Source organism: Schistocerca cancellata, chromosome 2 (genome assembly GCF_023864275.1).
Source record: "Schistocerca cancellata isolate TAMUIC-IGC-003103 chromosome 2, iqSchCanc2.1, whole genome shotgun sequence".
NCBI lineage: Eukaryota > Metazoa > Arthropoda > Insecta > Orthoptera > Acrididae > Schistocerca > Schistocerca cancellata.
In genome coordinates, this window is record NC_064627.1 from 1,062,769,637 (window position 1) to 1,063,057,994 (window position 288,358).

At 43.4% G+C, this 288,358-nt stretch overlaps 1 protein-coding gene and 1 non-coding gene across 2 annotated transcripts; one reads left to right on the top strand and one right to left on the bottom strand.

Moving 5' to 3' along the window:
* Positions 1-65,431: 65,431 nt before the first annotated feature.
* LOC126149564 (cysteine-rich protein 1-like) lies at positions 65,432-215,019 on the top strand. The gene is made up of 3 exons (XM_049915823.1): positions 65,432-65,579; positions 207,686-207,838; positions 214,620-215,019. Exons 1-3 carry the CDS (start codon positions 65,540-65,542, stop codon positions 214,661-214,663), a joined length of 237 nt encoding a protein of 78 aa, XP_049771780.1. The 5' UTR covers positions 65,432-65,539; the 3' UTR covers positions 214,664-215,019.
* On the bottom strand, positions 102,602-102,676 carry Trnat-ugu (transfer RNA threonine (anticodon UGU)). Its single transcript has one exon. It is a non-coding gene; the product is annotated as a tRNA-Thr (tRNA).
* Positions 215,020-288,358: the final 73,339 nt, after the last annotated feature.

A 288,358-nucleotide genomic window follows, 5' to 3' on the forward strand; every position in this document is an offset into this window, starting at 1 on the left:
TTTGGAAGCTCTATTATTTCATCCACAACACCACTTCTGTTCATCTCTTGAATGGTTCGGGTAATGGTGGTAGAAAGCTCTCCCAGAGAAAGATAGCTATGTCCAGGCAAGGGTTTTTTCAACTTCAGGAATAAGTCAAAGTCTGGTGGACTCATGTCTGGGCTGTAGGGAGAATGAGGTAACACTTCCCATCTGTATTCGCCCAGTTTATGGGCTACGATGTTGCCAATATCTGGGTGAGCATTGTCGTGGAGAATGAATGGCCCCGCTCAAGCAACTGGGGTTGAGTTTTGTGCATTTTTCTGTGCAGGTTTTGCATAAAGTTATGATAATACACTTCTGTAACACTTGTTCCACATGGGACTCTGTCATGACAATTCCTTGGTGATCATAAGCAAAAGTCATCATTTGCTTGTGCTTTGATTGAGCATGTTGAAATTTTTTTGGACGTGGAAAACATGAAGCTCTCCCCTCACTGGTCTGTGATTTTAACTATGGTTCAAAGTCTGTACTCGTTGTTGGGACAAGTAAACACAAGAATCCTTGACATTCACGGCCGAATTGTTGTTTGAGCAAGGTTGCAATGTCCAGACTTTTCTGCTTCTCTTCAGCAATCAAACAGTGTCAGAGCCCCTCGCAGAAATTTTTCTCTTCTTCAAATCATTTGTCAGAATACTGAATACTTATGTTGGGTGTATCCCCCTGTCTTCAGAGAGTTCCTCATAAGTCACACTTCTTCAAGAGCATCTGCCACAAGTTTCATGCTTCATTCATCTGTTGACATTCTTGGCCTTCCAGGGCTTTGATTATTATTTACGGTCATACGACAACCACGAAAATGATTAACCCAGCTGCACTACCATCCACTGTAAACTCAACCACAAATTTCACTTAATGCACAGTGGATTTCTATCCGGTTTCACTGCATAAAGTTTTGATCTTCATGTACGACCCTTGGTCTTCAACAGTCACAGTACCTGAGACTCCTGCAGGGTCCATTTCTACCTCTCGCCAATTTTATGTTAGAGTACATAACAGAAGAACAAAAACACCTGCTTATTCCTAAGGATTCCAATTATATCTGATGTAATTTTCATTGTTGTTGCATCAAATAATCCACAGTAATACCAACCTGTGCATTATTTATAAAACGTTCCTTGTAAAACTGCAAACATCTCAACTGAAATGGGCAACGAATAGTTATACATATTACAGTTACCATAATATCACATTTTGTTATCACAGTTTTCATAAAAACTGCTGAGTTTTGGAACAATGTGGAAATGCCACTTTCCTTCCTTCATAAGATTGTAGTGGTCATATTTTAACATTTGCGTCCTCAGACATCTGGACAATGTTTTGGATTTATACTGATACATGCAAAATACTAACGCGAATTCTTTACAGACGAATGGAAAAACTAGTAGAAGCTGACCTTGGGGAAGATCAGTTGGGATTCCGTAGAAATGTTGGAACACGTGAGGCAACACTGACCCTACGACTTCTCTTAGAAGCTAGATTAAGGAAAGGCAAACCTACGTTTCTAGCATTTGTAGACTTAGAAAAAGCTTTTGACAATGTTGACTGGAATACTCTCTTTCAAATTCTGAAGGTGGCAGGGGTAAAATATAGCGAGCGAAAGGCTATTTACAATTTGTATAGAAACCTAATGGCAGTTATAAGAGTTGAGGGGCATGAAAGGGAAGCAGTGGTTGGGAAGGGAGTGAGACAGGGTTGTACCCTCTCCCCGATGTTATTCAATCTGTATATTGAGCAAGCAGTAAAGGAAACAAAAGAAAAATTCAGAGTAGGTATTAAAATCCATGGAGAAGAAGTAAAAACTTTGAGGTTCACCGATGACATTGTAATTCTGTCAGAGACAGCAAAGGACTTGGAAGAGCAGTTGAACGGAAAGGATAGTATCTTGAAAGGAGGATATAAGATGAACATCAACAAAAGCAAAACGAGGATAATGGAATGTAGTCGAATTAGGTCGGGTGATGCTGAGGGAATTAGATTAGGAAATGAGACACTTAAAGTAGTAAAGGAGTTTTGCTATTTGGGGAGCAAAATAACTGATGATGGTTGAAGTAGAGAGGATATAAAATGTAGACTGGCAATGGCAAGGAAAGCGTTTCTGAACAAGAGAAATTTGTTAACATCGAGTATAGATTTAAGTGTCAGGAAGTCGTTTCTGAAAGTATTTGTATGGAGTGTAGCCATGTATGGAAGAGAAACATGTACGATAAGTAGTTTAGACAAGAAGAAAATAGAAGGTTTTGAAATGTGGTGCTACAGAAGAATGCTGAAGATAAGATGGGTAGATCACATAACTAATGAGGAGGTGTTAAATAGGATTGGGGAGAAGAGAAGTTTGTGGCACAACTTGACTAGAAGAAGGGATCGGTTGGTAGGACATGTTCTGAGGCATCAAGGGATCACCAATTTAGTATTGGAGGGCAGCGTGGAGGGTAAAAATCGTAGAGGGAGACCAAGAGATGAATACACCAAGCAGATTCAGAAGGATGTAGGTTGCAGTAGGTACTGGGAGATGAAGAAGCTTGCACAGGATAGAGTAGCATGGAGAGCTGCATCAAACCAGTCTCAGGACTGAAGACCACAACAACAACATTGATACATGAGTGAAACAGAAAAAAAAAATGCTAGTACAATGGGAAGTACTGTGTGCCATGCACTTTGCAGTGCTTTGCAAGGTATGTATATAGATCTAGACATTTGAATGTACTTATGTGTTCAAGCTTTGGTCTCCCATTACAGTTTTTACCCCCCACACTTCCCTCCATTACCAAATTAACTAGTCCTTGCTACCTTATAAAGTGTCATATCAATCTGCCTGTTCATTTAGTCAAGTTATAAAATAATGTCCTTTTCTGATTTAGTACATTTTCATTGATTATCTAATCTCTCCATCTAATCTTCAGCATTTTTCTGTAGACCACATTTCAAAAGCCGTTATTCTTTTTTGCTCGGTATCGTTTATTGTCCATGTTCCACTTCTTTATAAGGCTGCCCTCCAGGCACATTCTCTCAGAATAGACTTCCTAACATATGTATCTGTATTAAATGTAAACATATTTCTCTTTTATATGGTTACCAATCTGCATTTTGCGTTGTCTGTTATTTTGCTTCCCAAATTTCAAAACTAGTCTCCTACTTTTAGTGCCTCATTTTCAAATCTAAATCTTGCAGCATCACCCAAAATAAAACTTCTGATTACTCTGTTTTACTGTTTTGATGTCCACATTATAATCTCAAATCAAGGCAATTTCATTCAACTGATATTCCGAGTAATTTTCTGTATCTGACAGAAGGACAGTGTCACTGGCAACCAAAGTTTTTATTTTTCTCCCTGAATTTTAATTCTCTTTCAAAACTTCTTCATGATTTCCTTTAGTTCTTGTGCGACATTCAGACTGAGTAGTACTGGGGATAGGCTACAACCCTGACTCATTCCATTCTCAACCACTGCTCTCCTTTCGTGCCCCCCGTCCCTTGTAACTGCCATCTGGTTTCTGTACAGTTGTAAATAGCCTTTCAGTAGACGTATTTTAATTATGCTATCTTCACAGTTTTAATTCGAAGTATGTAATCCAGTCAACAATGTCAAAAGCTTTCTGCAAATGCTGTAAACATATGTTTGCTTTCCTTTAAAATATATCCTTAGATAAGTTATAGTCTCAGTACTGCCTCATATGTTCCTACAGTAATTAATTAATTCATTCATTTCTTTTTTTCTTTGATTGTGTTCTGTGGAACCTATCAAAATAGGGTACCTACAGAGATGTGGAACAAGTCATTGTATACATTAACACTAGCAGTATCATGTGGGTTATTTTTGACCCACGATGGTTTTTCGAGGACCATAGCCCCCTCCATAATCATCACAGGACCAAACACTCCTGTGACTGTTACTCATTTATGGGGTTGTACAACTCACTTCATTCCCTTAGCTCGCCTAGAAGTATGAAAAATTTACGTGTTATACCAGTATTACCGTGTGGGTCATTTTTGACCCACACGCATTTTAACACAATTTGATACCAGTAACACCAGTTATTAGACACTAAATAGTTTCTGGGCATGCTTCAACATTATTCACGAGATGTTAGAGTATTATGTGTACGTTCAGCCAAAATGCTGCTTTGTGTAGCAGTTGTTACTATTGTGATTTTATTTTCACTGGCCTACTTGGGTTCAAAGGCCATTTTCAAGCACCCCGAAACATATAGTATGGTATTTAGATCATATATCTGAATTTTTGTAATAAATAATTATTTTGTACATTTTGCGTAAGACTTACTTCCATATTACGTCGTTAACACTCTTGCCATCAGATATCTTACTTGGTGCATTTTTAAGCAAAGCACAGATGAAATTATAAATTACTCACTAAGTGGAATTTTTCTTTGTTGGCCAGTATCATTAAGATTTTGTAAGTTTGACAACTTCGAGCTATGGCAGCAATGTTACATGTTACAGATTTGTTTTTATAAATCTATGGAGTTGTTCTATAGTAAAATCTTTGCAGCTGTATATTGGGGTTTGTTTTATGAAATTATCCGTGGTCAATAATTTCAGTAAAGTTATCAAAATAGTTTTTATGTTTTAAATCAATTTGTTCATTTAAAATTTTTTCTGGATATTTGCAGGTGTGTATATACATTTCTATCTCTTCCAGAAAGTTCAATATTGGGCCTTTTGTTGCTATGTGGAGAATTTGCATCGAATTTTCAATCTGGTCTGTGTTGTGATTTTCAGTTTTTACGTGGTTAAATAATGTAGATGGGTTTGTCTAATTGTTTCTGGTATGTTCTCAGTATCTAATTTGGAAATTTCTTCCTGTTTGGCCTATTATGATACTTTGGGCCAAAACAAACGTGAAATACGAAGTATTTGGAGGTCGGATGATACTTTATATCAATGCAGCTTTCCATTTTTTATGGACTGGTGACATGCAGACCTATGGAGTGACATTGGGAAGCTACAGAATAATATATTATACAGTGGGGAATCCCCCCATTCCCTTCTACACTGGTGTCTGGGGCACTGTTAACAGTTCCCTTACACAACAGCAGATGTCAGGCGCCTCTTACGGAATGTCATGACTGACAACTTCTTCACCTGTGAGAAACTGGCAGATGAGCTGAAACATAAAGGAACAAGTTTAGTGGGCACTCTTTGGAGATCGCTCAAGGAGGTCTTTCCTACACGAAGTGGAGATGACATATCGTATGCGATACACTTAAAGTCAGGCGAAAGTCTTCTCACAGCATACCAAGGGAAAATGAAAAAGATACCAGTATCCTGAGTAACATGCATCCTGCAAGTCAGATGACTGAGAATACTGAGAAGAAACTTCCAGAAACTGTGAAGTTTTATGATGAAACTAAGGATGGAATCGATATAGTTGACCAAATGGCTAGACAATACACTGCCTGAGCTGGCACCCACCGATGGCCTGTGCATGTCTTTTAAAATATTCTTGACCTTGCCATGATCAACGGTCACACAATTTTTAAGTTACTTACCTCTAAGAAGATTTCACGTCGGGACTTTATCCTCAGAATAGCAGATGAGCTTGCTACCCTCTACAAACTGCAGACAGGAGCCAGTGTCCCCCTGCAGGCACTCGATACTAGCACTGGCCAATATGGAAAAGGTGTTGTCAAATTCAGGACTTTATCCTCGGAGTCGCAGATGAGCTCGCTGCCTCTTACAGACTGCAGAGAGAAGTCAATCTCCCCTTTCGGGTACTTAGTACCGGCACTGGCCAATATGGAAGTAGAAGGTCTTGTCAAATTCAGGTTACCTACAAACAACAAAGGGAAATAAAACATCAAGTGTATGTGTCAAGTGCAATGCAACAAGTATGTGTGCAAGAGCTGCTGACAAAAACTCTTGTTGAATATCAGAATCCCAGCTCAGACAATTCTGTCAAGTCCTTGTCTTAACAGTAATTTCCAAATATTTGTAATTATAAGCTGAAGTTAATTGTTCTTATGTTTTAGTGCCTTGATTGCAATAAGCAATAAAACACTCAGAGCATTTTAGTCACCTGCTACATTTTAGAATCTTTCACGAATATTTGGTACTTCCCCTACTTTCCTATAAAAGTAAAAATACTATTAATACTCACATAAACAATATGTTTTGATTCTGTTTCAATCTTTTTATAAAGAATAACATTGTAACATTGTTTTACTTACCTGTTTTAATGACGATTGATGAAAGGTTGTGCAATTTCTTCTGTAACATTTAAAAAAAAAAGAAAGGTTTACTTCTGGAAATTTATTTTTGACAGTGTACTATTCATTTTAGAGATGTATTGTCAACATGAAGACGCTCAAAACACCACCCAAATAGAATAAAATGGTGGTTTTCTACTGTGGTTCAAAAATGACCCACATGGTATTACTAAGGGATGGCGAAGTCTGGTACTTCTAGTGTCAATAGAAGACAAGCAAATCATAGAAACTTAATCTGTACACAGTAGTAGCAACAACTATCATTATACTGCTTTATGTTATTCATGCTTATGCCAGGTACATTTAATCAAGCAAATTAGAAAGACAGCTGGTATTTTGAAATTAGTTACTGCCTCTGGATCTATACTAGATAGCAGAGGTCACCAAACTTTTTCATTTTGTAAACCCCAGCCCAATTTTTTCTTTTTTAGGAAGACCCTTTGCCTTTCATATATTGAAGTTTTTGACAGCTGATACAATCTATCTCACTTTGATAGGTTTAAGTGTAGAAGTACAGAATGAAAACAATGTTAAGTTTCATAAAATTCATTACTTTGAAAGACACAGAATGCAAACCTAGTAAAACTAATCCATCAATGCTTTTAAGTGGAGGGATGAGCCTGATGCTTTATTAGCAATTTTTCAATATTTGACCTGAATTTACTTAAGATTTATCTTAATGTCCTTGGTCAGTTACTTCTGATCTGTTCCTTCTTCTTCTTCTTCTTCTTCTTCTTCTTGTTTCTTTCTTTCTTTTTAAAAAAGATAGGCAATTTAACTGAAATCTCTTTCTCTTGCAAGTGAAGATGGAAAAGCTAGCAAACACTTCCTCATGATGGTCCTTGATGCAGGACAAATAGCAGGTAAGCCTCTGTGAAGTCAAAATTGCTGATATCCCTTTCTAAACAATATCTGAAGTTCTTTATTAGTGCTTATTCTGAGCAGTTCTTCTTGTAACATGACATCCGTTTCTTCTACATCACTGTGTGAATTGGTAATCCACTGTGGTATTTCTGTAGTCAAAATATCCTCAAACCTAGTTTCAAAGTCTGTGTGAGGACATTAAATGTTGAGCATAGGTTGAACATCATCATCCTTGCAGTTTGTCTGTGACTAACTGGAAAAGTGGAAGAATTTGCACCATCTAAAGCTTTGCTCAAGAAAAGCTTAAATGATAAACTTTGGTTTTATCAAATGTAGATTGTCACCTTATAACTGCAAATTAACATCATTAAATTTACTAAAAAATGGTTAAATAAGCTATTTCTGATATCTGCTTGATTAAATTTTCTTTTAAAATTGAATCTTTAGCATCCAAAAACTCTAAAACATTCTCAAAAAGTGATAAAACTCTACAAACATAATCTGTTTGAAAGCCAGTGTACTTCAGTGTGGAGCAGCTGTGGCGGCAGTCAACTCTGTGAAGACAAACTTCTTTGACTTGTTTTTGTCATTGTCTGTTCTGTTCAGCCATGTTTTGTATGTCATATTTATTTTTCACTGGAAATGTTGTGTAAAGACACTGTTAATATAAGTTTATATCAGTGAAAAGTGTATCTCTAGTACTATCTTCTATGATGTAGTACTGGAGTACCCACAGTGATGGCCCCAAAGGGGATAGTGCATTTCCATGTTGCATTGGTGTTCCTCAATGATTGTTGCCATTTATTGTGAACAATGTTTCCCACGACCAAAGCATCCTGTCATATTACATATTGAATGACGCGTACCAGCCCCTATATTCAAAAGCAGTACAGAGCATCACCACACTCACATCGAACACTGCTTTCCATGCTGCTGTCATGTCACCCCCCTCCACCCCCCCCCCCCCCACACACACAGACCCCTACTCACTGTCACCCCTGTCAATGGAAGCCATCTTGGACACTTCAGGTTATAGCACAACGAATGCCAAACTCAAACAAATGTTGATCAAACAGGATCCAAGCAGATTGCCCCACATCAGAGTGTGTAGCAAGCGAGCATGTGCCCCTCACAACTTGTGTCATTTATTCAGCCTTCAGGCAGTGTATTGTCATACCATCTACTCAGTCTGAGCATTCCAGATGTTATCTTTGTCTCCAGAACCACTGGAACGTAGACTTCGGCATGCTGATTGTGTGTGTGTCAAATTGTGCAACACCACTAGCTCATCACTTCTGCAAGGCCAGATTCTGCTTCCTGCATTGGGAGTGGTGCATTGGATATGGTTACCCTTGATGGAATGGTTATGCCGCCTCATCTCACTCCATCGAGCATCCTGCCTGCAACAGGTACACTCTGTGTGGCTAATAATTCACACATCAAAGTCCGTGGTGCAGCCATGCTACAGCTATAGCTCTTTCCTGGTCTGCAGTTTCTGTGGACCTTCCACATGGCAGATTTACAGAATAATGTCCTTGGAATTGACTTCCTTAAGCACTTTGTCCTCTCAATGGACATCCAGTCTGCTTTGCTTTTGCATTATACTTTGTACTTTAGCACACGCATACCAGGTTCCTTCGTTCAGCTGGCTAGAGCCCCCATGTGTCACTGTGACATGCACATCGATCCTTCATGTGAGTGTATACTTCTGACAGCTCAACTCTCCAACTCCCTCACCGAGCTCTTAATCCAATGTTGTGCCATCGATGCCCCTCTTGTCAGCAACAGCATGCTCTGTCAGCTGGTTGCGGATGCTTCCGACAACCCGACCAGTGAATGTCGTTCAATCGATGCTCTTCCCACCACAATACCATCTACTGCATGTCCAGGTGGCTATTTCAAATGGTACCTGTCATAGACTAATGACCAGTGAATGCTCTCCTGCCCAATTGCAAGCCAAGGACCCTGACAACTGACAAACTGCGCCACGCTAAGGCCTCTACGCAGGAACTGTTAGATGCAGATATAATCCACCCCTCTTCAAGTAACTGGTCTCCACCTGCCCACCTTGTCCCTAAAGAAGACAGTACCTACAGGTTGTGCAGCGACTACCACAAATTGAATGCGCGCACAGTAATTGACAGTTTTCCCAATCCACACATCCAAGACTTTGCGCAACAGCTGCATGGTGCACATGCGTTTAGCATCATAGGTTGCCGCGAAGCTTAACCTCAAATACCTATGCAACTGATGACATCCACAAAATGGCCATCATCACACCATTTGGGCTATTCAAGTATTGTTTCATACCTTATGGACTGAAAAATGCCACCCAAACCTCGCAGCACTTTATTGATTCTTTGCTTCACCCACTGCCATTCTGCTATGCATATCTGGATGACATCCTTATCTTTTCCTCTTCCGATGACAAACATGAGAAACACTTCTGATGTGTGTTACAAGTACTCGCAGACAGTGGTGTCGAAATCTTCACAGGTTTGTACATATGGTAAACTTTTTCAAGCACCATGTACTCCATGCTGCCTCACTTCAAGCCCTCTCATGGTTGCTTTGCCAAGCAAGAACACTTCTGGAGCATGCAGAGTTAATTGGTTTGACATTATGGTACAGGTTTTTGAAAATTTCAAGGTTGTGCTTTTCCATGCTGTCACACTTGTGCACCTCATCGCCAATGCATGCACCTCTATTACCACAGATGCTAGCAACTCCTTTGCCAACTCCATGCTTCAGCCACATTTAGGTGACATCTCACAGCCCCTTCCCTTCTTCCCCAAGAAGTTGTTCTCCTTCCAGTATAAATGGTCTGCTTTTGACAGGGAGTTATATGTCATTTATGAGGCAGTGACATACTTTTGAGAAGACATTGAAGATCATTGGGTTACCATTTTTATGGACACCTCTCCACCATAGACACATTACATAATCCTGCGGCTGACCTTCCCCTCATCATTTTCATCACACGAACCCTATTTCTCAGTACTATGGATGTCCGTTGCATCAAAGGTGTTGACAGTATTGTTATGGACTACATGTTGTGAATTAAATCTATTACTTCGCCACTTGACCTGGACAACTTGGCTCACTTACAGCAAAAAGATCCCAATGTACTGTACTTACTACAAGATTTGTCTATGTCCCTTATAGTGGAATCTCGACTCCTACTTGGATCAGCTACTCCAGTGTTGTGTGACATTTCCACCAGCGTGCTGCATCTCATTGTTCCTTCTGCCCTGCGATGCACAGTTTACAATGCCATTCACAACCTAGCCCACCTGGTTATCAAATCCACCACACACCTGCTTACTGAGTGTTTTATTTGGCCAAACACAAAAGTGACTGCCGCACCTAGGCGAACATGTACATTCCCTGCCAACGTAGCAAGGTTGGGCGGCATGTACTACCTCCTCTTGGACACTTCAATATCAGCACATTTTCACCATGTACATCTCAACCTGATTGGCTCCCTGCTTCAGAAAGTTTCAAATAATTCTGTCTATGATCAATTGGACTAGTAGAGGGGGGAAGACTGTCCCCCTCGCCAACATATGAGCCAACTTGGTAGCCCATACTTTCATTCATACCTAGCTGGCCTGCTTCAGCTGCCTATCACTTGACACTACAGATCAGGGTTGGCAATTTCAATCACTCCTTTTCGCCAAGCTCCATAATCTACTGCTTTGTTGCCAGGTTCTGTATCACTGCCTACGATCCACAAAGTAACGGACTTGTGAAGGACTGGCATCACACTCTGACAGTAGCACTCATGTGTCTGCTCACACATCTCGTATATTCATGTGCCCCCTCCCCGTGCCCACACAACTCCACACATCTTCATTCACAGCGACCTGACTACCTGTGACTATATCATGCTCTGTGATGACACGGTTCGTGTGGCTTCATAGCCCCCTTATTTGTACCCTCACAAGGTACTACTGCTATCTACTAACATCTTTGTTATTCTCCTCTGTGGTAATCCACAAACTGTATCCTTGCACAGGCTAAAACTGGCCTGTACAATTGAAACAACAATGCACGACCTGCCACCCAGTGAACTTACTCCAGTCAAGTGTGGTGATTCTTTGCTTGATCAAAGTGCACCGATTCTTTCATATCAAATGCCCTGGTTCACTTTTGTTTTAAAAGACATAAATCCTTGATAGCAACTAAACATGGTAAATACTCCGTCTGCTGTCACAGGCAATAATAATTCTTTGTTAACAGATAAAGCTGACTTATCCAGCCGTATGGAGAAATGAGTTGTTCGCAAATAACTACGCAAGATGCTTTCAGTACCATAACTCTTTACACAAATAGGTCTTTGTACTGTGGTATTGATTAAAGGTATCTTTTTGAGTATATGATAAGCAGATTTGTGCAGAAAGCATTTAAAACATCATTGGTGGCTGGCAAAATTAACTGTCCTCGATAGTAAAAGCCTTTCCAGATTTTGCAATAAGTAATGAGATATTGTTAGAAGTCCGCAAACCATCATTGTCTCTTTGTGATTTAGAAGTGAACATACTGTCCACCATGGTCTCTTTTTAAGTTTTTCTTTAAGTATTTGAAAGTATTTCAAATCCTTACATATTTTATCATGGTCATAACTTCTCATATGATCCCGCAGCTTGGATGTTTTCATTGTGTCATAGATAATACTTTGTTGCATAAAATGCACACAGGAAAATGTGTGACCGACAATGATGGAATGAAGCCAAACTACAAATAATCAATACTGTACCAGCTATATTTCTTTTTGCATTTGCCGGCCGAAGTGGCCGTGCGGTTAAAGGCGCTGCAGTCTGGAACCGCAAGACGCTACTGTCGCAGGTTCGAATCCTGCCTCGGGCATGGATGTTTGTGATGTCCTTAGGTTAGTTAGGTTTAACTAGTTCTAAGTTCTAGGGGACTAATGACCTCAGCAGTTGAGTCCCATAGTGCTCAGAGCCATTTGAACCATTTTTTTCTTTTTGCATTTGACCATGGTTGGTATCAGTTACCTGTTTTAAAAAAATGCTAAGATTATGATAAGACATAGCAATCAAAAGCAATAATGTCAACCTCAAGTCATGATTGGTGCATCTCAAAGCAATGAAGGAACCTACAAAAAGAAAATTTGATAAAAAGTAATTTAATTACTTTTCTCCAGCACTCCCAAATTACTTTAACTTGTATGGTACCAAACTATAATCTATTACAAAGAGCTGAACAAGGGCTCCCTAGTTCAGGACAGGTAGAAATCGGTCAACTTAGGCCCTTCCATGTTTTGCATTCGGCCACTGATGAACTCAGTGATGCAACATAGAATGTTGCATGTGTAGCCACTGTGAAGTGATTGTTGTCCCGTGTTGTGTTGTGTCACAAATTAATACATTCCTTGATGAGTGACAAAACAGTTCCTGTATCATCACGGGCAGCGCCAAGTACTCGTTCCACTCCTTGGAGAAGGGGAAGGGGTGGTACTTTACAGAGGAGAGCCAGAAAAATAATAATTTTGCTGAATGTTGCAAGCAAGAGAGCCAGCTAATGAGATCAACAGGAGCAAGCTTCAACTCTGTGAGAAGAATTTGGAATTTTGTTTGCAACCTGCCTAAATGAGATCCACTCTCATGGACCCCGTTTAAATCTACTGCACTCCCAATTCTTTTTTTCACTGGTGTGGACCCCTTACAAATTGGAGTGAACCCATGTGGGTTGATAGAGACTACTTTTAGAATCACTGAGATAGCTGTTGTTTATTTGTTATTGATAGCTTAATATTTACTTGAATATAATAGAGGGAAACATTCCACGTGGGAAAAATATATTTAAAAGAAAGATGATGAGACTTACCAAACAAAAGCGCTGGCAGGTCGATAGACACACAAACAAACACAAACATACACACAAAATTCTAGCTTTCGCAACCAACGGTTGCCTCGTCAGGAAAGAGGGAAGGAGAAGGAAAGACAAAAGGATATGGGTTTTAAGGGAGAGGGTAAGGAGTCATTCCAATCCCGGGAGCGGAAAGACTTACCTTAGGGGGAAAAAAGGACAGGTATACACTCGCACACACACACACATATCCATCCGCATATACACAGACACAAGCAGACATTTGTAAAGGCAAAGAGTTTGGGCACTTGATTACATTGGCATTTCTCAAAGAAAATACTTACCTACATTCAAGAATAATGAATCTTATTTACAGCAAATTGCCACTTTCCATGCAGTTTTACAATGAACGTTTCTGCTTGCCATGTCACAAATAGAATTTTTCACTCCTAGAATCAAAATATTCAGATAATTTGTAGGGAGAGTGGTTAGTGAGGAATATTTTTAGTTTTCTTTTAAACTGGTAGACATTCCTGACTTCTGATTGACTATTTTATGGTGAGTGGGGGTGTGATGTTTATCCCTGCAACAGAGTACACATTTCCACTCTGATGCCTAGACAAAGGAATTAAATCCATATAAAATTTGTTTTTGTGTCTTGTATTGTGAGTCAGGCTCCAGCTCTGGCTGCGATACAAGTACATCTGCAGAGCAGCAAGTTAAGTGTTTGTACTTTTGTGTGTTTTCCATGTAGTATATTTATCAAATTTTGTATGTGTTTCTGTGCTTAAGAGGGTTAATGTCACGTTTTTGCAGGTGTAAATTCATTCAGACTACAGACACTTTTTGTGAGTGTAAATTCATTCAATCTTTAGTGCTGTAGTCTCTCAATGAACAGCCAGCTATATAGCTCTTGAATGCATCAGCGTCCATTGGTGACACATGAGGAGGGTAGCAAATTGTGCATCTAGGATTGTCTGCCTTTATAGTTCACTTCATCTACATCTACATCTACATTTATACTCCGCAAGCCACCCAACGGTGTGTGGCGGAGGGCACTTTACGTGCCACTGTCATTATCTCCCTTTCCTGTTCCAGTCGCGTATGGTTCGCGGGAAGAACGACTGTCTGAAAGCCTCCGTGCGCGCTCTAATCTCTCTAATTTTACATTCGTGATCTCCTCGGGAGGTATAAGTAGGGGGAAGCAATATATTCGATACCTCATCCAGAAACGCACCCTCACGAAACCTGGCGAGCAAGCTACACCGCGATGCAGAGCGCCTCTCTTGCAGAGTCTGCCACTTGAGTTTGTTAAACATCTCCTTAACGCTATCACGGTTACCAAATAACCCTGTGACGAAACGCGCCGCTCTTCTTTGGATCTTCTCTATCTCCTCCGTCAACCCGATCTGGTACGGATCCCACACTGATGAGCAATACTCAAGTATAGGTCGAACGAGTGTTTTGTAAGCCACCTCCTTTGTTGATGGACTACATTTTCTAAGGACTCTCCCAATGAATCTCAACCTGGTACCCGCCTTACCAACAATTAATTTTATATGATCATTCCACTTCAAATCGTTCCGCACGCATACTCCCAGATATTTTACAGAAGTAACTGCTACCAGTGTTTGTTCCGCTATCATATAATCATACAATAAAGGATCCTTCTTTCTATGTATTCGCAATACATTACATTTGTCTATATTAAGGGTCAGTTGCCACTCCCTGCACCAAGTGCCTATCCGCTGCAGATCTTCCTGCATTTCGCTACAATTTTCTAATGCTGCAACTTCTCTGTATACTACAGCATCATCCGCGAAAAGCCGCATGGAACTTCCGACACTATCTACTAGGTCATTTATATATATTGTGAAAAGCAATGGTCCCATAACACTCCCCTGTGGCACGCCAGAGGTTACTTTAATGTCTGTAGACGTCTCTCCGTTGATAACAACATGCTGTGTTCTGTTTGCTAAAAACTCTTCAATCCAGCCACACAGCTGGTCTGATATTCCGTAGGCTCTTACTTTGTTTATCAGGCGACAGTGCGGAACTGTATCGAACGCCTTCCGGAAGTCAAGAAAAATAGCATCTACCTGGGAGCCTGTATCTAATATTTTCTGGGTCTCATGAACAAATAAAGCGAGTTGGGTTTCACACGATCGCTGTTTCCGGAATCCATGTTGATTCCTACATAGTAGATTCTGAGTTTCCAAAAACGACATGATACTCGAGCAAAAGACATGTTCTAAAATTCTACAGCAGATCGACGTCAGAGATATAGGTCTATAGTTTTGCGCATCTGCTCGACGACCCTTCTTGAAGACTGGGACTACCTGTGCTCTTTTCCAATCATTTGGAACCTTCTGTTCCTCTAGAGACTTGCGGTACACGGCTGTTAGAAGGGGGGCAAGTTCTTTCGCGTACTCTGTGTAGAATCGAATTGGTATCCCGTCATGAGACTTACCAAACACTTCTTCAGTTAGTCTTGCTAGGATGGATAGGATATGTGCATGCTGTGTGTGGAAGCAGGAGGAGCTAGCCACAGTTCACAAACAGTTGAATCTGCTGTTGGTTACGGTCAGTCACCTTCAGGCTGCTGTCTCTGGGTGTAGCGGTGGCAGAGAATCTGGTGCATTGCATGGGATACCTCAGATGTCACTTTTTTTGCACACGGGCTCTACTTCCAAGGCTCCTCCTAGTGCACCCGAAGCAGTGGATCTGCCCTCACACGAGGGCGAGTGGCGGGTGGTAACACATTCACATTACTTGAGGCAGAGGGCCAATATGGAGACTGGCCACATGGCCTCACACATTCACCCTGTGAGTTGACAGATGGTGTCTCCTTCAGCAGGGTCTGAGCAGGCACATGAGAAGAGGTGTTTAGTGGTTATTAGGGGCTCCAATGTTAGGCGCATTATGGGGCCCCTTAGGTAAATAGTGTTCAGGGCTGGAAAGAAAGCCGATGTGCACTCGGTACATCTGCTGGGGACACTCATCCGAGATGTGGAGGTGGCCTTGCCTGTGGCTGTCAAGTGTGCTGGCTGCAGTTGTCTGCAAATTGTGGCTCATATTGGCACCAATGACACCTGTCGCATGTGTTCTTAGGTGATCCTCAGTTCGTACAGGTGGTTGTGAAAACTTTTGGCCTTACACATGGGTTGCAAGCAGAGCTCACAATTTGCAGCGTCATTCCCAGAGTTGATTGGGGTCCTTTGGTTTTGAGCCGAGAGGAGGGCCTCAACCAAAGGATTCATCGACTCTGTGATGGTCTTGACTGCAGATTTCTAGACCTGTGTTATTGTGTGGGGATTTGTAGACCTCCCCTTGATAGTCCAGGGGTGCACTACACAAAAGAAGCAGCTACTCAGATAGCAGAGTACTTGTGGAGTGCACATGAGGGTTTTTAGGTAGGCAGTAGTTTGAGGTGCTCTGATGAACACTTTCCAGTTGATATGCAGCAAGGGAAGTCAAACAGCATTCAGAATAGAGACACTTCAACTGTAACTATTTTAACAGTAAACTGTCAAAGTATTCATAATAAAGTTCATGAATTTACTGCCTTCCAGGAAAGTTCTCATGCTCAAATTATTCTTGGGACCGAGAGTTGGCTGAAACCTGAAATGGAAAGCTCTTAGATGTTTAGTGAGTCATGGAATGTATATTGGAAAGACAGAATAGGGTCCATAGGAAGGGGAGTGTTCATTACAGTTGATAAAAATATTATCTCTATTGAGGTCGAAGTTGAGTGTGAGAGTGATGTCATGTGGTCACGTATAACAGGTGTAGGTGAAACTAAGTTAATTGTTGGATGTTTTTACTGACCACCCGTTTCCACTGTGACATTTCTAGAGCCATTCAAAGAAAGTCTACGGTCAATCGTGTGTTAATACCCAGGTCATGCTATACTAGTTGATGGCGACTTAAACCTGCTGAGCTTAGACCGGAATGTCTATGGATTCATTGCAGGGAGGGGTGGTACAGACAGACAGTCATGCAAAATGCAAAATACAACACATTTTCTGGAAATTTTCTTGAGCAGCTAGCTCAGTGGCCCACATGCAAAGGAAATACCTTACACCTTGTAGCTGTAAATAGGCCAGACCTTATCAACAATGTCAGTATAGAAATGGAGATTAGTAATCATGATGTAATTATTGCAACTATGATTACAAAAGTTAATAAATCAATCAAGAAGGCTAGGAGAGTGTTTCTGCTAGAAAGAGCAGACAAGCAGTTATTAACATGCCACTTAGACAGTGAATTGGCTTCCCTTAGTTGCAATAAGATGGACAGAGGGGGATTATGGGTAAAATTTAAGCAGATTGTAAATCATGGTCTGGAGAGTTACATGCCTAGTAAGTGGATAAAAGATGGGAAAGACCCACCACAGTTTAATAACAAAATTCAGCGGATGCTGAGGAAGCAGAGGCTGTTGTACTCTAGGTTCAAAAGGATATGCACAAATGACGACAAGCAAAGGTTAGTAGAGTTTCATCCATCTGTGAAAAGATCTATGCATGAAACATACAACAGCTACCACCATCACACCTCAGCAACAGCTCTGTCAGAGAACCTGAGAAAATAATGGTCGTATGTAAAATCAGTGAGCGACTCTAAGGCTTCCATTCAGTCCCTTGTTGATCAGTCTGATGTGGCAGTTGAAGACAGGAAAATAAAAGCCAAAGTTTTAAATACAAACATATCATTCATTATCTGACCATCGAACAGACTACTGCATGGACAACATAGAAATAAGCATACCTGGCATAGAGAAACAACTGAAAGATTTGAAAACAAGTAAATCACCAGGTTTCGATGGAACTCCAGTTTGATTTTACAAAGAGTACTCAGTGGCATTGGCCCCTTAGCTAGCTTGCATTTATCATGAATCTCTCACCCAGCACACAGTTCCATGCGACTGCAAAAAGTGCAGGTGACTTCAGTATACAAGAAAGGTAAAAGATGGACCCACAAAATTACAGACCAATACCCCTAACTTCTGTTTGCTGCAGAGTCCTTGACATATTCTCAGTTTGAATATAATAAACTTTCTTGAGACTAAGAAGCTTATGTCCATGAATCGGCATGGTTTTAGAAAGCATAGCTAGTGAAAAACTGTGCTTGCCCTTTCTCACATGATATACTGAGAACTATGGATGAAGGGCAACAGGCAGACTCCATACTTCTGGATTTCCGGAAAGCATTTGACACAGTGCCCCATTGCAAGCTGTTAATGAAGGTATTAGCATATGAAATGGCTTCACAGGCATGTGAGTGGCTTGAAGACTTCTTAAATAGTGGAACGTATGTCATCCTCAATGGTGATGTTCATCAGAGACAAGGGTATCATTAGATGTGTCCCAGGGATATGTGACAGGACTGCTGTCACTCCTTATATACATAAATGATTTGGGTGACAGGGTGGGCAGCAATCTGTGGTTGTTTGCTGATGATGCCATGGTGTACAGTAAGGCATCAAAGTTGAGTGACAGTGCAAAGATACGACTTAGACAAAATTTCCAGTTGGTGTGACGAATGGCGGCTAGCTCTAAATGGGGAAAAATGTAAATTAATGTGGATAAGTAGTAAGATCAAACCTCTAATGTTCAGATACAATATTACTAGTCTTCTGCTTGACACAGTCAAGTTGTTTAAATATCTGGGCACAATATTGCAAAGCAATATGACGTGGAACAAGCATGTGAAAACTGTGGTAGAATAGCCAAACGGTCGACTTTCGTTTATTGGGAGAATTTTAGGAAAGTGATTCACCTTAGAGGAGACCACATGTAGGATGCTGGGGTAACCTATTCTTGAGTATTGCTCAAATGTTTGGGGTCTGTACCAGGTCGGATTGAAGGAAGACATCAAAGCAATACAGAGGCGGGTTGCTAGATTTGTTACTGGTAGGACCTAACAACATGCAAGTGTTACAGAGATGCTTCAGGAACTCAGATGGGAATCACTGGAGGAAAAGCAACATTCTTTTCAAGAAAAACACTATTGAGAAAATTTGGAGAACTGGCTTTTGATGCTGACTGCCAAACGATTCTACTGCTGCCAACATACATTGCGCATAGGAACCACGAAGATAAGATACAGGAAATTAAGGCTCATAAGGAGGCCTACAGACAGTCATTTTTCCCTCACTCTATTTGCAAGTGAAACAGGAGGAGAAATGGCAAGTAATAGTACCACTCACGGTCTGGTGGCTTGTGGATTATCTTTATAGATGTAGATGTATACATTACCAATCTGCTGAAACAGCAATTACAAAAACAATTAAGGAGCAGATGTATAGGGAAGTAAGTGGAAGAATTCTTAACCCTATAAAGGCCTCCACAAGACATATGATTATCCACTCACAAAATTCTTCCTGCTCATTTCTGCTGAAAAAACACTTTATTTACTTCATGTGCACCACTCTAGAAGATAATTGCTGTATGTGGAACTGTGGAGTGGACAATAATGGCCAATCCATTTGAAAGCTTGCTTGCTATATCACAACTGTTGTAAGGGCCTCCATATTTCTTTTTCCTCTGTGACAGTCTGTGTCATATGATACGTATAATGTGATCACTAGTGGGATTCCTGTCACCAAGTGTTTTATTACAGAATGTTATATTGTTGTTGTTTGGTCTTCAGTCCTGAGACTGGTTTGATGCAGCTCTCCATGCTACTCTATCCTGTGCAAGCTTCTTCATCTCCCAGTACCTACTGCAACCTACATCCTTCTGAATCTGCTTAGTGTATTCATCTCTTGGTCTCCCTCTATGATTTTTACCCTCCATGCTGCCCTCCAATACTAAATTGGTGATCCCTCGATGTCTCAGAACACGTCCTACCAACCAATCCCTTCTTCTAGTCAAGTTGTGCCACAAGCTCCTCTTCTCCCCAATTCTATTCAATACCTCATCATTAGTTATGTGATCAACCCATCTAATCTTCAGCATTCTTCTGTAGCACCACATTTCGAAAGTTTCTATTCTCTTCTTGTTTAAGCTATTTATCGTCCACATTTCTCTTCCATACATGGCTACACTCCATAAAAATACTTTGAGAAACGACTTCGTGACACTTAAATCAATACTCGATGTTAACAAATTTCTCTTCTTAAGAAACGCTTCCCTTGCCATTGCCAGTCTACATTTCATATCCTCTCTACTTCGACCATCATCAGTTATTTTGCTCCCCAAATAGCAAAACTCCTTTACTACTTTAAGAGTCTCATTTCCTAATCTAATTCCCTCAGCATCACCCGACTTAATTCGACTACATTCCATTATCCTCGTTTTGCTTTTATTGATGTTCATCTTATACCCTCCTTTCAAGACACTGTCCATTCTGTTCAACTGCTCTTCCAAGTCCTTTGCTGTCTCTGACAGAATTACAATGTCATCGGCGAACCTCAAAGTTTTTATTTCGTCTCCATGGATTTTAATACCCACTCCGAACTTTTCTTTTGTTTCCTTTATTGCTTGCTCAATATACAGATTGAATAACATCAGGGATAGGCTACAACCCTGTCTCACTCCCTTCCCAACCACTGCTTCCCTTTCATACCCCTCGACTCATAACTGCCATCTGGTTTCTGTACAAATTGTAAATAGCCTTTTGCTCTCTGTATTTTACCCCTGCCACCTTCAGAATTTGAAAGAGAGTATTCCAGTCAACATTGTCAAAAGCTTTCTCTACGTCTACAAATGCTAGAAACGTAGGTTTGCCTTTCCTTAATCTTTCTTCTAGGATAAGTCGTAGGGTCAGTATTGCCTCACGTGTTCCAACAGTTCTACGGAATCCAAACTGATCTTCCCCGAGGTCGGCTTCTATCAGTTCTTCCATTCGTCTGTAAAGAATTCGCTTTAGTATTTTGCAGCTGTGACTTATTAAACTGATAGTCCGGTAATTTTCACATCTGTCAACACCTGCTTTCTTTGGGATTGGAATTATTATATTCTTCTTGAAGTCTGAGGGTATTTCGCCTGTCTCATACATCTTGCTCACCAGATGGTAGAGTTTTGTCAGGACTGGCTCTCCCAAGGTTGTCAGTAGTTATAATGGAATGTTGTCTACTTCAGGGCCCTTTTTTCGACTCAGGTCTTTCAGTGCTCTGTCAAACTCTTCACGCAATATTATATCTCCCATTTCATCTACATCCTCTTCCATTTCCATAATATTGTCCTCAAGTACTTCGCCCTTGTATAGGCCCTCTATATACTCCTTCCACCTTTCTGCTTTCCCTTCTTTGCTTAGAACTGGGTTTCCATCAAAGCTCTTATATTCATGCAAGTGGTTCTCCTTTCTCCAAAGGTCTCTTTAATTTTCCTGTAGGCAGTATCTATCTTACCCCTAGTGAGATAAGCCTCTACATCCTTACATTTGTCCTCTAGCCATCCCTGCTTAGCCATTTTGCACTTCCTGTCGATCTCGTTTTTGAGACGTTTCTATTCCTTTTTGCCTGCTTCACTTACTGCATTTTTATATTTTCTCCTTTCATCAGTTAAATTCAATATTTCTTCTGTTACCCAAGGGTTTCTACTAGCCCTCGTCTTTTTACCTATTTGATCCTGTGCTGCCTTCAGTATTTCATCCCTCAAAGCTACCCATTCTTCTTCTACTGTATTTCTTTCCCCCATTCCTGTCAATTGTTCCCTTATGCTCTCCCTGAAACTCTGTACAATCTCTGGTTCTTTCAGTTTATCCAGGTCCCATCTCCTTAAATTCCCACCTTTTTGCAGTTTCTTCACTTTTAATCTACAGTTCATAACCAATAGATTGTGGTCAGAGTCCACATCTGCCCCTGGAAACGTCTTACAATTCAAAACCTGGTTCCTAAATCTCTGTCTTACCATTATATGATCTATCTCATACCTTTTAGTATCTCCAGGGTTCTTCCATGTATACAACCTTATTTCATGATTCTTAAACCAAGTATTAGCTATGATTAAGTTATGCTCTGCGCAAAATTCTTCCAGGCGGCTTCCTCTTTCATTTCTTAGCCCCAATCCATATTCACCTACTATGTTTCCTTCTCTCCCTTTTCCTACTGACGAATTCCAGTCACCCATGACTATTAAATTTTCGTCTCCCTTCACTGCCTGAATAATTTCTTTTATCTCATCATACATTTCATCAATTTCTTCGTCATCTGCAGAGCTAGTTGGCATATAAACTTGTACTACTGTAGTAGGCATGGGCTTTGTGTCTATCTTGGCCACAATAATGCGTTCACTATGCTGTTTGTAGTAGCTAACCCGCACTCCTATTTTTTTATTCATTATTAAACCTACTCCTGCATTACCCCTATTTGATTTTGTATTTATAACCCTGTATTCACCTGACCAGAAGAATTGTTCCTACTGCCACCGAACTTCACTAATTCCCACTATATCTAACTTTAACCTATCCATTTCCCTTTTTAAATTTTCTCACCTACCTGCCCGATTAAGGGATCTGACATTCCACGCTCCGATCCGTAGAACGCCAGTTTTCTTTCTCCTGATAACAACATCCTCTTGAGTAGGCCCCGCCTGGAGATCCGAATGGGGGACTATTTTACCTCCGGAATATTTCACCCAAGAGGACGCCATCATCATTTAATCATAGAGTAATGCTGCATGTCCTCGGGAAAAACTACGGCTGTAGTTTCCCCTTGCTTTCAGCTGTTCGGAGTACCAGAACAGCAAGGCCGTTTTGGTTAGTGTTACAAGGCCAGATCAGTCAATCATCCAGACTGTTGCCCCTGCAACTAGTGAAAAGGCTGCTGCCCCTCTTCAGGAACCACACGCTTGTCTGGCCTCTCAACAGATACCCCTCTGTTGTGGTTGCACCTACGGTACGGCTATCTGTATCGTTGAGGCACGCAAGCCTCCCTACCAACGGCAAGGTCCATGGTTCATGGGGGGGGGGGAATGTTGTATTATATTTGATAAAGGCATCCCTTTTCCATGAAATAATTTTTCAGAACATTAAATATTCATTCACCTTTAGTGTCTGTTGTCAGAGTTCTTCATTGATTTCTTGGTCCATATTAAAACAAGTGTATAGCAGTAAAATGCTTCATTAACAGGTAGAGTTGATTCATTCAGCTGTATGGAGAAATGGGTCATTTGCAAATAACTACACAAGATGCTTTCAGAACCATAACTCATTTCACCAATATGTTTTTGAACTGTGTTATTGATTAAGAACTGTGTTATTGATTAAAGGTATCATTTTGAGTATATTGTAAGCAGATTTGCGTAGAAAATATTTAAAACCTCATTGGTGCCTGGCAAAATTAACTGTTCCTAGATAGTAAAAGCGTTTCCAGGTTTTTCTGTGTCATATGATATGTATAAACTGGTTACTTACTGGGATGCCCATCACCAAGTGCTTTCTTTTATTACACAAGTTTGTGTGTAAATTAATAATAAGAGGTGAGAACTGGGAATCAAAGGATCACCACTGAGAATGATAAATTTTTGATTTGAGACATTTTGGAAGAACAATTTCTTACAATAAATACTTCTTCAAAAATTTCAAATCATTTTAATTTAATGTGTGTGGGGGTATTTAACCATCTTCAGAAAGTACAGATAAAAATCTTCCTATGCTGTATACCTGCATGTGTTTAACTAATTGACTGCCACACGCTTAGTGACAGATGTTTTACAGGCAGATCAGGCCATGCACACAGTGACAGGCATGCTGTTCTGCTGTGGCTGTCGGTGGCCACACAGTAGTCAAAGTGTTGATAAACGAAACTTCCATTTCCAAACGTCTTCAGACATGTACAGATTCAGAACTAGGGAGGTGAGGTAATACTATTTTTGTTTTTGTCTATTTGTTATGGACAGGTTGTTTGCATCACATTCTTTCAACTTCATTTTTTATTGCTGTCCTCTTTACATTTTTTTCACTGTTTTATGTATGCTTTGCAAGAGAATAAAAAGCCTTTTTTCTTAGTCTTGATCCGCTCTCACAGTTCTTGTAAATGCAATTATCCTACGCTACCAACCAGGAAGTGCCCATGTTCAGTGAATGGTATTCATGCATTTTCTGCAGACAAAACAGTGTCAGTATCAACTGCTTCTACTTGGAGTAGAAAGCATTCCAGTTTGTCAATAGTAGATAAATCTTGTTCGAGTATGGCCTTCTTGTTCTATGTGTTAATGTGTTGACAGCAGCCTGCAACTTAAAAAAACAGATATGACACCATGACAAGTTCTCAAAAATAGTATGAAGCAGAAGGAAGAACTTCTGTTAAGTGTCACTATACTGTTGGGTAATACGTTTTTGACAACTTGGCCTCCTAGTCGTATGTTTATAGATTAGATTAGATTAGATTAATACTAGTTCCATGGATCATGAATACGATATTTTGTAATGATGTGGAACGAGTCGAATTTTCCAATACATGACATAATTAGGTTAATTTAACAACATACTTAAGTTAATATAACAACTTTATTTTTTGTGTTTTTTTATTTTTTTTATTTTTTATTTTTATTTTTTATTTTATTTTTTAATAATTTTTTTTTCTTAATTTATATCTAAAAATTCCTCTATGGAGTAGAAGGAGTTGTCATTCAGAAATTCTTTTAATTTCTTCTTAAATACGTGTTGGTTATCTGTCAGACTTTTGATACTATTTGGTAAGTGACCAAAGACTTTAGTGCCAGTATAATTCACCCCTTTCTGTGCCAAAGTTAGATTTAATCTTGAATAGTGAAGATCGTCCTTTCTCCTAGTATTGTAGTTATGCACACTGCTATTACTTTTGAATTGGGTTTGGTTGTTAATAACAAATTTCATAAGAGAGTATATATACTGAGAAGCTACTGTGAATATCCCTAGATCCTTAAATAAATGTCTGCAGGATGATCTTGGGTGGACTCCAGCTATTATTCTGATTACACGCTTTTGTGCAATAAATACTTTATTCCTCAGTGATGAATTACCCCAAAATATGATGCCATATGAAAGCAATGAGTGAAAATAGGCGTAGTAAGCTAATTTACTAAGATGTTTATCACCAAAATTTGCAATGACCCTTATTGCATAAGTAACTGAACTCAAACGTTTCAGCAGATCATCAATGTGTTTCTTCCAATTTAATCTCTCATCAATGGACATACCTAAAAATTTGGAATATTCTACCTTAGCTATATGCTTCTGATTAAGGTCTATATTTATTAATGGCGTAATACCATTCACTGTACGGAACTGTATGTACTGTGTCTTATCAAAATTCAGTGAGAGTCCGTTTACAAGGAACCACTTAGTAATTTTCTGAAAGACAGTATTGACAATTTCATCAGATAATTCTTGTTTCTCAGGTGTGATTACTATACTTGTATCATCAGCAAAGAGAACTAACTTTGCCTCTTCATGAATATAGAATGGCAAGTCATTAATATATAATAAGAACAACAAAGGACCCAAGACTGACCCTTGTGGAACCCCATTCTTGATAGTTCCCCAGTTTGAGGAATGTGTTGATCTTTGGATGTTACGAGAACTACTTATTTCAACTCTCTGCACTCTTCCAGTTAGGTACGAATTAAACCATTTGTGCACTGTCCCACTCATGCCACAATACTTGAGCTTGTCTAGCAGAATTTCATGATTTACACAATCAAAAGCCTTTGAGAAATCACAAAAAATCCCAATGGGTGGTTTTCGGTTATTCAGATCATTCAAAATTTGACTGGTGAAAGCATATATGGCATTTTCTGTTGAAAAACCTTTCTGGAAACCAAACTGACATTTTGTTAGTACTTCATTTTTACAGATATGTGAAGCTACTCTTGAATACATTACTTTCTCGAAAATTTTGGATAAAGCTGTTAGAAGGGAGATTGGACGGTAATTGTTGACATCAGATGTATCCCCCTTTTTATGCAAAGGTATAACAATAGCATATTTCAGTCTATCAGGGAAAATGCCCTGTTCCAGAGAGCTATTACACAGGTGGCTGAGAATCTTACTTATCTGTTGAGAACAAGCTTTTAGTATTTTGCTGGAAATGCCATCAATTCCATGTGAGTTTTTGCTTTTAAGCAAGTTTATTATTTTCTTAATTTCAGAGGGAGAAGTGGGTGAGATTTCAATTGTGTCAAATTGCATAGGTATGGCCTCTTCCATTAACAGCCTAGCATCTTCTAATGAACACCTGGATCCTACTATATCCACAACATTTAGAAAATGATTATTAAAAATATTTTCAACTTCTGACTTTTTGTTCGTAAAGCTTTCATTCAATTTGATGGTAATACTGTCTTCCTCTGCTCTTGGTTGACCTGTTTCTCTTTTAATAATATTCCAAATTGTTTTAATTTTATTATCAGAGTTGCTGATTTCAGACATGATACACATACTCCTGGATTTTTTAATAACTTTTCTTAATATAACACAGTAGTTTTTATAATTTTTGATAGTTTCTGGGTCACTACTCTTTCTTGCTGTCAGATACATTTCCCTTTTCCGGTTACAAGATATTTTTATACCCTTAGTAAGCCATGGTTTGTTACAAGGTTTCTTACGAGTATATTAAACTATTTTCTTGGGGAAGCAGTTTTCAAATGCATTTACAAAAATGTCATGAAATAAATTATATTTTAAATTGGCATCAGGTTCACGGTACACCTCATCCCAGTCTAACTGCTGTAGGCTTTCCCTGAAATTTGCAATTGTTAAATCGTTGACTGAACGTACTACTTTGGAGGACTGTTTAGTATTGCTGAATGGAGCTATGTCATATATTGTAACTAGCTGTGCACCATGATCAGAAAGACCATTCTCAACAGGCTGAGCATTTATCTGGTTAAACTTATCTTGGTCTACAAAGAAGTTATCTATCAGTGAGCTGCTATCCTTTACCACCCGAGTAGGAAAATCAATAACGGGTGTCAAATTGAAAGAACCGAGTAATACTTCAAGGTCATTTTTCCTATTACCCTCTTTCAGAGAAGTTGAATGCCTTGGAGCAAACATTTTCAGCAACCACTAACTTCTGTGGCTAAGCAACACTGCAGCACTACAACATCACTGTTTATTCCATCTAAACCTCTTCAGTCCTGCATCCAGCTGGCTGGATGTTACATATATATTTTGCTTTAAGTGTAATTACAGTTTCTTCTACACTGTAACCACATGTCCAGTATGCTAGGCATTTTAGCTGTCTTCAGATTTTTTTTTCTCAGTGATATTTGGTTTGTGCTGTTGGCTACACTGTGGTGTTCTACTCACTGTGTCATGGCAGCCACTGCTGGCGATCTCTGTGCAATGTCTTCCAGAAAGAAACATATGTACAAATGTCATACTCAGTTTTCTGTTATTATGTATTGTCACTTTTGTTGTGAACAGATCAACAAATTATGTTACAGTCTATGTAGTAACATAACACCAATATTTGCAAGAGTAAACAATGAAGTCCAGGATATGAACCGAGGATATAAATATCCATTCACTTTAGTTAATGAGAAAAGTGGCTGTCGGTAAATCGAAAGCCATACTTAGACAAATGCTTTGGGAAAAAAAGACATGTTGTTGATCAAACAGCCAATACCGCTGAGGAGGAGTGGTCAGTGGGAGACAGAGAACAGTGGACACCAGTAAGATGTTTTGAACAGTATTTTGTAAGTTACCTGTGGCATCTCATTGCTGAGAAGACAAACATAAGGGCTCTTCAGGACAGATGGGTTCCTCTAAATGCAACAGCTACTGAAATTAAGAAATTTGTGTGTGTTCACATAATAAGAGGTTGTGTGAAACTACCAAGACTGAGAAGGTGTTATTGCAGCAGATTGTGGGTCCTTGCTGTAACTGTAATTCCAAGGAACTGTTGTTCAAATTGAGGAACTACTTGCACTTTGTAAATAATCTGTCTTTTGGGTGAAATCAAGGCAAATAATAAATTATGGAAAGTACAACCAGTCATTAACAGTTTTAGAAGAAAATGTTTGTCATTGCCAGTTTCTACATACCTTTCAATAGATGAGAAAATGATCCCCTTCCATTGCAAAAAGTCTCTTAGACATTATGTAAAGAATAAGACAAATCCAGTTGGTTTGAAGAATTTTGTGCTAACAACTGCTGTGGATGGCTACCTGGCTTTTTGATTTACCAAGGAGCAAGCACCTGGCCTTCAGGGTAAGAAGAGCTACAGTTCAGCTTGGGAGGTTCTGTGGTGAAGAAGCTGGTAGAGAGCAAGATTCCCAGTGAGCAGGTTGTGTATTTTGTTCGTTATTTCACATCTATACCACTACCATAATACCTGATGGAAATACAAATATATGCAGTAGAAACCATTTTAGCCAGCCACATTCCATCTTGTCTCATATCAAAGTTCAGTGGAGAAAAGGAACTGAAGAAGAGAGGTAAAGATTCCTAGGATGAGTTCATCAGAGAAAGGGGGGACATTCCTGTTTTGAAGTGGATCGATAATCTTTCTATCACAGTAGCATCTAATTTCTCTGGTGCTTCTTGTGGTGTCACCGCCAGACACCACACTTGCTAGGTGGTAGCTTTTAAATCGGCCACGGTCCTCTAGTATACGACGGACCCGCGTGTCACCACTGTCAGTAATTGCAGACCGAGCGCCGCCACACGGAAGGTCTAGAGAGACATACTAGCACTCGCCCCAGTTGTACAGCCGACGTTGCTAGCCATGGTTCACTGAGAATTACGCTCTCATTTGCCGAGACGATAGTTAGCATAGCCTTCAGCTATATTTGCTACGACCTAGCAAGGCGCCGTATTCAATTGATATTGAGATTCTATTAATGTATCATCAAGAGTGATGTTCTACAAATGTGGATTAAAGTTAAGTATTCCAGAAGCTACGTACTTTTCTTTATAGCATTCATTACGTATCCTGTTTCAGACCTCACGCCAGCCTGCGTGAGTTTAAGCGCGTGCCTTTCGGCTTCCTCTCATTGTGTCTAGGCTGTCTTGTCTAGACACAACACTTCTTCTACTAGTATTGTAAAAAGATGGGACAGGAAAGCAAAAGAGTTCATTGTAGTGTCTCAACCCAAACATATCTGTGATTACAACAAATCAGTCAGAGGTGTGGATCTATGTGACAGAATGATATCTTGCTATCGAATACACTCTTGTACAAAGAAGTAGCCTGTAAGAATTATCTTCCATTTCATTGACATGGCAATTGTGAACTCATGGATCGAGTATAAAATGACCAGCTGACACTAGGTGCTAGCAAGAAATCAATCATGGATGTATTGCATTTTAAGATTTATATTGGTGAATCCCTGAGTTAGGTGCAATTGCAGTACGACAGGACATTTGCTTTTCAGACTCTCAAACTGAATATCATGAAGTAGCTCCTAGGAAATGCACAAAGATAATCTATGTTCCAAACAGAGATGTTAGGAAAAGTAAGAGTAAATATTTGCCTCTCTGCCCAATTACAGGTAAAAAATAAATGGATGAGATACTGATACAAGGGCTGCAGAGCTAAAAATAAGTTTTTATGCTCCAAATGCTAAGTATATCTGTGCATCACCAATGAGAAAAAATGTTCCGACTTCCACAACTGAAAAGTGTTTGTGATTTACTATCACAATTTCAAAAATATTAATGAATGAAACTGCTTTTCCTGTGCCATACTTGTGTAATACTCTGTAAGTAATGTATCTATATGTTAAGTACATACTAAAAACATAAATTTGTCTTATTGCTCTCATGGCCATATATCATGAATAATCACTTTGAGTCCCAGTGTTCAGCTGACTGGATACAGAAAAATCTCTATCCAGGTGAACAGTATCAAAAGGCTACCATTACAATGCTCATTTGTGACATCCATATGTCATGCCCTAATCAAATAACATTTGAAATAATAGAAAAATTTGCTTGGTTCTAAGGAGACTACACTAGATATCTTTGGGAAAACTGGTATGTTTAATGGTATGTGTGATGCATGTTCATTATACTATTATACATTTCTGTTACTTCAGAGCATTGTCTTTCTGAGAAAGTCATGCCACACAGGATATAAATTCGCTCACATGCATGTAGGATGGCCACATAGGGTAGGTCATATAATGCCTGAAAAACTTTTTTTACAAACAGCCGACTGTTGATGACTTCATGAAGTGAAATGCTGTGATATGAAATTATAGTAGTGAAATCTGTTCGGGAAGGCTTAAACTGCAGTGTAATGCTTTAGGCAGAAACATCAGCAACTTGTCTAGACAGCCAGCCTGCAATGAGTAGATCAGGGTCCGAATTCACCTGTGCCATGTATTGCCACCTGTTATGTTATTTTCATCTACATTTACATCTTCATAGATACTCCGCTAGCCACCACACCGTCTGTGACAGAGGGTACGCTGTACCACTAGTAGTAATTTCATTTTCTATTCGACTCACAAATAGAGCCTGTGAAAAATGACTGTCTGTATGCCTTCATATGAGCCCCAATTTTTCGATTCTTATCTTCGTGATCCTTACAGACAGTGTATGTTGGCAGCAGTAGAATCATTTGGCAGTCAGAGTCCAATGCTAGTTCTCTAAATTTTCTCAATAGTGTTCCTCAAAAAGAATGTCACTTTCCCTCCAGGGATTCCTGTTTGAGTTCCCGAAGCATCTCCATAACACTTGCTTGTTGTTGAAAGCTACCGGTAACAAATCTAGCCATCTGCCTGTGAATTATGGTGTGATTCTGGTGATTCATCAGGTTTCTTCACTGAAACAATCAAACCCCAAATTTAACCTTGAGTGTTTTGATCACACAAGAATGTAACATGATTTTGCTTGAATGACATTTATTCTTTTAGGAAATAAGGATCCACAACTACTGTTGTTTATAAACAGGTGCGTCAGTCGCTTGTGGGACGCAGGAAAATCTGAGACCCTTTCTGGATGTTAAATTTGACTGTTTTTTATTCACTGTGCTGAATCTGATGTGTAATGCACTAATGAACGTGTGAAATTTGGTAGTGTCAAACTTGAGCATGCAATCTGTTTGAAATGCACTCTTTTGTTCACAAATGTCTTGGTCATGTCTGGTAGATTAATGACAGTTAACTGTCCATTTTTAAAATTCGGGGAACTGAGTATAAGCTGTTTAAATGAAGTTCAGTCAACGAAGGAAAATTAGGGGAAAAGTTGTGTAGTCACAAATTTTTCCACAGTGCTAAGAGGGATTGTCATTGAACAGCATACTAAAAAAACTGACTGGTGGGGTGTGAGCATTGGCTTGGGAGTTAGTTCAAAGTCCGCTTTTTTTATGTTTTTCTCGAAAATCTCGGCATATGGCCTAAATGTTTCACAGTACAAAATTAAACTACATTGAATTCCCAACAAAAAAAGGTTCTGTACATTGTTTCTCTAGGTCTAAAAGTTTTCGCGTTCAGGAGATGGAAAAATCGCAGATTATTAAAAATATTGTTATAATGGTATAAAATTAATGTTCATCTTTAAATGAAAAATGAAATGATCGTATGGCATTTATTGGGCGGGATATCCATCTTTAAATAAAGTGGCTTAAAAAGGGATAATTTAGTGTGACACATCTAAATGCAGTAAAGCCGTACGAAACGATAAACTGTTTTTTGGGGGTGTAACAGGGTGGAGGAGTAGGTGGGTCGCCCGATTCTGTTCATGCAATTCCTGTCTTCATAGGTTTGCAATCTGAAGAGCGAGCGGATGATTCCCCAAGCTGTTTAGCCCCCTATGACACAAGAAGCAACTACAGCATGTTTCACAGAATTATATGGGCCCTCCACAGCGCACGTCTGTGTCACTGGCGACACAGTGCGCACGCATATCTAGGGAGTGTTTATTCTGCACAGAATGCGTTAACACTACACGAAATGCAGAACACGTGTTGCTAATAACGCTAACGCAGGTAATGCATGTGGACAGAACCTAAGCAAATCTCTGCATACTGTTCTACGATGCTGGAGGGAAATAATTCTTAGTAATCCTCTCCGGCAGCTGTAGTTGTGACGAAGCAAGCTGGGATAATTTTAATTCCCCTCGTTTTGCCATCTGCTTCTTTAAATTAGTTTTTTCAGTTTTAACTAATTACCATTAACATACGTGAATATAATCTGCATTTTCGTAATAGAGAAAGGTTTACCCTCAGTTTTAAAGAATATAACACCAGTTCTAATTTTGTGCTTAGTTTTATGTAGGTAATTGATGTTCTAATTTATTTAGACTATCAATAGCTAGTATCTTTTGTTATACCATGAAATTAGTAATTGTTTCGTAACTTAAATTCTATTGTTGATGTACAAACAAATATAAATTCTGTACTAATTATAAACATTTGGAGGACCAACTAACAGTAATCTTAAAGGATCTATTTGGCTATATTCGAAAACATGTTAGCAAAACCTGCCCGTCATTAAGTCCAAAGTAATTAGCAGTTTCGTCAAAAGTATTGGTTGCATAACTATATTTGTTAATTTCACGATTTAAACAAATAATTAGGCTTAAACCTTGTAGTAGAACAAACTTTTAAAAAGACGCAATTTTTCGATGTATTCGGTTAATTTAATGAGTCAAGCTTTAATTGTATTTTGTGTAAATTTAACTTTGGACAATGTTGAATTGCAGGGCCTATTATTATGATGATAATTATGTAAGGGCACAATTTTTGGTCACGAGACAGTCAGTCCAGGGCCAAGTTTCAGACGAGTCAACTGTGCTGGTTAGAACAACAACAATGCTTCAACTTAACAGTGAAATCAAGTGTTGCGCCAATAGGCCGCGTCTTAAAGCAATGACAGCGACTGTTCAATTTATTTGAAGGACTGCGAACTATGTGGTTACATTTTTAATGCTCGTAGATGTCCAACAGAAAACTATTGTAACAGTATGTGGAGGTTCACCTGCAAACTATTAATGAGGCTTATGGAAAGTTTAAACAATAGTGCACTGGCGATACATATATAACTGTGTATTATTAGGGGGGGGGGGGTGTTCAAAGTGAAAATAAAAGACAGTGAAACGCTACTGTGCATCTGTCGGCTACATTATTTACAATAGTCAGGGTCCAAATTACAAACCCATTTTTTCAGCCAGCGTAGCAACGCCGTACGCCGACACCGAGGACAACAAACGAAGAAAATAAAGCAGGTGGAACCGCTACATAGTGTCTTCCGCGAAAGCAACTTACCCCACCATGAGCGCTTCTCGCTTTTCAGTTTATAGACAGATGTGGTGTAACAGGGCGTTTTATCCATTAATGTGGTCGAGTGGATGTTCGTACCAGCTGAAGACGATCGTGACAGCGGATACTCGTTAAGTAGTGTGTAAGAAAGGAGCAGATACTGTGCGCTTCGGTCTGGGGGGTCTGTGTTTGTACAGAGGGTACGTGCGCCTTGGCAAAAAGGGCAGCGGCGAGCAGGTGTGTGACGCGCGACGTTCGCTTACTGTAAGAGGCTACATGCGTGCTCTGGCACTCCCGAGTTGGCAGTGTCATGGACGGCGCGCACTAAGAGGGCCGTCGACAGCATCAACGGGGACCCAAAACAAATTAGTCGCTTTTACGTTAAAGAGAGCTTTGATGTACCGCCCAAAGGTCAGTTGTTATGTATCAGCAGGTGTTGATGTGTGATGTTTGGTTAAACTACTTTGAGTTCTAACTATTGTGATCCGTCATTGAGGGACCTGAAGACTTTTAAATACAGAGAAATGGAAATGAGAGTTTGGAGTTTATATAGCAACTCGAAGTAGTCGTTGTTTTCTAACGTTTCAGTATCACTCAGCAAGGATCGAAGTCCAGAAGAAAAGCAAGGTCGTACACGGCGGTGAGATAGAGTTGCTGCACCATCAGAACAACTTCTAAAGGTGACCGTCCTTCGGCAGATCCAATACGGTGAAAACGTACCATGTGCAGACAACAGCTGAAGTACGCCACCAAAACAAACAAGAAAAAAACTTTTTCACTGTACAGACTATGCCTTCCAAGCGTTACCTGTCCATTTCCTTTGTAGGGCTAGACAAAATAATGCCACTGAGCTCGTGTTTTTATAGTGGTATTATGTTCAGTTTATTAATGAGTACTTGTTTTGCAGTTGTTAAGTAGGTTATTATGTAAAAAAGCTTGACAGCTGGAGCTGTAGGTGTGTGCCACACTGAAGAGCTTGTTCCAAATGTAAAATCTAGAGAGGCGGAGAAGTTTAAATTGCCCCCTCCCCCACCCCCCACCCCCCTGCAGCAGAAATAGGTCACCTAGGTGCTATGGAACTTTAGATATTTCAGCATAAGTCAAACACTGCATTACAGCAGATAATTGTTCTACACTTGAACAAAACCAGTCCCATTCCATCAGACTTATTCTTGCACATGTTGGAAGATATACTGTGGATGTGTGGTAAGTGGCTCCACTGAGAACAGCCCACTCTGCAAGTGCCAGCAATTACTGAATGGAGAAGAGTTATGCAGTCTAAAAGAACAGACATCACATAACCATATAACTGACATGCCTAGCTGGGCAATGGATCCACCTTCTTCAGTGCAGGTGTACAAATACATCCAATCTCCTATGAGAATCTCAGAGTAGCAAACATGGAGTCAGTGGACAGGGACTGCAGATAGGTGGCGCTCGGTGGGAATGTGGATCGGCCGTGAGGTGTGCCTAGATAATGCGCACAGATATGGTGACGCTGTGTCCCAGATGGCGCAGTGATTAATGCACCTGCCTAGTAAGAAGGATATCTCAGGTTCGAATCCAAGTCCGGTACACATTTCCACTCGTCGCTTTTGATTCTCCATAATGTTCCACAGTAGCTGACAGCAGTGATTCCCCTTCAACTTACATATAACGTGCCATATTTTCCAGTCCAATCTCCCTTTCTCACCAACACTAGATAGGTTGCTGACAACATCACACTTACAAATTAAACACACAGGGGTGTATTTGACATAATAACACATTTTACAAGTGCAAGTAAGTAGGCCTACTCATTTAAGAGTCTCAAAATAACTCCACTGTACAAACACGAATTCAGCTCGGTAACAGAATGCAACAGGAAATGCTGGGGAAGTACCGTCTCCCTGCAGAATGAAAAGTGAGCAGCACTCATGTTGGGGGAAGTTGCCTTTCTGGAACCACACTGCAGCTGCCGTACGGGGTGACCAAGAATCAATTTCTCATCTAGCATTGTAGAACAGTGTTCAGAGATTCTGTCCATATTGCATTATCTGCGTTGGTGTTATTAGCGACTCCTGCCTGCATTCCACGTAGTGTTAACACATTTCGTGCAAAATAAACACTCCCTGGGCACTGCGTCGCCAGTAATTCGTAAGGTGCACTGTGGAGGGCCCCTATAACTTTGTGAAACATGCTGTAGTTGCTTCTTGTGACGTAGTGGGGGAGAAAGAGTGGGGAGTCACCTGCTGTCATCAATTTGCAGAGCTATGAAGGAGGGAATCGCACAAACACAATCCGGTGACGTACCTTCCCTCCCGCTTCTACCCAACACACGTCCCCTTTCCACCCTGTTACACCCCAAAACACAAATTTCCCTTAACACTTTGCCGTCCGCACGTCTCGTACAAATTTATTTGCTTGGCGCTGGCAGCGCTAATTCGGATTACTTGGCCTGTTGCCGGCCGTTCATGAGATTGTCGGGAGATTATAAATTGTTACGTTTTACTAATCGCATCGTTAGTTCTCATAAGTTCTCAACCCTGTTCCCTTACTTTCATGAAATTTCGAAGATATACATAACTAAATAAACACAATTTTTTTTGTTTCATTTATCTGTTTATTTGCATTGTTTCTGGGACTTAGAATTTCTCTTTCATATGATATGCAGCAAAACAGTCTCCAAGATGTACTGCAACTCCACAAGACTTACACATTAAGTTTGTTGTTCTTTTTTTGTTTTTGGAACATGAGTGGCAGTTTCTTCACTTTCGTTTATTCTTTTCGGAAATACGTAGGCCTATTAGTTGGTGTTGCTTTATGTGACCGGAACGTCTGTCAACCGGATCATGATGAGACGTATGTGATGTAGTGGCAACTTCCAAGTTTTGCTCCACGCATTCATCTCAAATAATCGTATCGTCTCTTTCGTCTGCCATGATGAAAGAGCACAGGTACTTATAAAAACAAACAACATGTGGACGTGTGTAACTTATTGTTACCTAAACAAAATACCAACAGAACGCAAAAGATACTAAAGTGCTGTCGCCGGCCACTGCGCGATACTATACTCACTACACTACTGTGGTGTCGCCGGCCACTGAGCGACACTATCCACACGACACCTCTGAGGTGTCGCCGGCCGTTGACCGCTATTTCACGCATGACATCACTGTGGTGTCGCCGGATGGCAGAGTGTTAATATGGCTTTACTTCACTTAGATGTGGTACACACATTTAAGCTTTGTTTTTAACTCACTTGATTTAAAGATAAACATTAATTTCATACCGTTAGATCAATGTTGTTAATAACCTGGGATATTTTCCATACTCTCAACATGGAAACTATTACTCCTAGAGAAAACTGAATAGGTTTTACAGGAAATTTACTATCGTTTAATTTTGTACTGGGAAACACTTTCGCATAGAAACAGCGGATTTCGAGTTATTCGTGAAAAGAAGTGTCGTTTACACCAATCCCCATCCAACTGCGCACACCCATCCCGTCACAGGTTTTATTATTTTATGTTCTTAAGTACAATACCTACGATCATTGCGAGGAAATTTGCTGCTACACCATTTTTCCCCCTAATGGCCCTCGTTTGATTTTGTTGATTGGGCTGTTAGTTGTACACATACACACACACACACACATACAGAGCTTGTGTGACGAGATTTGTTTGTAAGCATCGCTCTACTGTATATGAAAAACAGAACTGCGGGAACCGCATTTCCAGCAGAAAAAAAAATGGTTCAAATGGCTCTGAGCACTATAGGATTTAACTTCTGAGGTCAACAGTCCCCTAGAACTTAGAACTACTTAAACCTAACTAACCTACGGACATCACACACATCCATGCCCGAGGCAGGTTTCGAACCTGTGACCCTAGCAGTCGCGAAGTTCCGGACTGAAGCGCCTAGAACCGCTCGGCCACCGAGGCCGGCGTATTTCCAGCAGAACAAACATCTTGCCTGTCGCGTTGGGAAGCGAGTAATGTGCAGCTTGGTAATCTGGTCTTGAAATATAAGCATATGTGCAACGAACGCTGCGGCTCCGTGCCTACAGCTGTATAAACCCGTACGGCGGGCAGTGATCTCCAATTGTGAGTGCGTTGCGCCACGCGCGGCCCGGTTAGTGCCTTATTTGCAGCGGAGTTCGGGTACGGGCGGCCATACATGGGAAAGATCGCCGCGATATCGGTGCCACGGCCACCCTCTCTGCCTTCACACACCTGCTGGCGCGTTGCATTCTCGCAGAACCCGTCCTGGAAAGGCAGCCAAGCCCACAACATATGGATTCGTTCCCTTGACACATACAACTTCCTATCAAAACGAAAGTTGCTCTCGTATGGGATGCGACATTGTCGATTTGCGCGCCGATGTAATTAAATTACTTTACCAAAGAAAGCTACTTCGCTACGCAAAGGTTGCACTCGCAAGTGAAAGCCATCCCAGACCACCACACACTGGCAAAACTGAAGGTCTGCACCGGGGATCTAGCCGCGGATCTCATTGTGGACCAGCGACGCCAGCAACATTTACACACACTGAAGCTAATTATCCTCTCGAAAACGAAATTGGCATTAAGGGTTTTGCTGTCCTTCTGCAGGTACTTTCAAACTCTGTAATCAGCTGCATCTATATTCATACTCTGCAGACCACTATGAACTGGAATTTCGTGGCAGATTATAACCGGTTTTGAAGAATACTTATCTTATTTGTCGCAAAATCCTCGTTATTGTTCGTCACACGTTTAATTTTGGGTCCAAAATTTCAATTTATGTGCACTTGGCTTGGTTTCACCATTTCATCCCACTGATTTATTTCGCGACTGTCGAGTCCCATTCTTTTGTTTTATTTTCTCATTTTTGTACATTCGGCGTACCTGAAACTTAAAACATCAGCACTTTGCCCAGCATTACCTCAGATGCCAGCTTATTCTACTACGTTGTTACGTTTCTATTTCCTTTTGGATTGCACTTAAATATTCCATTCACTTTCCAATGTAATGTGCTTAATGAAACAGAACAGTCCATGTGTGTGGTGTAACTCAGTAATGAATAATACTTAACTTGAGATCTGCCCGTTGTCCTGGAGATCTCGATGAGAACTACATTCCCATTTTGGTGTATGTAGCGTGCAATGTGAAATAAGCCCAGGATACGCTGAGACATTCTTTATAATATTTTATTTCACAAAGCGAAACACATCTTATGTCGCGGAATTCGGAACAACAGCCCCACCTCTCATAACTGGATTGCTTATACATTGAAGAGCCAAAACATTATGACCATCTGCTTAATAGCTTGTTTGTCCGACTTTGGAACGAAACACATCACTGATTCTGCGTTATTAGGGATCCGGTAGTTCGTTGGTCGGTTTGTGGAGGTATGTGGCATTAGATGTCTACTCAAAGGTCATGTAATTCGCGTAAATAACGGGCCGCTGATTTGCGTATGCAGTAATGGCACCCGATAGCGATCCAGGTGAGTTCCGTAGGACTTACCTCATCCGAATTTGGTCGCCGAGACATAAATGAGGGTTCACTATAAAGCTCCCCAAACCACTGAGGAACGGATCTGGCTCCGAGACAGGGACAGTTAGGCTGCTGAAATATGACCTCGTCATTACGGAAGGCATCAAGCATGAAGGGATGCAGGTGGTTCGCAGCTGTCAGCGTGTCTTCTATTACTAACACAGGTCCCATGCAAGCGCAGGAGAATGTCTCCCATAGCATAATATTGCTCCCACCAGCCTGCGGCCTTGGCGCGCTGCACGTTTCGAGCCGCCGCTCGCATCGATGACGGCGTTTGTGGAGACGATCATCGACCTAGTGTAGCAATAATGTGATTCACCCGAAGAGCTGATTGATGTTCGAATCCAGATGCTACTGTGACCAGTGCAATCGTAATTGGCGATGTCGCTGGGTCAACAAGTGAACGTTTAGGAGTGGTCTGTTGTGGAGCTCCATATTCAACAATGTACGAAGAACTGTGTGTGTATCTGCAATGTGCTATTTCGGCAGAGATGCCCCAGATCACCATCTATCTCACTTTACTGAGCAGACAAGCCTCCGAACACCACGTTCTGTGAAGAGTCGTGAACGTCCAACCATTTAGCCCCTGGTGATAGTTTCACTGTCTTTCTACATCTTTCCGTTGATGCTCACGTCAGTATCGCTTGAACATTCGACCATCTTCGCCATTTCGAGATACTCGTTCACAGGCTCTGCGTAATAATAATCCGCCCTTTTTCAAGGTCGCTTATCTCAATTGATTTCCCCATTTGCAGGTGATCTCCCCCGTCTGTGTCTGCTCCGCTTGCATACGTTTGTTACCGCGTCACGTACCCGCAACGCCACTAGGTGGAATCCAACATCGTCGAGGGCAGTGGTCATAATGTTTCTGCTCATCAGTCTATAAATTTCTTGACAACGGAAACATTGTTGATAGCGTTGATTTAAGTTACAATCAAAAATCATCACGTCTTGTTAATTTAACATACAACTGGAAATGTTACAATTGCTATCATTCGATCAATACACACAGTTCAGTCCGAAAAAGAAATTATCACAGGAATTTACATGAAATATGCAATATAACCCCTTCGTGGGCCGTGAAGGATTTACTTCCCACTACACGTATTTCTTTACAGTGTTTAATCGAATATGTGTTACCACGTCTGTACGCTTCTGGCATCTAGTGGCAGTCCGCTACACCAGCTGTAGTTTCTGTTTGTTGTGAAATATAGCCTTCAGAACTGTGGGAAGTATATGTACTACCAAACAAAGGTGTTTTAATGTATGATTACCACCAACGTAGTTTCTGGAAGAGGCTTGGGAAGTATACGTACCACAGAATTAATCTGTCATTTGTGGTCCTTGGGAATCATATTTACCACCAACTTAGGGATATTTCAAAGCTTTTGGGATTACGTTTTACCTCCTCTTTTATCCCCGACTTCTTGTGGTAGTACACTGCACCAGATATATGAAAACTGCTACAACAATCAGTTTGTCGTGGTATCGCTAATGTTGTGGGAAACATTGCTTCGCTTCTGCAATATACATTATTGTGACCTGTATCAACTCACACCTTTATTGCAAGCTAAAGTTTCAAGGATTGTTTTCACAGTGTGGTAAGTAAACTTTAGTATCGACAACAAATAAAGATCACACGAAAAGAAGGGGTTAAGTCCATTTTACAGATTTTTCAAGAGAGCAATTTTAAAGTTTAAGACTTTACAGTTTCATTGGTTATTGAAATATGCTTTTGTAATTTATTCAGTACATTCAATGACCTTTTCTTTAGGATTCCTTAAAAGAGGAAAAAAATATTATTAAAAATTGGACCCTTTATGTCTTTTTATTTGAATGTCTATCTTTTAATTTCTTTGTATAATGCATTAATTAGATTGTAAAAGTCAGAATGTAATGTGATACTGGGATGATATTTCACTATAAAACTTCCCTGCACTCCCTTGACAAAGCTCTATTCATCTGTGAGTCTAATCATTATTGTACAGGATGTTCATGACTAATCAGATTTTAGGAACAATACTCTTTATCAGTATTCTGTTTTTATTTTCATTGAACTCGTGTAAATTATAATGATTAATAAGCCCAAGTCAGCTTTTGTATCTTTAAATTATCTGGTATACAACTACCAACAATTATTCAATAAATAGTTACAACACATACATTAAAAATATAGTTAATAGGGCATAATTTCAGTTATCAGCATAAATCACAGTTTTTATAATCCACAGTCTTCATTTCTCACTTTTTACTTATTACAAACAAATAACACAAAAAGTGTTTGTAAATTCACTGCCAGAAAGGAATATTTGCATAGTACTCTTGGTCCCCTGTATCACAGAACACCTACAATTCTTGCAGATCGCGATACTTTTCCTTGGGATAGATAGAAGTCCTGAAATATTGGACACGCGACCTCTTATTAGCATGGTATCTCAATAGGTTTGTTACAATAAAACAGGACTTGCTTTTTCACACAATGGTAAGATCTAGTTTCATTTAATTACTGTGACTAAAGTCTTTACCAGCGTACCTTCGTAACAGGGTAAAGGGAACAAAAACTCTCCTTCTGCAAGTTCTGTTTCCTCTTCCATTCGTCCAGCAGTAGCAGTAAAAAGTGATGTGATCCCAGATCCGTTGTAAGTATCCCAATGTATGATAAGCCTTGGATGATGATGTTTTGTCTTCATCTCCTTAATAGTTCGCCATGGGAATGGACATTTTCGTCGGTATCTTGGTTGCATAAAATTAGTCCAGTCATGTATCACTGAGCCATCAACTTCAACGACCTGAAAAGAAGTGGGTTTCTCACGTGCATCCTTAATTATGTCTGTCCAGTCCTCTGGGAACTCAGCTTTTGTTTTACGTCTGATGAGGCCCACGTCTTTGTCACTTTCCAGGTATGAATGTCCTCTTACTGGTAATGTCATACGAATTCATTTAAATCGCTTTGCATGATGGATAAGATAATGGATAAACCTGAAAAGGGTGTAGTTTTTGTTTTGAACACCATGTGAGTAACAGAAGATTTCCAAATTCTTAAACTAGGATCCGGAAACGAAGTAACATAATGATACAGGAAGGAAACTACTTCATTTGAACCTTTCTTCGCTATAGTTTCAGGATAAATATAAAACACTGTGTTACTGTCTGAGAGTCGATGTATTTTAAATATATACAGAGAAAGCTGTCGCTTGTAATTGACAATGTTGGTGTGCTGATGTTTGGACATGGAAGATTTCGTTGGAAATCCATGCATATCGATTCTGTGATTGTAAACTTTCTACTTCCCTGTCGAGATTATCTTTTACGCAGATAGAATGCATCAGCTTTACGGTGGTGCAGTTCATATATTCAATCTTCCCTCTGTTAATATAACTTTGAACGTCTGATCTCTCCTTTCCATCTGTTGGATGTGTGACTTGTGGCTCTAGAGCTTTGAAAGTTACAGAAAACGTATCACAAGTATTGCATGTATCACTTCGAGGGAAATATTATACGATACGTTTCAAACGATATGGAACAAGCAGAATGTGTCTTTTGAAACATCTTGAACGTCTTCTTGACTGTTAGTTCTTCAGGCAAATTCAGTTTCTGTGTGTTTGATTTATGCTGTAATAACTGGACCATCCTTTAAATGACTTGATGTGAGCGAGGATGTTTTACTCTGTTTCTGTTGAAAGTTTATGAACTTGGTTTCCGTGTTTCCCTCGTTTATCAACTGGTGCCATGCCTTCATTTTTTAAGGAATTGCAAATAGTTTCTAATCTTCCTTTGAAAGACCATGCAGTGATATAAAGGCCTTTTGACAGACAATTCTGTCACAGTATTGTCTCTCATTATTCTGACCTTATAATGAAATGTATAATTACCCAAAGTAGCTACTTCTCATCTCTTAGAGGCCTTTGGCGTTGTACATTGTCAACAGAAATCAATCCTGTCAGGCGACAACTTTGCTCATTTCAGTCCTTCAGCAAATGGAAACTAGATATTAATGTAGACTTCTCTGCATCAGTTAGCAAATCAGTACAATTCTTCTTGCAGTTACAATGCTCCCCTATTCCACATGGCATTGTTCTCAGCTTTTTAGATACTTCAGATTGTCTACCATAGCTCTCTCTGTCTTTTTCTAGACTTACCACTGCAGCTTGACTCTGGATATTCCATCACCACTTGAAACACCGACCTCAGTCGGATTTTACACGAAATTAAATTATATATACCACACAACAAAGCACTGAAGAGATTGTCAAGGCTGCTCAGTGTTAGCACAAATAACGGCACGAAATTCAGTTCCACCACAGCAAAAAGCAAAGAAGCTAATGGCAAACCTGGTCCGTGTTAGCTAAGACAATACATAAGAAAGATCAACAATGATATTGCACTGAACAATGTCAACAATGAGACGTCCATAAAAGCAGACAAAAAATCAATACAGCTCAGAAATCCGCACCTGCTGGACTTCAACCCTTCTGTCCGTTTATTGGAAGGATTTGATCCGTTTTCTCCGTGTACAGCATATTTTACTCTGGCTACAACTCCATGAGTATACCCACCACATTCATTTAAGTTCACAAAACTGAAAGTACATCTGATGAACTTCATAATGATACGACTAACTCATTTTCGTGAGATTTGGACTTAACATCTTCTTTGCGTGTAGTCTTCAAATATTTTTTAAATAAAGTAAAAGAAAACATAAAATAAAAACAGGATCACTATTCATTTTTTTGTATGTGTAATGGCAACACATAACAACACACAAAAGGGAAGTGGGAAATGAATTTACCACCAGTTTAGTAGCTCACAATGGTACTGTGGTGATATATATACCACCATTGTTTTTGGTCCTAAATCACAAAAATAAAATTATCAAAAAATAAAGTCAATTGATCACATATCTAATAGGAGAGTAAAAAAAATTATCTTCGCTGAGTTGCTACAAAAAATGCGCCCATGAAAGAGAATATGCAATATAAACAATACTTTTTACAGTTTTATTAAATACTCAATAAATAATAAAGTACATAGTTCCTAACATATTTTAGGCACTCGATTGTTCGGACTTTTTTATCTGCATTACGAGACGTTCTGAAATTTAAATAGAAAGTAGGTTTCAGTCGTTTGTTTATAGTTTCTGGTTTACAATAACTCATAGAGTTTCCCAATTATTCTGCAAATTAGGGAGTATCGTTAGATATGTAGACATACAAATGAGTAGTAACGTACACAAGGTAAGTTAAACTTCATTCAAGGTATTCTGACTCACAATTGAAAATGAGCAACTCGTAAAAACACGATTTCATCATCTGCTAATTACAACTGTATGTGTCAATTTCAGATGGTTCTACAAATTAACCGTATTTTATAGACTTGGTACATTGCTGTTTCAAGATTAAGTACATTACATGACATTCACCAGGTAGAGATTACTGGTGCTGACAATTTATCTGCTCTATAATTATACAGTTAATTAGAATCTGAGTGGTTACATGTCCTAATTGAACTAAGAGTTGTGGTATCGAAACATTCAGTTTCCTATCTAAGCTGATCTGTTATATTTCCTCTAACAAATATCTCGTGTACAAATAGAGAGATTTTAGCCCCTCCTGTGTACCTTCCACGAATGAAGTAGGAATGGGGAAGAACTATATCGGGACGCCATGTATCCCCTGGCACGCACTATTCGCTTGCCTGCAAAGCACAGATGTACATGAATTCAAATATATATTCATATTTAGCATGTCCGTGATGCTTCATGATGTGCTCCGCAAGATGCAAGATGTAAGTGGCAAAGACCCTAACTCAGACAGGGTGACCTGACATACTCTAAATAGAGTACAAGTAGTCTTTTTCATCTTCTTTTCTATGTTTTGTATTGTATTGTATGTTAACCGGAGACCTAGAAACGACAGAGAGGCTCCGTCCCCGCCGCAGCCGTCCACAACCCCACGACGACTACCGCAGTCCACTTCACCCCTCCGCCGCCCCACATCGAACCCAGGTTTATTGTGCGGTTCGGTCCCCGGTGGACCCCTCCCAGGGAACGTCTCACATCAGACGAGTGTAACCCCTATGTTTGCGTGGTAGAGTAATGGTGGTGTACGCGTATGCGGAGAACTTGTTTGCGCAGCAATCGCCGACATAGTGTAACTGAGGCGGAATAAGGGGAACCAGCCCGCATTCGCAGAGGCAGATGGAAAACCGCCTAAAAACCATCCACGGAGTGGCCGGTTCACCGACCTCGACACAAATCCGCCGGGCGGATTTGTGCCGGGGACCAGGCGCTCCTTCCCGCCCGGAAAGCTGTGCGTTAGACCGCACGGCCAACCGGGCGGGCTCTCCTCTATGTACTCTACACTTTACGCATTCTGTACTCTTTTTGAACTTCTCAGTCTCACATAGTCGAAAATGCTTTGGGTTCAAAGTTGGCACCACTAATCTTGGTTTATGACGTATCGCGGTACAGCGTGGCAAATGTGTGGTCCACCAATTCTCTTAGTGTACCCAGGATGAGACCATTCCGTTAACTGCAGGGAGAAGCTGTCTATGATACGATGGAGATGCCTTTATTGAGCAGATGCCAACCTGCAATGCAGCCCCCACCACTGTCTTGCCGTCAGCGCACTTACCTGCGGAGTTATTTAGCGCACATTGTTGTACATACGCAAATCAATTTGGATCTTTGTTGAGTTAGTTTGCATTTGCTACCTCAATGTGGACGGTGTATGGTCAACTAGTGAACAGCTGCGCAACAAGAACAGTGGAAAAACTGAAATGGCACGTCGGAAATGTAAATTTCAAGATCGTTTTGAGATGATTATCGTGGCATAACGCGAATTAAAGACGACGACTACAAGGCAAAATGTGTCACCTGCAATGTAATTTTGTCAATTCAAAACAAAGGTAAGCACGATATTGAACAGAATTTAAATACGCCACTGCGCAACTTAAAAGCAAAACAAAGTCCGCCTTCCAAAACTAGGTTGGAAGTGTTCTTCCGACCAAAGCAACTGCGTTCAGAGGAGCTGAAACTGCGTCATATGGAACTCCTGTGGTCATATCATAATGTTGCACACAATCAGTCGTTTAGAAGTATGGAATGTACTAACACTCTTCTCAAAAAGTCATGTAATCAGCGAATTTATGTTACAAGAACTAAATCAGAAGCTATTGTTACGAATGTTCTATATATCTGGTTTGTAGAAAGATTAAAAGAAGAGATTAAGTAAACAAATTTCGTCGTAGTGGCAAGTGATCCATCAAATAGGAAAGACAAGAAGATGCTTCCTGTTCTGATTAGATTCTGCAAATTTACCAGCGTGCCTGACAACGTGAATATAAATGTAAGCGAGTTTGCATTCTTCCAAACGAGACTGCTGAGATTGTTGTAGGACATGTTCAATCTGTATTAAGGTGTTACATGCTGGTTATGCTACAGATAATGCACCTGTCTGACAAGTACAGGTCAAGGTAACAATGTACACTCTGTACTGGAAAAGACATTTAAGAAGAAAATACTGATGATAAGGTGTGCTGCACATATTATTCATAACGCACTGGAGTCTGCAATGGCAAATGCGATACCTATTGACATAAACAATATCTGTTACAAGATATATCATCACTTTGACATTTACACAGCACATGTCAATAAACTGAAAGAATTCTGTGACTTCATTGGAATCCAGTCTCAGATAGTGCTGCTGCATGGGAAGACTGGGTGGGTCTCTCTCTTTTCAGTAGTGGAGCGTATCCTAAAATTGTTTGAACCATTGAAGAGCTACTTTTTGAGTAGTACGGACTCCCCAATAACTTTAAAAAAGTTCTTTGAACAGCAACATAACGAACTGTGATTTCTGTTTATTTAAGCACAACTTAATTTGTCTAGTAATCTTCTTACAAGAATTCAGAGGGAAGATATTACTGCAATTGAAGCAGCAGCAGAATATAACAATCTACTTCAGAGCTTAGAAGACAGGCAAGTGAATACTTTTATTCCACTTGCGATAATGACACTGCACAACACATTAGCAGAGAATGGTGTTCTAAACAAAACTCAGTTTCAGGAAACTGTCAGAACACTTTACTACGAGTGTATGCTATACTTAAAAAAATTAGTCTAAACGATTTATTAAAGATGTGCTTGAACTAAGGAAGTTGCTGTCAGATTCCGTTATAACATACGAAGAATTTAAATCATTCTTTGAACTGTACGAAAATATAACTGAATACCATGGTGACGAAAACATTATTTTCGATATACACTGCGCCATAAAGCGAGTAGCTAAAGAATACTTGGTATCCTGGAGAAACAGTAATGTGTGTCTTCAGAAAAAATGGGAGATTGTTCTACAATGCTTATGAAGGCTGGTTGTGATTTAAGTGAAGAATTTAAAAGGTTCATGGGGTTCATTTTTGCTATTCCAGGAACCAATGGAGACTGTGAAAGAATGTTCGGCGTTATCTCAATCTATTGGTTGTCTGAAAAAAGTAGGTTTTCAGCAGAGACAACGGAAAGTGTGATGAAAATAAAAGCTAACTCTGACTACAACTGCCAGCAGTTTTGGCATGCCACGAGAAAAGAGATCTCCCTTTTCGAAAAAGTAGGAACCTCAGACAAATATAATAAAGAGGGACCAAGCTGCAGCGCACAACACTTTTAAGTGTTCATATGTTATAATCAGACAAGGCAATGGTAAATGTATGTTTTTTTAAATCAATAAATAAATATTAGATCTTTGGACAACTCAATTGATATGCACTCTTTCCCAATTGGAAATATATGGTCACCCTGTCCTATCTGCGGTTGTTCGAATTGATTAATTTCTTTTCCAAAAGATTTTAACTGGCTGCAATTGAAGCTCAGTTAATGGCACCATTTGTGTGCGCACTGTTCGGATCTTAACGTGCAAAAGCAGTCATCCTCGTTCTGAACAGTCAGCCTTAAATAAGTCCGGACTGGAGCGAAACTGAAGGCTAAAAATTGGTCCACCGGCGTATCAGACCGTAGTCTAAAATAAGTTTTAATCCATTAAAATATCTTGCTTCGTTTACATTTTACGTGCAAAAAACACGTTTTTCTGGGACGATTTTGAAGAGTGACACTTCTCTACTTTATCTGTTCAAATTTTGCACGAATGCAGGTAAATGGATAAAGTGAAAACGAACTTTTTTATCCAATAATCTTTATGCATTGTCGAGATACGATGGTTTAACGTTTTTGTGGGAGGTTTTTGAAGCGCACAACTTCTATACTTTGAACTTGTACGAATCGGTTCAAACTTTGTTCGAAGGTAAAGAACTGTATATAGTGAAAACGACATTTTTTTATTCAATAATCTTTATTGGTTGTCGAGATACGATGGTTTAAAGTCGACTACATCTAACACGTAAAATTCGTTCTTATGTGAACTGAATGCGCGGAAACGGTGTAAAGTGAATCAAATAAATAAATAAATAATGCGTTCCTATGATAAACTTGAAAACTTTGCTTTCAAAAATCTAGCTTGATTCGAATTATACTTGCAAGAAAAAAAGAAAAAAAACATGTTTGTGAGTTTTTTACGCGCACAACTATCTTTCTGGCTTGTCGGAGTCGATTCAAATTTTGTAAGAAGGTAGACGAATACATGTAATTACCGGTCGTCCGGTTGTTCTGTGAAAGCTTTTAAATCAAAATATCTGTACAGATTCGCGCTGTTCCACAAGGTAACCCTACTTTCCCAGCGTTGTGAGCTCTGTTAGATACACCGCTGTTGCATGTATCTTGAAGAGTGTAAGAATAAATAGACACAAATTTATGTGCTTCTGGAGACTGGGACGCATCTACAGTAGGAAGTGTCCGAGAGTGGGGGTCGCGTCTACAATAGGAAGTATCCCAGAGTGGGGATGCATGCGTCTTAAACTGTAACGATACTTCGTCACATTGCACGACATGACAAATGCCATGTTAGGCGTCATGATGGCGTGTGTCATGTTATACGACATGACATGATCTATCATATTACTGTACCTGACACGGTGCAGTATATGACATGACATGGGCACTAATACTAACGCAAAAAAGCGTAAATATGTCAAGATGTTTTGATTTAAATGTCTCTGACGCTGCCAGATAGTCGAAAAGCTAGTCCCTTCTCTTACATCCCAGACTGTGCATAGGACATATTCACCTTTTTTGTGCAATGATAGGAGCATTTTTTATCGTTGTCTTGAAAGTGATCGCGTCGGAGCCAAATATAAGGTGGTGCAAAATGAGCGCGTGGATTTGAACTGTGTAGTATAGGTGGAGAGGAGTGGCCAGTCACCCCTAGCTATGTTATTCGGACGGTTGGAGCAACCAGTTTCAGTAACAAAGGCGAAGTGGACCTTTCAGCGTAGTATTTCCACTGTTGAACATTATCTCTGAAGTAATGAACTTAAAATCATCATTCAGCGGCTTTTTCGTACACAGTTCAATGTTGAACGTAATTGTTCGATACCTGGTCGCAACATGATACTTCGTTGGTCAACTCTTTTCGCATAACTGAATCAGTTACGAAGAAAAAGTCGACAGGTCGTCTTCGTGAGGCGTCGTATCTCCAGAAAATGTCGGCAGAGGAATAGTGTCTGTTCTTCCAAGCCTTAGCTGCCCCACCAGACGGAATGCCCCGAGTTTGGGCATGTCTCGTCGCATCCGGAAAGGTGAGTTACAATTCCATCCTTATAAAATTATGATCTTACAGAAACTTCACGAACGTGATTTTGACAAACAGAGACTGTTTTGTGAGAGAATGCTTGATGTTCTTGCCACTGATGATGCTTTGTTGATGATGAGCGATGAACTGGACTTTCATTTGGACTGTTTTCTAAATAAGCAAAACTTCCGCTATTGGGCAGCAGACAACACAAAAGAATTGCATCATAAGCCACCGTACAGTGCCAAACTGAGCGTTTGGTGTGGAGTTTCCAAACTGACGATGACTTGGCCATATTCTTTTGAAGAAGGCGGCGCTAGTGTAACAATAAATTATGTTGGAATCCCAAGCAGTTTTTTTGCGACCACAACTTGACTCTTTGGGGATCAACATAGCAGAAATTTGGTTCCAACAAGATGGAGCCACAGTCCACACAGTGAATGCTTCCATGGTACTTGTTCGAGAAATGTTTCCTCAACACTTGATCTCACGTTTCGCCGATTCGCACTGGCGTGCACGCTCGCCAGATCTGACAGTTTGCGATTTATTCTTACTGGCCATTTAAAATGCAATGTTTATTGTCGCAAATCTCGTTCACTCAGTGACCTGAAGTTTTCAGTGTGTGAAGAAACTGACGATCTCTTACAGAAGCTCGAAATTTAGCGTGGAATTCAATGCGAGATACATATAACAGTTTCCACAACGAAATTTTGTCTTTCCCTGGCAGAAAATCAAAGAGATTCTGCTCGTATGTGAAGTATGCTTGCTGCAAGACACAGTCAGTGCCGTCTCTGTGCGATAGCAATGGAAATACTATCGATAACAGTGTTGCCAAAATAGAAGTATGTAACAAACCTTTCCAAAATTCTTTCATCAAAGAAGACGAAGTAAATATTCTAGAATTCGAATCAAGACATCTGCCTAAATAAGTAACGTAGAAGTAGATATCCTCGGAGTAGTGAAGCATCTTAATCATAACAGCAAGTATTCCGGTCCAGACTGTATACCAATTAGGTTCCTTTGAGAATATGCTGATACAATAGCTCCATACTTAACATCCATATACAACTACTCGCTCGATGAATGATGCGTACCCAAAGACTGAAAAGTTGCGCGGGTAACTCCAATATTCAAGAAAGGTAGTAGGTGTAATCCGCTAAATTACGGGCCCACGTCGTTTACATCGATATGCAGCAGGATTTTGGAGCATATATTGTGTTCGAACATTATGAATTATCTCGAAGAGAACGGTCTATTGACACATAGTCAACACGGTTTTAGAAAACATCGTCTTTGTGAAACACAACTAGCTCTTTACACACACGAAGTGTTGAGTGCTATTGACGAGGAATTTCAGATTGACTCCGTATTTCTAAATTTTCAGAAGGCTTTTGACATTGTACCACACAACCGACTTGTAGTGAAATTGCTTACTTATGGAATATCGTCTCAGTTATGTGACAGGATTTGTGATTTCCTGTCAGAGAGTTCATAGTTCGTAGTAATTGACGGAAAGTGATCGAGTAATACAGAAGTGATTTCTGGCGTTCCCCAAAGTAGTGTTGTAAGTCCTCCGCTGTTCCTTATCTACATAAACAATTTAGTAGTCAATTTGAGCAGACGCCTTAGGTTGTTTGGAGATGATGCTGTCGATTATCGTCTAGTAAATTCATCAGAAGATCAAAACAAATTGCAAAACGATTTAGAAAATATAACTATATGGTGAAAAAATTGGCAATTAACCCTAAATAATGAAATGCGTGAGGTCATCCACATGAGTGCCAAATCAATAAATCAGTCAAATCTAAAGGCCATAAATTCGACTAAATACCTAGGAATTACAGTTACGAACAACTTAAGTTGAAAAGAACACACAGAAAATGTTGTGGGGAACGCAAACCCAAAACCGCGTTTTATTGGCAGAACTCTTAGAAAATGTAACAGATCTACACTAAGTTGTCCGTCCCCTTGTAGGGTGCTGCTGCGCGTTCTAGGATAGGATTAACAGATTAAATTGAGAACGTTCAAAGAAGAGCAGCAGATTTTGTATCATCGCGAAATAGGGGAGAGAAGGTCACTGGCTGGCATGATACAGGACTTGGCGTGGACATCAGTGAAACAAAGGGGTTTTCCCTTGTGGCGGCATCTTCTCACGGAATTTCAGTCACCGATTTTCTCTTCCGAGTGAGAAAATATTTTGTTGACGCCACCTACATTGGGAGAAACGCTCATCATAAGAGATAGTAAGGCGAATCAGAAGCCGTACGGAAAAATAAAGGTGTTCGTTCTTTCCGCGCGCTGTACGAGATTGGTATAATAGACAGTTATTGTGAAGGTGGTTCGATGAACCCTCTGAGAGAACACTTAATTGTGATTTGCGGAGTATCCATGTAGATGTTTCACAGAGCACTGTATAGTATTATGGCTCAAAAGAAGAAATTAATGCTTTTAAGCTGGTTATATTACACTCGTTGTTATTGAACTAGAGTGGGTAGTGTCTCTGTACGTTTGTGAAGGACAATATCAGTTTCCATAGCGGCGTCGACTACTCCCACAGCGTACGTAATTTCGTGGACGTAGACAAGTTACTCTCGTGGTGTGGAAGCAGCTGCCGATTCCGACGGTCACCTGAAAAATTCTTGAAATGTAAGAGAAAGAAAACTTCTATAGGATATTCTCGAAATGTAATACTGCAATTCGCATTTGGTCATTCGATGATTGTCGGCGAGTGAAGTAGTTCGTTTTAGCAGAGGAAACTTTCTCTATGCTTTTGACCGTGTTATTGAAGCTAGTTCTACAGCAAACATCGACCACCAAATTTTCGAAGTCCTATACAAGTGGTCTGAGGCGACTTGCCACAGTTCGCGGGCTCATCCCGTCGGAGGTTCGAGTCCTCCCTCGGGCGTGGGTGTGTGTTGTCCGTAGCGTTAGTTAGTTTAAGTTAGGTCACCGATAGATCTGTACCTACAGATTGGAAAATTGCGCAGCTCGCACCAGTGTTTAAGAAGGGTAGTAGGAGTAATCCATCGAACTACAGACCTATATCATTGACGTCGGTTTGCAGTAGGGTTTTGGAGCATATACTGTATTCAAACATTATGAATCACTTCGAAGGGAACGATCTATTGATACGTAATCAGCATGGTTGGGATCCGTACCAGATAGGGTTGATAGAAGAGATAGAGAAGATCCAACGGAGAGCAGCGCGCTTCGTTACAGGATCATTTAGTAATCGTGAAAGCGTTACGGAGATGATAGATAAACTCCAGTGGAAGACTCTACAGGAGAGACGCTCAGTAGCTCGGTACGGGCTTTTGTTAAAGTTTCGAGAACATACCTTCACCGAAGAGTCCAGCAGTATATTGCTCCCTCCTACGTATATCTCACGAAGAGACCATGAGGATAAAATCAGAGAGATTAGAGCCCACACAGAAGCATAAAGACAATCCTTCTTTCCGCGAACAATACGAGACTGGAATAGAAGGGAGAACCGATAGAGGTACTCAGGGTACCCTCCGCCACACACCGTCAGGTAGCTTGCGGAGTATGGATGTAGATGTAGATGTAGATGGTTTCAGAAAACATCGTTCTTGTGCAACGCAGCTAGCTCTTTATTCGCACGAACTAATGGCCGCTATCGACAGGGGATCTCAGGTTGATTCCGTGTTTCTGGATTTCCGGAAGGCTTTTGACACCGTTCCTCACAAGCGACTTCTAAGCAAGCTGCAGGCCTATGGGGTATCGTCTCAGTTGTGCGACTGGATTCGTGATTTCCTGTCAGGAAGGTCGCAGTTCGTAGTAATAGACGGCAAATCATCGAGAAAAACTGAAATGATATCAGGTGTTCCCCAGGGAAGCGTTCTGGGACCTCTGCTGTTCCTGATCGATATAAATGACCTGGGTGACAATCTGAGCAGTTCTCTTAGGTTGTTCGCAGATGATGCTGTAATTTACCGTCTAGTAAGGTCATCCGAAGACCAGTGTCAGTTGCAAAGCGATTTAGAAAAGATTGCTGCATGGTGTGGCAGGTGGCAGTTGACGCTAAATAACGAAAAGTGTGAAGTGATCCACATGAGTTCCAAAAGAAATCCGTTGGAATTCGATTACTCGATAAATAGTACAAGTCTCAAGGCTGTCAATTCAACTAAGTACCTGGGTGTAAAAATTACGAACAACCTCAGTTGGAAAGGCCACATAGAGTCCACTAAAGAGACTGCTTACACTACACTCGTTCGTCCTCTGTTAGAATATTGCTGCGCAGTGTGGCAGATATGATACGCGAGTTGGGATGGAAGTCATTAAAGCAAAGACGTTTTTCGTCGCGGCGAGATCTATTTACGAAATTTCAGTCACCGACTTTCTCTTCCGAATGCGAAAATATTTTGTTGAGCCCAACCTACATAGGTAGGAATGATCATCGAAATAAAATAAGAAAAATCAGAGCTCGAACAGAAAGGTTTAGGTGTTCGTTTTTCCCGCGCGCTGGTCGGGAGTGGAATGGTAGGGAGATAGTATGATTGTGGTTCGATGAACCCTCTGCCAAGCACTTAAATGTGAATTGCAGAGTAATCATGTAGATGTAGATGTGAAGTAGTGTGTAGGCCTAGAGACCGATGATCTCAGCAGTTTGGTCCCATACGTACTTACCACAAATTTCCAAATTTTTTTCGTACGCAAGCTTGTCGTACATTACAGTTCATCACAGAATTCTTGATCAAAAATAAAAACGCGAAATTACCTTTGAAATGCACCAGACTATATTATGGCTGTTACTAAACTCCACATTAACGTTACATATCATTTGCGAATTTCAAAAAACACAAATTATACAATATGGCGGCTAACAATGACTGTTTCATTGCACGCGCTTCATACGCGTCCTCTCTTTATCCTGTCTCGCAACAAAGTTCGGTCACATACCGATTTTCTTACATTTCTTCTCTCGCCATGGGGCAACGCTAAGTCAAGGAATAAATATTTATTCATTTTATTAGTATTTTGCTGGCGCAGGCAAACCCGCCGACTCGCGATATATATTAACTTTGAACAAATAACAACAGAAAGATCGTTGAACTGATCAGCCGATCGATTCACGACTCCTAACCGCTCAGCCGATCGATTCACGACTCCTAACCGCTAGTACGGGCGAAGGGATATTATAACTGTGACAAAAGTTATGCAGAACTTAAAAGAAACACTTTCAGTGTGCTTGTGCACGAAGAAGAATACCATCTTTCCGGTGTTGTCTTTAAAAAAGAATTGCTGTTCTTAAACTGCGTAACTTACAGGTTGTATCATCTTTCGGGACTACTGAAGAATGGGATACAACCCGCCGGCTTTGACCAATGACATCAGAATCTGCCAGAGATAATTTATGAGACAGACTTAGCAGCAGCAGTGTTCATAAACAAAGGAATGCTGGAGAGAAAACAGATGGTAGGCATATATCACATCCAGTAATATTTCGAACATAATGTTAAGGATATCGCTTGTTTGAGTTCTAGTACTTCTGTAAAAAGTGAATTAAAAAATGGATAGAACTAACGGTAGTATGGAATATCTCAGTTGACATATATATGAGTCGTATCTCGAACTTCTGTCGATCTGTGAAGCTTAGCTGCAGTACGGGATACAGATTTAACGTACGTCGGTCAACTTCTTCGGTTTCGTTAGTATTAGTTTCCTATTCTTCAGCTGACCTATGTAGGTCAACTGAAGTACAGGCTGCAAGTTTTGCAGGTGGAGTTTCTTTCGCCTCCTAGTCAAGTTGTGCCACAAGGCGGAAAGAAACGACATATATAAAATTTGGACCCCAAACAATGTTTTTTGCCTTCGATACTAATAGTATCAGCTGAAAATTATCATAGTCTTGCTAGCGACGACAAACAAAAAAAAAAAAAAAAACCGACAAGAATAAAATTTTTATCCCATTCTACAATTGAGCCATGTAAGTCAACTGAAGAATAGGATACTAGTACTAGCGAATGGGAAATAATGACATTTATAACATGTGTATCCTGTACTTCAGTTGACCTATATACGTAAACTGGGGAGTAGGATACTAGTGTAAGCGAGGGCAAAAAATAGTGACATACCTAACATTTGTATCCTATTCTTCAATTGACCCATGTAGGTAATGACATAAATGTTACATAAGTCGCTTTTTTCGTCCATCTAGCACCAGTATCCCGTACTTCAGTTTACCTATATACGTCAAGTGCAGTATGGGATACAAATTTTAGGTATGTCGGTCTTTTCGCCTTCGGTAGTCCTTGTATAGAACTGAAAAAACCGTAGTGATACTAGTACTAAGTAAGGGAAAAAGAACAGCGACTGCAAAAGAATACACTGAAACGGGCAATATATAACGGGTATAGTATGTATATTCATCTGACTGGCTCTGTAGTGTCGAAATGTGTCGTGTGCCCCTCCCTACAACAGATTTTGTGGCTGACCAATAATCTTCTATACTATTGGTACGATCTCCAATTGATGAAGATCTGAATTCAATATTATGATTCACGACGAGATTCTGAAAACCCCTATTCCCCAAATCCCTATATGAAGAAAAAGAATCGGAAATAACTACAGAACGCTCTGCAACATAATCTTCAATTAATTTCACCAACACTTCCTTCGTTCAATTAGGAACTACTTTCAAAACTAAATCATGACATTGTGGACCTGAAATTACAGCCCCCCCAAAACCATAATCCCACCGCAGGTTACTCCTGTTGTACTTGGTTTTGCCAAAATGAGACTATATCGATTATAGCACTCCCCCCCCCCCCCAAAGGCCCCCTATACTTGATATGTTCCCCATAAACTTCGCTATAAAACGAATACCAGTCGAGGACGGTACGCTTACTCACACGACATTCATGCACACACAACCACACAGGGTACCTCAAACACCAACAGCATGTACGAGGGTTGTCCAGAAAGTAAATTCCTATCGGTCGCGAAATGGAAACCACATTGAAAATCAGAAACGGTTTATTTGCAACAGTCAGGTACACTTTCCACCAACTTCTCTGCATAGTCGCCGGTCCAACTTCGAGTTTTGTCGTAGTGTTGTATCAACTTTCCCATATCCTCGTCATAGAAAACAGCCACCTGTGCTTTCGGCCAGTTATCTGCACTGGTCTGCAGCTCGTTATCTGTGGAAAATTTTTATCTTAATTGCCAGCGGTTCTTGTGAGCAGAGATTAGACTCAGGGGGAGCCAATTACGGACTGTATTGTGGGTGATCAAACACTCCTCATCGTAAACGCTACAGGAGCGTCTTCTTTGCCCCTGCAGTGTGCGGCCGAGAATTGGCATGAAGAAGGAACTGCTAGACAGTTGTGTTATGTGGGCTGCATGACACTGGCGAAATGTCTAATCAGGCCCTCATATTTGGAGGTAGACGCTATTCCCTACACATCTTTAGTGCTCACTGTTCACTCAAAACTGAAAAGAGCGACGCGACACTATCGACGGGTATACTAGAGACACTGCCCAACACATCTGTGCAAAGCTTTACCGGATTTTCCCAGTGGTTTCCATTTCGCCACCGATCGGAACTTACTTTCTGGACAGCCCTCGTAATTTTTATTGTATCCCTCAAGGCCAGCTTTGATGTCTCAAACCGTGCTCCTCGTCTAATTGAGCGCCATAGTCGATCATTGCTACATTTCCGTATGAATAAATCGTGAGTACGACGAACAGACACATATGCTCGCAGGCGCATATGTTCGCTGCACTCACGACATCGAACGTAATCAGTAAGAAGACCAGACATTTGCAAAAATCGAATGGTTGCCATCATATCTACGTCCAAAGCCTACTTTAGTCTTCCATATTCCTGGGAATAGATAAATCCATAACTATAAACGAAAATGAAAAACTAAACATTCTTCTAAATGAAAAGCTATTCTTCCAAATTATCGCAAACTCACTAAAAATGAAATTGAGTACCGAAAGAATTGGAAAGAACCAATTATTTAAATCAATGCGAACGAAAAAACAATCTTACGCAATGTCTAGCGCTTTTAAAAACACGTTCATTTATTTAATTTACAATGGTGGCGCTTATCCACAGCAGACAACCGATTTATTATCTATGTCTCGAAAGTAAAGACATTAATATCTATGAGCAACCTATGACGCCATTGGTCAAAGCCGACGGGTTGTAGCCCGTTCTTCAGTTGACCCCATCTTTCCGGTGTTATCTTTAAAAAAATTGCTGTTCTTAAAGTGGGTAACTTGCAGGTTGTATGGTGTAAGTACATTTTATATGTGATCAAAATGAACCTAATCATAGCAGTCTGAAATTCAAGCGTTCTTTTTCCACCACCCTGTATTTGAGTTTCCGCTCGCCGAGACAAAGAATAGGCAAACGGAAGTTTGTGTGTTTACCTTCTGTCTCCCTACCGGTCCATATCTCTTTGTATCACGACGCTCTGTCAGTTCCGCCGGCATTTCAGATGTCTACATTAGTATTCTCAAGCGCACAACCTTCACAATTCATGTGCCTTTGACAGGTGAATGTCCCTCGAAGAGCCTGACGTACGCAGCCGTGAAGTTACGCGGAATATTATTCAACATGACTTCCGCTGCGTTGCTCTTGTAAGGGGAAGCATTTTTGGAGTTATTTCTCTCGTGCCGTTGGACCCAACAATTACTGTATCACGAAATGAACAATTATAGACAAAATATGTCGTACGAGACCTAATGGTGATACAAATGGAAGGATTAAACCAGCTCTATTATAAGGCTCACGGGACGGCGCTATGCCACCGTTAAATAGAGGCTTAATAGGAAAAGAACGCGTTCGTGCTCAGCTGTCCAGGACGTAAATATCGCCTCTGGAACAGAAAGTGCTTCTTGCCCTAAAGCAGCTCCTCGTTTGTCTTCCCGAGGCTTACATCCCACCGAGAGATGTTATCGGCTCTATTTGGCGTCAGTCGCCACTGAGCAACTTTTCGTATCCTTGGGCAAACGAAGAAGAAATATGCTGTATTGCAACATACATAAATCAACTTCTTTTTGCTGCTAACACTGTACTACTTACCGCTAGTGTGTATAAATTCCAGCAGCTAATGGAAGAACTTGACTGAGCAAATTTCAGAGTTGTCTTGAAAATTAGTTACATCTACATCTATACTCGGCAAATCACATTATTCTGCATGATGGAGTGTTCTTCTGGTACCGTGCTCTCTTCTCTCCTTCCCTGTCCCATTTGCATACGACGCGCGTAAGAATGACTATCTGTAGACCTCCGTACTAGCTATTAGCTCTAATTTCTCGAATTTTCTCGTTGCCGTCATTTCGCGAGATGTATGTGCGAGAAAGTAATATGCTGATCGTCGATTCCTGGAACGTACGCTCTCGGACTTTGAATAGTGAATGATGTCCTTAAGTGTCTGCCACTAGAGATTATTGATCATTTCCGTAGTGCTCTTGCCCTGACTAGACGAGCCCGTGACGAAACTCGTCGCTCTTAGTTGGACCTTGTCCATCTCTTCCCCTAACCCGACCTGGTAAGGGTTCCATACTGATGAACTGTGCTGAAGTGTGGATCGAATGAGTGTTTGGTTCTAATGAATTCAAAGTAATAGTGGAACAACAAGAGAGAATAGCTCAAATTAGAAAGGCTCAAATGGCTCTGAGCACTATGCGACTTAACGTCTGAGGTCATCAGTCTCCTAGAACTTAGAACTAATTAAACCTAACTAACCTAAGGACATCACACACATCCATGCCCGAGGCAGGATTCGAACCTGCGACCGTAGCGGTCACGCTGTTCCAGACTGAAGCGCCTTTAACCGCACGGCCACACCGGCCGGCTAGAAAAGCCATATGATATGGATTCAGACTTTCTCCTCTGTTGTTCAAGCGTATTCTAAGAACAAGCAGTGAAGGAAAGAGAGGAAGGTTTCTAAAGTGTGACTAAAAATCAGAATGGTAGAGTATTAATGAGAAGATTCGCTGATGATATTGCTATCGCCAGTGAAAGTGAGGAAAAATTACAGGACCAAATGTACCGAATGAAGAGTCTAATGAGCACAGAATGCGGACTGAGAATAAACCAAAGAGAAATGAAACTAATAATTAGTGGCAGATATGAGAGAACCTATAAATTTAACATTAAAACTGGGGCGACGTACTAGACGAATGAAGGAATTCTCTGCTATCTTGAAAGCAAAATAACGCATGGTGGACGAAAGAAGGAGTACATAAGAAGGAGCAGAGCTAAAGAGGGTATTTCTTGCTAAAAGGAGTCTACTACTGTGAAACAGAGGCCCGAGTTTGGGAAAAAATTTTTTGAGAATATCTGGAGCATAGCGCGGTAGCGAAGTGAACCGTTCACTGTGGGACAGCCGGAATAGAAGAGAATCGAAGCGTTTGAGATGTGGTTTGTTGAAAATTAAGTAGACTGATAACGTACTAAATGAAGAAGGTCTCCACAGAATCGGCGAGAGAGGAAGACGTAAGAAACAGTGGCTAGACGTAGGGGCAGGATGATGGGACATGTGTTAAGGAATCAGGGATTAACTTCTGCAGCGGTAGAGGGCGCCGTGCAGACCGAAAGTTTTTTAACATACAGGGACTGGAATACGTACAGAAATTAATTCTGGACGTCATGTTTAATTGCTACTATGAGGTGGAGAGATTTGCACATGACAGCAAATCATGATGAGTTCCACCATAGCAATCGGAAGATAATATTGTCTATGGAGTGCAGCGATCTGGTGCTATATTTAGGTTAAAATCAACAGTCGAGATTGCAGTAATATTTGTTTCTTTGCTTATACCACGATCGTACACTCTTACACCGAGTAGCCGCCAGCACCAGCCATAGGGGACCAAAAATTCTGAAGATGGCCAGAACCAGTAAATAAACAAATATTACTGCGATCTCGACTGTTAATGTTAACCTAAATCGGAAGATAAATGACAAGAAAAAGTAAAAAAAAAAAGAAAATTGTACACTGCTGGTCAAAAATTTCGATAACCTATGATAAAAAATACAAACTTTATTTCAGTGTACAAATACATCGTTCAGACTCAACTGACAAAAAAAGCATATTTTCTCTCTCTGTCTTAGAGTACAATATAATGTAAATATGGTTAGGTTTTAGCCTCTTCAAAGGATCCGCTCTTAGCCCTCAGAACAGCTGCACGAACCTCAGGCACTTCGCCTGGGCGGTCAGTTGCTCAGCAATCTCACGTCTGTTCGCCTGCACGCGTCACCGCACCCGTCGTTCAGACCCGTCTTTTAAGGCCCGCAGTGCACCACAGTTTCTTCGGCACCGGTTTTGGACTGCGCTGTTTTGGCATGCGCGCTATAGATTAACCACGGCGGTACGCCAACAGTTTATAGACTTGGCAATTTCGGAAATGCTTGCATCCCTGGTCCGAAAGCCAATCATCAAGGCAAGGCCTTTGGCACTGTTTGCCGCGAACCCGCGACACACATTATGCAGGGTGGTCCATTGATAGTGACCGGTCCAAATATCTCATGAAATAAGCATCAAACGAAAAACTGCAAAGAACGAAACTCGTCTAGCTTGAAGGGGGAAACCAGATGGGGCTATGCTTGGCCCACTAGATGGAGCTGCCATAGGTCAAACGGATATCAACTGCGTTTTTATAAATAGGAACCCCCATTTTTATTACATATTCGTGTAGTACGTAAAGAAATATGAATGTTTTAGTTGGACCACTTTTTTCGCTTTGTGATAGATGACGCTGTAATAGTCACAAACGTATAAGTACGTGGTATCTCGTAACATTCCGCCAGTGCGGACGGTATTTGTTTCGTGATACATTACCCGTTTACCAATTGCGGAAAAGGTCGATATCGTGTTGACGTATGGCTATTGTGATCAAAATGCCCAACGGGCGTGTGCTATGTATGCTGGTCGCGGTATCCTGGACGACATCATCCAAGTGTCCGGATAGTTACGTTGTTTAAGGAAACAAGAAGTGTTCAGCCACATGTGAAACGTCAACTACGATCTGCAACAAATGATGATGCCCAAGTAGGTGTTTTAGCTGCTGTCGCGGCTAATCCGAACATCAGTAGCAGACAAACTACGCGAGAATCGGGAATCTCAGAATCGTTGGTGTTGAGAATGCTACATCAACATCGATTGCACCCGTACCATGTTTCTATGCACCAGGAATTGCATGGTGACGACTTTGAACGTCGTGTACAGTTCTGCCACTGGGCACAAGAGAAATTACGGGGCGATGACAGTTTTTTTGCACGTGTTCTATTTAGCGACGAAGCGTCATTCACCAACAGCGGTAACGTAAACCGGCATAATATGCACTATTGGGCAACGGAAAATCCACGATGGCTGCGACAAGTGGAACATCAGCGACCTTGGCGGGTTGATGTATGGTGCGGTATTATGGGAAGAAGGATAATTGGCCCCCATTTTATCAAAAAAATGGTTCAAATGGCTCTGAGCACTATGGGACTCAACTGCTGTGGTCATAAGTCCCCTAGAACTTAGAACTACTTAAACCTAACTAACCTAAGGACAGCACACAACACCCAGCCATCACGAGGCAGAGAAAATCCCTGACCCCGCCGGGAATCGAACCCGGGAACCCGCCCATTTTATCGATGACAATCTAAGTGGTGCAACGTGTGCTGATTTCCTACGTAATGTTTTACCGATGTTACTACAAGATGTTTCACTGCATGACAGAATGGCGATGTACTTCCAACATGATGGATGTCCGGCGTATAGCTCGGGTGCGGTTGAAGCGGTATTGAATAGCATATTTCATGACAGGTGGATTGGTCGTCGAAGCACCATGGCCCGCACGTTCACCGGATCTCACGTCCCCGGATTTCTTTCTGTGGGGAAAGTTGAAGGATATTTGTTATCGTGAACCACCGACAACGCCTGACAACATGCGTCAGCGCATTGCCAATGCATGTGCGAACATTACGGAAGACGAACTACTCGCTGTTGAGAGGAATGTCGTTACACGTATTGCCAAATGCACTGAGGTTGACGGACATCATTTTGAGCATTTATTGCATTAATGTGGTATTTACAGGTAATGACGCTGTAACAGCATGCCTTCTCAGAAATGATAAGTTCACAAAGGTACATGTATCACATTGGAACAACCGAAATAAAATGTTCAAACGTACCTACGTTCTGTATTTTAATTTAAAAAACCTACCTGTTACCAACTGTTCGTCTAAAATTGTGAGCCATATGTTTGTGACTATTACAGCGCCATCTATCACACAGCGAAAAAAGTGGTCCAACTAAAACATTCATATTTCTTTACGTACTACACGAATATGCAATAAAAATGGGGGTTCATATTTTTAAAAAACGCAGTTGATATCCGTTTGACCTATGGCAGCGCCGTCTAGCGGGCCAACCATAGCCCCATCTGGTTTCCCCCCTCAAGCTAGACAAGTTTCGTTCTTTGTAGTTTTTTCGTTTCATGCTTATTTCGTGAGATATTTGGCCCGGTCACTGTCAATGGACCACCCTGTATACCGTCAAGGCCAGTGTTTCCCCAGCCGCCACGGGTTGGCTGTTATGTTGACATCGAACATAGATAGACATCACATTAATTCGACTGGACCGTATATTACTTCAGTGTCTGCAGATCACCCTCCATGTCCGCGCTATTACACATTTTCATTGCTTTTCGTTTGGTTATCTGTTTCACTTTGTGGAGTTATTTATATACGAAGAGAAATGGGTTTTTCACATCCAGTTAGCTGGAGTGAACAGAATATAGTTGACGAATGAGTATTTTCTGCACTTTTCTCCCCAACAAGTAAGCAGCTTGCCAATTTATGATACACTGCTCTCATGGCAAATGCTTTTGGTATTTGAGAAAATGATTTGGTTTAACAACTGCATCAACATCTGTACTCTGCGTATCACTGTGAAGTGCTTGTAAAAGTAAAACATATATTAGAGTTTCTTCCCATTCCATTCTAGGATGCGGCTGTGAAGAATGACTGCTTGTACACCTCTCTGCGAACTGTTGATTTCCTAATTTTGTCTGTGCAGTCACTGCGCTCTGGTAAGTACTCAGGTGGCTAGGAAATATTTGAATAATCTGGTCTAAAAGGAGATTCACGAGCTTTTCTAGACTCGTTATCGCGGGATTTGTGATATTTGTCTTCGTGCGACCGCCAGTTTAGATTTTTTAGTATTTTATTACACTCTCTCGCCAGTCAAACAAACCTGTGAACATTGCGCCGTCCTTCTTTGTAAATTTTCGATTTCCCATGTTAGTTCCACCTGATATGGCTCCCACACAGTTGAGCAGCATTCAGGTATGGTCTGTACAGGTGTTTTTGCATGCAATTTCTATTTAGAACGCGAGGAAGTTTGCCAGTGCCTGATCAACGAAACATAGTCTGTCATTTGCTTTATCAACAAATGAGCACTTCATATGTCTATGTATTGTTATTCCCAAATATTTATATGAAATTGTTGATTCTAGTTGTGATCTGTCAATTTTGCACTTAAAGGGTACCACGCTTTTACCTCTCGTGCAGTGCATAACTTTGCACTTCGCTACACTAGGTGGTATTTGCGGCTTTACACTAGGCTGATGTTTTCTCAAGCTCCGTTCTCTTTCCTAGCGTTTTGTTCCGTCGGGTCGTGTCCACTGTGTTCATGATTTGGTAACTATATTTTTTATTTTAAATTTGCTCTTCCTATTGTCAGTTAAGTCAGAGACGTCGTGTGTAGCAGTCCTTTGTTGTATATGTTCGTACATTTTAATTGATTGTACATTGTAATAATAACTGAGATGGAGACTGGGAACCAGCTCTTCATTTGTGAATGTGGAAAGCCGCCTTGTGCAAAACTGTCTTGTGGGGAACCGCCTAAAGAACGGCACTCAGGCTAGCAGGTGTACCAAAGTAACAGTCAGTAAACCATTTGTAATAGTAATGCCGTGCAATTGTATGACACCTGTATGTATATCTGCCTCCACACTTACAGAAATCAGTGAAGCTTTGTTTATGTTGTTACGGATGTACGTAGCAATTCCATACACCCCGTGGTAAGTTACACCAAGTGCAGAATATCCAGGAAATCGACCTCAGCTTCGGAATATTTCTTCGCTGGAAACACGAGTTTCTTGAATGGCGATGACATCGATATTGTTGTCCAGCAAAAATTTTGACAGGTAGTCACACTTTGTCCTGCTAATGCTTTCGATATTCAGTTGAAGGAGTATGATAGTTGGTCCAATGTTTCTTGTTAATGAGCTCTGAAAATAACTGTTTCTGCTATTTAGTTGATATGTCATTGCCAGGAGATCCTGTGGATAGTCTGGCTGCCTGTAATCACTGTTGCTCAATTAGCACCACCCAGGAGGCACATGTAGGGTATTTTAAGGTTAAACCTATAGACGTGAGCAACGCAGGATTCGAGCCTATCACGGCGCCCAAGAGGACTTCCTGCTAGCAACTCCAGACACAGTGCGCTGGGTTGAAGGACTGGATATTCAGTTGTAAAGACAAACTGAAGTTTCTTGTGTGTCAATATGTAAATATGTATAGGTAATTTAATTTCATGATATGTCTGTATTAGCCATACGCTAAATAAATAAAGTCAGTAAACCGCTGCACGGATTCGGCGCTAAGCTATACGAGCGGGCAACATAACTGCAGTTTTTAGCGGGTAAAATTTCGTCATACATCACTGTATCGTCTACCGAAAGCCCGAGATTGCCACTAATACTATCGAATAAGTCATTAACGTGTAAAAGAAGAGGAACGGTCCTACTATACACCCCTGAGGAACACTAGATATTTACTTCAGCGCTTGTAGATGATTTGCCCATCCAGGATAACGTGATGTGTCTTGCCTATCAGGTAACATTAAGAAAGTGACTTACTGAGCGTTTACATAGACTTAATATGCTGCATTTGACCTCGCCCGGCGGCAGGAAGCACAGAGAGAAGAGATAGCGCCCCTACGCGAGGTTCCGCTACGCACTCCCGCGCTGCGCCTAGCCAGCCAGATAGCGGACTCATTGTTCCGGCTGCGCCCCGCAGGTAGGCAGACCGCGCGACGCGTCGTGTGTCGAGTGTGCTCTCTTCCGCGCGCTGCCGCCGCGTGTGGAGTGTCTTCGAGCAGCGCAGCTTCTACCATAACTGGATAAATACTTGGCCGACTGAGCGCAGAGCTCGAGTAGCGACCGGTGAGCGAAGTTCTTCAGTTGTGCACGTAACGGACCAGCAACAATGCCCAACTGTCCCAAGTGCGACAAGCCTGTCTATTTCGGTGAGTCAGAAGCCTTAGCGATTGTTGGTCGAGGGAGCCCTAATTTGGAAGCACAATGTATAGTTTTAAAATTCGACGCGGAACTATTTGTCGTTATAAAATCTTTTCTTAGATGAGAATGACTTATTGTTCGCCTCCAGCAACAGAATTTTACATAGCTGCTACCACTGCAATATACGAGTAATAGTTATATCTTGTAAGAAATATAACCCCTTAAAATAGCCGCTTATATAACAATGTTTTCTTACAATCAGACGTTTGTTGCGAACGCTCGATAGTTATTATTTTGTAACATCGCATTGCTCCGCCTTGCCTTGTTTTAAATATACTGATCACAGCAATGTAAGAAACTGCAAGATCTCTTTTTGTTACAAATTCGCTACACCATCGTTGCTGTGAATAGTTTTTATTACTCAAGTTCAGTCACCTGCGTATTTGTTTATTGATTCTTCCGCCGCTGCTTGGTTGAACCATATCGTATTTATTAACGAAAAACACAAATTGTGTATCTTCTACTGTATAAAACTCTTAGAAATTCCACAGTTTGTATCTTTAATTTATGATTTTACGTCCGTAGTTATCCTAAACATTTGAATGTCAAAACAAATGTCGCCATTCCTTTCTCAGGTTATATGCGAAACTGGAAGTGTTCCAGTGGTGTTGTGAAGTCGTTTCAGCTTTTGTTTCTCTGTACCTAGTTGTGTTACACAGTTGCAGTGCGATACGAATGACAATTAGAGTTTGGTGCGTTTTGCTCATTAAATTATCTGAAAGCCGTCAGAACTTTTATCAGATACGAAAATGAGAAAATCCTGTGTTATAAACGGAGCATTTGCTTTTTGTAATGCATAATGCGAGAGTTTGTTACAGACGACGGAAGATACCCAAAGCTTGCATTTGTTCTACCTTGGTGTATGTATATTTTCTGAAGGAGCTGTTTTCTATACGGTAAAAGATATGTGATTCGTTTTGACACTGCGTTGGATAACTAAAAGTTTTTTAATGGTTAAATGGCGCCACGCAGTTGTTATTATACGAAATATAGGCCCGCATGTAATCAGATGTTATGGGCCGCAACAGTTAATTTGAGCGCTACAGCGATAGGGACTCGTGTTCCGGAGGACGGCGGTTCAAATCTCCCGTCCGGCCCTGTAGGTTCAAGTTTTCTGTCTTTTTCTGAGGCTACGACCGATTTCTGTATCTATTCCGAGGTTGTAATCCACGTACAACATCATAGTTATGGGGGGGGGGGGATGTTGTACTCCAGTCTTCCTTGGCAAAATGGCTCTGAGCACTATGGGACTTACCATCTGAGGTCATCAGTCCCCTAGAACTTAGAACTACTTAAACCTAACCAACCTAAGGACATCACACACATCCATGCCCGAGGCAGCATTCGAACCAACGGCCGCGCGGTTCCAGACTGAAGCGCCTAGAACCGCTCGGCCACTCTGGCCGCCCCAGTCTTCCTTCCATTGAGTAGTTTCTATAGGAGACTAAAACATTTTCCCCATTTTTGTATAAGTTGGACTATACCTACAAAACCAGTTATATGTTGCAATAGAAAATTTCTTTTTCCTTTAAAAAAAGACAACGCATTAAATATTCGGGGAAAGTTTTCAGTTCAAGCGCCGAACTTGACTGTCTGATATCGATATCATATAAAGTTGTTTGATAAGCTTGTAGTTGTAGGTCTTTTATTTTCAGCGTACCATGATAATTCGTATTATGGACCAGCCTATCGTACTGGATGTTGGTTGTAACTTGAGACAGCTAAATATCGCGATAGCTACGCATCATACGAAAAAAAAGTGTTCTAGGTGAAAAAAAAAGTGTTCTAGGTGAAAAGTTGATGCGCCGGCCGCGGTGGTCTAGCGGTTCTGGCGCTGCAGTCCGGAACCGCGGGACTGCTACGGTCGCAGGTTCGAATCCTGCCTCGGGCATGGGTGTGTGTGATGTCCTTAGGTTAGTTAGGTTTAAGTAGTTCTAAGTTCTAGGGGACTTATGACCTAAGATCTTGAGTCCCATAGTGCTCAGAGCCATTTGAACCATTTTTGAAAAGTTGATGTTAGTCAGGGTATATCTGTCTGTGCTACAACTGGCCACCACCCACGTCGATGGGGTAAACTTTGGATTTTCAAATGGGGACCCCATTTAAATTGTATATTCGGATTCTACGCCAAAAAATATGTAATGTTTACTCGAACCCTTGTTTCCCATTCGTGGTAGATAGCTCTGTAATTTAGGAATACAAGTGTGTCCGTTCTTGCAATTAAGCACCGACGCATTTAATTCTACATTCCATTTACCATCTGAATACGAACCTTTGCTTTCTGACGGTTAGTACGGATTGATCGTCACACGTTAGTTGAGTGTTGCAAATTTGATTGCACAGTACAGATAATATAGGTAGACATTAAAGTTTCTGACAAATAAGGTTGTTGTATAGTAAAGTAGTTTTCTGTTCCCTACTGGATTGATTTTTGTGAGTCCCCAAACCATCGGAATGTTTCATTTCGGTGGCCGCCCTCGAACCCCGCCTTCAGGGCGACAGATTTCGGTGTGTGTGTGTGTTTGTTTCCGTAACTCTCGCTCTAGCGGCTATCGGCGGAATGCAAACCGCAGCCAGTATTTTAAGGTAAAATTTCCATGAAGTGTTAGTGACAGGTGGATACTCGCCGAAATTAAGCACCCCAATGAGAGGCAATGGGAGTCACCGAAATCGAGCATCGCGGTCGGAACAGAAACCTCTTTACCTCCGCACCGTGGCCCCTGTATCACGCTAAACGTAGCTTCTAGCCTGACACTGAAACGTCTAACCATATTCTACTGTATAGTCAATTTTGCAACACTAAATATGAACGTAAATATTAACCGTTAGAACTCAGGGCTTCACATTTACATGGTAAATGAAATGCAGAATGAAATGGGTCGGTTCTTAATGGCAAGAACAGGCACGCTTGATACTTGTCAACTACAGCGCCACCTCCCACGAATGGGAAACAATGGTTTCAGTTAACCGTACGTAGTTTTTAGTGTTTAATCCGAATATGCAATAAAAATGAGGGGGGGGGGGGGAGGTTCTCATTTGAATATACGAAGTTGTTAGGAGGTGCACAGACAGAAATCTCCTTCATTAGTATTAACTTTTCACACAGAACATTTTTTTTTTTGTACGATGCGTCGTTTTCGAGATATTTAGCTGTCTCAAGCTAAAAAAATCACCCTGTAAAATGGCGGGAGGTATAATTCCAGCATTAGAGATGGGCAAACTGAAACACGTAACTGTTTCGAAACAAATGTAACAGTACAATGTAATGTTTCGATACGCTGTTTCGAAACAGTGAAACAGTTTGTGTTTTGTAATCTAATAAACCTACACATTTTATCATCTTGAATGTCTACTGTATAAGTATGTCTACATAAACACAAATGAGTTGCGAGAGCGCTAATCATATCGCAGAAAGTATGAAATTATCACTTTGGCGTCTTGGCAGTTTCGTATTTCCTGCAGCAAATGCGCTGCTTTCGTGTCGTGTGGCTTTCATACTTTTCAATTGGCTGAGGACAGCCATAGCTGAAGACAGAAAGGCCACCACGAACGGAACTGGAGGTGGGAGCAACCTGCAGAAACAACGGATATGCTACTCGAATTCCCACATTCCGTTAGTATGGGTAATATACCCATCCTGCTAACTGCCATGCACACAAAGGGAATCATTGAGGATAATAGGCACAGTGACTATAGACTCACAAATAACGCCAAATAATTCGAATAAATAACAAAATATAACAGAAAAAAGTTTGTCTTTCAAGGTGTTTCGAACCGTTACTATAAATTCACCATGCTTCCTAGTCCTTCCCGTTCACCATTACACTATCAGTGATATGTCAAACAGATTGCTTGCAATTATACCTACATCAGATTTATGTATATGTCTAATAACTGTCACTCTACGCCTTTTTTTATTCAAAATGTTGTAGGCTTACTTCCGTTTCTTAATATGTTTACTGTACATGAACAGAGAAGCGTATGTTATCAAAAAGTGTAATTTAACTGAATGATTTTCACATATTTATTATTTTGAATGTGAATAGTATGCATTGTTTTATTGCTTGGTTAGTGTTTATAAAGCAGATGTTACGCCATTTCGGAATATGACAGTCAGCTAGAAACGAAGCTTTATTTTCGGATATCTTAAGCTTCATGCTATTGCTTGTCAAAAAGAGTTTGACACTCTTGAAAGTGTTTCATGAAGTGGTATGTTAAATGTGTTTCAGTACCTGTGCCGAGCCCAAATCTCGTCCGACACAGAGGGGAATGAAACATCACTGTTTCGATACAATTAGTCCGTTCCAAGCACTGGTGGAGTGAAACAGCCTTATTTTGAAACAACGATAGAGTTTCTGTGTCTGGCTCGAGACCGAATCTGGCCCAGTTATCCGAGACAGGGGTGGAATGAAACACCACTGTTTCGAAACAGTGAACCGTAGCAGTTCCGAAACACTGAAACAGTTCCACGTATCGATACACTGTATCGAAACATAGAAACAGTAGCCAAGTCTATCCAGCATTATCGTAGTTACTTTTCGCCTTTTTTAAGCACTGACCTCGCTACTGAAACACTAATCAGTTTCATGTCTATAATTCAAGCATATAAAATAAGAAAACGATAAACAATGCAAACGAGATAGGAACGGATTTCATAAGCGATTTCCCAGTCTGTAACTTAGTGATGAGAGCGTAATAGCAGCACTACTAATACGTATTCTGCTCTGCGGTGACCTTGCAGAGTCGGGAGCTTTCTCTGGCCAGTAACAGCATTCCGCGGGACAGCAGAACTGAGGCAGAAGTAATGAGACAGCCTCTCTCTTCTAGTCGTGGTCGTCTGCAGCTGGAATCAGCAGACCGCTTCCGGTGGTCACACCCAGTGCGCTGTGACATCTCTTCGCACGCAGTAACTGGCGAACGTGACCATGCATAGGGCCCAGGCTTTCAATGTCGGCGTATCACGTTCACACATTTACAACATTCTAGAGCTGCGCCGGTCCGTGGGCGTTATTGGACGAGATGGTTGAAAGACAGAAATATGTTGATTTTGTAGTATTGTAATGTCTCTTTATATTCGATGAATTATTCTGATACAATTCTACCTTTGAATGACGTTTACAAATTTTCTATCTTCATACTCGCAGAATCCATGCGCAAAGTAGTTTCATACAATAGCTATGCCATGAGCGCATAAGTATTCTTTGTAGTACTCTCTCTGGTGGTTGTTAGAAAAAAAAGAAAGGGAGCTTCCGAGATTGTCTTCGTGCCGATTAGCATGAGCTTGCTTTGGAAGAACTGTAATTTGATTATTGACATTTATCACAGAAGATAACTGATACGAACTGTACGATTAAAAAGGAAATATATATATATATATATATATATATATATTTTTTTTTTTTTTTTTTTTTTTTTTTTGCTCCTTTAAAAAAAGGTGTGTATGTGACATTTGGGAATTAATGATATTTATCGATATATTGCGTAGTTCTTAATCAGAAGGGACTTCCGAAAGACTGGATACGAACCTGCATTTAATAATCCAAGAGCTCCATTACTTCTTCGGAAGGTTAAACTTCATCAAAGCCAAATATCCGCTTGATCTGAGGTTTCCCGACTGATTATACAACGCTCCCAAAATTACGGGGCATTTTATTTGTACAGATTAGCAGACTGCAGCAAAGCACGGGCCTGCAGAGAAGAAGAATCATCGCCTGATTTCATTCTAACAAGTAAAATTTCAGAATCATTTTGGAGTGACTGAGCTATGACTGTGTTTCCTATCATGAATGATTGATTGCTCGAACGAATTGAGAGCTACAGAATTACGTAGATAGGAGGAAAGAATTACAGTATCAAGGATATTGCGGTAATGTTCACTCACAGCATTTTTTGAATTTTGTTGGTTATGAAATTTTGTTTTCGGAGGCCCACGTACGTACGTCTTACATTAGCTGTGTACACATCGGTTCATTTTGTGTTTTAGTGGACACAGTCATAACGGCGTAATCATTGAAATGCGCAGTGAAGAATAAATTATAAAAATTTATATTAAAAATGAAGAAATCCCTCTTGCTGTCTTTAAGGTGTCGATTCTCTTTTGGCAACTACACTCCTGGAAATGGAAAAAAGAACACATTGACACCGGTGTGTCAGACCCACCATACTTGCTCCGGACACTGCGAGAGGGCTGTACAAGCAATGATCACACGCACGGCACAGCGGACACACCAGGAACCGCGGTGTTGGCCGTCGAATGGCGCTAGCTGCGCAGCATTTGTGCACCGCCGCCGTCAGTGTCAGCCAGTTTGCCGTGGCATACGGAGCTCCATCGCAGTCTTTAACACTGGTAGCATGCCGCGACAGCGTGGACGTGAACCGTATGTGCATTAGACGGACTTTGAGCGAGGGCGTATAGTGGGCATGCGGGAGGCCGGGTGGACGTACCGCCGAATTGCTCAACACGTGGGGCGTGATGTCTCCACAGTACATCGATGTTGTCGCCAGTGGTCGGCGGAAGGTGCACGTGCCCGTCGACCTGGGACCGGACCGCAGCGACGCACGGATGCACGCCAAGACCGTAGGATCCTACGCAGTGCCGTAGGGGACCGCACCGCCACTTCCCAGCAAATTAGGGACACTGTTGCTCCTGGGGTATCGGCGAGGACCATTCGCAACCGTCTCCATGAAGCTGGGCTACGGTCCCGCACACCGTTAGGCCGTCTTCCGCTCACGCCCCAACATCGTGCAGCCCGCCTCCAGTGGTGTCGCGACAGGCGTGAATGGAGGGACGAATGGAGACGTGTCGTCTTCAGCGATGAGAGTCGCTTCTGCCTTGGTGCTAATGATGGTCGTATGCGTGTTTGGCGCCGTGCAGGTGAGCGCCACAATCAGGACTGCATACGACCGAGGCACACAGGGCCAACACCCGGCATCATGGTGTGGGGAGCGATCTCCTACACTGGCCGTACACCACTGGTGATCGTCGAGGGGACACTGAATAGTGCACGGTACACCCAAACCGTCATCGAACCCATCGTTCTACCATTCCTATACCGGCAAGGGAACTTGCTATTCCAACAGGACAATGCACGTCCGCATGTATCCCGTGCCACCCAACGTGCTCTAGAAGGTGTAAGTCAACTACCCTGGCCAGCAAGATCTCCGGATCTGTCCCCCATTGAGCATGTTTGGGACTGGATGAAGCGTCGTCTCACGCGGTCTGCACGTCCAGCACGAACGCTGGTCCAACTGAGGCGCCAGGTGGAAATGGCATGGCAAGCCGTTCCACAGGACTACATCCAGCATCTCTACGATCGTCTCCATGGGAGAATAGCAGCCTGCATTGCTGCGAAAGGTGGATATACACTGTACTAGTGCCGACATTGTGCATGCTCTGTTGCCTGTGTCTATGTGCCTGTGGTTCTGTCAGTGTGATTATGTGATGTATCTGATCCCAGGAATGTGTCAATAAAGTTTCCCCTTCCTGGGACAATGAATTCACGGTGTTCGTATTTCAATTTCCAGTAGTGTAGTTTCAACGTTGTAACAACGTCATCATCAGGCCCATACACTTACTGACATCAACTGCGTGCGGCTTATAAATAACGTAATATTTTGACTGACATATCAAGTACGCTGAAACTGTTTACGCTATCTTGCTCTTCCGTGGCGTGATTTGGATCACAACTGTCGATTTCGGAACTTAGTTAATGCAGGTTCCGGTTTTGCAGGGAACTTAAAACCTCACGTCTTCTCAAGTGTTACTTCTTTTAGGTAGTGCACATCCTATCAAAGCATTTAGTGGAAGATTTGCGATATTGGCCCTCGGCAAGCTTCTTCGGGATTGCTTTGTAGGCAGAGATAGGCAATTTCGCGCACTCGAATCCACGTTCAACGAATGGTTCATTTTGCTTTTGGGAGGAAATCGGAATAGACATTCAGATGTGCGCTGTAAGTATGTGGATTGGCGCCTTGGCGAGAAATACGTGTGCTTCACTAATTCTGTGAGCAGAGGCGTAGTCGTAATGGGAAAAAGGTAACGTCAACCCGCTGATGGTCGCGTATCTTTGATTTTGTTTCCAGTATTGTATAAAAAGGACCTGCGGACGTTGTTCTACCTTCTTCACCTGTGATTGTGGCGATGCGACCACCGCAGCGAATAAAAATGCGCACCAATGTTTTACCTACACTCCACCGCTCCAGCTAGTCGAGAGTTATAAGGGCAAATGAGTGCGCATTACTGGCACTAGATTAGTAACTGATCTACTCAAACGCTGTGGATGAAATAATTTAGTTTTTAGTTATCAACTTCGTCAGTTGTTTTGAAGCCCCTCTGCGACTTGAGACAACCTTTGTGTTGCTTACCTCAATCAAGCAACATTGTCTTCAACGCTGCTCTTATCGCGTAGAAAATAGACGCTATTTACTCTGTAGCAGATTGGACATTTCGTAGTGAGATCCATTGTCATGTGTAAATATCCCATTGTTAACAACGGTGGAATATCGTTGAAGTAAAGGCAGATTCGTGGAACTGTGTGGTAACGTGCGACTCGCTAATATTTTGAGGCGATTGTCACACGCGCAACTTATAGTTGGGTATCTTATTTCACTAGGCCCATCTTCTTCGCCGTTTAGTACTGCTGATAACGGATACCAGTGTCCCCGAACGATTCTCTCCCATCCTCAAAGATGTTCAAAAATGTAAAATTGTGCGTTTCACAACACGAAAACGTAATGCCTCCGAATATTTTACGTGAAAACTCTTAAAGCTCTTTAAATAAAACAAACGTTTGTAACATGCTGTATCTTTATTCTCCATGTCTACATACTTATTTCTCGAACATAGTCACCCTGGCGACGGACACATTTCGCCCAACGTGGGACAAGTTGATAACGGTCGCTGCAGAATGTTTGACTTTATTGACGGAGCCACAACCTTGTCTCTACGTGCACCGCTTCGTCGCTATCAAAGTGAAGTTCTCGAAAGTGTTATTTAAGTTATGGAAACAGATGAAAATCGGATGGGGCCAAATCGAGACTCTATGGAGGATGATCGATAACAGTGAATCCAAGGCGTCGGATTTTTGCGGATGCCGCAGCGCTTGCGTGTGGCCTGGTATTGTAATGCTAAAGGAGAGGGTGTTCCGTGTGTGGACGAAATCCTTGAATTCGAAAATCTGTTAGAACAGGCTGTTTCTCATGCAGCGAACTAGTTACGTTACACGCAGCTATGCCACACGCTACAATTCGGAGGCATTACTTTTCAGTGGTAGTATCCATGACTAAAGTATCAAAGAGTCACAAATGGAATCGGCCAGCTCATACAAATACCTGGGGGTAACACACTATAGGCATATGAAATGATACGATGACATTGGCCATGTCGTAGGTGAAGCAGACGGCAAACTTCGGTTTGCTGATAGAATTCTACAAAGGGGATTCCATACGAATGACCGATACTTGAATGTTGCTCAAATGTGTACCGTATACAGAGAAGGGCAGCACGAATAGTTACAGGATTGTTCGACCCGTGGGTAACTGTCGCAGAGATGCTGAAGAAATTGAACTGGCAGGCGCTTAAAGATAGACGCAGATCATTCAGAGAAAAACCTACTCATGAAGTTTCAACAACCGGCTTTAAATGATGACTCTAGGAATATTCTACGACTCCCTGCATATCGCTCCAGTAGGAATCGTGAGGACAAGAACAGATTAATTACAGCTCGCACAGAGTCATTTAAACGTCATTCTTCCCGCGCTCCTTAGTTAATGGAACTGGAAGAAACCCTAATTAACTGGTCCAGTGGGACGTACCCTCTGCCATGTACTTCGCAGTGTTTCGCAGACTATGGACGTAGATGCAGTTCTATGGAATTTCTTGTTTGTCTTCGATATCGGCACCACGTCGTCAGCATACAACAGATCCCAAAGAAACAAATATAATTTTTGTTCCATATATCTGTGGTGAGGAAATCCTTACGGTCGTAGGATTTGTCATAAAAAAAAAGAAAGCATAGTACATGTGAAGCGACATTTTCCCACTTCGGCCGTACATTTCATGAGAGCTCTTCTTACAAGGGAACCTCCCCATCGCACCCCCCTCAGATTTAGTTATAAGTTGGCACAGTGGATAGGCCTTGAAAAACTGAACACAGATCAATCGAGGAAACAGGAAGAAGTTGTGTGGAACTACGAAAAAATAAGCAAAATATACAAACTGAGTAGTCCATGCGCAAGATATGCAACATCAAGGTTAATGTAAGCAAATGTACGCCGTGGTCTCGTGGTTAGCGTGAGCAGCTGCGGAACGAGAGGTCCTAGGTTCAAGTCTTCCCTCGAGTGATAAGTTTACTATCTTTATTTTCGTAAAGTTATGATCTGTCCGTTCGTTCACTGACGTCTCTGTTCACTGTAATAAGTTTAGTGTCTTTGTTTTGCGACCGCACCGCAAAACCGTGCGATTAGTCGACGAAAGGACGTGCCTCTTCAATGGAAACCGAAAACATTTGATCACGAGGCCATAGGTCAATCGATTCCTCCACAGGAAAACACGTCTGATATATTCTATGCGACACTGGTGAATATGTTGTCGACTCACTAACTTGTACACTTGGCGAATGGGTAAAAAGAAATTTCTACCTTTCCCGATTTAGGTTTTCTTGTGGATGTGATAATCACTCCCAAAAAAGTGATGAAAACATAAGAGCTTGTGACATAAACTGAAAACAAAAAATTACAATTTCCACTCGAGAGAAGACTTGAACCAAGGACCTCTCGTTCCGTATCTGCTCCTGAACTCACCTTGCCCTTGAAGTTGCTTATATTCCGCATGGACTACTCAGTTTGTATATTTTGCTTATTTTTCATATTTTTCATAGTTCCACACAACTTCTTCCTGTTTTCTCGATTGATCTATGTTCAGTTTTTCGAGGTCAGTGTGCCAACTTAGAATTAAATCTGAGGGGGGTGCGATGGGGAGGTTCCCTTGTTAGTAACACCACTAGTTTCGGCCTACAAAGCCATTTCCTAAAGTTTACCCAGACAATGGAGTCATACTCATGAAAATAGCAGCGAAATGGTAACGTAACACGATAGCTCATCGTGTGGGTTCGCTGCCATTTTCATGTATATGACTCCTTGTTCTGGGTTTTTTAATTTAATCGTATGGCAAGGGCCTCCCGTCGGGCAGACCGTTCGCCGGGTGCCGGTCTTTCAATTTGACGCCGTTTCGGCGACCTGCAGTCGATGAGGACGATAGGATGATGATGAGGACAGCACAACTGGGCGAAAAAAATTCCAGGGCCCAGCCGGGAATCGAACCCGGGCCCAGAGGATTGACAATCCGTCACGCTGACCCTTTTTTTTTTTTTTTTTTCATTTTATTCGTTGTTGATCGTTGTGTTTGGTCGTTGCGGACGTCGCAAGACATCCTGTTCAAGTTCGGTGGCTGATCCTTCCACTCAGTTTTTTTATTACAGAGGCCAATCGGTTCTCTGGCCAAACACGCTGAGCTACCGTGCCGGCATCATTCAGCTACCGGGGGCGGGCCTTGTTCCGGGTGAACATTAGGAAAAGGCTTTTTTAAGGCGAAACTAGTTATGTGACTAACAATAATAAGAGGTTGTAATAATGGATCACATATTGCCGTAAGAGATGCAGGAACTGTATAAATTTTTCAAAATATTTGTTCTAACAGTCTCACTTGCAATTAGTCACAACTTTGTTGATTTTATTAGTTTATCTCGCAGTGCAATTTCATTTTTTTAAAAATTCGGTTATAATATTCGGCTCATGTAGTAGAGGTATGTGATAACTACCTTCCAACAGAGTTTTCGTAATTCTGTAAACATTTATACAACCAATGTTGAAAACTATTAACATTTTTTTCAGAAAGGCTAGTTTTTCTCCTAAACTATGTCTTGCACCATGATGTAATTGTGTACGTATCTTCAGTGCTGTATGTGGGTGGTACTGACTGCAAACTGTGGAACGAATAGAATTAACAGTAAAGAAGTTATGAATTAAAACGTCATGCCTGGTGTTGAAGTTAGACAAGGTAAATGTACTAATCGATAAACCTTAAACCTTTCATTATTTTGTGGGGGCTGACAATGAAGAAGAAGTTTCGAAAAGGGTAGAAATTATGTGTTAAGTTTGTTGGTAGTCACTAAATGGTCTCATTGTCAAATACTGGATGTGTATTGTAGTCTGGGTAATTTGCGTGCCGTGGGTTAGGCTTCCTTAAGATATATACACACGTTTTCTAACTTTAATACTTGGACTTACTGTGTTAAACCTTTAACATAAGAATACACCTCTTAATGAGTAGATTTTCGTAGCATTTTAAATTTTGACCAACAGTTGTATGAAATACACTGGAAGACACATTTTTGTTACCCATGGAAATTGTTAGATAGGGGACCTGGGTCTGTCTGACCAGCCATTTAGTAATGTATAGGGTGTCTCGAAGACCTTGCGACAAGCGTTTAGGGGTGATAGATCGTGTCACGGGGAACAACTGTTGTAAGAGACAGAAATGTTTGCCGACAGACGTTATTTTGTATTCGTTATGTCTCTGATAGGCAGTAGCACGGAGGCATTCTGCAGCATTCGTGCGCACTGCGTGTTGCCTGTAAGTCAGTCATCTGCTGCGCGTGAAAGGCGGTAGGCTGAGCTCCCAAAATATCTTTCTCCGCATAGAGAGACTCATTCTTGCTGCTATCTGGTTGAAGACCACGCTATTAGTTTTAATTGTCAGATAAGTATGCAGATGCAGCACACCTGGTTAGTAGACACTGCCAGTTCGGTCCCAGTCAATAAAACGACAGCTGATGCCGCAGAGAAGCACCAGCCGACGTTTTCCTCAAGCTAAAGTTGTTCCACATCTGGCTCTCTTACACGTTTGCGCAAAGAGTTCGAAACACCCGATACATTCACCGAGACGGTGACATATTTGCAGTGATACTCCGTGTGACGGTATCCGCAGTGCCTTCTTCGCGCCGGCAGGCTCGGCTAATACGCGCGGTATGCCGGACACGTGGAGTGGCAGCAGCTGGAGTGCGCACGGCAGCCCACAGGGGGCGGCATCTGGTAGGGCGGGGGTGGGGTGGGGGCGGACAGGGCAGGACACGGAGGCACGCGCCGCTGGACAGCGAGCGATGCCCGGCACGGGGAGCGGGGATTCCAGCCACAGGCACGCCTCTGTCCCGGTCCAGCTGTGGGTGTCCTCTGCCCTGCCCGGGGGTCGACGCTTGACCGCGCGCCGATTGGATTGCCGTCACTGTCACCGTCACCGGCGTCTGCAGCGGATCGCGGATCCTGTCTGCAAGAACCTAGTTTCCCGGAAATACGGGCCAGCTAACGGTGTGCCCACATTCAGGACGCACAGTCCGTGCCTCGTTGTAGGGTATTAATCAATCAAATAAGCCGAATTTGTAATTTGTGAAACGAAGTGTGCGACACTGGAAATGGCAACACTGCTATCGTGTGTAAACGATAAACATATACGCGACCTTTGTTCGACACATTGAGAGGTGGCATGAGCCCCCTCTCATATTTCTATCTTACGATTCTCCTCTCTAGTTGCATGCGGTGGGAAGTTGCTATTCCTTCACACGCGGACTTCGCACGCAGCGTCTCTCGTCACCCGGGTGGTCTGGTGACAGGCGGGCTCGTCTGACTTTGAAAGGGTAAGCCGACGGGTGTGAGACAGTCGAGTGAATGCTTTCCAGACGCCGACATTTTCAAGAGGCACGCCGGCAGGGGCCTGAAGTAGCGGCTGGGCTAGAGGTTCCGTTACTTCGCAGAAACTTAGCGAAAACACTTTCTGGCGGGCTACCAGCGAGGCGTGGGAATGACTTGTGTACCCAGGCAGTTGTGGCGGGCAAATTCCCGCGCTTTCTGCAAAATCGTAACTGTGATTGGCTTACTCAGGGCATAGCTCCGTGACGTAGCAAAATCGGCGCAGAAATTGGCGCCAAGAATCTCCATTGGTGGAATGGTAGTGTTCCGGCAATGGAGTGGAATTTTCCGCCGGTTTTCCAGTTGCTGATTGGAACGGTTAACCACGGCCACTGTCGTGGGGGCGGGAATGTTCTGTGTTCGGTTTTGTACGGGTGCTCTTGTGGGTAGTCGGCTCTCGCCTTTCGGTCGAGGACGTCGAAGCAACCAGCCATCGCCTCCGGTGCGCCAGATCGTGTTCTGGCAGTTAAGAAGACAGTTTGGTAATGTATGTCCGCAGCACCGGCAGACAGGGATTTTCCTAGGTGATAATCAGAGCTCAGCAGAGCGCGCCTGTTCGTCTTTTTCTAACTTTGTTCTGTCTTGGGTAGCAGCAATTAATGTTGGGTTGGCTATGTGTTTTCTCTAAGATTTGAGTTGCAAGGAATTGGCAGCACATACCACTTCGTCATAATCCTCACAATCTAGTTTAGGGACAACTTCACATTCACAGCGTTTGTTTGAGTATCCAATTTGAGCCAATTTGATGTATTGTAAATGTTTCATGTGTTTTTGTTTATTATTTTGTGTTTAGTCTTAATAAATCACATTGTTATTTTGGACAGAACTTTCATTCTGTTAATCGGTAGAGCAACCCTATCATTCCTCACTATGTTAATGAAACCTTCGTTTATTTAACTTATTTATCAAATTAAATTATTGCAGGTGCCAAACTCTCTTCTACTCCACTGGCAGGGTTGATTAGAGTCAGTTCGCGTATTTTTTTTAATCCTTGTGCAACAGCAAAAGTCGGAGTTAGAATAGGGGGGGGGGGGAGGCTTAGAGCATCATTTACATATGTAGATTCTAGAAGAATTTAGTGTTAAATACACTGCTTGCCCCGGCACCTCGCAACATAAGCAACAAGTGATCCAACATTTGGAATTATTGGACTTCCGTAGAACCATGTGTACGTAACGATAATAAAAATTGTTGAGCCAGATTTCAAATTTTATTTGCGAACATAGCGGCCGCCACCATATTATTTATAGGGTCTCAGTTTATAACAACTAACCCATATGAACACCTAAATTTATTGTCAGAAAATGAAAGGCCAACAGCCGTCCTTATTATATTACTTACTGTGTAGCTAGAGTTTCGGTGCTTCAGTGCAACATCCTCAGGCCTTAATTGATGCTGAAGGGGTTAACACCATCCATATATAGGATGCATCAGTGGCCAACATAACTGTTTTACGCAGACTACCCCTAACTGTGATGTAGTCTCTCCAACCATCAGTTGACAGTCAATGGTTGGACAGACGACATCACTGTTGCAGATAGCGTAAACTAGTTATGTTGGCCACTGGTGCATCGTATATATGGATGGTGATAAACCCTTCAGCATCGATTAAGGCCTGAGGATGGTGCACTGAAGCACCGAAACTGGTAGCTACACAATAAATAACATCGTACACACGGCTGTAGGTGTTTCATTTTCTTATAATAGTGAACCAGAGTCGATTTGCAGTGGCATTTTCGAACATATACTGTGTTCGACATTATGAATTACCTGGAAGAAAAGGACTTACTGACAGGTAGTCAGCACAAATTCAGAAAATATTGTTCTTGTGAAAAACAGCAAGCTCTTCATTCAAACACGAAGTAATGGGTGCTATCGACAAGGGATTTCAAATTAATTACGTATTTCTAGGTTTCCAAAAGGCTTTCGACACAGACCTCACAAGCGGCTTGTGATCAGATTGCGTGCTAATGGAATATCGTCTCAGATGCGTCACTGAAATCGTGATTTCCTGTTGGAACGGTCACAGTTCGTAGTAATTGACGGAAAGTCATTGAGTAAAACAGAAGTGTTATAGCCCCTCTCATGTTCCTGATGTACATAAACGATTTAGGAGACAATCTGAGCAGCCCTATTCCGTTGACTGCAGATGTTGCTGTCATTTACCATCTTGTAAAGTCATCAACGCACTCCCCCAGACTGCCAATCGGACGAAGCGATTTGGTTGAGGACACTGCAGCATCCTCCGTACAGCCCCGGTCTTTCACCGTGTGATTTTCACGTCAATGGCGACCTGGAGAGACACATGCATCGACGTCGGTTACAGTCGTACGAGCAAGTGCAAGAGTGGGTGTGGTTGTGGATCCGTCAGCGGCCAACCGCGTTCTGCAAAACAGAAACTGATCGTCTCGCCTCCCAGTGAGATAAATGGCGTAACGCGTGTGGTGATTCCTTTGAATGGAACCTTTCCATGGTCCCGTTGGTGGCGGGTGTTCGGTTTTCATTTGACTGCCCCTCATATGTCACCCCACACCACTGGTTGGAGGTCAGCAGCACCCAGACCAGCTGTTTACCGTTCTTTGCGTAGGCTGCCGCTGACGCCACAACGGAAAAGGATGCGTTTGGAGTGGTCTGCTGATGAATGGCATCACATTGTCTTCAGCGATGGATTGCGGCTCTGCACTACAGCGGAAGAGCATCGTCGCGGAGAAGGGAGGAGGTCCCATTCTTCCAATATTTTGGAGAGAGACAGCGGTTATACTCCTGGTGTCACGCTGTAGTAAGCCATCGGGTATGACTTCAGGGCACGGCTAGCAGTCAGTGAATTGAGAGAACTATGGCAGTGTGGTGCTGCCATTTTTCAACAGGACAATGCTTGTCCACACATGGAAAGTGCCTCGACGAACTGTCTGCCTGATATTGATGTACTCTAATGGCCAGATAGATACCCAGATCTCTCCCCGATAGAAATTCTGTGTGAGCCGCTCGAACAACTCCGTCCGATTGTCCGCCTGCCTAGCTGAGTGGTAACGTTTTTGCCTCCCATGCAGCAAGCCCGGGTTCGATTCACGGCCGGGTTGGAGATTTTCTCCGCCCGAGGACTGAGTGTTTTGTACCAGAGTGAACCATTCTGCCTCAGGAGAGGATACAACGGCTTTGTGACGACCTTCCCAACGGAATCAGTGTGTGCATCCAGGCCATAGGAGGTGGAACATCGTACAGATGAGTGTGTTCATACTGCCAATATTTTCACCCGATTTTGTAATCACTGAAATAACATCACATATCCTCTCAAACCGTGGAAGTTTAATTTCGTTTCCTGCACACTTCTGGATGCTGCACCTTGTTTGTCAGGCGGTTTGATTTGATCACGGTCGCAAAGTTCGCTTGTAAAAGTTCAGACTAAGCACGGCAATCAAGTTATTTGCCATTGTGTGCACATACCTCAACTCAGTTTCAAGTAATTGCAACGAGTGTCTCGATAACAACCGACAATACTTGACAGCGTAAGCAGAAAACGAAAATTTCGTCAACTGCAAACTTTTACGTAACACACACTGCTGTCATTTCGCTCTCGGTCGACATGTCGGCCACAGGGTGTGGACGTAAACTGCCGACTGACCCTCCAGCGCGCCACACTCCAAATCCCGCATCGTTGTTCCGCTAACCCACACAGTGCCCAGAACCGCTACAAACTTTCACAGCTGAGCGTTAGCGGTACGATTATACTAATATTTTAGATCAGTTTTGTTTCTTCTCTGAGGCGAGGCTCTGCAAGAGCTGCAAAATATGTTCCTTCAGCTTCATTAAGCTATAAAACGGACCCAAAATATTTTACTTCCGTACTTCTTTTTTTCGTGATGAAAGAGATGGTAGTCAGAGGTGCCAAACCGGACAAACAACGTGAATTTTCCGAAAATTTGTAGTTCAGCACCTCACTTTTCCCACTGCCTGAGCGCAATTGCGGGCGGGGGCAGCGTTCTGATGAACATTTTTCTTTTTCGTCAGCATTTCAGGTATTTTGTTATCCAGTTAACCCAAAGGACTTGCGCAGTACTCGCCAATTATGGTATTCAGTTTTGCAAGGTAATCACTTTGAGGAGTCTGTGCCGGGTCGCTGGCTGTTAACCACTGTTAGATTGCTGTTTCGCTTCTTGAACTGGTTTAAAAAAAATCGTTATCCAAACAGGCCAGAAGTTCTGAAACAGTGAAACATGGATTATGCAGTCGAGTGCAAAGACAAGAAATTTCAGTTATTGTGTAGATCGACATTCCTGCACGTATAGCGTTTACCACATATATTTCGACATGTGAATATAACATGTCACGAACGTGACCAAACCCCAGCATCAGTTTCCTCAAGTATCCCTTGAGCACTTCCATCAAGTTCCAATGTCGTTCTTATGACAGCACCATGGCTGATTCCATCTCCATCTTAATCTGGATGAGTGTTCCGTCCCTAATGATATCGACGCCGACGATGTACAAACAGTTCCTCATTTCGTTTGTTCGCACGTGAAACAACCACGTCTTCAATATATTACTTTAAAAGTTGGGAAATCGCAGCCAAAATTATTAATATCACTACCGTTGACTTAGCTCTAAGCAATCACATTGGCGCGCGGTGACTGTTTCAAAAAACAGCTCTAATTGATATATGACGCTTTATGGTAGTACACAATTATTTTCAAGCCATTGTAATTTTTTAATGTTTTACTTTCTTGTACAAATCACATGAAGATGTCGATGCGAAACCAGTAGTGATTTTTTTAAAATAAAAGTACCTAACAGCCAGTGCGGAAAATTTTATTTACTATGTTTTCAACTCTTAGCTTGTATTGCTTGTTGGTGTTCCGACAGTATTCTCTTTCTATCAGAAAATTGTGCAGCTTTACGGCAGTATTATCAGCGCCTTGCTGGAATTTGCTACACTTGAGTGTTTTGCCGATCCCTCCACGTGGAGGAATCCATTAATCTTGCATCGCTTACAGCTGCACGGCGTCGGACCGCTAATCACCGCTCGTATCTTGACAGGCGCCACTCCTCTGGCTGATAGCGGTGTGTCTCCTAATGGTTTCTCTGCTGTGTACTTCAAGAAATAAGAACACGGCTACTGAGTTGTGTTGCTCATTTTGATTGTCGAATGAGTGGTGCCGTTGTTTTTATCTAATCTGCTCAACGTTGCATCACTGCCAGCAGTGACAGCATCGCGTGTTCTCACCTCGATGATTTCATGACTCATGTCACCACAGTTCACATGGATTCATGAAATCTCGACTGCAGGAAGAATGGTGTAGCTTCAGATGTGATGCTTCAGCAGAACTACTAAGCTGTGCAATATTTTAATTATCGTATTTCCGCATGTATGAGACGCACCATACTTCGAAAAACTGTGTGTCTAATAAAACGAGTCATAAAATGCTTCTAAAACTTTTACTTAATGAAACATGCCATAAAATGTTATAAAACTGTTGCTTAATTCATCGTGCCATAAAATCGTTATAAAACTTTTACTTTCGTTCCGCGCCCTTTCGTTCTGTATTTGTCCCAACTTTTCCGCCCTTGTTGCCGAGGTATTACGTCACGTTTTGTCATGTTTGTCCAGAAATAGCTCGTATTAGAGGTTTACGTACAACGCTGAACACCAGCTAAAAGGTAAGCAGCCTGCAGGGGCGAATGGTGAACAAGCGTTGCTCCTCTTCTAACAACGCAAACAATTCTAGCCAGGCTACAGGACGAAGAAGCCCTGCTGAGAACACAGTAGCAGAGAAAGCCCACTAAATGAGAATTCATTAAAATGGAATTCAGAGAAGAAATCTAAAATAGGGACTCAAGAGCAAAGGGTGGTTGGCATTTCTGTGTTCCGAAAGATAAGTCAGGATGAACTGCTGACGACAAACAAGTGTTTCCTCCCATACGAGGACGCAGTTCATGAACGCTATCGAAGGAGCGTGCGTACACACAACACAGTGGAAAAAGATGTGCGAGTTTTATGAACAAGTCTTTCGATTTCAGTGGTGGAAGACACAAAATTTCGAGTTAGTGACTGGTCTCGAATGTGTATGAAGACTGCCTTCAAATTGATGTGCTAAGTACCAAATGTCTTGATGAGAATGGGGTTGAAAAAATGTGAAGGTGAGTGCACCTTATTCATGACTTGTTACGAGGCATGCAAGCAGTCAATCTTTCTTCATTCGTGAATGTAACAGAGTGGGGAATGACTGTGTACTGGGTCTAGAAGTGTACACGGCGTCTCAGACACTTAGGGAGATAAATATGCAACTGGTAGAGGATCCTAAACTTAGAATTCTAATGTGGAGAATCAATGCTGAGGAATGAATATTCCGGGTAATACTTGGTCTCGAATGAGCAGTGCGTGTGATTGGCGTGTTCGTAAACTGCTCAAACGACTGCCTGTCGCATCACCGTAGATGCTACTACCTTGGAAAAGCACTGATAGTGTGTACATGAACGAAGTTGCATCGACATACCACAGGTGCCAAGGGTTGTGATAATAATAATGACAAAGTATAAATATTGTAATATATTAATGTTAAATTAAGAGTTTATTTGTGTCTGTCCTTATTACATCCCTGTAATATAAATTAACAGATTCCAAATCAGAGGAATACGCCCTCGGAAATACACTCCTGGAAATTGAAATAAGAACACCGTGAATTCATTGTCCCAGGAAGGGGAAACTTTATTGACACATTCCTGGGGTCAGATACATCACATGATCACACTGACAGAACCACAGGCACATAGACACAGGCAACAGAGCATGCACAATGTCGGCACTAGTACAGTGTATATCCACCTTTCGCAGCAATGCAGGCTGCTATTCTCCCATGGAGACGATCGTAGAGATGCTGGATATAGTCCTGTGGAACGGCTTGCCATGCCATTTCCACCTGGCGCCTCAGTTGGACCAGCGTTCGTGCTGGACGTGCAGACCGCGTGAGACGACGCTTCATCCAGTCCCAAACATGCTCAATGGGGGACAGATCCGGAGATCTTGCTGGCCAGGGTAGTTGACTTACACCTTCTAGAGCACGTTGGGTGGCACGGGATACATGCGGACGTGCATTGTCCTGTTGGAACAGCAAGTTCCCTTGCCGGTCTAGGAATGGTAGAACGATGGGTTCGATGACGGTTTGGATGTACCGTGCACTATTCAGTGTCCCCTCGACGATCACCAGTGGTGTACGGCCAGTGTAGCAGATCGCTCCCCACACCATGATGCCGGGTGTTGGCCCTGTGTGCCTCGGTCGTATGCAGTCCTGATTGTGGCGCTCACCTGCACGGCGCCAAACACGCATACGACCATCATTGGCACCAAGGCAGAAGCGACTCTCATCGCTGAAGACGACACGTCTCCATTCGTCCCTCCATTCACGCCTGTCGCGACACCACTGGAGGCGGGCTGCACGATGTTGGGGCGTGAGCGGAAGACGGCCTAACGGTGTGCGGGACCGTAGCCCAGCTTCATGGAGACGGTTGCGAATGGTCCTCGCCGATACCCCAGGAGCAACAGTGTCCCTAATTTGCTGGGAAGTGGCGGTGCTGTCCCCTACGGCACTGCGTAGGATCCTACGGTCTTGGCGTGCATCCGTGCGTCGGTGCGGTCCGGTCCCAGGTCGACGGGCACGTGCACCTTCCGCCGACCACTGGCGACAACATCGATGTACTGTGGAGACCTCACGCCCCACGTGTTGAGCAATTCGGCGGTACGTCCACCCGGCCTCCCGCATGCCCACTATACGCCCTCGCTCAAAGTCCGTCAACTGCACATACGGTTCACGTCCACGCTGTCGCGGCATGCTACCAGTGTTAAAGACTGCGATGGAGCTCCGTATGCCACGGCAAACTGGCTGACACTGACGGCGGCGGTGCAAAAATGCTGCGCAGCTAGCGCCATTCGACGGCCAACACCGCGGTTCCTGGTGTGTCCGCTGTGCCGTGCGTGTGATCATTGCTTGTAAAGCCCTCTCGCAGTGTCCGGAGCAAGTATGGTGGGTCTGACACACCGGTGTCAATGTGTTCTTTTTTCCATTTCCAGGAGTGTATTTGAGAAACATGCGTCAGACATTTAATTTAACGACACTAATATTAAAAAAAATTGTCACAACCATGGCAATGTCATAATTTAAATGGTATGAAATCTAAGTGTATGCTCTCCGTTATGATTATTTCACTTAGCATGAAGTTTGTGAACACGATCTGCATTTTGGGGTTCTGCAAGCGTGTAACTTTGGGAGGTGAGTTTGGGTGGGGGGGGGGGGGCCGTTTGTTTCGGCCGTTACTGACTAACATCAACGGTCGATCTTCTTCCTGTTAGGTCTTACTCTTTGTGTCTTGCTCACTCAACTTCGTTAGGCTCACGAGCAAGTCGAGTTAGTTCTCACCAGTAAGTGTGTGGGTGGGCACGTTCAGCTGGTCGGGTTGAAAACCCACTGTTGTACTCTACCTGCCGTAGATGGTACTGATAAATTGTCGTTTGGAGGGGGTTCATGAGTACCAACACCTCCCCGCCCCCGCCTCCCCCCCCCCCAACCTAGATCCACGCGTGCCGGAAGCTGAATAGCGACAGTGACATGATCCGCGAGCAGCCGCATTTCGTAATCTGGCCCCTGACAGCTGGGTTGTGGCGATAGCGTGCCTCTTCACAGCTTCTCTTCGCCACACGGACATCGCCCGCTCGCTCATGCATGAAGTCATCGGATTTTCACGGCCATTTGTCTGGCGTCATGCCCACACATAGCTGCTGCTCGTAACTCTGTCTCTCTTGAGCCGCGGCAGCGGAACGTTCTTCTGTCAGCGGATGACAGCCCTTCTTCCGGGTACTAAGGTTCCTGCGGAACCGTCCCAAATATATCTCCGGTAAGCAGGGTTCGCTATACTCTTCAGTAATGGAGGCGAACGTTCGTGGATCCTGAGACCGCGATATACGGGTCATCCTAATTTATGTTCTCCGTCAGTTACTATTCTCCAAGCGTACAAAAAAAAAAGAAGGTTCAAATGGCTCTGAGCACTATGGGACTTAACATCTTAGGTCATCAGTCCCCTAGAACGTAGAACTACTTAAACCTAACTAACCTAAGGACATCACACACATCCATGCCCGAGGCAGGATTCGAACCTGCGACCGTAGCAGTCCCGCCGTTCCGGACTGCAGCGCCTAGAACCGCACGGCCACCGCGGCCGGCGCAAGCGCACATATCAGTACTTAATCAAGTGGTAAAGAGATATAAGTGATATGGGAAAGTGTCAGGAGGCTCCATCAAGAATGCTGCTACAACCGTTCAAGTTTCAGTGGATTTTATCTATCGTGAGGTACGTGGCAAATGACACGTTTATGAAAATCCCATTTAGTTTCAGAATCTTAGTTCGATTTTCATGCGTATATGATACTCTTCTGAGAAGACACACTTGTTTTTCTCGTAATATTGGACACTACGGTAAGTACACCGTCCTACTAACTTACGTGACCTCAATTATTTTTTTCATTCAGGAAAGTTAAGAAAGACTCACAGTCAGCGTTTTTCTTGCAACGGCAGATTAAAGGGTTTCCAAATTGCGCGTGTAATTTCTCCGCAATTTAGGGGTCTAAATAAAACCTCATTTGTGAGTCTCGAGAGTCTGCTGGTCGTAATTGTCTGTTGCACTGTAGCGTTCAAAAAATATTCAAATGTGTGTGAATTCCTAAGGGACCAAACTGCTGAGGTCATCGGTACCTAGACTTACACTCTACTTAAAGTAACTTACGCTAAGAGCAACACACACACCCATGCCCGAGGGAGGACTCAAATCTCCGGCAGGAGGGGTCGCGCAATCAGTGACATGGCTCTCTGACAGCGCGGCTGTAGCGTTCCTTCAGCGATTTTTGGTTTTGTATTCTTCAGATCTGTTAACCTAGAAATGTCGCGTCAACACACTGCAGAGTTTTACAGATAAATGACCTCGAGCGTTGGAAAAAAAGACGCATCTCTGTATTTTAAAAATATTTTTATTCGGTTTCAGCCATGCAAGCTGTGGTCGCAGCCTTGTTAGGTATGAGTTAACAATAATGTAAGTTTTTACTTAGAAGTCACCGTAGAACTATGCTGGCTTCTAGCAGTACCCGTAAATAGCATGTAGCCATATTTACATGTGATTGTGTATTGAGAGTATAAAATGAGTCGTTCTTCAATCGTGCATGTGAACAACTTTGTAAGTTGCGTAGAAAGACTCGCACCAGGCCAGGAACACTGACAAGAGCGTCGCACCATCGAGAAAAAGTCAGCGTCGAACTAAGTCACGTTCAGAATTGACCACTTTGAATATTAGATATTCCCCACAGTGTTTTGTTTCTGTTGTTCACTTGCATCGAAAGTTAACTTTCTCTACACTTTTAAATGTATCAGACTCTTTGTTTATTGACCGCTGATCCTCTTAAAATCAATGACTAAACGCAAAGTATTAAAGATGCTGGCTTCTCATTCGCTCATTCTTCACAGACCTACACTTTTTCCCACAGCACTGGAAATTTACAAACATTTGTGGAACTGGTGGACATATCCACTGTGCGCAAATGCCCCTATCTACAGCTTGACCGTCTTCCTATGAGCGCCAGCTCCTTTCTCCTTCGTCATTAACAAAGCTCAAATTAAATCGTTGTATCCTCAGTGTCACCTCACTTGGAACCATCATATTCTTTTTTTCCATTACACTTGCTTTTCTAACATGTCATATTCGACGTATCAGAGTTTCACTAGTGACCTCTGTTTCGAAAATAGGGGCGCCTCATGTCTATAGAACAGCTTAAGCAAAATACATGTCATCCTGAAAGAATTCATTGGCGACAAGTGGGATCACATATAGGATGCGCACAACAGCTAAGGAAATTGGAAGGGGAATTCGTGGAGGCCATCACCTCGAAATGAGTTGTAGCTGCGTTTTTACTGTCAATCGGCCAACGTGGTACAGCATTGAATCCGCCTGCAGAGTATAATTTTTGCCTATATTAATTAAGTTTCATGTTACATGGATTTCCTGCAAGATAAATCGTACTGGTATGGAACGAGTCATTTTATATTCAAATCACAGATTATTTTGTAAATATGCCTACAAGCTGATCATTTACTCTATGCTAAATACAACCATAATGTGGCATAATGAATGTGGTATTTTCTTCTGATATTGTAATTATGCACAGCATTGTTCCTTTTGATCCACAGTGAATTATTTACAACAAACTTCTTGAGGGAATAAATTTACAGTGAAGCAGTAGTCAGAATGCCCAGCTACTTAAACAGGTATCTACAAGATAACTGTTGGTGAACACCACATATTATTCGCATTGTACGTTTTTGAGCAATAAAGACGTTCTTTCTTGAAGAGGAGTTATTATCCCAGACCATTATTCCATGTAGTATTATTGAGTAAAAATACGTAAAGTTACGGATTTCTCTCTTCCTAAGATTTGCAGAGATTCTAAGTGCTTGTGTGGCTGAACTAAATTGTTTTAGGATTTCCAACATGTGCTTTATCCAGTTTAAATTCTCATCTATGTGCGCACCTAAGAATTTTGAATTTTCCACCGTATCTATTATTTCCTCATCGTGTGCTACACTTATCATTGATGCAGTAGCACTAGATGTGGAGAACTGAGTATGTTGCGTCTTTTTAAAAGTGAGGTTGAGACCATTCGCAGGAAACCAATGAATTACACTCTTAAGAAAATTGTTTTCGTTTACAATTTCTTCTGTTGCTATATTTATGCTTGTGTTGATTGAATAGCAGCATCATCCACCCAAAAGAACCAACTCTGCTTGTTATATGTTAGACAGAAGATCGTTTTATATGAGAAGCAATAGCGGACCTAAGATTGAGGCTTGGGGAACCCTCATACGTGATTTCTCCCGAGCCAGAATAATTTCGCGGACTACATTGGTTGAACTACTAAGTACAACTTTCTACTTTTGGTTAGGTGTGACATTATCCATTGGTTACCTATACAATCAATCCCATATGCATTACAATTCGTCGCATGGACAAAGATCGAGACGGACATCGGTCTTGGATATGTCTTGAGGAACCATCCCGGCATTCACTGACAAGTAATTTGGAGGAAGCAGGAGGAAAGAGGACCGTAGATTTGAACCTAAACCGGCATGCAGGCCGAGTGAGTAGCAGTTCAGCGGAACATACGTTCTGTTACCGTGGAGCCACGTGTAGCAAAGCACAGTGGACACCTCTGCGGACATTCCGCAGTGTGAAGTCAGCCGAGTGGAATGTCGCCTTTTACGCCTGACAGACACCGTTGAGTCTCTGACCAGTCCGCCTTCCCGTATGGGGATTTCCACCTACAGTACGTGTCCGACGTTTTATTGCGTGTTACTCAGAAAGAGTCGGCATATTTAAGTGTCCGGGCGCATGGCTTTACCGAAGACGGGACGCCTGACAACTAAGCAAAATTCCGCGCTGAACAAGGTCTACAGTTGTTTTCTCAAATTTAAACGAGAAATTCTTTTATTTTTGGAATTGACACGATTGTGTGTAAAACCTGTCTTCGGTGCCTTTTTACAGCGTAGCATCAATAGAAGTTTACGAGATAGGGATTTACCGCAGAGTAGTTTAAGATATCGTGGACCTTGAAAATGTTAAATGAGGAAATTCTGAAACGTGGCAGCGGAACTGAGACTTATCGCTACGTATTATAAAGTCTCTCTACGCGTTTTTCTGTCTGTGTGTCGTGGCTGTGAGACGGGGAAGGACTTTAATCTAAGGAAGAGACGGAAAAGGGCTTAGAAGATCAGTTGAACGGAATGGAAAGAAAAGAATATACAAGTTAAATATCAACAAAACTAAAACGTGGGTAACTGAATGTAGATTATTAGATCAGGCGATGCTGAGGGAATTGGATTAGGAAACGAGACACTGAAAGTGATAGAAGAGTTGTGCAATTTGAGCGGTAAAATAACGGGGGTATGAAAAGTAGAATTGCAATAGCAAGAAAAATGTGTCTGAAAAAGGTAGATTTGTTAATATCGAACGTAAGTTTAAATATTAGCAAGCCTTTCTCATAAGAGTAGAATTCTGAATATTATATGGCTAAACAGTTTTTGATGTTACTGAAGAACAGTCATACAATAATTTTTAAATGAATACACCGCCGTTTGACTGTAGTGTTGTGTATCTAATTACGACCCAGGTTTCGGCCTTTTATGCCATTTTCAAGTGATAGAGTTCAGCAAATACACGAAGCATAATATAGAAACATCGAATGCTGCAGAAAGTACTCCTGTTGAACCAATAAGAAAGTCCCAGAATCTTTTAAAAAGCATAAGGTAAAAAAAAAAAAATTGGGAACAGCTAGATGTGAAAGTGCAGCCCTTTCTTTTCACCGTTAACCATGCTGTGAAGTGCACTTCGACTTCAGTGAGAAAGAAGCAACTAAGGTAGATGGTATACAGCGTGTAAAGGCTGCAAATATCATTATTTGATATCTAAATATGACTAATTGCACCAAAAACGACACGCTTTTGATAGATCATCATTCTGCGAAAGCACGGAAGCGGTACACTTTCATAGGATGAAAATTATAACACGAAAAGCATCAAATAAGAATAGCCTGTAACTACAGATATGTAGTTTCCTGTCTTTTATTATATAGAATAGTATCTAAAACGTCGCCTTTATGATAGATCCTCTATGTACGGTACTTTGAAACAGCTTATATTCATAAGACATACGCCAGTCGACTGGAAGACTCTCTTTTAAATTCTGAAGGTAGCAGAGATAAAATACAGGGAGCGAAAGGTTATTTACAATTTGTACAGAAGGCAGTTATAAGAGTCGAAGTGCGCGTAAGGGAAGCAGTGGTTGAGAAGGGAGTGAGACAGGCTTCTAGACTATTCCCGTTGTTGTTCGATCTATACTGAGCAAGCAGTAAAGGAAACAAAAGAAAAAAATGGGTAGGAATTAAAATCCAAGGGGAAGAAATAAAAACTTTGAGGTTTGCCGATGACATTATGTCAGAGACAGCAAAGGATTTGGAAGAGCAGTTGAACGGAATGGAGAGTGTACTGAAAGGAGGATATAAGATGAACTTCAGCAGAATCAAAACGAGGGTAATGGAATGTAGTCGAATTAAATCAGATGATACTGAGAGAATTAGAGTAGGAAATGAGACACTTAAAGTAGTAGGTGAGTTTTGCTATTTGGGCAGCGAAATAACTGGTCATGAGCCGGCCGGGGTGGCAGAGCGGTTCTAGGCGCTCCAGTCTGGAACCGCGCGACCGCTACGGTCGCAGGTTCGAATCCTGCCTCGGGCATGGGTGTGTGTGATGTCCTTAGGTTAGTTAGGTTTAAGTAGTTCTAAGTTCTAGGGGACTGATGACCTCAGAAGTTAAGTCCCGTAGTGCTCAGAGCCATTTGTACCATTTGAACTGATCATGGCCGAATTAGAGAGGATATAAAATGTCGACTGGCGATGGCGAGGAAAGCGTTTCTGAAGAAGAGAAATTTGAGTGAAACATGGACGATAAACAGTTGGGACAAGAAAAGAATAGAAGTTTGGAAATGTGGTGCTACAGAAGAATGTTGGGGATTAGATGGGTAGATCACGTAACTAATGAAGAGGTACTGAACAGAATTGGGGAGAATAGGAATTTGTTGCACAACTCGACTAGAAGAAGGGATCAGTTGGTTGGACACATTCTGAGGCATCAAGGGATCACTAATTTAGTACTGGAGGAAAGCGTGGAGGCTAAAAATCGTAGAGGGAGACCAGTAGACGAAAACAGTAAGCAGATTCAGAAGGGAGATGAAGAGGCTTGCACAGAATAGAATAGCATGGAGTGCTGCATCAAACCAGTCTTTGGACTGAAGACCACAACACGCCATAACATGAATACCGATAAATAAGGAGTTCAACTTCATACAGTATGGCGTCTCCTAACTTGTACTTGAAACTTAGACCCGATGTTGATTCTCATTGGCCACGTTCCTCTCCTGAGGCAAAATGACACATTCTTCTTTTCACGCTTCGCGTGTAATGCAACATGGGATTCCACGCTGTGACGTCACCACTCCTAGTCTACGAACGTTTTGATGCGCTTGCGAGGACGACTTCAGGAGGAGTCAAACCCGTAACCGTGTGCGCCCGCGCTGGGTTCGAAGACCGGGCACGCGGCCGCGCGGAGCAGGTTCCGGCCAGTTGCCGGCGGCGCGAAGAGTCCGCGAGCGACCTTGCAGATGCACCAAGGTCGGCCCGCTGCCAACTGCCGGAAGGGGAAAGAGGAGGATTACGGAGTACGTGCGGCTCGCCGGCACACCTGCTGCTCGCTTCCTCTGTGGCGGCGGCCGTTGCAAGAAGCGGCCGCACCGCCACCAGCACCACCTAGCTGCCAGAGCTGGTAACTACAACGTGTGCATCTGTATTCTGCAAGCCGACTTATTGCGGCGTCTTGTAGCAATACGGGGGCACTACCACCACTGTTCTCTCAACGTTCTCCTGTGCCATTCTCGAATGTTGCCTGTGACTAGTGTGTCCGTCCGAACATTCGGCTTCGGCCACCTTCGGCCAAAAATACCACTTCGGCCAAAACTACGGCTTCGGCCAAAATATGCCGAGGTTTAGGCGGAAGCCGAAGATTTGTAGCAAGTACCGAAATTGAAATAACTGTTAGAACTGCGCATGCGCCGTGGATGCCGTCAATTAACCTGCAACAGTCGCGAAGCTTTCACCTACTTGGTGCGGACTGAAGTAGACTGTGCTGCGTCGGTCGGCCGCCGTCGTCAGTAAATACAGGTTCGTGCAGGAGATTTTCTTACGCAAGAAATACCCCGCATTTATTTATTGCAACTCTAATGGATCCCCGTTTTGACGTGGCCGTGAGGTTCTAGGCGCTGCAGTCTGGAACCGCGAGACCGCTACGGTCGCAGGTTCGAATCCTGCCTCGGGCATGGATGTGTGTAATGTCCTTAGGTTAGTTAGGTTTGGGTAGTTCTAAGTTCTAGGGGACTGATGACCTCAGATGTTACGAGTGCTTAGAGTCATTTGAACCATTTTTCTGCGACAGAATCCGTCGCGGTCGAGTTAAATAGCTCATATGGACGTAGATGTTGATGAGCCTAGACCTTCCTGTTCAACGTCTGATGCAGATACCGAAAATACATCCTCAAAAAATGATAATGATTTATGGGATTCACTTGTTAAACTTGCATTACCAGTTACAAGTGGTAACAAGTTGGATTTGGAGCATCACTATCCTCCTTTTGAAGAACATCTAACATGTTTTTTAAAAGAACGTTTGCTTTTGAGTAATGCTTCTCGTCCATATACTTATCTACGTCCAGTTGCACTTAAATATTTATCTGCACCTCATACTAGTGTTCCTAGTGAACAATTGTTCAACGCAGCGGGACAGATCTATGCGGACAGGCGATCTAACTTAATTGGTGAAACTGTGAGCAAATTATTATCTTAGCTTCCAACGTAAGACTTATCAACTTTGATTATCAATTCTTTTTTTCGTTGATAGTTGTCGAAACGCTAATGGAAATTCAAGTTTCATTTGGCTGTTAGTATGTGTTTCTCTAATTGTAATTTTCAAGTACTTCTTTTAAGTAAATAAATATTATAATTGAATTTATTTCAGGTGGTGTTATTTCTGATAGGTTGCAAGATAATTTTAATCATCTCGTTACATTGTTTATATTATATTTTAAAGACGTCATTATTTTATTCACATTTCGCCAATCTTGAACAGAATTTCTTGGAGCTATTAGGGTGGAAAGGCGCACTATTCCCCCTGTCCGAACTTGGCGACTTCCCTTCCCTGGCAGCTAGAAATGCCGAGCGCTTGGTGTACTGATGAAGACGACAGGAGATGCTCGAACAAGAACTGTAATGCCAAAATTTTAACAATCGAAAGTAGTCATAGTTTTCCTCTCTGTCGGAGGCAATCACAAAATGTGATCTTCAGATCTTCAGAAACTAAAGTGGGAAATATAAGAACCAAATTACAAACACGAATATTAAAAATCAGTTTTCTTCTATCAGAGAAACCGTACTTTAAAATAGTTCTAAAATAAAACATGGCCCATACACGTGTTTTTAACATGAGGTATGTATAATCCACGTAAGATAACGAAATTTACGTAAGATAACTAAAAGGGTAGGGTTATATAAGTGGGTTGGAACTTTGATAGTGACGACGAATTTGTAGCAGTTCTGAAGTGAATGTCGTGAAGTGTTTCCTTGAGTTCAGAAATCGAGTTGAACTTACGAGAGCTTAAGTCAGGGCAGTGCAGTAGGTGGTATACCACTTAGCAGCCCCATCAGTCAGCCGGCCTCGGTGGCCGTGCGGTTCTAGGCGCTACAGTCCGGAACCACGGGACTGCTACGGTTGCAGGTTCGAATCCTGCCTCGGGCATGGATGTGTGTGGTGTCCTTAGGTTAGTTAGGTTTAAGTAGTTCTAAGTTCAAGGGGACTGATGACCTAAGATGTTAAGCTTGGAGTAACCCCCCTCCCAGCCTTCCTTTGGTAACGCGTGTTATAGAAAAATACTAGGGTTAAGCCACTCAACAAAGACAAGACTTCCAGTCCACATTGTATACTAGTTAGGTTCCTTTCAGAGAATGTTGATATAAAAGCGCCATTTGCCAATTATATACACCAACTCGCTCGATGCTAGGTCTTATACAAAGACTGAAAAGTTGCACAGGTCACACGCCTATTTATCATTGTAATCAGTCTGCATGCCTACAGTGCATCGCCTTCGTTGTGCGACTGGATTCGTGATTTCCTGTTAGAAAGGTGACACCTAGTGCCTAGAACCGCTCGGCCACCCCCGGCCGGCTAGGAGTGGGACAATCTGGACCAACAATGCCTTGATGAACTTGTGGATAGTATGTCACGATGAATATAGGCATGCATCAATGCAAGAGGACGTACTACTGGGTATTAGAGGTACCACCACCTCTGAAGTTCTCGCTGTATAGTGTTACAACATGCAATGTGTGATTTTCATGAGCAGTAAAACGGGCGGAAACGATGTTTATGTTGATCTCTATTCCAATTTTCTGTACAGGTCCCGGATCTCTCGGAACCGAGGTGACGCAAGACTTTTTTTTTTAATGTGTGTATTATAAGCCATCTGATGTTGCTAATCTATACAAACGATTTAGGAGACAATCTGAGGAGCTCTCGTACATTGTTTGCAGATGATGTCGTCTAGTAAAGTCATCAGAAGGTCAAAACTAATTACAAAATGATTTAGGCAAGATATCTGCATGGTGCGAAAAGTCGCAATTGTTTCTAAACAGTAAAAAGTGTGAGGTCATCCACTTGAGTACTAAATGTATAGCGTCGTAAAGAGTGGAACAGGCAAAATACTGTCACATCATAATTAACGTTTTATTTTCAGCATATTTACGGCATTTATCATCGTGGACGTCACACCAGTTTAGACGTACGTGGCAATAGCAATAAATATCGAAACAGTCTATCATAAAGAAATATTAGTCATTCTAAGTAACTATTTCGGTGCGTCTTTCTAATAATCATGCCATTATCAGACATGTTGCTGGCCCTAAAGAAGAAAAATTGTTGACGAAAAGGAATACTTCAGATTACGATTACACGATAAACCACACGAAACTAAAGGCTGTCAGTACATCTAATTACCTAGGGATTACAGTTACGAACATTTGTAAATTGGGATGATTACGTAGGTAATGTTGTGGGGAAGGCGAGTCAAACACTACGTGTAATTGGCCCAACACTTAGAAGATGCAGCAGATCTACTAGATTGCCTACATTACGTTTGTCCCGCCTCTTCTATAGTATTGCTGTACCGCTTGGGATCCCTATCAGATAGTATTGACGGAGGAAGTATTTCCAGTCGTTGATGAAGTTTCTCTACCCTCGGAACAAAGCAAAGGTCGTTTAGTGAATCTCGTTGCCCGATTCTTTCTTCAGTTCTTTACTTTTCACAATACTGATATATAAGACAAGCCGTACAATTACTGTATGTATTCAGCATACTAACACTGACTGAATTAATCCCTTATGTCAGTACTGATGTCTGTTGCCACACTAGTGAATAAGATTTTTCTGGAAAAGTACGTGTGGGTAGAAGAGTTTTATGGTAGTGGGATTTCCACCTCCGTAACAAACTAAGAGAGGAGAAATTTCAAGTGTTTCCAGTGTTCTGTTAGAGAATGATATTAAAAGTGAGGATACCAATAAAGGACGAGACGTAGTAGAAATAAAACACAATATCACACTGAAGGGAAGTAATTGTAGCATAAGACGAGTATTTGAGTGTTTATCTCAAATTATTGATGACTTTATAAATATTTAGGAGTAATATTAAGAAGTAGTATGAAATGGCACGAACACGTAAAATCCATATTAAGGCGAGCGAATGAAATGGTTTGTCAGAAAGTTTGCGGGGAAGTGCGGTTCAAAAAAAATGTTCAGATGTGTGTGAAATCTTATGGGACTCAACTGCTAAGGTCGTCAGTCCCTAAGCTTACACACTACTTAACGTAAATTATCCTAAGGACAAACACACACACACACACACACACACTCACACACACACACACACACACACACACACACATATACACACATGCCCGAGGGAGGACTCCAACCTCCACCGGGAGCAGCCGCACAGTCCATGACTGCAGCGCACCAGACCGCTCGGCTAATCCCGCGCGGCAAGTGCGGTTCATCTGTAAAGAAAAGTACATACAAGAAGTTGGTGCGATTCGACCAGTTCTGGAGTACTGTTCCAGTGTTTGCAGCCCATATCAAGTAAGCGTGACTGCAGGCACCGAACGAATTCAGAGACATGTTGATGGGATTATGCTGCTACTCTAGTATTTCTCCGGCGTAGGTATCACTAAGTTTAGGGCACGTTCAGAGGTTAAACAGTCATTTTTCCCTCTGCCCAGTACGCGAATGGAATCGGACAGATAAACGAGAATATTGATACAATGTACCCTCCGCCATTTACTGAACAGTTGGCTGCAGGTACCGAACCGTGCTGAAACAACCATATTAGTAAGAGGGGTAACTTCCACGGGCGGCAATGCAGGCGCTGACACTGGCATCCAGTCTATCGAACAGATGGCGCATACTGTCCTGGGATGCGTTATGACATCCCTGCTCGACCTGTTCTGTAAGAGTTGTGCTAGAGTTGTTGGTTGACGAGTCGTACGAGACATTTCTCGCCCCATACGTGCTCTATTTGAGACAAGTCCGGAGGCTTTGCTGGCAAGGGAAGTTGCTGCACGTCTTGCAGATCAGTTTTGCGGGCAGCGTAAGGACGAGCATTATCCTGTTGGAACAGCACATCGCCCTGCTGCAAGAAAGGCGAAAGATCGGTCTGACAGCATTCTGCCCGCACTGAGCGCTGCTTAGCGTCCCCTCCAGAAGTACCAAAAGCGAACGACAGTCTTAGCTTATCGCGCCCCAGACCATAATGTCTGGGATCGCGCCAGTGTGTCTTGGTCGAATGCACTCTATAAGGCAACGCTCACCAGGTCTTCGTCGTAAGCGCAAACGACCATCAGCTGCGTACAGACATAATCTCCTTTCATCGTGAAAAACCACGACGCGCCATTCCATCTTCCAAGTGATACTCTGAGGGCACCAGTCGAGTCATGCACGTCGATGCTGTGGCGTGAGTGAAAAACGGGCTAGAGGTGGGCGTGCCCGTAGTCCCGACAGCTAATAACCGGTTCACAACAGCTCGTGTTCTCGCGTCTGGGCTCACAAGCCCTCTTACCTGAGCTGTGGTACTTGTACGACCTGCTTCTGCTGTCTGTACCATGCGACGATCCAGGTGGACGTCTGTGCTGCGTGGACATCCAGAACCTCGTCTGCAGGTGTGAGAATGGTTCACTTGACCACTGATACTAGCATCGTAGCACAACTGATGCAGCACGTCCAGTTGCATGGCAATTCTCCGAAAGGACCATCCTGCCACTTGAAAGGCCACAATTTGACCGTTTCAAACCGTCTCACTTGGCTGTAGGAAGCACGTGTGCGTCTCCGTGGCATGGTTGCCTGCTTGCTTCACATGGCCGGCCGAGGTGGCCGAGCGGTTCTAGGAGCTACAGTCTGGAATTGCGCGACCGCTACGGTCGCAGGTTCGAATCCTGCCTCGGGCATGGATGTGTGTGATGTCCGTAGGTTCGTTAGGTTTAAGTAGTACTAAGTTATAGGGGACTGATGACCTCAGAAGTCCCATAGTGCTCAGAGCCATTTGAACCATTTTTTGCTTCACATGTTTGCACCACATTCAGCCTTCTGGCTGGAGCATTTTCTGTAAAAGAGTAGACAGAGATGGCGCTCTTGTAGGAATGCTACTACTTTATATGTTGGTGGAGACGTTCAAACTGTTATCAGTACATCTACCATCCCCGTTTTCAAGAAGGGACGTCGAACAGATGTGCAGAACTATAGCCCTAAATCTCTAACGTCGATCAGTTGTAGAATTTTGGAACACGTATTATGTTCGAGTATAATGACTTTTCTGAAGAGTAGAAATCTACTCTGTAGGAAACAGTATGGGTTTCGAAAGAGACTATCACCTGAAACCCAGCTCGTGCTGTTCGTCCAAGAGACTCAGAGAGCCATAGACACCGGTTCCCAGGTAGATGCCGTGTTTCTTGACTTCCGCAAGGCGTTTGATACAGTTCCCCACAGTCGTTTAATGAACAAAGTAAGAGAACATGGACTATCAGACCAGTTGTGTGATTGGATTGAAGAGTTCCCAGATAACAGAACGCAGTATGTCATTCTCAATGGAGAGAAGTCTTCCGAAGTAAGAGTGATTTCAGGTGTGCCGCAGGGAGTGTCGTAGGACCGTTGCTATTCACGACATGTATATATAAAAGATCTTGTGGATAACATCGGAAGTTCACTGAGGCTTTCTGCGGTTGATGCTGTAGTATATCGAGAGGTTGTAACAACGGAAAATTGTACTGAAATGCAAGGGGATCTGCAACGAATTCACACATGGTGCAGGGAATGGCAATTGTATCTCAATGTAGACAAGTGTAATGTGCTGCGAATACATAGAAAGAAAGATCCTTTATCTTTCAGCTACAATATAGCAGGTCAGCAACTGAAAGCAGTTAATTCCATAAATTATCTGGGAGTAGGCATTAGGAGTGATATAAAATGGAATGACCATATAAAATTAATCGTCGGTAAAGCTGATGCCAGACTGAGATTCATTGGAAGTATACTAAGTGATGTGTTGGCAGATGTGCCAACACCTTGTAGTTTGAGGAGCCGATATGCACGCGTTTAATTCACGCCGGTGGCGCTAGGTCTGCAATTACTGACAGTGGCGACACGCGGGTCCGACATGTACTAATGGACCGCGGCCGATTTAAAGCTACCACCTGGCAAGTGTGGTGTCTGGCGGTGACACCACACTAAGGAAATGCAGTCCGAAAACAAAATAAGTTGGTTACAGTACACTTGTCCGCCCACTGTTTGAATACTGCTCACCGGTGTGGGATCCGTACCAAATAGCTTTGATAGAAGAGATAGAGAAGATCCAACGGAGAGCAGCGCGCTTCGTTGCAGGATCATTTAGTAATCGCGAAAGCTTTACGGAGATGATAGACAAACTGCACTGGAAGACTCTGCAAGAGAGACGCTCAGTAGCTCGGTACGGGCTTTTGCTGAAGTTTCGAGAACATACCTTCACCGAGGAGTCAAGCAGTATATTGTTCCTTTCTATGTATATCTCGCGAAGAGACCATGAGGATAAAATCAGAGAGATTAGAGCCCACACAGAGGCATACCGACAGTCTTTCTTTCCACGAACAATACGAGACTGGAATAGAAGGGAGAACCGATAGAGGCACTCAAGGTATCCTGCGCCACACACCGTCAGGTGGCTTGCGGAGTATGGGTGTAGATGTAGATCCCCAACGTGCCAGGTGGCATATGCAGTCATTGGATTGAAACCGACGTCTTCTTTCCAGGTGCACTAATTTTTTTCCCCAGCAGTGTAGTTGTGAAGCATGCTCCGCCACACACCGTAGTTCATGATTGCGAGAAGTAATGTGTCGAGATAATCGGAAGGAAGGTGCGAGGGAGCGGGGGAGTGGGTTAAATTAATATAATTTTATGTAATTATAATCAAATTGACACCCTAGCTGCAAGCAGGCGTTGATACACTTCATTGGGGACATGTTGAAAATGTGTGCCCCGACCGGGACTCGAACCCGGGATCTCCTGCTTACATGGCAGACGCTCTATCCATCTGAGCCACCGCGGGCACAGCGGATAGTGCGTCTGCAGGGACTTATCCCTTGCACGCCCCCCGTGAGATCCACATTCCCAACATGTTGTAGTGCGCCTAATAGATGTTTGCCCATCATACTCATTACTCGTGGCAGATTAATCTACCAAGCCCCGTACGAGTTCGGGCATAGCGTGTGCGTTCGCACAAGAAGGTCAAAGGCCGGGAACCCATATTTTTAACTATATATGACGGTAGTATCTGTTTCCGAAAGCATGGCGTCTGCCATGTAAGCAGGAGATCCCGGGTTCGAGTCCCGGTCGGGGCACACATTTTCAACATGTCCCCAATGAAGTGTATCAACGCCTGCTTGCAGCTAGGGTGTCAATTTGATTATCATTTCATTTCTAGCAAAGCTGCATGGTCATCGACGGTAACTGTTCTTTCGGGAACAGATACTACCGTCATATATAGTTATAATTTTATGTATCCGTTGGTTCAATATACATCTCATAAATCTGTTACTCGTTATTTGGGCTTCCTATTAAATAATTGTTTAACCTAACAGTCAGATTTCGTTGAAGATATTTATCTGAATACATTTGTAACCTACGTACGAATTCAGTCTTTAATTAAAAGTCGTTAGTACTAGTCGGACTATAAAAAAATGTGAAGACTTCGCTGAATCGGTTTTCCATTCCACGAGTGCAAAATGCCCGTCCTGCGGTTTTCTCCGTTGCAGTGCAGCTGCCGTGTCCGTTATCGGCGTTATCAGCGTTTTGCGTAACCTATCTCTATTTGCTGTCCTGCCGCTGCCGCGGAATGCATCTGAAGATAAGACTTACATAAACTCGTTGTTTTTTTGTGATCCCTCAGAATTAAGTGGAGTATTGTTCTCTTTACTACGTAATTCTCTGCATTGAGCCAAGAATTCTAACTTGATAATATTTGCGTCAAAAGGAATTCTTGTAATGTCAGAATATAAAAAATGTATAAAAGAAAAGCTGGCCGTGCTCTCTTCGTAATACTATAGTATTTTAAAGGTTTCTTGAAATTACTGCAACTAGTCGCCTTTTGTTTTGTTCTTCAATTCCTTTATTATCTCAGTACCGGTTTCGAACCGCCTAGCGATTCATCATCAGGTGGTACAAGTTTATTGATTGTCTGATGATGATTGATTCATTTGATCATGAATCGCTAAGCGATTCGAAACTGGTAATGGGGTTGTAAAACAATTGAAGTACAAAAGAAAAGGCGACTGGTTGCAGTAATTTCAAGAAACCGTTATCTATCACAGTCGCAGTATTCCCCATCCATAATGGATAAAAGTTTTACTTTAATATTTTGCTTGTTAAGTTCGCAGTCCCTCAAAACGGTCAGGGTTATAACGCACTCGATCAAAATTAACACTTTTTTTTTCTCTTGGAAACTACAAGTGTTCCGTAAACTATTTTTCCCCCGTAGGTCGCTGCTGAAAGGATAGTGAGTTCATTCCGATAAAACAGAGCACTGCTCAAATTAGCTAAGAGGTGTATGCCAACTTGAGATATAACGGCGTACATGTACACAAGAGAATACGGGACTTGTCTAGACTGTAATATGGCTCTGTAGTGCTACTATTGTTCTTGCTCAAGTTATGGTTTGCAGCTGTAGTGGCTTTTGATTAACTGACAGGATACTGTTCAGGATGTGTATCATAAACAATATTGGTGGCTAGCGACAACAATTGCTAGTTGGAAACGTAAGAACGCAAACAGAGCATTTTTCTTTTGCATCGGAGCTCTGTAGATCTCCGCCGGCACAAGTAAAGGCAAAAGATTTAGGCAAACTAGCATTTTTATACAACTAATAATAAACTTATGTGAACTTGTAGTACATTAACACTAAAGTTGACATTGCCTTACTGGTTCGTTCGTAATATCATATTTGTGTGAAGTTGTGGAAAGTTCAGAATGACAGAAGCTTTTGAAATATGATGCTTTAGAAGAATGCTGAAGATTAGGCGGATAGATCGCATATAGCTGACGAAGAAAGATATTCACGGTAAAACTCGACTAAAAGAAGGGATATGTTTTAAAACCCGAACCATCTAGGACTATTTGATAATGGAGTGAAGTATTATGGGTAAAACGCTTACAGCATTCCGCGTGTGACCTGCACAACAATGTAGCATCTCATTCTCAGAAGTCAGAATGGTGTGTGGAACACTTCATTACAGAGAGAGTAAAGGATGTCAATCCGCAGCTTGGTCCAAGGGGAAGTAGTGCATTTCCATTTGATCATTATGAAGTTTAGTGTATATTTACACTGATGTAGCACGAAGAAAGTACCCGAATGAGACGGAAATCGGTAGTTGTGACGTACATGTACAGACAAACAAATGATTACATTTTCATCGTGAGGGGAGGGGCATGCATGCTCCACCGAAGCACCTTATTCTGCAGGCGCTGGAGGGTCTGCGTCCGGGAGGCACTAATTCTAGCCCAGGCAGTGGAGCCATAGGTAAGGGAAGGGTGGACAATCATCCGGTGGTCGAGGTTCTGTTCCCTCCTGGTGAACACTGGATACAACGCTTTTGTAAGTTTGAGTCCTTTTTGGGTTACATATTCTGCATAGCGATGGAAGAGCAGTTTTTTATCCATCCGGACCCCTAGGTATTTGGCATCAGGGGATGATATGTTTTATTCAAGAGGGAGAGATTAACAAATTAAGCGAGTCAATAACGCTTCTGTCCACCTCTTGGCCCGTATGCAAGCAGTTATTCGGCTTGGCATTGATTGAGAGAGTTGTTGGATTTCCTGAGAGATATGGTGCCAAAATATGTCCAAATGGCGCGTTAGATCGTCAAAATCCCGAGATAGTCTAAGGACCCTGCCCGTAATGCTCTGAGCGTTCTAATTTGGGGAGATATCTTGGGACCTTGGTGACCACGGTAGAGTTTGACAAGCAGCAGAAACTCTCGCCGCGCGGAGGCGGGCATTATCTTGCTGAAATGCAAACCCAGGACGGCATGTCATGAAGGGCAACAAAACAACGTCGATTTGCCGCTGTGTTGTAAGAGTCACTTGGATGACAACCGAACGGATCCTTCTGTGGAAAGAAATGACACCACAGGTCATCCATCACTCCTGTTTGTCGCACCATATGGCGGGCAACAGTCAGTTTTTACCCCAACATTGTCCGGAGCCTCTCCATACACGTCTTCTCTGGTCATCTGGGCCTTGAATCTCATTGAGTGGAGTAGAGTTGTCTTTAGTGATGAGTCCCACTTCGAACTGATCACCGATGAACAGCGAAGACTTGTCCAGAGACGTCCCGGACGGAGGTGGGATACAAAACTGACCGTCGGCCGCCATACGACCTGACAAGCTGGGCAGATGGTCTGGGGTGCCACCGAGCGAGGTGGCGCAGTGGTTAGCACACTGGACTCGCATTCGGGAGGACGACGGTTCAATCCCGTCTCCGGCCATCCTGATTTAGGTTTTCCGTGATTTCCCTAAATCGTTTCAGGCAAATGCCGGGATGGTTCCTTTGAAAGGGGCACGGCCGATTTCCTTCCCCATCCTTCCCTCACCCGAGCTTGCGCTCCGTCTCTAATGACATCGTTGTCGACGGGACGTTAAACACTAATCTCCTCCTCCTCCTCTGGGGTGCCATTTTATTGCGTAGCAGGACCCCTTTGGTTGTCATCCGCGGCACCCTCACAGCTCAGCGGTACGAGATTCTACATCTCGTTTTGGTGCCCTTCATGGCATGCCATCCCGGACTTACGTTTCAGCAAGATAATGCCCGCCCCCACATGGCGGCAGTTTCTACTGCTTTTCTACGTGCGTGTGTAACCGTACCTTGGCTAGCAAGCTCGCCAGATGTCTCCCTAACCGAGAGAGTTTGGAGCATACGGGCGCCCCAACCTGCCGCCCCCCCCCCCCCCCCCCCAACCAGCTCGGGATTTCGACGATTTAACGCACCAGTAGGACAGAATTTGGCACGACAGCCCTCAGGAGTACATCCAACAACTATTATCAATCAATGCTAATGCCTGCATAAGGGCCAGAGGTGGGCCAACGCCTTATTGACTTGCTCAATTTGGAAGCTCTTTCTTTTGTATAAATCATCCAGTTTTTCTGAAATTGTAATCATATGTTTCTACATGTACGTAAAATGTACCAATATATATCCCATTCTGATAATTCCTTCGTGATGCATATTTTTTTCACTTAGATTGTTTACAACTGTGGTATACACATGTCTGTTACTGAAAAGACAAACACAAGTTTACGTTTGGCGATCCCTTGCTTCTGACATCCGCAGAATCTTGTCATTACGCTCTCAATCATTTCTTGAGGAATGGCCTCTGTCTCTTCCTGGACTGCGGCACTCACTTCATCGATATTGTACAATCGCCGTGAAAAAAGAATTGCTGTTGACCCCATTAGCGCATTAAAGATCTTGTGTTCTCTCCTGCCAAGGGATATCACCGAATCGTGAGTGTAGTCGATGCGAAAACTGCCGTCTCAGGGTCGTATGGGCTGCTGTCACGTTTAGACAGCAATGTCCGTGAAGCTGCGGAATGAAGAAATTGTTAATCATGGCCACATATCGCTAGGATGGGGTGGATAGCTGTTGTTGTCTTTAAAAAATATGGCTCAACGTTTCCAGTGGACTGTCCAATGGCATATCAGACAACGACCTTTTAGCGTACAGGTTTGGAAGACGATCTATACAGTCGAGTGAAGTTAATTACAGCCATAGATAGGTGAATAGTCTTTGTGTGGTGGCTTTATAGGCCCGGTGGAGGGGGCGGGGGCAATTCTATCATCTTCTGAATCCAGTAGCTCCCAGCAAGACACCTTGAACGTGATGTGAGTCCTCACCTATTGCTCACTGCATCCAGAACCACAGTACACAAATTTCGCTCTTAGCACATTTCTTGCACTGGGCCGGTATCGACTCACGGGAAACTTTTCTGCAGTCGTTGTCCCTCTTCAGAACAAACGGCACGCCGGCACTACGAAGTGTGCTGCGCAGATAAGCTTAGTTATAGCGATTGCGAAACACGGGTGATAAAAGATTAAAACGGGAGTTGGCGTCACGATTCTCTTGTCTCTAGCCGAGCTGTGAACTCGGTTGCAATAAAGTGGACTGTTGTTAATTGGCGAGATCACCTGCTGTTTCGGTTCCAGATGAGGTCTTCTGAAGAACAAAGTTTTTGCACTGCGGCTCTATAATACTAATAAACTGAAAGCTGCAGAACGGGAAGAGAAGGAGACCACTGCGCAAGAAGTGAATGACAGCTTAATGAGGAGCTTTCGCGGACTTCTTGAGTAATACATCGCCAACGATGGAAGCCATCTGGGTGATGTACGTTCTAGGAAATGAACTTGTGTTCCGCTTTTCAATAAAGACAATGGGTTTACGACAGTTATCTATAAGCTACACTATGTGATCAAAAGTATCCAGACACCTAGCTGAAAATGACTTACAAGTTCGTGGTGCCCTCCATCGGTAATGCTAGAATTCAGTATGATGTTGGCCCACCCTTAGCCTTGATAACAGCTTCCTCTCTCGCAGACATACGTTCAATCAGGTGCTGGAAGGATTCATGGGGAATGGCAGCCCTTTCTTCACGGAGTGCTGCACTGAGGAGAGGTATCGTTGTCGGTCGGTGAGGCCTGGCACGAAGTCGACGTTCCAAAGCATCCCAAAGGTGTTCTGTAGGATTCAGGTCAGGAGTCTATGCAGGCCAGTCTATTACAGGGATGTTATTGTCGTACATTATGAACAGGTGCTCGATTGTGTTGAAAGATGCAGTCGCCATCCCCGAATCGCTCTTCAACATTGGGAAGCAAGAAGGTGCTTAAAACATCAATGTAGGCCTGTGCTGTGATAGTGCCACGCAATGCAACAAGGGGTGCAAGCGCCCTCCATGAAAAACACGACCACCCCATAACACCACCGTCTCCGAATTTTACTGTTGGCACTACACATGCTGGCAGATGACGTTCACGGGACATTCGCCGTACCTGCACCCTGCCATCGGATCACCACATTGTGTACCGTGAGTCGTCACGCCATACAACGTTTTTCCACTGTTCAGTCGTCCAATGTTTACGCTTCTTACACCAAGCGAGGCGTCGTTTGGCATTTACCGGCGTGATGTGTGGCTTATGAGCAGCCGCTCGACTATGAAATCCAAGTTTTCTCACCTCCGGCCATCTTTCTTAGTACTTGGAGTGGATCCTGACGCAGTTTGGAATTCCTGTGTAATGGTCTGGGTAGATGTCTGCTTATTACACACTACGACCCTCTTCAACTTTCGGCGGTCTCTGTCAGTCAACAGACGAGGTCGGCCTCTACGCTTTTGTGCCGTACGTGTCCCTGCACATTTCCACTTCACCATCACATCGGAAACAGTGGACCAAGGGATGTTTAGAAGTGTGGAAATCTCGCGTACAGACGTGTGACAGAAGTGACACCCAATCACCTGACCACGTTCGAAGTCCGTGAGTTCTGCGGAGCACCCCATGTCTAATGACCACTGGAGTACCTGGGAGTAGATGGCAGCACAATGCACCTAATATGAAAAACGTATGTTTTTGGGGGTGTCTGGATATTTTGATCACATAGTGTATTTTGTTGTAAATAAACACTAAATCTCGTAATAAACAAATCAGTGGAAATACACTACTTCCCCTGGGCCACACTGCGGTTTGAGTTTCCGTACAGACTTTGTAGTGAAGTGTTCCCCAGACCATTCTGACTTCTGAGAATGAGAATGATGTGCACCTCAGAGGCGGAATGCTGTACAGATGCGGATGATGGGGCAGTATATTTTGCACACCACAATTTCCTCCACTATCAAATTAAATAGTCCTTGATACCTCACGATCACTCCTATCACCTCATCCGTTCTTTTAGTCCAGTTTTACCGTAAAGATGTTTCTTCCCCGATGCAATGCACTACCTCTTCATTATTTATTCGATCTATCCACCTGATCTTCAGGATTCTTCTAAAGCACCACATTTCAGACGCTTTTGTCTTCTTCATGTTTGTGTTGACCATTGTCCACGTTCTACTACCACATAAAGAAATGTAAATACTTTCAGAAAATATTTACCAACATCTAAGTTTATATTCGGTATTAACGTGTAACCTACCTTTTTAGCATTCTGAACCACTTCGCACAAATATAATATTACAGACGAACCAGCATGGCAATGTCGACTCCGTGTTCTGCATTATAAGTTCCCACCAGTTTATTAGTAGTTATATAAAATGATATTTTACCGAAGTCTTTTGCCTCTACTTCCACTGGCGGAAATGTAAAGCGCTATGGTGAAGAAGAAGAAGGGGAAAAAAGGCTCAGTTTGCGTTCTAATGGACCGGCCGATGTGGTCGAGCGGTTCTAGGCGCTTCAGTCTGGAACCGCGCGACCGCTACGGTCGTAGGTTCGAATCCTGCCTCGGGTATGGATGTGTGTGATGTCCTTAGGTTAGTTAGGTTTAAGTAGTTCTAAGCTCTAGGGGACTGATGACCTCAGATGTTGAGTTCCATAGTGCTCAGAGCCATTTGAACCTTTTTATTTTTCTTTTTTTTTGCGTTCTTATGATTCCAGTTAGCAATTGTTGTCGCCAATGGCCAATACTGTTTGTCATACACTGCTTCATTATGATTAGTATTGTGTCAGTTGTCTAAAAATTCCTGCAAGTACGAACCATGTAAGTACCAATAGCTTGACCTACAACAATATTACCAATACAGAGCCATATTATAGTCAGCTAGTAAGTCCTATACTCTCTTGCGTATATGTACACGGTAATTTTTGAAGTTGGCATCGAGCTCTTGGATAGACTGAACAGTGCTCTGTTTAACTCCCTTCATGAAGGATGAACTCTCTTTTCTCCCAGCAGTGAGTCAAGAAAAAAATTATACTTTACTCAACACTTGTAGTTTGAAAGAGAAAAAATATATAAATTGGGACCTAGTTTAGATCTAAGCTTGCCCATTTTGGCTGATAGCCATCTTAACCACCAAACTACTATAGTAATGCAAAGAGTGTATCGTCAGCTCCTTTTTTTACATTGATTAGATTTTGGAATTGCAAATATTGCTTTTAACGCAAATACTATCAAGTTAGAATTGAAGACACTGTGCCCTGCTGCGTGAAGAAGTCCGTAACTGTCTGTTACACATCGTCGTCCGACAAGCATCGTCGACCTTTCAAGGCCTTTCGTAAGAGACCGAAGGCGAGATTGCGATTATAGGGCGGGTGTCGACTATCTCCCAGATCGACCGGCGTTTACGCCGAATCGCGATCAGCACTGAACTTTTCACAACATTCCACTACGGTTGTTTTCGACAATCATGCTGCCTCATATACATTCTTCACTCTTCGATGGATGTACACCAGTGTTTGTCCTTCGACAGCCAAAAAAAGTTCAACAGCTCGTTGGTCCTGTTTGGACGCATTTGGTAATAACTTCACCATATTTCATTCACCGCACGCACGTCGGAAAGACACGAATGCCGCACTAATCCCTTGCCTGCATGTCGGTGCTTATATATCCGCATCGGAGTCGCGCTACGTTGCATACACGCTGCAGCAACGCCCTGAAACGGAAATGTATGTTGGTGGCAGTAGAATCGTTCTGCAGTCAGCTTCAAATGCCGATTCTCAAAATTTTCTCAGTAGTATTTCGCGGAAAGAACATCATCTTATAACACTATCGACTGCTAAAAAGTCCTGTTGCGCGCAAAGACGAGTATAACACTTCCTCTAGCGCTACAGGAGCAAGTTGCCGGTAATGTTACTTCTATGACAGGAATTTAAGTTTTGACTGTAAACTTACGCTAATGGGCAAGGTTACTTGAAAGATGTTTTGACAGAGAGCAGTACTTGAACTAGTGGGAATCGAACCGGGGTTGTGGTAATTGTAAAGTAAACTGTAGTTAAAGGAAAGAAAAGCAGTCTCTGGCCTAATTAGGCAAAGTGGTACCGAAAATTATACTGTTCATTAAGAAAAGCAATTACTGTGTAGGACTTTACAATCTAGCAATTATTGGAACAGCAGTTTGTTATGGTCAACACAGATGTAAACGTAAAATGTTGTGGCAACAAATTATCTCTCACTAACCTATTCTTTCTGTGTTGAACGCAAGAGAGCTAATATTCATTGCACAGTGTAGCTACATAGGGAAGGAGCACAGCTACTGTTGTTTGGACATGAGGAGCTTCTACCATTCAGTTATTGAAAAAACTGACATAGAAATGATCTTTAAACAGTTATATTAACTGATCTGACTACTACATGTTTTCTCAGGGAGAATTCAATAAATAAAGCATGGCGTTCCTGAATGTCATAATCTGAACAGCTGCAGCCATTTAATCCTTAAGAACATAAATCTTATTAAAATTGATGTTACACGTTTTAAATACTTTTACTCTAATATTAATTATTATATTGGCTCAACATTTAACAAGGCGACATGGAAACTGTTATATCATCAGAGGTCCGAACCAAACACTTCTGAAAAGACACAATGAGGGAACACTTATAAACACAAATAGAGGAATAGAAATGTTTTTACAGACCTGTGCGGCAGGTATTCATTACGTTGGCCCGTAAACGGCAATGGCCAACAACCATTTGTTTCGGTCACTGTTTTATTGGTTCAAATGGCTCTGAGCACTATGGGACTTAACATCTGTGGTCATCAGTCCCCTAGAAGTTAGAACTACTTAAACCTAACTAACCTAAGGACATCACACACATCCATGCCCGAGGCAGGATTCGAACCTGCGACCGTAGCAGTCGCGCGGTTCCGGACTGAGCGCCTAGAACCGCTAGACCACCGCGGCCGGCTCACTGTTTTATTCAGCTACTTTTAATACTGAATAGATTTTAGTAAGGATGACTTTTAAGTGAAGCAATTACTTCTTTTATTTGCGTTTACAAAACTTTTAACTGTTTCTTTATGAAAAGTTACGTGCAGTGTTTTAGAAACAGAACTAACTGAACACTTAAAAGAGTTTTACTGTTCCACAAAAGTTAACGAACACAGTTGAAACAAGAATTACTTTGAGTTCAATAAACTAGGACACTAAGATACATTGAAGCTCTAAGAAAAGGATCCTCTCTAGGTAAAAGACTAAGGAGTAATTCAAAGTTCTCCACACCAATTTGAACTCAAAACAATTATTGTTTGCAAATGAAGCAAATAATTGGTCCATGCAAGTCAATACGGTACTAAACTTTGGCTTGAAATGCAGGTGGTAGCAGTGGCGGTCTTTTGCGGCTGAATTACAGGCGCCACACTTACTCATGGCTCTTGCTGTATTAAGACTCTGAAAATTGTCAGTTGGTGGCAGATTTTTGTGATTCAGAGCCTAACAATAAATAACAAGAATAATTAGCGAGTTATCTTCCACGTCCGAGGCATTACTATTCAGTTTGGGTGCTTTTCTAGCCTCAAAAATGGTTCAAATGGCTCTGAGCACTACGGGACTTAACTTCTAAGGTCATCAGCCCCCTAGAACTTAGAACTACTTAAACCTAACTAAACTAAGGACATCACACACACCCATGCCCGAGGCAGGATTCGAACCTGCGACCGTAGCGCTCGCGCGGTTCCAGACTGTAGCGCCTTTAACCGCTTTGCGACACCGGCCGGCTTTCTAGCCTCCTTCAACACACTGGGTAAGAACAGTTTGCGTGCTTGCCACCATCTGACTCTGGCTCGAAGATTCCTTTCGGTACCACCGTCAAATCACCTGATCTGTTCCTTACACGCAGGTTTCGTAGCGAAGGGACTTCCCTCCAGATCTTACGTAAGTACAAACCTACTTGTCGTATGGTGAACATGCTTTGTGAATACTACTTTAACATAACAGCGTTTAAACAGAAGATTTAAAAACTACCTTCACAGACACCTTTTGATTAAAACGGATTGGAAATCACCTACACTGTGATCATAAAGCTTTTCGTAATGAGAGCACGTAGCGGCTTCTAACAAACTTTAAACGTAATTTCAAGAGAATGAGATTTTCACTCTGCAGCGGAGTGTGCGCTAATATGAAACTCCCTGGCAGATTAAAACTGTGTGCCGGACCGAAACTCGAACTCGTGACCTTAGCGTTTCGCGGGCAAGTGCTCTACCATCTGAGCTACCCAAGCAAGACTCACGCCCCGTCCTCACAGCTTGGAAGGTAGGAGACGAATTACTGGCAGAAGTAAAGCTGTGAGGACGGGCCGTGACTCTTGCTTGGGTAGCTCAGATGGTAGAGCACTTACCCTCGAAACGCAAAGGTCACGAGTTCGAGTTTCGGTCCGGCACACAGTTTTAATCTGCTAGGAAGTTCATAATTTCAAGACTTTTCTGAAAGACAGATTTGTTTATAAATAACTTTCCTGTTACTAGTCACGATTTACTTTTATTTATATGTTGCGCGACACGTTTCGGGAAGTGATTCCCATTTTCATGTGTGCTTTTCTAAACATTTACTTGCTTACATACTTCGCGTCAAATATTTAAAACATTAACTCTTTTGTAATCAGACGTTTGAAGCTGTTTTATACGTGGGAGTTAGATTCTATAGAGAATCTGGGATTTACTGGTAAATTTATGAGCTGTTAGAGGATAGAGAAGTCGATAAGAAAACGCAAAGCTGGAATGAAGTTGACACGTAAGCGTTGGATAAATTACTGATAAAACTCGGCGCTCAGAAACTGATGAGATACTTCAGTTCTTGAAAGACATAATACTCAGGAAAAGTCTCTCTGTACACACAGAAATGTCTACAGCAGTTTTTTAATGTCTCTGTTTTAGCCGTCGCATTCCTCTGCGATTACCGTCGCGTTTCGTGTGATGTTTGAATGCTGTACATCACACTTAATCCGAAAGGTTCTGAGACTCGCCGCAATGAGTTTTTCCTTCTAGTCTGCGTCGACCTGCCTTTTCAGATAGCTTTCCTGCATGCTCAAGATAGATATAATACGAATGTTGACGCAGCGACTACTTGAACACACTTGGCTTTAAGGGATTTGGTACGACATATTCGTTGCTTTTGAAGCAGATGTTTGGTATCGTTTGGGAATAATAACTTTGTTGAATTTAAAAGCTCTTGTTATCTCTTTTACCCACGTTTCTTCCCGCTATCTTACGCGCCGTTGCGTAACGTACCTCTCTGGGTGTGTCACATAATGTCTTCCTACTTCGCCGTCGCCCATGTAGAACACATTTCAAAAAAAAATTTAAAAATAGTTGTAGTCTTTGGAATTGAATTGAATAAATTATATATCTATTAAAAGGTAATAGTCTGCAGATTCAGAAAACGCAAAAAAGTAAAAATTGAACTTTTCATGATTTTGAGCCTTTCCGGAGCCCCTTAAAGGCATTCTTAACCAACGTCAACTACCTCGTCTATACTCAAACGTAACTAACGCTCACGACCTTTACACCATGTATTTAAAGCAAATTTGATTTGCGTCCTCTAATGACGCTGCTAGCGCCACATTTATGCGATAGAATAGAATAGACATCATCTTTGAGATGTAGAAACTCGCCTGCTAACCTTCGTTTTATGTTGCACAATTTCTTCTTTGTGCTGCGATTGTTTTTCCGTCAGTGTACTTCGTAGCTCATCAGTCCCGCTCTTCACATGTGTCTTGTAACTTGGCGCAACTGCGGCATCGCTTGCTTAGGAAGTGCCCGTTGCCTGTGCTCGCAGGCCTGGCTTCGAAGTGTTGCCGGCAGGGAGTCCCCAGGTCAGAGCACGAACCGTCGCCGGCAGTCGGGCCCTGAAGAAGCCCACCAAGTGCCGGAACGGCTCCCCCACTTCCGTGTTTGCAGCTGCCGTGCTGAGAAGGCCAACGGCAGTTACCGCCCTGCCCTTAGATCTACCTCCTGTTCCTAATACACTACAAAGCCTTCTGTCCTACGCTACCACTCCGCGGTAGCATTTTCAATCCACAACTGCAAACAAAAGCGCAGTGACACGAGGGAAACGTAAAATGTGCAATTTATGCTACCTGTCACCGAAAGTGATGCAAATATAGGTTTCTAGTTTGGTTCTAACACAGTTACATTGCAAGTATAAAATTGGTATTCCTCTATAAAGGGTGTCTGGACACTTGAGCAACAAACGGATGGGGGTGAGATATTACGTCATGGAGAACATCTTTTGTGACATACACTATTTCCGCTGATGCTCCCTGGCGTCGCTGGGTGTCTTTTATAACTGGTTGTGGCCCTTAGAGGTTGCAGGGCGTTGGCACCCTGCGGCTTGAGTGTGCAGTGTGTATTGCCTATAATCCACTCATCTGCTTCTCGTGGAAACTGGTAGACAATGCAAAATTAAAGTTTCTGAATCGCTTCTAAAATATCTTTCTCCACTTAGAGACATTTCTTTGTAATGTTTTCTTGTTCAAAACCAATGGCCGCCTGCTGTGACCGAGCGGTTGTAGGCGCTTCAGTCTGGAACCGCGCTGCCGCTACAGTCGCAGGTTCAAATCCTGCCTCGGGCATGGATGTGTGTGACGTCTTCAAATTAGTTAGGTTTAAGTAGTTCTAAGTCTAGAGGACTGATGACCTCAGATGTTAAGTCCGATAGTGCTTAGTGCCATTTGAACCGTTCAAAACCAATGTTATCAATTTACTGGGGTAGGTACTATGGACATGCAGCACACTTGGTTAGTAGACCTTGGTAATTCGATGGAATGTGTCGTCCCAGGGCCGGCGAATTTAATAAAAAGGCATTTAGTGTCGGGGGACGCCTCATCGAAGATTCCGTCTCTAACTAAAGTTGTTCTGCATGACGTGATCTAAGACCACATGAAGTTTGGTTCAAATGGCTCTGAGCACTATAGGACTTAACTGCTTTCATCAGTCCCCTACAACTCAGTTCTACGTAAACCTAACGAACCTAAGGACACCACACACATCCATGCCCGAAGCAGGATTCGAACCTGCGACCGTAGCGGTCTCGCGGTTCCAGACTCTAGCGCCACACCGACCGGCACTTGAAGTTCGATGCAAAGACTTTGAAGCATCTTATATGAAGGGTATTTCAAAAATAATTTTACAAACTTTGCGGACGGGTTTTTACACTAAAAAAATAAAAATAAGAGTGAACATGTGCCCTTCAGTGCTTACCTTGAGAGATACGAGCAGTTCTTCATCTTCATTACTGTGAAAGACATCTCTTCTACTCAACAAATGCTCATAGCTCTTAACGTACACATTTTGGAATCCATGTTCAGAGACATGTTTTCTTGTACTGGTGCAAGAAATTTGTCCCACAAAGTTCGTGAAAGTATTTTTGAAACACCCTGTATAGACAGGGTGATTCAGCTGCCCCTTCCAAACGGTTTTATGCAACTCGGAGCGCCTTCGAATATCATGTGCAAGATTTTCATATTCTCTCGCTCGTTACACCCAAACTGTGTACTGGGATACGTTTTCGCTAGGAGACACAGTTTTCGAGTTATTCAAGAAAAACGCGTTTGGAGGTCACTTTTATACCCCAGTACAAAATTTACCTACATTAAATTTCCAACAGAAATGTCCTGTTCATTTTTTTCTGTAGGACTAATAGTTTGTGCGTAGCTAGCCACAGAATAGAAAAATCTTGCGCATGATATTTGAAGTCGTTGCGGTTTGCATAAAACCCAGTGGTAGGGCAATGAATCATCCCTTGCTCCGCAAGCCACTGAATAAAGCATTGGGCGCATTACGTGGCAACAAAATTTAGCGATATTCTCTCCCATTCCTTTTGCCATCCGCATGTGCCTCTTTACAGACCCTAACATGTCTCATGTTATTCTCATTACTTTTATGTGAGATAAACGCTGTTGGTGGCAGATTAGTTGATGCTCTGTGCTTACGTTTATTTGTCGTATTATGAACGCTTGGTATATTTCCTGGCATATAATCATATGCACTATTTTTCACACTTTCTCCTGCTTCACTGTTACCTTTCTGAATGTCCAAAGGCACCACGCGCATCGAGAGATGTCATGTATTGGACGCGTCATTTGCTCATCGTGCTGTTTTTGCCCGCACTACTCAAAGCAATTTACGTGAAAGATGTATCAGTAGCGAGGTATCTCTCCACAACCTGTACTCGTCATACTATAAGGAACAGTAGCTTCTCTATCTGATATTTAGAAAAGACATCAGAAAGAGCAAGCAACAGTCGGTCCTACAAAACGTCATTCAACAGAAACAAAAGCTAAACAAATATTACCAGATTAGCTGGTTCTTTTGGTCGTTATGAATTCATTCCGTATTAGTTCAACCTGTTTAACTGACGAATTCCAACTTAGAATGCCACTCTGCTCTTTCCCTGACAGTGGTTCGCGTGTTCTTGTTCGAGGGCCGATTCCGCATACGATGTTGAGAAGAACTGTTCACCTTACGTTTTTATTGTCATTCCCTTGCAGGGAACTAGCGAGCGCTGGAAGGTTTCTGTTTTGGAGAACTACGGTGTCAAACCCTCCTTCCAGTGTGACTGACCTTCTGCACAGTCCCTGAGAATTACAGTTGTTAAAATGTGTGTGAAATCTTATGGGACTTAAATGCTAAGGTCATCAGTCCCTAAGCTTACACACTACTTAACCTAAATGATTCTAAGGACAAACACACACACCCATGCCTTAGGGAGGACTCGAACCTCCGCCGGGACCAACCGCACAGTCCATAACTGCAGCGCCCGAGACCGCTCGGCTAATCCCGCGCGGCGAGAATTACAGTATGTTCTTCGCGACAGGATAGCTATTTGCTGTGGAAGGCGACTGGATAACTTCCGATTCTTATCAAATCCAAGCAGTCGTTATAATGATCTTACTGATACGGAATACTAAACTGTTAAAAATATAACTTTGTACAAATTATATATATTGTCTTGTGACAGCGAGAGCGAGAGCACCAGCAGCAGCACAGTACTGTTTGTATAAAGCGTTTATTTTGCATTTTGTTTACGACCTTCCACTAAGGAAGGGATTCTATTTGTGTTTATCTGCTCTGCATAGTAACTAACAGTTCTTGATAAAACTTTACGTAGTTTTCGTGTTAGATTTCTTAGTGTTTTCTTGATCGTTTAGAACAGAAAGCGCCCTAAAACCGTCATTTGTTTGTTTCGCGGCCGTTAGCCACTAGTCACTTGAATCAGCAGTTGTCTTGTGACAGCGAGAGCACCAGCAGCAGCACAGTACTGTTTGTATAAAGCGTTTTTGTACTTATTTGCTGCGCTTAGCTTTTAAATAGTTTTTCTGGGAAAACCTAGCGTAGTTTTCGCGTCTCGTATTTCAGTGAGTGTTTCTTGATTATCAGAGTAGCTCATCAGAAGATTATCTTGGGAATTTGTCACCGTATAGGGTAGGGTAAACATAGTCATGTGTAGGGACTGTGGTTGTTGTGAGCGGACGCAAGGAGAATTGGCCACTCTTCGGGGGCAGGTGGAGGCTTTGTCTGTTAGGCTCATCGAGCTCGAGGCGCAGGCGTCGGCTCGTAGTGGCGTTGGGGCAACTGTGGTGAGACCTAGGCCTACTTCGGTGGCCTTGGAATCACATGGAACCCCTGATGTCGCTGCGTCTTCCGGCAGTGAGCATCTTACCGGTCAGCCATCACTCCAGGGTGAATGGCGGACAGTGGTGGGCTCTCGCGTGCCTGGCCGAAAGGCGAAGGTGGGATCTGGCCGCGTGGCAGCTGACTTACCCCTTTTCAACAGGTACGGGGTGCTTCCTAGTGGTGATGACATCGTTTCCGAGCCACCACAGGATGCCTCGCCTGTTGGGCCAGTGGCCGATTCTCCGGCAAGGTCCCGACAGTCACAGAGGGCGGGCCTATTAGTTATAGGGAGCTCCAACGTTAGGCGGGTTATGGAGCCCCTCAGGAAAATAGCGGGTAGGTCGGGGAAGAATGCCAGTGTGCACTCGGTGTGCTTGCCGGGGGGTCTCGTCCGTAATGTGGAGGAGGCCCTTCCGGCAGCTATTGAACGCACTGGGTGTGACCGGCTGCAGATAGTAGCACATGTCGGAACGAATGACGCCTGCCGCTTGGGTTCTGAGGCCATCCTTGGTTCCTTCCGGCGGCTGGCTGATTTGGTGAAGACAACCAGCATCGCACGCGGAGTGCAAGCTGAGCTTAATATCTGCAGCATAGTGCCCAGAGTCGATCGCGGTCCTCTGGTTTGGAGCCGTGTGGAGGGTCTAAACCAGAGGCTCAGACGACTCTGCGACTATAATGGTTGCAAATTCATCGACCTCCGTTATTGGGTGGAGAACTGTAGGGCCCCCCTAGACAGGTCAGGCGTGCACTACACACCGGAAGCAGCTACTAGGGTAGCAGAGTACGTGTGGCGTGCACACGGGGGTTTTTTAGGTTAGAGGGACCCCCCCTTGGGCGAAACGATAAAATACCTGACGGCTTACCAGAGAGGACATTATCATCGTTGATAAAGAACGTCCGTCCTCAGAGACCAAAAACAGGAAAAGTTAACGTAATATTGGTAAACTGCAGGAGTATCCAGGGCAAGGTTCCTGAATTAGTATCTCTTATTGAAGGAAATAGTGCGCATATAGTATTAGGAACGGAAAGTTGGTTAAAACCGGAAGTGAACAGTAACGAAATCCTAGACACAGAATGGAATATATACCGCAAGGATAGGATAAACGCCAATGGTGGAGGAGTATTTATAGCAGTAAAGAATTCAATAATATCCAGTGAAGTTATTAGCGAATGCGAATGTGAAATAATCTGGGTTAAGCTAAGTATCAAAGGTGGGTCAGATATGATAGTCGGATGCTTCTATAGACCACCTGCATCAGCAACCGTAGTAGTTGAGCGCCTCAGAGAGAACCTGCAGAACGTCGTGAAGAAGTTTCGTGATCATACTATTGTAATAGGGGGAGACTTCAATCTACCAGGTATAGAATGGGATAGTCACACAATCAGAACTGGAGCCAGGGACAGAGACTCTTGTGACATTATCCTGACTGCCTTGTCCGAGAATTACTTCGAGCAGATAGTTAGAGAACCAACTCGTGAAGCTAACGTTTTAGACCTCATAACAACAAATAGACCGGAACTTTTCGACTCCGTGAATGTAGAAGAGGGTATCAGTGATCATAAGTCAGTGGTTGCATCAATGACTACAAGTGTAATAAGAAATGCCAAGAAAGGAAGGAAAATATATTTGCTTAACAAGAGTGATAGGGCACAAATCGCAGAATATCTGAGTGACCACCATCAAACGTTCATTTCTGAGGAAGAGGATGTGGAACAAAAATGGAAAAAATTCAGAAACATCGTCCAGTACGCCTTAGATAAGTTCGTACCGACTAAGGTCCAAAGCGAGGGGAAAGATCCACCGTGGTATAACAATCATGTACGAAAGGTACTACGGAAACAAAGAAAGCTTCATCATAGGTTTAAGAGTAGTCGAATCATAGCTGATAAGGAAAAGCTGAACGAAGCGAAAAAGAGCGTAAAGAGAGCAATGAGAGAAGCATTCAACGAATTCGAACATAAAACATTGGCAAACAATCTAAACAAGAACCCTAAAAAGTTTTGGTCATATGTAAAATCGGTAAGCGGATCTAAATCCCCTATTCAGTCACTCGTTGACCACGATGGCACCGAAACAGAGGACGACCGAAGAAAGGCAGAAATACTGAATTCAGTGTTCCGAAACTGTTTCACTGCGGAAAATCGTAACACGGTCCCTGACTTCAGCCGTCGCACGGACGCCAAAATGGAAAATATTGAAATAAACGATATCGGAATTGAAAAACAACTGCTATCACTTAGTAGCGGAAAAGCATCCGGACCAGACGAGATACCCTTAAGATTCTACAGTGATTATGCTAAAGAACTTGCCCCCTTTCTATCAGCAATTTATCGTAGATCGCTGGAAGAACGTAAAGTACCTAGCGACTGGAAGAAATCGCAGGTCGTTCCCATTTTCAAGAAGGGTCATAAATCAGATGCGAATAATTATAGGCCTATTTCGCTTACGTCAATCTGTTGTAGAATAATGGAACATGTTTTGTGTTCTCGTATTATGACGTTCTTAGATAATACAAATCTCCTTCATCATAACCAACATGGATTCCGCAAACAGAGATCATGTGAAACTCAGCTCGCCCTATTTGCCCAAGAAATTCACAGTGCCGTAGACACTGGCGAGCAGATTGATGCCGTATTCCTGGACTTCAGGAAGGCATTTGATACGGTTCCGCACTTACGTTTAATGAAAAAAATACGAGCTTACGGAATATCGGACCAGGTTTGTGATTGGATTCAGGATTTCCTAGAAGAAAGAACACAACATGTCATTCTTAACGGTTCAAAATCTGCAGATGTAGAGGTAATTTCGGGAGTACCGCAAGGAAGCGTGATAGGACCTTTATTGTTTACAATATACATAAATGACTTAGTTGACAACATCGGTAGCTCCGTGAGGCTATTTGCAGATGACACGGTTGTCTACAAGAAAGTAGCAACATCAGAAGACTCGTACGTACTCCAGGAAGACCTGCAGAGGATTAATGCATGGTGCGACAGCTGGCAGCTTTCCCTAAACGTAGATAAATGTAATATAATGCGCATACATAGGGGCAGAAATCCATTCCAGTACGATTATGCCATAGGTGGTAAATCATTGGAAGCGGTAACGACCGTAAAATACTTAGGAGTTACTATCCGGAGCGATCTGAAGTGGAATGATCACATAAAACAAATAGTGGGAAAAGCAGGCGCCAGGTTGAGATTCATAGGAAGAATTCTAAGAAAATGTGACTCATCGACGAAAGAAGTAGCTTACAAAACGCTTGTTCGTCCGATTCTTGAGTATTGCTCATCAGTATGGGACCCTTACCAGGTTGGATTAATAGAAGAGATAGACATGATCCAGCGAAAAGCAGCGCGATTCGTCATGGGGACATTTAGTCAGCGCGAGAGCGTTACGGAGATGCTGAACAAGCTCCAGTGGCGGACACTTCAAGAAAGGCGTTACGCAATACGGAGAGGTTTATTATCGAAATTACGAGAGAGCACATTCCGGGAAGAGATGGGCAACATATTACTACCGCCCACATATATCTCGCGTAATGATCACAACGAAAAGATCCGAGAAATTAGAGCAAATACGGAGACTTACAAGCAGTCGTTCTTCCCACGCACAATTCGTGAATGGAACAGGGAAGGGGGGATCAGATAGTGGTACAATAAGTACCCTCCGCCACACACCGTAAGGTGGCTCGCGGAGTATAGATGTAGATGTAGATGAATATAATATGCCAGTGGGCTACATCTGCGCACACGCTGTGCAACAGTACGCAGCACAAGAATGCCACGTGCAAGTGTTTAACCACATTGTGTCCTGTTTCCTTCGTGTATAGAGCGAGGGAAAAATGACTTATCTATATGCTTGGGTAATAATCGCCATAATCTCTCTTATCTTAATCTCAATGATCCGTACGTGAGATACAGTACGAACGAAGGCCGTACAATAATCTGTCTTCTTCAAATAGCGGTTGTCAAAATGTATCCGAAATCTTGGACTTTCCTTGAAGAAACACCGTTTAAGTTCAACTGAGCAACTACTTCTGACTCCGACTATCGTCGCTGTCTGTTGTCATGCCCACTCGATAAGGTCTACGGACGATGGAACACAGCTCTTGAATGGATTGTAGCAGAGTTTTGTATGCTGTTTCATGTCATCCATTGGAGTTGTTGAAATAATGTCGAAGTAGTTGTGTATTTCCTTAGGATCAAGTAGTGACGACTTTTCCTATAGGCTGCAGCATAGTCAGCGAACAGTGTGATTGATGCTAATCCTGCCTGGTAAATCGTTTGTATACATGGCGTTTGTTTTAACTTCGAAAAACTAAATGTCTCGAAAAATACACATCGTATGAAAAAAAATGTTCCAGATGGAAAGTTTATATTTTAAAAGGGAACATCTGTCTGTTCTATAACTCCCCGCCCCCTTTTTTTAAATGCAGATTCGTATTCTACGGTAGAAAATACCTAGGGTTTGTCCGAAAGATTTCTTTTTCCATTCGTGGTAGATGCCGCTTTAATTAACGCGAGAATTACGGCAGTCGGACAGAAGAGCCACGGAGATCATCAGCCTGATGGTGATATTCTATGGGAATCACCGAAATCAAGCATTCTGATGGTGTGAGGATTCACCGAAATCAATCCCGAAGGGAAGAGGGAACTACATTACGTTAAATGTAGCTGATTAGCAAACTTTTAAGTGTCTAAGTAAAAGCTCTAATGTGCAATCAAATTTGCAAAAGTAAATTAAATTTTTAATAATAATGTCAACAATTAAGAGTCAAATGAGTCGCTTCTTAATTATAGCAACAACCGGAAAAACTGGATGTTGCCGAATACAGCGTCATCTACCACCAATGGAAAATAATGTTTTGAGTAATCTCTAGGTATTTTTTTTGGCTTAGAATCCGAATCTGCTATAAAAATGGAGAGTTACAATTTGAAAACAGGAAGTTGGCTCCCATGGGTGAGGGGGGGGGGGGGCAGATATTAACTTTTCATCTGGAACATGTTTTTCATACGAAGAGTGTTTTTCGAGATATTTATTTGTTACGAGTTAAAATAAACACCCTGTATATTGAGTAGGAAGGAAGGAACAAAGGAAGGAGAGGCGGGAAGATTAACGTTCAACCTTTTCGCCGTCAAGGGCATCAGGGGCGGAGCACAAGCTCGGGCAGGGCAAGAAACCACCCCCAGCATCCGTCTTCATCAGTTTTAGGGAAAATCTAGAATTCGTCTTTATCAGTTTTAGGGAAACTCTAAATGTGGATGCCCACGCGGGGATTTGACACCAACCGGCCGGTGTGGTCGAGCCGTTCTAGGCGCTTCAGTCCATAACCACGCGGCTACTACTGTTGCAGGTTCGAATCCCGCCTCGGGTATGGATGTGTTTGATGTCCTTAGGTTAGTTAGTTTTAAGTAGTTCTAAGTCTAGGGGACTGATGACCTCAGATGTTAAGTCCCATAGTACTTAGAGCCATTTTGATTTCACACCAGCTGTTAACCGATTGCCTTAAACACTGCGCAAGGCAGCGAAGAGTCTACTGAAAAGTTTTCGCGCATCTGTTAGTTCTTGCTGGATTAAGATGTGAAATAAACGCAACCCAGGAGTTGCTGGAGTAATGTGTATGACACAGAACTCGCAGTAGAGAACAAAAATAGCGGTGAGACAACCGCCGGATTCTCAGACGGTGAGAACCGGATAGCAGGCAGGCGTGGGCGTGCGCTGAGTAATGCCGTGTCGTGTCGTGCGTTGTTGATGATGCCGCCACGCAGTGACGTCACGGGAGCGCTGCGACCTGGAATAGCGATGGCCCGCCATGTCATTCCCACGGGCGCCCTCTGCCCTACCTCCCGCCGTCTCGCCGTAATTCCGCCCACGATGCGCGATAATCTTCATCTGTACCGTGAACAGTGAAACTCGGCCTGTTGCGAATATACGGTGAGTCGGAGCATGCCTTCAGGGTGACAGTATTAATGAGTCTGAACACAAAACGTCGTATGAATCGCGGGGTAGCTGCGCGGTCTGTGGCGTCTTGTCACGGTCCGCGCGGCTCACCCCGTCGGAGGTTCGAGTCCTCCCTCGGGCATAGGTGTGTGTGTTGTCCTTAGCGTAAGTTAGATTAAGTAGTGCGTAAGCTTAAGGACCGATGACCTCAGCAGTTTGGTCCCATAAGACCTTACCACAAATTTCCAATTTTTCGTCGTATGAATGTATGTTATGTTCTTAACAGTTTCTGAGGAAACTAATAAAAACAATGGGGAACATGGCAAATGCAAGTGATGGAAAATGAAACATTGTGATCAAATGCTTTTTAAGTTGTGTACATTGACAGGTGATCAAAAAGTCCACCGTCAACAGTAACGCATTTGCCAGCTCTTTTAGAATTCTGCTGTATTACTGATTCGAGGTCATTCGTGCGGTCCTTTACTTGAGCACACGCATGGAAAACCCCGTCGACAAGTTCCTACATTGTGTTCAGTGTGTGCTTGTAGACTTCGCTCTTAAGCCAACGCCTTAAACACTAATCTAATGGAGTGAGATCGGGTGACACCGGTGGCCAAGAAATCACTCCACGGCGACCGATCTACGGCTCAGGACACATTTCAGTGACGTACTGTATTATGTCACTGGCCGTACGGAATGTGCAGGAGCTCCGTCGTGCTCTTAAGTACGTACGACATCGTGTTTCCAAAGGAATATTCTCCGGGTATTCTGCCAACACATTTTGAGGCAAATCAAGATACCGTACTCAATTGGTACGGTTATCTAAAACAATTGGACTGGTCAGTTGCTCATCAATAATTCCGCACCACCCATTCACTGAGAAACGAAGGTGAAAATTTGTTTCCACAGTATCGTGGACATTTTCATATCCCCTCACTGGAGGGTTGCGCCTGTTATTGATGCCGTTGCGGGTAAATGTTGACTCATAAGTGAACAGAATACGTGGAATACAGCGTTCATTGCCAATGGTCCATTGACAGAATTCTTTTCTTTGCAAAAACAGACACAATGTCTGATGGTATAACCGCAATCAGTAGTTTTATAATGTTACTTATAAATCCGTCTTCATTGCCAAAATGTCTATTCACATGACCGGTTTCGGTTCTTCTGCCGGCCGGAGTGGCCGTGCGGGTCTAGGCGCTACAGTCTGGAGCCGAGCGACCGCTACGGTCGCAGGTTCGAATCCTGCCTCGGGCATGGATGTGTGTGATGTCCTTAGGTTAGTTAGGTTTAATTAGTTCTAAGTTCTAGGCGACTGATGACCTAAGAAGTTAAGTCGCATAGTGCTCAGAGCCATTTGAACCATTTTTTTGCGGTTCTTCTAGAACCATCTTAAGATCTGCAATTTCGGTTACAGGAGTAACCCGTCAACACACAGCATGTGAAGGTTGCTGTGTGTGGACGGGGTACTCCTGTAACCGAAATTACAGATCTGAAGATGGTTCTAGAGGAACCGAAACCGGTCATGTGAATAAACATTTTGGCAATCGAGACGGATTTATAAGTAACGTAGAATTCTTTTCGTTTGTGCATCATCTGCTACATGCACTATAAGCATCTCTCGTGTTTGTGGAATACCAATTTGTGGAAAAGCAATTAGTCTGGAGCTCATAGTTGGGCTTCGTTTTCCCATTTCAAGAATGTTCTCAACTTCGTTCGGATACAATATGTACGCTGGGAAGCACACTACGCCTACGCAGTCTGTCAAACGCCCTGCTAAATACCCTGTTATCCGGAACTCCTGCGTGTACGAAATCGTCGGTCGTATTCGCGAACAGCGGCTCTGGAATCCCCACTGCATAACTAGTAAACGAAATCATGTCACCATACTCCGCATGTGTGGAAGACCTGTTACAATTTTACTACACCGACCCGTACTGTTTTGCGCCTGCACGCGGCAACACTGTAGTATTAGTCGACCACAAATCATTGCACGTGATAGTGAGGGCGTTTCAGTCGGATGATCGCGAGGTTTCATCGTGTCATTTCACGACGACACGCTGGGACCGCATCACAGTGCGTGCACAATTGTTTTAAACTCGTTCACAGCGCGATGCGCTTTCCTTAGTCACCACTGGACTTGTTTACTGAAACGTCATCGCGTGTTTCCCATAACGGAAGGCCACGTGCAGTAATATCGTGGTCGGATAGTACAGTGGCACTGAGACGTGAAGTAAGCAATGTCTACACTCGCACGACTCGTTGCTCCACCGTGCACAAGTGTAGTGCGCATTGGACTGGTCATTAAGAAACACTGTGTAGTCTGATGTCCCTTTGGTTGTATTCGCATGTCAGTGATGGTGAAGAAGGACATGCGACTGACGCCTGTGAGTATCAGACAGCTATATGGGGATGCTGTAAAAGAAAGGGGCATACGTTCATTCGAAGCTTTTAATTCAGATTCGCCATTGCTATCACCCCTCAAAACATGTAGCTTTCGTCCTGACTCACCGTGTATAGTGGCGGCGTGGAAACCACTGCATCATATATTCTGCAAAGCAGTGTGAAGTGCATATCAGAAGGTACGCCATGTATTACCGCTCCTTCCCGTTCCATTCGGGATTTGAACGCTTTATTTTCCATGTTACGATCTCAGTTTCTACAACTGTTCAACACATTAATCACATACTTCTCAGCGAAGCCTCATCCGTGAAAGAACATTTGCACTCAGTGAGGATTGAAATATTCTACATCTACATCTATACTCCGCGAGCCACCTTACGGTGTGTGGCGGAGGGTACTTATTGTACCACTATCTGATCCCCCCTTCCCTGTTCCATTCACGAATTGTGCGTGGGAAGAACGACTGCTTGTAAGTCTCCGTATTTGCTCTAATTTCTCGGATCTTTTCGTTGTGATCATTACGCGAGATATATGTGGGCGGTAGTAATATGTTGCCCATCTCTTCCCGGAATGTGCTCTCTCGTAATTTCGATAATAAACCTCTCCGTATTGCGTAACGCCTTTCTTGAAGTGTCCGCCACTGGAGCTTGTTCAGCATCTCCGTAACGCTCTCGCGCTGACTAAATGTCCCCATGACGAATCGCGCTGCTTTTCGCTGGATCATGTCTATCTCTTCTATTAATCCAACCTGGTAAGTGTCCCATACTGATGAGCAATACTCAAGAATCGGACGAACAAGCGTTTTGTAAGCTACTTCTTTCGTCGATGAGTCACATTTTCTTAGAATTCTTCCTATGAATCTCAACCTGGCGCCTGCTTTTCCCACTATTTGTTTTATGTGATCGTTCCACTTCAGATCGCTCCGGATAGTAACTCCTAAGTATTTTACGGTCGTTACCGCTTCCAATGATTTACCACCTATGGCATAATCGTACTGGAATGGATTTCTGCCCCTATGTATGCGCATTATATTACATTTATCTACGTTTAGGGAAAGCTGCCAGCTGTCGCACCATGCATTAATCCTCTGCAGGTCTTCCTGGAGTACGTACGAGTCTTCTGATGTTGCTACTTTCTTGTAGACAACCGTGTCATCTGCAAATAGCCTCACGGAGCTACCGATGTTGTCAACTAAGTCATTTATGTTATTGTAAACAATAAAGGTCCTATCACGCTTCCTTGCGGTACTCCCGAAATTACCTCTACATCTGCAGATTTTGAACCGTTAAGAATGACATGTTGTGTTCTTTCTTCTAGGAAATCCTGAATCCAATCACAAACCTGGTCCGATATTCCGTAAGCTCGTATTTTTTTCACTAAACGTAAGTGCGGAACCGTATCAAATGCCTTCCTGAAGTCCAGGAATACGGCATCAATCTGCTCGCCAGTGTCTACGGCACTGTGAATTTCTTGGGCAAATAGGGCGAGCTGAGTTTCACATGGATGTGAACCATTTTGAGAAGTGTACCCGTGCAGGAAAATCAGTTGGTGACAGCGGTGGCACACGCTGCACGTGGTACGGACACACCAGGTTCTCATGTGGCATTCTTCAGTCAGTCACGTGGTCAGTATAACTTGTTGGAAAGAATTGTCTTACGCTGACACCAGGGTTGTTGTCAACTGCTTGAAGAAGTGCCTCCTTCAGCTGAGGTGTCCTAGTCCTTCTAGGCCCCCCCACAGTCTAGAGTAGCAGACTCGAACTTAAGAGGACGATTAGTTGCCTCTAACGGTCTCCTGTCTGGGCACGGTCATACTGGAAGTCTCTCGCGATACAAACTTTGAGCGCGACGGCCATTACCACCTGCTAATCCGTACAACAAATGGCCATCTGCTGAACCCGCATTTGAGTACTCCTCCATTGCACTGTACCGGAAAGCAAGTCCGTAATCAGCTTGTTAACGCTACATCTACATTTACGTCTACATTTACACTCCGCAAGCCAACCAAGGGTGTGTGGCGGAGGGCACTTTACGTGCCACTGTCATTACCCTCCTTTCCTGTTCCGGTCGAGTATGGTTCGCGGGAAGAACGACTGCCGGAAACCCTCCGTGCGCGCTCGAATCTCTCTAATTTTACATTCGTGATCTCCTCGGGAGGTATAAATAGTGGGAAGCAATATATTCGATACCTCATCCAGAAACGCACCCTCTTGAAACCTGGACAGCAAGCTACACCGCGATGCAGAGCGCCTCTCTTGCAGAGTCTGCCACTTGAGTTTGCTAAACATCTCCGTAACGCTATCACGCTTACCAAATAACCCTGTGACGAAACGCGCCGCTCTTCTTTGGATCTTCTCTATCTCCTCCGTCAACCCGACCTGGTACGGATCACACACTGATGAGCAATACTCAAGTATAGGTCGAACGAGTGATTTGTAAGCCACTTCCTTTGTTGATGGACTACATTTTCTAAGGACTCTCCCAATGAATCGCAACCTGGCTACGCGCTTGATGCTAATAAAGCAATGAATTTAGCCGCATGTCTACACAAGCAACGAAACGAGTCACATGTGAGCAATGGAAAAACAAACACTAGCGGCGAACATTACAACTTGCTATGCTGTACTAACCAAACATCACCAAGAAGATAGTTCGAACATTCCATCTATAAGCGACAGTCTCATGAAAACCGAACACCCGCACCGAGCAAGGTAGCGCAGTGGTTAGCACACTGGACTCACATTCGGGAGGACGACGGCTCAATCTCGCGTGCGGCCATCCTGATTCAGGTTTTCCGCGATTTTCCTGAATTGCTTAAGACAAGTGTCAGGATGGTTCACAAATACTTCAAATGGCTCTGAGCACTATGGGACTTAACTTCTGAGGTCATCAGTCCCCTAGAACTTAGAACTACTTAAACCTAACTAACCTAAGGACATCACACACATCCATGCCCGAGGCAGGATTCGAACCTGCGACCGTAGCGGTCGCGCGGCTCCAGACTGTAGCGCCTAGAACCGCTCGGCCACCCCGGCCGGCCAGGATGGTTCCTGAGCTTGTGCTCCGTCTCTGATGACCTCGTTGCCGACGGGACGTTAAACACTAATGTCCTCCTCCTTCTTCGATCACCCGCCGCAACTGGGCCATGGAATGGTTCCCTTGAAATGTAATCACCACACCCGTTAAGACATTTGTCCTACTGGGGTACGGGACGATCAGTTCCTGTTCCGTAGAACGCGGTCGGCCCCTGACGTATCTACAGCTGCGTCTAGTCTTGCACTTCCTCGTCCGACTGAAACCGACGTTCACGCATGTCTTTCTTCAGGTCGCCAAAGATGTGAAAATCACACGATGAAAGATCTGTGCTGTACGGAGGATGTTGGTTTCCCACCGAATCGCAGAAGCGTTGCGCTTGTCCGATTGGCGGTTGGCAGAGTGGGGGCAACTGGATGCTTCCTCTGCTCGTCGAGTTCCTCGAGCGTGGAACCACCATCTACATCTACATTGTGCTCCGCAAGTCACCTAATGGTGTGTGGCGGAGGGTACTTTCGGTACCACTGTTTGATCACTCCAACCCTGTTCCACTCGCGAATAGTGCGTGGGAAGAATGATTGTCGGTAAGCCTCTGTATAGGCTCTAACTTCTCGAATTTTCTTCTCGTGGTCAGTACTCCAGATGTATGTGGGGGGAAGTAATATGTTCTCCGACTCTTCCTAAAAGTGCTGTCCCGAAGTTTAAATAGTAAATATCTCCGTGATGCACAACGCCTCTCTTGTAACGTCTGCCAGTGGAGTTTGATTAGCATCTCCGTAACGCTCTCTCGCCAGCTAAACGATCCCGTGACGAAATGCGCCGCTCTTCGTTGGATCTTCTCTACCTCCTCTATCAGTCCTACCTGATAGGGATCCCAGATACACTGTTGTTGTTGTTGTTGTTGTTGTGGTCTTCAGTCCTGAGACTGGTTTGATGCAGCTCTCCATGCTACTCTGTCCTGTGCAAGCTTCTTCATCTCCCAGTACCTACTGCAACCTACATCCTTCTGAATCTGCTTAGTGTATTCATCCCAGATACACTATGTGATCAAACACTATGTGATCAAAAGTTTCCGGACACCTGGCTGAAAATTACAAATTCGTGGCGCCCTCCATCGGTAATGCTGGCATTCAATATGGTGTTGGCACACCCTTAGCCTTGATGAGAGCTTCTACTCTCGCAGTCATACGTTCAATCAGGTGCTGGAAGGTTTCTTGGGGAATCGTAGCCCATTCTTTAGGGAGTGCTGTACTGAGGGAAGGTATCGACGTCGGTCAGTGACGCCTGGCACGAAGTCGGCATTCCAAAACATCCCAAAGGTATTCTATAGGAATCAGGTCAGACCTCTGTGCAGGCCAGTCCATTACAGGGATGCTATTGTCGTATAACCACGCCGACACAGGCTGTGCATTATGAACAGGTGCTCGATCGTGTTGAAAGATGCCCTCGCCATCCCCGAATTGCTCTTCAACAGTGGGAAGCAAGAACGTGCTTAAAACATCAGTGTCGGCTTGTCCTGTGATAGTGCCACGCAAAACAACAAGGGTTGCAGGCCCCCTCCTTGAAAAACACCACACCTTCGCCTCTGAATTTTACTGTTGGCACTACACACGCTGGCAGATGACGTTCACGGGCATTAGCCATACCCACACCCTGCCACCGGATCACCACATTGTGTACCGTGTTTCGTCACTCCACAAAACGTTTTTCCACTGTTCAATCATCCAATGTTTACGGTCCTTGCACCAAGCGAGGCGTCGTTTGGCGTTTACCGGCGTGGTGTGTGGCTTATGAGCAGCCGCTCGACCAAGAAATCCAAGTTTTTTCACCTCCCGCCTTACTGTCACAGTACTTGTATAGTGGATTCTGACACAGTTTGGGATTCCTGTGTAATGGTCTGGATAGATGTCTGCCTATTACACATTACGACCCTCTTCAACTGTCGGCGGTCTCTGTCAGTCAACAGACGAGGTCGGCCTGTACGCTTTTGTGCTGTACCCCTTCACTTTTCCACTTCACTATCACTTCGGAAACAGTGGTCCTAGGGATGTTTAGGAGTGTGGACATCCTGCGTACAGACGTATGACACAAGTGACACTCAGTCACCAGACCACGTTTGAAGTCCGTTAGTTCCACAGAGCGCCCCATTCTGCTCTCTCACGATGTCTAATGACTACTGAGGTCGCTGATACGGAGTACCTGGCAATAGGTGGCAGCACAATGCACCTAATATGAAAAACGTATATTTTGGGGGTGTCCGGATACTTTTTATCACATAGTGTACATGAACAATACTCAAGAATTGGTCGAACAAGCGTTTTAAAAGACACTTCTTTCGTGGATGAGTTACATTTCCATAAGAATCTTCTAATGAATCTGAGCAGCGCTTTGGAGACACTTTGCAGAAACTGCGACGAGCCATTAAGACGAAGTGCCCCGGAATCATTGAAAGCGCACGCCTGCCACTCGGACGAGGGCTACGCTTCAACGATTTGGTTGGGGAAAACTGCAACATCCTCCGTACAGCCCGGATCTTCCACTGTGTGATTTTAACGTCATTGGTGAGCTGAAGAAAGACATGTGTGGATATCGTTTTCCGTGGGAGGAGAAAGTGCAAGAGTGGGTGGGTTGTGAATCCGCCAGAAACCAACCTCGTTCTACGAGACAGGAACTAATCGTCTCGCCTCCCAGTGGGATAACTGTGTTACAGTTCCCCACAGTCGTTTATTGAACAAAGTAAGAGCATATGGACTATCAGACCAATTGTGTGATTGGATTGAGGAGTTCCTAGATAACAGGACGCAGCATGTTATTCTCAATGGAGAGAAGTCTTCCGAAGTAAGAGTAATTTCAGGTGTGCCGCAGGGGAGTGTCATAGGACCGTTGCTATTCACAATATACATAAATGACCTGGTGGATGACATCGGAAGTTCACTGAGGCTTTTTGCAGATGATGCTGTGGTGTATCGAGAGGTTGTAACAATGGAAAATTGTACTGAAATGCAGGAGGATCTGCAGCGAATTGACGCATGGTGCAGGGAATGGCAACTGAATCTCAATGTAGACAAGTGTAATGCGCTGCGAATACACAGAAAGATAGATCCTTTATCATTTAGCTACAAAATAGCAGGTCAGCAACTGGAAGCAGTTAATACCATAAATTATCTGGGAGTACGCATTAGGAGTGATTTAAAATGGAATGATCATATAATGTTGATTGTCGGTAAAGCAGATGCCAGACTGAGATTCATTGGACGAATCCTAAGGAAATGCAATCCGAAAACAAAGGAAGTAGGTTACAGTACGCTTGTTCGCCCACTGCTTGAATACTGCTCAGCAGTGTGGGATCCGTACCAGATAGGGTTGATACAAGACATAGAGAAGATCCAACGGAGAGCAGCGCGCTTCGTTACAGGATCATTTAGTAATCGCGAAAGCGTTACGGAGATGATAGATAAACTCCAGTGGAAGACTCTGCAGGAGAGACGCTCAGTAGCTCGGTACTGGCTTTTGTCAAAGTTTCGAGAACATACCTTCACCGAAGAGTCAAGCAGTATATTGCTCCCTCCTACGTATATCTCGCGAAGAGACCATGAGGATAAAATCAGAGAGATTAGAGCCCACACAGAGGCATACCGACAATCCTTCTTTCCACGAACAATACGAGACTGGAATAGAAGGGAGAACCGATAGAGGTACTGAAGGTACCCTCCGCCACACACCGTCAGGTGGCTTGCGGAGTATGGATGTAGATGTAGATGTAGATGTTAACGCGTGTGGTGATTACTTTTGAATGGAACCATTCCACGGTGCCATTGTAGCGGGTGTTCAGTTTTTATTTGAATGCCTCTCGTCAAAAAAGGTTTCATATAATGCTGGTACACGTTTGTTTCTATGTGTTGCGCACGATAAATGTGATCTTAAAGAGAAGTGGGAAATGAGCTCTAACATGAATATAAGCGTTTCCGGACCCACCATATAACGGGAATGTTTCTTGAAAATTTGACCGTAGCTTTGTGTATTACATCCTGTGTAGCTCGTTGGGCAGCAGTTTGTCCACGCCATTTTGGCCTACACACAGTCTGGCGGCAGGTCGAGCGAGACGGTGGGTGCTTGCGTCATCTTGAGTGGCGGGACGCGGGAGAAGAGTGTTTTGGGATGCGAGGGCGTGCTGTTTCCGGGACCGTGTCGGAAGGCGGCGGGTGGGGGTGTTGGCGAGGTGGCGACTGCTCCAACCCCCCAGCGCAGCGCCTCGCCTCGCCGTATCGTCAATTAGCCGGTGACAAGACAATGTGCTGTACGGTCCCGGCAAACTTCGTTAGCAGCCGCGTTAATTAGTTTCCTCCGACGGCGCTAGCCGGCGTGGCGCTGCCTGCCTGCCGGGGCGCGCGTGTTCTCAAAAAATAATTACGCGTTAATTAATCTTTCCATTTCATCCGGTCGCACCCCCTCACACAAAAACAACACAACAGCCGGCGATGGCGATGGCGCCCTGTCCTTCTCTCCTCCCCACTCTCCTCCTCCACCCCTCTCTCTTCTATTACTGGGCGTAATTAACATTCGCAACACGGGGGTGAGGTTGGGGGGTTGGCACTACTGCTCCCTGAGAGGCTCGCTGAAAAGGTGGCGGGAGGGGGGGGCAGACATCGAGGGGAGGGGACCGGAAGAGTGGAGGGGCGAGAGCAGCGACGGAGGAACGGAGATCAGGCGAGGGGGAGGCAAAAAACCTGAAATATTCCGCTTAAATTGGAATCCCCGCCCGGCGCAGTGAATGGGTGATAAAAGGGGCGGACAGACGATGGGGCTAATTTCTGGCTGGGGGCCTGGAGGCGGGGCGCGCCATTTCGCGGCGCGGACGGCGCTTTTGCCTGTCGCGGAACCGCTCTGGAATCTCGAGGACTGGCAAAGTGTCCAAAATGGTACCTTGCGATCCTACGTGCGATTGTAAGAACCCCCGTACGTTTTCTGGACGTCATCATCTCCGAAAATGGCCGTCCACAAGCAATGAATTCGCTGGCGTCATTGGTAGGACTTATAGCCAGTCGACGACTGAAGATCAGCTGTTGTAGCCGAAAAACATCTGACGCACAGTCAGCCCTCAGTGATGTGAATTGCTTCATTATTCAGTAGAGGGAACAATGCCGGTCGAGTTATATCTACATGTAGAACTTATATCTACATCTACAGCTACATCTATATTCGGCAAGCCACTTTGCGTTGTATGGTGGAGGGTACTTCGTGCACCACTGTTATTTCCCACCTTCCCTGTTTGAGTCGCGCCGAGTGAGGTGGCGCAGTGGTTAGTACAATGGACTCGCATTCGGGAGGACGACGGTTCAAACCCGCGTCCGGCCATCCTGATTTAGATTTCCCGTGATTTCCCTAAATCGCTAAAGGCAAACGCCGGGATGATTCCTTTGAAAGTGATCTTTTCGCTTGATACACACAGGAGGAAGCAATATTTCGTTGACAGTTCTAGGTGCAGAATGTCTCTCTTGCGGCGTCTGCCTCTAGATATAAGATCATGTGTGTGACGCTTTCGTGCCTACTGTATGTACCTGTAACGAAACGCGCTTCACTTCTTTGGATCTACTCTGTTTCCTTTACCAATCCTGTCTGGTACGAATCCCATACTGACGAGCAGTATTCAAGTACTGCCCGGACGAGGGTTTGCAAACTATTGTTCTGCAATCCTGTAATCATACAATAGTGGTCTCTCTGTCTATGTATTCTCAATACTGTATATTTGTTTGTGTTGAGGGTCAACTGACACTCACGGTGCCATGAGTCGATCCTCTGCAGATCTTCCTGCTTTTCGCTACAGTTTCCAAGCGTCACGACCTCCCTGTGTAGAAGTGCACCATCCGCGAAAAACCTCATGAAAGTTCTGCTGTTGTGTACTATGTCATTTGTACATATTGTGAAAAGTAACGGAGACATAACATCATCTGGGGTTGCGCCCGAAGTTACTTCTACGTCTGAAGACTTCTCTCCACTGAAAATGACATTTTGTGTTCTGTTTGCTAGAAGTACTTCAGTCCAATCACACAGTTGGTCTGATGTTACGGACATTTGTATTTTGTTCATTAGGCGGCAGTGCGGGACAGTTCCCAATGCCTTACGCCAGACAAGCAACATCGCGGGCTCCTGTATCTACCGCCTTATGGATCTCGTGGACTAACTGAGTGAACTGGCTTTCACACGATCGTTGTTCTCCGAACCCACGTGGATTCCTACGGAGGAGATTTTAGCACTAAAGAAATGTCATAATATTGTGCCATGACGTCGTGTTATTGTGTGCAGATGGAGTGTGGTTGGAATTACCGTCCGGCCACATTGAGTTGATTTGTCCAGTGTTGTTGTTCTGTTCTTCGGTCCTAACACTCCTTTAATGTGTCTCTCCCCTCTAGGTCGTGCATTGCACGCCTCTTCATCTCTGCACGACTGCTGCAGCCTACTGCAGTCCAGTCTCGGTTTTCCACTGCAGTTTTCACTCCCCACACTTCCCGTCATTTCCAAATTATGTATTCCTTGATGCCTTGGAATATTTCCTATCAGCCCATCCCATATTTAGCCGAGCTGACCGTTTTCCTCCCCGATTCGATTCAGTATCTCTCCATTAGGTACTCGATCTATTCATCTAACCCTTCGCATTATTGTGTAGCACCCATTTCTGAAACTTCTGTTCTCTTCTCGTCTCTACATTTAGTTTGATTAAATTCTTAGTTCATTCACGTCGACGGGTACCAAGTGAAATACAAGGTAAATGAGTCTGAGGACTGACCAACATCATAAGGAGAGAATAGGACGAGAGTGTTTGAAATAATTTAAAGATATGCAAAAAATAGATTGAAGTGTGAGGAAGTCTTTGTGTTTGTATGAAGTGTGGCCATGTATGGAAGTGAAACATGGACGATAAACAGTTCAGACAAGAAGAGAATAGAAGCTTTGGAAATGTGGTACTACTGAAGAACGCTGAAGATTAGATGGGCAGATCACGAAACTAATGAGGAGGTACTGAACAGAATTGGGGAGAAGAGGAATTTTGGCACAACTTGACTAGAAGAAGGGATCGGTTGGTAGAACCCAATCTGAGACATCAAGGGATCACCAGTTTAGTACTGGAGGGAAGCGTGGAGGGTAAAAATGGAAGAGACGGAGACCAAGAGATGAATACAGTAAGCAGATTCAGGAGGATGCAAATTGCAGTAGTTACTCGGAGATGAAGAGGCTTGCACAGGAAAGAGTAGCGTGGAGAGCTGCGTGCAACCAATCTTGGGCCTGAAGACCATAACAACAATTACAAACAATTGTCACGTCACTGGTGTAGTGACTTATATTAAATTCTAGTCATGGTATCTTTGATGAGGTAGAGGGGGTTGGGTTGGTTTGGGGGAGGAGACCAGACAGCGAGGTCATCGGTCTCAACGGATTAGGGAAGGACGGGGAAGGAAGTCGGCCGTGCCCTGTCAAAGGAATCATCCCGGCATTTGCCTGCAGCGATTTAAGGAAATCACGGAAAACGTAAATCAGATTGGCCGGACGCGGGTTTGAACCATCGTCCTCCCGAAGCTATCGGGATTCTTTTGATCAAATTTCGTATGTTTCTGGTTCAGCTAACACATAGGCATCCTATAACCTCTCGACTACCTGCTAAATCAGTTCTCAGTCCCATCCCTCCTCCTGGAATAGCAGTTGAAGCGTAGCTACATCTGTGCAGTTTTTTACCTCTACAGGACCTAATCGTCAACTCTTCAGCTGGGTGAGTCATACCTGAAGAAATTGTAGTTTCCTCTTACCCGCATTGAGTACGTTATTGTATCTCACGTTCTTAGTGGAGTGACTAACACTTTATTCGGTGCTCTTATCCGGCAAATTGTGGAGGTGGGTGGGCGGGTCCCTGTTCTGGTCTAGTGGGCGGCCGTGCTGTTTGTGGAGCGGGTCGGCACTTGTTGAAGCGTGGGCGGCGGCGGCGGCGGTGGTGAGTCAGTGGATCGCTGTGTTGTCGGGCCGTTGCGCAGGCGCCTTCGCTACGCCTCGCTGGGCTTGGTTTGTCCTCGCTGGCGGTGAGGTAACCGAGCGAAGGCTAGGCCGCCACGTGACGTGACAGCTGTCGCCTAAACGTAAACAAGACGACGCGGCCGCCGCTGTAGAGTCTGCCAAGGGTCACACGACATCTGGATGTGTTTGTCACGAGAGTGTCGCGGGCCGTGTGTGATTTACGTTCTGTAGCGTGCTTTCGAGCAGCGACCTGATCTGCTGTGCGTGATCTACTGCGCCTGCGCTGCAATTGACAGGTTGGAGCCGTTTCACGGTTTCGCATTCCTGGGCTTAGGCGTCCGCGTCGTCAAGTAGAATGATGTGCTAACGTTTCTGCCAGTGTTGCAGGTTGCCTTTACCGGCGTACGTAATGCTACTTTTGTATACCCTGTAGAAGGCAACCTGCAATACTGAGAAATCTCTGTACTACATTTTCCAACATGGTGCAGTCTACATTCTAGAAGAGTTTAGCGGAAAAACTTATTACCTTCGTACTTGGTTACGTGACAAACCTTGTCATATGCATTTATTTTATTTGTTTATCAGGTTCAGTGGGACCAAGTGAGCTAAAGCTATTAGACCTTGCAAAGATTCAGTACATAGTTTACAGAATGACGATTAGAAAAATCATAAACAAAAGAAAGTAAGACATTAATGAAACGCGGAAAGAATTGTGAGAGATGATACGACTAATTATGACATGATAGTTCAAAGTGTTCAAGTGTGTGTGAATTCCTAAGGGACCAAACCGCTTAGGTCATCGGTCCCTAGACTTACACACTACCTGAACTAACTTATGCTAAGAACAACACACACACCCATGCCAGAGGGAGGACTCGAACCTCCGGCGGGAGGGGCCGCGCAGTCCGTGACATATCGCCGACATGATAGTAAAGTACATAATTGTTGCAATGAACTACCTGACAGAACGGAAGGACAGTGCCACAAGAAAACCTTTCAACGTCACGGAAGACGCAAAATGTATTAATGCCGATTTCCACGATACTTTTAGTAACAATATCAGACAAAAACCGTTCGTAAAAGACACTCAGAACATCACAGTCAATAAAAATTAGTTCTCTGAACAACTAACGACGTCACAAAACAGACGGTATTGAAAAATGTGCGAATTCCTTAGGGACCAAACTGCTGAGGTCATCGGCCCTTAGACTTACACACTACTTAAACTACCTTAAACTAATTTATACCGAGCGAGGTGGCGCAGTGGTTAGACACTGGACTCGCATTCGGGAGGACGACGGTTCAATCCCGCGTCCGGCCATCCTGTTTTAGGTTTTCCGTGATTTCCCTAAATCACTCCAGGCAAATGCCGGGATGGTTCCTCTGAAAGGGCACGGCCGACTTCCTTCCCTAATCCGATGAGACCGATGACCACGCTGTCTGGTCTCCTTCCCCAAACCAACCAACCAACCAACTAATTTATACTAAGAACGACACACGCACCCATGCCCGAGGGAGGACTCGAGTCGGTATTCCCCTGTATCGTTCTGAAGATGAAATTCCATATTTGGTAGTTTTCTTTTTATAAATTGCGTCTTACGAAAGTGAGGTGCTTCGAAGCACCGATGCATTAATTATCTTTGAGAACTTGTAACTTTATGCTCTGATTTTCTTGTCTCGAAAAAATTACGAAAAACGGTGTGTAGCCTTCTACAACGATTGCGTCCTCTAGAAATAAAACAGGCAGATCAGTTTAGGTATGAGAGCTATGTAGCGCGCGGCATGAAAGTTGAGGTAAATTGCTGGAGTCACGGAAGACGCAAAATGTGTTAAAACCGATTTCCACATTACTTTTAGTAACAATACCAGGCAGAAACCGTTCGTAAAAGACACTCAGAATATCACAGCCAGTAAAAATGAATTCTCTGAACACACATGTAAGAGCCACAGAAAGTGAATTACGGCAGCGCATTCTCTAGGACTGTACATCTACATGGAACCTGGCTGTGTGAAATCTTTTTTAAACGAATACGTAGTCTGCTACAATTTACTTTTGAGGGCGATATCGCCCGAAAATATTTCAGACATGTTTGTGAACATATGGCGGCGTCTCTCAGGTGGTGAGCCACCGCTTGAGTCCATCCGGGAAAAGTACAGTCTTATCTGGAGAAATTCCCCAGATAAGACAAGTAGTTGTGTTTTTCTGGCGAAAAGCTTATCGCGGGTGCATGGATAAGTTAGAAGAGGCCTTTATCCAGCAATGTCAAGTTGCTGCAGATCATGATCACAGTCATCGACTGATTGCTATAGTTCAATTCTTTTATCTTGGCGGCTCGCGCATGCCCGCCCAGACGCGGGAGACTGCTGCGCTGCCAGTTGCACACGACGCACGCGCCAAGAGAAGCAACGCCATAGTATAGCATAGTTCGCAAGCTTACGTTTAGGGGGGAGCGCGCAGTTCATGAAGTAAAGCCATCACGGCCGCATTAACCCTTTCGCTGCTACAAAGACGTGCTCCCTGCATTCCGCACTGGGCGCGATTTTGCCATTGCACTGCTAGCCTGTGCAGACACATGGTGTTCCGACTGCTTTGACACTCTTTTATCATTCGATTCCACAAAAACTATTTGGCCCAAAAATTTGATTTTTACACATCTTCTTCACTCATAACTTCCCCCCCATAAATGACTTAATTTTGTTTCGATGTTCAATGCAGTTATTATGCAGCATTAAATATAGTAAATCATTGCACGAAATTTTGAAGAGTTTGCAGAGATAAAAGTCCATAGAGTATACTTTCCATTTGGTCGATTTTAGTTGCCACAATGTTGAGAATGAAATGTTGACAAGATACCTAAATTTCATATAAAATTTACTGTATAACAATATCTCATTTAATTTAAGTACAACATAGGTGTCGTATGTAATATTGAGAAATATTCCATCTTTCGCGAATGTAACAAAAGTTTTATTTACACTGGGCACGTGAAATTTAGGTATCTTGTCCACATTTCATTCTCAACATTGTGGCAACTAAAATCGACCATACGGAAAGTCCATGTGGACTTTTACCTCTGCAAACTCTTCAAAATTTCGTGCAATGGTTTATTACATTTAATGCTGCACAATAACTGCGTTGAACATCGAAACAAAATTTAGTCATTTATGGGGGGAAGGTATCAGTCAAGAAGATGTGTAAAAATCAAATTTTTCGGCCAAATAGTTTTTGTGAAATCGTATGATAAGTGTGTCAAAGCAGTGGGAACACGATGTGTCTGCACAGGCGAGCAGTGCAGTGATGACAAAATCGCGCACAGCGCGGAATGCGGGGAGCACGTGTCAGCAGCAGCGAAAGGATTAATGAAGAGACAAAGCACTAGAAATTTCACAAAACGACATTCAAACGAATAAAATTCGTGAAGTAAGACACTTCGATATTGTTTTTAAATAAAGAAAATATTTTGCACCACACAAGGTTTGAACTCATAACCTTTCACCTCGTAGTTTAACACCTTACCCATTGCGCCATCTCAGCTCTTCAGGTAGGACACCTCCATGAAGACTTTAACATGTCACGCAAAATACCGACAAACACTATTGGTATGACTATGAATTACTCATGCTTCGTCGAAGTACAACAGGAAATAAACAATTACGTACCGCTGTTCTGCATTGCGAAAATGCGGTTCGTGAGATTGATACAAACACCTTTCCTTGCTATCGCCTGAATTAGGAGTCTTATTGCTTGTTTGGTTTAATTAATTAATAGAATATGAAGCAGTTGGTATAAAGAATGGTTTTTCCAAACTTTCTACAAAAGAAAGTCTGGTATCAAGACATTGCTTTTGTTCTATGACTTTACTTATGATTGAACATTCGTAAAACTGGAGACGCTCGTCTGTGCTCTGCACTGCAATCGAGATCCGGCAACGTCGTTCTCTGTTCATTGGCTGATTGTGTTTTGTGACGTCAGATGCGCAGAACGAACCTAAACTCGGCCGCCAACATAAATGACGCGCACTTTAGTCATCGTTAACTTTCTATCTGGATGTGTGCGACAGAGAGGATGCAATCCTTCCAACGGGAAAGTACACGCGGGATGCCACATACAACCTTATAACCTGCCAAAAACACTGTTGCAAGATTTCGTTTATTCGTCCAACCGTATTACTTTCAGACCCAGGCATCGGTCAAATAATGCGGTCTTTCCTTGCCAAAAGGCTCCAGTGAAACTTGTGCGTTATACACGCTACTGAAAAGAACGAAAAAGCAGTACATATACGACTGTACCCTAATGAGAGTCAGTGGGGGAGCAGACCAGCTGGTCATAGTAAGTTTATACCACGTTTTAGTGCAGCACCATTTTAATGACACATTGACAATGCGAGGCACAACATTCTTGTAAACCATAAACGACAGTTACTGTGCCACTACCTCAACCATACTCTGACACACCATTATAAAGTGCTAAACGGATCAACGACTTTCTGGAACACTTTCCGAAGGCCTCGTCTAGTTCGGCTAAAACCGATACTATAGCTGCCAAGGTCAGAGGGCGTATGTAGCGACGGAAAGCTGCTGTTCCGGTACTGGGATTCCAGAGCGATGCCATAGTATTCTTCACGCCGTATGTGAAATACGCTATTACTCCCTACACGTTAGGCTGTGTTCAGAGTGACTCCTTTCGACTGGTTACCTCATTTCGATCGCGATTGCGATCAGTCTCTTACTGTATTGCCGTAGAACCGGGAAGCGGTGAACCGTCTAGAAACAGAGTGAATATATATAAATTACCAAATAATCTACATAACATTTCTGTTATGTACAGTTACCCTCCTGTCTGTGACTTAAAAATTAACAGCATTAATAGCAAAATTGAAATTGTCAGTCTTTAATTAAGATTTTATTCGATAATTGTTGATTTGTGTTGTGAAACCGATCGATGATATAGTAAAAATAATAAAAACAGTACAGATTTATCATATAGTGTTAGAAAACGCAATTTCAGTAATAACAGGAAAAATTCTTACCTTTGATCACGATGAAGAACGTTTTATTGAGAGCAGAATAATTATATAGATTTTTATGTTTGTGCATATAAATGGTACTTGCATCAAAAGTAATTGCTTTGGTTACATAAAAGCGCAAAAGTAATGCGATAAACTAATTTTTATTACTTATGAAATGGAATTTATGTTTTGTAAGGATATAAAATACACAACTGGACTAACACTGGAGCCGGCCGATGTGGTCGAGCGGTTCTAGGCGCTTCAGTCTGAAACTGCGCGATCGCTACGGTCGCAGGTTCGAATCGTGCCTGGGGCACGGATGTGTGTGATGTCCTTAGGTTAGTTAGGTTTAAGTATTTTCAAGTTCTACGGGACTGATGACCTCAGATGTTAAGTCCCATAGTGCTCAGAGCCATTTTGAACTAACACTGGATGATGTGCGGCTAGCCGCGCGGGATTAGCCGAGCGGTCTAGTGCGCTGCAGTCATGGACTGCGCGGCTGGTCCCGGCGGAGATTCGAGTCCTCCCTCGGGCATGGGTGTGTGTGTGTGTGTGTGTTTGTCCTTAGGATAATTTAGGTTAAGTAGTGTGTAAGCTTAGGGGACTGATGACCTTAGCAGTTAAGTCCCATAAGATTTCACACACATTTGAACATTTGATGTGCGGTTCTAATTATGTTCAAAACAAACAAACAAAAAACAAAGAAAAGATGTCAGATTCTAGTTTCTCTCAGGCACATTCATTTATGCTTCTTTCTTTACCACTACTACCGGTAATCCTACCATTTACTACGTCTTTTATGTTCCTGTACCAAAAGTAACGAACCGTAGCTTTGGTGGAGCGCTACTCTGTTAGTTAGAATCTGTTGGAACGGTCACCTCGGGCGGGGTGGTTGCCACGACACCTGCGTGCTACATTGCGACTTTTGTTATTTAACAGACGGCGAATGCATCTGGATGAGCTATGTTTGTTTCGAAAAGAACGTTGTGAGTACTGTATACTCTTTCCTCAGTTACTGGAATAACGAGACAATTTTTACGATAATGTGAGATGAAGAAAGAAACCTGTTACACACTCGAGATGATTCGTGGTGACCTTGATAAGCAATGCTAGAAACATTCAGCGCAACTTCAAACAAATTCAGCATAACAGACATATGAGAGTATCCATCATATGTGCAAAAGACAACCATAAATTTTAGAATAATATACTCTGAACATCAAAAGTGGAGACACGCACACCACATTTGCAAACCACCTCAAATAACAGAATCGCTATCCGGCTGACATAAAACTTCAATAAGCAGTAGTAATAATTCGTAGACAGCTAATGTCCAACTAATTATTTTTGATGTTATGATTTCCGCCGGGCAATGGCCTTGCCGCAATGGATACACCGGTTCCCATAAGATAACCGACGTTAAGCGCTGTTGGGCGTGGCCGGCACTTGGATGGGTGACCATCCAGCCGCCATGCGCTGTTGCCATTTTTCGGGATGCAATCAGCCTCGTGATGCCCATTGTGGAGCTACTCGACCGAATAGTAGTGTCTTCGGTCAGGAATTCCATCATAACGACCGGGAGAGCGGTGTGCTGACCCCACGCCCCTCCTATCCGCATCCTCCGTGAGGATGACACGGCGGTCGGGTGGTCCCGGGAGGCCACTCGTGGCCTGAAGCATTATGATTTACGCCTCAAATTTCCAGTAAAGATTTTGCCTACTTGTGCTTTCGAATAAAGCTTCTCTTTCGATCTACGTCCTGATTATGATATTTTTCATTCTCTGGATGCCACAGACTACTCCTACCTTGCACTAAACTTATCAGTCTTCGCTGTCGATAATTGGAGTGTGAGGGCGTCGGCCGATTGCACCGAAGAAAACGAACAGATCTGAATTTCACCAATCGTCGTGGAAGTATGTGCGTTCTCGAGAAGATGAGATAGGCCAGAGCATGCAGGTGCTGGCGTTCTGATGATCTGGGACGCCTCGCCGCTTCTGGGTCAGCAGGAGCGCCTTTGGCGGCGGTGACGTCACCGCCCACTCCGTCATCGGCCAAAGCGGACCGCCACTCTCTCCGTCCGCCGCCTCCGGTAGCCAGGCGCCAGCGCGCCGGGTTGCCTTAATGTCACGGCGAGCCGACGCACTTAGGTTACGCAAAGGCGCAACTGATGACACTCTAAAAGTCCTGTAGCTTCTCCGTGAATGTCGGCTGCTGGTTTTGCAAGCCCTGTTATTAAATCCCTCTATGTCACAACAAGTTGTTCTTGTTGTTGTTGTCTTCAGTCCAGAGACTGGTTTGATGCAGCTCTCCATGCTACTCTATCCTGTGCAAGCTTGTTCATCTCACAGTACCTACTGCAACCTACATCCTTCTGAATCTGTTTAGCGTATTCATCTCTTGGTCTCCCTCTACGATTTTTACCCTCCACGCTGCCCTCCAATACTAAATTGGTAATCCGTTGATGCCTCAGAATATGCCGTACCAACCGATCCCTTCTTCTGGTCAAGTTGTGATACAAATATCTCTTCTCTCCAATTCTATTCAATACCTCCTCATTAGTTACGTGATCTACCCATCTAATCAGATGGTTCAAATGGCTCTGAGCACTATGGGACTCAACTGCTGTGGTCATAAGTCCCCTAGAACTTAGAACTACTTAAACCTAACTAACCTAAGGACATCACACACAGCCATGCCCGAGGCAGGATTCGAACCTGCGACCGTAGCGGTCGTGCGGTTCCAGACTGTAGTGCCTTTAACCGCTCGGCCACTCCGGTCGGCCCCATCTAATCTACAGCATTCTTCTGTAGCACCACATTTCGAAAGCTTCTATTCTCTTCTTGTCTAAACTATATATCTTCCACGTTTCACTTCCATACATGGCTACAATCCATACAAATACTTTCAGAAACGACTTCCTGACACTTAAATCTATACTCGATGTTAACAAATTTCTCGTCTGCAGAAACGCTTTCCTTGCCATTGCCAGTCTACATTTTATATCCTCTCTACTGCGACCATCATTAGTTATTTTCTCCCCAAATAGCAAAACTCATTTACTGTTTTAAGCGTCTCATTTCCTAATCTTAATTCCCGCAGCATCACCCGATTTAATTCGACTACATTCCATTATCCTCGTTTTGCTTTTGTTGATGTTCATCTTATATCCTCCTTTCAAGACACTGTCCATTCCGTTCAGCTGCTCTTCCAGGTCCGTTGCTGTCTCTGACAGAATTACAATGTCATCGGCGAACTTCAACGTTTTTATTTGTTCTCCATGGATTTTAATTCCTACTCCGAATTTTTCTTTTTTTTCCTTTACTGCTTGCTCAATATACAGATTGAATAACACAACAAGTAAACACGTATTTTTCATCTTCGATACTGTGAAATGCATCTCCTCTACTGCAGAAGTGCATATAGCTTTTAAGATATCCGTTTTAGAGCCCATTTTCACCGGACTTTTTTTTTTCTTGTTGTGGTCCATTCTATGAGGGACGTTCAATAAGCCATACAACACTTTTTTTTCTGTAAGCAAGGTGGTTTCATTCAGGAATCCAATATACTACATTACTTCCTAATCTTTTGACTACAAAAACCTATTTTTCAATGCGTGCGATGGCCTTACTGGGAGGACCGGTATGCCGGCGCGGAACCACTCTACTGACCGACGTCGGAGCCAGAGAGGATGTTTGGCAAAAAACTGTCGCGGTCAGCCTCGTCACGCGCAAGCAATTCCGCACAGATAGTCCTTCGTTGCTCTGTATGGTCTTCTATTACGGGCGAGGAACCAGCGGGCATACACCTTTGAGTACCCTTAACTGGTGGACGAGTGTGTCAACACTACCAACAGAGACGTCCAGTTCAGCAGCGAGGTGTCTGATTGTGATCCCTCCATCACCTCGAACGAGACTGTCCGCACGTTCCAATATGACGGAAGTCACAGCTGTGTGCGGCCGGCCGGCACGCGAGAGATCGCACAGAATTGCGCGTCCTCGTTGCGATGTTGACAGGCGCCTCACCCAACGACTCACCGTGCTTCTGGTCACTGATCTCTGTAGACATTCTATAAATATCTGCGATGCTCTGGTTTTCCACCAAAAGCTTTCTGCTTGGAACGCAACTCCGTTACAGGCGACGTTTTGAAGGCCACCTATGGCGCTGCCATCTATCGAAACTTACTGAAAACTATAGGGTTTGAAGCAGGAATATTCCTTTAGGAGTATGTCACACAACAAACTTCGCATCTTCTCTACCGAAGCTGGCTGAGAAAAAAAAAAAAAAGTGTTGCATTTCGTATTGAACGCCCCTCGTGCTACCTCCGAAACTTGCCTACCCTACAGTCTCAGCAAGTACAGTACCGGCACATGTATCCCACTGTCAAGAGGTACCAGAACGACTGTCGCCTATAACTTTCGACTCGGACATTTCCGGTTCAGGGTCCGTTATTTCAGGTTGATACATTTACCCGTCTCCATCATCCCTGAAAGTTCGTAATATCATCACGGAATCATCATGTATATACAGAAAGCTCTTCTAGATGTTTCAGTTTTGACGTTTCTTCTGCACGTGTGCCACGCTTCTAATGCTTCCGGCAGATGGCAGAACCTTAGCGAACCATCAGATGACGTCTGCACAAGACACTCCGAGGCCTACAAGAAAGCGCGTACATCACGAAGGTAGTCCTGCGCTCGCTCGCTCGCTCGAATCAGCAGACAAACTACGTTTCTACACCTGTTAACTCGTAACTAGGCGTGTCCGTACAAGCGAAAACTGAATCTTCTACTGGAATCCGCTATTATGAAATCTTACTGTTATTAGTCCCATAATTATGCGAAGTCCATGGGCCTACTTGTAATTTTTTGCGGCTGTACTGGCGTACAATAAAATAAAATAATGCTAAAGTGATTATCAGGCACGACTTCCTTCCAGCATGTAATGAGTACTGTTAAGCAGAAGAGATTAAGTGCTATAAACAGGCCGTTATACCATTTATATCGAGTATTGATCTTGAATTAAATTTTTCTGTAGTACTGTTCAAATTCAAATGGCTCTAAGCACTATGGGACTTAACATCTGAGGTCATCAGCCCCCTAGACTTAGAACTACTTAAACCTAACTAACCTAAAGAAATGACACACATCCATGCCCGAGGCAGGATTCGAACCGGCGACCGTAGCAGCAGCGTGGTTCCGGACTGAAGCGCCTAGAACCGCTCGGCCACAGCGGCCGGCTGCAGTACTGTTAATCAGTAAGATTCCAGTGGAAGATGCAATTCTCGCTAGTACTTACACGCCCAGCTGCGAGTTAACAGGTTTAGAAAGGCATTTTCTCTCGTGAGCTGAGCGAGCGAGCGAGTTCAGGAATACCTTCGTGACGTACGCGCCGCGGCCTGTCTTTCTCGTGGCCCTCGAAGACACTCGTTGGAAGCAACGTGCTGTAATTGAATTCTTGGGCACGGAAAAAGTAACTGTGGTGAACATTCAAAAATCTTGGTGTGCAGTATATGATAACGATGCAGTTGAAGGAGTTCTGTTGGGCAGTGGTTAGAGTTAAAGCAAGAGGAAGTGCAGAAAGTGAACACCATTGTCGGTAATGTTCAGGACGTTTTGTCAGAGGCACTTCTCCCAATACTCGACTGGCACAACCTCAATCACTAGGGGGAAAAAAATTTCATGGCAGCTCCCTCTGCTGACAAAGGCATGTCGGTAAGTCTTTTGGGGGTAATGATGGTGTCATTTTCGTGGAAGTGTTGCCAAAAGGGTCGACCATTGAGAGGCAAGTGTGAAACCTCAGAACAAGCTCAAAAACCGATTCCGACTTATTCGGTCTGACAAGAATCCAAAGGAACTGTTGATCCAAGAGGGCACTGCACGTCCACACAACAAACATACACACACAGTATCTGGAAAAACATTGCAAAATTGGGTCGGACATCGCTGCCTCATCCCTCTTCAGGCCAGACCTGGCGCCCTCGGACTCCTGTCTGCTTGGGTCATTTACAGGTTCTCTGTGAGGGACACACTCTGAAGATGGCGAGAGCGTAATTCTTTCAGCGAAAACGTGCTGGGCTAACAAGTAATATATGATCTCCACACTACGCTGGCGTAAGACAGAACGTGATAGGGTAGAAAAACAGTACATGTGAAAGAAATGCTGAGTAATATTGTTCTGGTTGATGTGATGAATGGTATCTAGCTCTAAATGTAGAAAAAATTGAGTTGGTACGGATGAATAGGAAAAACAAACCTGTAATGGCCGGATACAGCATTAGTATTGCGCCCTGCTTGATACAGTCACGTCTTTTAAATATCTGGGCGTAACGTTGCAAAGCGGCTTGAAATGAGACGAGCATGTGAGGATTGTGGTAGGGAAGGAGAATGGTCGACTTCGATTTATTGGGAGAAATTTGGGAAAGTGTGGTTCATCTGTAGAGGAGACCACATATAGGGCTAGTGTGACCTATTCTTGAGTACTGCTCGAGTGTTTGGAATCCGTGCTAGGTCGGGTTAAAGGAAGACATCGAAGCAGTTCAGAGGCGGGCTAGATTTGTTAGCAGTTGGTTCGAACAACACGCAAGTGTTACGGAGATGCCGGCCAGTGTGGCCGAGCGGTTCTAGGCACTTCAGTCTGGAACCGCGCGATCACTACGGTCGCAGGTTCGAATCCTGCCTCTGTCATGGATTTGCGTGATGTCCTTAGGTTAGTTACGTTTAAGTAGTTCTAAGTTCTAGGGGACTGATGACCTCAGATGTTAAGTCCCATAGTGCTCAGAGCCTTTTTTTTTTTTTTTTTTTTTTTTTTTTTAACTGACATTTTTCGGAAACTCAAATGGGAATCTCTTGAGGAAAGGCGACATTCTTTTCGAGGAACAGAGAAAATTTGAAGCTGGCTACAGAACGTTTCTAGCGCTGCCAACAAATGTTTCGCGTAAAAACTAGGAAGATGAGATATGAGAAACTTAGTGTTTATACAGAGTTATATTGCCTACACAGTCGTTTTTCCCACGCTCTACTCCGAGTGGAAAAGGAAAGGAAGTAACTAGCAGTGGTAAAGGCTACCCACCGCCATGCAACTACGATGGCTTGCTGAGTATATACGTAGATGCAGTTTGTCCCCAAAGTCTAACTCATAAGAATAAATACATTCTAAGAAAAAAATGTAGAGCGTTATTTACGGAACGATCCTTGTAATATTCGTATTAAGAAATGCAAACGTCAGAAATGTGAACGCGTTTGAATCCTCGCGGCAAGTGTTATTGTAAGCAGACGTATACGTTTCGGCCGGGCGATATTGGAGAAGGCATGCGGTATTTTCGCTCCTCTGCGGCGCCGGCGGTGTACTGCACTCACGCACACAGGGCGGTGGTTCAACAATGGACGCAGGCGGTTCCGGTGCGGCGCACCAAGATAAAGACGCAGAAGGCGCCGCAGAAAGGCGCCATTGTTCGCGGCCGCTAATAAAGGAGGGGCGGTGGCGCCGCGGTGCGGAAGTAACGCGAACCCACGGAGAACGGAGCCAAGACGCGCTGATTAGCTGGCCCGGCGCGGCACACGCGTGGGCAGGTGTGTGTGTGTGTGTTCCGCACCTGATGAGTTACCTGATGAGGAGCGCGTCTGCCGAAACACGTCCGAGCACCTCTACGTCCGCCTGAAGTCCTGATGCGGAAGCTGGGCAGAACGAGGCAAACAGATGTGAATGAATGTACTACGAGTGAGATTTCTAGTGGCTGCGTCTGAATGGAAAGACAATCTTTAAACCGAAACAGGGTAGCTAATGAGGAGCTGGGAACGGTAACGCGTCGGTGTTAAAATGTGACATTTATTCTTAAAGGCATTTATTCTTAAATACAGTTCACTGCAAGTTATATACCGATATATTTTCTTCTTTGCTACGACTGCAGCAACTCAAACAACTCGTTGAAAGCCGCCTTCAAAAATATTGAGACATGCTGCCTCTGTAGTCTGTAATTGAGAAAGTGTTGCCGGTGCAGGGTTTTGTTCATGAACTGGTCTCTCGTTTATGTGCAATAAATGGTCGAAGGTGTTGAAACGCGTACGCAGCGATGGTGAGGCATTGCACAATCTCTGACCAGAGAGCATGTAGTTCCGTTCTGCTGCGAGAGAGTGGTTAGTAGCGAGCCGCGAGAGTATGTAGTTTGTTGCGAGATGCAGTTGCATGTAGGTAGTCGGTGCTAGTAGCGCGCGAGAGACAGTCGGGTTGTGTGTGAGGAGTCGGCGGGCGCCGACATGGCTCTGGTCAAGATTCAGGACGAGGTATATTGTTAAATAAGGTAATGAAGCAGCTTTGCGCACATCTGATAATGTAATGTAAATTAACTGTAATTAATTTGTTCAAGAATCGCCCCAATAATAATTTCGTTTTTAAAGCAACCATTTTTAACAAAGAATCCTTTTTTGAAATAATATTTCCCTTACATTTCCTTAAAGAAAAGTTTCCCCTTGAATTAAAAAAAAATATATCTGCGATGCATTTCCTCCAAGCTATGGCGAAAAATAAGAGCAGATGCAGTATTAATGAGGTAAGAATTTGAGTTTAATCAGGGCCTAAAGATCGAGATTTCGGTCTATTTGCATTTTCATTGTCATTGAGATTTCATTCATTTCTTATTAAATGGACTTAGTTTTATTGAGGTAAGAATTTGAGTTTAATCAGGGCCTAAAGATCGACATTTCGGTCTATTTGCATTTTCATTGTCACTGAGATTTTATTCATTTCTTATTAAATTGATTTTCATTATTGTGGGGAGCTTATACATGGGTCAGGTTGCTAGTTCGAACATTTAAATAATTGTCTTTCGAAATTTTTCTGTAAAGTTACACTATTGTCTTTTATGACTTTCATTTTTGTGGGGAGGTTACACTTTGGCTTTATTCACGTTAACATTTAAAAAATTTTCATTAACTTTTCTCCGGGGAGGTTACACTAGTGTAACCTCCCCACAAAAATATAAGAGAAGAAAGACAATAGTGTAACCTCTCAGAGAAATTTTGAAAGACAATTTACTAATAAATGAATGAAATCTCAGTGACAATGAAATCGCAAATAGACCGAAATGTCGATCTTTAGGGCCTGACTGAACTCAAATTCTTACCTCAGTAATACTGCATCTGCTCTTATTTTTCGCCATAGCTTGGAGGAAATGCATCGCAAATATAAATTTTTTTTTTGAATTTAAGGGAAACTTTTCTTTAAGGAAATGCAAGGGAAATATTATTTCAAAAAGGGTTGTTTGTTAAAATGGTTGCTTTAAAAACGAAATTATAATTGGGGCGATTCTTGAACAAATTAATTACAGTTAATTTACATTACATTATCAGATGTGCGCAAAGCTGCTTCATTACCTTATTTAACAATATACCTCGTCCTGAATCTTGACCAGAGCCATGTCGGCGCCCGCCGACTCCTCACACACAACCCGACTGTCTCTCGCGCGCTACTAGCACCGACTACCTACATGCAACTGCATCTCGCAACAAACTACATACTCTCGCGGCTCGCTACTAACCACTCTCTCGCAGCAGAACGGAACTACATGCTCTCTGGTCAGAGATTGTGCAATGCCTCACCATCGCTGCATACGCGTTTCAGTGTTCGTGTCGCGCGATCTGGATGGCCAAATCATTCCCTCGAGTTGTTCAAAATCTTCTTCAAACCACTCACAGACAACTGTGGCCCGGTGACATGTCAGGGAACATGAAGTCCATGAATGGCTGCAAATGGCCCTAAACAGCCAAACATTAACCATTTCCAGTCATTGATCGGTTCAGTTGGGCCATAGAACCCAGTCCATTTGGTGTAAACTCAGCCCACACCATTATAGAGCCACCACGAGCTTGCACACTGCGTTGTTGATAACTTGGGGTCTCCGCCACACTCGAGCCCTACAATCTGCTATTACCAACCGAAATCGGGACTCATCTAAACGGACGAAGGTTTTCACAGTCATCTAGATTCCAGCCCATATAGTCATATGCTCAGGAGAGGCTCTGCAGATGATGTCGTGCTATTAGCAAAGGCAATCGCCTCGGTCGTCTGCTGCCATAGCCCATTAGCGCCAAATTTCGTCGCGCTGTCCTAAATGATACGTTCATCATATGTCCCACATAGATTTCTGCGGTTATTCCATGCAGTATCGCTTGTCTGTTAGCACTGACGACTGTACCCAAACGCCGCTGCTCTCGGTCGTTAAGTGAAGGTCACTGATTTCCCTAAATATTTCCGGATCTTGGGCCACCTACAATTCCACGTCATGTGGCCATATTCCCGGCGGATACATTTTCACATGAATCACCTGTGTACAAATGACAGCACTGTCGATGCGCTATCCTCTTACACCTTGTGTACGCGATACTACTGACATCTGCATCTATGCATATCGCTCTTCCATGGCTTTTGTCGCCTCAGTTCATCGTTCCGCTTTAACATACTGACAAAAACAACAAAGAAAAGGAACTTGACCCCCGACTCAGACAATGAGCCATAATTACAAAACACTGTAAGAACAGTAGGCAATGAAAAATATTTGCTAGTACAATCCACCAAGTGAGATCCCAGTGATTGCAGTAACCCGTGTGGGCAGAAGTAATTAACTTGAGGGAAAGGCCCACACTATACGAGAATTTGGGAACGATAACATGTAGAAGAAATATTCAAGGGATGACTCCCAACTGATAACAAGTACCAAGATAAGACCATATACTTTACAGTTAGACTTGCTGTCAACTTTCCAAATAAGGAAAAAAAAAGTTAAACAAGTGAGCAACGGTGAAAATGTATCAGTAAATTAAAACCAAAAGGGCCGGGCTGAATTCCACTAACAGTGTCGTATACGACACGGCCTTGTGACACGTTGCCTGGTATTCCACCTTTTGGCAAGAAGATAGTAATATTGAACTTGACTACACGCTAAACACAGTTTTGCAGACGACTCACAACCTTGTTAAATTATCCACAATGCAGAAGCGTCAAATACCACACATGTACATATGCGTGAATGCAAAATCAAATTCATAAGCGAAGGCTAGACGGCTTTGGTTAAGAAACATACTTAAGAAAAACGGTTGCACAATGTTGTCTTACGACTGTGTGTTTGTGTGGCTGGCAGCGCGGTCCGACTTGTCTTTTGTTCTCGACCGCATTATGTTGTACGCAACACTGTTGGCTCCTTATTACGTAAGCTCTTTTAAATATTTTTCTTGTTTTTCCATAGTTCCTCATTCCAGTAGATATTGTAGTTATACTTTGGAGTTTTATTTCTGGTTTCATGCCCCTTATGCTTTTATTTGCCTAATAACGATAGGACGATCGCCTAATAACGACAGGACAATGTTTTTATCTTAATGCCATATGCTGCATTAAAGAACGGGTGCTGACTCACCACATTGCTTCCTGCTTAAGTTCACATTTATTGTTAGTTGTAGAGACGGCTACATTGACAGGAACTTTGCTTCGCACTACCTCTATCCTCCAGTTATTAATTGTTCCTATGTGTCACACTGTTATTTTACACCACTAGAGTAATCTGAAGGTGCCCCACAAGGGCGAAACACGTCACTACCAATAAATGATTAAAATAATTTGCAACAAAGACCGTCTTATTGCAAGAAATTGATAAATGATTGCTGTAGCAGGCGTCGAGCGTGGAATGGAACCCATTTGTGAAACATCTTATATTTGTAGTGGTAAATGTGGATCGGGAATAAACGACAATTATGATACAACCTGACTTAATGAAGGCATAGGTTGACAGGAGACATCCTGAGGCATTATTTGAGGCGTATTTGGAAAGCAAGGAGCGAAATGGAAAACGCTGTGAAAATTCAATGGAAAGTGATCACAGAAATTCCTGAAACAACAGTCTCCCGCCATGTACGTGGATCTGACGAGAGATTTCGCCCGAAGCTGTGCTGCCCACATAACATAAATGTCATGCGTTTCTTTCTTCGAGACAATTTTCAGCCGCATTCTGCAGGGGCAATGAAAACGCTCCTGCAGCTTTTTCGATGCGAAGTGTTTTATCGCCCACAATTGGCTCCCTCCGTTTTTCATCTCTGCTCACACGACCCGTTGGCTACGAAGACAACATTTTGGCACAAACAACGAAAGGCAGACCAGCGTAGAGAATTGTCGGAAAGGACAGGCGGCTGCTTTCTGAGACGAGGGTACTGGGAAGTTTGTACAACGCCATGACAGATCTCGAAGTCGGAGCGGCGCCTGTTTAGAGAGGTAGCTCGAAGATGTGGCTAACTGTTGCGAATAAAAAAAATTTGATTTTCTCTGTGGTTTATTTCTCAACGGATCGGACCTTACTTTCCGAACATCCCTCATACACTACTGGCCAAGAAGATCACGTGCTACAGACGCGAAATTCAACCGACAGGAAGAAGATGCTGTGATATGCAAATGATTAGCTTTTCAGAGCATTCTCACAATGTTGGCGCCGGTCGCGACACCTACAACGTGCTGACATGAGGAAAGTTTCCAACCGATTTCTCATACACAAACAGCAGTTGGCCGGCGTTGCCTGATGAAACCTTTTTGCGATGCCTCGTGTAAGGAGGAGAAATGCGTACCATTACGTTTCCGGCTTTGATAAAGGTCGGATTGTAACCTATCGCGATGCGATTTATCGTGTCGCGACATTGCTGCTCGCGTTGGTCGAGATCCAATGACTGTTAGCAGAATATGGAATCGGTGGGTTCAGGAGGGTAATACGGAACGCCATGCTGGATCCCAACGGCCACGTCTCACTAGCAGTCGAGATGACAGGCATCTTATCCGCATGGCTGTAACGTATCGTGCAACGACGTCTCGATCCTTGAATCAAGAGATGGGAACGTTTGCAAGACAACGACCATCTGCAAGAACTGTTCGACGACGTTTGCAGCAGCATGGACTATCAGCTCGGAGACTATGGCTGTGGTGACCCTTGACGCTGCATCACAGACAGGAGCGCCTGTGATGGTGTACTCAACGACGAAGCTGGGTGCACGAATGGCAAAACGCCATTTTTTCGGATGAATCCAGCTTCTGTTTACAGCATCATGATGGTCATCCGTGTTTGGCGACAACGCGGTGAATGCACATTGGAAGCGTGTATTCGTCATCGCCATACTGGCGTATCACCCGGCGTGATGGTATGGGGGCCACTGGTTACACGTCTCGGTCATCTCTTGTTTGCATTGACGGCACTTTGAACATTAGTCGAGATCCAATGACTGTTAGCAGAATATGGAATCGGTGGGTTCAGGAGGGTAATACGGAACGCCGTGCTGGATCCCAACGGCCTCGTATCACTAGTAGTCGAGATGACAGGCATCTTATCCGCATGGCGTGGCATTTCAGATGGGTTACGACCCGTGGCTCTACCCTTCATTCGATCCCTGCGAAACCCTACATTTCAGCAGAATAATGCACGACCGCATGTTGCAGGTCCTGTACGGGCCTTTCTGGATACAGAAAATGTTCGACTGCTGCCCTGACCAGCACATTCTCCAGATCTCTCACCAATTGAAAACGTCTGGTCAATGGTGGCCGAGCAACTGGCTCGTCACAATACGCTAGTCACTACTCTTGATGAACTGTGGTATCGTGTTGAAGCTCCATGGGCAGCTGTACCTGTACACGCCATCCAAGCTCTGTTTGACTCAATGCCCAGGCGTATCAAGGCCGTTATTACGGCCAGAGGTGGTTGTTCTGGGTACTGATTTCTCAGGATCTATGCACCCAAATTGTGTGTAAATGTAATGACATGTCAGTTCTAGTATAATGTATTTGTCCAATGAATACCCGTTTATCGTCTGCATTTCTTCTTGGTGTAGCAATTTTAATGGCCAGTAGTGTATAATCGTTAATTTGATAAAGGAGACAAATACGGGTGGTGAAAATTGTATGAGGAAACCAAGACCTGAGGGTAGTACGTGGGTTCAAATGGTTGTTAGGTCGCGGTATTTAATGGTTATTGGTGGCAGTATTTATGCAGAACTTGCACAGAATAGACTTCTGCGGACCTGAATCGCACCAGTCTTCCGGCTGACGACTGCGACAACGGTTTTTGCGCATCCTCTGGAGAAAGTTCGTGCACAGTGACGTGCACGGCTTTAAGCGTTAACATGCGACGTCCTCGGGTACAACAATGTCATTACCCGTCCGCGTAACAATGTTTGCCCCAGCGAGGCGCGCACACCTGTTACGCCTTGCTGCGGAGTGAATGCAGGCGGCCATGTGAGTGAGGCCGCCATTAGCCGTCCCCCGCTAATGAGAGCTGCTGTCCGGGCGTGTGCCGTGTCGGACCAGATGCGCGTTGTTTTGTGCAGCTACCAGCCGCGAGCTCAACGTTCTCCACCACGGCCTGGTGTCTGGACACGGCTTCCATATTTACCCTAGCGACACTAATATCTGAAGCTCCGCTGCTGAATGATCTCACAAAGCCAAATCGTTACACAAGAACCTTGTGCAGCACGAACTAATGTTTATCGGCGTAATACGTGTGAACAGAAGAACGTACGCGAGTTGATATTCGCTCGAATGTGATAGATACCTAATGCGAGGGGTTGTCATAAGGTTTTTAAGTATCATCTCGAAGAAATAAACTTACTTAGTTACTTTTTTGTTTCTAGAAATGGTTCTCGGGCGAGAGCTGGGATGCCGTGAAATCCCTATAGTATTTGATTGGCGCAACGACACCTTAATCATTTAACTTCGTTTTGCCACGAAAACATTAACCAGACCTTAAGATTCCTCCTTCGGCCTGGACCCTTCCGACGATTGTTAGGGTGTTTGCTTTCAACAGCAGTCTGTCCGATGGAGCATAAAACTTTATAATGACCCCTTATGATAGTATTAATTGATGTAGCAGTAGGTACATTATCCACTCACATTAATGTGATCACCTGTCAAAAGCCTGAATAACCACCTTCTGCTGCGTGGACCGCTGCAAGACGTGCAGGAAGAAACTCATTGAAGCTCTGGAAGGTACCTACAGGGATGTGGAGCCATGCCAACTTCAGTTCCAGGTTTATTTGTTCAGGATCTGTGGCCCAAATAACCCGATAGAGGGAACCCCACAGATTCTCGATTGAGTTACATCCGGGAAGTTTGATGGCCAGAGGAGTACGGTAAAACCACCCTGACGATCTTCGAATCGCGCACGTACACAGCGTTCTGTGTGACACGTTGCATTGTTGTGCTAGTAGATGCCGTCGTGCTGACGAAAACACGCCACATGTAGGGGTGGACATGGTCCCAACAATAGACTTATACTTGTCGTGGCTCATTGTTAGTTCCAGTATGACGATATCGCCCAAGGAATGCGACGAAAACATTCTCCTGAGCTTAAGGCTTTCTTCTTCTACTTGGACCCTTCTGAAGATTGTCGCACGATGTTTGCTTTGAACGGCCGTGTGTCCGATTGAGCAAAAATCGCTATTCATTTGGAAAGGGTACCTGCCGCCACTCAGTTTGGCGTGAAAATTCCAGCCTTCGTCGCCAATGAACAACATTCAGCATGGGTGCATGAACTAGGAGACGCAGTTGGTAGCCGCTTCATTCATCCGGGTGGTCAAATGAGAACCCACATTTTTATTGAATATTCAGATTCTGCGCCAAAAAATACGTACCTTTCACTCAAACCATTGTTCCATTCGTGGTAGATATTACTGTAATCGAGAAATATAAAGTGTGCCTGTTTTTCCAGTTACGAAAGATGCATTTGGTTCTACATTTCATTTACGACTTAAATGTAAACTTTTGTGTTCTAACGTTTAATATTGACGTTCGAAATTTACTTTAGTGTCGCTACAGTACAATATGGTTAGCCGTTTCGGTGTTTGGTCAGAAACTTTGTTTAGCGTGATCCAAAAACGACGAGGAGTGTGTAAGTTTTGCTTTCCCTTCGGGATGCTTGATATCAGTGAATCCCCTTACCTCACACCATTCGCGTGCTTGATTTCGGTGATTCGCCTTGCCTCACACCATTCGGGTGGTTGATTTTGGTGACTCGCCTTGCCTCAAACCATTTGAATGATTGATTTCGGTGATTAACCTTGTGGATTTCGGTGATTCGCCTTGCCTCACTCCATTTGGGTGCTTGATTTCGGTGATTCGCATTGCCTCACACCATTCCGCTGGTTGATTTGGGTGATTCGCCTTGCCTCACACCATTTGGATGGTTGATTTCGGTGATTCACCTTGTTGATTTCGGCGATTCGCCTTGCCTCACACCATTCGGCTGCTTGATTTTGGTGATTCGCCTTGCCTCTAATGATTGCGATGCTTGATTTCGGGTAGCATCCATTGCAGGTGCGCCTGTCGCTATCACTTCATGGACATTTTACATTATTAGAGTGGTTGTGGTTTGTATTTCGCCAGAAGCTGCGTAGCGTCCAGCGCGAGTGTTATGGCGGTTGGATGGAGACACACACTGAAATCAGCCACCCTGATGGCGGGGTTCTAGGGCGGCCACGGAAATCAAGCATTCCAATGGTTTAGGAACTCACACGATCAACCCCATAGGGAACGGAAGACTATGGGACTGTACAAGTAGCTTATTTGCCAGAAATATCAGAGTCTAACCGTATTTTTTGTACTTTACAATCACATTTGCAATACTGAAGTAATGTTTGAACATCAGTTTGAACCGTTAGAACGCAAAGGTTCACATTTACATCACAAATGGACTGTGGAATCAAATCAGTCTGTTCTTAATTGCAAAAACAGGCACACTCGATATTTGTTGATTATAGCAGGCAAAAAGGAATACAAACGTCTGAAAAATGAGATTCACAGTTGGTGCAAAATGGCTAAGCAGGGTTAGTTAGGTTTAAGTAGTAGACATAAACGTAAGAATATAGAGGCATACATCACTAGGGGTAAGATAGATACTGCCTACAGGAAAATGAAAGAGATCTTTGGAGAAAAGAGAACCACTTGTACTAGTATCGAGAGCTCAGGTGGAAAAGCAGTCCTAAGCAAAGAAGGGAAAGGAGAAAGGTGGAATGAGTATATAGAAGGTCTATACAAGGGCGATGTACCTGAGGGCAATATTATGGAGATGGAAGAGGACGTAAATGAAGATGAAATGGGAGAGTTTGACAGAGCACTGAAAGACCTAAGTCGAAACAAGACCCCGGGACTAGACAGCATTCCATTAGAAATACTGATAGCCTTGGGAGAGCCAGCCATGACAAATCTGTACCACCTGGCGAGCAAGATGTATGAGACAGGCGAAATACCCTCAGACTTCAAGAAGAATGTAATAATTCCAATCCCAAAAAAGCAGGTGTTGACAGATGTGAAAATTACCGAACTATCAGTTTAGTAAGCCACGGCTGCAAAATAGTATCACGAATTCTTTACAGGCGAATGGAAAAACTGGTAGAAGCCGACCTCGGGGAAGATCAGTATGGATTCCGCAGAAATGTTGGAAAACGTGAGGCAATACTCACCCTACGACTTATCTTAGAAGATAGATTAAGGAAAGGCAGACCTTCGTATCTAGCACTTGTAGACTTAGAGAAAGCTTTTGACAATGTTGACTGGAATACTCTCTTTCAGATTCTGAAGGTGTCAGGGGTCAAATACAGGAAGAGAAAGGCTATTTATAAGTTGCACTGAAACCAGATGGCAGTTATAAGAGTCGAGGGGCATGAAAGGAAAGCAGTGGTTCGGAAGGGAGGGAGTCTGGGTTGTAGCCTATCCCCGATATTATTCAATCTACATACTGAGCAAACAGTATAGGAAATAAAAGGAAAATTTGCAGTAGGAATTAAAATCCACTGAGAATAAACAAAAACTGTGAGGTTTGCCGATGACGTTGTAATTCTGTCAGAGACAGCAAAGGATCCGGAAGAGCAGTTGAATGGAATGGACAGTGTCTTTAAAGGAGGATAAAAAAGAACACCAACAAAAGCAAAACAAGGCTAATGGAATATAGTCGAATTAAATCATGTTATGCTGAGGGAATTAGATTGGGAAATCAGACACTTAAAGTTTCAGATGAGTTTTGCTATTTGGGGAGCAAAAAGGCTATTTATAAGTTGCACTGAAATTGATGGTCGAAGTAGAGAGGATAAAACTGTAGACTGGCAATGGCAAGGAAAGCGTATCTGAAGAAGAGAAGTTTGTTAATATCGAGTATAGATTTAAGTGTCAGGAAGTCTTTTCTGAAAGTATTTGTATGGAGTGTAGCCATGTATGGAAGTGAAACAAGGACGATAAATAGTTAAGACAAGAAGAGAATAGAAGCTTTCGAAATGTGGTGCTACAGAAGAATGCTGTAGATTAGATGGGTAGATCACGTGACTAATGAGGAGGTACTGAGTAGAACTGGGGAGATGAGGAATTTGTGGCACAAATTGACTAGAAGAAAGGATCTGTTGGTACGACATATTCTGAGGCATGAAGGGATCACCAGTTTAGTATTGGAGGGCAGCGTGGAGGGTAAAAATCGTAGAGGGAGACCAAGAGATGAATACACTAAGCAGATTCAGAAGGATGTAGGTTGCAGTAGGTACTGGAAGATGAAGAAGCGTGCACAGGATAGAGTAGCATGACTGAAGACCACAAGAACAACATAGCACCATCTACTACGAACGGAAAATAATGGTTTGAGAAAACCGTACATATTTTTTGGCGTATAATCTGAATATGGAATAAATGTGAGGGGGCTCCTGTATGAAAATAGAAACTTGATGCCGCCCACGCCGGAGGTGTGGTTAGGAGGTGCTCGGTAGCGGAGACAAATCTCACATTTACTAACATTAACTTTTCAGCGAAAAAAATTTTTTTCGCACGATGCGTCGTTTTCGGGGTAAAAACAAATACCCTTTGGTGTATCTGTACATGGTGAGGGGTGATGGCATTGGTGATTCCGAACAAAGTTCAAGTGAACATATGCCGTTTTCTTAACCGTATCTGACATACAGCTGTTTGAAACTCACCGACGTGAGTCGCGTATCCTTCTTCACTAGCACTGATAGGCGAATACAGTAAAAGCGGCGTTAGGCAACGTAGTAATCTCTTCACTGACCATTTCAATTCGTACTTCACCAGCGTATCGGAATAGTTGTTCTAGATAACTTATTAATGGAGGGCGGTATCTTGATTTCCTTCAAAATGTGTTACTAGAATACTTGGAGAATATTCCTTTGGCAACACGATGGCGTATGTACTTTCAGTTCGACGGAGCTCCTGCACTTAAATCGTACAGCCAGTAGCACAGCACAGTACCTCACTGAAACGTATCTTGGGCGTTGGATCGGTCGACGTGGAGTCACTCCTTGGTCACCGAGGCCACTCCATGAGATTACTGTTTGAGGGAGTAGGTTAAGGGCGAAGTTGACAAGCGCAGAGCGGACACAAAGGAAGAACTTCTCACTCGTATTTTACATTCGTGTGCTCTAGTAAAGGGCCGCAAGAATGACCTCAGACCCTTAACACAGCAGCTGTCTACGAGAGCTGCGACATGCATTGCTGTTGACGGCGGACTTTTTGATCATCTTTTGTGAGGAAATGTGCAAAACTAAACAAAACATTAGATCACAATGTTTCATTTACTATCACCTGCATTTGTCATGTTCGCCACTGTTTTCATTAGCTCCCTCGGAAATTGTTGAGAACAGGACGTATGTTTATAGGGCTTTTTTTTTGTTCAGAATCACTAATACTGTCATCCCTGGAAGCATGCACCTTTCCTCCTGACTCATCGTGTGTACGTATAGTTCTAAAAGATCACATATATTTGAAAAGAAAAGTATACAGCTATAAACAGCCGATAATGTGTGGACTATCTGTTCAGTCTTGCCTCTGCCTAGACAAGAAATGCGAAAGCTGGTCCAGAACGAATTACCACATAAGTATTAATTCGGAAATTAATTTTAATTTTAATAATGAACAGCCTCAGTTGCACCGTTTACCTAGAAATTAATCTAGGTTTCAGTCGGGATAACCCAACCTTCTTCAGAATAACAGTATCTATCGATTGCCCATAGTGGACATCGTCAAGCTAAAACTACAAATCCATAAATTATCGACAGAATGTAAAACTTATCTGGCACTGCCTCGGTCCCACTTCGCGACCGCGATGCGGCAGCCACGAGTGCTGTACTGGACGATACTATGGACAAACGATAGATACTGTTATTGTGAAGAAGATTGGGCTATCCCGACTGAAACCTAGGTAAATTTCTAGGTAAACGGTGCAACTGAGGCCGTTCATTATTAAAATTAAAATTAATATTTATACAGTTACTGACAGGGCCGCGAAATGTTGAAGATATTTAAATTATTGTGGAACATCAATACTGTGTATTTCAGCTTTTAATAAACGACGTTGCTTCAAACGCTCACTGTAAACAATAAACAACTGACAAATCTCACAAAAGTAGTAACGTCAAATCTCAATAGCACCACAAAATTGTGCTCGACTGTAAGAACATTAGGGCCGAGCGAGCACGAGATGCGAGAAATAAGTCTGCCACGCGTGGTGTGGCTGCGAGCTGGGAGGCAGGGCGGAGCTGCGGGTCTCGCCGTGACATCACGTCACAACACAGCAGAGCAGCACAGGGCAGGCCAGAGTGGATTCCGCCCCCGTCCTCTGGGGGCGGCAGCCGCGTGTCTCCTTCCCTTCCCCGTTGGGCGGTAGCAGTGTAATACGCTCCTCCCACCCTTCTCTTCAGTTCTCTGCTCCTCTCTCACCGTGTGGCTTCCTCGCGGCCGGTAATTAGCCGCGTTTTTAATTAGCCGCGCCCGCAGCTATTTATCGGGGCCGCGCCGGCGACAGCGGCGGGGCACGAGCCGAGGCCCCCGCACACAGGAAGCTGGGATCGATGGCTGCCCCCGCCTCCGGGGTCGCAGCACCCATCACCCAACTCCGTGCCCGATGGCTCCTCTCACCGACACGTACCTCCATACCTCACCCTAGCCGTCTGTGGCTCCTACCAGAGCCACACTACTGGCCATTAAAATTGCTACACCACGAAGATGACGTACTACGGACGTGAAATTTAACCGAGAGGACGAGGATGCTGTGATATGCAAATGATTAACTTTTCAGAGTATTCACACAAGGTTGGCACCGCTGGCGACACCTAGAACTTGCTGACGTGAGGAAAATTTCCAACCGATTTCTCATACACCAACAGCAGTTGACCGGCGTTGCCTGGTGAAACGTTGTTGTGATGCCTCGTGTAAGGAGGAGAAATGCGTACCATCACGTTTCCGACTTTGATAAAGTGAACTGACTCCTCTTACGAGGCCAGCCATGCTTACCTCACGTCATGTGACGTCCAGCTTTCTCTGCACGACAAGGAGACTAGCGGCAAAATCCTCCTGCATTTCCATTCATTTGCATTGAGTAGGTAATATGCTATGGTACTTTTACTTGCTCGTCTTAATTTTTGCAGAACACTGTAGTTTTTTTTGTGCAGACTGATAATCCAAAACACTGTGACTGCAGACTGATGAGCCAAAACACTGTGGGAATGCACGCTTTCTTGGCGAATTTCATTGATCCGAACCACCACTCGGCTGAAAACGTGATTGCCCACCGTGAAGTAGCAAAATACCGCCTGGTGGAGTAGCGGGGGCGTGAGGTGTTAAAAAGAGTATGCAAAGAGTGGAGGGGAGAGACGAATAGGGAATCGTTCTAGCGATAGCATGGGCCACAAATGGGGAAATCGACTGACATAAACGGCTTCGACAGAGGGGAGATTGTCACGGTGCTGCGCCTGGGAACGGACATCTCGGAAGCAGCGAAGCTGGTCAGCTGTTCGCGTGCGGCCGCCACGAATTCCACTCCTGTGCCAACCTCTTGATCTCAGAGTAGCACTTGCAGACTGCACCCTCAATTACGAGAGTTGGAACTCAAATAGTGGCAACTATTTATTCACAACCAACACAAAAAAGTTACATGTTTGCACCTGCTACTGTCCTTCAGAGTAGTTACCAGCGTTGTGTAGAACCCGTTGCCAGCGATGTGGAAGGCGTAGTATACCGTTAGCAGAGCCTGTTCTGTTGATGGTGCGAATGGAGCGGTCTAAAGTTATAGGGATTCTCGTGTACGACTGTGATGGTGTTATCCTAACGCATTACGTTCCTCCACGGCAGACTGTCAACGCACAGTATTACTGTTCGGTTTTGGAGCATCACCTGTGACCAACTTTGCCAAAGAAGCGACGACACTTTCTGCGCAACCCACTCATCATTTTGCACGAAAATGCGCGGACGCATACAACGCAAGCTGTGGCTGCTCTGTTCGGTCGATGGGACTGGGAAGTACTGTAGTATCCACCGTACTCCCCAGACTTAAGTCCTTGTGACTTTGATTTGATTCTGAAGATGAAGGAATCACTTCGTGGCATTCGCTTCAGAACTGTTCCAGAGATTCGACAGGCACCATCAACAGAACAGGATCTGCTAACGGTATACTACGCCTTCCACATCGCTGGCAACGGGTTCTACACCTACACAACGCTGGTGACTACTTTGAAGGACAGTAACAGGTGCAAACATGTGACTCTTTTGTATCGGTTGTGAGTAAATAGTTGTCACTATTTAAGTTCCAACTCTCGTATTTACTCAATGTATTAAAATCTCTGTCTTCCTCTGCTGTTTTGCCCTCTACAGCTCCCTCTAGTACCATGGAAGTCATTCCCTCATGTCTTAATAGATGTTCTATCATCCTGTCCCTTCTCCTTATCAGTGTTTTCCACACATTCCTTTCCTCCCCGATTCTGCGCAGAATCCCCACATTCCTTACCTTATCAGTCCACTTAATTTTCAACATCTGTCTGTAGCACCACGTCTCAAATGCTTCGATTCTCTTCTGTTCCGGTTTTCCCACAGTCCATGTTTCACTACCATACAATTCTGTACTCCAGACGTACATTCTCAGAAATTTCTTCTTCAAATTAAGGCCTACGTTCAATACTAATGACTTCTTTTGGCCAGCAATGCCCTTTCTGCCAATGCTAGTCTGCTTTTGATGTCCTCTTGCTCCGTCCATCATTGGTTATTTACTGCTTAGGTAGCACAATTCCTTAACTTCATCTACTTCCTGAACATCAGTCCTGATGTGAAGTTTCTCAATGTTCTCATTTCTACTACTTCTCATTACCTTCGTGTTTCTTCGATTTACTCTCAAGTCGTGTTCTGTACTCATTAGACTGTTCATTCCATTCAGCATATCATATAATTCTTCTTTACTTTCACTCAGGATAGCAATGTCATCGGCGAATCGTATCGTTGATATCCTTTCGCCTTGAATTTTAATTCCACTCCTAAACATTTCTTTTATTTCCATAATTGGTACTTCGGTGTACAGATTGAACAGTAGCGGCGAAAGACTACGTCCTTACCTTATACACTTTTAAGCCGAGCACTTCGTTCTTGGTCGTCCACTCTTATTCCCTCTTTGCTCTTGTATATACTGTATATTACCCGGCTCTCCCTATAGCTTACCCCTATTATTCTGAGAATGTCGAACATGTTGCACCATTTTACAGGTTGAGAAATCGTATGAACGTGTCTTGATTATTCTTTACTCTTGCTTCCATTATAAATCGCAACGTCAGAAAGCCAAACTGTCATCTAGCACATCATCAGTTTTCTTTTCCATTCTTCTGTATATTATTCTTGCCAGCAACTTGGATGCCATTGACCGTCTATTCACCAACAAGTCTTCGAATGAAGTACTTGGGATACGGTTTTGAATTCACGACATCCACGAATATGTGGCTCTGTATGACAATATCGTTTATTTTTTAGAGATACATATAAGGCGCCGGCCAGGGTGGCCGAGCGGTTCTAGGCGCTACAGTCTGGAACCGTACGACCGCTATGGTCGTAGGTTCGAATCCTGCCTCGGGCATTGGTGTGTGTGATGTCTTTAGGTTAGTTAGGTTTAAGTAGTTCTAAGTTCTAGGGGACTGATGACCTCAGATGTTAAGTCCCATAGTGCTCAGAGCCATTTTGAACATATCGGGCCTGAAGATGGCGTAGTGGATTGCCGAAACTGGTAGTCAAAATGAAATAAAATAATATCTCAGTTACACTTCTGTTAGCGAATTTCAGTTATAGTCACTTGACCTGCTGATGTCCGCTGTCCATGATGGATCAACCAGAGATCTATGGAAAGTGGTTGAAGGATGATCAAACCATGAGTGCCGGTCGTTGTGGCCGAGCGGTTCTAGGTTCAGTCTGGAACCGCGTGACTGCTCCGGTCGCAGGTTCGAATCCTCCCTCGGGCATGGATGTGTGTGATGTCCTTAGGTTAGTTAGGTTTAAGTAGTTCTAAGTTCTAGGGGACTGATGACCTCAGATGTTAAGTCCCAGAGTGCTCAGAGCCATTTGAACCATTTTGAAACCATGAGTGGGCGACAAAGTGTTGGACGCGCACGCCTCACCACAGGACGTGTAGGTTGGAGGCCCTGCCGCTCTGTAAACCTGGGTAGGCGGCGAGTTGTGGCAGATATGACGACACAGTACAATCCGCGCCACGCAGAATCGCAGCTGTATTCCGTTCTAAAAGTAGAAAAGCAGGTGGTCGTAACGTTTTGGCTCACCAGTGTATTTTACAACGAAAGTACCCTCTGCCACACACTGCAAGGTGGCGTGCGGAGTACAGATGTAGATGAAGTGTTGCATAGCTGTGGAAGGCGCTGGCACCCCGTGTCTGTTCCTGAAGCCGCCCAGCCGTGTGCGTCATCGCGTCGCGGAGCGCCGCGGTCTGTCGCCAGGCACAAACCCGGGACCGGAGCGTAGCACGTATGTGCGTGGCGTGCGTGTCATTAGGCTGAGATCCGCGCCACTCGAGGGGCAAGGCGCTGCGCCCCGTAATAACTGCTAATGGAACGGCCCGGCCCGGCCCGGCCGCATTACCGTAACGACTTGCTGCCGCCCCCGCCGCCGCCGCCGCCCCCGCTGTACTTGGCGCACTCGATCCCACCCCCGTCGGCCGTGGCTCTATTAGCCCTCTTGCCGCGGCGGCTTCAGACACGAGTGCTAATGCGGCTCGCGCCGTTCTCTTTCTTCTCTCTCTCTATCTCCTTTTTTTTATGTGCACCGCCCTCTTGTTTGTAACAGGCCTCTACCAGGCTCTACCGATCAAGTAAGCCGACTCCACAGTTATTGCTCCCAGAATTCACCGTGCGTCCATTCGCAGCCGAAACTGGACCTCTCGAGTGGGAACACGGAAATTTAATGGACTGAGGAAGGTGTAACAGAATGCCGGCACATATATTTTTATTGATTATTTCATTTTAAACCCAAATTCAGAAACATGACACAAAACAAAGTTCTGGATATTTTATACGAGATACGTTCAAAAAATAATGAGACTTTTTTTCAAACTGTTATATTATTTCCGTACCTCAATGTTATCCTCTTCAAAATAGTCACCATTAAATACAGGATTACAATTATTGAACTATATGAAACAAAATCGCCTTAACTTCTGAGCGGTTTGCGCTAGGACGTTCAAACTGCACGGTTGGCCCCGGGGCATGATGGCAATTAGTATGCGCTGTATTGTTTGGTTTAGCGACGACGCCCACTTTCATCTGGATGGCTTCGTCAAAAGCATGTGGTAGACTGAGAATCCGCATTCGCGATCGTGAAGTCTCTTCACCCTCAGTGGGTGACTGATGTCCAGTCACGGAATAATCAGTGTCATATTCCTTGATGACACGGTGACTACCGAACGGTACGTCAAGGGTTTTGAAGATGATTTCATCCCTATTATCCAAAGTGTCCCTCATATCGACAAGATGTGGTTCATGCAAGGCGTAGCTTGATCCCATTGATGTGGGAGAGTGTTTGACGATCAGGAGGAGCACTTTGGAGACCGCATTCTCACTCTGGGGTACCCAGAGGCCACTGGCGTGGGCCTCGATTCGCCGCCATATTCTTCGGATCTCGACACACGCAACTTCTTTTGTGGGGCTATATGAAAGACAAGGTGTACAGCAATAACCCCAAAAGCACTGCTGATCTAAAAACAGTTATCGACAGCATCGATATTCCGACTTCAGCGGATCATGCAGAATTTCGCTATTCATCTGCTCCACATCATCGCCAATGATGGCAGGCATATCGAACATGTCATAACCTAAATCCGAATATCTGTAGTGACGTTTACATGTTGAATAACGCCGTAGTTTGTATAGTTCAATAATTGCCACCCTGTATCATACACTTATGCCAGCACTTTTTCCAATCGCCAAAACCTCTCCGGTTCTTCATTTTTGGGATAGCTGGCAGATTTCTTTGCTATGCGTTTTTAATCTCATCTGTGCTTGTAAAACAGCGGCCCTTTATACTTTTTTCTTTGTTTTTGGGAACAGAAAAAAGTCAGGCAAATATGGAGACTTGGGTATCGTTACAATTTTTTTTTGCCAGAAATTCGCTAAAAAGCTATGAACTGCGAGCAGGTGCGTTGTCGTGGTGCAAAAGCCAAGAATTGATTCTCCAGAAATCCAGGAGATTTTATTACGGGTTCCTTCACGCAAGCGTCGTGTAATTGTAAGTAGTTCTCCTTAACGATAGCCTGACCATGTAGCAAGAACCCGTGGTTTACAGTGTCGTTAAAATCGACGAACACATCGAGCATGAACTTCACATTGGCCACAACTGTCTCCCATTGTCGATCCAATATGCTTCCACTGGGGCGACTGAGCCTTGGTTTCGAGGTCATATCCATAAACCCGCATTTCATTAGCTGTTTCGACATATGCAGGTAGCTCTGCGTCGTTGTTGACTTAATGTAGCGACTCTTGAGCGATTACATTGGCCGCTGTTTTTATTCAAAATTTAAAAATTGTGGAACGAATTATGCTGTCACACGTTCCATAGCCATTACATTGAAAAAAGGCATGCAGTTCTCTTATTACGATTTGTGTGTCCTTCATAATCGTTTCATTTCTTTCACATTTTCCACGATTTCATCGATAAATTATGTGCTGGGAGTTCGCCGGTGCTTATCGTCTTCAACGTCTTCACGGCGTTCTTCGGAACGACCAGATACTGTCGTCAATGGATTCGACAAGGATTGCGTGTCCAAAGCCCTAGAAGGTAGCAGGGGGTCGACGTACGTACACCCTTGTGTACTCATACCAGTCTCACCAAAAACAATATTTAACATTTGTAAAACTTTTCTGCTCTTTATTCCCCCACTGCATCAAAATTTAATACAAATTCTCTGATTCATTTTCATACAAAATACAGGATGTACAACTTTGCTTCAGCCGTTTTTCCCCAACATTTGAGGCTTTAATGAAACAAATTGGTTACACATATATCATTCGAAGTATTTTCCATCGCTGGCCACTACTTTCTCCCATCTTGCGGGCAGTGTACGAATCCCGCGTCGAAAAAATTCTTCATCTTTTGAAGCGATCCACGAATCGATTCAATTTGTGACTTCTTCATGAGATCGGAAGTGTTGGTCAGCCAGGCCGTGCACCATTGATCAAAACAGGTGAGAGTCAGAGGGAACAATGTCTAGAGCATACGGCGGGTGGGGTAGGACCTCCCATTTTAACGTTTACAAGTACATTTTGACCTCTTTTGCAACGTGGGGTCTAGCGTTGTCGTGCTGCAAAATCACTTCATCGTGCCTCTTGCTGTATTGCGGCCGTTTGTCTTTTAGTGCTCTGCTCAAACACATTAATTGCGTTCGATAACGAGCACCTGTGATTGTTTCACATCGTTTTAACACCCCATAGTACACGACGCCGAGCTGGTCCCACCAAATGCAGAGCATGATCTTGGAGCCGTGAATATTCGGTTTGGCCGTCGACGTGGAAGCATGGCCGGGATATCCCCATGATTTATTGCGTTTAGGGTTATCGTAATGAACGCATTTTTCGTCCCCGGTCACAATGCGATGCAGAAATCCGTTCCTTTTTTGCCTCTGAAGCAACTGTTCACAAACACACGAACGCCGTTCAACGTCTTTGGTTTCAGCTCACACGGGACATAAGTTCCTTCTTTCTGGATCATGCCCATAGCCTTGAAACGTTTTGATATGGCTTGCTGTGTCACTCCCACTAATCGTGCCAATTCTTCTTGAGTTTGACGCGAGTCTTCGAAAACATTCTCTCTTCCACCACTATGCCAGTCTACGACGTTAAAATCACCGTTCTTGAAGCGTTGAAACCACTCACGACACGTTCTTTCACTAATAGCGTCCTTACCAAACGCACTTGAGAGCATTCGATGAGGCTAAGCCGCTGTTTCTTGATATTGATACAAAACAGTGACACTTCCCGCAAATGACGAGAATTAGGCTCCTAAACTGGCATTTTCAATCAAGAACAACTTTATGCTGCAGACACAAATCGACTAATGTTTGAATGAGGTTATGTTGACCGAGGTCCAAGCTAACTGCCTGACGTCTGCGATCTGTTTCTTTCGACCGCTACTTACCGTTGTCGCCACCTATCGGCAAACGGCGGAAGCAAAATTGTACACCTTTTACTAATCGGCGGTACTACCAAAACACGTGTAAGCTTTTCGACAGCTGAAAGCAGGCTAAATATCCGACATTGCCAACACTGTACAAATACGCTTCAGACATGTTTATCAGCACAGCAGCTTAAAAATCATGCGGATTCGACTAATACAAGACGCGAAATAACAAAATTTCAATTACTCTTTGAAAATGCCTCGTACACAAGCTATGAACATACAACAACCCCATACCCATGGCTGCATGTTACAGCGCGTATTAGACGGCAGTCTCTTTTACAAAGTGTGATTGAATAAATGGTCTCTAGCATGGAAACCATGCCTTTTCGTACATAAGTTCATTAGGCCTTTTTTGTTCCGCACCCTCTCATCGATCAATCCCCAGCGTTTATACACGGTGGAAAAAATCACCCTGTATACCCTGCAAGCCACGTCATGGTGTGCGACGGAGGTACTTCTGGTACCACTATCATTTTCAGTAAAGTAAAGTTTCTGAGATGAAAATAACTTTTGCTACACGAGGATTATGGTGGAAATAACCTCCGGTCGCTACTCTCCGTACCGCAGTAGGTCGGTTTGCTTAGAGCTGCGTTAGCGAAAATGCGACATTGCGCCTGGCTCACGCACCGCAACAATTCAAAATGTGCGTTGCAGTTGAAAAATCCCACATATAGTGAAATATATTCCATCTTACGGTAAATAAAGGCTAAAAAATTCAGTGTTGACATTCATCGCGAAAGTTGTGTTGTATACGTACCGAATAATAAATTCTTGACAGTTGTGACTATTACGTGTGGACAGAGACTAGGAACCCGAGGCGACACTGATGTGTGCCAGTTTGTACTTCGCAACTGTTCGCCAGTCTGGGACATGTGTCCAGTACGTGCCAATGGACTGGCGGGCGCTGTGTGGAAACAGAACACACGTCACCACGAGTCCCCAGACGTAAACAGCGATAGCAGCTCTGCGTCGGAACTGGAGAACAGTGTTGGCTCTAAAGCCACGTTTGGCTGGCGTTAAAATCTTGTCTGACGTTCTGGTCGCTGTGAATGTTTGTAGTGGTACGGAACTTTAGCGAATTCATGTGGTAATAAGAAATTGAAAACAATTAACAGATTGTATGGGGGAAGCTTGTTTTGGGTGGACGAACCTTGAGATACGATTGCAGATGGGAGAGTAACTAACAACAGAGAACCCAAGTCACACGTCTCCACGCACCATGTCGGAATCGGAGTTTGTCGATCCTTCCACTCAGTTTTTTTTTTATTACAGAGGCCAATCAGATCTCTGACCGAACACGCTGAGCTACCGTGCAGGCAATCTCTAACCAAGCCCTCATACTTGGCTGGAGACGCTATACCCTACGCATCGTTACGTGCTCACTATCCAATCGAAACTGAAAAGAGCGACGCGACATGTTCGACGGGCATGATAGAGACACTGCCCAACACATCTGTGCGAAGCTTTACTGGATTTTCCCAGTGGTTTCCATTTCACGACCGATCGGAACTTATTTTCTGGGCAACCCTCGTATTAGGATAGAATAAGCAGCGAAATCATTAAGTGGTCAGTACAAATGGATTCAACATGGGTACAGCTGATATAAAAGAAAAAGTATGAGACGAATGGATTGTAACAGAACATCACGGAAACTGCGGGAATGGAGACCTCAAGGAAGGCGGGAAAAGAGTGTAAATGGACAGGAATGAAGAAAAAGATATTTGGACTGATAAAGAGAAGTGGAGACTGAGTAGCGGTAGGCGAACAACCAGCTGTAAAACAATTGAAATAGAGGGCCATTCTGATAGCAAAAGCAACGACTTTCAAAATCTTAATCTGTATTTATTAGACAAACCAAGTACATCACCTTAATCTACATAATTTCCGCTGCTTTTCAACATGGTCCCACTCCTTTGCACAAATTTTTCGTATTATTCTGCAATTTTGAAAATACTGTTACGGTTTAATTCCGTTCCAGCTTCTCGAAGGCACTGACACACCACTTTCCGGACTTCCTCCACCGTCTCGTGGTGCTGGTCTCGCATATATTAATTCACAGAACCGCAAAGATCTTAGGTGGAGGGTGGAGGATCTGGAAGAGCTTCCCACCCAAATATCCTGATCTGCCGCACAGTGACACGGGCCGTGTGAGAATGCGTGTTATCTTGTTGCAGATTGATCTTCCCAGAGTGCTTATCGCGTAACGCTCGACGGAGCTTCTGAAGTCTGTAGTTTGCCCAGGGCTAAGAAATGGAAGAAGAATGCAACTCTCTGAAGCAAACAGAACACAGCATGTTGTTCTCAATGGACAGACGTCTACAGATGTTAAGGTAACCTCTGGCGTGCCACAGGGGAGTGTTATGGGACCATTTCTTTTCACAATATATATAAATGACCTAGTGGATAGTGTCGGAAGTTCCATTCGGCTTTTCGCGGATGATGCTGTAGTATACAGAGATGTTGCAGCATTAGGAAATTGCAGCGAAATGCGGGAAGATCTGCAGCGGATAGGCACTTGGTGCAGAGAGTGGCAACTGACCCTTAACATAGACAAATGTAATGTATTGCGAATACATAGAAAGAAGGATCCTTTATTGTATGATTATATGATAGCAGAACAAACACTGGTAGCAGTTACTTCTGTAAAATATCTGGGAGTATGCATGCGGAACGATTTGAAGTGGAATGATCATATAAAATTAATTGTTGGTAAGGCGGGTACCAGGTTGAGATTCATTGGGAGAGTCCTTAGAAAATGTAGTCCATCAACAAAGGAGGTAGCTTGCAAAACACTTGTTCGACCTATACTTGAGTATTGCTCATCAGTGTGGGATTCGTATCAGGTCGGGAAGACGGAGGAGATAGAGAAGATCCAAAGAAGAGCGGCGCCTTTCGTCACAGGGTTATTTGGTATGCGTGATAGCGTTACGGAGATGTTTAGCAAACTCAAGTGGCAGACTCTGCAAGAAAGGCGCTCTGCATCGCGTTGTAGCTTGCTGTCTAGGTTTCGAGAGGGTGCGTTTCTGGATGAGGTATCGAATATATTACTTCCCCTTACTTACACCTCCCGAACAGATCACGAATGTAAAATTAGAGAGATTCGAGCGCGCACGGAGGCTTTCCGGCAGTCGTTCTTCCCGCGAACCATATGCGTGTGGAATAGGAAAGGGAGGTAATGACAGTGGCACGTGAAGTGCCCTCCGCCACAAACCGTTGGGTGGCTTGCGGAGTATAAATGTAGATGTAGATGTAGAGCCCAATGGGCAGAAACTTTTAGTGACGTAAGCTTTGAATCATTTCTTGCATTGCATTGTGTCCTACAGCAAATTTTACACCGATTTCATCCACTGTGAGATGCCTGTCGTCTCTAATGACCTTGTCCACTCTTTTCTTTTTGAGTTCCATCGAGGCAGTGTGAGGGCGAAGGCTGCAGTGGTCATATAGGATGCTCGTATTTATCATCTTCAAAATGTTTCACCCGTCTCCTAACACTGCTATCGCCGATACCGGCAGCACACTTTCCCTCTTTATTCAACAGTTCAATCACAGCACGCTGTCGAAACGAAACGTTGATGTCTGCCATTGTTAAAATAGTAAATGTGGTCTCGTGATAGACGCTGACGACGTCACAGTATGGCAACACGTAGTGTAGAGTCTGTAGATTACGATCCTGCTGTTTTTTTGCGTTGGAAATGGTATTGTGGTATTGGCAGTCGGTTGCTCTCAACTTTTAGCACTGCCCTCGTGCATAACTATAGCTCAACTAAGACTACGGGTACCATTGTAGAACTACAGGGTGATTGAAAAAGATAGGACTCATTTCAGTTGTTTATTACAGACACACTGTAAAAGATAGAAACACATCGCGCAAGTCACTGGTAAAGGAAGGCTCAGACTTTTACACAGCTGCCATGTTGTTTGCGGCAACTGGGTGACTACACCACAAGAGAAATCATTTTGTGTTTTGGATTTTGTGCGAAGTCGATCTATTGTGCAACTGCAACGTGCATTCCGCCGTCGATTCAGCAAGAAGCCGTTTCTGCACAAGCAGATTTATGAGTGGCATAAAGAATGCTTCGAAATTGGTTTCCTGTCCAAAGGGAATATACTGACCGGCCACGCACGTCTGACGAAAATTCGAGCGTATCCGAGATGTGTTCACACGGAGCCCTCGCAAGTCCATAAGACGGGCAGGCCAGGACATTAAACTTCCTCAAACAACTACGGGCTTGTTCTGAAACGACTCCTGCGTATGAAGCCTTATAAGTGGCAGTTTCTGCGGGAACAGACGGTACGAAATTTGCGTTTCAGTTCTCCGGATCCGAACGACTCATCTTCACGGACGATTCGATGTTTCGTCTGTGAGGTAAACTGATCCCCCATCATGTAAAGATTTGGAGGTCACAAAATCCTGTCTTTGTCATCGAAAGAGACTCATCTAAACTGAATGTGCTTTGTGCCGTTCAGTTCGCAAAGTTCACTAACCTTTCTCTTTTGCGGAGGAACCCGTGACAGAAATGTCATACCTTGACATGTTGTAAAATTGGTTGTTTCCTCAACCGCTCGAAGATTCCAGTGACTTCCTTTTTACACATGACGGCGCTCCGCCTCACTTTCACTTGGAGCTGCGACGCTGTCTTAACAACTCGATCCCACAACATTGGGTTGGAAGAAGTGGACTGCAAGATCTTTTGGCCTCACAGGTACCAGACTTCACACCTTGCGATTTTTCTCTGGGGGTACCTAGAAGACAGAGTCTTTATCCCACATATTTTTGAATCACCCTTATTGTGCAGGAATGTCTTCAACCCAGCTGAACACTTGCTAATGCATAACGCCTGAGAAACCGCAGAAGCGGAGTCCCGTAGCAGTACGTGGTCGTGGTTCTTGTGCAGATCAGCCTTCATGGAGAGGCGTTATCTGAACGTCGACCGGTGACAATAAATCACTCACAGCCACGGATAAGCGCTGCCTGTCCCGCCGGCCTGCTGATACGGTGACGTGTCGGCTGGCTTGTCAGATAAGCGCCGATCCGTGTACTGTCTGCTTATCTGCGTGGAATGCAACGGTTTGGGCCACACCTGGCAGCGAAGGCGGTGGTCGTACTGACCGACAAGCCAGTAGGTGGGTGAAATTTGTGCGTCGCGTCCAAGTGCTCGCGTGTCGCCTGTGTTTACAACTCATTCATTTACACGTCTTGTTCCATGAACCACATCATGACGGAAAGCTTTCAATGATGTAGAACTCCGTAAGCTACCAGTACTAGTCATTTCTGATGTGTCGCTTACACCGACACAATGAAGACAGTGATCGCAGTTCAGAAAAGTTTATTGACTGAGAAAAGAAACGTTTGCTGCTTGACGATAATAACAAAATCACAATTAGTGTCACACAGGTATGAAGAGAGAATGGCGATTGCAGAGTCTGACAAGCAACACAATCCCTGAATTACACTAGCATAGGAACAAGAAAGTCTATCCTGGATACAGTCTAATTTCACCTTGGGAAACAACGATGAATGCTGAATATAGGGGCGTCGATCCATACGATGGAATTGGAGAGCGATCTAAGACCACTGTGTGAGTAGCACCCGCCTGGAGACGCTCTCGAAGGCGTAAGTACTGACCTGTGCACTTTTTTGTGGTAGGTTAAGGTACAGCGCCGCCGGCAGATCTCGGTCTTACAGTCTTGATTGAACTGTAAAATTGTTCTATCCTACAGTGACATCATTCCGATTGAAACGTCCCCTTAGAACAATTTATACATGACTGTGCTGATAAACCTCTTACACTATTTGCTTTTCAAACAGCTGAGCAAAACTGAACGTACTCAAACATTCACTAAAGTGACACACAATATTTTTAGCGCAACGCAATCTGACTATCAAAGATCCCTGCAAAAGAATGGCCCTGAGTAACATTACACTATACCTTTCACAAATAACTTACCTCACAAAAATCTTCATTACTCGAACTACTGCAATACAGCGAGCGCCACTATTGCCAGCTAAATAAAAGATTCAAACTACGGAAGGCACTAACTACTGGTAGGGATAGTTAGCAAATGAAAGATTTTAATAGAGAACAAACAATGTATTTACCTTAATAGTCATAATATATATAGCAGTTCATGACAAATTACAAAACTCCGCCATCTCTCTCCCCACATCCACCACTGCTGGCGGCTCACCTCCAACTGCGCAACGCTACGCGCTGTTCACATCCAGCTGCCGCTGCCCAACACTGCAATGGCAGACAACAATGCAAACTAGCCACAGACTGCACACAGCACAGCCAGTGATTTTCGTACAGAGCGCTACGTAACGTTGCCAATAAGAAAACATAAACAGCCTACTTACACGATGATATAATTCGAGAGCACGTTGAAGGTGTGGCGATGTAACTTGATGTCCCGTGCCATCCTCCGACGGTGAAAGTTCAGAGTGGCAGCCAATAGGGAACACAATTACACAGGTACTGAATCTGGTGGTCGTATTATGTACGTAGCATATCGAGTGGTCGTATCAAGTCTGACACTCTTTTAGTGGCCGTAACATGACCTTTGCAGCTTTATAGCTGCGGGCGGCGGAACACTCGCAGCACTATTTTCTGGTCACGTGTGTGGCGGACGCGATTAGGTGCCATGGAAGTGGCGGCCTTTGCTAGCGCTAATAGCGCCACCTGACGCCCGTCCGTTAACTGCGACAGGTCGAGTGTGCGACAGTGACGCGTGCAGGGGCCATGTAGGCTACACGCGTGCCCGAGGTGCCCTAAAGGTTGCCATCGCATTTGCGGAGGTCTAAAATGGTTCAAATGGCTCTGAGCACTATGCGACTTAACTTCGGAGGTCATCAGTCGCCTATAACTTAGAACTAATTAAACCTAACTAACCTAAGGACATCACACACATCCATGCCCGAGGCAGGATTCGAACCTGCGACCGTAGCGGTCGCCCGGCTCCAGACTGTAGAGCCTAGAACCGCATGGCCACCCCGGCCGGTTGCGGAGGTCTCTGGTACAGTAATTTCCTTTCCCCGTTCCACAAAAACGACTATCTACATGCCTCCGCACCAACCCCAATTTCTCTTCTCTTCGTGGTTCTTAAGCGAAATGTATGTTCCCAGCAGTACAATCGTTCTGCAGTCAGTCTCAAATGCCGGTTCTCTAAATTTTCTCAGCAGTGTTCTGCGAAAAGAACGTCGTCTTTCCTCCAGGGATTGCTATTCGAGTTCACAGAGCATCTCCGTAATACTCGCAAGTTGACCGAACTTACTGGTAACAAATATAGCAGCCCGCCTTCAATTTCTTCGATGCCTTCCTTTAATTCGACGTGGCGGGGATCCCAAACAGTCCAACAGTACTCAAGAATTGGTCGTACTATGGTTCTGTACGTGGTCTTCTTTACAGGTGAGCTAAACCTTCCTAAAATTCTCCCAGTAAACCGAAGTCGGCACTCAGCTTCCTACAGTCGTCCTTACGTGCTCGCCCCATTTCATATCGCTCTTCATCGTTACACCTAGACATTTAATCGACGCGACTGTATCAAACAGCAGACTATTAACGCTGCACTACTAATGCCGTGTTCGAACATTAAGGAATTGTCTTTTCTACTCATCTGTATTAACCTACATTTTCTTACGTTTAGAGCTAGGTGCCATTTATCACTCCAATTAAAAGTTGTGTGTAAGTCATCCTATAGCGCCCTACCGCCCTCCCCTGGAGCACTGTGGACAAAAACATCGTACCTGATATATTAACAGGCAGAATCAACCACTACTTCTTGTAAAGAATACTGACAAGAAATACTGCTAATCTCTTCACACTGGCAATAATGGGAATAACTTGTCGATTACTTTGTCTAGGCTGTGTTACTTAGTGCGGAAAATGAGGGTATGTTTAGAGTTTAACATCGCGTCGAGATCGACGTATTTAGTGACGCAGCCTAGCTCGGACTCCGAAGGAAATCGGCTTGTTTTCTTTCCCCTCGGGCTTTGCTTTAAGCTATTTTAAGAAGCTACAGAAAACCTAAACCTGGATGGTCCTACTGGGAATTGGACCACACGCCTCCCATATCCGATGTTTTTAGTGTGTTACCTCTGCGCTACCTCCTTTGACAGATATATGGACGTTATATATACAGCTGAAGACAGTGTGACGACAATTTACGAAACTTGAAATCCATGTTTTACTTTAATGTAATGATCGCATGGTCCAAGAATTGTCTGCTGACCATCAGCATAAGTAAACGTAATCAGATCCTATTGTGTAAGAATGCGTCATATTGAGGGATCCGTGTTTTTATGGTAAAATACATTTTATAACAGACACCACGTACTAAACTGATTCAACTATTTTCAAAACATGTTATTATTCCGCGTTATTGTCAATTTATGAATATAGCGTGTCCATTTGCCAGTACAACCACAAATGTTTGAGACGGTCACCTTCCGCACTTCGACAGGCTAATCTGCCGTCAAGTATTTTAAAATGTACTAGTAGTGCACAGATAAAATAAAACGAGGTTGAACAGACGGAATAAGTTGACATCGCTTAACAGACACGCCGATCAGTGATGGAAGTCAATCGCAACCGAGAAGTGTGTGGGAGTTTACAGCCGGAGCAATTGAACGTGGAGCGACCTCATAAACGTATCCATGGGGAAGGCAGATGTCAGCTGGAGAATCACCGAAAGACTATTAAGGAAATGTAATTCACCGAAGAGGGGAGGTCTCATATACGATCCTTAATTCGTAAGTATCGTTCCATTACCCGAGACCTCCACCAAGTCGGATTTCCGGAGGAGATAGTAATAGATCACAGAGCAGAGATGAGGGCTTCGTCGCGGACAGTCGTTACGAAAATGTTCTACAAATTATGATGGAAAACGCGGCGATTGTTACAAAATTCTGAAAGACCGGCTTCCCTTAAGAGTCAAAAAGCATATTACGTACTTAAGCCATAGCTGGATGTAAGACCGTTAATTGTTAATTAACGACAGTAACGTTTCGAGTAACTAATTAACTTTCAAGTTAATTTAAAAAAATACCTTAACGGATTCTTTAATTTCAGTTAACCGTTCGAATCCATTAATTGTTAATTAGGTACTTAATATTTATGGCAAAAATTTCACCGCGCCGCCCGCGGAAGTCAGGGTCTGACAAATTCGAACCTTGCAGGTGTGTAGCCACTCCGGTATGCACCCAATTGATGTAAACAATCGAGTGCGAGGGTGAATAACCTGGTGCTGGCTGTTTACTCTTGTTTGCTTAAGGTACTTCCACACCGAAAACTAACTCGACCAAACAAAAACATACAACTGTTATAAGTTTGTCAAACGTGCAACTGTTGTGAGTTTGGCAAACTTAAACTGTTGCCACATGTTGACAGCAGTTTCAAGCTCTTGAAAATACACGTTCGGTGTTTTTATTTTTTATTACAGAAAAGCAATGATAATGGATCCCACCGACTATCTCCGCTAGAAGAATTGTGGAGAATTTTTTTGGAATATTGTAATCAGTTTTTCGATGCCTTAGAACAACTATGCTCGTAAGTCCTGAAAAAGCAAAAGTTTCGATGTAGAAGGTCCAGAAACAGGCAGGGTCTCGGATGGCAGTTGGAGGATGTCTCCGCAAAATAAATGTCTTCAGAGAAATGGAGGCAACGCAGGAAGAACCGCAAAGAATGTAAGGGATCGATTTGCAATCTGCTTTGTATCGAATGTTGGTAAAGCGAAATGACAAGAGAAATATGAATAAATAAATATCGACTGAAAAGACAAATGTAATTAAAAACTTCCAAACAAAACCCTTATAGCTTTAGTTATTAACAATGTAAGGCATTAATTTGCAAACTAGTTTGTATCAGATGTTTACAAAACGATATGACAAGAAAAATAAATAAATTTCCGGTGAAAATACAGTTGTAATTACAGAATTTCCGACCAAAAATCTTATTGCTTGTTACAGTTTCTCCTTGGCTTGTTCACGCCTTCCCAATACTGCATATGCTCATAAAATACCCATTTCGGAACGTAGATCTCAGGTGTCCCAGATCCACTTTTAGTTTTGACCATTTTATAATGCTCTCGATTGTATTTTGTTTTCATATTTCTCCATTCTCTTTCACACTCCACAAGCGATACAGCAGTTTTACCCGAAAGTTCTTTCAACAGATCTTTCCTTTATATCTGTCTTTATATGCAGAATCAGAAGGATCCTACAGAGGTTTCCTCATTTCAATTTCTAACAAAAACTGAATTGTTGGATCAGTTGACGACTCGTGATTTGTCATTGTCGAAAGAAACACAGCAGAAGACACGCCAAATGCGCATGCGCAAGTCACACAACTCCGCCGTTTTTTTCCTCACTGACGATAAACTAAAAACTCGAGACAAAACTTCCCTCAACTAGTTGTTCAGACTCGCGACTTAAAACAACTGTTGACAACAGTTGAAAACTAAGTCAAACTTCGAGTTGAAAACAGTTGTCAACTGAGTTTGTTGGAGTTAGTTTTCAGTGTGAAAGTGCCTTTACTGAGTTTGCGTTAAGTAGGGTATGCTACTTTTTGTCAGTGGACTGACTGAAGTCGGATTCTAGCTCTACGTTGGTGAAAATCCGTGGCCGCATTTAAGTGATTACGTTAATTTTGTATCCAGATCGGGAGAACAAATATTTTTCAGTTGCAAACTGTGCTTGCCTAAACAAATCAACAATTACGACTCATACTTCGAGCCTTAAACAACACATAAGAGGCCGGCCGGTGTGGCCGTGTGGTTCTAGGCACTTCAGTCTGGAACCGCGTGACCGCTACGGTCGCAGGTTCGATTCCTGCCTCGGGCATGGATGTGTGTGATGTCCTTAGGTCAGTTAGGTTTAAGTAGTTCTAAGTTCTAGGGGACTGATGACCACAGATGTTAAGTCCCATAGTGCTCAGAGCCATTTTTGAACACATAAGAAGAGCGCATGAAACGGCGGTGTGACAGCTTGAAGAAACAGTGATGGCAGGATCCGATCGTGAAAAGGCAAAAAGAAAAATCAACATTCAACATTTAGATACAGACGCCGTAGGCAGTGGCATTATTCCGGTTAAAAGAATACGACAGAAAAGCATTGGGGAGTCTTTTGGCATAATTGGCATTTTTATTTAAACAACAGTAATACGTTTTATTCACTTTTTCATTTCATTACATCCGCAACGTAAAGTTTACTATTGCGAGTTAACGATTAACTTTAACTTCCGATAAGTCTCCTGTAAAGTAACGCTTTAACTTTTGACGAAGTTAATTTCTTTAGTAAAGGATCAGCGATTTGCGGAGTTAACTTTTCGATTAGCATCGCCCAGCTATGACTTCAACGTCCATCTCGTGCAGTGTGCACAAGGATAAAACCAGATACAGATCCTGATGATGGCTGGTAAGAGCCGAAACCGGTAAACTGTTGCAAGCCCATCCAAAGCTAACAAAACAATTGTGAATAAATAAAAAAGTATTCTCCAAAATAGATCGCGCACTGCAGTTTGACAATATCAAATTTTAGTTTGACAATATCAAATTTTATTGATAATGCTGTCCTTAATGTACAGTAACCCAAACTATTTTGTGATTTCACAGAATTATGCGTGTTATCTCCCCCTTCCTTCCTTCTTCCAGCTATTGTCCACATTAAACAATGCCCAGTCCAAGTAATTAATAAGCATAGTCTTTATGAATATTTTAAAAGGAACGAAGATTACAAGAAACTTTCAAGTTTACTTAGCTTGACATGTTGGAAATTCGTGGTAAGTTCTATGGGACCAAACTGCTGAGGTCATCGGTCCCTGAGCTTACACGCTACTTAATCTAACTTAAACTAACTTGCGCTAAGGACAACACACACATCCAAGCCCGAGGGAGGACTCGAACCTCCGACGGGGGCAGCCGCGCGGACCGTGACAAGGTGCCTCAGACCGTGCGGCTAGCTTGTCCAGTTCTTCTTGTATAGGGTTCTGATTCTTGAAGCTGAAAATATCACATCAGGTCCTCATGGGTGGTTTGATCTAAATAAATTTGAAGATTGTTGTTGCAGACTTTTTTATGTAAATACGTATATTTTCTCACATTTTAGTATCATACAGTCTTTTGATTTTTCACGTTAACAAAGCCGAAATTACATTATTCGCACCTATTATACAAGAATACGGCCGATCACATCAGAGGTAAGCTTACGACTCTCTCACTCTGCGGAAAAAACAATATTCCAAATGGTTTACAATTTTTCTTAATAAATCAATTACTACTAGTTTTCGTTATATTATTAATTTCTATTATTTCATAAATGACTAAAGAAATAAACATAGTAAACAGTACAGGATTGCGTAATTAATAATAGAAATTTCAAGTGAGCAAATATTTCATAATTTCAAATGTTTCTAAAAAAATAATTTTTACTGTGCATTCAGAACTAGTACTTATCGATTATAACATCGAAACTAAAATATTTTATAAAGTACGGGGGTGAGCCAAATGAAAACCTTAAATATTTTTAAATATTGTTTATTGTGCATAAGTGGTAAAAAGCTGTATCACTTTTCAACATAATCTCCCACACTCTCAATGCAAGCCCTCCAGCGCTTACAAAGTGCATAAATTCCTTTAGAAAAAAATTCTTTTGGCAGTCCGCGCAACCACTCATGCACCGCGTGGCGTACCTCTTCATCAGAACGGAACTTTTTCCTCCCATTGCGTCTCTGAGTGGTCCAGACACATGGAAATCACTTGGGGCCAGGTCTGATGAGCATGGTGGATGAGGACGACACTTAAAATGCAGGTCTGTGATTGTTGCAACTGTTGTACGGGCAGTGTGGGGCCTTGCATTGTCATGTTGCAAAAGGACACCTGCTGCCAGCAATACGCATCGCTTTGATGCGATTGCAAGCCGGAGATGATTTTGTAGGAGATCTGTGTATGATGCGCTGGTGACAGTGGTCCCTCTAGGCATGTGATGCTCCAAAATGACGCCTTTTTCGGCCCAAAAGAGAGTCAGCATAACCTTCCCTGCTGATGGTTCTCTTCGAAACTTCTTTGGTTTTGGTGATGAGGAATGGTGCCATTCCTTGCTCGCTGTCTTTGTTTCCGTTTGGTGGAAGTGAAACCAGGTTTCGTCCCCAGTAACGACTGTTGCAAGGAAGCCATCACCTACTCGTTCAAAGCGCTGAAGAAGTTCTTCACAAGCATCAACACGTTGTTCTCTCATTCCGGAGTCAGCTGCCGTGGCATCCATCTTGCAGACACTTTGTGAAACTGGAGCACATCATGCACAATGCGGTGTGCTGACCCATGACTAATCTGTACCCTTGCTACAATGTCATTCAGTGTCACTCGGCGGTTTTCCTTCACTATGTCTTCAGCTGCTGCAATATTCACGAAGTCACAACTCGTTGTGCCTGACCTGTACGAGGAGCATCTTCCGCTGAAGTCACACCATTTGCTTGCTTCCTGCTCCATTTGTAGATCTGCTGCTGTGAAAAACATGCATCACCGTACTGAACCTTCATTCGTCGATGAATTTGAATAGGTTTCACACCTTCACTACGCAAAAATCGAATAACAGAACGCTGTTCTTCCCTGGTGCAAGTCGCAAGTGGGGCGACCATCTTTATACTGATACTGCGACGGTATGTGTGCATCTACACTGTGCTGCCCCTTACAGGCCATTCTGCACGCTGTTTGTAGCACGCTTATCAACTTACAGGAAAACGGCGCGAAATTTCGATTTGTTATTACAAATTTAAGGTTTTCATTTGACTCACCCTCGTAATTCCTTTTCATAAATTTTACCTTGAGATGTAACATACTGTGTATAAAATTTCATGGAAGTTTTCAGAAAAGCAAGTGAAATACTATTGACCTGTTCAAAATTCGAAAAATAATACTCGGTATCGACAGCGACTGTTGAGGAAAAGTAATGTTGGAGGAGGATGTCCCGTTACATGCGGAAGCTATTAAATTTTTAGTATGTTCTGGAAACTGTTACTTGGGTATATTGGAACTTTGTAGCTTATTTCTCGTAATTAGCAGTTTAGTCTATCCCCAGTCTGTGGAGTGTACGTATGTACAGTACTGCCTCTTGCAAGTAACCAGGTGAGGCAGGCAGTGTAATTTCGTAAAACAGCACGCCATTCGGGAAAAAAAAGAAAAGACCCGGAGCCTGCAGGGAAGCGGCGTACGGGCGCCATTTGGCAGCAGCAATTAGCCGCGGCGCGTCGTCTCTAGGCGTCGCAGCAACGCTGGCCCCGCGTCCGCACAGTGGCGACGGAGTCTCCAGGGGAGACGCTGCGCCTCGGCTCGCGCAGCGCGGTCTGCAAATTAACCTCTGGCTCCGCTAATGACACGCTCCACGCTCCGGGCCCGCCGCTGCAGGTCGGCCCACGGCGCACTTGGCCTGCCCGCCCGCCCGCCCGCCTTTTCCTTTTTAATTCGGAAGGCGGCCGCGAGGGCGCGGGACGTTCGCTATTACAATAATGAGCGCGCGATAATTAGAAGCTAATTAGCCTAATGGAGGGGCCCAGGGGTGCCGGACTGCCTTGCGCCGCTAATAAATAGGCTATCCGCGCGGCCGGCGCGATGGCGACAATCCCCTCTCCGCCCCCCGCGGCCTGCGTTAACGCGCTTCATCGGGGGTTTTGTTTCCCAAACACCGACAGGTCCCATCCCCATCCCCGCCCACATATTTGTTTTTCCTCGCGGCGCACTTTTTTTTCGAAGCCCCCTCGCGCTCTAGGGACCTTCGCCCAACTTCCTTTTTTTTCATTTTGTTTCGCCGGTATTTTTTTAAATCCCCAATTTTTTGCGCGTGCCGGTGATCGTTGCGCCAGGGGTGTTATGTGGCGTATACTGCTGGTGGGACTCGGTGGCGGGGTCGACCGTGAAATGCGACGATGATTAATCTGGTCGCTGATGCGATGCGCGGCGTAGCTCCTGATGAGATGAGCCGAGGTGTTTCCAGGACTCGCGAATTAGCCAAATGACAGGCGAGGGCCTTCGTCCCTCGGCGCCCTCTGGGTTAGCAACGCGCCGCTGACGAGCTAATTTGGCTTAAACCTTCCAGGTGTTTCCAACACCGCCCTTCCTCCTGTACTCTGTCCTAATATCAAACAGCTGCGAATCGGTCGCCATGACAATCCTCACCTTACTGGAAGTACCGAAATCCAGGATCTCGGTACATTCTTCGTTCAACATTAGTCGTTCGCCTATAAACACAAATAAATGTCACCAGTCACATCTCTTCATGTTCTCACAACTTGTTTCGGATGATTGTACAATATCAAGAGGGCTTATTTGGATCAACGTTAGACACCCTGTATCATCTTTTCCCTGTAAATTTGAAGAAGAGTTCTTTCTGCTGTAGGGATTAAGACGTTACGCACAGCAACGTAATGATACGGCGTAACAAAGCGTCTGCTTCGCGACCATAGCGTACCAAGAGGCTATGAGCAGTATCGTATCGTAGCCCTTTCTTTATATCCGTCAAATCGTGCGGAATCCGTCGCATGCCCTGGCGTTTCTTCAGAATCTGCAAGACAGTCGTAAGCGGTAATCCTGCACCTCGGGCCAGTTCACGGATCATTTGGCGTCGATCACTGTCCAGTAACCCGCTAACAGCAGGCGGACATTTCTCCTCCACTGACACGGCAAGATCTGGCCGACGAATGTCCGCCACATTTTGACGTCCCTCGTTGAGAGCTTTTACCCGCCTTGCCACAGGCGTAAGGCAATGCAGTTTCCCGCAAGTTTCTTGAAGACCTTGATGACACTGTCGTGCTGTACTTCCTGTGGCACTGCTACGCTGTTCTAGTTTCGAAAACTTCGTAAAGCGCTACATTAGACCGCACGCTGCTCGATATGGTTCCTCTTGTAACTGCGCATGATGTGGGAAGGGAGGGTCGTGAGGTAAGATACGATACATGTAACTAATATAGCGACGCTGTCAGATTCCGTGGCGTTCCGGCTCTATGGCAGTTTGCCCCTTCTTTTTTGGTTCAAGGAAGAGTTTTCAGCAGCAGTTCACATATTGACAGAGTGCCCCGCTATCGTTCTTTAAATCCTGATAGGAAGAGAATTATATCGCAAATAATATCTCGTATGTTACGTTATTTAACCCTAGATTACCAAACCCTCGTAAAATTTTCGATTGCAGTAGAGTGTAAAACAGGATATTTTCTGCTTACTTTGGTATGTAATATACCATTGGATAGCTAACAGTTGTAATTAACTAATGTATAAGCTATAAAGTGTGACTAATTTAGAATAAATTAGGAGTAGCACAATTTACGATTGTTTAATAGCAATGTAACATCCCCCCCCACCCCCCTACCCCTTTACTGTTCTAGGGTACGCGCCCCACATGAACCCCGCTAACATTTCAGAAAATGCTAACTTGGCAATTGTTAGAGATGAGCGTCGTGCATTATGTAAAACGTTTAGTAGCTGTCAATATATGCCACAGTTTTAACACTTTCACCGAATGGTTTTGTGTACACGCAAACCATGACGCAACTCCACAAAAATAAGTGTAATGGCGTGACATGAGGAGAGCGCAGGGAGGTTACATGGGACCATGACGACCAATCCTCCTCCTCAGGAAATGTGTCATTCAACACATCCTGCACGGTCAAGTTGCAGCGTGGGGGTGCACCATCATTCTGGAAGATGATGCACGGCTGTCGTATCAGGTAATCATTTCTCCTTATGGTTTTCTCTGCGAATAAAAATGGGTGTATCACCCAGTCGTGCATAAGGTCACGCGAAACATTAAGCTTCGATGTAGGACGAATGTTTGCACATCTGTCGTGTCCGTTTTCGGAGCCCTAAATGTGGCCATCCACTTGTCCAGAAATACGGAACGTGGCTTCATCTGAAAACAGGCACCTTTTGAGTTAGTCATTGTCAGCATCTGTGGAGACCAATATGGAAGACGTGAATACGTACTGCAAAGGACAATCGTTTGGCTCCATTGTATGGGCCATTTGAACTTTGTACACAAAAAGGTGTAACCTCTTGTGTAGCACTTTGTGTGTAATTGGCCTTGCTTCCTGCAATTCGCGAGGTGCATGACGAACTGACTTCTGGTGGCTGCGCAGAATCTCAGCTTGTACTCTGTCAGCATGTCTGAAGGCACTGGCGGACGCCCGCTTCGAGAAAGGTCTTTGACATTGCCTGTCTCTTTAAAGTTTTAACTCATTATGATTGTGTTCATATAAGTAAGCGCTGTGCAGCTGTCTTGAAAATGACAGGGTTATCACCTGTCGAGCACGCCGGTGTGGCTGAGCGGTTCTAGGCGCTTCACTCTGGAACCGTGCGACCGCTACGGTCGCAGGTTCGAATCCTGCCTCGGGAATGGATGTGTGTGATGCCCTTAGGTTAGTTAGGTTAAAGTAGCTCTAACTTCTAAGGGAGTGATGACCTTAGACGTTAAGTCGCGTAGTGGTCAGAGCCATCTACATCTACATCCATACTCCGCAAGCCACCTGACGGTGTGTGGCGGAGGGTACCGTGAGTACCTCTATCGGTTCTCCCTTCCATTCCAGTCTCGTATTGTCACCGGCTGCATTTCCGTAAGTTATTTGAACATTGTAGGTCTCACATTGAGGTTCTTTTTGGAAGTTGTGCCCTTACATACTGGCGCCGTTGAATTCGCAGTACCGTTATCAAAGATTTGAATTCTGCACATCAGATAACACTTTGGGCCTTCTTCTGGTCCGTCGCCATTTGTAGCACTCTCAAGACAAGTCTTAAACTAAGGAAAAAGGAAGGAAAAAAACTTTTAGAGCTTGTGAACCTTTTACAACAAACCACGATTCTGTGTCTCTAATGCTTTCCAAGTTACGATTTTTTTTAAATGATAATGGGGCTTCATGTGCGCTAACGTGTTAGATGCCGTGCGCGTTAAACGCAGTATCATCCATCAAGTAATCTCCTAGTTGAAGCAGTTGTGCCACATGTATAGAGGAACGAATGAGAGAAAAAAAAAAAATCTCATACTGGGCGGCCGGATCAGGGTTTGAAGTGTCTCCTGTCGCATTAGAGAGCAGGACAGCCGTGTGTGTTGCGTAATTACGTCAGCATGTGGCCCCGCACTGTCACTACTAATGTAGTAGTGTGTGTGTGTGTGTGTGTGTGTGTGTGTGTGTGTGAGAGAGAGAGAGAGAGAGAGAGAGAGAGAGAGAGAGCGCTGCCGACAATACGTTACGCCGGCCAGCCTAGAGCAGTGCCTCTGTTACACGGTCTCCGCAGCGTGTTGTATGTCTTCGCGAGACAGCACACGCGGCCCACACGTGCACGCACCGAGCTGTCCGGCTCGTGCGTGGGTTGCACGCGCCAGCTACCTGCAAACAGACGCGCTAACAAGGCCCCTTGTTCTGGCTTCCGTCCGTCACCCGGAGATGCGAAGCGACTCTGGGGATGTGAACCGCGCTAAATAACCAGGCTGTTCTATAATCCCCGCTGTACGCTTACATGATGTACAGCGTACTTGTGTAAAGTTTGACGCAAGAACACGTGTCCACTCCAGTGGCACAAAGAAAACAGAACTGATTCTTCTGCATTACTCTCGCGCTAAGACATGTATTCCTGTCTGCTTACATACAAAAAACTGCTCTGTATGCTGTGCGCCAGGCCCATCGCACAAATTGTAGCTACGCAGTACGTTCTGATAAACTTGGTCAATACCCGTAACCAGTACCACGTCGACACTTTCAGGGCACGTGGTACCTTTCCGGCTCCACATTGTGTGAAAATCAGCACCTATTTGTTTCATCTACTATTTATTTTGTGCAAGTTTTACGATTCTGCGGTTTTTTTACAGTTAATGCAGAAAGCTCTCTAAACATTTTACAAGTATTTCCAGCAGTTTAGAATATATTGATGTTTAGAGAAAACAATAACAAAAAGAAACTGATGAACAAAATTTTATAATGTGCGTGGCCCAATTCAGACACCTTTAATCCCATAATACACATGTGAAGGAGACTAAATATTTTATCAGATGTGTATGACACGATGGCTGAAATATTAGACTATTCAGTTACGCAAATTGCAGCTGTATGTTAAGCGGAAAAATCAGTTACGCGCATTGCAGCTGTATGTTAATCGGAAAAAAATATTTATTCTAATTTATATTTTAATTTGTAGTATCTTTTTCTAATTTAAACATTTTATTTCTCTATAATTTAGCTGAAACCGCAATAAAGTTTAGGTCTGCTAGTTACGTGTGGATAATTTCAAGTTACAGAAAAAAAATTTGAACGATGCTTTATAAACCTACGGACATATGTGTAGCAAAATTCTGAAGAATTCAACTTGTGCGAAATTGGGAGTGTATGGGTCTATGAAATTGTGCCTGACAGAACGTACCTGAAGCGCAGTCTTTATTCTGCTCCTTTTCTTCATCTTCAGACTTCCTCTTGGCATTCCTTTAGCACTTGTTGCGACTTTGTCATTTGAAGAGCGCATCTTTCAGCTTCCTGCGCCTTTAGTCTGTCACGGACAGGCAATTAGTCTTTCATCTTAAGAGTCAGATCTTATGCCCAAATTTTTCGACACTTGCAATCTCGATCACTGAAACGTATCACTGTGTACAAAAGAATATCTACACACATAAATATCTGTAGCCCAGAAGCAACAAACTTTTAGGAGGACGTAAAAAATTACCCCAAAGCAGATGTAAACGGAAGCAAAGATGATCATTTACAGACGCTGGAAACTAGTAGTGTTTCCAACGTATGCAATATATACCGAACAAAATCGCTGGAAGCAAACTTTTTCCAGCTGTTTTTCGAAGTACTAATGGTTTCCTGTAATTGAAATAAAGGGGGCGTGGCACCATACATGACATTGAATCTGAAATGTATATAGCGGTCATTTTTAAGTACGAGGGTTGGAACTTTAATAGTGGCAACTATTCATTTACAGCTCGTACAAAATAGATACGTGTTTCAAAGTTTTACTGACCTTCAAAGTAGTCACCAGCATTTTGTATAACCCGCTGTCAGCCATGTGGAAGTCGTGGGATACTCTTAGCACAGCCAGTTGTGTTGACAGTTCCAGCGGCGCAGTCTATTGCCCGACAAATTTGTAGCAATTCTGAAGCGAATGCCGTGAAGTGTTTCCTTCAGTTTAGAAATTGAGTTGAACTCACGAGAGCCGCGCGGGATTAGCCGAGCAGTCTGAGGCGCTGCAGTCATGGGCTGTGCGGCTGGTCCTGGCGGAGGTTCGAGTCCTCCCTCGGGCAAGGGTGTGTTCGTATGTCCTTAGGATAATTTAGGTTAAGTAGTGTGTAAGCTTAGGGACTGATGACCTTAGCAGTTAAGTCCCATAAGATTTCACACACATTTGAACATTTGATTTGAGCTCACGAGGGCTTAAGTCAGGGGAGTGCAGTAGGTTGTATAGCACTTAGCAACCCCATCAGTCAAACGAATCAGTAACAGCTTGCACTGTACGTGCCTGAGCATTGTCCTGCAACATGATGGTCAGGTGCCGCAGAAAGTGTCATCACTTCTGTCTCTATGCCGTTCATTTTTGGAACACAACTTACGACCAGCTTAGAGGCAGAAGTGATGACACTTTCTGCAGGACCTGACCATCATTTTGCAGGACAATGTTCAGGCACGTACAGTTAATAAAGTTATAAAAAATCAATTTTCCATCGTTCGAAAATACCCTGTATCATTAACAAAATATGATCCTTTGGGATAGTTAACCATGTTTCGCAACTTGTTCAAATCTTAGTGACAGACACGACGCAGCACGTTGTACTGAACACAGAGTCATCTCGGGACACTGACATAATGTTTGGCGTGTCCCAGGGAAGTGTAATTGATCTTTGCTGTTCATGCTAAACTGCGTGTTTCCGAAAGAATCATTCTGTCTCTCAAAGCTATATCTCAGAAACGTGGAATAGTTTAATTTAGATATCCAAACTAAAAGTCTACCTTGGCACTGGTAAGGGTCCCCAAGGTTCACCTACCTAACTCGATCTTTTGTTACCCAACCGGCAAACCCCCGATACTTTAAAAGAGTCAAACTCTCATGGGCAAAATACATTCCTGGAAATGGAAAAAAGAACACATTGACACCGGTGTGTCAGACCCACCATACTTGCTCCGGACACTGCGAGAGGGCTGTACAAGCAATGATCACACGCACGGCACAGCGGACACACCAGGAACCGCGGTGTTGGCCGTCGAATGGCGCTAGCTGCGCAGCATTTGTGCACCACCGCCGTCAGTGTCAGCCAGTTTGCCGTGGCATACGGAGCTCCATCGCAGTCTTTAACACTGGTAGCATGCCGCGACAGCGTGGACGTGAACCGTATGTGCAGTTGACGGACTTTGAGCGAGGGCGTATAGTGGGCATGCGGGAGGCCGGGTGGATGTACCGCCGAATTGCTCAACACGTGGGGCGTGAGGTCTCCACAGTACATCGATGTTGTCGCCAGTGGTCGGCGGAAGGTGCACGTGCCCGTCGACCTAGGACCGGACCGCAGCGACGCACGGATGCACGCCAAGACCGTAGGATCCTACCACAGACAAAGATATTACTCTGTGATCCTACGCAGTGCCGTAGGGGACCGCACCGCCACTTCCCAGCAAATTAGGGACACTGTTGCTCCTGGGGTATCGGCGAGGACCATTCGCAACCGTCTCCACGAAGCTGGGCTACGGTCCCGCACACCGTTAGGCCGTCTTCCGCTCACGCCCCAACATCGTGCAGCCCGCCTCCAGTGGTGTCGCGACAGGCGTGAATGGAGGGACGAATGGAGACGTGTCGTCTTCAGCGATGAGAGTCGCTTCTGCCTTGGTGCCAATGATGGTCGTATGCGTGTTTGGTGCCGTGCAGGTGAGCGCCACAATCAGGACTGCATACGACCGAGGCACACAGGGCCAACACCCGGCATCATGGTGTGGGGAGCGATCTCCTACACTGGCCGTACACCACTGGTGATCGTCGAGGGGACACTGAATAGTGCACGGTACATCCAAACCGTCATCGAACCCATCGTTCTACCATTCCTAGACCGGCAAGGGAACGTGCTGTTCCAACAGGACAATGCACGTCCGCATGTATCCCGTGCCACCCAACGTGCTCTAGAAGGTGTAAGTCAACTACCCTGGCCAGCAAGATCTCCGGATCTGTCCCCCATTGAGCATGTTTGGGACTGGATGAAGCGTCGTCTCACGCGGTCTGCACGTCCAGCACGAACGCTGGTCCAACTGAGGCGCCAAGGGGAAATGGCATGGCAAGCCGTTCCACAGGACTACATCCAGCATCTCTACGATCGTCTCCATGGGAGAATAGCAGCCAGCATTGCTGCGAAAGGTGGATATACACTGTACTAGTGCAGACATTGTGCATGCTCTGTTGCCTGTGTCTATGTGCCTGTGGTTCTGTCAGTGTGATCATGTGATATATCTGACCCCAGGAATGTGTCAATAAAGTTTCCCCTTCCTGGGACAATGAATTCACGGTGTTCTTATTTCAATTTCCAGGAGTGTAGCTTCAGACGTCTAATTACTTTAGAAAAGAACTAATGTGTTAAACATTTGACTATGAGCAAGTGAGCGAGAGGAGGTTGAGGAAAGATTTGAAATTACGCTTAAAGTTTTTGGAAGTCGCCAAGTGTGCTCATTACCGGACGTATATAGTTTGGATAATTCGCACGCCGTGACCTACAGTCGGTTTCCAGTAAAAGCTAATTTTTCACGCATCTGAGTGTTTATGACGTCATACCTCCTGAGCTATGTGTCGTACGATGACGTAATTTTGCAGGTACATTCATTGGTATATGTGTGTGCTGTCTGTAGGCTATGCTGCGAATAGACTACCAACCTGACGTGCTCTTCCCATTTCATATCGCTTTGCATCGTTGCGCCTAAATATGTAATCGTTGCGACTATGTCAAGCAGCAGACTACTAATGCTGTATTTGAACGTTACAGGATTGTTTTTCCTATTCATCCTCATAACGTTGCATTTTTCACCATACCAACTAGTAATTTTGTCTAAGTCATCTTGTATCCCGCTACAGTCACTCAAGGACGACACCTTTCCGTAAACCGAAACATCATCAGCAAACAACCGCAGACTGCTGCTTAGCCTGTCCAACAGTTCTATTTATGTGTATAGAGATTAAGAGAGTCCTATCACACTTCCCTGGGGCGCTCCTGACGATACCCTTGTCTCTAACGAACACTCGACGTCGAGGACAACATACTTCATTCTATTACTAAAGAAGTCTTCGAGGCACTCATGTCTCTGAGAACCTGTTCCGTATGCTCAGACCTTCGTTAACAGTCTGTAGCGGGGCGCCGTGTCCAACGCTTACCGGAAATCTAGGAATATGGCATTTGCCTGATTGCTTTCTATCCATTGTTTGTAGGAGAGAATGTGAGAAAAGCGCAAGCTGAGTTTCGTACGGCCGATTGCTTTCTAAATCCATGCTTATACGTGAACATCAGCTTTTCTAAAAAAAATGGTTAAAATGGCTCTGAGCACTATGGGACTTAACATCTGAGGCCATCAGTCCCCCTAGAACTTAGAACTACTTAAATCTAACTAACCTGAGGACATTACACACATCCATGCCCCAGGCAGGATTCGAACCTGCGACAGTAGCGGTAGAGTGGTTTCAGACTGAAGCGCACAGTACCACTCGGCCACAGCGGCCGACTGAGCTTTTCTGTCTCAAGGAAATTTATTATATCCGAATTCAGAATGTGTTCGTGGATTCTGCAGCAAACCGATGTTAAGGATATTGGTCTGTAATTACGAGGTCCGTTCTTTTACCCTCCTTATTTAGAGGAGTCACCTGCGCTATTGTCCAGTCGCTTGGGACTTTGCTCTAGGCGAGAGGTTGACGGTGAATGCAAGCTAAATAAGGGGCTAGTGCGTTAGAGTATTCTCTGTAAGACCGAGTAGTAATTCCATCTGGACCTGGTGATTTATTTGCTCTCAACTCTTCCAGTTCCTTCTCTACGTCAGGGAGTCTGCGCGTGAGTCAAACAACGGTATGTTTGTACCATCCTCGTGCGTGAATGAGTAGACTGCACAACGAGTGAGTGGATAGAAGGCTTCTACCCGGCTAGTGTTTTTACGTATGCTCTCGGCAGGTTTGATTCCTAAGGTATGACGGTGGAAGTTGTGCGCTTCGCGCATTGACCATCTTAAGGACGAGCGAATTTCTACCAACTTTTGTATGTCTACGTTTGCGCCTACCATATATCGAGAAATGAACGGTAGCGAAACGTGGTCCGGAAAACGGACATAGAATTACGTTCGACAAGACTTACATTATGAAACGGACAGATAGTTTCTGCGACAGCGTTGTATAAGAAACAATCGAATTTCTGACAAGACCCTCGATAAAGACAGTGGCCTGCAGCTAAGCACGGTTTGGGACCTGTCCATCGGAAGGCTGAAGTGGGTGAGGAGCGCACGCAACGAAAACAGTACCTCATAGGGCGCTGGGGTGGGCACCAGTGACGGCAGCAGAAATCACTCGAGTGTCACCACCTGACGGTGGCTCAGGAGGACTCGGCCGAAAGCTCGTCCACCTGCCGCGGCTGGACCCATTCCCTGTAATACGTAGTACAATAAAATCATTCAAAAACTGAGGCTTGCACAACCAGCAAAGGATAGGTGAATGTTGTGAATTACTGGGAGGGGCGGGAAAGCGAGCATTTGGATCAGGAAGAGAATGACTTCATTTTTATTGAACTGAAAATGGAATGCAGGTGTCTGGGACACACATCCAAGCGAATGGCTAGACCTTACGCCAGTGGTTCCCAATCTTCCGGAGACCATTACACCTGAGTGCAATCAGGTACTAGCTAATACGCCCCCTAATGTTTATATGATAATGGGGGGATCATCATATCAATATTAGCGCCTAACTAATCTTTATAAAGAAAAATAATTTTCTTTGAACTATTTTATTTTCGAAATGAGGAAAAGTAATTCATATTTATTTTTAGTAGACGTTTCGCTAAATCACAGACTAGTCAGTAAGTGACACAATTGGTACTATTTATTTCTAACAACCTTCCATATATGATGAGGCAATTATTAGTGTATTCCGAATACTACATACAATATGATGTGTAGTAGGTTGAACAAATGGTGTGTATTCCGAATACTACCGACAATATGATGTGTAGTAGGGTGAACAACTGGTGATGTGTACCTGCTCTGTAATTTAGTCACTCCTATACCGTCTTCAAGGTTTGCAACTCATGTTTTAAGAATGTATTTAATTCAAGTTTTTATTTGCGTACGTGTTTGTGTGAATTCGAATTTAGGAGAAAAAGGTTTGTATTTGTCACAGTAGAAACTTTTAACGTTTTACTGTTTAACCACCACCGTCTTTAACTATTTTAGGACCCAGATGTTTAGCATCCCTTCTATTAAAAAAAAAAAATCCCTCAGCGCATTTGGATTGAGCAGTGTGTGGACGATATGACAGGTACATTAGGCGAATGTGAGTGAGTCACGCCGCTTACAGATTACGTAGGCAGACATGTTGTTGAGCGGGACCGAGTAAACTGTTGTGATGCGTGTCAGACTTTTCAAAACTAAGCGTCACCCGGCCGTAGTCGTTGAACGCAGGTCGCGGAGCTCAGCAAAGTATTTCGAGCGTTAACGCCCTGTGGCACGATCTACTTCCGTGAGGTCTATATTAAAAGTAGAAGCATTTTGGCCATGGAACCTCAGTAAGACGCCTAAAATCAGAAATACGTTGATGATAAACAGTGCAGGCATGAAAAGAATTGTTGAAATATCATGTTACAGGAGAATGCTGAAGATCAGATGGGCAAGCGGAGTAGCTGATGAAGAGATACTAAATCGGTCTGAGGAGAAAAAAAAGATTTCTAACCAGAGTTGACTGAGAGAAGGTATATGTTTATTGAACGCAGTCCGAAGCATGAATTGATCTAGTACTGGAGGGTGGGGGGGGGGGGGGGTGGGGGGGGGATAGAAAGACCAAGGCCTCGCACGGTTGGCAGTTTAAAATATATGTAGGTTGCACTGTGCACTGGCTAAGCAGAGATGGAGAGCTGCAGAAAACAGCACTAATAACATTTTTATGTCAAATGTAAACTGTAATTTTTTTGTTATGGAGTACACAGGATATTTTCCACTGAGCTGCACTTGTTATTTACTTTCTTTGCCATCTATTCCTAAGCGTTTTTATGACTTTATCTTCAGACACATAGGCACAGTTATGGAAGTGTTATACACTAGAAAGTACAGAGGCAGGACAAAAATATGGAAACATTGCGAGCAATTTATGCTTGAACGTAAATACAGATGCTAGCCAAGCCTGCAAGCTGCGCTGTTGTACACTACTGGCCATTAAAATTGCTGCACCAAAAAGAAATGCAGATCATAAACGGGTATTCGTTCGACGAATATATTGTACTAGAAATGACATGTAATTACATTTTCACGCAATTTGGGTGCATAGATCCTGAGAAATCAATACCCAGAACAACCACCTCTGGCCGTAATAACGGCCTTGATACGCCTGGGCATTGAGTCAGGGCTTGGATGGCGTGTACAGGTACAGCTGTCCATGCAGCTTCAACCCGATACCACAGTTCATCAAGAGTAGTGACTGGCGTATTGTGACGAGCCAGTTGCTTGGCCACCATTGACCAGACGTTTTCAATTGGTGAGAGATCTGGAGAATGTGCTGGCCAGGGCAGCAGTCGAACATTATCTGTATCCAGAAAGGCCCGTACAGGACCTGCAGTATGCGGTCGTGCATTATCCTGCTGAAAATTAGGGTATCGCAGGGATCGAATGAAGGGTAGAGCCACGGGTCGTAACACATCTGAAATGTAACGTCCACTGTTCAAAGTGCCGTCAATACGAACAATAGGTGACCGAGACGTGTAATCAATGGCACCCCATACCATCACGCCGGGTGATACGCCAGTATGACGATGACGAATACACGCTTCCAATGTGCGTTCACCGCGATGTCGCCAAACACGAGTGCGACTATCATGATGCTGTCAACAGAACCTAGATTCATCCGAAAAAATGACGTTTTGCCATTCGTGCACGCAGGTTCGTCGTTGAGTACACCGTCGCAGGCGCTCCTGGCTGTGATGCAGCGTCAAGGGTAACCGCACTCATGGTCTCCGAGCTGATAGTCGATGCTGTTGCAAACGTCGTCGAACTGTTCGTGCAGATGATTGTTGTCTTGAAAACGTCCCCATCTGTTGACTCAGGGATCGAGACGTGGCTGCACGATCCGTTACAGCGATGCGGATAAGATGCCTGCCATCTCGATTGCTAGTGATTACGAGGCCGTTAGGATCCAGCACGGCGTTCCGTATTTTCCTCCTGAACACACCGATTCCATATTCTAACAGTCACTGGATCTCGACCAACGCGAGCAGCAAACCGTAATCGCGATAGGCTACAATCCGACTTTATCAAAGTCGGAAACGTGAAGGTACGCATTTCTCCTCCTTAGACGAGGCATCACAACAACGTTTCACCAGGCAACGCCGATCGACTGCTGTTTGTGTACGAGAAATCGGTTGGAAACTTTCCTAATGTCAGCACGTTGTAGGTGTCGCCACCGGCGCCAGCCTTGTGTGAATGCTCTGAAAAGCTAATCATTTGCATATCACAGCATCTTCTTCCTGTCGTTTTAATTTCGTGTCTGTAGCACGTCATCTTCCTGGTGTAGCAATTTTAATGACCAGTAGTGTATTTGACGACGAACGCCACCTATGCAGTGTCCTCAATACCGGTACGTTGCCGCAAGTATCAGTCGTCGTTAGACCAGTGTTCTGTGCAGTTGTGAGTGCATTTTGTCGGACCCAAATACACTCCTGGAAATGGAAAAAAGAACACATTGACACCGGTGTGTCAGACCCACCATACTTGCTCCGGACACTGCGAGAGGGCTGTACAAGCAATGATCACACGCACGGCACAGCGGACACACCAGGAACCGCGGTGTTGGCCGTCGAATGGCGCTAGCTGCGCAGCATTTGTGCACCGCCGCCGTCAGTGTCAGCCAGTTTGCCGTGGCATACGGAGCTCCATCGCAGTCTTTAACACTGGTAGCATGCCGCGACAGCGTGGACGTGAACCGTATGTGCAGTTGACGGACTTTGAGCGAGGGCGTATAGTGGGCATGCGGGAGGCCGGGTGGACGTACCGCCGAATTGCTCAACACATGGGGCGTGAGGTCTCCACAGTACAACGATGTTGTCGCCAGTGGTCGGCGGAAGGTGCACGTGCCCGTCGACCTGGGACCGGACCGCAGCGACGCACGGATGCACGCCAAGACCGTAGGATCCTACGCAGTGCCGTAGGGGACCGCACCGCCACTTCCCAGCAAATTAGGGACACTGTTGCTCCTGGGGTAACGGCGAGGACCATTCGCAACCGTCTCCATGAAGCTGGGCTACGGTCCCGCACACCGTTAGGCCGTCTTCCGCTCACGCCCCAACATCGTGCAGCCCGCCTCCAGTGGTGTCGCGACAGGCGTGAATGGAGGGACGAATGGAGACGTGTCGTCTTCAGCGATGAGAGTCGCTTCTGCCTTGGTGCCAATGATGGTCGTATGCGTGTTTGGCGCCGTGCAGGTGAGCGCCACAATCAGGACTGCATACGACCGAGGCACACAGGGCCAACACCCGGCATCATGGTGGGGGGAGCGATCTCCTACACTGGCCGTACACCACTGGTGATCGTCGAGGGGACACTGGATAGTGCACGGTACATCCAAACCGTCATCGAACCCATCGTTCTACCATTCCTAGACCGGCAAGGGAACTTGCTGTTCCAACAGGACAATGCACGTCCGCATGTATCCCGTGCCACCCAACGTGCTCTAGAAGGTGTAAGTCAACTATCCTGGCCAGCAAGATCTCCGGATCTGTCCCCAATTGAGCATGTTTGGGACTGGATGAAGCGTCGTCTCACGCGGTCTGCACGTGCAGCACGAACGCTGGTCCAACTGAGGCGCCAGGTGGAAATGGCATGGCAAGCCGTTCCACAGGACTACATCCAGCATCTCTACGATCGTCTCCGTGGGAGAATAGCAGCCTGCATTGCTGCGAAAGGTGGATATACACTGTACTAGTGCCGACATTGTGCATGCTCTGTTGCCTGTGTCTATGTGCCTGTGGTTCTGTCAGTGTGATCATGTGATGTATCTGACCCCAGGAATGTGTCAATAAAGTTTCCCCTTCCTGGGACAATGAATTCACGGTGTTCTTATTTCAATTTCCAGGAGTGTATAAAGGGCGATCCAAAAGTTTCCGATTGAGGGCGTGCTGCAGCGCGTATTCAACGTAGCGCGACTTCGATGCGGGTATACAAGCACCGACATGTAGCTAATGGGTTAGTGTGGCATTCGTGTCTTTCCGACTTGCGAGCAGTACACGCGCAAACGCGAACAATGGCTACGTTATTGCCACATGCGTCCAAACAGGACCAACGTGCTGCGTTATTCTTTTCTTGGCTGCCGGAGAACAAACACCGGTAGACATTCCTCGTAGAATGAAGAAAGTGTATCGGGCAGCATGTCCGTCGAAAACCACTCTTGAGGAATGGTGTCCGACAAGGAGGTGCTACTGTTCACGATAACGCACGTCTCCATATCGCAGATGTAACGCAGAAGCTTCGCCAACTCAAATGGAACACACTCCAGCACCCGCCTTATAGTCCTATACGATTATTACGCCTTCGGTCCCTTAAAAAAGGCCTTGACGGGTCGACGACTCTTGTCGGACGAGGATGTGCAGCAGGCAGTTGCGATTTTCTTCACGCAGCAAGGCACGGTGTTCTACCAAACACGCCTCTTCAACCTAGTCCGTCGGTGTGACGGTTATCTGATTGGCATTCCCATTCTGTACTGTACACTCCTCTAACGGAAACTTACTATCGCTCCCTTATACATTCGAACGTAGCAAATGGATGATGCTCGTAATGGTGGATTCTTCCATAACCAAAAGAGCTGAAGTGTTTGGTGTTTCAAGAGGCACCTTATCGAAGTTTACCCCGAGTACAGGAAGAGGACTGTGATGATAAATAAGACGACGACACCTGCAGAAACAACACGAAGGGAGCTCCATAAGCAGCGAACTGCAGGGCGAGCTGGAATTTTGAAACCATTCATCACTGATGCAAATGCCCGTAACGTGGAGTCAAAGCCATAAAACCTGGACTATGGAGCAATGAAAGAAAGTTATTTGGTCGGCTTAGTCTCTTTTCGCGGTTTCCAAATTCTTTCCGAGTTTATGGCCCAAGATTGAAATATTGGGGGGGGGGGGGTGGCCCGAGATTGAAATATTGGGGGGGGAGGGGGTTGGAGGGTTTCGGTGACGATTTGGGCAGCCATGTCGTGGTATTCGATGGACACCGTGCTGACTTTGTAAGGTCGCATTACTGCCAATGGTTATGTGATAGACCGAGCGTAGTGGCCGAGCGGTTCTACATCTACATGATTACTCTGCAATTCACATTTAAGTGCGTGGCAGAGGGTTCATCGAACCACAATCATACTATCTCCCTACCATTCCTCTCCTGAACAGCGCGCGGGACAACGAACACCTAAACCTTTCTGTTCGAGCTCTGATTTCTTTTATTTTATTTTGATGATCATTCCTACCTATGTAGGTTGGGCTCAACAAAATATTTTCGCATTCGGAAGAGAAAGTTGGTGACTGAAATTTCGTAAATAGATCACACCACTACGAAAAACGTCTTTGCTTTAAGGGGCTCCGGAAAGGCTCAAAATCATGAAAAGCTCAATTTTTAAATTTTTGCGTTTTCTGAATCTGCAGACTATTACCTTTTAATAGATATATAATTTATTCAATTCCGAAGACTACAACTATTTTTAAATTTTTTTTGAAATGTGTTCTACATGGGCGTGACCCACTGTGGCGCTGTTAAACTGCTGTCAAATGGTGTTATTATTAACGTCCGTGTTCATCAGGTACATTTTAGTGATGTGAGATAAAGTATGTGTTGTGGCTAACCTGTGATGGTTCAATATATATCGCTGGTGTGATTGTCGATTGTTTCATGTTTATTTACTCTGTCGTTATCTCGAAAATATTCGTAATTAATTCTGTTTCTTGCGTCTCTGTTTTGTTGAAGTATAATAATGAGTAAAAGTAAAGTTATTATAAATCCTCTGAAGGCTTTTAAGAAAAGGAGAAATGTTGGAAAGCCAAAGGTATGTGTTATAACTGTAAATAATAACATTCTAACATGGTACGAGCGATGCTTGCTTTAGACAAGGAACGCCTTCGGGCTGCAGACAGGGCTGTAAAGAGTCTAGAAATACAAGCAAGAGTAAACAGGAGGAGGAACAAGAGGAAGCTGGAGGAAGAGTTTGCAGAGGATGAAGATAATCCATCCTATGGACCTGGAATGCACTAAAAAGTTAATCCAATCTTTGTCGCTCGATTCCCAAAACTTTTATTTTCTCATACTAATTACATGTTTTCTAAGGATCTTTCAAACATATTTGTTTCAAACTTTCAGTAAATGTTACACAGTACCTTCTGCATAATTTAACACAGCCTTTTTCCAAAAAAACTGTATATTTTTGAATATATAAATAAAAAATTGCAAAAAAATGTTGTGAATTTTCATTACAATTGAAAAAAATCATCTTTAATAACTGAACTAAAATTTTGTAAAATCCCTTTGTTGAGTTGTAGCCCATATTCCAATAAATAATCTGTAAAAAGTTCAACTTCCTACCTCAAATACTTTGTGAGGAAAGATGTAATTTATAAGCGTTATTCCAACATTGCAAGTATAGGGCGTTCCGGGTTCAACTTCCTACCTCAAATACTTTGTGAGGAAAGATGTAATTTATAAGCGTTATTTTAACATTGCAAGTATAGGGCGTTCCGGAGCCCCTTAATGACTTCCATCCCAACTCGCGTATCATATCTGCCACACTCTCTCCCTCTCAATGTCCTCTGTCAATCCCACCTGGTAAGGATCCCACACCGCGCAGTAATATTGTAACAGAGGACGAACGAGTGTAGTGTAAGCTGCCTCTTTAGTGGACTTGTTGCATCTTCTAAGTGTCCTGCCAATGAAACGCAACCTTTGGCTCGCCTTCCCCACAATATTATCTATGTGGTCTTTCCAACTGAAGTTGTTCGTAATTTTTACACAAGTTGTTCGTAATTTTTACACCCAGCTACTTAGTTGAATTGACAGCCTTGAGAATTGTACTATTTATCGAGTAATCGAATTCCAACGGATTTCTTTTGGAACTCATGTGGATCACCTCACACTTTTCGTTATTTTGCGTCAACTGCCACCTGCCACACCATACAGCAATCTTTTGTAAATTGCTTTGCAACTGATACTGGTCTTCGGATGACTTCAGTCTCGAACCGTGCAACCGCTACGGTTGTAGGTTCGAATCCTGCTTCGGGCATGGATGTGTGTGGTGTCTTTAGGTTAGTTAGGTTTAAGTAGTTCTAAGTTCTAGGAGACTGATGACCTCAGACGTTAAGTCTCATAGTGCTCAGGGCCATTTGAACTATAATGTGATATTTTTGGCTGGTCAGGTCCACCCTATGGAAAAAACTGTGTTCCTGAGTAAGGATGCTGAGTTCCAAGACAACAGGGCCCCTGTTCACACAACTCAATTCGTCTAGGACTGGTTTTGTGAACAAGAGGATGAATCGTCGCATCTCCCCTGGGCTTCATAGTGGCCAGATCGCTGTATTATTAAGCCTTTATGGTCTACTTCAAATAGAAGTGTACATGATCGCTACCCGCCTCCATCATCTTATCTGAACTTGCCACTATTTTGTAGGAAGAATGGTTGGTTGATTTAGGATGTTGTTGTGTTGTGGTCTTCAGTCCTGAGACTGGTTTGATGCAGCTCTCCATGCTACTCTAACCTGTGCAAGATTCTTCATTTCCCAGTACCTACTGCAACCTACATCCTTCTGAATCTGTCTAGTGTATTCATCTCTTGGTCTCTCTCTACGATTTTTACCCTCCACGCTGCCCTCCAATACAAAATTGGTGATCTCTTGATGCCTCAGAATATATCCTACCAAGCGATCTTTTCTTCCAGTCGAGTTGTGCCACAAATTTCTCCTCTCCCCAGTTCTACTCATTACCTCCTCATTAGTTATGTGGTCTACCCATCTAGTCTTCATCATTCTTCTGTAGCACCACATTTCGAAAGCTTCTATTCTCTTCTTGTCTAAACTATTTATCGTCCACGTTTGACTTCCGTACGTGGCTACACTCCATACAGATACTTTCAGAAACGATTTCCTGACACTTAAATCTATACTTGACGTTAACAAATTTCTCTTCTTTAGAAACGCTTTCCTTGCCATTGCCAGTCTACATTTTATATCCTCTCTACTTCGACCATCATGCGTTATTTTGCTCCCCAAATAGCAATAGTTTGGGATAAGGGGACCGAATAGCGAGGCCATCGGTTCCATCGGATTATGGAAGAATGGGGAAGGAAGTCGGCCGTGCCCTTTCAAAAGAACCATCCCGTCATTTGCCTGAAGCGATTACGGAAATCACAGAAGACCTAAATCAGGATGGCCGCACGCCGGTTTGAACCGTCATCCTCCCGAATGCGAGTCCACTTTGCTAACCACTGCGCCATCTCGCTCGGTGGAAGAATCTACGTCTACATCCATACTCCGCAAGCCACCTGACGGTGTGTGGCGGAGGGTACCTTGAGTACCTCTATCGGTTCTCCCTTCTAGTCCAGTCTCGTATTGTTCGTGGAAAGAAGGATTGTCGGTGTGCCTCTGTGTGGGCTCTAATCTCTCTGATTTTATCCTCATGGTCTCTTCGCGAGATATACGTAGGAGAGAGCAATATACTGCTTGACTCTTTGGTGAAGGTATGTTCTCGAAACTTTAACAAAAGCCCGTACCGAGCTACTGAGCGTCTCTCCTGCAGAGTCTTCCACTGGAGTTTATCTATCATCTCCGTAACGCTTTCGCGATTACTAAATGATCCTGTAATGAAGCGCGCTGCTCTCCGTTGGATCTTCTCTATATCTTCTGTCAACCCTATCTGGTACGGATCCCACACTGCTGAGCAGTATTCAAGCAGTGGGCGAACAAGCGTACTGTAACCTACTTCCTTTGTTTTCTGATTGCATTTCCTTAGGATTCTTCCAATGAATCTCAGTCTGGCATCTGCTTTACCGACGATCAACATTATATGATCATTCCATTTTAAATCACTCCTAATACGTACTTCCAGATAATTTATGGTATTAACTGCTTCCAGTTGCTGACCTGCTATTTTGTAGCTAAATGATAAAGGATCTATCTTTCTGTGTATTCGCAGCACACTACACTTGTCTACATTGAGATTCAATTGCCATTCCCTGCACCATGCGTCAATTTGCTGCAGATCCTCCTGCATTTCAGTACAATTTTCCATTGTTACAACCTCTCGATACACCACAGTATCATCTGCAAAAAGCCTCAGTGAACTTCCGATGTCATCCACCAGGTCATTTATGTATATTGTGAATAGCAACAGTCCTATGACACTCCCCTGCGGCACACCTGAAATCACTCTTACTTCGGAAGACTTCTCTCCATTGAGAATGACATGCTGCGTCCTGTTATCTAGGAACTCCTCAATCCAATCACACAATTGGTCTGATAGTCCATATGCTCTTACTTTGTTCATTAAACGACTGTGAGGAACTGTATCGAACGCCTTGCGGAAGTCAAGAAACACGGCATCTACCTGTGAACCCGTGTCTATGGCCCTCTGAGTCTCGTGGACGAATAGCGCGAGCTGGGTTTCACATGACCGTCTTTTTCGAAACCCATGCTGATTCCTACAGAGTAGATTTCTAGTCTCCAGAAAAGTCATTATACTCGAACACAATACGTGTTCCAAAATTCTACAACTGATCGACGTATGGTGTCAGATTCTCTTGAGAACCGTACAGGACCTGTAGTTATCCATTCCGAGACGACTGGAAGCTGTTTTGAATGCTAACTGGTTTCCTACGTTGTATTAGACATGGTAATGTGTTGCACTTTTCGTGCTTTGCTTCCATATTTCCGCCGTGTGTACGCAATTTCGATAACGGCGTCTAATAAGTGCGAATGTGGATCCATAAAAAGGATTCGAAATCGATTGGAAATAAATGAAACAGCATACAAAGCTGAGTTGAAGATTGGTGTGTATGCTCATGCGCGTTTGTGTGTGTGCGTGTGCGTGCGTGCGTGTGTGTGTGTGTGTGTGTGTGTGTGTGTGTGTGTGTGTGTGTCTGTGTGTGTATGTAAAAATGTATACAGCATCATGGAAGCAACGTGTTCTGAAAGCTTCGCTACACGTTTTCTGTGCACATTGTGTGCAGCAACGCTAATAAAAAGTTAAAGTGGAAACAGATACAAATAAAGAACCTGCTGTCGCTGCCTGTCCTCCTTAAGATGCACGCGGCGTGTGCAGAGGAGAGCTCGCCTTCCGCGTTGCAGCATTGCGAGGTGCGTGATGCGTTGTGTGTGCTGCGTGCTGATGCCTGACGTGCGTGCGCTTTGTGCGTGTTGCAGCGGAGCGGAAGACGTCGCTGGGCAAGGACTGGCACTCGGCGTGCCTGCGCTGCGAGAAGTGCAACAAGACGCTGACCCCGGGCAGCCACGCCGAGCACGAGGGAAAGCCCTACTGCACCCACCCCTGCTACAACGCGCTCTTCGGGCCCACAGGTGAGCCAAAAAACACTGCTGATCAACTAGCCCCTCTCTAAACTTAAATCTTCTGGGTTGTTAGGCCTCTAAAATAATCGACGTTTCGGTCCCTCTGTTTGCATCTTCTTCAGGATCTTACGGTGTCCACTATTGCCGGAATATCCCGAAGAAGATCCCAGGGGAGGGGTCGAGACGTCGGTTATTTTAGAGGAAATATGACGCGGTCTAACAACCCAGAAGAGTTTAACATTGTTGTACGTTGTATGTTAACCGGGGGCCTAGAAACGACGGAGAGACTCCGTCCCCGCCGCAGCCGCAGTGGTCCACAACCCCATGACGACTACCGCAGTCCACTTCACCCCTCTGCCGCCCCACATCGAACCCAGGGTTATTGTGCGGTTCGGCCCCGGTGGACCCCCCAAGGAACGTCTCACACCAGACGAGTGTAACCCCTATGTTTACGTGGTAGAGTAATGGTGGTGTACGCGTATGTGGAGAACTTGTTTGCGCAGCAATCGCCGACATTAGTGTAGCTGAGGCGGAATAAGGGGAACAAGCCCGCATTCGCCGAGACAATTGGAAAATCGCCTAAAAACCATCCACAGACTGGCCGGCTCACCGGACCTCGACATAAGTCCGCCTGGCGGATTCGTGCCGAGGACCATGCGTTCCTTCACCCTCCGGAAAGCCGTGCGTTAGACCGATCGGCTAACCGGGCGGGCAGATTTTAACGTTAGTGATAACGGCCACGAAATCCTGCAGACTTACATACTCTCTCTCTCTCTCTCTCTCTCTCTCTCTCTCTCTCTGCCGGCCGCGGTGGCCGTGCGGTTCTGGCGCTGCAGTCCGGAACCGCGGGACTGCTTCGGTCGCAGGTTCGAATCCTGCCTCGGGCATGGGTGTGTGTGATGTCCTTCGGTTAGTTAGGCTTAAGTAGTTCTAAGTTCTAGGGGACTTATGACCTAAGATGTTGAGTCCCATAGTGCTCAGAGCCATTTGAACCAAATTTCTACCAAGGCCGGGAATCGAAACCGGGTCGCCTGCTTACGAGGCAGGCGCGTTAGCTACTAAGCCACCGTGGCTCAGCGGTTCAACACAACTGCACGGATTTTCCTGGCACACCTCCCGCCGGTATCCACGTTCTCATTGCTGCCCCAATCTACTTTAAATTTCTCCTTTCCCTCAGTTGGAAAATTGATGCAAGTAACTCAGAAGAGAAATCGAAACGGTACACTAATAAAGAACACAGAGGACATCTAGTGAAATAAAAATTAATCACACATCGCCATCTGAAATACGGAAGATTATTACGACTAAAAATAAAAGTTTCTACATCGTGGTAACATCTCCAGCAAGACACTGCAAAGCTGTGGCCCCATAATGTGTAATGTTGTTAGTCACTTCTGTAATCCATCATTAATCCAGGGTAATTTCCCAGACAGGTTAAATTATGCGTAGATGTTAATAACTACCATCTAGTGTCACTCCTTACATCATTTTCTAAAAAAAGTTTGAGAAGGTAATGGGATATTTACCCAATTAAAGTTTGGATTTCAAAAGGGCCTTTCTAGTGAGTCAACTGTTTATACATATACGAGCACATAATAAAGTCTCTGAGTGATAAAATATTACCAGTTGGGACTTTATGTGACCTAAACAAGACATTTGATTCTATCAGTCATAAATTCTATATTAGAGAAGTTGAAATAAATGGTCGGAGATCTCCAAAAGTTTCATTAAGAAGCATCCTTTATTTATTAGTGGTGACTAGTTTCGTACATTATCTCTATTTTCAAACCATCCGTCTTCGTAAGCAATTACAGTACAGTCAAATACGGGTGCTCGGAAATAGCACAGCAGACAATCCAGACTGCCAATGCAGATAGTTCAACACGCAATAAACAAAGTAGCATAGTAGCTTTTGTTCATCTTCTTTTAAATATTTAAATAAATATTATACGTTTGCTATGTTGACACGTTTCCCATCGTCAGTATGAACTATGGAAAACATAAGTAACTAACTCTTCTTCATATTCACGTAGTCTTACATTCTCAACATATGTCATTGGACATTCACAGATGGATCACTTGATAACTTGACTGTTGGTACTTGTGATCACTGGAGTAAACACACTTTTTTGTCACTCTTTCACAGCCATTTTACCAATAGCAGATAAAGAAGTAATCTACATAGACTCATTGCTCAGTTCCGTTCACCGAGCGAGGTGGCGCAGTGGTTAGCACACTGGACTCGCATTCGGGAGGACGACGGTTCAATCCCGTCTCCGGCCATCCTGATTTAGGTTTTCCGTGATTTCCCTAAATCATTTCAGGCAAATGCCGGGATGGTTCCTTTGAAAGGGCACGGCCGATTTCCTTCCCAATCCTTCTCTAACCCGAGCTTGCGCTCCGTCTCTAATGACCTCGTTGTCGACGGGACGTTAAACTCTAACCACCACCACTCAGTTCCGTTCTATGATTTTGTTATCGATTTGCAGATGGCCTTCTCTGCTATATCCGCTGCTGAGGCCTATTGGCTCTTTCGCCTGATGAAAATCCACTGTTTTTTGTTTGTTTGAATTTAGTGTTTGTATCTTGTACATTCTGTTGTCTCGGCTTTTGTGTCTGTAGCAATTATGTCATGTGTGTCCCCTTCCGTGCGCGGGACAATAACTGTAGCATTGTTCATTAATATTCTTCCAGCTTCCATCATTATTATACACGAATCGTTTTGCGACTGTGGTTGCGACATTCAGTTGTCACCTAACAGTCGCCTGAGAAGCTGAAAACCGGTTTGTGATTAAATAAATACAGGGTGTACATAAAGCTCGGGAACACTTACAATTATTTATTGCACAAGAACTAAACATTGTAAAGATGTCATATATATTGCATTTTGAAGAGAAAGTCTGACAGTTTTTTTACAAACATTCGCTATGTGAATCAAGAGTGACTCGGCAGACGTCGATACAGTTTTTTTACAAACATTCGCTATGTGAATCAAGAGTGACTCGGCAGACGTCGATACGGTAATCGAATTCTTGCCATACCCCTCCCAGCATGGCATCGTCGACTGTGGCAGTCGCTTCCCGTATTCTCTGCCGGAGCTCTGCTACATCACGTGATAGAGGCGGTACATACACCAGATCTTTAATGTGTCCCCGCAGAAAAAAGTCATACGGAGTGAGATCTGGCGATCGGGGAGGCCATTTAGAACTCCAACATACAGAAAGCTCGCTCCGCACCTGAACTCGCCATGTTTGCGACTAGCGCTGACTATCGGCAAATTACCAAACTACACTGTGACGGTGTACATGAAGGGAAAAAAAAACAACTTTCAGGGTTTATCTTCAAAATAACATATGTATGATATCTGTACAATGTTTGGTTCTTATGCAGTAAATAATTGAAAGTGTTCCCGGAATTTTACACCCTGTATTTTTCAGAATATTAGAAAGTGTTTCGTTTTCGATATTATTGTCATATTCTGTCAAGCAACCATGGAAACTTGAGTTAATGCCCATATTTCCCCTATATATGGAAATAATTGTTTTATTTTTCGACGTATCCTCATTGTAGGCCAAATGTGATGTTTTACCAGCATTTACATTTCGTAACTGAAGTGTGATTCTGTATGAGTACAAAACATCCATCTACAGATGACATAAGCTCTTCGGTTCGCGCGACTGCCCCCGTCGGAGGTTCGAGTCCTCCCTAGGGCATGGGTGCGTGTGTTGTGCTTAGCGTAAGTTAGTTTAAGTTAGATTAAGTTTTGTGTAAGCCTTGGGACCGATGACCTCAGCAATTTGGTCCAATAGAAGCCTACCACAAATTTCCAATTTCACTGGACCCAAAATATTGTCCGTCCACAAATTACTGTAGATATGAGGATAAAAGGAAGACACAGAATGTCGAATACTGTGAATGTCCCACGTATTCTTACTTTACGCCTCTGTGTTTCTTGTAGTAGAACTCTGTGGACGGATGTGCTGTCCTGACGAAAGATGACTTTCCTGTTTTGCCATCCAAGTCTCTTAAGACCTGTGTTTTCTTTCTTCAAAGCTCTCTAGAAGACTTTCATGTCATTTGTCAGTTATTGCTATTGTGCTTTTTTGTATGTACGTCCACTGGTTTCCACCCAGTGGCCTTTATTCCTGTCTAGTTACTGGCTTCAAGTGGTTGTCCCACGTCTCATCCACACTAGAAAATCGCCGCACATATCAATCGGATTCTATTGATAGACTTACTTATTAACATCGAAATATTCCTTTTCGCCTTTTCTTTTGGTCAGCAGTTGATGCTACACTCATTTTGCACAAAACTTTCTCATATTCAATTCTCCATATTACCTTTTCTCGTACTTTTGGCCTGTCTCGCAAGCATTGTTCATTCAAGTCCTAATGCCTGAAACACTCATTTCTGTCACTGGGTCAAAATAATCTTCTTAGCGTGCTCTGTCTGCCTTATTTTGGCTCTAGGAATTGGGACAACCTATGTTAACTTCACAAACCATTGTATAGGGTTTCTTTCTACCAATATCGTTGATGTCCTATTCTACTCCATGCGAGAGTAGAATGACAATCTGCATGGCTTAGTAGGGGCTCTTTTGCCTTATTTCTGATGATTTCTACGCGTGGTTTACGGTGGAGCCAGCAAAACTGTTCACAGTATTCCTCGAATTCAGATCCTCTAATGTACTCACATCGTCACCTTTCTTCCGAAGATTTTCATTTTATTATTACTTGTCTGTTTCTCCTTGTACGGACAATGCAGTTGTTCTGCAATTGTGTATTTCATTAATGAAAGACCCTCCAGATGCCGGACTCTTTTTGGTGCCTTGATCTTGTTAATTTTGGACGACTCTGTGCCGGGCATGATGACTTACCTTACGTTCAGTTTGCTACGAAGATGTTTGCACAGTGTGTTTCATATATGTACATTGCAAATACGTTGTAAGTTGACACTTCCTTCAGGACTTTTAACACTGAAATGAGCAAGTGTTCTACCTATACCCTTCATGTAGACACTACATGTTTGTATCCTGATCTGAAGATGACCGTTTAACTGGTTGAAACTAGTAATCACGGCTTCCTACATTTCGATCTTGGCAAATTAAGGTTTTAATAAAAAATCTACAGCATTAATTATCATTTTCCTAAGCACGTTAATTGGTCGCTTTTGTTCGTATGACATATATTTGTAGTGCTCTAAAGAGAAACAATCATGAATGTAATTCAGGAATAAATGAAGGGATAATGGCTGAATCTTACTCCGATATCATTAACGGCTTGAATACTTTGACAATAAGTGGACAGTACTTTAGTAATTATCTCCATTTTGAAGGGTGACTCATTACTGTTTTGGCTGCTCGTAATAATTATCGCTGTTATAACAGATATGTCATGACAATAATAAGTGCGTATTAACCATTACGTGCTGTAGCTCAGTAGGTCTCAATGCCACGCTAGATGAGTTGTCATACGTGCTGGATATTTAGATTTAGATGTTGAAGAAAGAAAAAAAACTGCTTCGATTGCTGCGTTGCCGACCTTGCCAACGGTTGAATCCAAGCACACATAACACAGCGTATTTTTGATAATGGATATACGGATTTTTGTTCTAGGCTCTTCTCACACTGTAAGCACACTCAGTAAGCAATTGCCCGTCTCAACGGTTAAGTCTTAACTTCTCCTCTGTCAAAAGTAGAAATGATCTGCACTGTTGGTAAATGTGGACTGACGTCACCTCAACTTACTGCTCCTTTAGCTGGGGAACAATTATTTTGCCAACAAGAAGCACGAGGGTCAATTAAGAGCTGTTGACCTTATTGTTGCACGACCAATTAAGGTCAACTATTGCCTTCTGTTTCGTTGACGCTCCATTGTAGAACTGTGAGCCTACCTAACTCCAAAAGGGCCCCGCCTCCCATGAGTGTATGAACGTCACACGTTTCTGTATAACAGGTGAAATAATTCCTATTCCTCTAAAGGATGCTAAGAATATAGGAGGTGTAACAAAAAATAAACAAGACTGGCCTCATTACCAAGTTGCCATTTGCCATGGTAGCTATTTTTCGACCACGCTAAACATAACTGTATTGTCTGGATGGCCGATTCAGGCCCACATGACACGCATAATTTTACGGGATCGTGACACACTCTTTCAGTGGGAAACGTTGTGTATGACTTGCGCGGATTTCCCCACATTGATGATTCACTTTCATACAGTATTTGCTCCAGATGTACATTCTCAGCAATTCCTTCCTCAAATTAGGATCCATGTTTGATACTACATACTTGATAGAAGACTTATTTCGGTGAGGAACGCTTTCTTTGCCTGTGCCGGTCTTGTTATGCTTGCTTTACCTCACCCCCCCCCACCCCCCCTCCAAGCGGAAAGAATCCCTTCACTTCATCGACCAACTGATTCCCAATTTTGATGTCACGTTTGTGTCAGTCATCTAATTTTTGCCGCTCCTCAATATTTTTTTTTCCTTTGGTTTACCGTTAATCCATATTCTGCCGTGGCATCTCCTCAAGGTTTTTCGTTTTTCATCTTCTTCGTTTGTTGATCCATGTTCCCTCATCTCTATTAATATTTCTGTGGTTTTCATTTCGATATCTTACTACAAGCTTGGCTTGCAGTTTCCATCTTATCTCCCCTTCTGGTGTAGTAATATAGCCACTGACTCTAGCTTATGGCATTTATGTTTTAATCAGCTGCATCATATTTTTTAAAACTCACTGTAATCTAACCACTGATCTTAGCTTATGACATTTAAGTTCCGGATCTGTTGCAGGCTTCGGCCGTGGCGGTGCTGAGAGCTACGTCTACAAGAAGTAGGCGCTGGGACCCCGGTCTGACGGCTCCACCACCGCAGCAAGGCTACAAGTGTGCACCTCTTCACACTCTAGATTCTAGAACAAACTGCATCTTATGCACAGCCTTGGCCGCCAGCCCCACAACTCACATAAAAAACACATTCATCATGTTAATTGGGTACTAATTAAGAGATTCATATTTTGCCTGAAATTTAAAGGAGAAATGTATTTTTATAGTAAGATTTTGAAGAATATGTGACTGGTTACACAGAATGTAATTAAGTAGCATTTTTAACATAATTACTGTAGAGCAAGTTTTTCAGATGTGATTTCCATCATTAACTTATTTTTAATAAATGTTACGATAATATAATGTCACTTTTGGTTGTTAACCTCTGCGTAACCTCTGTTACCCTTACCATTTTCCTCATATTCAGTTTGACTTTTGGTGTCATGCACTTGGAAACGTATCAGAGCATCATATTATATGAATTCAGAGTACTCAATTATGGTAATTAACACAGTGTGCAAAATATGTAAATAGATGTACACGCTACTTACTTCTCCTCGTGAACTTAGAACACATGTTCTGGAGGAAACCAGTAACGTCTCTTGACATGGTGGGAAATTCGAAAGACAACTGTCTATCTTGCTCATGCCGACAGTGAGAACTTGCTTACAACACTGCAATAACATAATTACTGTAAGTTCAGCAATGACTTCTGGGAATTTGCAGTGGGGCCTACCACAGGATCTCGAGATTCTGCTTCATTAGGGAACATACTCCTGAGGCACATTGAACACATCGTATTAACATTTAGAGTATCCAGTACAGCAGAAGCTTTTGTTCTGAGTAGCACACGTGGATGGGATCTTATACTTAATATACTAGCAACAAAGAAATATAGACCAAGTGGCTACTGAATAATCAGAGTGCAAAAGAGTTCATATTCATTACAGAAAAGTATAAAATACAACAAAAACAAAACAGCCCATGTACTGTATTTGTTTGTAACTCCACAAAAGTAACAGAATCTTACAATAAAGAGCAAATCAAGATCACTGTTCCAAACAAGCAGTGTGACATATTCCATATATTCGGCACAGTTATCAATCAAGACAGACTTGAATCATGAATAATGAAGTGCCATGATGTAAGTTGCTGCAAAACAACATGTACACTATTAACTTTGTTACAAAAATTGAGCAACCAAATTATAATGCAAATAATAACAAAACACTGGAAACAGTCGCCAACAACAACCCCACATTACACAAAACAGCACACAAAGTAACAAATCATACTACTTCATGAATTGTGCTGTAAGTGCTTAACATGTTGTCATTTTCCAAGTAGATACATTCTGAGATTAAAAGTTTCCAGACACCTATTAGTGGACACTAATATGGGACGCGGCCACCCTTGACCTTTATGGTGGCTTGAACTCTGCTGGGGACACTTTGAACGAGGTGTCTCAATGTCTGTGGAGGAGTGGCAACTTCTTCTTCCTCAAGAATGAAAAACAGTGAAGGTAGTAATTTTGGACCCTGAGATCTGGAGTGAAGTCTTTGTTCTAACACATATCCCAAAGGGTGTTCCACTGACTTTGGGAACACCACTCCACTGCATAAATTTTGTTGTCCACAGACCATTGCTTCACAGATGCTGCTTATTTTTATATTGTAATTTTTCTAGTTATTTTTAATGTTAGAATGTCAGCTTAGCCATCTATTTATAATGTAAAAAACTAGAATTTATGTGTTTCAAAGGTCAAATAATCATCACAGTCCCTACAAGTGACCAATGCAAAACATAAACAAGAAAAATAAAAATAGTAATAAAAATAACATGGGCACATTCCTCGCAGCCATGTCTTCTTAAGGTATACATCCACATCTTTTGTCAACTGATAAAATAGATGAAAACTGAATTCCCCTTGACGTCACAGTAACAGCCCATGTATCTTCCTGAAAACCACATTCTGCAGGCAAAAACGGAGCTAATCCAAGTGAGTAGTTTGTGACTGTAAACATGAAATCCAGATAGAGTACTGAAAAATTTAAATCTGAATACAGTACCAAAGAAACAAAGATGTGTACCTATGCCAGGCAGCTTGGAAATCGAAATCTTGTCAGGGGTACTCTATACTGCACAGTAAACCTGTTCATCTAAATAGCCAAAAACTTTCTGCCTTTTGCTGTCTAATTTGTAGAATATCTAAATTTCCGATGAATGAGCAAGATAGAATGACAGAGCTAAACATCATAAAAACTGATAGCCAGAGCTAACTTTACCACAAAAACACTATGAATAAATTAATTTCCAAGAAGCAGCACATGAATGAAAAGGAGAAAGCCATGTGGAATGCTTAGAGTCACAATTCCATACTTCGGTCGGTAATCTTTCTCCGAAATAGTTAATATTTTCAAATGTTTTAAAGTTTTGACATATTTCCGACCAACGACGCGCTGCAATTTAAGCTAAGAAAAACTTTACAACATGAATCTGATAAAAATGAGAGGGCTGATGATGTCTACAAAATTCAATGCAACACCTGTATGTATATGAACGATGCAGGCTAAACAAGTAGGTCCTTTAAGTTAAGGTAGAAAGAACATAGGGGTGTGTTTCAGCTTAAAAATTTCAAGAAGTCAGCCATAGTCATGTATATTCATGAACTGAGCCTTCCCATGTGGGAACAGATGAGCATTTTTCAATTTCGCATGCACAAGATAAAGTCAAGAATCTTGATCTACTAGAACAACTGGAGATTACTGTACGTAGCATGAGAAATCATAAAACATTAAACAGCTCTTACAGGTCACACAAGCAACTTCTTCAGAAACTTTTCACATATTTTTAATATCTGTTAATTATTTACTGACTTTACAGCTATTTGTTCACTGCAAGATTTGAATTTCCACACTATCTGGGATAGATAAACATCTTTGATTCTTTGACATTGTCTCTAGATTTCATGATTACATTCATGAAGTGCTCATTCATGTTAGTTCTGTGTTTCCCTGTGGGTTGCAGCTTTCAGGAAGGTACATGGATCTTGTACACATATGACTGTTTTATGACACTGCCACTACAACATATAGTATTCAGTTTTAGTCTATTTTATCACATGGTGGTGATGTCGATGCATGTCCTAAGAAAACACAACTGCAAGGGAAGTAGCCACATCCTTTTATTATTATTTTTATAGTTCTTGTTTATGTTTCATATTGTTTGCTTTTAGAGATTCTTATAGGCTTATTCCGATGATTCAACCTCATTCAATCAGCATATGAGGCAATACGATTTTCATACAAGCAATTGGTAAGGTACTCCTAATGTCATTTGGATTCACTGAAATATCTGTATAATAAGCTGTCAGCATAAGTTAAATTTCCTTGATGCTTAATTTGATTTATAAGACACATCGATTGTTTGACATGGTAATGATATTACAGGCAACAAGAATTAACAAAAGCAGGCTTTTTCGAAGGGAAAGCAGTAGCATTTGGGCGGTTGGGGAGGGGGTGTGGGGCATTGTTGTGCTGAGAGTCATGGCACACGACTGACAGCTACATATCTTCGTATTTTTTCAAGATGGCGCTGTATATTTTTTGCCCAGGATGAAGCTGGCAACACTGATACAACTAGGTAGCTTAATGCATGTAACTAGTATTGTTGTTTTTATTCTGAAAGATAAATAAACATTATGTAAAGCCTTTTTTTGTCAGTAATAAAGTTTAAAGATTGCCTTAAACGTAAAAATGAATCTGTGGACCTGCAACCCTGGTCAACCAAACACCATAAATATATCCAAAGGAGTTGTGCATTTAGGAATATATGTTGTAAGTGGAGGCTCGGATTAATGCCATTTAAAATAAACTGTAAGTAAATCTCAGCACCATGACAGAATCCTCCTTGTTTCCATTGTCTTCTGTATTGCAGCAATATATGTTGCAAATGGAGGCTCGAATTACCGCAATTTAAAGTAAACTATAAGTAGATCTCAGCATCACTACACAACCCTCCTTGTTTTCATAGTCTTCTCTGCTGCAGGATATTGTTCACCAGTATTGTACAAGATAAGGCACACCAACTAAAGTAGATGGCTATCTAAATGATTCAATTCACATTACAACCGGGATGCTGAGACATACATAGATGCCTCGGCTCTATGCCCTTGCAGACATCTGAAATGAGAATAGGCTACAGTCAGAGAAAGGAACAAGCTTCAGGCTCTTATATTCTTGAAAACATTTCCAGTCCATACTGTGCTGCATATCTATATACGTGAATGACGTCCTGTTGCAGCGTCTGCCCTTTCTCCAGAAGGAAGCATGGAACAAGAGATGGAAATCAAATGAAGGTTTCTATCATAGTGGTTACAAGGCGCCATTATACCAGTATACCCAGGAAGAATTGATGCCACTTAAACAGGACTCAACCAGGCCACTCTGGAACTGCAACTATCCTAAACATATGGGGTGCTGTTTGTATCCCAAAATGTGACAATGAAGAAGCAGAGCTGTGGATATTGTGATGGATTTTTTTTTTGTAATCTTCGTGTTCATAGACTAGGATCACATGACAAATTCAGTGCCTCTTCTTTCTTTGTAGTTTCCTAATTTTTCTGTACTACTCCATCTTCTCACCATAGAGTTTCTTTCTCTTATTTCTGTTTCTTTGGTGTTGTTTCATTCTAGTTATTTTTTAATTTTATAATTGTTGTTTTCTTATTCCAGAAATACTGGAATTTTAGTTCCATTAACCAGTTTTCATTCATTCAGTAGAGGTATCTTAAGAAGATTAATCTTTGATTTGCCATTTCTTCTGGTATTTTCTCTATATATTTGTAGATCTTTGCATTACATCTCGTTTTCCTACCCTGTGTAGATGTATTGCAGCCATCTTTCATTCATTGTAAAGCATTCACATACATATAAACTTTCTATTCTTATCACTGGGGTATAGGGTTTTATTTTTATTTTGTGTAGATGTTCATTTCTTGTTTAACGTATTTTTTGTCAAACCATATAAGCAGGAAACCTGTAGCAACCTAGGACCAAACAGAATGTTTGGCCAGTCTTTGAAAAAACATCACTTAAGATTTGGATTGCCTATATGCAGAGGCAGGGCTGCAAACTGTGCTCTAGAAACACCATAGCTCCACTATCAATAATCCTACCAGTCCCGTTCACTTATCAATGACGTCTTCTGCATCATCAACATCATATGACAAGTCACATCAGTTCCCTCACCCTTTCCCCACTTTTCCTCTTCAGTCAAAAACAGCGCCGTATTTTAGCGAGTATTAAAGTGAAACATCCAACAACAGCTTAGTATTTTAGCGGTCGTTGTAAAGAGACTGTGAATCACTTGAAAATGGCGCCGAATTCAAACATATACTGTATTTCGAAAAACAAATCATGTAAGCTTCATTGTAATTGCGTAAAAATAGCGTCATATTCAAAGAGATTTGCCTCTGAATTGCGTAAAATGGAATCATGAATTTTGTACACACAGGCACATCTCTGTATTTCATATCTTCACATGTCACATACTGTACTCCTTACACGCTTCCTGCCGCTTGCTCTATGCCCAGCTGGCTGCTAGGTGATGCAGCTTATCAGCTGAGCTACTGTTACGTCGAATTTCATCTCTCTCTCTCTCTGTGTAATGCTTACATGCATGAAACAGAAACATTTATGATTTTGGAAGCAGTAGTTCATGAGATTTTTACAAATGACCAATCTTTAAAACTGGAATTGCTATTTCACTGGGTGTATAAAAAGACCCATCTGATTGCAGAACTCCACATTTATTGATAAAAAGGTACTATAAACATGGGATGAATTGCAAAACACTTACAAAATCTTAAAGTTTTAGCTATGGTGTTACAAATGCTCTGTGTGTCCACCAGCAGAAGCTTGAACAATTTTACATAATGTATCTGTTTCTACAGACGTTATGGCCGTTGTTATTCTGTTCTTCACTTCTATGTCATGAGGTAGAGGGGAGATGAACACACTTTCCTTCACACATCACTACAAGAAAAAATCGCATGCGGCCACGTCTGGCGATCTTGGAGGACAAAAACGTGCGCGCTATTCAGTGTTGAGGCAGAGTGTATTTGAGAAACTGACTAACTTAACTTGTGCCAGTGTGGTGGAGTTCCAGTCACCGCTCAAACGTTTGCCGAATTTATTCTACCATATCGTCAGAAGTGCGAGGTCGGGCTGGACTCTTACCTTTGCATAAGCATTCTGACTCATCGGACTGGCGACACCAACGTTTATGACTGCAGCTGGATCAAAGCAAAACTCCGACGAAAAGCACGCTGGACCGAAATTACTGATTCACTCTTTGCAAACTGCAGCACACAAAACGCCCTCTATTGAGTGGACGTAATCTAACTTTTGACTGACCACAAAGTGAGAAATAAAATATGGCGTTTCAGTCTTCGATCGCTATTCTTTATTTTCAGTTACCGGTCTCGGGCTAGCTGCCCATCTTCAGATCATGTGTTGTAGTTACAGAGCAACTTCTCCGTACAGAACACACAGTTCACTGTCATAAGACTTATGACAGTGAACTGTGTGTTCTGTACGGACAAGTTACTCTGTAACTACAACACATGATCTGAAGATGGGCAGCTAGCCCGAAACCGGTAATTGAAAATAAAGAAAAGTGATCGAAGACTGAAACGCCATATTTTATTTAATGAACGATCGCGGAATTCCTAGTGAGACAACCATGTCTAGTTTTGATAAACAAAGTGAGAAGACGCATTGACTGACATCTAACGGCAATTTTCTGAAACATTCGAACTACCCGCAAGTAGTAGGGAGTTGTGGGTGTCAGTACACTTTAGATATCAAATTGATGTGCAAATTCCCCACCTGGTAATTGGCGGAAAATTAAAATTGGCGGTTCCCTTTCCGGGACTCGAACCCTGATTCTACTGGATGGAAAGCCCAAGTGCACCCCCAACACATGGAAACTGTCCAGATGCGGGAGAGGAACTTTTGGTTTGTGTACTTTACTTATTTTCGTCGCGAAACAGACAAATATCAATTCTAATTACGAAATTAATCACAAAGTTCGGGCCTTATTAGACAACTATATGCATAGCGCTACACAAGGAAGGCATAAAAGCGCAATGTACTGCAAAAACTGACGATATCAAACAAAGGGCATTCAAAAAATTTGGCACAGTCGTCTCTAATTTTTTTTATTTTGTGCATCAGGAGAATGAAATTTTTTGTGAACGTACTTGGAACATTTAGTTATACATTGAGCCTGCTCATTGTAGCCTCCAACAGCTGTGACGCATCTGGCCCAATGTTCTTTCCATGATGTAAATGCACTTTGGTAAAATTCTGGGCATTAACTTTTACACCATCGCTTGTCACAGGAAATAAGGTCTTTCTCACTATTAAATGTTTTACCGTGCAGGTGGGCCTTCAAACGACCAAAGAGGTAAAAATCAGACGGAGCCAAGTCCGGACTGTAGTGAGGAAGAGGCACAATTTTCCAACCCATTTTTTTCTGCGTCATAAGGGCTGTATGGCGTTTGACATAGTCATGGTGTAGTCTAAGCTCATCCTGAAGCTGTGGCCTTGATGGCACGTCGCAGCTTGTCCAATGACAAAAAGTAACGGTCCCAGTTAAGTATGGAGCCAGGTTCCAAAAAGTCAATGAAAATGACACCACACTGATCCCAGAAGAAGAAGGCCACCACCTTTCGGCCTGCTGCTCGTCAAAGTCTTGGTTTCTTCTTCTGAGAGAACCTGGATGCTGCCACATCATGAACTGGGTTTTGCTCTCAGGTTCGTACAAAAACAACCATGTTTCATCCTGGTTAATGACGCCGTCAATACACTATTTCCACTCTTCAGTTAAGTTCTTCATGAGACCCTGACACACATCTTCCTCATCGTTTTCTTTTCTCTTGTCAATAATCTAGGCACCCAATGTGCACAGATTTTTCTGTACCCCAGTAACTGCGCCAGTGATACCACACTACCCAATGACAAACGAGTCATTTCAGCAAGCTGTGGTGTCATCAAACATCTGTCATATTGGATGATATGATCAATGGGCTCCTTATTCACATCACTCACTGCCGTCAATGGTCTACCACATCGTGGATTGTCCAGTATAGAGAAATCACCACCCCTCCTAGACAGAGAGCAGTTGTGTTATTGTTTTTCTGCCGACCCTCGTACAGCTGCAGGTCCTCCGCGGCACTAGCAATATGCGCCATGACCTCAAGTGGCAGTCCTAGACAACACAAAAGGGAAATTAAATAGTATATTGAGCAAGCAGTAAAGGAAACGAAAGAAAAATTCGGAGTAGGTATTAAAATCCATGGAGAAGAAATAAAAACTTTGAGGTTCGCCGACGACTATGTAATTCTGTCAGAGACAGCAAAGGATTTGGAAGAGCACATGAACGGAATGGACAGTGTCTTGAAAGGAGGATATAAGATGAACATCAACAAAAGCAAAACGAGGATAATAGAATGTAGTCGAATTAAGTCGGGTGATGCTGAGGGAATTAGATTAGAAAATGAGACACTTAAAGTAGTAAAGGAGTTTTGCTATTTGGGGAGCAACATAACTGATGATGGTCGAAGTAGAGAGGATGTAAAATGTGGACTGGCAATGGCAAGGAAAGCATTTCTGAAGAAGAGAAATTTGTTAATATCAAGTATACATTTAAGTGTCAGGAAGTCGTTTCTGAAAGTATTTGTATGGAGTGTAGCCATGTATGGAAGTGAAACGTGGACGGTAACTAGTTTGGACAAGAAGAGAATAGAAGCTTTCGAAATGTGGCGCTACAGAAGAATGCTGAAGATTAGATGGGTAGATAACTAATGAGGAGGTATTGAATAGAATTGGGGTGGAGAGGAATTTGTGGCACAACTTGACAAGAAGGAGGGACCGGTTGGTAGGACATGTTCTGAGGCATCAAGGGATCACAAATTTAGCATTGGAGGGCAGCGTGGAGGGTAAAAATCGTAGGGGGAGACCAAGAGATGAATACACTAAGCAGATTCAGAAGGATGTAGGTTGCAGTAAGTACTGGGAGATGAAGAAGCTTGCACAGGATAGAGTAGCATGGAGAGCTGCATCAAACCAGTCTCAGGACTGAAGACCACAACAACAACAACAACCCCACCCATCCGGAGTACGCTCCAGATGGCTATTTTACAGTCGGCTGTTTACGAAACAGAAAGCCGCTCCCACAGCGCCTTCATACAGGTAAGAAAAGGGTTTCGCTAAGCTTCATCTACCTAGTTTCAACTATTTTTCAAGGTCATCCAACCACTCACTTCCACATCCGAAATACAGGCACACAGATAGATGTATGTAGGAAATGTCTTAGGATTTTTGGTAGGCTAGCGAACAAGACAGGTAAATACCCTCTTACAAAATATTTATTAACTTTTTCATATACATTAACACATTTACACATTTACCACTCACTTCCACATCCGAAATACAGGCACACAGATAGATGTATGTAGGAAATGTCTTAGGATTTTTGGTAGGCTAGCGAACAAGACAGGTAAATACCCTCTTACAAAATATTTATTAATTTTTTCATATACATTTACACACAGAAAACAACTCTTTCCTTATTTTTCATAGGTCTAGCTTTAATAATGTCCAATTTAATTTTTACCTTAAAACCTAAATCCACAGCAGAATCATCTGTTTCTTTCTCCAACCAGTAATTTGACAACTACAGAGAAGGTATATTCTCGAATTCTAATACATATCTAATTTGTTCCTTCCTGCATTTATTCTAGGCGAGAGTATTCGTAGATTTTAATTTTCCCTCTATCTCCACCATGACGCTATTGTTAAAACGTTCCACGTCTTCCTGTGTGTATGCCGGCAACTCTTCTGTTCCACATTCTTGTGGAATTTCTGAATAGAAGTTTACAACTTTTGCGAACGAGTGGTCATTAAATGTAGTTATTCCATCGGTTTTAAACTCTGCAAATGACTGTTCTGTTGCTAGGTGGACAACATCGAGCTCGCCACACTTAGATAAAACATACCCACCCTTTTTAAGCCGATCCAAATGGGAACAGAGCTTAATAAACACATTTTTCGTACATCCCTTAATATAGTAGACGTTCTCGATTCTACTGATTTCGGCACGGGACAGGGTGGAACTCGCGAGGGCAGTCTCCTTACCTCCCACGGATACCTTGCACACATAACAGAGCAATTCAGCTAGGAGGGATGTATGACCGGAAGATCACGTGACCAGATCTGCCGCTATCGTTGATATTTACAGTATAAAAGGATGCACGACAGTCGCAATCGATCAGACTCCTGTGGTAGTTGAAAGTGTCAACATGGATTCCACCAAAGTGCTTAACATGCCTCAGCTACGGGGGATATTCAGAAAGTAACTTCCGATTAGTCAAGAAATGGAAATCACTCTGAAAATCAAATAAAGCTTTGCACATATGTGTTCGACAGTGTCTCTAGTGTCCCTGTCGGTTGCATCAATTCGCTCTTTTCATTTATGAGCGCATGGTGAGCACATGAAGATGCGGAGAAAATAGTATCTCCCGCCAAGTATGAGATGCTGCTGAGAGCTTTCGCCTGACGTTATGCATCCCACATTACAGAACTGTCAAACGGTCCCTTCTTCGTGACAATTCTCGGTCACAATCACCGCACTACAGCCGGTGATTGGCTCCCTCTGTGTTTTATCTCTGCTCACATTAACTACTGGCTATGAAGAAAACATTTTCGAACAGACAACGAGCTGTAGATGAGCGTAGAGAATTGGCGGGAAGCAAAGGCGGCTGCCTTCTATGACGAGGGTATTGGAAAGTTGGTACAACGGTGCGACAGATGTCCTAGCTGGAGCGGCGACTATGTAGAGAAGTAGCTGGAAGATGGAGCCAACTGTCGCAAATAAAACATTTCTGATTTTCAATGTAGTTCCCATTTCGCGACTGATCGGAACTTACTTTCTGGACAAGCCTTGTATTAGGGAGGAGGACGAGACCAACCGACGAACGCTTTGGTTTATGTTTCCTACTGGAGGACCTGGACAGTCTTGTTTCTGACACTGGCAACATAAATTACACCGAAAATGGTACTCTCCTTAGCAAGAAGAATTTAAATGTGCTTACTCGTATTACAGAGCCGTTTTACGATGGCATTATGGTAGTTAAAATCTGTGATCAAGGGGACTGTCGGGAGCAGTTAGAGAAGGGACGATCTGTAACGTTAAATAAGGAAATTTGTGGCTCATTTAACTATTATCTAGGTAGTAAATTCTCCAAGTTCGTCACAGCAAGACATGGTGTCAAGGTGAAGCTTCCATTTCTCCTACATGGAAGTTACAGTGTGACAGCAGGTGGAATATTGGATAAAATCGTCAAGGAAGCACTGGAAGCCATTTCGGAGAAATATAAAAATCCTGTGGCTATACCATATAAAGTGGAATTAGCCGACGTTAAATTGGATGTTCTAATGGAACAGTTGCCTGGAATATTGCGGCAGCTACTTATAGACGATTATTACCGTTCGGATTTAGACATAACGCAAGACTTTGTTGGAATTTTTAATAAAATGGAGGTGTGCGACTACCTAATATCAACACACGACTTCTGCATGGAAGGAGACCACCGGGGAAGCAGCAATGTCTTTGTAGACAACGATAAGACAGCTGGAATAGACTGTTTAACGTGGATGAGCTCCAATTATAAAGGTATATAACAAATTTATATGTCAAGTCACACGTCCAGGGATAAACAAAGTTATCGATAACCATCCTATAGACTTTATAAAGTGTCCAGACACGCGACTACGGGAAACTTTTACTTCTTCTTTGGCTAAGGAGCATGGCATGACCAGGCTGGAAGCTACTATATAAAACTACAGAATGGATAGTGTATTCGGCCCAGTGCAAAGCAGTTTAAGAGTATTAGACACCAACAAGCAGTATTTACAATGTGCTCCACTTCTTCTGTGCCAGTTGCGTGCATATGGTGTCAGCTAACTAATAATTTACAGAACAATTGCTGTGTGGTGTTTAATAACATTCTGCAATTTGTCTGTTGGGGTAATAAGGACACCCGAAAATTGACTGGTGAGCAAGTAAGGTAAAGGCACCAGAGAGGCAGTTATGACGTTGCAGTTGATAATGGAAGCAAGACTACAGAAAAATCAAGACACGAAACTTCCTGGCAGATTAAAATTGTGTGTCAGACCGAGACTCGAACTCGGGACCTTTGCCTTTCTCGGGAAAGTGGTCTACGATCTGAGCTCCCAAGCTTGCCCGCGAAAGGCAATGGTCTCGAGTTGGAGTCTCGGTCCGGCACACAGTTTTAATCTGCCAGGAAGTTTCGTGTCTTGATTTTTCTGTAGTCTTGCTTCCATTATCAACTGCAACGTCATAACTGCCTCTCTGGTGCCTTTACCTTTTCTAAAGCCGAACTGATCGTCATCTAACACCTCTCAGTTTTCTGTTCCATTCGTCTGTATATTATTTTTGTCAGCAACTTGGATGCATGAGCTGTTAAGCTGATTGTGCGATTATTCTCGCACTTGTCAGGTCTTGCAGCTACGGAACTGATATTTTTCCAAAAATTGGATGGTATATCATCAGACTCATACATTCTACACACCAACGTGAATAGTCGTTCTGTTACCATTTCCCCCGAAGATTTTAGAAATTCTGCTGGAATGTTATCTATCCCTTCTGCCTTATTTTATCTTAAGTCTTCCAAAGCTGTTTTAAACTCTGATTCGAATACTGGATCCTCTATCTCTTCAAAATGGACCTCTGTTTTTTCTTATATCAGATCATACAAATCTTCCCCTATAGAGATCTTCGATGTACTCTTTTTCCACTTATCAGCTCTTTCTCTGCATTTAACTGTGGAATTCCCGTTGCACTTCCAAAGTTACCACCCTTGCTTTTAATTTCACCGAAAGTTGTTTTGACTTCCCTATATGCTGAGTCAGTCGTTCCGATAATCATTTCTTTTTCGATTTCTTCACATTTTTCATTCAATCATTTGGTCTTAGCTTCCCTGCGCTTCCTGTTTATTTCATTACTCAGTGACTTGTGTTTCTGTATTCCTGTATTTCCCTGAACGTTTTTGTACTTCTTTCTTTCATCGATCAACTGAAGTACTTCTTCTGTTACCCATGGTTTCTTCGGAGTTACCATCTTTGAACCTGCGTTTTTCTTTCCAACTTTTGTGATTGCCCTTTTTATAGATGTCCATTCCTCTTCAACTGCACTACCTACTGAGCTATTCCTTATTGCTGTATATATAACTTTAGAGAACTTCAAGCGTATCTCGTCGTTCCTTAGTGCTTCTGTATCCCACTTCTTTGTGTATTGATTCTTCCTGACTAATCTCTTAAACTTCAGCCTACTCTTCATCGCTACTACATTTTGATCTGAGTATGTATCTCCTCCTTTATACGCCTTACAAACCAGTATCTGATTTCGGAATCTCTGCCTGAGAATGATGTAATCTAACAAATTTTCCTGTATCTCTCTGCCTTTTCCAACTATAACTCCTCTTATGTTTCTTGAACAGACTGTTCACTATTACTAGCTGAAATTTATCGCAGAACTCAATTAGCCGTTCTCCTTTCTCATTCCTAACATCAAGCTCATATTCTCCCGTAACCCTCTCTTCTACTCCTTTCCCTACAAATGCATTCCAGTCACCCATTTTCTTCTCTCTTCTTGTATGCGTTACCCGCTCTATATTCATACACTTCTTCTATCTTTTCATCTTCAGCTTGCGACGTCAGGATGTATACCTGAACTATCGTTGTCCGTATTCGTTTGCTATCGATTCTAATGAGAACAACCGTATCAGTGAACAGTTCACAATAACACAGTCTCTGCCCTACCTTTCTATTTATAACGTGGGTGGCGATTCTCCTGGAAAACCTACAATTGTCAGAGAATTACATTGTACCTCGAAAAATCAGGGAAATCTCAGGGAATTTCAGAAATTTCATAAAATGTCAGGAAATTTAACTTAGCACTGTAATTTAAGTTTTTGTGAGCTTTATAAGCCACAAATTTTAAAATACCTAGTATTTCAAAGCGTTCTACTTATATGAATATTGGCCCCAATCATGGTACAACTCCGTTTCTTGTTGGTATTCAACCAAACATCAAAGGGCGCTGTAGCCAGTATCGATAAGGTGACCAGACATTGTTTCCAACATACATTTGCTTCTCGTTTCGAAATCCGAGGTTGGCTGTACGTCGCTTGTACTTCCAGACAGGACTCTTGAAATCACCGTCTCAGGGATAGAGGAGTTCGTGGGACTTTACCAGCAAGAAATACATTAATGGATGTATTTGTATACGATTTACACTTTATTTAAAACTTACTAATTTCAAAAAATGTGAAGTCTTACAGCCCACCAACTTCTGGCCATTGTTGGCACCAATGTGCGGTCGAAGGGAACAGAGACTTGCGTTGCAACATTGTTTGACGCGTAGCAAGTGTGTTGTTCAGTAATTGTTTTCATAGAGTTAATAAGCTCCAGTGGTTAAATTTTATTGTCACATTTCAGTTAGTACAAGAAAGGTGAGGTAAAAACATTGTTTTCATTATAACATTTATTACGTGTTTACATGATGTTTTCACAGCCAACTTTTGCAAATACGCGTTTACAACGTATGATCAGAAGTCAACATAAAATGCATTAAGCGTCTCATGTAAAATAAATTGATAAAGCATTGTACTCTATACAAACATGAAACTAGCTAGATCCGCGTTCAAATATCTCAAAGATCATATTTAAATGTCATTCATGCTGATTTGAACTTATTTTACATTTTTTTTCTTTTCTTTTTTTCAGTGTTTAGTTCGTATCCACTACTATGTCCTCTGCTTGTGGTTAAATATGTTTTTTGAAAAGTTTGCTTAAATTGTTGATGTTAAAAGATCGTTATTGTTCTGCGGTTAATGAAAGGAAAGTAGGCAGGCTTCAAGGTCATTACGAGTTCTGAAGCTGCGCGTACACTGAGCTTGATACATGTTTTCAAAATACATTTCCGGTTGCTGCTTGTGGAGATCGTTTCGAAACATCTTTTGAAATACGGAGCAAATATCCGTAACAATGTTGGTACGGATCGAATGAAACAATTTTTCAGGTGGCTAATATATGACGGCTCACCGCTGCACGGCACTAGCGCATGTTTGTATGTCGCATTGTGATCTGGCGTACAGATTTGATCCGTGTTGTTTTTTCGCTTGTTCTAGTGAGTTTTTCCGAAAAAATGGAGTGGTCAATGCAGAAGACTGTTGAGTTGTTACATATCGCTCTACCAGGCTGAGGTCTGCTTGTTGAACATGTGAAGCAAGCAGTAAAAGAACAGCACAAAAAAGACGCTCTGCAGAGAATTGCTGCTACGTACGTTACCTTGTCACATTCATGAGCAACCCGGAAAGTAACGATACTTTGAGGAAGTGATTTTTGATGATTTTTGTGGAATCATACCAACTGAGTAAAAATTTGAGAATATGCGTGTTTAACGAGGTTTTTCATTCAGTTACCGTTACACAAACCTTAAGAACTTTCACAAGTACTCCCCTTAATTTCAGGTACTATCTAGAATTCAAAATGAGTGGATGACATGCAAGTGAAGTTACGAAAACCAAAGCCTTCCATATTCAGCTCCTGTAGCAAGTTATTTCTGCCATTTTTTTCTAGTATATTTTCGTCCGCCAAAAACGACGAGGCCTCTTACTTTGTTGGTAAAAAGTATCTTAGAGTATTAATAGTTCAGCATCACGTATTATTACAGGTTCCTCCTCAACAGACAACGCAGCAGACGATACGAAAACTGTACGACAAAAAGCGTTATAGACGACGGGAATACACTGCAAGAAATCATTGCTACCATTGTAGACAGAAACCAGAAACAAAGATGGAAATATGTCACGAAATTTCACAGGAAACATGTTTCGAGCACTAATATATTTCCTGTGACAGTATGTACGCAGTTACATACAGTAAAGTGGTGTATGTGAGTGTGTGCGTGTGTGTGTGTGTGTGTGTGTGTGTGTGTGTGTGTGTGTGTGCGCGCATGTGTGTATGTGTGTGTGTGTGTGTGTGTGTGTGTGTGTGTGTGTGTGTATCTTAAAATGGTGTATTTTGTTCATCTTTTACAGATTATTAATGCTACAATGTCTAATTTGAAGACATTTTATCAAGATATTTGTAAAAGTCATACAAATTTAAAGGACTGACTTGAACTTGTGCCTGGTCAAACTAGCTTTTTGCAGTTACTGCTATAGCAAAGCATCTTTTAGTAAAAGTAATATGGGACGTTAGCTGCTTTTTAGCCACAGGAAGGGTAGAAAACATACACAACGTGCTGTAAGTAAGAGAACGTCATCTCACTTTGAAGTGTCTTTTCAGCCAAAAAAGTCAACTGCTATTCTCTCACCCAGTACTTCTAAGCCACACACTCCACTATCATCGTCTTCAGAATCTAAACTATCTCCGTTACCTTCAACAGTAAATTGTCAGTGCATACTTGAGGAATTTGTATTAAAAGAAGACGTAACGACGGCTGAAATTCTCTGATGTGTTTAAACAGTTATGACACACAATTCACTCCGAGAGGCTGAAAAGTATATTGCTGTAATCTTAAGAATGTGTAAAGATAGTACTGCAGCTAACAAGATGTAACTCGAGCGAGATAAGATAGGATATGCTCTTATGTCCGGAATTGCGCCTTATTTTAATCAACAGTTGCTTGGGTTACTGATGAAAGGCAGTTATACTGTACTTGGTTTTGATGAAGCACTAAATAAAACTGAGTGATGCACACAAATTGATGTAAATACAAGATTTTGAATGAAGATGAAAAAGAGATAACAACAATATATGCCATTTCCTGTTTTCTTGGTCGTTCCAGAGCTAGTGACATTTAATCATCTTTCATTGATGTGACAAAAGACATATCAAAGGGAAAGATTCTCCAGATTTCAATGGACGGGCCAAATGTGAACTGGCTGTTTCTGAAAAAATAAAAAGAACGTTCAGTAGAGTTGAAACTGCTAGATATTGGAAGCTGTGGGCTTCATTACATGCATAATGCTTTCAAAGATGCAATCAAGGCAGAGCTTTGTATAACTTGTTCAAGAATGTCCCAACAAGGAGAGCATTAAATGCTCATTATTCAAGCTCCACTGTTTTCCAAATAATTTTGTTGTATCGCATGGCTGGAGATTTCTTCACTTGCTCAAAGAGCAATCGATATAAAACTAAACATGAAGAAATTTCTCGAGGGTTTGAAGAAAGTAAGAATGAACCAAAGAGTGAAAGTTGGTGAGTAAATTTATTAATGACCCATTGCTATGTGCCAAGCTTGCTTTTTTCAAGTCGTTTGCCTGCAATATCGAACTTTCTAAACACAATTCCAGACAGATGCTCCGTTAACTCCATTTCTCAACACAACTTTCGTATCTACAGTGAAAACAGTATCAGGATATTTTATGAATCCAGAGATATTAGAAAAAAGCACATCAATCAAGTTAGCTGCTGCCAAAGAAGAAAGAAATCTGTTACTTGAAAAATATGATTCTAGGTTTTGATACCCATAAAGAATTAAAGAAAACTGTTGATATTCTAAAGTTTCGACAAGATTGTAAGACAAATCTTCAAACATTTGTCTTGAAACTTAATAACAAGTCACCATTAAGCTATATGTTGACACTTACTATTGCGTGTCTTGAACCAGGATTGAAGGCATCAAACATTAGGCAAAATCACGTCTTGATAAGCTGCTTTATATTCTCACAGAATGTAATCACATAAGTGGAACTCGGCAATAACGTAATGCATGAATTCAAGGATCTGACTTCTCTACCACATGTCATCAATTCTTTTAAAGAATACAGCCATTTTGAAAAAAGAGCTGATCATTTCAGGCAGGGTACCCTTAGTGATAAATACCAAAATTTGATGGTTTCGTGAAATTAGTTTTCAGTCTTTCCCACTGAAAGAGGCTTTTTGGTTGATGGTGAATGCCTCTTTGAAAACATGAGGGAGAAATCAGTTGTTACACGTAGACAAATATGTGATGCTGTGTCCAATATCAGAGGCACTGACAACTTGGATATTCCAAAATCCATTATTCAGCACAAGGAAGGCACACTCACGTTATGCAAAATATCGTAATCAACTCAAAGAACACCTTGGAGAAGAACCGAGCATTTTAGAAAAAAAGGGAGAAAGACTTTCAAGTGAAAGAGTTGGAAACAAAACATTTGAAAATTTTAGTAAGTGCTACTAAAGAAGTGTTTGCACTTGAAGAACATAAAGGCTTTAAAAAATTCGATAATTGCATTGTGACAAGATAGTTGCTTCATAAATAGTGACAACATCTGAAAAATTCAAAACATTGCTCCTATACCAAATCTCTAAATAGACATTTATGTGTTTCAAGATTGGACTTGAATGTTTCAAGAAATCCTTGGGAGCGGTATAAATGAAACTTTAAATTATAATTACTGTGTAAGTAGACATTATTTGTTACTGAAAATCGTACAGGATGTACATGAAGTCCAGGAACACCTTCAATTATTTACTGCACAAGAGCCGAACATCGTACAGATATTATACATACTTCATTTTGAAGAGAAACCATGGAAGTTATTTTTTCATGTATACCGCCACAGCATAGTTTGGTAATTTGCCGATAGTCAGCGCTAGTCGCAAACAAGGCGAGTTCAGGTGCGGAGCAAGCTTTCAGTGTGTTGGAGCTCGAAATGGCCTCCCCGATCACCAGACCCCACTCCGTGTGACTTTTTTCTGTGGGGACACATTAAAGATCTGGTGTATGTACCGCCTCTACCACGTGATGTAGCAAAGCTCGACTGCCACAGTCGACGGTGCCATGCTGGGATGTGTATGGCAAGAAATCGATTACTTTACTGACGTATGCTGGGTCACTCATGGTTTGCATTTACAATGATTGGAAAAAAAACTTTCCGATTTACTCTTCAAAATGCAATATGTGTGACATCTTTCTGTTCTCACAACAACGAATATTTCCCTCCTGTATCTTCTTCTCCCCGTCCTCTTCCTCCTCGTCTTCCCCCCTCGATAACCATGAAGAAACAAAAATGAATATGGGGTAACGCGTTTCTCCACAAACAAGAGGAGAACAGTAGCTTTTGAAATGCATTAATTGCGTAATGTAACCAAATGAGGGGTTAGGTTGGTAAAACAGCAGGCCGGAGTGACCGTGCGTTTCTAGGCGCTGCAGTCTGGAACCGCGCGACTGCTACGGTCGCGGGTTCGAATCCTGCCTCGGGCATGGATGTGTGTGGTGTCCTTAGGTTAGTTAGGTTTAATTAGTTCTAAGTTCTATGCGACTGATGACCTCAGAAGTTAAGTCGCATAGTGCTGAGAGCCATTTGAAATGTTTTTTGATAAAACACAGCCTGTGACATCAAGGAATGGAAAATTTGGTAATGGAATGAAGGGTGGAGGGTAAAAAATCGTAGACAGAGAGCAAGGCTTGAAAACACAAGCAGGTACAACTGGAGGAATGTTCCGGTATAGAGAGGATATGACACGTACTGGATAGAGTAGTGTGGGAAGCTTCATCAAAGCTATCGCTTGGACTGAAGACTGAAATGACAACAATACTAGTGTTCGTAAACAGTTGCACTACTTGAAACAAGCTAGCACTATTGTTGTTAATTACGGAATCTAGGAATAAATGCTTAAAGCAGTTATCAACATCACTGTAGAGGCTTACTTACTGTGGTCTTATAAATTTTCCATCTGCTTGGACCAGAATGGGAGATTTAGTTCTTATTAAAGTTATTGCATCTGTACAATCGAAAATCGTTATTATGGGTGTCCACAAAAATTTTACTCAGAGGGACATGGCCTCTCAAATTGCCAGTTTTGACGTAAGTGATTCGGTAAGTCTTCAAACGTGACGTACCCCAAGGACTAAATCTGATAAGAAGCGCACAAAACTTATTGTATCTCAAATGGTTGATAATCGGTTAGCATTTTTAATGTAAATTACTTTGATGCATAAACCATTACTGAATTTCAACAGTATAAACAAAGTACTTCATTTTGTCTTATTAAAGTGAATATGGATGCCACTTTTTCGATTTAACAATCTGAATTAACATCCTCATGATTATACCCATGGTATCCAACCAGTTATGAAATAAAGCTAGAAAATAATTACAAAACTATTTATTAATTTTCCTATAACGTAGATTGCAACTGAACATTAAAAACGTAAAATAGAAAAAAAGTTAGAACGAGTAAGAAAATACTGTTGGATATTTTTAAAAACAATCTGGTGAGCAAGATGTATGAGACAGGCGAAATTCCCTCAGACTTCAAGAAGAATATAATAATTCCAATCCCGAAGAAAGGAGGTGTTGACAGATGTGAAAATTACCAAACTATCAGTTTAATATATCACGGCTGCAAAATACTAGCACAAATTCTTTACAGGCGAATGGAAAAACTGGTAGAAGCCGACCTCGGAGAAGATCAGTTTGGATTCCGTAGGAATGTTGGAACACGTGAGGCAGTACTGACCTTAAGACTTATCTTAGAAGATAGATTAAGGAAAGGCAAACCTAAGTTTCTAGCTTTTGTAGACTTAAAGAAAGCTTCTTTCAATGTTGACTGTAATACTCTCATTCAAATTCTGAAGGTGGCAGGGGTAAAATACAGGGAGGGAAAGGCCATTTACAATTTGTACAGAAAGCAGATGGCAGTTATAAGAGTCGAATAAGAGTCGAGGGGTATGAAAGGGAAGCAGTGGTTGGGGAGTGAGACAGGGTTGTAGCCTCTCCCCGTTGCTATTCAATCTCTATATTGAGCAAGCAGTAAAGGAAACGAAAGAAAATTTCGGAGTAGGTATTAAAATCCATGGAGAAGAAATAAAAACTTTGAGATTCGCCGATGACACTGTAATTCTGTCAGAGAGAGCAAAGGACTTGGAAGAGCAGTTGAACGGAATGGACAGTGTCTTGAAAGGAGGCTATAAGATGAACATCAACAACAGCAAAACGAGGATAATGGAATGTAGTCGAATTAAGTCGGGTGATGCTGCGGGAATTAGATTAGGAAATGAGACACTTAAAGCAGTAAAGGAGTTTTGCTATTTGGGGAGCAAAATAACTGATGATGGTCGAAGTAGAGAGGATATAAAATGTAGACTGGCAAGGAAAGTGTTTCTAAAGAAGAGAAATTTGTTAACATCCAGTATTGATTTAAGTGTCAGGAAGTCGTTTCTGAAAGTATTTGTATGGAGTGTAGCCATGTATGGAAGTGAAACATGGACGATAAATAGTTTAGACAAGAAGAGAATAGAAGCTTTCGAAATGTGGTGCTGCAGAAGAATGCTGAAGATTAGATGGGTAGATCACATAACTAATGAGGAGGTATTGAATAGAATTGGAGAGAAGAGGAGTGTGTGGCACAACTTGACTAGAAGAAGGGATCGGTTGGTAGGACATGTTCTGAGACATCGAGGGATCATCAATTTAGTACTGGAGGGCAGCGTGGAGGGTAAAAATCGTAGAGGGAGACCAAGAGATGAATACACCAAGCAGATTCAGAAGGATGTACGCTGCAGTAGGTACTGGGAGATGAAGAAGCTTGCACTGGATAGAGTAGCATTGAGAGCTGCATCAAACCAGTCTCAGGACTGAAGACCACCACAACAACATTTTTAAAATTTTTTTAAAAATAAACGACAAGGATAATTAAAAAAATAAAAAAACCTTCCGACCATTGCTGCAGATTGTTTGCTTTCAGACCTTTTACGCCGTACACGTCAGTGGCCATTTGTCCAATAGAGCATGAAACGTGAGTCATCGGAAAAGGCCACCTGTCGCAACTCACTGGACGTTCAGTTGCGCTACTGGCGTGCAAGTGCCAGCCGTCGTTTAGTCTTCGAAGTGGACTAGTAGCGAATAAACTCTAAAACAGCACAGCTTCAATGCCATCTGCAGTACTTTCTTTGCTTACAGAACTTCACACGTGATCACGTTACTTGATTTATTCCTTTTTTTTCATGCTTTCTTCTATTCCCGGTAATGATATTGGGAATACACTCCTGGAAATTGAAAAAAGAACACATTGACACCGGTGTGTCAGACCCACCATACTTGCTCCGGACACTGCGAGAGGGCTGTACAAGCAATGATCACACGCACGGCACAGCGTACACACCAGGAACTGCGGTGTTGGCCGTCGAATGGCGCTAGCTGCGCAGCATTTGTGCACCGCCGCCGTCAGTGTCAGCCAGTCTGCCGTGGCATACGGAGCTCCATCGCAGTCTTTAACACTGGTAGCATGCCGCGACAGCGTGGACGTGAACCATATGTGCAGTTGACGGACTTTGAGCGAGGGCGTATAGTGGGCATGCGGGAGGCCGGGTGGACGTACTGCCGAATTGCTCAACACGTGGGGCGTGAGGTCTCCACAGTACATCGATGTTGTCGCCAGTGGTCGGCGGAAGGTGCACGTGCCCGTCGACCTGGGACCGGACCGCAGCGACGCACGGATGCACGCCAAGACCGTAGGATCCTACGCAGTGCCGTAGGGGACCGCACCGCCACTTCCCAGCAAATTAGGGACACTGTTGTTCCTGGGGTATCGGCGAGGACCATTCGCAACCGTCTCCATGAAGCTGGGCTACGGTCCCGCACACCGTTAGGCCGTCTTCCGCTCACGCCCCAACATCGTGCAGCCCGCCTCCAGTGGTGTCGCGACAGGCGTGAATGGAGGGACGAATGGAGACGTGTCGTCTTCAGCGACGAGAGTCGCTTCTGCCTTGGTGCCAATGATGGTCGTATGCGTGTTTGGCGCCGTGCAGGTGAGCGCCACAATCAGGACTGCATACGACCGAGGCACACAGGGCCAACACCCGGCATCATGGTGTGGGGAGCGATCTCCTACACTGGCCGTACACCACTGGTGATCGTCGAGGGGACACTGAATAGTGCACGGTACATCCAAACCGTCATCGAGCCCATCGTTCTACCATTCATAGACCGGCAAGGGAACTTGCTGTTCCAACAGGACAATGCACGTCCGCATGTATACCGTGCCACCCAACGTGCTCTAGAAGGTGTACGTCAACTACCCTGGCCAGCAAGATCTCCGGATCTGTCCCCCATTGAGCATGTTTGGGACTGGATGAAGCGTCGTCTCACGCGGTCTGCACGTCCAGCACGAACGCTGGTCCAACTGAGGCGCCAGGTGGAAATGGCATGGCAAGCCGTTCCACAGGGCTACATCCAGTATCTCTACGATCGTCTCCATGGGAGAACAGCAGCCTGCATTGCTGCGAAAGGTGGATATTCACTGTACTAGTGCCGACATTGTGCATGCTCTGTTGCCTGTGTCTATGTGCCTGTGGTTCTGTCAGTGTGATCATGTGATGTATCTGACCCCAGGAATGTGTCAATAAAGTTTCCCCTTCCTGGGACAATGAATTCACGGCGTTCTTATTTCAATTTCCAGGAGTGTAGATGATAGGCACGAGTGAGGCTGACATGTTTAAGTTGTGCTGGGAATCCGCACGTCAACGTGTTGGACTGGTCCCTCTTTGCAGCTCGATAAGGGCGTTATGAGGAAGTGGCTGAGGAAAGATAAGATTAAGGACATTATCTCGGCAGTATTCTGTAAAGGTTCGCATCCACGTTAACTGCAGGACAGTGCCAAACAGCCGCTGCACCAAGGAATTGGTGTTACTTCCCATGAAACTCATAACCAAAAAAATCCTAAATGAACTCGACAGGCTCAACTCGCTTCAGACAGGCTCTTGGAAACTTCGCCATTTGTGACCCAGATATTGGTCGGTAAAGAGACGCTGCAGTAGAGGTGACCAACTACACTACTGGCCATTAAAATTGCTACACCAATAAGAAATGCAGATGATAAACGGGTATTCATTGGACAAATATATTATACTAGAACTGACATGAGATTACATTTTCACGGAATTTGGATGCATAGATCCTGAGAAATCAGTACCCGGAACAACCACCTCTGACTGTAATAACGGCCTTGATACGCCCGGCATTGAGTCAAACAGAGCTTGGATGGCGTGTACAGGTACAGCTGCCCATGCATATTCAACACGATACTACAGTTCATCAAGAGTAGTGACTGGCGTATTGTGACGAGCCAGTTGCTCGGCCACCACTGACCAGACGTTTTCAATTGGTGAGAGATCTGGAGAATTGCTGGCCAAGGCAGCAGTCCAACTTTTTCTGTATCCAGAAAGGCCCGTACAGGACCTGCAACATGCGGTCGTGGATTATCTTGCTGAAATGTAGGGTTTCGCAGGGATCGACTGAAGGGTAGAGCCACGGGTCGTAACACATCTGAAATGTAACGTCCACTGTACAAAGTGCCGTCAGTGCGAACAAGAGGCGACCGAGGCGTGTAACCAGTGGCACCCCATACCATCACGCCGGGTGATATGCCAGTGTAGCGATGACGAATACACGCTTCCAATGTGCGTTCACCGCGATGTCGCCAAACACAGACGCGACCATCATGATGCTGTAAACAGAACCTTGATTCATCCCAAAAAATGACGTTTTGCCATTCGTGCACCCAGTTTCGTCATTGAGTACACCATCGCAGGTGCTTCTATCTGTGATGCAGCGTCAAGGGTAACCGCAGCCATGGACTCCGAGCTGATAGTCCATGCTACTGCAAACGTCGTCGAACTGTTCGTGCAGATGGTTGTTGTCTTGCAAACGTGTCCATCTGTTGACTCAGGGATCGAGACGTGGCTGCACGATCCCTTACAGCCATGGGGATAAGATGCCTGTCATCTCGACGGATAGTGATACGAGACCGTTGGGATCCAGCACGGCGTTCCGTATTACCCTCCTGAACCCACCGATTCCATATTCTGCTAACAGTCATTGCATCTCGACCAAAGCGAGCAGCAATGTCGCGATACGCTAAACCGCAATCGTGATAGGCTACAATCCGACCTTCATCAAAGTCGGAAACGTCATGGTACGCAATTCTCCTCCTTACACGAGGCATCACAACAACGTTTCACCAGGCAACGCAGGTCAACTGCTGTTTGTGTATGAGAAATCGGTTGGAAACTTTCCTTATTTCAGCACGTTGTAGGTGTCGCCACCGGCGCCAACCTTGTGTGAATGCTCTGAAAAGCTAATCATCTGCATATCACAACATCTTCTTCTGTCCGTTAAATTTCACGTATGTAGCACGTCATCTTCGTGGTGTAGCAATTTGAATAGCCAGTAGTGTGGCAAACCATACCGTACACTGTCAGGTCACATTAATGGTACTGTCAAAACCATGAATAATCACCTTTTCGCGCGGACCACTGCGAGACGTGCGGGAAGAGAGTCAGTGAGGTTCTGGAAGGTACCGACAGAGATGTGGAGCCATGTCGACTCCAGTGCCGTGGCCAGCTGCACCAGGTTTCATGGTCGAGGACCCACGGCGTGGACAGCCCGATCGAGGTGGTCCCACCGATTCTCGACCGGTTTACATCTGGGGAGTCTGGTGGCCAGGGAACTACGGTAAACTCATTTTGGTGCTCTTCGAACCGTGCATTGTTCTGCTGGCAGGTGCCATCATCCTAAGGCAAGACAAGCTGCATGTAGGGGTGGACATGGTCCCCATGGATAGATGCATTTTTGTGTTGATCCATTGTGCCTTCTAGAATGACAAGATAATGCAAGAAATGCCACGAAAACATTCCTGAGACCATAACGCTTCCTCCTGCGGTCCTGGACCCTTCCGACGATTGCTTTCAGATCTTTCACGTCGTACACGTCAGTAGCCATTTGTCCGATGGAGCATAAAACGTGATTCATCTCAAAAGACCACCTGTCTTTCTGTTGCGGTATTGGCGTGCAAATTCCAGCCTTCGTCGTCGATGTGATGAACAGTAATCAGCATGTAATTCTTCATGCTTTCCCGGCGATCTGTTGACATCTTGGATATTCGGGAATCCAGCCGGATGTTCGCGTCGTTCTCGCACGATATTTCAACAGCGTGCCTCGCTGTCTTCTTCAGGAGCTACCTGAGACTGGTCCTTGGGTCGATCGAGTCCAGTATTTATGCCTGGGAGGAGCTGGGCGTTCCCTAATCGGTCCGCGCCGGGTCGAGTGTTCCATCTGTGGTCCGCGCCCGCCAGACTCGGCTTCGACGGACCCCTCCAGTCGCAAATGTTCCGACTGCCGTCGGCGCCCGTTCTGGCCGTCCTCAACGGATGTGGTTATCATCTGAGGTGTGTCAGACCCGGTCTGAGATGTTGGGTACTCTATCTCCTGACTGTTACTATGATTTCCACTTCTGTTTCGTGCTGGGCGCTCCCTAATCGGTCCGCGCTGCGCCGTATGTTCCGTCTGAGGTCCACGCCCGCCAGACGCGGCTACATTGTCCCTCTCTGGTCGCTGGTGTTCCCTCCGCCATCCGCGCCCGGCCTGGCCATCTTCTGAAGTCGAGTTCATGATCTGGGGTGTGTCAGATCTGGTCTCCAAAGTCAGACACCTTGTCTCACGGCTGTTCTCTCGGTCTCCACTTCTATTTCTTGTAGAATCCCGGAGTGTCCTGCGTTGAGTTTTCACAAGCTCAAGCGCTGGATTCCAGGCAGTGCCGATTTGGTATCCCGAGTCACGGTTGATTAGATTGTCTGTGACCTTAATCTCAATGGCTTCTTTAATGACACTGTCCCAAAATCTTGAGGTCTGTGTCACAATCTCGGTGTCATTGTAATCCATTGAATGACCAAGTTCCAGACAATGCTCTGCTATGGCTGATTTAGTTGCCTGCCTGAGTCTGGTATGTCCACAGAAGTGGAAATCATAGTAACAGTCAGGAGATAGAGTACCCAACATCTCAGACCAGGTCTGACACACCTCAGATGATAACCACATCCGTTGAGGACGGCCAGAACGGGCGCCGACGGCAGTCGGAACATCTGCGACTGGAGGGGTCCGTTGAAGCCGAGTCTGGCGGGCGCGGACCACAGATGGAACACTCGACCCGGCGCGGACCGATTAGGGAACGCCCACCTCCTCCCAGGCATGAATACTGGACTCGATCGACCCCGTGAAGAGATGTGACCTCGAACTCGGCACTGCCGTGAAGGAGACCACAGCAGCCCTCAAAGCCGTAATGGCGGCGAAGAGGGCTGCCTTCGCAGCCGCCGTGGCTGCAGAGAAGGAAGAGGCCTTGAGGCAACTGCGAGCAGTCTTCGCCCAAGGCCTCAGTGCAGTCGTACCCGCGAACACTCCTGCGACCTCGCAGAAGGACGTTCGCGCGCCTATCCCAGCGGCTGCCCCAGCAGCACCCCAGGTGAAAGGGGCAAAGAAGAAAACCGCCGCCCCTGCGGAACCGGTGGCGACGCCGACCGCTGCGGGAGCGGCCCCTCCAAGGGACCGAGAAGACAGAAAGGCAGCCGTCATCGCGCAAGCGCGAGCGAACGGCGTGCATTTCTCCGACGCTGAAGCGGCGCAGATCACTGGACAAGCGGAGCAGCTCACAGCTGCAATGCAGAAGGGCTGCGCCGTGCAGTAGAGGAGGACGCTGTACGGTAGCCGATCGCCGCCGTTCTGCGCCAGCCTGATGAAGCTGCACCAAGTCACTGACGACAAGGCGCAGCAGAGGGCCTAACAGCAGCGCATGCGTTGCCGCGCCGAACATCTATGTTACAGGGAGGAAGCCACTGCGGCCGGCCCAGGAGACTACAAGCGAGCCCAGCCGCAGCACCGGACTGACCCAGCTAACGACCACGCAGCACATAGGTAACGTCGCACGATACCTCACGCTAACCACCCCTCACCTTGCATGCTCTGTCGCAGCTAGCAAGCCGCTACTGCCCTTACTACCCGTCCTACTGTCGCAGAGGTTTTTTTCCCTTGGCGCTGGCCTTGGCACTTTTTTTCCTCTGCCCTTACAACCGCTACCCTTCAATCGTTTTCGACCACTTCTATCTCCTGATGGACCATGTTAATGAGTAATCTTACCCAGACGCATGGATAACGTCACAGCCCGCATCCTGTGACGCCTGATTCAAAAACTAACATGTTTACGGAGGTGACAGTAGAACTTTTGGTTTGGTCACCACGTTGGTGTGGGCGTGGAGGGGCCCCATCCTTTATTAAAGCTGGAAGACCCAAGGACCAGTCTCAGGTAGCATCTGAGCGAGGCACGCTGTTGAAATATCGTGCGAGAACGACGCGAACATCCGGCTGGATTCCCGAATATCCAAGATGTCAGTAATCAGCATGCGTGGATGAACCAGGCGTCTGCTGAGGAGGCTCATACGCAGCGACAGTCGTCGAGGAGACACAGTTGGTAGTCCATTGGTTCATCTGGACAGCCAGTTGTTCATCAGCTGCATGTCTATTTGCCCGTGCACATCTCTGCAACCACCGTCCTCCCTTGACATCTCCGGTGCACAGTGCAAAACAGTTTTCTCGGCGTCGGGTTTGGTTAGCGTTTTCTCGGTGTCGGGCTTTTTTAGCGCCATTTTGCCATACACGGTATATTTTAACCACGAAGCCACACGAACAGTGTACAAACTTAACCGTTCCGGAAATGCTTCCTCCCTTGGGCTGAAAGCTAATGATATGTCCTTTTGGCTGTCAGATAAATCGCTAAGTTCCCTATCACGACAATGAAAGCACTGTTCACGCTTTATATACCCTCCACTGCTATTGGTGCCACTTGCTTTCTGTGAGTGGTTATTGGACGTTGAGGTTGAACTAGATGGTGGTCACATTAATGTGACTAGACAGTATATATAGTGGCTGCTAAAGGCACAGTATTTCACGTCGTGCTCGGCGGTGTTAAATTTGCAGTTTAGTAGGGTCGCAGACAATAATTGCCAGACATGAGCAACAATTCTCTGGTGAATAAAAGTCCTGTACCTGGAATTTCAGGAGGGCGCAAGTGCCCCCTCTTGCCCCCTGGCACCCTGCCCCCGTTGCCGACGCTCATGGTGTGGGCACTGCATTTCCTCCGCATATAGGAAGACATCGGTATTTAAAGCGTAAAGTCGCTTGTAAGATTCTGTCAACTGTGTTAATGCACTAATTCGTTGAATTGCTTACTGCAGTTAGCGCATGGTTGAATTAGAGTTTTGTAATCATCATTTACAATGATTAGTTGTTGGAGAAGGAAGTGAAAAGAAAGTAGGAGTAACTTCTACAACGTTATTACAAGGCTAGTTATTAAAACAGAAAAGAGTGCTGTGGAGAGCTGTATCAAACCAGTTTCTGACTGAAGACAGCAAGAGTTATAACAAATTGTGAACTTTTTCTATAAAAAAGAGCTTACCATCAATGTCCGTCAACATAGCTTCTGCAACAACAGCAGCAGCGAAAGCAAATATGTTCCATTGTAATTGAGATTCTCTGTCAATCAGAAGAGGGTTGCTTATAAGTAGCATATTATCTCATGTCAGTCCCCACCACCGTCAAGGAGCATAACAACGAAAGTTATCCAGGGAGAGCATATAGACGTCATACAGTCTTCAGCTGATTCTGCTGAGGTGCTTGAGAGAAAATCTGGCCTTCGGACCACTGAACTAGTAGACAGCTAGGTGCACTAGTAAACCAAATAAGGTTGCTTTCCAAGAGCACAGACAACTTCTGTCATCCACTGCTGCTGTCAATGTCGTTTTCCTGCACAGAGTTAAAGAATGCACTGGCCTTTCAGCATTCTACGACGATTCCCCATTTTTTATTACAAATTCATGCCCACGATATAAAAATAGTCTTATAAGTAAATTTTGTGATGTTGAAACCAACAGTTCAGGAGCTGTTTACAAATGCGAAATGTTTAAAAATAGAATTAAGATTAAATAGGAGAGAGTCCTGCAGTATCGGACGGCTTACGGTAGCGGCTGCTACCGAGATTCCCCTTTCCACCTCCAAGTGGCAGAAGTATTCAGTAAGCAGAAGCACGCTTGTGCACTGGAATTGGATGTCTTCTTCCTCTCTACAGAGCTTTTTCCGCTCTGAGTGCTTGATGGTATTGCTATAGCTCTTACTCCCAAACCTCCAGATGCCAGACACTCAGATCTGTGACAAATGTTGTGTGTCGGAAGAGAATCAGTCAAAACAGCGATTTAGTTCGTGCTGTGTGCTGTCGTCCAGTAGAATATGCGTAAACAGTAATTAAAAGTAACACCACAGCTACGTAGTATAGAAAGACCGTCACAGTGAGCTCAACGTGTTCGGTCAGGTCGTTACCTGCCCTCTGTAATAAGAAAACTGAGTAAATGGATCAACGATGAACTTCAACGTGTGTCATGGGACATCCGCAACGAACAATACCGAACAAAATAAGACTTAAAAAACAAGTTGGTGGAGCGTCAGATCATTGAACTAAAGGTCACGACTTCGAAACCCACTGATGGCTTTTTTTAACAGATTACATGTGAAATTGTTATATGGCAGAAAATTTTTCTGCCATGTAAAAGGACGTTTCGGAGTTTGTAGCAATGTTCTTTTGGTACTCTGCTTTCGCTTCATTAGTTGAAAGTAGCAAACCTATACATTTATACAGATAACACCACACCTATCTATACAACTGTACACTATAGGTTTTCAAACCTATACATTTGTATGGACAACAACACACCTATCTATACAAATGTAAGCTATAGGTTTGCTAGTTTCAACTAACGAATCGAAAACAAAGTGCCAAAATAACATTGCTACAAACTCCGAAACGTCCTTTTACGTGGCAGAAGAATGTTCTCCCATATAACAATTTCACTCGTAATCTGTTAAAAAAAAACAACCATCAGTAGGATTCGAACTTTTTTTTGTAACGTAATAAACTTTTGTTTGTATGTTAACAAATACATTGGTACAGATGAAGACATCTTTAAGTTTCATGGGTACAATTTCCGTATTGTTATCGAAATTCTTCTTTTTTTCTCAGTGGTTTGTTTTGTTGTGCACAAAACTGGTTTTTTTAATTATCTTCTTTGTTACATTTTGTTGGCTTGTGAATTGAGTTATTATCGTATTGTGATCTTGTTTTAGTTCTAGTCCTTTACACCTTTCACACAACAATCTGACATTCTATCAATTCACTACCAGAGATTTCACAGTCAACTACAAATACACGGTTTTCCTATACTTCTTAGTTCTTGTGTTACTTTTAATTATCGTTTACGCATCTTCTACTGGTCGACAGCACACACCGAAAACCAAATCGGTGTTTTGGTAGATACTCTATCGATACACAACATCTGGTACCGATCTGAATGTCTGGCGTCTGGAGGTTTGGGTGTTAGGGCACGGAAGATATTTTGTGGCCTGTGGTATCCGTTTTTAAGGTGAGTAATTAATTTCGTTTCTATATTTCGATATCTATATTATGTTAGAAATGCCATTTACCAAACTTTTCCTGATAATGTCTATAAAAGAACGTACAATATGACCAGATCATACTGCGTGTTTGTCGAGCAGTGTCGGGCACCCGAATGTCTGTCAGTGCAGCAATGTCAGCTAGAAGTAATTTCAATTTTTAAATGATAATTTCTTCTTCTTCTTCTCAGTTCTTTTCAGACTGAAATGGCGAGAAAAAGTAAGAGAAAAATGGAATGAAGAGTGGATGAAAATGGCTGTGAGGAAGGTTACGCTGGACAAAACGACCGCGAGAGAGGCAGCTGAAGCGTTTTGAACGATTAAGTGAGAAAAATATCGCCACCGAAGAGAGGAGATTAAAAGCAGAAAAAATAATGTCTGAAAAGGAGATGAAGAGAACTGAACTTTAGCCGGATGTTCCAAAATAAAATAAACACGCAATGGGTGGCCTTGGAAAGCGAATTACAAAGCGACGAAGAAAACTGGAATTTACTGGAAATAATTAGTCAACAGAAGAGACTGAGAAGTGCGTTCTGTGTCTGGAATTATTTGAAGAAAACTGTTGTGTACCAAGAGTAGAGGCTGGTCACATGTCTGGGCACATGTTGGATGTGCGGATCACGAAAACATTTTGTATTTTATTTGCGATCTCTGTGAAACAGTGAGCGAACGGAGATTAAAGAGTAACAATATGTTCCCATAGTTACTCGTACTATTGTGATTCAATAAGTGTTAGTGCAGTGGATCGTTAACAACCGATATTATCAGAGAAAAGACAATGGCCAGTACTACTTGAGGTAGGAGAGTAGTATATTAATACACCTATTAATCATTACAGTTACACAGTAAAGTCAAAATTTTCACAACTCTCCCCTACACGGTTAAGCTATGAGTACCAAATTTGTTGTACCGGTTTAATTACACGTTGTATGCATGGGCCCAAACGTTGTATGTCGACAGAGTATCAACCAAAACACCGGATTAGTTCGTGCTGTTTGCTATCATCGATAAGAACATTCCTAAACTGTAATTAAAAATAACACCAGGACAACGAAGCACAGGAAAGGCGTATCTGTATTTGTTATAGACTTCGCGTGGGTGAGCTGGTAGAGCGTGAGGTCCGCATTCAAATCACACTGATACAACTTTTTTTTATCTATTTACGCGTAAAACTGTAGCCTTTGTTCTTGAATGAATGAAACTGTCTCTCTGTGTGTGCGTGTGTGTGTCTGGTCGTTTGCATTTATTTTTGAAAAGTACTTATTGTTTATCTTATTATTTTATTTATAATTACTAGTAGTAGTTTTATTATATGTATTATTATTATTACCATTAGTTCCGCACGAGTGATGCAGTTGTTTCATTGTTTTTCTGTTCTGATTGTATATTCTGTGAAACTACAAATGTACTCTATGGGCTTAATAATTTCAAAGAAACGAAGCGAAAGCAGACTGCCAAGAGCACACTGCTGTAAACTTCAAACAGCTCTTTTACATGTCACAAACATGTTGCCCCATATAATACTTTCACGCACTTTAAAAAAAAATTGTCATCGGTGGGGTTTGCACCCAGGAGTATCTAACGCTCTACCAACTTTCTCACGTAAGCTGTGCTTAACAGCTACTCACAGTTGTGGTTTTCCTGTGCTGCGTAGTTTTGCTGTTACTTTTAATTAACGTTTAAGCCCTTTCTGCTGGAGGACAGCACTGAATACTAACTAAATCAGGGTTTGGTATCGATCTGAATGTGTGACATCTGGAGGTTTGGGTGCTAGTTTCACAGTGTGTAGTTTTTGAGTTTTTGTGTTAATAAACTATCATTTTGAATTGCAGCTATGGGTACTGTAAACAATTTTCGACACTGAGGCACGACGCGTAGTGCCTAGAGTGAAAGATGTAAAGCTCTCAATAACACAAACACGAAGCACTGGTGACACTGGGAATACTCAAAAATCGACTATGCAATACACTGAATACGACCTAAACTGCACACAGTTTCGACTACAAAGCAATGCAAGCAAGTACTTTCAGCTTGAGATGATAAGTGTTTCATACTGGGTGACGAAATGAGCACTGTTGCGGGTTGTCATTGTTGTATGCACAACGGTTGATTGCTGCTTCCTCCTCATTTTGGCCTCAGGAGATTAAGTGGAAGCTCTGTTGAAGAGCTCTCTAACGCAAGAAATGTGATGAGATGCCGGGAATCGAAGCTAGATTGTTCTGCACCGAAGGCAGTATTACTAAGCATTCAGCTATGGAGGCGGCCGGTTCTATTGCGTATATTGTGAAAGCTACAAGCTGTCACCCACCGCCTGTTGCTACTGAGCTGTCAGAGGAGGGATGGTGCTGTATGCAGTAAAGTTTATGTACAGAAAACTAATGCACAGGAAAACATAACATTCTGAGCCATCCGACTCGGTTTCATAATGCATACAATTTGCTAGTTATAAGCAAAGATGATGATTTACATAGCAGATGTTACCATATTAACAACAAGCTAGACGCAGAGTTGAAGCTGCGTACTCCATTCAAAGATGGAGAACCTGGCAAGAAGGGGATAGAAATAGATTTTTATTTTTGCACAGATCATCAGACATTGGACGAACAGTTCTAGAGATGCAGTATTACTAATGAGAGATCAAGGAGAGAGCATGAACGATATGTTGCAACATCAAGACCTTGCAAAGAGTATCATGCAAATAAATATATACCGCTACTTGCGTGTTTAGAAAAATACATAAACAGTATTCTTTTCTGGGGCAATAGCGGTCATTCAGGCAACGAGTCATAATTCATGATGGTGAGTGCAGCCCAGCAGCAGTCTTCTAAATTTAAGAGGTGTAGTTGACAGTTTTTTTGGGTACTGAGTGGGATGAAGTGCTGGTTCTAAGCAAAGCTATCGTACAGTTCACAATCTGTTGTCTTGTTCACTGATACTGCTAACGTATTACTGATTACATCATGGCAGTAAGCCGTACTTCATATGGGATAATGTTTTTTAAAGATTTAGAGTATATAGAGTGGAGGCAGTCAACCTGTAAACTGCTCGTCATTGCCTCAGCCACGGCCGCCTGTATTAGAGGCCCGAGGACTGAAATGTGGCAACATTACGTTAAGACCTAGCGCATGGCTGTGGCTATAAGGTAGCGAACGAAAGCAGTTGTTTACCTACTTTCGCGTGTCTGTTTTATCCGACATTACAGTGTAATTATTCTATACTGGACTCTGCAAAAATTATAGCAAGTAGTCGTGACTACAGTCGAAGATATAACACAATGTAAGTATACAGTTCTGTGAAGTTTGTAGTGTTTTTACATGTATAAGTTTAAGTGTGTTACGTGAACGACTTTCGTCTACACAATTGCAACAAAAGTTCTACTATATTCTAGATACAATTTGAAAATAAAGTTTTGAATTCATAAGTTTAGTGCCGGCCGGAGTGACCGAGACGTTCTTGGCGCTACAGTCTGGAACCGCGCGACCGCTACGTCGCAGGTTCGAATCCTGCCTCGGGCATGGATGTGTGTGATGTCCTTAGGTTAGTTAGGTTTAAGTAGTTCTAAGTTCTAGGGGACTGATGACCTCAGAAGTTAAGTCCCATAGTGCTCAGAGCCATTTGAACCATCTTGAGCCATAAGTTTAGTATCAGAATCTTCTCCTAAGTGATTTTGTGTTAATATTAGGAATATTTCTACACATTTGATTCTATTTGTAGACTTGTGTTTCGTGATGTCCAAGCAGTAGAAAATACCAGTCCACTCAAATTTTCATTTGTTATTTTTACATAATAGTATTTTGATTTAAGATGTTAGCAATTAATGCATCATTCTATTTGCAGATGCCTGAAAAATGTTGTGTTCCTGGTTGCAACAGCAACTACAAATCCAGCAAGGAAGAGGAGTACATCTCAGTGTTCACATTCCCTACTGAAGAGGAAAACAGAAAACGGTGGACAAGAAATATCCCCAGAAAGGACTGGACTCTATCAAATAAAAGTGTTGTTTGCATTAAACATTTTGAAGAATGTGATGTATCAAGAGTGGAGATTTACAAGGACTCTGATTGGAACTGTCACGAGTTTCCTCGTCAAAGGCCATTGCTTTTACCAGAAGCCGTGCCAAAAATATTCCCTGGGTTACCATCGTATTTAAGTAAGGTGCAGCCTCCAAGAAGGTGTCACCCAGAAATAAGAAGGAAGCGTGCACGCCATGAAGAGAAGGAGAAGAATGAAGCCATGCTAATTGAGGACATTATTGCAAATTTTCAGTGTTTGTGTGCTGAGTACCAGGATAAATTAGATGAGAGAGAAAAAAATTTCTAATTCTGCAAGTGGATGAAATTTATGTTAAGCCATGTATTCAGTTTAAGGGGGGAAACTCCATGGATATGCAGAAAATAATGCCCCATCTGAGGCAAGAACTGTGCTTACCTTTCTCACATCATCTTTATATGGCAGCTTCAAAGAAGTTGTTCATTTGATTCCTGTCAAACAGTTGTCAGGCTCAGATCTTCATAAATTAACACTTAATGTGTTGCAGTTTCTTTCCTCGTGTGGTCTGACTGTTGTTGTTATTATATCTGACAACAACAGAATTAATAGGAATATGTTTTCACTATTGGTAAAAAATTCTAGCAGTCCATATTACTTTCTGTCATGTGGTTCCCCTGTATTTGTAATGTTTGACACTGTTCATTTGTTAAAAAGTATTAGGAACAACTGGTTGAACCAGAGAGACAGTGACAGAACATTTAAATTTCCCCATTTTGACTCAACATCCAATGATCAGCTAATGGCAAAATTTTCAGATATTGAGAACCTATACAAAAAGGAACTCAACCAGCTTCCGAAATTAGCTCGTCGGTTGACTCACAAATCAGTATATCCCAGTAGCTTAGAAAGACAAAATGTCAATCTTGTCTGCAATATTTTTAATGAGACAACACTTGCAGGCTTAAAAGATGAATGTGGTGAAAATTCAGGAACTGTACACTTCGTTGAAATCATTCTCCATTGGTGGAATATTATTAATGTTAAGAACTGTACAAAGGGAATTCCCGTTGCACTCTTAATATTACCACCGTTGCTTTTAATGTCACCAAAGGTTGTTTTGACTTTCCTGTATGCTGAGTCTGTCCTTCCGACAATCATATCTTTTTCGATGTCTTCACATTTTTCCTGTAGCCATTTCGCCTTAGCTTCCCTGCACTTCCTATTTATTTCATTCCTCAGCGACTTGTATTTCTGTATTCCTGATTTTCCCGGAACATGTTTGTACTTCCTCCTTTCATCAATCAACTGAAGTATTTCTTCTGTTACCCATGGTTTCTTCGCAGCTACCTTCTTTGTACCTACGTTTTCCTTCCCAACTTCTGTGATGGCCCTTTTTAGAGATGTCCATTCCTCTTCAACTGTACTGCCTACAGCGCTATTCCTTATTGCTGTATCTATAGCGTTAGAGAACTTCAAACGTATCTCGTCATTCCTTAGTACTTCCGTATCCCACTTCTTTGCGTATTGACTCTTCCTGACTAATGTCTTGAACTTCAGCCTACTCTTCATCACTACTATATTGTGATCCGAGTCTATATCTGCTCCTGGGTACGCCTTACAATCCAGTATCTGATTTCGGAATCTCTGTGTGACCATGATGTAATCTAATTGAAATCTTCCCGTATCTCCCGGCCTTTTCCAAGTATACCTCCTCCTCTTGTGATTCTTGAACAGGGTATTCGCTATTACTAGCTGAAACTTGTTACAGAACTCAATTAGTCTTTCTCCTCTTTCATTCCTTGTCCCAAGCCCATATTCTCCTGTAACCTTTTCTTCTACTCCTTCCCCTACAACTGCATTCCAGTCGCCCATGACTATTAGATTTTCGTCCCCCTTTACATACTGCATTACCCTTTCAATATCCTCATACATTTTCTCTATCTGTTCGTCTTCAGCTTGCGACGTCGGCATGTATACCTGAACTATCGTTGTCGGTGTTGGTCTGCTGTCAATTCTGATTAGAACCACCCGGTCACTGAACTGTTCACAGTAACACACCCTCTGCCCTACCTTCCTATTCATAACGAATCTTACACCTGTTATACCATTTTCTGCTGCTGTTGATATTACACGATACTCATCTGACCAGAAATCCTTGTCCTCCTTCCACTTCACTTCACTGACCCCTACTACATTTAGATTGAGCCTTTGCATTTCCCTTTTCAGATTTTCTAGTTTCCCTGCCACGTAAAAGCTTCTCACATTCCACGCCCCGACTCGTAGAACGTTATCCTTTCGTTGATTAATCAATCTTTTTCTCATAGTAACCTCCCCTTTGGCTGTACCCTCCCGAAGGTCCGAATGGGGGACTATTCCGGAATCTTTTGCCAATGGAGAGATCATCATGACATTTCTTCAGTTACATGTCCTGTTGATGCACGTTACGTGTCTTTAATGCAGTGGTTTCCATTGCCTTCTGCATCCTCATATCGTTGATCATTGCTGATTCTTCCGCCTTTAGGGGCAATTTCCCACCCCTAGGACAAGAGAGTGCCCTGAACCTCTAACCGCTCCTCCGCCCTCTTTGACAAGAACGTTGGCAGAATGAGGCTGACTTCTTATGCCGGAAGTCTTCGGCCGCCAAAGCTGATTATTTATCAAAATTTAGGCAGTGGCGGGGTTCGAACCCGGGACCGAAGACGTTTTGATTATGAATCAAACACGCTACCCCTAGACCACGGGTACAAGGCTGTTCCATGATATCCAGTTTTAATTAAAAAGGGTTTGAACTGAACCTGTTTCCATTATCGGCTCACAGAAAAGCAATTCCTCTCGAATGTTAAACTCGCCAACGAAACGAACATAAGCGATCAATTGAGGATATTTATGAGTATCAGTCGGTTCGTCCACTTGAAATACAAAACAGTTGCGGCCAAATAAAGCTCGAATAAATCGTCAGACGTGTCTAAAATTCTTCTGCGCACTAAGTCATTAGACACAGGAATAGTCTTCAACTATTGAGCAAAGAAGTCACCAAACATTGTTGTTGGTATATCAATCGCTGCTGGTAAAACCAGAGTTTCTGAAACCGTGTGTGGTTTCTTGCATTTAGCAATCCTATACGAAATGTGGTCAGAGGCTAGTAGGGTCTTAGCAGTCATATTCGTCGTTTTAGCCTAGATCTTCTGGGTTTCATGACAAATTCTTTTGAACTTTCCGTTAATTCAGGCTCTTTGGTTTTACTTATTTGTTAGGCTTCCTGCTATCAGCAGCTAAAATAGTTAAACAAACATGTACATTGTGGACTTTCTTCACTGTTGATTGTAGATTTCGTGAAATGGTTCACATGGCTCTGAGCGCTATGCGACTTAACTTCTGAGGTCATCAGTCGCCTAGAACTTAGAACTAATTAAACCTAACTAACCTAAGGACATCACCCACATCCATGCCCGAGGCAGGATTCGAAACTGCGACCGTAGCGGGCGCTCGGCTCCAGACTGTAGCTTGCGCCTAGAATCGCACGGCCACACCGGCCGGCTGATTTCGTGGAGCCTAGCAATAAATAGTTCTGATCATACCTCCACGTTTTCGCCTTTGGATATCTCGCTCCCGTCCTCCAGATAATGGAGCACTGCTGTCTTCTTGTGTGTTTCTCACCAGGAACCACTTCATGCTGCAGTCAAGACATCCTTGCAAAGTCTGGAAGACTATAAGGAGGCGTCGAGATACACGAGCCAAAGCTTGCACAGCGCGCAGTAGTGACGGACAAAGTCCAGTCACGGTGCAGCCGACAACGACCGACTCCGACTGCCGACTGATCATTTGACTGTCAAATGATCAGTCGGCAACAGAAACCAAAACATTGCTTTAAAACAAGCGTTCAGTGCATAGTGTTGTGGAATGGCGAAAAAAACCGCAAATTGGCGTTCATAAGAAGAAGAACAACACCAAAAATGCAACAGGAGCGTAATATGTAGGAAATTGTCCACGCAACCTGCCACTGATGATGCCTTGCAGAAAATAAAGGCGAAACGCGTATGGCACTAAAATTGTGTTTTATTTAGTTGCTGTCAGACGGTCCATAAGTAAAAATTATTAATATACCGTAATCTTCGGCCGACTTTCATCTAATGATTTTTCTGACGTTTCGCCAGCACGAGTGGTTGGCATTGTCAAAGCTTCACCCCTCCATTGCCGGTGGTAAACTGGAGGCGAGCTCGCGGCCGCAGACTATATGTACCTGGCGCGCCAACGTCCGAAGGCTTCTCCGCGGTCATTTCCGGTGCGGTTCTCCTCTTGCTACCTGCGACGGTCGTTCGCTGCAGTACGGGAAGCCAGGATCCGTTTACCTAAGGCTTTCCTCTTTCTTGTTCAAACTGTTCGCGTGTTTTTGTATTTCTACAGCTTCTCTGAACATGCGCGTGTGATAGTGCTTCTCTACAGCCAGAACTTCCGTATCAGCGAATTTTATTACGTGGTCAGGTACATATAGTCTGCGGCCGCGATCTCGGCTCCAGTTCACCACCGGCAATGGAGGGTGAAGCTTTGACAATGCCAGCCACTCGTGCTGGCGAAACGTCAGAAAAATCATTAGATGAACGTCGGCCGAAGAACCCGAGACAGAAGCCAATAGGCAGTTTGTCAACAAGTGGCTACGAAAGCCTTAACAATTTTGTACTCAGAAATGTTGTCAGTGAAGATCTGGTTAACCCTGTATACAAATTTCAACGTGACTCAATGTTCCTTCCCTAAAAACCAAGATGAAAATCATACACACACACACACACACACACACACACACACACACACACACACACACACACACACACACGTTTATTCGCCGTTTCTAATGCTTTCGATGAATCCACCAGGATACAGGCAGGTTTCATGTATGCATGTACTCTAGGAAATTCGTCAAGAAAAATAAATCCTTTAGAAGTTCGTTCGCAGTTGAATATACAATCTCGGCGTGTTTGGTACTATGTCGCCCTAGTAGGTATTACAGAGGTGGATTGCTTTAGATTGTTGCAGGTTTCTGTTACTTCAGAGAGTTGTCAGCACAACTAAGAAGCTGAATTACCTGAAAAGATGAAACTGCTGGAGTTATCTGAAACTCGCCGCCTTCCTGGAAACAACGGGGCCCAAACTTTGTGACCAAGTTACTTGCAGCGCAAAGTTTCTTCTCGAAGTGGGGCAGCGATACTCTCTGAAAACCGAACTATCGGACAACATTGGCTGTAAATAGCGTTTCCTCTCTATCTGGTGTCAATTTAATCTCAGAAGAGTAAGAGTCTGTTCACTGGAAAGTACGTTATGTTCAAAATCCTTCCGGAACCGCGCGACTGCTACGGTCGCAGGTTCGAATCCTGCCTCGGACATGGATGTGTGTGATGCCCTTACGTTAGTTAGGTTTAAGTAGTTCTAAGTCTAGGGGACTAATGACCTCAGATGTTAAGTCCCATAGTGCTCAGAGCCATTTGATTTTTTTCAAAATCGAATTTTGTGTAAACGAGTGATACCAGGTCAAAGTGAAGTATAAAAGATGTGAAAAACAGATGTAAGAGGTCCGAGCAGAAGTAATTTCGATGTATTGCTCATGCGCTGCCTGCGATATGCAAGGTATAGGAGAATCGCTGACCAGAGAGCAGTGTTGACTGAGTAGGAACTGTGTAGCTGTAGCGGTAAGTTGTTGCTAGTGGCTAGTCTGCAGTCTGCTCTGGTCTGGTATAGTGTATCGTGTTGGCTGGGCCGGTCGCGGTGCAGCGATGCCGGAGCCTGAGTATTATTATATAAGGTAAAAAGCAGCCTCGCGCATATCTAGTAATGTTATCTGAACTCCCATGTAAATGTTTTAAAAATGTCCTAATAATAATCTTTCTCATATAAAGTAATTTTTAACAAGCATTCATTTCAATTTAAAGAATTTACTAATTTCTCCAATCCATGATCATTACGATTGTTGCAAAAGAAAAATCAGTTGCTTCCTTTCATAAATGACAAATCTATCGGCCAGCATTGCACAGGGCTGTGCTAAAAAAATTTTTATTGTAAGAGCAGATTTATATGCGTTATCCGGCGACTTCATTGAGGTAAGAATTTTTCTCTTTTTATTCAGAATGATCTTTCAGGGCCATGACGCAGCACTGCATAATTACAATACGGAAAGGAATCTCACCAAAGGTATAGGGAACTACAACAAGGCGGAAAATATTAAGCAGAGGACATACACCAGTAATGCAGTCAGCAACAGAATTTAAAAATTAATAATTCTTTAAACAACTACTTGGGAGATCACATACTGTCAAGCCATAAAAGGCTTACAAACAAACAGACTTATGCAAATCATCTTTCGCATTTAATGTAGTTTCAGCAACAAATTAAGGTGACCAAACAAAACAAAAAATAAAAAATTCACATGTTGCAGTTTTGTGCCTAAAATAGAAAAAAACAACCATCAACTTTGCATAGTATATTTACATAAATTGATCAGGGTCCTGGGGAGAATGATACATAGGTGTTTCAACATGTTTACAATGACAGAAAAATGAAATCAATTGCATTTTGCAGAAGACATAATTTAAAATCCCTAATTAAATAGACAAGGACGACAAGAAAAGTCAACAGAAGTTTCTAACTCCAGCAATATGATTAGTCCAACCTACATCTGCTTCAACCTGCTCACTGTAAACAAACCTTCGTCTTCCTCCACAATTTTTGTGCTCCCTCCCCCAACACACACACACACACACACACACACACACACACACACACACTATAAGTAGACTGTATAGGTTTTTTTATTGGTAACGCCACATAGTGCTCTGTATGAAAATCACTGGCTGTGCTGTGTGCAGTCTGTGGCTGGTTTGCATTGTTGTTGGCTATTGTAGTGTTGGGCAGCTGGATGTTAACAGCGCGTAGCGTTCTGCAGTTAGAGGTGAGCCGCCAGCAGTGGTGGATGTGAGGAGAGAGATGGCGGAGTTTTGAAATTACATATATTATGACTTTTGATGATATTAAGGTAAATACAGTGTTTGTTCTCTATTAAAATCTTTCATTTGCTAACTATCCCTATTAGTAGTTAGTGCCTTCAGTAGTTTGAATCTTTTATTTAGCTGGCAGTAGTGGCGCTCGCTGTATTGCAGTAGTTCCAGTAATGAAGATTTTTGTGAGGTAAGTTATTTGTGAAAGGTATAGTTTAATGTTACTCAGGGCCATTCCTTTGCAGGGATCTTTGATAGTCAGATTGCGTTGCGCTAAAAACATATTGTGTGTCAGGTTAAGCACAGTCTCGTATACAATTCTTCATAAGGGGACGTTTCATATGTCGACCCTTAGCCGAGGATAACTCACTGGAATCTTCTGATTTTTTCTTGTAGTTTGTGTAATTAGTGTAGATTTTGTTTATTGCTAGTGCGTAATTGTAGAGAGAATCTCCTTTGTAGTTGCAGTCTTTCATTGTTGTACAGTAAAACAGTTGTGGCATGCATGTAGATTTGCACCAAGTATTTCGCAGCTGCGCTTGCAATTAACTAGATATTATTTTCAGTGCTATGTTAATGTGTTCTCTTATTTTTGCTCTTCAAATTGTGTTTTCTGTGTTATCGTGTGAAATATTGTGACAATAATGGCGTGTGAAAAACGTAACACTAGGCTTCAAAGTAAACTGAGAAGTAATAGTGACGACGAGCGTAGCTTATCAGCACCACTGGGTAGTGAATTAACAGACATTCGAAGTAGTAATTTGGTAATTGTGCATAGGGAAATGGAGCGGGCGGCAAATAATGGTGTAGACAGTGAAACAGGTAGTGAACAAGGAAGCATTATCGATCGATCGGTCGGCAACAGCTCGCCTCAGGAATCCGAAATGACAGAACACAATATTGCAAATACTGTAGACTTAGGTTTTGGGTCCTCACCGTTTTCTCGAATGAGTCAAGACACATTTTCTGCTTGTCAAAATGTGAATGTTGCCGGTGAAAATGCACTGCCAAAAAGCATAGAGAAACAGATTCCAGACACTAATACATTATTATTGCAATTAATGCAACAAATGGGACAAAATCTTCTAAAGTTAGACACAATGAAACAAAATCAGAGACAAACACAGCAAAAGCTTCAAAAGTTAGACACAATGGAACAAAATCTTCGGAAGTTAGACACCACACTTAACAAACACTTGAAGATTTAACTACTGAGTTACATAACATTGAATCGAAATGTCAAAAAGTCTGTAATGACGTAAAAACACAAATTTGTGAGCATTTTCAACCTATTTTTTCGCGGCATGAAAATGCATTACAGAATCACGAAGCAGCCATAAAAGAGCTGCAAACCATTGTTCATGAAAATCATGAGACCTTGCGGGCTAAAATTGACTCAGTTGCATCTACCGATTCGCTTACGCAACTGGCAAAAACTCAGGAAAACTTAAAGAACACAGTAGATTCGATTTCAACACAAATGGACACTCTGAAACTTGGTTCAGAAAAACACACTGAGGAAATGTGTTCACTATCGGAGAAAGTAGCCGAACTTTCGGATCAGGTCACTAACTTATCTACAAAGGTACATGATGATCTGAATGACACAAGACCCGTAGCCTTCACTGACACAGAAGAGTATGAACAAATAAGAAAATTCAAACAAAATCAAAATCAAATCAATACACAGTACAAAAGAGAAATCCGTGAAGTACAAGATCAGTTGACACAGGTAATACAAGAATTACGTATTTCAGAGGACACTCGCGCCCCAATACGGGAAGAGGTACATAGAAATACGGAAAAGCCACAAAATAATAACACAGGGCATTTCGGTAATTATGAAAGGAATTGGCAAGGTGCACCGAATTTTGAGATGGAACCGCCGACACGACGTAATAATGACCGACATGTGACTCGCCGACATGATGATTTTGACTATAAGCTGTTCATTACTACACGTAAATTCAAAACATTTAAGAATTCTGGCAACGACATTCATCCACAAGCATGGCTCCATCAATTCTCTCATTGTTTTCCTCCCAACTGGTCATTAGAACACAGATTAGAATTTATGTGTGGCTACTTAGAGAATGAACCAGCTGTAAGAATGCGATCGGTCATTCACGATTGCCACAGTGAAGGAGAATTCTACCATGCCTTCCTCTCAGCATATTGGTCTCAAGCCACACAAGACAGAGTAATACATGGCATCATAATGATGAAACATTTCGAACAATCTGAATTTTCCAGTCTTGTGAAATACACTCATGGAAATGGAAAAAAGAACACATTGACACCGGTGTGTCAGACCCACCATACTTGCTCCGGACACTGCGAGAGGGCTGTACAAGCAATGATCACACGCACGGCACAGCGGACACACCAGGAACCGCGGTGTTGGCCGTCGAATGGCGCTAGCTGCGCAGCATTTGTGCACCGCCGCCGTCAGTGTCGGCCAGTTTGCCGTGGCATACGGAGCTCCATCGCAGTCTTTAACACTGGTAGCATGCCGTGACAGCGTGGACGTGAACCATATGTGCAGTTGACGGACTTTGAGCGAGGGCGTATAGTGGGCATGCGGGAGGCCGGGTGGACGTACCGCCGAATTGCTCACCATGTGGGGCGTGAGGTCTCCACAGTACATCGATGTTGTCGCCAGTGGTCGGCGGAAGGTGCAGGTGCCCGTCGACCTGGGACCGGACCGCAGCGACGCACGGATGCACGCCAAGACCGTAGGATCCTACGCAGTGCCGTAGGGGACCGCACCGCCACTTCCCAGCAAATTAGGGACACTGTTGCTCCTGGGGTATCGGCGAGGACCATTCGCAACCGTCTCCATGAAGCTGGGCTACGGTCCCGCACACCGTTAGGCCGTCTTCCGCTCACGCCCCAACATCGTGCAGCCCGCCTCCAGTGGTGTCGCGACAGGCGTGAATGGAGGGACGAATGGAGACGTGTCGTCTTCAGCGATGAGAGTCGCTTCTGCCTTGGTGCCAATGATGGTCGTATGCGTGTTTGGCGCTGTGCAGGTGAGCGCCACAATCAGGACTGCATACGACCGAGGCACACAGGGCCAACACCCGGCATCATGGTGTGGGGAGCGATCTCCTACACTGGCCGTACACCACTGGTGATCGTCGAGGGGACACTGAATAGTGCACAGTACATCCAAACCGTCATCGAACCCATCGTTCTACCATTCCTAGACCGGCAAGGGAACTTGCTGTTCCAACAGGACAATGCACGTCCGCATGTATCCCGTGCCACCCAACGTACTCTAGAAGGTGTAAGTCAACTACCATGGCCAGCAAGATCTCCGGATGTGTCCCCCATTGAGCATGTTTGGGACTGGATGAAGCGTCGTCTCACGCGGTCTGCACGTCCAGCACGAACGCTGGTCCAACTGAGGCGCCAGGTGGAAATGGCATGGCAAGCCGTTCTACAGGACTACATCCAGCATCTCTACGATCGTCTCCATGGGAGAATAGCAGCCTGCATTGCTGCGAAAGGTGGATATACACTGTACTAGTGCCGACATTGTGCATGCTCTGTTGCCTGTGTCTATGTGCCTGTGGTTCTGTCAGTGTGATCATGTGATGTATCTGACCCCAGGAATGTGTCAATAAAGTTTCCCCTTCCTGGGACAATGAATTCACGGTGTTATTATTTCAATTTCCAGGAGTGTATTTTGAAGACATGTTGCACAAGAATCAGTACCTGTCAAACCCATACAGCCCCTCAGAACTCATCCGCATTTGCTTAATCAAATTACCTGAACATTTATGGCATATTATTTTGGCAGGACGTTGCAAAGACGACATTGAAGCTTTTCAGGGACTGTTACAAGAACTGGAAATTGACACTGACAATCGCGGAACGCGAAAACAGGAGGACAACAATTACAGGTCACATCTGTCACAATTCCGCGATGACAGAAATAATAAATGGACATGACAAGGCTATTCTTACAACGCAAATCGTGACCAAAACAGACACCACCCATATGTCAACCACTGGCAGAGTAGTAATAGTTACAGAGAAAGATCGCATTTCTGTAGTAATGAATATGACAGAGACAATCATAGAAACAGACAATTTGGCAACCAGAACTATTATTATCACGGGAGACAGAATAACTTCAGATGCAACGGCCCACTGTGCAGTGATAATTCAGGGAGAAATTCTCCACCACTTAACCGACAAGAAAGAAACTACAGGAACTACCGACATGACGACAGACGATGTGATCGTAACGACAGACCTGAATTGCATCAGAACTGGCGAGCTTCAAACAGGGCAGGGCCCTCTCAGCAAGGCGAATTTGTAGAAGTTTGGTCTCCTAATCCCAATAACAACGCGTGCCAACAAAGAAACAGACAATGACTCGCACCGCAGGCAGCCACTTGCGCCCGCTGGCTCAGGGAAAAATAACATTGACGCTAACCTTGAGCAAAATTCCAGTATTCTTTACGGACAAATACCGCATGATAATTGCATTCAAGTTGAAACTCTGCGTACTGAGAAGAGCAAAGAGTTACACCACATTTCACATGTAAAACCGTTTATTGAAAGATAATCTGCTTTTTGACTTAGTCTTTGCCATAAAATTTTTCACTTCACATTCTAGTATGCATTGTCAGACTTAGAATCAGTTAACATGCAACAATGTTTAAAGTTAAATATCCAGTCAAGAACCAAGAGAACTTATTTAAACAGAAATTACGAATGCATTGTTATTGCGAACAGACGACACAGTGTTATTGTGTGTGTACATTCTTGTTTGTTAGTTGCACGATTACGTAACGACTATAAGGCTCACATCCTTAGAACATATACTGGTACTGCTAATGAAATTCTAATGCAACATTTTGGTTTACTTGAAAATACATTCTGGATTTAAGGTACTTTCTGTGAGATACCAGATGAGATAGTGGTTAGTTTATGTGACAGCTACACGATTTTATCACGACACTACTAATGAGTGACAATTTACAATGTTGCTTTTGCGGTGTATCTGTTTTACATCTGCACAGTTTTTCTGTATTATTCTGGAAAGTAAAACATGTTTTAGTAGTAACTTTTGTGGTATAGCTACAATGAGACAGCCTTTTCTGTAGCACAACAATACGTTACAGCACAGTAATTTCTTCATCACAACAATAAGCGTAATAACTAAGATATCTATACGCAAAGGATTTCACTTTTGTTTATCATGAGGTAAGTACATTGGCTTCTGCTGAACTTAGCTTTCGGAGGACGATAACTACGACACTCCCACAGAGATTATCTTACAGCAAGACGCACATTTAGCGCTACAGGACATGTATTTGAGTGATTAATCTTGTACTTAAAACATTTATTTTTAAAGATTTTTGAATTACAAAGAAAGTTTTCCGTGATACATTTCATTCCATTGCTGTAATCTGTAACACCTGAGGGTATAATTACAATAATCCTCAGGGGGGTACACGCTTGCTTTGTGTATCATGTGTTTGGCAAGCACAAGGAGCCCTAGCTAATATGGTATTTGCTTACACAACTTTACACATCGGTACCATATTTCTCTAACACATAATTACACAGCTATCTGATCATTTAACTGAGAGAGACAAACTTTTTTACTACGGCAGTGACAGATGTTTACGTAATTACACCGTTGGATAACTTCACACTTACAAAATTGTATTTTGTCTGTACTTTGTGAACTGTTCATATTTTTTCGGAACCATTGTGATACTATGAGAGCTTTGAATGATATATTTGGTATGGGATCACGATTTTTAAAGTACGTTTGAGGCAGATGACACTTTTGACATGAGCAGAGAATGTTTTTAGGTTTTGAAATTATTGGAGGAAGCTACGACGATTTTGAGATTTGACTGAGGTGTTATAATGTTATTTTTACAACGACGATGTGTATGATGCTGTTGAGGTATGTTTATGATCAATAAGCTGATGCTATATGAGGAATATGATTATGCTACGTATTTATTATGGTGAAATATTGAAGAAGTGTCGACGAATAAGGTAAGGAATAATGAGTAGTGGTTAGGGACGCTGATTTGTGAAAAAGATTGTTGGAAACCAAGAATCGTACTTTAAGAGTTATGAAATGTGTGTAAATGCGTGAATGTATCACAATGCCGGCGAAAATTTTTTGGACACTGTTATATTTATAGGATTTTGTTTCTACAGATTTGTAACGCAAATTCTTGACCTGTGAAATATTTTTATATGAGACTGTCACTGTAGCGGAAACTGCTGTCGAAAATATTTCCGTAAGAAAGTTAAGTGACCACCTGCACATAATGCGTCGTGGGCACCCAGCTGTGTCAGACGCCTGGAGGAAAAGCCATTAGGGTCTGCCTTTCCAGAGGCACAGGTAAAAAAAAAAGGGAGTCCATTATCCTTGCTGCTGACAGTCCTTTGTAGAAAGCATCGTAAATACGACACCCTCAAACTTGAAAACATGATAACACTGCGGAGCTCTTAATTTATGATATTTACTGCAATGCCTAATGAAATGACGAGAAATATTTTTATGTCTATACACCTGATTATGACTACTGTCTTTCTAGTTAAGAGAAATGCCATATGGCTTGCTTTATGTATTTATTTGCTCATTTTCTTTAATATCTAGTTTCTAGCTGCACTGCAGCATTGTTTAAAATAAAATTTTATGAATGTACTAATATAGATATTTTATGCCTACAGATCCAGTAAACAATAACTTAAAAAAAAAAAACGAAGGAGCACAAAAAGACATTTCCCTTCACAGGACTTGCATACATAATTTTCTTTTCAACTACTTGGTAATTTCTTTTGTAGAATAAGTTGTGGTGCACCACTTTAATTACATAGACATTAAGATGTGAATATACATTTCCCTTGTCTGCATTGTTGTCTTTAGTGTAATGTTTTTTTTCTGCTTGAGCTATGTCATGTTTAGATATAAGTTATTTCTGCTGCTGTTTGCCAGGCATAGTGTTACTGAATTTGACTTTGTGTTACTCTGCTAAGCCAGTTTGTTACTGATTTATTTTTCTTGTTTGCTGCTCATTGCTTTATATTAGTTGTAATATTGTTGCTTACTTTGCCAATTTGAATTTTTTGTCATTGCTGTTCGTGTTAATTGTTTTGTGCTGCTGCATTGCCTCGTCCCTTAGTTTAGCATCTGAGCTCAGTAGATTTAAGTTAGCTTAAGAGGGGGTAGCCTATAAGAGAATGAGTTGCGATGAATTTGAAGAAATGCACTGAGAGGCTATACGAGAAAAATTCAGAAAGCAGGTATAGGTCGGATTTTCTTGGAAATAAATAATGAGGTAAGAAATATGTGAAATAAATCCAGAAAGCATGCTTGGATAGGATTTTTTTGGTGGAAGCAAAGGTTGAAATAAGACGAAAGATCTATGGAATGAAGTTTTGGGTTGGACTGCAGTACCAAATGTTACACTGAAAACGAACCCTGTCCTTTCCTTTTGTGTTATCCCACTATGTGTTTGTGTACCCTTGTGTATTTGTTTTCTTCCTCTCTCTGTGTAGTTTCATAGAATTTTTTCTTCTTCTAATACAAAGCTACATTCACTATGATGAGGAATACTGTTATCCTCAAATATAATTTGCATTTATAATATGTCATTTTCTTTGTAAACATGTTTACACATTCTTAATTCTGATCTGTTTCAATTCTCATGTGTGAAATTAATGTTTCGAAAACTATTCTCATTATTTTATTTATTTACTTAAGTCATAATTCTTGTAACACTGATGTGTATGTTTATTTCTATTCTTTTGTAAAGTCTGTGTTACTACAAATGTTATCTGTACTGTTATGTTTTTAATGATGTATTTTGTACCATTATTATTGTATTCTTATGTTATAAAATTGTAATTGACACCAGTTCATCAAATTAAGTAACTTGTAAGTTACATTTCACTGCACACGTTTCTGTTGGTCATAGTATATGGACAATATGTGAGAAGTCGGGACTGTTAGTGTTTGCACGTGTGTTAATAATTCAGCAAGGGACTGGATAACAGCATTGCTGGTTCTAAGGACATTTTAAAAATTTTTTTCGTGAGTGCACAAGTGGTGGGTTATGGACTTGCTATATTATCCGCAAGACTCTTGAATGGTGATTGTGCACCTGCACAGTCACAACAGATGGCTGCTGGCCATCTCTACAAGGACTACAGTGGTTCTGCATCTTTGATGACCCACCAGTACCATTATTCCTACAAGGACTGCAGTGGGTCTGCACCTCTGGTGGCCCACCAATACCGTAATCTCTACCAGGACTACAGTGGGTCTGCTCTGTGATGACCTACCTACCAATATTCTTCAAAACGTCGAATGACTCTGCTGTGGTTTGCTCTGTTGTGGCCCATTACCTGTCAGCATGTCAAGAGTCAGCACTGTCTTTCCGTTGGAAGGACAACACTCCTTCTTCAAGACTGCATGGAAATCCACTACTTCCGTGTGCATTGTCTTTTACTGCTCAGATTTTGAGAAAAGAAACGGCAGTTTTACTGTGATGAATAATCAGGACTGTCTTTATGGACTGTGAGAAAATTTTAGGTTTTGACCAACATTGTATTAATAAGTGTGTGCATTTGATTTGTTTGTTATTGTAATTATGAAAAATTTTGTCAAATCTGTATTGGATACTGTCCAAAACAATTTGTAAAATTTTTTGTGGGGAGCATGGGGGCTATATAAGTAGACTGTATAGGTTTTTTTATTGGTAACGCCACATAGTGCTCTGTATGAAAATCACTGGCTGTGCTGTGTGCAGTCTGTGGCTGGTTTGCATTGTTGTTGGCTATTGTAGTGTTGGGCAGCTGGATGTTAACAGCGCGTAGCGTTCTGCAGTTAGAGGTGAGCCGCCAGCAGTGGTGGATGTGAGGAGAGAGATGGCGGAGTTTTGAAATTACATATATTATGACTTTTGATGATATTAAGGTAAATACAGTGTTTGTTCTCTATTAAAATCTTTCATTTGCTAACTATCCCTATTAGTAGTTAGTGCCTTCAGTAGTTTGAATCTTTTATTTAGCTGGCAGTAGTGGCGCTCGCTGTATTGCAGTAATTCCAGTAATGAAGATTTTTGTGAGGTAAGTTATTTGTGAAAGGTATAGTTTAATGTTACTCAGGGCCATTCCTTTGCAGGGATCTTTGATAGTCAGATTGCGTTGCGCTAAAAACATATTGTGTGTCAGGTTAAGCACAGTCGTGTATAAATTGTTCTAAAGGGGACGTTTCAACACACACACACACACACACACACACACACACACACATTGCGTTGCTATCAAATTGATAATTGTTTGATATATCAGTGAGCGACCCTTCAACCAATTCCTCGTTTGGTATAGGAGTACGATAATTTCTTTCCTTCTCCGTTAGATTCAATACCGTTACATTACTTACTGGATCTACCCATCAAATATTCTGTATTCTGCTGTATCAATATATCTCAAAAGCTTCTACTCTCTTCTTGTCTTAACTGCTTATCGTCCACGCTTTAGTTCCATAAAGGTACACTCCAGGCAGATATGTTCAGAAAAGACTTCCTAACATTTAAATTTATCTTGGATGTTAACAAATTCGTTTTTTTTTCGAAATTCGTTTTTTGCTATTGGACAGCCTGTATTTTATATCCTGAGTACTTCGGCCACCATCGCTCATTTTGCTGAGTGAGAAACGAAACTCATCGTTTACTTTTAGTGCCTCAGTTGCTAAACTAATTCCATCAGCATCGCCGTATTTAGTTCCAATACATTTCATTACCGCTACATCCTTTTTTCAAGACATTATCCATTGCATTCAACTGCTCTTGGGAATTCATTACTCGCTGTGAGAGAATTGTAGTGTCATCGGCAAATCTCAAACTTTTTTTTAACTCCATGTCCCTGAATTCCATTTCCAAATTTCTTTTTGGTTTTTTGGTGCTTGCTCGGTTTGCAGATTGAAAAACATCAGGAATAAGCTAAAATCGTGTCTCAATCTCTTCCAGCTAGTGCTCTCTCTTCATATCCTCGCCCCCTGTAACTGCTATTGTTTATTTGTTACGCCAAATGCCGTGGAAGATTCTGTTGGCGCCATTGTGCAGTATGTCTCTTCACTTCTCCCTAAAATCACTGGTGGAAAATGGATTCCGCTAACATTTGCGATCGGTTAGAGAGTGTGTATGGTGGCACCTGTACTGCTGTGAGTTTGGCCGTTGCGGATGATGCTGTGATACTCAGAGGCGCGTAAGAGCTCTTTATGATTTCCCCTGCGTGTAACAGTCGTGTACTGTGGCGCGGCGCCTCGGATTGTGAAGCGTTAGCGCTCAGTCTGACAGAAGCGCAGCGCCAGCTAAACACACCGCCGGCTACTGCGAACATCGGCTTCGGCGGTTGAGGAGGCGTGTGACGTCACAACTGCAGAGACAGTAGAAGCATCAGCAACAATGGCGACTACCATCAAGCAAAGTGATTCCACAGCAGCGTCAGGGCGTCTCATCCACGCAGAGTGAAACATAGACGATGCAAAATGCAACACAGAGTGTGCAGCAAAACGGTAAAAAAAAAAAAAAAAATCGAGAACTCATAAATCGGTAAAGCAGAATCAGGCGAACTTCATAACATAACTACAACAATACTAGAGTTAAAAACAGACTTAATCCGTTCAGTGATATCGCGTTGAAAACTGACTCGGCGTATAGAAAAACTAACTGACAAAGACGGCATTACCCGGGTGTTTATTTTGTCGATTTTCTATTAGAAACGAAAACAAAAAATAAATTGTGTTCATAGAATAATATCCTGGACAGCTTCTTTACGAGTGGGCGCATCAGCTTCGCGTTGCTGCAACGCGATTTTAAACTGAAGCACAAAAGAAACGGGTATAGGCATGCGTATTCAAATACAGAGATACGTAAACAGCCAGAATACGGCACTGCGATCGGCAACGCCTATATGAGACAAGTCTCTGGCGCAGTTGTTGCACTGGTTACTGTTGACAATGGCAAGTTCTCAAGATTTAAGTGAGTTTGAACGTGATGTTACAGTCGGTGCAAGAGCGATGCGACACAGCACCTTCGAGATAGCGATGAAGTGGGGATTTTCCTGTACGACCATTTCACGCGTGTGCCGTGAATGTCAGGAATCCGGTAAAACATGAACTCTCCGACATCGCTGCAGCCGGAAAAAGATCCTGCAAGAACGGGGCAAACAACGACTGAAGAGAATCGTTCAACGTGACTTAAGTGCAACCCTTGCGCAAATTGCTGGTTTCAATGCTGGACCATCAAGTGTCAGAGCGCAAACCATTCAACGGAACATCATCGATATGGGCTTTCGGAGCCGAAGGCCCACTCGTGTACCCTTGATGACTGCACGACACAAAACTTTACGCCTCGCCTGGGCCCGTCAATACCGACATTGGACTGTTGATGACTGGAAACATGTTGCCTCGTCGGACGACTGTATCGAGCGAATGGACGTGTACGGCTATGGAAGCAACCTCATGAACCCATGTATCGTGCATCCCAGCAGGGGACTGTTCAAGCTGGTGGAGGCTCTGTAATGGCGTTGGATGTGTGCAATTGGAGTGATATGGGACTCATGATACGTCTAGATACGACTCTGACAAGTGACCACGTACGTAAGCATCCTGTCTGATCACCTGTATCCATTCATGTCTGTCGTGCATATCACGGACTTGGGCAATTCCAGTAGGACAATGCAACACACCACATGTCCAGAATTGCTACAGAGTGGCTCCAGGAACACTCTTCTGAGGTTAAACACTTCCGCTGGCCACCAAACTCCCCAGACATGAACAGTATTGAGCATATCTGGGATGTCTTGCAACATGCTGTTCAGAAGACATCTCCACCCCCTCGTAGTTTTACGGATTAAGGACACCCTGCAAGATTCATGATGTCAATTCCCTCCAGCACTACTTCAGACATTAGTCGAGTCCACGCCACATCGTGCTGAGGCACTTCTGAGTGCTCACGGTGGCCCTACACGATGTTAGACAGGTGTACCAGTTTCTTTGGCTCTTCAGTGGGATCAAATGGCTCTGAGCACTATGGGACTTAACTTCTGAGGTCATCAGTCCCCTAGAACTTAGAACTACTTAAACCTAAGTCACCTAAGGACATCACACACATCCATGCCCGAGGCAGGATTCGAACCTGCGACCGTAGCTGCCGCGCGGCTCCAGACTGTAGCGCCTAGAACCGCTCGGCCACTCCGGCCGGCGCTCTTCAGTGTTTAAATGTTTTAACATCATGAAAATGCAGAAAAAATACCTTCTGCACCATCCAAAAGTTTTCGCCGCTAGTATCTGCTGATAAATTGTAATACACTCCTGGAAATGGAAAAAAGAACACATTGACACCGGTGTGTCAGACCCACCATACTTGCTCCGGACACTGCGAGAGGGCTGTACAAGCAATGATCACACGCACGGCACAGCGGACACACCAGGAACCGCGGTGTTGGCCGTCGAATGGCGCTAGCTGCGCAGCATTTGTGCACCGCCGCCGTCAGTGTCAGCCAGTTTGCCGTGGCATACGGAGCTCCATCGCAGTCTTTAACACTGGTAGCATGCCGCGACAGCGTGGACGTGAACCGTATGTGCAGTTGACGGACTTTGAGCGAGGGCGTATAGTGGGCATGCGGGAGGCCGGGTGGACGTACCGCCGAATTGCTCAACACGTGGGGCGTGAGGTCTCCACAGTACATCGATGTTGTCGCCAGTGGTCGGCGGAAGGTGCACGTGCCCGTCGACCTGGGACCAGACCGCAGCGACGCACGGATGCACGCCAAGACCGTAGGATCCTACGTAGTGCCGTAGGGGACCGCACCGCCACTTCCCAGCAAATTAGGGACACTGTTGCTCCTGGGGTATCGGCGAGGACCATTCGCAACCGTCTCCATGAAGCTGGGCTACGGTCCCGCACACCGTTAGGCCGTCTTCCGCTCACGCCCCAACATCGTGCAGCCCGCCTCCAGTGGTGTCGCGACAGGCGTGAATGGAGGGACGAATGGAGACGTGTCGTCTTCAGCGATGAGAGTCGCTTCTGCCTTGGTGCCAATGATGGTCGTATGCGTGTTTGGCGCCGTGCAGGTGAGCGCCACAATCAGGACTGCATACGACCGAGGCACACAGGGCCAACACCCGGCATCATGGTGTGGGGAGCGATCTCCTACACTGGCCGTACACCACTGGTGATCGTCGAGGGGACACTGAATAGTGCACGGTACATCCAAACCGTCATCGAACCCATCGTTCTACCATTCCTAGACCGGCAAGGGAACTTGCTGTTCCAACAGGACAATGCACGTCCGCATGTATCCCGTGCCACCCAACGTGCTCTAGAAGGTGTAAGTCAACTACCCTGGCCAGCAAGATCTCCGGATCTGTCCCCCATTGAGCATGTTTGGGACTGGATGAAGCGTCGTCTCACGCGGTCTGCACGTCCAGCACGAACGCTGGTCCAACTGAGGCGCCAGGTGGAAATGGCATGGCAAGCCGTTCCACAGGACTACATCCAGCATCTCTACGATCGTCTCCATGGGAGAATAGCAGCCTGCATTGCTGCGAAAGGTGGATATACACTGTACTAGTGCCGACATTGTGCATGCTCTGTTGCCTGTGTCTATGTGCCTGTGGTTCTGTCAGTGTGATCATGTGATGTATCTGACCCCAGGAATGTGTCAATAAAGTTTCCCCTTCCTGGGACAATGAATTCACGGTGTTCTTATTTCAATTTCCAGGAGTGTATACTTCTAATTCTGAATCTGTAAACTTTACTACGGACACTATATTTAATACGTAATTGATGTAATAGTATACTTATTTGTGAATTTATATAATTCGTTGCAATTATAATGTAAATATTGTAAATTGCTGGGTAACAGCCAAGGGAACATTATTTAAATGTGTTGATAGCAACGACGAAATGGTAGCAGCAAAGCTGTTCTTTATCTTTGCGTACGGAGAGTCTCTGTTGGGCAGCGAGCAGAGAGGAAGCTGAGCACCTCGAGTCATGAAAGAGCGCAGTGTGCAGGTATGATCGCGCCGATGTAGGCACACCTACTTTATTAACCCGCGGGTATGGAGAGCGTGGTCGGAGCGGACAGACGGAGGAAGATGCAATTCTGTTGCCTGTCTCATAATTATCCACGGCTCTGGAAACAGTTCGTGGTTGTCCAACAGCGGCAACAGCAACAGCGGCAGCTCATCATTGTCGTCGGCTACACTCTTCGTCGTCCACATACTTACAACATCGTTAGATTGTTACCTGACAAAGTGTTACTAATACTGTACAGGCATTACCGAATGGCGCTTCTTTCACAAGCTCTAATAACTAACTTTCTTCAACAATAATCTACAAAAGTTAAAACTTATAGGGCTCCTGTGTTTTCATTGTCCTCAGGCATTATTACCAAGCAGGATCCCTTTCCTTTCCACGCAATCACCAAGTATCGCAAAAATATGAAAACTGATTAACTATTTACTGTCAGTTTTCTTTATTTGCTAATGACCAGTATCAGTCAAAATTTTTCTGCCTCCGTAACTGCTCATTCTTGTATTCCAGAAAAGAGACTTAACTAATTCGCAATTTTGAACATTAACTTCACTTACTTAAAGTAACGCAAAATTTCGTTGGCTAAACTAATAACTAAAGATACAGCACAAATTAAGAGTGCGCAATTTCATTTATTCTGTATTTAGCTTATCGAGCGATTTCTCCTGGCTTGTTACGTATTTTGTTGTTCTTAGGTTAAACGTAAATCACTTTCTCATATGCTTAAAGTAAATTTGATTCAATCTTTCAACAATTGCCTTTTCCAAATTTTGCATTACGTTGCGCTGGGTTACTGAAAGTCACTTTTTTACGTAACAAAGTTTTAGTTACTGCCAGTCATTTATTTAACTAGCAACTCCATTTAACTTTATTTTCAAAATTTAGTATTTCAAAATAATACTAACTGCAAACTCAGTGCTTTCTAATTCATTTATTTTCTCGTGAACCGTTGTCTTGTGGAAAAGCGTACAACCTTCCGTCGCCATGCCAGTGTTTATTTGCTTACATCTACATCTGCATCTACGTGATTACTCTGCTATTCACAATAAAGTGCTTGGCAGAGGGTTCAACGAACCACCTTGAAGTTGTGTCTCTACCGTTCCTCTCTCGAACGGCGCGCAGTAAAAACAAGCACTTAAATTTTCCTGTGCGAGCCCTGATTTCTGTTCGTTTACAGTGATGATCATTTCTCCCTATGTTGGTGGGTGCCAACAGAACGTTTTCGGAATCTGAGGAGAAAACTGGTGATTGAAACTTCTCGATAACATACCGTCGCAACGAAAAACGCCTTTGTTTTAATGATTGCCACTCCTATTCACGTATAATGTCCGTGGTACTATCTCCCCTATTTCACGATAATACAAAACGAGCTGCCCTTCTTTGTACTTTTTCCATGTCATCCGTCAGCCCCACCTGATGCGTATCCCACACCTCACAGCAATACTCCGGAATATGGCGGATAAGCGTGATTTAAGCAGTCTCTTTAGTAGATCTGTTGCACTTCCTACGTGTTCTGCCAATGAATCGCAGTCTTTGGTTTGCTGTACCCACAACATTATCTATGTGATCAATCCAATTTAGGTTATTTGTAATTGTAATCCCTAAGTATTTAGTTGAATTAACAGCTTTCAGATTTGTGTGACTTATCGCGTAATCGAAATTTAGCTGATTTTTTTTAGTAGTCATGTGAATAACATCACACTTTTCTTTATTCAGGGTCAATTGCCACTTTTCGCATTATACAGGTATCTTATCTAAATCATTTTGTAAGTCGTTTTGATTATCTGATGACTTTACAAGACGGTGAATGACAACATAATTTGCAAACAATCTAAGACGGCTACTCAGATTGTCTCCTATTTCGTTAATATAAATCAAGAACAACAAAGGGCCTATAACACTTCCTTGGGGAACGCCGGATATTACGAACTGTGACCTTTCTGACAGGAAATCACGAATCCAGTCGCACAACCGAGGCGATACTCCGTAGGCACGCAGTTTGGTTAGAAGACGCTTGTGAGGAGCGGTGTCGAAAGCCTTCTGGAAATCTAAAAATATGCAATCAATTGGACATCCCTTGTCGATAGCACTCATTACTTCATGAATATAAAGAGCTAATTGTGATTCACAAGAGCGATATTTTCTGAATCCGTGCCGACTATGTGTCAATAAATCGTTTTCTTCGAGGTACTTCTTAATGTTCGAGCACAGTATATGTTCTAAAACCCTACTGCAAATCGACGTTAGTGATATAGGTCTGTAATTCAGCGGATTACTCGTACTTTCCTTTTTGGGTATTGGTGTGAGTTGAGCAATTTTCCAATCTTTAGGTACGGATCTTTCTGTGAGCGAGCGGTTGTATATAATTGCTAAATATGGAGCTATTGTATCAGCAAACTCTGAAAGGAACCTGACTGATACACAATCTGGCCTTGCCTTTAGTAAGTGATTTAGTAAGTGCTAGGCCGAGGATGTCTACTTCTTGGCAGTTGTTCTTGATTGGAATTAAGGCATATTTACTTCGCCTTCTTTGGTGAAGGAATTTCGGAAAACCGTGTGTAGTAACTCTGCTTCAGTGGCCCTGTCATCAATGACTTCACCGTTGTTATCGCGCAGTGAAGGTATTGATTGCGTCTTGCCACTGGTGTGCTTTATGTATGACCAGAATCTCTTTGGATTTTCTGCCAGATCCTGAGACAGAATTTCGTTGTGAAAATTATTAAAAGCATCTCGCATTGAAGTACGTGCTATATTTCGAACTTCTGCAAAAATTTGCTAATCTTGGGGATTTTGCATTCTTTTAAATTTGGCATGCATTTTTCGTTGCTTCTGCAACAGCAATCTGTCCCGTTTTGCCTACCATGGGGGATCAATGCCATCACTTATTAATTTGTATGGTACATATCTCTCAATTGCCGTCGATACTATCTCTTTGAAATCATTCCACATCTTTTCTACGCTTACATGATCAGATCGGAAGGAGAGAAGACTGTCTCTTAAAAAGGCGATAAGAGCATTTTTATCAGCTTTTTTAAATAGATATACCTTGCGTTTCTTTTTGTTGGTTGTAGGTGTTACAGTATTCATTTTAGCAGCAACTGCCTTGTGGTCGCTAATCCCCGTATTCGTCACGATACTCACTATTTGTCCAGGATTATTTGTTGCTAAGAGGTGGGTTCATGAACTAATTGTTCAAAGTAATTTTCTGAGAAAGCATTCAGTACAATCTCGGATGTCGTTTTATGTCTGCCGCCGGCTTTAAACGTATAATTTTTCCAGCATATCGAGAGCAGATTGAAGTCACCACCGACTATAATTGTAGGAGCGGGGTACCTATTTGAAATGAGACTCAAGTTTTCTTTGAACTGTTCAGCAACTATATCTTCTGGATCGGGGGGCGGTAAAACGATGCAATTAATGGTTCAGTCCGATTGTCAAGTATAACCTCTATCCATACTATTTCGCAGGAAGTATCTACTTCAATTTCACTACAAGGTAAACTACTTCTGATAGCAATAAATACTCCACCACCAACTGTATTTAATCTATCCTTTCTGAACACTGTTAGGTCGTTTGAAAAAATTTCGGCTGCACTTATTTCCGGCTTTAGCCAGTTATAACTATTTGAGCTTCAGTGCTTTCTATTAGGGCTTGGAACTCTGGTTCTTTTCCAACACTGCTACGACGATTTAGAATAGCGATCGTTTCTCCAACTACCTTACTGTGTTTTACCTGCCCCCTTTTAGACGGACGCCCTTTCTGTTGTTTTCTGAGACCGTCTAACCTAAAAAACCGCCCAGTCCCACGCAGTCCTCACTACCCATGTAGCCACTTCCTGTGTGCAGTGGACTCCTGACCTATTAAGTGGAACCCGGAAACCCGCCACCCGATGGCGCAAGTCGAGGAATCTGCAGCCTACACGGTCACAGAACCGCCTTTGCCTCTGATTCAGACCATCCACTCGGCTCTACACCAAAGGACCACAGTTGGTTCTATCGACGATGCTGCAGATGATGAGCTCTGCATTAATCTCGCAAGCAAGGCGGGCAGCCTTTACCATTTCCGCTATCTGCCCGAAACCAGAGAGAATCTCCTCCGATCCAAATCGACACTTGTCATTGGTACCGACATGAGCAACCATCTGCAGTTGGCTGCACCCTGTACTGTTCATGGCTTCCGGAAGTACCCTTTCCACATCCAGAATGACTACCACCCCCCTCCCACCGAGCGAGGTGGCGCAGTGGTTAGACACTGGACTCGTATTCGGGAGGACGACGGTTCAATCCCGCGTACGGCCATCCTGATTTAGGTTTTCCGTGATTTCCCTAAATCGCTCCAGGCAAATGCCGGGATGGTTCCTTTCAAAGGGCACGGCTGACTTCCTTCCCTGTCCTTCCCTAATCCGATGAGACCGATGACCTCGCTGTCTGGTCTCCTTCCCCGGAACAACCACCATCCCCCCCCCCCTCCCCCAGTATGCACACCGAGTGCATCCTAGCCTCCGACCTCGCGCAGTGATGCCCTTTGGCAGCGGAGGATGCTAAGTTCACCCAACCTGGATGTGATGTGACGTCATTATGACGTATATACGCTTTAGTCGATTAACACACCTATCGACTTTTACGAACGTTCGAGATTCTAAACTGTCGTCAGCTAGTGGTTTGTTTTGACACGTTCGATTCTGATAACAGCTCAGTGTGGCAGCGTATATGTATTTCGCCAAAATAAAAGAGCTGGATATTAATAGAAATATTCCTGACCGTGGCCTTGAAAACACCACGGACAACACGTTTCGTAAAAAAGTGAAGTCTTCTTATGTCCAGACCAGATTAGATTGTGTGATTGTTGTATTGAATGCTTACGCCGAAAATAATATTTATTTATTATCAATATTTTACTATGGTTTCATCGAATTGGTCTTGTCAGTACATATTAGATTGTAGCAGCATACTCTTGCAGACTTTTTTTTCTTAATTTATATAGCTGAAAGAGAACTCGTGCACGTTTGTTAGCTAAGTAATTTATATGTCCATCCCAAGATAGTCTTTTATCAACCATAATTCCAAGTAATTTTACACTCGGACCGCAGAGACAGGTACCTTAGTGTCCAGTAATGACTGGTGTGTAGAATGATTGAATTTCGAACTTAAAAAGAAAAATATGAGGCATTGTTGAAGAAAAATCGTCGACCGGAGATGAAATACGAGGGGAAGTGGATTTCGCAATGTAATCTTAACGAAAGGTTAGTGTCTTGACGCATCTAAAGATTTTGGCTGCTGAGTGCTTCTTCTCACCGAGTACGAATAACCGACGCACTTCAGCTGGGTCAGAAGTACATCAATTTCTGCTTGAGATTCACAATAACCACGCAACTGCCCGTCGTCATCGCTGCTGAACTCTTTTCAGCTTTTCTCTCATTAGACTCTCGAATGCTGAACACATAATTAGAGACGAGCAACGAAAAACAACGCACAGGACACACACAGAGTACAATACACGATTTAAACGCAAGGAACGCAAAACACATTTAAACGAATGGCGCAGAGCACAGCGCTACCCTGTCACAACCTCTCGAAAGTTCACAAAAGTCGAATAGTCGTTATACGGTTTCTATCGTTTTCGATGTAGCGTGATACGTCATAATGACGTCACATCGTTTACAAGTCCGGTGAACTTAGCATCCTCCTTTGGCAGCATCCTTCCCCTCCTTGGCAGCCATGTTCCTAAGGGGCCCCATTACGCGCGCCTAGCGTTGAAGCTCCCAACTATTAGTAAACCTACCCTCTCTGAACGCCCAGATCTTGCGGGCCGAGAAGCTTCCTCCGGAACAGGATGGACGAATGCATCCGGGTTAGAGACTTCGTCAGCCGCAGATAACGCCCGAAACCTGTTCGTCAAACGAATCGGGGAGTCCCTACGATCGGCCCCTCGGAAAGTCTGTCGCTGCCTGCCAAACTTCGGAATGATCTCCCACTGGAGCGCAGGTGAGGAATCAACCTCAGTGCAGGCAGTACGCGGGGCGGCCACAGCAGATCGGGGGGAGCCGTGGGATGTGCTCGACGTCCCTCGCATCCTAGACTCCAGTGATGCCCTTTGGCAGCATCCTCATGCTGTGTGACGGGAGCCAACACAGCCAGGAGCTGCGAGCGAAGGGTCACCAACTCAGCTCGCATCTGTACACAGCTATTACAGGCCCTATCCATTACTGAAATCGCTCCTCTTTGAAGCTCGTAAAAATATGTAACATACGAACAGTATATTCGGCTTATTAGCAGCAGGAATTCGAAGTGCTCTCTCACTGACGGTCTAACCGATACCGAGCTACACTAACCAAAACAAACAAAAGCCTGTACGATACGAGGGTCGATAACAACGTCGGTAATGTACGCTACACAGTTATTTAAAATAAAAGGTTGTGTTTAATAAGCACACAAACACGCAGGAAATTACAAAAATAAACTAGTAACTACACAACTATCTGTAAATAAGTCACTCTTGTTGGAAGCTCGTAAAAATATGTAACAAACGAACTATGTACTCGCCTTATTTGCAGCAGGAACTCGAGGTGCTCTCTCACTGACGGTCTAACCGACACTTAATTTTCTTTGCCATTACCTTTCTTAGGATTTTGGGTATTCGTGTCCCTTGTGGACTGGCGACGGTTTGATTATCCTTTTTTTGCTACTCAGTATTTTTTGTATAAAATATTACATGGTACCCTTTTCACCCCCCCCCCCCCCCCTCTCCAGGTGTTCGTGAGCGATTGCACTATATTCCATCATTTCAAAATTAGTATCAGTATTTAGGTTTAAAATAGATTCTTCCTTCAGAAGGGTTTGTTGTACACTTTCCTCTTACTAACCAGTATTATTTTCCTTCGGTAACTGCAAAATGTCATTAGGGATACGCGATAACGCCACAAGAGGACTGAAAAAGGAGAAATACCCTTTGCTTCTTCGGATTACGTTCGAATTTCGTTGAATGGGTTTGAACAGTCCCCAGTGGTTCCACCGTGTATACAAGAGCGGTCGCACTACACTCCAAAGGGATCAGATCACGTCCAGTGGGGCTATAGCACCACGATGTTCTTAGAGTAGGAGTGAATCAAATGGTTCAAATGGCTCTGAGCACTATGGGACTTAACTTATGAGGTCATCAGTCTCCTAGAACTTAGAACTACTTAAACCTAACTAACCTAAGGACATCACACACATCCATGCCCGAGGCAGGATTCGAACCTGCGACCGTAGCGGTCTCGCGGTTCCAGACTGTAGCGCCTAGAAGCGCACGGCCACTCCGGCCGGCAAGAGTGAATCGTCCGGGGGTGTCAACAGTGTCGAATGTTGTCAAGAATGTCTTCCTGTTGTTCGTCACATTGCGAACAGTCGTTTTCGACCGCGAACTGTGTGGGAATCAACGCCCCAAGCGAAGGGACGGTTTTCACTGACGCACTGCATGTCACTTAGAACGGAGGTGTATCTCAAATGTTTCCTCGACCAGCCGTAAGCAAAGCGCGTGCTTTCAACGCTCGGTGTCGCGTTTATGACCCCCATCACAGAGGCGTCAAAAGAAGGGCTGAAATGTGGGTAAGAGGGGCAGCGACGACCTCCGCATCTTCTGTGTTAGAATAAGCGATGGGCAGGATTGTAGGGAAATTTGGTGCTAAAGTGACATCACTAACCCATCGGAGCCTTTCCCGGCGTAATAAGTCTTGAAAGTCTCTTCGGGTTTGCTGCCGGGTCCTAAACTCAGCTCGATTCAGTATTAAGGTGATCCAGCTGTTCGCGATCTTCAGGAGAACGCTGCTTCTGCTGATGAGTCCCGCTCAGAACTGAGGCATTCATCAGCAGAAGCAGCGTTCTCCTGAAGATCGCGAACAGCTGGATCGCCTTAATACTGAATCGAGATGAGTTTAGGATCCGGCACCAAACCCGAAGAGAAGGGCCTTTCTTTTCTTATGCGATCCATTGCGCGACGAAATTGATTACATATCTAAGATAACGGGGAGAAACCAGTTTCCCGATCGTTTCTGCCGGAACGGGAAAGGTTCGTTACCCCAAGTTACAATCTTACAAGTGAATCACCTTGCTTTGTCTTCTTCTGTTGTTGGGCGTTTCAATTCTGCGTCTGGCTCAGGTTTTTCAAATGTGAATTCGACTCTGGGAGACTCACATCTAAACGATTTTTAATTTTCGCTACGAGTCTACAATTCTCTTTATTATTTATTTTCAGAGTCCCATTTCATCGTCTAAAACAGAGACCGGGTGCTTGCGACATTTCTTCTCTAAGCAGTCCATAGAGTTACTGCGTGCTATTTTTCTTGATTTCGTCTTCTATTTCTGCTATTGCTAGCCTGGTGTTATCATAATGATGTCTTGCAGATAGAATAACTTTTGAAGTCTGTTTTTGGACTGCGGTGAAGCCGTGCCACTTTTCTGTAGTTTTATGAGAACTCCAGTCTTTCACGCTATAATATTTTGCTCTGTGGCCTTGTCACAGATATTATTCTATCGCATATTTATACTTTTTCCTGGAGTGTACCCAGTTTTGGGAAGTCTGTAAAAGAGTTTCCTCAAGTCTGGCGAGCTGGGAAATTCTTGGCGGGGGATGCTTGCACAGAAGATATTCGAATTTTGATTAAGAAATTGTGGATCAGTTCTTGAGTTTCTACTTATTCTCTCTTCGGGTCCATTTGGCTGGAACTTTAATTGACGACAGGTGGTGATTAGAATCTATGACTCCTTTTTTAACTTTTACATTCAAAGTTTCTATCTGATTACTCTTTGAAATGGCTATAAGATCAATTTCAAATTCTCCAAGATGAGGATTTTGAGATTTCCAAGTTTTCTTCTCGTTAGAACATGCCAGAAAATGGCTTCACAAAAGTTGATTATTCTCTCTGCGTTTTTATTAGTCCTTTGATGAGGAGGGTGCAATCATACAGTTCTGAATTTCCTTTCCTTGCCAATTTCTGCATTAAAGTTTCCTATCAAAATTTTAATATGGTGATGGGGAACGGCGGCCGTAGTTTCTTCCAGTAATTTAAAGAATTCCTCCACATTATGTGTCTCTTTTTTGTTATAGTTGTTTGGTTGTTGGTACACAGGCGTTGATTAATGTACGAGAGTTGCCCAGAAAGAAATGCACCGCATTTTTTCTCAGTCGAAAGCAATGCTACGAATGCGAAACGTTACGTATGTATTATTTGAAGTCTCCTGAGCGAGCACGCCAAGTTTCCATCACTTCCGACAGATAGTGTAGCTACATCACAGTTTCAAAATGGCGTCTGTAGGTAATGTACGTCACAAGCTATGTGCCGTCATTGAATTTCTCACTGCAGAGAAAGAAGCAGTGGGGAATATTCACAAGCTCTTGTGCAGAGTTTATGGAGCATCTGCCGCATGCAGAAGTACAGTTAGTCGCTGGGCACAGAGGGCGAGGTCATCAGAAGGCGGTTCGGCGGAGCTCCACGATTTGCAGCGGTCGGGGAGACCATCCACGGCTGTCACACCTGACATGTTGCAGCCAGCTGGTGTTGTCATTCGAGAGGACAGACTCGTTATGACTCGGCAGTTGGCGCTGCAGCTATCAATCATCAAGGGAAGTGTGGATGCAACCACCTGTACTCTCGGATGTTCAAAACTGCGTGCAAGACGGGTTCCGCGGTGTCTAACGGTGGATTACAATGTGTCTCGATTTGTTGCAACGTTTTGAAGCTGAGGGAGAGGCCTTCTTGTCCTGGACTCTGACAAGTGATGAAACTTGGGTTCACCGTTTTGAGTACGAAACAAAACAACAGTCGATGGAATGGCGCCATTCCCACACCGAACAGAAGAAAAAATTCAAAGCAACTGCTTCCGCTGGTGAGGTCATGATCACCGTGTTCTGGGACTATGAAGGTGTGCTTCTCAATGATGTGATGCCGAGAGGCGGTACCATTAATTAACAAAACACAAGAAGCGCTTTCGGCGACTTCGTCACCACAGCAACCCAGGAGATGTTTTGCTGCAACGCGATAACGCTCGGCTCCACACAAATTTGAGGACTGCTGAACACATCGCAAAACAGTGTTGGACAGTGTTACCCCATCCACCCTACAACCCTGACCTAGCCCCCTCGGACTTACACTTATTTGGGCCATTTAAGGATGCCATTCGTGGAAGGTATTTTGAGGACGATGAGGAGGTGATTCACACAGTGAAGCGCTGGCTCCGCCACAAGGACGAGGATTGGTACCGACAGGGCATACACGGCCTTGTTTCGCGCTGAAGGACGGCCATAAAACGGGATGGAGATTACGTGGAAAAATAGGTGTGCAGGAAGAATACTATTATTTTGTGTTTATTGAAGAAAAAAATGTGGTGCATTGCTTTCTGGGCAACCCTTGCATAAGATTTGTTCCCTGGTTTCACTGATAGTAACAACGTATCAAAGAAAATTTCAGTGACTGGCTACGGAGTGTTTAGGGTACTTCAAACGGTTCAAATGGCTCTGAGAACTATGGGACTTAACATCTGAGGTCATCAGTCCCCTAGACTTAGAACTACTTAAACCTAACTAACCTAAATACATGACACACATCCATGTCCGAGGCAGGATTCGAACCTGCGACCGTTGCAGCAGCGCGGTTCCGGACTGAAGTGCCTAGAACCGCTCGGCGACACTGCCGGCTTAGGCTACTTCAATTCATTATTCAACTTACTGAGTTTGTTGGTTGTGTAATATCTGTTTTCACTGGAAAACTGTTTTTGTCATACGTGACAGTTCACATAATATGAAACAAACTCAGCTGCTGACAAATTTACAGCGTGCCAGTGTTAAAGGTGCTGCAATGGAGTAAACAGCTCAGAGTGTAGATGTTAGCACGAGATCTGCAATAACTTGCGTCTTGAAAGGTCATTCTGGATTTGACGCCCTTGTTGCTACATCCCCGGCTGTCTGTTTAAATCAGCACACTTCATTCCTGTTATAATGATTATGCGAGCCGTGCTGCAGATTACGATAAAAAAATCGCGATACTGTCATTGCAAATATTAATATTTGCCAAAGATATCTCTGACCAAAAAGCCAGAATGGGCCGGCGAGGCCCCGCGGTAAACGCAGAATCAGTGCGGCGGTAATTAAATTTTCGCTTTCCAGCGCAGTATTTAATTTGGGCTCAAAAACTCGTTATAATTAATTGACGCAATTATTTGCAAAATGTCGCAGTATTTGGTTAATCGCGCGGACGGCCACCAGATGGTGCTGATGCGACACGTCGTGCACAGCCTAGCCCACTGTTCCTATGTTTCACATGTTAGACGTTAGTTCCGAGTTACTAAACATTATCTGTAACATAAGATCTCGTACTGTGTGCAGACTAGATCTCCTTGTAGGTTTTCGTGGCCATTTGTCTCAACTAGAAGATAATGATCTTTTGTTAGTTGCTTCTCTTGTTAACTGGCACAGAATACTGCATAATTCTTTCTGTAAGTGGATGTTTTCTGATCACATTGACTATTGTAATCTACAAATATTCATTTTTTTTGTACATAAGCTTCATTTTACATTCTCATGAAATGCTCTTGTACTATTTCACTTATTTGCTAGGAATAATGTCATTTCTTAGAGTAACAATACTGCATGAGCAGTTCACATTTTGTTTTGTATTGTACAAAACCAGGAATTCAGCGAAATTGCCAGGGATTTAACTAAGTTTTCACACAATTAAAGGAAATAGTACTGCTGAGAGCAAAGTTATCTACTAGGCTCCTACTGCACGTATGAGCCGTCGGTGGAAACCTACATCCTGAATCTGCTCATATTTGATTCCACATTTACTGTCAATCGTCAGAATGTAATCGGTGATGGACATTCAGTTGCCTTACTGGTTGCCAATAATCCTGAAACATTCTTCATAATCATCTGCGTTGCTCATCCATGTGTTGCGTTGCTCATCCATGTGTCAGCGACCTCATCGGTTGCCGTACTTAAGTATTGTGCTACTTTCATTCCTTTTCTTAGCCACAAGATTAATGAGAACAGACATTAAAAATATCTTCGTTGGAGCTAAGTGATGCAACTTTTTACCTTCAATTGTATTTACTCGGTAGCCGCAGGATTAATGATATGAGACATTAAAGCAAATCTTCGTTGATTTTGAGTGATGCAGTATTTTCCTAAAATCTACAGAACTCGCTAAATAGTGTGTGTGTTTCCTCCCTGTGCAAAGGCAGTATTTTTATGTAAAGCATCGGTCAGAACATTGTTTTGCACATTTTTAAATCTAAACCCTAACACGTGTAATATTATTTATAATTATGTCTTATTACACTCACTTTCTTTAAAATTTTTTGTAAAAATTTCGATCTCCTTTCCTCACCGCAGTGAAGACAGTCCTTATGAACTTTTTTCTTGGTGATTGGGGGGGGGGGGGGGCGGGGGCGGCAGGGTATAATGTTTTCTGCTGTACTGGTGAAGAAGATCTTTGACTGTTTGTTAGTTTTGTCTCTGGTTGACTTCCTAGGGCACCGCTGGGGCATTCTTATTTGAGGCATAGTTGCCTGCGGTTGAGTTTTTCAGACAATGATATGTCTTTTCTGTGAGCCAGGCAGAAGCTATCTGGAATTTTTTATTATGGAGAGGAAAATTCATTTGCAATACTTCCTTGTTCTTTATATTTACGGAGAAAATTTTGGATGAATTTTAAAAGTATATTTGTTATTTTTGTAATTAGAGAATTTTGTAATTGTGAGAGTCTTCTTATGTTATTCTGTTTTTTATTAATAATTAAAATTTGATTTCTCAAGAACTATTTTCTTTAGAATAAACTAACCTCCGTGATTCATAATAAAGTTGTGGAGATTCTTGTTGTGTATGAATTGCACCCTTCGCCATACCCAAGTCGCATATCGTTTCTGACAAACAGATTTAGTGTAGGTTATTTATCTTTATCTCCTGAATCTGCTGAATTGCACTTGCTTTCGAGAAAGACAGCAAGATTAGAAATAGGTAAGTCAGTTTTATTTCAGAGCAGATCTCCACCTTGCGTTCTTGAGCAAACAGTGTGCGAACGGGATAGTCAAGTGTCGTCCTAGCAAGCACATTGGTAGTCAGTTTACAGTTTTGGTAATTTCAAACAGTTATTTTCTTCCAAGCAGAGCAATAATTTATTTTTTTGTGTACATTCCAAGTCAAACATTGCAATTCATATCACGCAACGTTATAATGTACACCGGTACTGAGTGAAACCTGGAAGTCAAGGAAGGCAGGATTCAGTTACGATTGTGGACAGGGCCGTAATCAGTTACTGTTGACTACATTTTGCAATTACCCACATTTACTTTGAATCGATAATTCCAGACTCACCAATAATTAAATATATCACACATTATTAATGAAGGAATAAACATCTGCGTAATTAATAGTGCTTTCAGTGCGTTACAATTTACTAAATCAGCATAAAATACAGACACGGCAAATAATGTTTTAAAAACAAGCCAATGTGATCCCAATTAGAATTTTTAGGCAAGTAACCACAGTCATGGCTGAAGGCCTTTAACGCCAAGAACACCAATTATATAAAAAATTTAGAAACATACAATAAAGCAGCAAATACAATAATAAAACACAAGGGCCAGCCACAGATGGTGCACCATGAATCGACCTCTGGGTGGGTCTGGCAAAAAAAAAAAAAAAAAAAAAAAAACACTTTCGCGAGCAATGAGATAGGCAGCCAAGAGTTGCATTCACTTCACAAGATGGTAACTCAGACTAGTGGCAGTCTAATGAATGACTAATGATAATCTTGCTGAGGTTACCTGACGTCCAATAGACCAAATGAAAGGATGTAAAAATACACCAAAGCCAGAACGGCGGTCTGGCCTCCGCCTGCAGAATACTGTGCTTAGAGCGCCCGGAACGAGAAAGGAATCACTACCACCAGAGTAGAAGAATCGCCAACCAACCTACACTCAAGAAAGCTGTCAAAACTACACACCTCACCGGACGGCAAGGCGAGGAAACGTACACTGCCGTTACATACACTAATCCCCAGGGCAGGTAACTGGAGCGTTAGTGGCCACGAGGCAGGAAAAATACCGCTGGTTCAACTCAACAAATACTTACTAAATGAACGCAGTAAATAGTAATTAGAAGTCTAGGAAAGCTAATCAGACCCACCTTTCCCAAGCACTCAGCTCACTGCTCTTCACCTCGTCAACACTACAAGCAGCAACATGAACCCAAGTCACTGGAGAATCGCAAGATCTCACAATGGTGGAGGTTTTCTACTTGAACCCAAATGCACTCAACTTAAAACTTGCTGGATCCGGTTTGCGACGAGGTCGTGCACCTTTGTGACCACAGGCCTCTGATCCGGCAGACCATGTGCGCCGCCAGCAGTCCTGGCGTGTTCTCGCACTGCACGGATCTGGCTCCGTCTGAGTCCCCAACCGAACTGCTCACTGACACGACCCGGAAGAACCACCGTCGTCTCCCCAAAGATAGAGCCACAGTTACTACATATCGAAAACCACCATGCTGCCACTAGCGGACACGTAACACTTGCGAAACCAAGTGGCGCCAGTCAACACGAGAAGAAGACAAACAACTGCAACCACGTCAACTAAACCGTACGGTTTGGCCTCCAACAGAGGACAGAAACCCAGAAACAGCACCAACGCGAGCCACAGCACGGCTCACTGAGTTTTAGTTATACACTGCTGTTCGGGGTATAAGGTCGTGGCCCATGAAACTCCTCAGTTCCTAACGTTTCGACAGAACTGCGCTGGACATCTTCAGAGGTTTTGCACGTTCATTACAAGACTCAACGCAGGAACAACGCCTCTGAAGACGTCCAGCGCAGTTCTGTACGAAACGTTGGGAAGAGAAGAGTTTCGTGGTCTACTATCTTATACCCAGAAAGGTTTACAGCAGCAAAGTCGTAGTTATATACACTCCTGGAAATGGAAAAAAGAACACATTGACACCGGTGCGTCAGACCCACCATACTTGCTCCGGACACTGCGAGAGGGCTGTACAAGCAATGATCACACGCACGGCACAGCGGACACACCAGGAACCGCGGTGTTGGCCGTCGAATGGCGCTAGCTGCGCAGCATTTGTGCACCGCCGCCGTCAGTGTCAGCCAGTTTGCCGTGGCATACGGAGCTCCATCGCAGTCTTTAACACTGGTAGCATGCCGCGACAGCGTGGACGTGAACCGTATGTGCAGTTGACGGACTTTGAGCGAGGGCGTATAGTGGGCATGCGGGAGGCCGGGTGGACGTACCGCCGAATTGCTCAACACGTGGGGCGTGAGGTCTCCACAGTACATCGATGTTGTCGCCAGTGGTCGGCGGAAGGTGCACGTGTCCGTCGACCTGGGACCGGACCGCAGCGACGCACGGATGCACGCCAAGACCGTAGGATCCTACGCAGTGCCGTAGGGGACCGCACCGCCACTTCCCAGCAAATTAGGGACACTGTTGCTCCTGGGGTATCGGCGAGGACCATTCGCAACCGTCTCCATGAAGCTGGGCTACGGTCCCGCACGCCGTTAGGCCGTCTTCCGCTCACGCCCCAACATCGTGCAGCCCGCCTCCAGTGGTGTCGCGACAGGCGTGAATGGAGGGACGAATGGAGACGTGTCGTCTTCAGCGATGAGAGTCGCTTCTGCCTTGGTGCCAATGATGGTCGTATGCGTGTTTGGCGCCGTGCAGGTGAGCGCCACAATCAGGACTGCATACGACCGAGGCACACAGGGCCAACACCCGGCATCATGGTGTGGGGAGCGATTTCCTGCACTGGCCGTACACCACTGGTGATCGTCGAGGGGACACTGAATAGTGCACGGTACATCCAAACCGTCATCGAACCCATCGTTCTACCATTCCTAGACCGGCAAGGGAACTTGCTGTTCCAACAGGACAATGCACGTCCGCATGTATCCCGTGCCACCCAACGTGCTCTAGAAGGTGTAAGTCAACTACCCTGGCCAGCAAGATCTCCGGATCTGTCCCCCATTGAGCATGTTTGGGACTGGATGAAGCGTCGTCTCACGCGGTCTGCACGTCCAGCACGAACGCTGGTCCAACTGAGGCGCCAGGTGGAAATGGCATGGCAAGCCGTTCCACAGGACTACATCCAGCATCTCTACGATCGTCTCCATGGGAGAATAGCAGCCTGCATTGCTGCGAAAGGTGGATATACACTGTACTAGTGCCGACATTGTGCATGCTCTGTTGCCTGTGTCTATGTGCCTGTGGTTCTGTCAGTGTGATCATGTGATGTATCTGACCCCAGGAATGTGTCAATAAAGTTTCCCCTTCCTGGGACAATGAATTCACGGTGTTCTTATTTCAATTTCGAGGAGTGTAGTTTTCATTTAGCACTCAATTAGTTTCTTTTGGCATTTAATTAGATTCATTGCCTAAAGTTTTATTTCACGATACTGTTCACATGTACAACGCAGGGCCAACGAACAGCCGGTTTTACTTAGTAACAGAATACGATAGCTAAATACACATTACATGAGTAGAAAGTTTTCGAAATCAGTGTGTTCAGTTTTCTCACATTCTATTCCCTTTATAGAAAGCTTACAGATGTCCTCCTGAGGGATATCATGTCAAAATCTGGCCAATTTGAGCCTAAGCTCTTCAAAACCCTGAGCTGGTTTTTGGGCTATGTCCATAGTGCTCCAAACGTTCTCAATTGGGGAGAGCTACGGTGATCTTGCTGGGCAGTGTAGAGTTTGGAAAGCGCGAAGGCTGGCCATAGAAAGCACAAAGACTGCCCTAGAAATTGTCGCCGTGTACGGGCGGTCATTATCTTGCTGAAATGTAAGCCTAGGCTGGCCTGCCATGAAGGGCAACAACACGGGGCTTAGAAAATCATAGATGTACCGCTGTGCTTCGGACGACAACCAGAGCGGTCCAGCTACGACAAGAAATGGCATCCCAGACCATCACTCCTGGCTGTCGAGCCGTATGGGAGCGACAGTCATGTTGGTATCCCGCCGTTGTCGGGGGCGCTCCAGACACGTTTCCGAACATCATTGATTGGAGTAGAATTATCTTCAGTGGTGAGTGCCGCTTCGAACTGAGCTCCGACGACCAGCTGTATCTTGCCGGCATTGGTGCCCTTTTTTGTTGCTCTTCATGGTAAGCAGAGTACGCGAAAGAACTTGCCCCCCTTCTAACAGCCGTGTACCGCAAGTCTCTAGAGGAACGGAAGGTTCCAAATGATT

Bases quoted from the DNA above. Each gene is read 5' to 3' on its own strand.
- LOC126149564 (XM_049915823.1), top strand. From the start codon at position 65,540: ATGCCCAACTGTCCCAAGTGCGACAAGCCTGTCTATTTCG. The intron at 65,580-207,685 runs GTGAGTCAGAAG...TGCGTGTTGCAG, and splicing joins CGACAAGCCTGTCTATTTCG to CGGAGCGGAAGACGTCGCTG. The intron at 207,839-214,619 runs GTGAGCCAAAAA...GATCTGTTGCAG, and splicing joins CGCGCTCTTCGGGCCCACAG to GCTTCGGCCGTGGCGGTGCT.